This window comes from Rhinoderma darwinii, chromosome 2 (genome assembly GCF_050947455.1).
Source record: "Rhinoderma darwinii isolate aRhiDar2 chromosome 2, aRhiDar2.hap1, whole genome shotgun sequence".
In the NCBI taxonomy this organism is placed as follows: Eukaryota; Metazoa; Chordata; class Amphibia; order Anura; family Rhinodermatidae; genus Rhinoderma; species Rhinoderma darwinii.
Window position 1 is genome coordinate 456,718,287 of NC_134688.1, and position 288,358 is coordinate 457,006,644.

The 288,358-nt window shown below is 42.8% G+C and overlaps 2 protein-coding genes across 3 annotated transcripts; one reads left to right on the forward strand and one right to left on the reverse strand.

The window, feature by feature from the left end:
- Window positions 1-8,501: 8,501 nt before the first annotated feature.
- Window positions 8,502-185,385, forward strand: SCAF4 (SR-related CTD associated factor 4). The gene is made up of 20 exons (XM_075854538.1): window positions 8,502-8,866; window positions 51,901-51,984; window positions 81,193-81,237; window positions 83,139-83,300; window positions 83,668-83,800; window positions 92,075-92,220; window positions 95,895-96,041; window positions 96,122-96,219; window positions 96,602-96,722; window positions 96,819-96,986; window positions 110,309-110,388; window positions 113,182-113,372; window positions 113,878-113,978; window positions 114,542-114,655; window positions 115,975-116,131; window positions 116,217-116,362; window positions 125,813-126,137; window positions 135,622-135,708; window positions 136,626-136,790; window positions 183,651-185,385. The coding sequence occupies exons 1-20, from the start codon at window positions 8,837-8,839 to the stop codon at window positions 184,898-184,900; spliced, it is 3,750 nt and encodes a 1,249-aa protein (XP_075710653.1). The 5' UTR covers window positions 8,502-8,836; the 3' UTR covers window positions 184,901-185,385.
- A 30,556-nt stretch (window positions 185,386-215,941) lies between these two features.
- On the reverse strand, window positions 215,942-230,866 carry SOD1 (superoxide dismutase 1). Of its 2 annotated transcripts, none has more exons than XM_075854540.1 (5): window positions 230,837-230,866; window positions 222,334-222,427; window positions 219,340-219,409; window positions 218,776-218,890; window positions 215,942-216,238 (listed from the first exon to the last, which is right to left on the reverse strand). In XM_075854540.1, the coding sequence occupies exons 1-5, from the start codon at window positions 230,849-230,851 to the stop codon at window positions 216,131-216,133; spliced, it is 402 nt and encodes a 133-aa protein (XP_075710655.1). In that variant the 5' UTR covers window positions 230,852-230,866; the 3' UTR covers window positions 215,942-216,130. The 2 variants fall into 2 exon arrangements, with proteins under 2 accessions (XP_075710655.1, XP_075710654.1); XM_075854539.1 differs by lacking the exon at window positions 230,837-230,866 and adding an exon at window positions 230,300-230,408.
- Window positions 230,867-288,358: the final 57,492 nt, after the last annotated feature.

Consider the following 288,358-nt stretch of genomic DNA (forward strand, 5'->3'; position numbering starts at 1 on the left):
CGTGCCCAAGCAGCAGTTTGCGCCCACACATATGGCGTCGCCATACCCGAGAGAACCCGCTTAACGTTTTATGAGGTATTTGTCTTCTGTGGCACACACTGGGCACAACATATTATGCACTAAAATGGCATATCAGTGGAAAATTGCAATTTTCACTTTGAACCATCTGCTGTGCATTAACCCCTTTGCGCACTATGACTTAATTGCCCGTCATGGTGCGGCGGTTGATGTATGGAGCCGGCTCACATTCTGAGCCCGCTCCATACGCTGCGGGTGTCGGCTGTGTATTACAGCAGGCCCCCTCGGTACTAATGGACAGGAACAGCGATCGCTCTGTTACAGAAGCCTGTAAGAATAACAATATACTGCAATACATTAGTATTGCAGTGTATTGTCCCAGCGATCCAATGATCGCTGGATCAAGTCCCCAAAGGGGATTGATTAATAAAATGTGTAGAAGAATTATAGTTATTAGTAGTGAGAATTTTTTTTTTTAAAGTTAAAAAAACAAAACACCTTTTCGCATTTTTCTTCTAAAGTAATGTAAAAAAATGAACATAATTGGTATCGCTGCGTCCGTAAAAGTCCGAACTATTACAATATACCATTATTTAATTTGAACAGTGCACACCTTAAAAAAATGTAATAATTGAAACCGCCAAAATCGCAGTTTTTTATTTTTGGGCACCTTCGCTCTAAAAAAAAAATGTAATACAACTTTTGAATCACTTTTTATGTACCAAAAAATGGTACCAATAAGAACTGCAGCTCCTCCCGCAAGAAATAAGCCCTCACACCACTCTATTGATGGAAAAATAAAAAAGTTATGGCTCTTGGAATGCGGGGAGGGAAAATCTAAAATAAGAAAGCAAAAACTGGATCAGTCCTGAAAGGGTTAATTCATTTCTAATGAAAAAACGTATGACCACATGTGGGGTATTTCCGTACTCGGGAGAAATTGCTTTATAAAAAATGGTTGTTTTTTTCCTACTTTATCCCATGTGAAAATGAGAAAATGCAACATTTTAGTGGAAAAAATTTTGATATTAATTTTCGCGCCCTAATTCTAATAAACTCTGCAAAAGACCCGTGGGGTGTAAATGCTCACTATACCCCTAGAAAAATTCCTTGAAGGTTTTTCCAAAATGGGGTCACTTTTGGGGGGTTTCCACTGTTTTGGTCCCTCCAGTGCATTGCAAATGCGACATGGCACCGAAAACCATTCCAGCAAAATCATAAATCCAAATGGCGCTCCTTCCCTTCTGAGCCCTGCTGTGGGTCCAAACAGCAGTTTATTACCACATATGGGGTATTGTCGTAATCGGGAGACATTGCTTTACAAATGTTGTGGTGCATTTACTTCGTTATTCCTTGTAAATAATAAAAATTTATATGTTGTTTCAGAAAAAAAGTACATTTTAATTTTTACAGACTAATTCCAATATATTTAGCGAAAAACCTGTGTGGTCAAAATGCTAACTATACCCCTAGATAAATACCTTAAGGGGTCTAGTTTTCGAAATGGGGTCGTTTATGGGGAGTTTCTATCGTTCTGGCAGCTCAAAGCTTCTCCAAATGTACAGTGGGGCCTAAAACATTTTCAAGCAAAATATGAGTCCTGAAAGCCTCCGGGTGCTCCCTTCCTTTGGGGCCCTGCCGTGTCTCCAAACAACGCATTAGGGCCACAATGTGGGTATTTTTGAAAACAGGAGAAAGAGGGTGATAGATTTTGGGGTGTGTTTCTTCATTTTCATGGTCGCTTTACAAAGAAATCGGTCTTCAAACAAATACTTTTATGAAAAAAGTGAAATTATTTTGTTTTTCACCTGATATGCATTAAATTTAGCAAAAAACTGTGGGGGTCAAAATACTTACTATACCCCTAAATAAATACCTTATGGGGTCTAGTTTTCTAAATGGGGTCGTTTATGGGGAGTTTCTATCGTTCTGGCAGCTCAAAGCCTCTCCAAATGTACAGTGGGGCCTAAAACATTTTCAAGCAAAATATGAGTCCTGAAAGCCTCCGGGTGCTCCCTCCCTTTCGGGCCCTGTCTTGTGTCCAAGCAATGCATTAGGGTCACAATGGGGGCATTTTTGAAAACAGGAGAAACAGGGTGATATATTTTGGGGTGTGTTTCTTCATTCTCATGGTCGCTTTACACAGAAATCGGTCTTCAAAGTGATACTTTTATGAAAAAAGTGTTTTTTGTTTTTTTTTCACCTGCTATGCATTAAATTTGGCAAAAAACTGTGGGGTCAAAGTACGCACTACACCCCTAGATAAATACCTTAAGGGGTCTAGTTTTCTAAATGGGGTCATTTATGGGGAGATTCTATCGTTCTGGCAGCTCAAAACCTCTCCAAATGTACAGTGGGGCCTAAAATATTTTCAAGCAAAATATGAGTCCTGAAAGCCTCCGGGTGCTCCCTCCCTTTCGGGCCCTGTCGTGTGTCCAAGCAATGCATTAGGGTCACAATTGGGGCATTTTTGAAAACATGAGAAATAGGGTGATAGATTTTGGGGTGTGTTTCTTCATTCTCATGGTCGCTTTACAAAGAAATCGGTCTTCAAAGTGATACTTTTATGAAAAAAGTGAAATTATATTTTTTTACGCCTGCTTAGCATGAATTCTTACAAAAAAACTGTGGGGTCAAAATACTTAGAACACCCCTTAATAAATACCTTAAGGGGTGTAGTTTTCAAAATGGTGTCACTTGTGGGGGTTTCCACCATTCTGACACCTATGAGCCTCTGAAAACCTCTGAAGCCTCTGAAAACCAAAGGAGCACCTTTTGGCTTTTCAAGACATAATTTTTGCTTGAATGACTTATAGGCCCCACTCCATGCCTGCAAAGGATTTGAGGTGGCAAAACAATGCGACACCCCCAGAAGTGACCCCATTTTGAAAACAACACCTCCTAAGGTATTCATCTAGGGGTATAGTAAGTTGTTTGGGCCCACATGTTGTTGCTGGAATTAACGCAAAGCCGGTGTAAAAAAATTAATTTTCATTTTTTTTCACAAATGCGTCATTTATAGGACATATTTTTCATACATAGTACATGAAACTGGGGAAATGCACCCCAAAATGTATTGCCCGGGGCTGGATGTCAGAATGTATAGTGGTCGGTACAAGGACTTCACGCTTATCCTTGCACTTGACAAGCATCATGTTGTCATTGCACACCACCATACTTTCCCCCGCTCGCATCCTTTGCCCTATGAAACATTTAGGCAAATCTTTTTGGTTTCAAATCACTGTCAGTAATTCTCAGTTTCCGTTAGTTTTCCCCAACATGTATAGTTAAGATTATTTTCACTGAGTCGATTAAGGGATATATAACTTGGCAGTCAATGCTTCACTGCCATTGGCAAAAAAATATTTTTGGTTTCGCCTGATAGTTCCACAGGCAACAGTACCTCTAGAAAACAGGCATTTCAGTAGTGGGACACTTGTATAAAAGTTGTCTAGATACAAATTGTACCCTTGATCTAGCAGGGCTGAAGCAGATTCCATACTATTTTGCCAGTTATTTTAAGGACAGGGGGGCAGTCTGGGGGCTCTATTTTGGAGTCCATCACTTTGTAGACTGAACTTATGTGTGTAGCCAGATGTGCTCTCACATAATTTGTAGCGTTTTACACCATACCTGGCTCGTTTGTTGAGCAGGTATTGGTGAAAATGTTATCTGCCCTTGAAGCGTACTAGGAATTCATCTATGGCTACATGTTTGTGGGGGTGTATATCTGGGACAATGTGGGATTATAGTGGTCTATAATGGGCTGAATTTTAAATAAGCGATCATATGCAGGGTCATTATGAAATAGGCAATGTTCATTGTTGTTATAATGCAGAAATTTTAGTAACACTTCCTAATCGAGCCCTGGGCATGACGTTGCGGTACAGTGGAGTGTGATATAAAAGGTCATTACTCCACTATGACCTTATTGAGGGCGTTTTTATTATTCCCATATTGACTACTAGACACCAACATTTTTTCATCTTCACTGAGTTGGTGGGAGTCCACTGACGGGGCCTTGCATAATAGGAGTTGGGGTTGGCAAATAAAAACTGTTGGGCATAAATATTAGTTTGCTCCACTATCCTCTCTATTAATTCTTCTAAAAAAAAAAGGTGCAAGAAATCCACTTCTTCCACGAATTCCTGCAGTGGCCGTAAAGTCTGGCACTTGGGGTACAAAATTACTAGCGGAGGTCCAGTCAGAATTACTTGGGGGAACGGACTTACCGCTGACCCTAGTGCGTCTATGGGGCACTTCATCACTTGATGAATCAGATGAAGAAGACAGCAGAAAATGCACTTCTTCTCCGCTGTAGAGTCTGACTCTGAATTTAGGATAGCAAATGCCTCCTCGGCGCTGTACACCCGTTCAGACATTTTTAGAATTTAACTATAAGGCTTCTAACTGAAATTATTAATTTTTTTGAACTTTTTTTTATCTAACCTACCCTCTTGTATATACTGAACGTGAACTTGGTGTGTACACGCTATCTGAACTATAACTTGTGCTTGGAAACGTAACCTTGATGTATACACACGCTATTCGTGTAGATGAACTTGATGTATACACACGCTATTCGTGTTGATGAACTTGACGTATACACACGCTAATCGTGCATATTCATTTGCTGAAAGTCATTTATACGCACGCTATTTGTGGATATCCACTTGAGATCAAAATTTATGAATTTGAAAGTCACAACTTGATGTATACACATGCTATTCGTGTATATTCACTTAGATCACACTTGATGAACTTGGATTATATCCACCTAAAATTGACCTTAAAGGGAATGTGTTGCCAGAAAAACATGTTTTTTTTTAAAAAATTAAACATTTAGTGTGTGGGTGATTAAACATTGTTCAAATTTTTTTTATTTTTTTGCACGAGTCCATGTAATATTATAAATTATTTCTAATTTATAATACTACCCATTTTTGGTCACTAGATGGAGCTGTTCCCAAAATTGCAGCATTGCAACATTGGGTTAAAAGCCCTCGCTCTAGTGAGCTCTCAGCATCCCCCCCTCCTTTATCCTGGCTAGTGCCGGGATAAACGAGGGGTTTGAAAGGTTTAACCTCCTACACTGTGTGTCGCCATTTTTTTAGGTAACCCACAGTGTAGTAGGTTTACATACAGTAGTAAACACACACAAACACTAACATACATTGAAATCTCTTACCTGCTCCTGCCGCCGCGGCTCCCTCCGGCCCGTCCGCTCCCTTTGCTGCCGCTGTTCCATGTGCACAAGTCCGGAAGCCGCGACCGGAAGTAGTAATATTACTGTCCGGCCGCGACTTCCGGTCCACAGGAAAATGGCGCCGGACGGCGCCAATTTCGAATAGGACTGTGTGGGAGCGGCGCATGCGCAGTTCCCACACAGACGCCGTACACGGCAGTCAATGGGACGGGAGCCGTTCGCAGTCCCTATGGGACTGTGGCTGCCGTATTCCATGTCTGTGTGTGTCGTTAATCGACACACACAGAAATGGAACAAAAAATGGCAGCCCCCATAGGGAAGAAAAAGTGTAAAAATAAGAAACAGTAAAACACAAACACACAAATGAAAATAAACGTTTTTATTAAAGCACTAACATCTTTATCATATAAAAAAATTATTTGTGATGACACTGTTCCTTTAAACAACTCAGACACAACCAAACGTATGATTTAGGCCCCATTCACATCGCGTTTGTGCTATCCGCTGGGCGTATACGTTTTCTAATAAAAACGTGTAACATTTCCTGTTTACGTCTGTGTTTTTATAGCGTGTACTAAACGTCATACGTTTCTGTCCATTTTTCACCTAAAAAAGTATAATTTGAGGTTCATACCACAGAAATACAACTAAGATATATATATATATACTATGTTGACGCATACTACTAAAAAAGTTTTCTTTGTGTGACAGTCATTTAACAATATGTTGTCTATGATAATTTCCTACTATTCCAGTATTATAATTCTGTGATTTCCAACATTATGAGATAATTACGACACAAGTTTTGTTCTTTACTAGATAGAGTTAAATTCTCAAATCCAGCCCAATTTAATCACGTGATTGAATGTCTTTGACTATATATATGTGAATTTCATTTTTATGTAGCAAGCTATGATTAAGGACCCTAGTGGTCTGAAACGCGTAAGCGTGGTCCCGGGATTTTTGTTTTATCCCTGTTTTTAAAAATGACCTAATAAAAATTGGAAGTTTTAAATATTCGAGTGCTGGATCTGCCTTTTCTACACACCATTTTTGTTCCAATAACCTGCAGTCGACACAGGATCAGTTCAGGAGGATCTACGAGCACCTACAGCTTTGGGATTTTTTCATACATATTTGGCACTAGTCAAGCTTCTCAAAAACGCATTGGAAAAACGCAATCAAGCACAGTGGTTATGAGGTGAGCAAAACTTTTGGTAAAACATTTCTCATTTTCTACGCTTTTCAGTACTTTCAAAAAACAGTATCCCAATGTAAACCATGACAAACATAAACCAAACGGATGCTATTTTGGTCTACATTTCACCCATTATAGTCTATGCATATGCTGAGCTATATGTTTCAATACTTTTTTAGTGATTAAAAACGTATACGCTTGGCGGATAGCACAAACGCAATGTGAATGGTGCCTTAGTTGTTTTTGAACTTGATATAACTGAACTGAAACAAAATTGTCACAAAAGCAGCCTGCATGTAACAACTTAGGGTATGTTCACACGGCTTATTTTCGGCCGTGTTTTGGGGCCATAAACGCTCAAAAAATGGTAGAAAAATTAGAAACAGAACGTCTCCAAACATCTGCCCATTTCAATGGGAAAAACGGCGTTCTGTTCCGACGGGCCGTTTTTTTTTACGCGGCCGTTTTAAAAAAGACATGCAGTGAGTTTCACGCAACGGACACACGCTGCGTGAAAAACACGTGTGAATAGCCCCATTGATTTTCATAGGTCCGTGTGCTGTTCGTTACAAAAACGGACAGCACACGGGCGTGAAATACGCTCGTCTGAATAAGGCCTAAGTCTCAGAAAGCCCTTTTAACCCTTTAATGACCAGGGCAGTTTTTCCTCTTTTCCTTACCAAGAGTCATAACATTTTTATTTTTCCATCGACATCGCCATATAACGGCTTTTTTTTTCACCACGTGTTGTCGTTTTTAATGACACTATTTAATGTACCAAATAACGTACTAGGAAGCTTTGAAAAACTATTTTCCCAATTATTTTTCTTTTTTCCGCCATTCACCCTTTGGTAAAAATGAATTTACTCTACGGGTCAATACGATTACAGCGATACCAAGTTTATAGTTATTTTTATGTTTCATTATTTTTACAAATAAAAACATGTTCCAAAAAAAAATTAGCTTTTCGTCGCCATATTCTGAGACCCAGAACTTTTTTATTTTTCCGTCGATGGAGTGATGTCAGGGCTTCTTTTTTGCGGTGCGAGCTGTAGTTTATATTTGTACCACTTTTTATTCCAAGTTTTGTGGCAGGTGAAGAGGCCAGAAAACAGCGATTTTGGTTTTAATTTTTTTTTTACCGTGTTCGCCATGTGGGTTAAATATTGTTATAATGTAATATTTCAGACTTTTACCTACGAGGCGATAGCAATTTTGAAGTTTTTTTACATGGCTTTTGGGGAAAAATAGGAAATTTTATTTTAACTTTTTTTATATATGAAAAACTTTGGCTATATTCACACATTTGTGCCTCAAAATTACGTTTGGAAGTTTGAGGCAGATTTTCCTCTCCCTGCACGCCGATTTTCGCAGCGTTTTTCGCCCGCGGCCATTGTGAGCCGCGGGCATAAAACGCTGCGAAATACGCTTTTCTGCCTCTCATTGAAGTCAATGGGAGGTCAGAGGCGGAAACGCCCGAAGATGGGACATGTCGCTTCTTTCTCCCGCGAGGCGGTTTTAAATCAACGGGAGGCATTTTTGGGCCGTTTTTGACTCGTTTTTTGGCGCGGTTTCCGCGTCAAAAAACTCAGTGTGAACATAGCCTTTAACTGTATTTGACCTTTAGTTTATTAGTCACCGTTGCAGTGAAGTGTCGGCCTGAGCACGCTCAATACTTTTCCTCCTGCTTCCCGCTGAAAATATACGACGGGCGTGTGGAGGGGTTAAGTGCAGATGTTTCCCGTGTTTATATGCAGTTTTGAGGCAAACTTCGTATCAAATTCCACAGTGTTTCTACAACAGCGGGGAATAGTATAATCTAGTCTCGGAAGCACATTAGAAATTGTCAATAATCGATGATTTCTTCCATTTCACCTCATAGAGCTGGCTTTTATTTATTTTTTCTGTCAGTAACCAATGCCATCAGACTTGTTGTTTGGTGGAATTATTTGCATGACAAATCACCAGCTTGCTACGAGGGACCATCAACACACAAACGCCAATGTCGCCTCAGTCACCTGACACAAAAGGCGGGAACCCTCTCAAAGGTCACATGACCGCTTTAGAGCGGACTCTGGAAGGCGGGAAACCAGTCACGTCATGGAGAGGCGGGAGGGGCGAGCGTGCGGCCTGACTGTGGTTTCCCATCGTGCCTTGCGCAGCTGTAAGTCGGCCATCTTGTTCCGGCGGTGAGGCTGCGAACCCGTCACCTCAATCTCCTTTTTCTTTTCTTCAAACCTTGCCCCCCTTCGTCCATCCCTTCTCTCTATTCACGGGACATGTCGGAGGTGACGCAGCAGCCGTAGCGGTCTCTCTCGGAGCAGGATACTGAGGGGAAGAAGAATCTGCCTCGGAGACGTCGCCTGACCCCTCCTCTCCCGCGGTCTCTGCCCTCACACCGTATCACAGACAGCATGGACGCGGTGAACGCATTCAACCAGGAGGTGAGGTTGCGTGGAAGTGTACTGAAGCGAGGGGTTGGTCTATGAGGCCTGAGGATAAGGCTCAGGCCTTTTGTGTACAGGGAAGATGTAGCGTTCTGGGGGAGGGAGGGGGGATAGTCCAGTGCAAAATAAACAGGTCAATGACCTACTGAGCAGTAAAGACAATAATTTGCAGGTAGAAGTAGAGTCTAGATAACAGCAAGAGGCTACCACATCCTCCACTCTGCTGCCATTTTCTCTGGACATCAGGTGGAGGAGGGGTGTGGTGCCCTCTAAGAGGCTGCACAGTCTGCAAAGGTTTAGTTATAGGCCTTGGCAGAGACACAAATTGACAAGAACACTAGTGATGATTGTCGTCAATTTGGCACGTGGGAGGAGGAGATCATTTGGATTTTTCTAGATGAATTTATCTTTATCACTTTGTTAATTAATATTTCTGTTGAAAAGGTTGGGCTGCTGTAACTGTAAAGAAGCCTTTCTTATGTTGATGGAGCTACTTTTTTCTACATATATAAAATGTCTATGTCCTTTTTGTATAGTATTTGGAATGAAGAATTGATGTGCTTGTTTTTTGTATTGGTCTTGTTTGTTTTTTTTGTATGTAGGTTATGTTTTAAAGATGAGTGAATCTCCCGAAATGTCTGGGTCAATTGGGTCTGAATGAATTCGCCACGAATCGGGATTGCCCTAACTGATGTCTTCTAGGACTCTATCCAAGTTTGATACAGTCCTAGAAGACATCAGTCAAGCAGAGCAATCGGGGCACTCGCCATACCGCCCCTGGACTTCCATAGCAACACGTCCCTGCCGGCCTCCTGAGATGACCTAGTTTTGCCCCTTAGGACCGCTCCGCTTGTAATTGGCTGCAGCGATCACATAGGGCAAAATTTAATCTCACCTGCCAACCTCCTGAGACGTAGTTTTGTCCCATGTGACCAATGCGGCCCGGTATGGACGCGTCGCTATGGGAGACAATGGGTTGCCTTTTCGTGAGCCGCCTACCCGAAAACTTTCAGATTTTGAGAAATTCGTACTGACTTGTGTTGAACCATAAACTAGTACCTGTTTTTAGGCTTGTTTTTGAAGTTATGCCAATGCCGTATTTTCCAACCTTGTATTATAGACTCATGTTCTCAAGTCTAATAGCTTTGTTTACACTGCTCCCTTCCGTTAGATGGGGGTGCTTTAACCCCTTAACGCACCTTGATGTAACTACGTCATGGTTTGCACTGCATTAAGGCACCATGAAGTACAGTTACGTCATGGTGACAGAACAGTGGCATCGGCTGTCTATGATCAAAAGCGATCGCGGCATCTTAGTTGTTTCCAGGAGACCGGCAAAGCTGCGACGTGGTCGCACGGATGCCGATCATTACTATGGGAACCGGAGGCCAACAGTGTCTTCCTGGTCTGCCACGTACGAAAGCCTGAGGCTCCGCCCGGAGGTGGAGCCTAATTGGTTTGCTGTAAGTGAATAGCTGACCGCTCTAAAGCATTGCATTACGTGGGTAGTGCAATGTATTAGAATAAAGATGAGAGGTGCAGGCCCTCAAGTCCCAAAGTGGGACAAAAAAAGGTAAAAAATTGAAACCGCCTTTTTTCCTATAAGTCTTTTTATTATAGGAAAAAAAATGAATACGTTAAAGTACACATTTGGTATCATCGCGTTAGTAACAACCCAAATTATAAAACTGTTATTTTTCCTGCACGGTGAACACCGCAAAAAAATAAATAAAAGAACAATGGCAGAATTTTTTTTTGGTCACCAACCCTTCTAAAGTATAGAATAAAAAGTGATAAAAAAGTCGCACGTGCCCCAAAATAGTACCAATAAAAACTACATCCCGTCCCGCAAAAAAGTCCTTACACAGCCTTGTCAACGCAAAAATAAAAAGTTATGGCTTTCAGAATATGTGGACACAAAAAAATTAATTATTTTTCAAAAAAGGGATTTTTTTTTTTTTGTGCAAACGCTGTAAAACACAAAAAAAAAGATATACATATGGTATCGCTGTAATCGTACTGACACGCAGAATAAAGTAAAATGTAATTTATAGTGCACGGTGAACACTAAAAAAAACCTGTCAGAATTGCTGGTTTTTGGTCACCTTGCTTGCCAAAAAAATGGAATAAAAAGTGATCAAAAAATTGCGTGTACCCCAAAATTGTACCAATGAAAACTACAGATTGTCCAGCAACAAATAAGCCCTCACACCGCTCCAGTGGAGGAAAAATAAAAAAAGTGCTGCCTCTTAGAATATGGCGACAAAAAATATGGTGTTCAAAAGCGGATAAGATTGGGCACCATTTATAAGTGCGACACTGGCCAGACATATGCGGGTTATTTATTTACAGCATTATTATACCCTCTTATTATGCACTGATGTACTCCACACAGATTATAATGTGGTGGTATATGTAAACTGAGAGACCAGTGAAACACAAAACAGAACTACCAAGCAAAAGCTGCGCACCAAAAGCCAAATGTTGCTCCCTCCCTTCTGTACCCTGCAGCGTACCCAAACACCAGTTTACGTCCACATATATGACGTTGCCATACCCGGGCGAGCTGGCTTAACAGTTTGAGATATTTGTATTCAGTGGCACAAACTGGGCACAACATATTGTGCACTAAGTTAGCATATCAGTGGAAAATTGAAATTTTCACTTTGCACCATCCACTTGGCACTAATTTCTAATGTAGAATCACTGTGGGGTCAAAATGCTCACTACACCCCTTTAAAATGCCCTAAGGGGTGTAGTTACCAATATGGGGGTCACTTCTTGGGGGTTTGTTTTACTATTTGACTTCAGAGCCCTGCAATTGTGGGCCAATGCTGTGAAAATCACCAAAATAGAACTCAAATGCGCATGGTACGCATGCTCATTTGTCCAGGCAAATGATAAATGCCTTGAGGGGTGCAGTTTCCAAAATGGGGTCACTTTTTGGGGCTTCCAATGTCTCTGGTACCTCAGGGGTTTTGCATATGCGACATGGTTGCCATAATCAAATACAGCAAAATCTGCATGCCAATAGCACTCCTTCCCTTTAGAGCTTTGCTGGGTGTCCAAATAGCAGTTTATGACTACATGTGGGGTATTGCCGTTATCGGGAGAAATTGCTTTACAAATGTTGGGGTGCTTTTTCTCCAGTATCCCATGAGAAAATGAAGACCTTCTACAATTTAGTGGAACAAAGCGTAGATTTTCACTTTCACGGCCTAATTCCAATAAATTCTGCAAAGGACCTGTGGTGTTTAAATGCTCACTATACCCCTAGATAGATTCCTTGAGGGGGTGTAGTTTCCCAAATGGGGTCACTTTTGGGTGGTTTCCACTGTTTTGGCCTCTCGAGGGCTTGCAAATGATACATGGCTCCTGAAAAACAATCAAGCTAAATTTGAGCTCCAAATGGCGCTCCTTCCCTTCTGAGCCCTGCTGTCGGTCCAGACAGCAGTTTATTACCACTTATGGGGTATTGCTGTACTCAGAAGAGTTTGCTTTACCGTTAGGGTTCCTCTTCTCCAAGAAAGCGAAATCTAAAGGGCCAAAATCTGTAATATCAACTGTTACGCCAGGGTCAACAGTAAATTCAGGAACAAAAGGGGTGCCAGTACTTGGGGGGGGGGGGGGTTTCCAATTTCCAATGTAGAGACAACTCCTCAAGAACTTCAGGTTCTTGGCCATGTAACACTTCCATCTGCCTTTGCACTTCTGCGCTAGTACAAGGCGGACGTTCTACATTTTGGACACTGGCTTTCGCCCTTTTTGCACTGGGGCCAGACATAGCACTGTCATCAGAGCTTTCTGTATCGCTTCTATCAAAGGCAATGTCGCTTTCTGAACTTTGATCAATGTCCATGCATAATATTGAATAAGCCTGTTCCACGAAGTATTTTTGCGTGACATCCTTATTGGTTTTAAAAAAATTTTTGTGCTTTTTAAGTTCACGCTAATTGATTCGAAACACCTTGGGACCTTTATCATGCTTGATAAAGGTCCCAAGGTGGGACGGAAACGTTGCATTTGCCATGTTGGCACAATAAATTTCACTTTTTCATCTGGATCATCGGAGTGCTGCTGAATTTTCTTTTTGGATATATGTATGGTCTTTGGATCGGGACTATCAGCTGGCACCCTTCATTACTTGATCTCGTACTTGGAAACAGAGTGCTGCCGTCTTTCTACAGATCCCCGGATGTCCACTGTATCTGACAGCTGACATCCTGCTGTAACGGCTGAAGTTAGCTTGGATTCCCTGCCATTAACCCCTTAAAGGGAATGTGTTGCTAGCAAAAAATGTTTTTTTTTTTTTAGTTAAACAATTAGTGTGTAGGTGATTAAACATTTGTTCTAATTTTTTTTTATTTTTTTTCACGAGTCAGGAAATATTATAAATTAGATTCTAATTTATAATATTTCCCAGCACTGGTCACTAGATGGAGCAATTCCCAAAATTGCATCATTGCATGTGGTAAAGCAACCACATTGCTTTATGCTGCAAAATTGGGAAAAAATCCCTCGCTCTAGTGAGCTCTCAGAATCCCCCCCTCCTTTATCCTGGCTAGTGCCGGGAGAAACGAGGGGATTGAACGGTCTAACCTCCTACACTGTGTGTCGCCATTTTTGAGCTAACACACAGTGTAGAAGGTTAACATACAGTAGTAAACACACTGAAACACGAACATACATATAAATCACTTGCCTGCTCCTGCCGCCGCCGCTCCCTCCGGTCCGTCCGCTCCGTCTGCTGCCGCTGCTCCAAGTGCACAAGTCCGGAAGCCGCGACCGGAAGTAGTAATCTTGCTGTCCGGCCGCGACTTCCGGTCCACAGGAAAATGGCGCCGGACGGCGCTCAGTTCAACTTGGACTGTGTGGGAGCGGCGCATGCGCCGTTCCCACACAGACGGCGTACACCATAGTGGATGGAACGGGCCCCGTTCGCATTCACTATGGGACTAGCTGCCGTATTCCATGTCTGTATGTGTCGTTAATCGACACATACAGAAATGGGAAAAAAAATGGCAGCCCCCATAGGGAAGAAAAAGTAAAAAAATTAAAAAAAAGTAACACACAAACACACAAATAAATACAAAAGTTTTTTATAAAACACTAACATCAAACTGATATAAAAACATTTTTTTTGGCGACACTATTCCTTTAAATGCAGAAGTCAAAAGCGATGGCTACATTTAAGGTGTTTGCAGCTCATCGATACCCCAGTAATGAAATCGCCGGGGTGTCGGTGGCTGCAATGGCAACCGGAGGCCTAATACTGGCCTCCCGATGTGTCTAGCACGGAAAACTTCCATCTCCCGCCCGGAGGCGGGGCCTGAAAGGCTTCTGTATCCGCCGGCAAGATGGCGCCGGCTCAGGAGATGAGCCGGCATCATCAGCGGTGGATATCATCTGTATGTTACAGCTGACATCCACCTGTAACGACAGGAACCGGAGCTAGTTCCGATCCCTGCCATTAACCCCTCAGATGCAGCGATTGGATGCTATCGCTGCATCTTTGTGGTTTCTAGCAGATCGGCAGCTGTGCCCTGCAATGACACGACTGCCGACTGCTATTATGACACCAGGAGACCTAACAATGGCCTCCTGTTTGCCATTACGGAAGCCAATTAGGCCCCGCTCGGAGGCGAAGATTAATCGGCTTGCTGTCAGTGAATGACACAGATCTAATACATTGCACTACGTAGGTAGTGCAATGTATTAGAAAAAAAATCTGACAGTTGGACCTTCAAGTCCCCTAGTGGGACTAAAGTAAATTGTAAAAAAATTAATAAAGTTGTTAACATTTTAAAGAGGCTCTGTCACCAGATTTTGCAACCCCTATCTGCTATTGCAGCAGATAGGCGCTGCAATGTAGATTACAGTAACGTTTTTATTTTTAAAAAACGAGCATTTTTGCCCAAGTTATGGCCATTTTTGTATTTATGCAAATGAGGCTTGCAAAAGTACAACTGGGCGTGTTTAAAGTAAAAGTACAAGTGGGCGTGTATTATGTGCGTACATCGGGGCGTGTTTACTACTTTTACTAGCTGGGCGTTCTGATGAGAAGTATCATCCACTTCTCTTCAGAACGCCCAGCTTCTGGCAGTGCAGACACAGCGTGTTCTCGAGAGATCACGCTGTGTCGTCACTCACAGGTCCTGCATCGTGTCAGACGAGCCGGCACCAGAGGCTACAGATGATTCTGCAGCAGCATCGGCGTTTGCAGGTAAATCGATGTAGCTACTTACCTGCAAACGCTGATGCTGCTGCAGAATCAACTGTAGCCTCTGGTGCCGATGTGGCCGACATGATGCAGGACCTGTGAGTGACGTCACAGATCTGCACTGCCAGAAGCTGGGCGTTCTGAAGAGAAGTGGATGATACTTCTCATCAGAACGCCCAGCTAGTAAAAGTAGTAAACACGCCCCGATGTACGCACATAATACACGCCCAGTTGTACTTTTACTTTCAACACGCCCAGTTGTACTTTTGCAAGCCTCATTTGCATAAATACAAAAATGGCCATAACTTGGCCAAAAATGCTCGTTTTTTAAAAATAAAAACGTTACTGTAATCTACATTGCAGCGCCTATCTGCTGCAATAGCAGATAGGGGTTGCAAAATCTGGTGACAGAGCCTCTTTAACCCCTTAAGGACGCAGCCTAGTTTGGGCCTTAAGGCTCAGAGCCCATTTTTCAAATCTGACATATTTCACTTTATGTGGTAATAACGTCGGAATGCTTAAACCTATCCAAGCGATTCTGAGATTGTTTTCTCGTGACACTTTGGGCTTCATGTTCGTGGTAAAATTTGGTCGATATATTCAGTCTTTATTTGTGTAAAATTGCAAAATTTAGAGAAAATTTACAAAAAATAGCATTTTTCAGAATTTAAATGCATCTGCTTGAAAAACAGACGGTTATACCACCCAAAATAGTTACTAGTTCACATTTCCCATATGTCTACTTTTGATTGGCATCGTTTTTTGATCATTCTTTTATTTTTCTTGGACGTTACAAGGCTTAGAACATAAACAGCAATTTCTCATATTCTTAAGAAAATTTCAAAAGCCTTTTTTTGAAGGTGCCAGTTCAGTTCTGAAGTGGATTTGAGGGGACTATGTGTTAGAAACCCCCATAAAACACCCCATTTTAAAAACTAGACCCCTCAAAGTATTCAAAACAGCATATAGAAAGTTTTTTAACCCTTCAGGCATTTCACAGGAATTAAAGCAAAGTGGAAATTAAATTTGCAAATTTCATTTTTTCTGCTGAATTTCAATTTTATTCAATTTTTTTTTAGTAACAGAGAAGGTTTTACCAGAGAAACACTACTAAATATGTATTGTCCAGATTCTGCAGTTTTTAGAAATGTCCCACATGTGGCCCTACTGCGCTCGTGGACTAAAACACAAGCCCTAGAAGCAAAGAAGCACCTAGTGCATTTTGAGGCCTCTTTTTTATTAGAATATATTTTAGGCAGCATGCCAGGTTTGAAGAGGCGTTGAGGTATCAAAACAATGGAAACCCACCAGAAGTGACCCCATTTTGGAAATTACACCCCTCAAGGAATTCATTTATGGTTTTTGTTATCATTTTGACCGCACAGTTTTTTCACAGCACCTATTTGAATTGGGCTGTGAAATGAAAAAAATGATATTTTTTCCAATAAAATGTCATTTTTGATCAAATTTTCTTATTTTCACAGGGAACAACATACCCCATTTTGTTGCCCAATTTGTCCTTAGTGCGGCAATACCCCATTTGTGGTGATAAACTGCCGTTTGGGCCCATGGGAGGGCTCAGACGGAAAGGAGCGCTATGTGTTTGTTGGAGTCCAGATTTTGCTGGATTGGTTTTCGGGTGCCATGTTGCATTTGCAGAGCCCCAGAGGTATCAAAGCAATGGAAACCCACCAGAAGTGACCCCATTTTGGAAACTACACCCCTCAAGGAATTCATTTATGGTTTTTGTTATCATTTTGACCGCACAGTTTTTTCACAGCACCTATTTGAATTGGGCTGTGAAATGAAAAAAATGATATTTTTTCCAATAAGATGTCATTTTTGATCAAAATTTCTTATTTTCACAAGGAACAACATACCCCATTTTGTTGCCCAATTTGTCCTTAGTGCGGCAATACCCCATTTGTGGTGATAAACTGCTCTTTGGGCCCATGGGAGGGCTCAGAAGGAAAGGACCACCATTTGGCCTACTGGAGCTTTTCTGGTGCTAAGTCATGTGTGCAGAAGCCCCTGAGGTACCAGTACAGTTGAAACCCCCGAGAAGTGACCCCATTTTAAAAACTACACCCCTTAAGACATTCATCTAGAGGTGTAGTGAGCATTTTGACCCCACAGGTACTGTGTAAAAGATAATGCGCAGCAGATGGTGCAGTGTGAGATTTGCAATTTTATATATGTATATGCCATTTCAGTGTCCAATATAGTGTGCCCAGCATGCGCCACCGGAGATATACACCCCTTAAATTGTAATGTGGGTTCTCCTGGGTACGACAATACCCTACATGTGGCTGTTATCAGCTGCCTGGGCATACGGCAGGGCTCAGAAGGGAAAGATGAGGGGGGTAAGCTGTGCGGAGTGCATCAGGGTAAATTGAAAATCAAGGGATGTATGATACATTTTAAAACAATCTTTTATACAGAGCCCTGGTTTTTCGGGACACGTGTCACATTGGTATATTGTGTTCTTCCTTATCCCCCTCTTATAGCAGACTCTGCACCTCTTTTGACTCTTTCCCTTTCCACCGGTTTGGGGACCTTCTCCTGGAAAGTGTTGCCCTGGTACGATGCGCCCCCCCTTCCTGTTCCCTAAAGATTAGATCTTGAAATTCCAGGAAAGTTCCCCTCTGGCCTGCACATCGACGTAGCACATACGCATTGTACAAAGCCATCTGTATGATGTGCCCGGCCAGCTTCTTATACCTCACCGCATGGCGCTGTAGGGCTTCAGGACTTGATTTGACAAGTCCATCCCTCCCATGTACCTATTGTAGTCCAGGATGCAGTCTGGTTTGGGGGTGGCCTTTCCTTCATATATCCTAAATCTGTAGGTATACCCTGATGCACTCTCGCAGCTTATACATCTTCACGCCATACCTTGCCCTCTTACCTGGCAGGTACTGGCGGAATTGAACCCTCCCTTTAAAATGTACCAGGGACTCATCAATAGAAAAACACTTCTCGGGGGTGTATGCTTGGGAAAACCGGGCACTGGAACGGTCTAATAGGGGTCTCCGTTTATACAAACGGTCAAAACTGGGGTCATCTCGGAGTGGGCACGGCTCATTATCAGTATAATGTAAGAAGCGAAGTATTGCCTCATTAATTTATTTTTTTAGGTTCCAGTTAATTTCTGAAGTTGCTTTGAGGGGCCCATATATTAGAAACCCCTATCAAACACCCCATTTTAGAAACTAGACCCCTCAAAGTATTCACAACAGCATTTAGAAAGTTTATGAACCCTTTAGGTGTTTCACAGAAATTTAGAGCAAAGTAGAGGTGACATTTACTCTTTTTATACCATTTTTTTTATAACACAAAAGGATTTATCAGAGAAACGCAACTCAATACTTATTGCCCAGATTCTGCAGTTTAGAGAAATATCCCACATGTGGCCCTCGGGCGGTAATGGACTGAAGCACCGGCCTCCGAAGCAAAGGAGCACCTAGCGGATTTTGAGCCCTCTTTTTTATTAGGCACCATGTCCGGTTTGAAGAGGTCTTGTGGTGCCAAAACATTGGAAACCCCCCAAAAGTGACCCCAATTTGGAAACTAGACCCCTTGAGGAATCCATTGTAGTTTTCATGGGGTGCATGCGGCTTTTTGATCAGTTTTTATTCCATTTTTAGGTGGCGTGGTGACTAATAAACAGCAATTCTACTATTGTTTTTGTATACTTTTTTTTTTACAGCGTTCACCGTGCGCTATAAATGATATATTAACTTTATTCTGCGGGGCGATACGATCACGGCGATACCAGATGTTTATAGTTTTTTGTTATGTCTTATGGCGTTTGCACAATAAAATACGTTTTGTAAACAATCATTCACTTTTTGTGTTGCCTTATTCTAAGAGCCATAACGTTTTTATTTTTCAATCAATAAAGCCGTGCGAGGACTTATTTTTTGCGTAACGAACTGTATTTTCCATCAGTACCATTTTTAGGTACATGCGACTTTTTGATCTCTTTTTATTCCATTTTTTGGGAGGTGAAGTGACCAAACAATTGTGATTGTGGTACGGTTTATTAATATTTTTTTTTACGGCGTTCACCGTGCGGGATAAATAACAAAATAATTTTGTAGTTCAGGCCGTTACGGACGCGGCGATACCAATTATGTATAGTTTATTTGTTTGTTTATATATTTTTATTAATAATAAAGGCCTGATAAGGGAAAAAGTGGGACTTTTACTTTTATTACTTTTAAAACTTTTATTTTCTTATTTTTACACATCTTTTTTTAACTTTTTTTTTACTTTATTACTTTGTCCCACTAGGGGACATGAGGGCAGGAGGCCCTGATCGCTATTCTAATACACTGCACTACATGCGTAGTGCAGTGTATTAGAACTGTCAGCTACTCACTGACAGCAAGCATAGTGGGTCCTGACGTTGTCAGGACCCACTAGGCTTCCGTCTATGGCATAGCCGGACGCCATTGTTTGGTGTCCGGTTGCCATAGTCACCATCGCCGGCCGCTATCGCGTAGCAGGCCGGCGATGGCAGCTTAACCCCTAAAAAGCCGCGATCTCTATAGAACGCGGCTTTTAAGGGGTTAATCAGCGGGGACACAGCGATCGGTCCCCGCTGTAGGAGCTGTGACAGCTGCTGAACAAGACAGCAGCGTCACAGCTCCTGTATGTGTCGGGAGGACGGCCGAAACGGCCGTTACTCCCGAGACGTACTATTACGGCATGGAGCGCGAACGATACAGCTGCCATGACGTAATAGTACGTCAAGGAGCGGGAAGGGGTTAAGTAACAAAATAAAACACAATCGCCCTTTTTCCCTTATCAAGTCCTTTTATTATTGAAAAAAAGAAATAAACCATACATATTTGGTATCGCTGCGACCGTAACGACCTGAACTATAAAATATTATGTTATTTATCCAGCGCAGAGAACGCCGTTAAAAAAAACAAACTCAAAAACACTGCCATAATTACTGTGTTTTTTTGGTCCCGGTCTTCCAAAAATTGAAATAAAAAGTGATCAAAAAGTCGCATGTATCCAAAAATGGTGCCTATAAAAACGATAGTTCGTCTCACAAAAAACAAGCCCTTATACAGCTCCATTGACGAAAAAAAATTAAAACGTTATTGTTCTCACATCATGGCGACAGAAAAAAATACATTCTTTTTACAAAAGTAATTTTATTGTGCAAAAAGTTTTTTAACATATAGTTCTATAAATTAGGTATCGCCGGAATCGTACTGGCCCGCAGAATGAAGCAAACATGTAATGTATAACTCGTGGTGAACGCTGTATAAAAAAACCCCTAAAAAACCCCTAAAAAACTATGCCAGAATTGCAGATTTTTTTGGTCACCATGCCTCTCAAAAAATAGGATAACAAATGATCAAAAATTTGCATGTAATAATAGTCTTACATACGTCAAAGTAAACCAATCTAAGCGCCATTGTTTATGGCATATTATATTTCTGGAATGTTCTGTATGTACATTTCCTTGATCCAATGTGATGTATTTTACAATCAGAGATGTGTGATTGATTTTATACTTGTTACTGTAACAGTTCTTAATAAAACGAGTTTAAAAAAAAAAAAAAGTCGCATGTACCCCAAAATGGTACCAATAATAAGTACTACTCGTCCCGCAAAAAAAACAGCCCTCATACCACTAACTCTATGAAAAAATAAAATTAGTTAAGGTTTCCATAAGTCAGGAATTAAATAAATATGCAGGGCAGAGGGGAACATTTAGTCTGTTTCAAGAGGCGATTTATCGGGGCCCTAAAATTAGGGAACCAGGAAGGACGGGGGGCCCAAACATATCTGCTAGAAGCGAGGGCGCCTGTATTATACCAGGACAACACTTCCCAGCAAAATTCCCCAAACTGCAAAGGTGCGGAGTGTGGACCAAAAGGGGCATAAGAAAGGACACCATTTATCAGTGTGACACCGGCCTGTGCAGAAATGATTGCTTCACATCGTAATACTCATCGATGGATTATTTTATTGTTTACCCCATTATTATACCCCCTGATTATGCTCCTAATGTACTCTGCCCAGTTTACATGTGCCCCCACATTATAAACTGAAACGCCAGTAAAACTCCAAACAAAACCACCACCAAGCAACATCTGTGCTCCAAATGGCGCTCCCACCCATCTGAGCCCTACAGTGTGCCCAAACCGCAGTTTACTTCCACATATATGGCACCGCCATACCCGGGAGAACCCTTTTAACAATTTTTGGGGTGTGTATCTCCAGTGGCATAAGCTGGGCACGACATACTTGCCACTGAATTGGCAATTCTTGGGAAAAATGTTAATTTTTACTTTGCACCATACGCAGCGCATTTATTTATGGAAAAGACCTGATAGGTGAAAATGCTCACTACACCCCTTGATAAATGCCTTGAGGGGTGTAGTTTCTCAAATGGGGTCACTTCTGGGGGGTTTCTTTTATTTCCCATCTGAGCCTCTGCAATTGTGAACCAATTCTGTGTAAATCGCCAAATTAGGCCTCAATTTCGCATGGTACTCTTTCACTCCTGAGCCCTGTCAAATGTCCAGGCAAAAGATTAGTGCCACATGTAGGGTGATTTCTAAAACCGGGAAACACAGCATAATAATTAGAGAGCTTTCTTGTTATGGTGGCACAAGCTGGGCACCACACATTGGCATATCTATGGAAAAAAAAAATCCAATTTTTACTCTGCAACATCGAGTGCACACTAATTTATGCAAAACACCTGCGGGGTTAACATGCTCACTACACACCTAGGTGAATACCTTGAGGGGTGTAGTTTCCAAAATGGGGGTCACTTTTGGGGGGTTTCCACTGTTTTGGTCCCACAGGGGTTTTGCAAATGCTACATAGCGACCAGAAACCAATCCAGCAAAATCTGTAGTCCGAAAGCCAAATGGCACTCCTTCCCTTCTGAGCCCAAAAATTTGTTTATAACCACATATGGGGTATTGCCATACTCGGGAGAAATTGCTTAACAAATGTTGGGGTTCTTTTTCTGCTTTATTTTTTGAGAAAATAAAAAATGTTGCACTAAATCTACGTCTTATTGGAAAAAAAATTTCATTTTTATTTTCACTGCTCAATTCAAATAAAATCTATGAAACAGCTGTGGGGTCAAAGTGCTCACTACACCCCTAGATTTCCTCAAGGGCTGTAGTATCGCAAATTGAGTCCCTTTTGGGTAGTTTCCACTGTACTGGTACCTTAGGGGCTTTGCAAAAGCAACATGGTGTCAAGAAACCAATCCAGCAAAATCTGTGCTCCAAATGCGGCTTCTTCTCTTCTGAGCCTTGCCGTGTGCCCAAACATCAATTTTTGACCACATATGGGGTATTGCCGTTCTCTGGAGAAGTTGCTTTACAAATGTTCTTTTTTTTTTTTTTTGCTTTTATTTGTTTAGAAAATGAAACATTTTGAGCTAAAGCTACATCTTATTGAAGAAAAAGGATTGTTTTTATTTTCACTGCCCAATTCTAATAAATTCTATGAAACACCTGTGCGGTCAAAATGCTCACTAAAACCCCTAGATAATTTCCTCAAGGGGTGCAGTTTCCAAAATGGGGTCACTTGTGGGGGGTTTCCACTGTTTTGGTCCCTCAGGGGCTTTGCAAATGCGACATGGCCTCCGAAAACCATTCCCGCTAAATAAGAGCTCCAAAAGCCAAATAGTGCTCTTTCCATTCTAAGCCCTGCCATGTGTCCAAACAGCCGTTTATGACCATGTGGGGTATTGTTTTACTCAGGAGAAATTGCTCTACAAATGTTGTGGTGCCTTTTCTCCTTTAGTACTTTTGGAAGTTAAAAAAAATTAGCTTAACCTACATTTTATTTGAAAGAATGTAGATTTTCGTTTTCATGGCCTAATTCCGAAAATTTCTGCAAAAAAACTGTCCAGTCAAAATGCTTACTATACCCCTAAATAAATTCCTTGAGGGGTGTAGTTTCCCAAATGGGGTCACTTTTGAGGGGTTTCCACTGTTTTGGTACCACAAGAGCTCTTCAAAGCTGACATGGTGCCTAAAATATATTCTAATAGAAAGGAGTGTCCAAAATCCACTAGGTGCTCCTTTGCTTCTGAGGCTGGTGCGTCAGTACATCACCACACTAGCCACATGTGGGATATTTCCTAAACCTGCAGAACTTGGGCAATAAATATTAAGTTGCGTTTCTCTGGTAAAACTTTGTGTTGCAAAAAAAAATGGATTAAAAACTGATTTCTGCAACAACAAAAAATGAAATTTGTACATTTCATCTCTAGTTTGGTTTAATTCCTGTGAACCATCTAAAGGGTTAAGAAACGTTCTAAATGCTGTTTTGAATACTTTGAGGGGGTGGAGTTTTTAAAATGACTTTTTGGAGGTTTCTAATATATAAGGCCTTAAAAGCCACTAAAGTTCTAAGCCTCGTAACGTCCTAGAAAAATAAAAGGATGTTCAATAAACTATGCCAATCTAAAGTAGACATGTGGGGGATGTTAATTAGCGACTTATGTGTGGTATAACTGCCTGTCTTACAAGCAGATACATTTTAAATTTAGAAAAATGCCAATTTTTGTAATTTTCCACAAAATTTTGGTGTTCACATTTAAATACTGAATCTATCGAGCAAAATTTTGCCAGTAACCTAGTCCAATGCGTCACGAGAAAACAATCTCAGAATCGCTGGGATAGGTGAAAGCATTCCGAAGTTATTACCACATAAAGTGAAACATGTCAGATTTGAAAAATGAGGCTCTTTCAGGAAGGTCAAAAGTGGCTAAAGAGGGAAGGGGTTAATCATGGTGATCACATGCTTACCAGCCGAACCAATCTGTTCGGCTGTCAGTGAGCAGATTGCTTGGGAGCTGGGGACACTAACACAGTCGGCGTCTGAGCGCTTTTCACAGCGCTATGCCTGCTGGAGCAGTGATCTGTAGATTCACGCCCTGGCTGCACTGGGTATATGTGAATTGGACGTGAATCTACAGATTGTCGGCATGAAAGGGTTAAAGAAACAGCTGATTTGTATTCTGTATACAGAGCTGCTGTATCGTTCGCCAAGACCTGAATCCGTCAGTCCCGTGGACTGACAAGTTCAGTGTCAGATTACAGGTGGAGCCTGTGTGTCAACCTGCTTTCTCTGAAACCGTCAGTAACGCAAACCTGATGGGATTTAGCGCTAGATACATCTGCTCTGTATAGAAAATAAAGAACAGCTGTATCTCAAAAAGTAAAACTATTTTTTTAATAAAAACTAAAAGTTGCAGTAATCAAACTGACCTTTTTAGTAAAAAAAAAAAAAATGCCTTTTCAAAGATCAACATAGCGTTTAAATGACAATCTTCCTCCATATTTTTTTCATCCTTCACTTCCAGCTGCCTCTATTGCTGTCTCATCATCCCTATAGTAGGGATGCACGATGCATCGAGACTTCGATACTGTGCATCCCCAAACGGTTCGATACAGTTATTTCATGTATTTCGATACTGAGCTGTGCGGCTGCACAGCTAAGTATAGTAAAACATGAATGTATGAGAGCGGGGCTGCAGCTGTGTGATAGTCATTGCCCCGCTCCTGACAAGTGCGCGCTGTCCGGATGATGCGATGCGGCCAGCGCTGCACTAATGAGCGGCGGCACTGAAGACAGAACATGGCGGGCGCACTGAAAAACACCCTCATGTTCTGTCCTCCGTGCCGCTGCACATTAGTGCAGCGCCGGCTGCATCACCATGCTGACCACGCGCACACTTATGTCAGGAGCGGGCGATGGCTGTATTACACAGCCGCAGCCCCGCTCTATAACGGCGGAGATCAGAGAAACCTCTCATCTCCGCCGTTATTCCCCTGAATGCTGCGATCACAGCTGACTGCAGCATTCAGAGGAAAATCAGAAGGGGGGGGGGGTGCCCCTTGGATCGCGTCACAGGAATTGAGGGACATACCATATATGGCCAGACGGCCCAGGGTCCATTGAAGAACCCTAGGGCTGTCTTACCCAAGTATGCCCCAACAGGAAATATGGTATGACCTAACAGCCTGTGTACAATCAGTACACAGGCTAATGTACTGGCATGCAGATATATGCCAGTACATTAAAGTTTAAAGAGGCTCTGTCACCAGATTTTGCAGCCCCTATCTGCTATTGCAGCAGATAGGCGCTGCAATGTAGATTACAGTAACGTTTTTATTTTTAAAAAACGAGCATTTTTGGCCAAGTTATGACCATTTTCGTATTTATGCAAATGAGGCTTGCAAAAGTACAACTGGGCGTGTTGAAAAGTAAAAGTACAAGTGGGCGTGTATTATGTGCGTACATCGGGGCGTTTTTACTACTATTACTAGCTGGGCGTTGTGTATAGAAGTATCATCCACTTCTCTTCACAACGCCCAGCTTCTGGCAGTGCAGACACAGCGTGTTCTCCAGAGATCACGCTGTGACGTCACTCACAGGTCCTGCATCGTGTCGGCACCAAAGGCTACACTTGATTCTGCAGCAGCATCAGCATTTGCAGGTAAGTAGCTACATCGACTTACCTGCAAACGCCGATGCTGCTGCAGAATCATCTGTAGCCTCTTGTGCCGACACGATGCAGGACCTGTGAGTGACGTCACAGTGCTGCACTGCCAGAAGCTGGGCGTTGTGAAGAGAAGTGGATGACACTTCTATACACAACGCCCAGCTAGTAAAAGTAGTAAACACGCCCCGATGTACGCACATAATACACGCCCAGTTGTACTTTTACTTTTCAACACGCCCAGTTGTACTTTTGCAAGCCTCATTTGCATAAATACGAAAATGGTCAGAACTTGGCCAAAAATGCTCGTTTTTTAAAAATAAAAACGTTACTGTAATCTACATTGCAGCGCCTATCTGCTGCAATAGCAGATAGGGGCTGCAAAATCTGGTGACAGAGCCTCTTTAAATATAAAGTAATGTTAAATTTAAAAAAATACACATACAACTTTTTTTACAATAAACATTAAAAGAAGTCTCAATACATAAAATATACACACATTCAGTATTGGCGCGGCCGTAAATAACCTGCGCAATTTTTTTTGCATAATTTATGATGCGTACGCTGTAAAAAAATAAAATAAAAACCTGCTTTCTTTCACTTATTGTGGGGCACAAGGTGTGATGAATTTAACCTCCATGTGCCTTAGGCCGGATTTACACGAGCGTGTGCGTTTTGCGCGCGCAAAAAACGCTGCGTTTTGCGTGCGCAAAAGGCAATTGACAGCTCCGTGTGTCATCCGTGTATGATGCGCGGCTGCGTGATTTTCGCGCAGCCGCCATCATAGAGATGAGGCTAGTCGGCGCCCGTCACTGTCCAAGGTGCTGAAAGAGCTAACTGATCGGCAGTAACTCTTTCAGCACCCTCGACAGTGAATGCCGATCACAATATACACCAACCTGTGAATCAAAAAAGACTTTCAAACTTACCATGAACTGCCTGCTTCCTCCAGTCCGGTCTCCCGGCCGTTGCCTTGGTGACGCGTCCCTCTCGTCATCCGGCCCCACCTCCCAGGATGACGCGGCAGTCCATGAGACCGCTGCAGCCTGTGATTGGCTGCAGCCTGTGCTTGGCCTGTGATTGGCTGCAGCTGTCACTTGGACTTAATTGTCATCCCGGGAGGTCGGACTGGAGGAAGAAGCCGGGACTTATCGGTAAGTCCGAACTTCTGTTTTTTTTTTACACGTATATGTATATTGTGATCGAAAGTCACTGTCCATGGTGCTGAAACAGTTTAAGTCTTTCAGCACCGTGGGCAGTGACTGTCTCCTGACGTCGCGTACCCGAACATTTTTTGCCGGGTTCGGTCAAAACGAGTTCGGCCGAACCCGGTGAAGTTCGGTACGCTCATCTCTAATTTGACACTCCGTTTGGATGTTTGTAAACAGAAAAGCACGTGGTGCTTTTCTGTTTACATTCATCCTTTTGACAGCTCTTGCGTGATTTTCGCGCATGCAACGCAGTAGCGTCCGTGTGGCATGCGTTGTTTTCACGCACCCATTGACTTCAATGGGTGCGTGTTGCGTGAAAAACGCACGATTATAGAACATGTCGTGAGTTTTACGCAACGCACTCACGCTGCGCAAAATTCACGCATCGTCTAAACAGCCCCATAGACTATTATAGGTGCGTACGACACGCGTGAAAAGCACGCGCGTCGCACGCGCGTATAATATGCTCGTGTAAATGAGGCCTTACTTTAATAGTAATTAACCCCATCATGTACCTTACACATTAACCCATTATGACTGAGAAACATGATGTGATGAATTTTGAATGTGCCTCACATTAATAGCTATTAACCCCACCTCGCGCCTCACATCAGAAAACGGAAGAACTTTTTTTTACTTTTTATTACTGTTGGCAAAGTATGGTTTTGGTATCGAAATTGCAGTCCTAAACTATCGGTATCGAAGTCCAAATTCTGGTATCGTGACATCCCTACTCTATAGTCACCTTGCTGCCCCTGATGTAGCTCACCCACCCTCCAGGTGCCTTTCCACCCACCAGGTGCCTTGCAGCCCTGGTACTGCCTCCCTACCTGCCAGACATCTCCCTGCCAACATAGTGCCTTAGGGCCCCTGATGGCACATCTCCACGCCCCATGTGCCTCACTGTACCTGATGGTGCGCCTCTAGCCAACAGAATCTTCCCCACTCACTTTTTTTTTTTTTATGTGTATTTAACAAAATCGAGATTCAAATCTAGAATCGGCTATAGGGTTGAAAAATATCTAGATTTAATTTTTGGGCAATATCGCCCAGCCCTACGTAACGCTCCTATCTCTCCCGGCAGTGCATCGTGAAGCATAAAAAATAGTCCCCCTAACAATCTCATTTAGCCCTCATTGTTCTAATAGGGCCTACCTGCTACCTTTGCGTCTTCTCGGAGGAGGACAGTGCTAATGTGCATTCTCTGCTTCTCTGAATTAGATATGAAGTGATTATAGATTTCATTGACCGTATCACCTGAATGTATTAATGTGCAGCACCGAGCCTCAGCAGGGGAGAAACCAGAACGGTGCAAGCGTGTCCACTGCTACCCGCTGCAGCAGGTGGACAAAGCTATCTGGACAAAAAAAAACAGGTTTTTTTTTTGTGCGGAGTAAAATTATCAATGTATCTTTCTAAGCTATATTTTGCGTGGGATAATCTCTTTAAAGGAACAGTGTCACCAAATTTTTTTTTTTAATATCAGTTTTATGTTAGGGTTTTATTAAAAACGTTTATATTTATTTGTGTGTTACTTTTTTCTATTTTTACACTTTTTCTTCCCTATGGGGGCTGCCATTTTTTTTCCCATTTCTGTATGTGTCGATTAACGACACATACAGACATGGAATACGGCAGCTCCAGTCCCATAGGGACTGCGAACGGGGCCCGTTCCATCCACTTTGGTGTACGCCGTGTGTGTGGGAACGGCGCATGCACCGCTCCCACACAGTCCGATTTGAAATGCGCGCTGTCCGGCGCCATTTTCCTGTGGACCGGAAGTCGCGGCCGGGCAGTAAGATTACTACTTCCGGTCGCGGCTTCCGGACTTGTGCACATGGAGCAGCGGAAGCAGACGGACCGGAGGGAGCGGCGGCGACTGGAGCAGGTAAGTGATTTCTATGTATGTGCGTGTTTCAGTGTGTTTTACTAGTGTATGTAAACATTCTACACTGTGTGTTAGCTCAAAAAATGGCGACACACCGTGTAGGAGGTTAGACCGTTCAAACCCCTCGTTTCTCCCGGCACTAGCCAGGATAAAGGAGGGGGGGATTCTGAGAGCTCACTAGAGCGAGGGATTTTTTCCCAATTTTGCAGCATAAAGCAATGTGGTTGCTTTACCACATGCAATGCTGCAATTTTGGGAATTGCTCCATCTAGTGACCAGTGCTGGGAAATATTATAAATTGAATCCAATTTATAATATTTCCTGACTCGTGGGAAAAAAATAAATAAATTAGAACAATGTTTAATCACCTATACACTAACTGTTTAACTAAAAAAAAACAAAACATGTTTTTCTGGCAACGCATTCCCTTTAAACGAACAGTAAATTTTTAAGCAAATTATGCTTCTCTACCAGTACTCCTGATGCATATTTTTTTTTCTCTTTTTATAAATTGTAGTTTTATCCATGCAAATTCTATGTGAAGTTACAGCCACTGTATGTCTCCCTTCCTGTAATCTGCTGTCCACTCCCTGTTAAGTGAAATCTGTCCCTAGGTAAGGGTGGACTGCAGAAGGTGGGGTTGTCTCTTCACTGCCTGGCGATACAAGTCCATGGAGCGGGTAGGGGGAGCCAGGAGGTGGGAGCGCGGAGAAACAAACCCGCTGTCCATACAAGCTTTTGGAGGGGGGGGGGCAGGAGTAGAGAAAGACACAGATGTGCTACGGTCTCCTTGTAAGCGTTACGCTCATACCCCAGTTCTGGATTCTCTGCTACTCTGTTCCTTACACTGCTGTGTAATGTCCTCCTAACTGCTGCTACAGCTTTATGGACAAAAGTATTGGGACACCTATAGGAGCCTTTGATATTCCATTCTAAATCCACAGGCATTAATATGGAGTTGGTCCCCCATTGCAGCTAAAACTACTTATACTTTTCTGCGAAGGCTTTCCACAGGATTTTGGAGTGTCTAGAAATTTTTGGCCATGCATCCAGAAGAGCATTTGTGAGGTCAGACACTGATGTTGGATGAGAGTGTCTGACTTGCAATCCCTGTTCTAGTTATTACCATAGGTATTCTATGGGGTTTGGGTTATTGCTCTGTGCGTGACAGTCAAGTTCTTTCACACCAATCTCGCCCAACCATGCCTTTATGGACCTTGCTTTGGGGACTGGGGCACAGGAAAGGTTCTCCCCCCCCCCCCCCCCCTGACTGTTCCCATAAAGCTGGAAGCTACAATTGTTCAAAATGTCTTGGCTTGCTGAAGCTTTAAGATTTCTCTTCACTGGAACGAAGAGGCCTAGGTAAACCCCTGAAAGAAAACCCCATAGCATTTTCCCTCCTCCACCAATCTTTACAGTAGGCACAATGCAGTCAGGCAGGTAACTTTCGCCAAACCCAGACTAATCCATCAGAGTGCCAGATAAAGAAGCGTGATTTGTCATTCCACAGAACACGTCTCCACTGCTCTAGTCCAGTGGTGGTATGCTTTACACCACTCCGTCCGATGCTGGCATTGTGCTTGGTGATGTAAGGCTGGCATGCGGCTGCTGAGCCGTGGCAACATGACATGAAGCTCCCAGGGCACCATTTTTGTGCGGATATTAAAGGGAATGTGTCGCTAAAAAATAACTTTTTTTTTTTTTTTTTTTTTTTTTTTTTTTTTTTTTTTTAGTTTAACAGTTAGTATATATATGATTAGACATTGTCTTATTTTTTTTAATTTTTTTCACAAGTCAGGTAATATTATGAATTAGATTCTAATTTATAACATTTCCATGTGCTGGTCACTAGAGGGAGCAGTTCCCAAAATTGCAGCATTGCAATGTGGTAAAGCATCCTCATTGCTTTATGCTGCAAATTTGGTGTAGACACACACTCTAGTGAGCTCACAGAATCCCCCCCTCCCTTATCCTGGCTAGTGCCAGGAGAAAGGAGGGGGTTGAATGTTCAAACCACCTACACTGTGTGCCGCCATTTTTTTGAACGAATACACAGTGTAGTAGGCTTACATACAGTGGTAATCACACACTAAAACACGAACATACACAAACGTAACTTACCTGCTCCTGCCGCCGCCGCTCCTAGTACTTTCTTCTAATCACATGTCCGGAAGCCGCGACCGGAAGTAGTCATCTTACTGTCCACACGAAAATGGCGCCGGATGTCGCTCGGCCGAAGACCTTCCGTTTGGACTGTGTGGGAGTGGTGCATGCGCCGTTCCCACACAGACGGCGTACACCATAGTGAATGGAACGGCTCCCGTTCGCATTCTCTATGGGGATGTATGTGCCGTATTCCATCTCTGTATGTGTCGTTAATCGACACATACAGAGATGAAAAAAAAAAATGGCAGCCCCCCCATAGTGAAGTAAAAGTAAGAGAAAATAAAACACACATAAATAAAATTTTAATACACTAAAATCTAATTTGATATAAAAAAAAAAAATTCCCGCGACACCCGTCCTTTAGGCCCCATGCACACGACCGTAAAAACTCCCGTAATTACGGGCCTTCTAGACTTCTAGTGGCCACGGGTACCTCCCCGTGCCGTTGAAAAAGATAGAACATGTCCTATTTCAGGCCTTAATAACGGCACGGACAGCCCATAGAAGTCTATGGAGCTCCCGTCATTACGGCAGCGTTGCTAGGCGACGTCCGTAAATAGTCACTGTCCAGGGTGCTGAAAGAGTTAACTGATCGGCAGTAACTCTTTCAGCACCCTGGACAGTGAATTCCGATCAGAATATAGAGCAACCTGTAAAAAAATAAGACTGTCATACTTACCGACAACTTCCTGCTTCCTCCAGTCCGGTCTCCTGGCCGTTGCCTTGGTGACGCGTCCCTCTCGACATCCGGTCCGACATCCCTGGATGACGTTTCAGCCCATGTGACCGCTGCAGCCAATCACAGGCCAATCACTGGCTGCAGCGGTCACATGGACTGCCGCGTCATCCTGGGAGGTCGGGCTGGATGTGAAGAGAGGGACGCGTCACCAAGACAACGGCCGGGTAAGTATGAATTTCTTTAACTTTTATTACAGAAAGGGCTGTCCCTTCTCTCTATCCTGCACTGATAGAGAGAAGGGCTGCCGATTAGTGCAGTGCTATTTTGCTGCCAAAAACGTGCCCGTAAATACGGGTGGAATACGGGTGACACCGGACCCATATTTACGGGCACGGGTCCGTAAATACTGGTGCAAAACAGATCAAATACGTGTGACACCGGACCCGTATTTACGGGTGGGAAAAAATACGGTCGTGTCCATGAGGCCTTAATCTGTAAAAGTCTGAACTATTACAATATATAATTATTTAACCCACACGATGTACGCCATAATAAAAGGAAAATGTAAACGTCAGAATCGCAATTATTTTTTTTTTTTTTGGCCACCTCATCCCCTACAGAAAATTGAATAAAAAGTGATCAAAACCTTGCATGTACCCCAAAATTGTAGCATTAAAAACTACAGCTTATCCTGCAAAAAATAAGCCCTAATACCACTTAAAGGGAACCTGTCACCAGCATTTCACCTATTGAACTTCTCCCTCACTGGCCGCTGCTATAAAAAGTTAATTGCCGTTATCCCCGCTCCTAAACTCCTCTTCCGACTGTAAATATCGGTCTGCAAACGTTTTGCGCCTTTTATCGTAATTATGCGTTGTCCCTTTGTGCGCACACACCAAAAGAGGACATCAATGCACAAGCGCAGGATTTTGTGTGCTGGGGGAAGGCGAGGAGCTCTCAATCAAAAGTAAGGAGGCGAAGTAAACTTGGAAAGACTTGAGGAATGAAGATATGACTCTTTCCAAACTAAGATTTGACTCTTTTCAAATGAAGATCTGACTCTTTTCTGCTAATTAGCATACGGTGTGGGAACACTAAAAAGCTAAATACTAAAGCTACAGAGCCGACTAAGAAGATAATTATAGGTTATATAGAAATGATTTTTCACCCACTACCACCAGGTATAGTCGGTTTAATAGGTGAAATGCTGGTGACAGGTTCCCTTTAATAGACAGACAAAATAGTTATGGCTCTGAATCTGGCAAAACTAAAAAACTAAATTTATTTTCACTTACAGTATTTTTCAGACTTTAAGACGCACCCAGGTTTTAGACAACAGAAAATAGGGAAAGAAAATGATTTGTTAAAAAATGTATTCCGTTTCACCACATTGAGAGCAAATTTTTTTTTTTATATAGATATTTTTCATCAATTGAGCGGTGTGAGGGCTTTTGTTTTTTGTTGAGCTGTAGTTTTATTGGCAACGTTTTTTTGGTATGTGCGATTTATTTTTATTTTATCACCTTTTTTATCTTTTTTTTTATTTCATATTTTAAGCAATAAGGTGACCAAAAAACTACGATGTTTCAATTTTTAAACTCACCGTGCAAGTTAAATAATGGTATATTGTAATAGATCAGACTTTTACAGACACAGCGATACCAAATTATTTTATTTTTTACATTGTGCTTAGTGAAAAATGGGTAAAGGTTTTGTTTTTTACACATTTTATTAGTTCCCCTAGGGGACTTGAACCAGCGGCCACTTAGTTACATGTGGAGTTACTGAAACAGCGTAACTTGGCTATTTCACGAAGGCCTTATTTGCACAAAAGTGTTATACGTCCGTGCTACGCGCGTGATTTTGACGCGCGTCGCACGGACCTATGTAAGTGAATGGGGCCGTTCAGACTGTCAGTGAATTTCACGCAAGGTGTGTCCGCTGCGTAAAACCCACGACATGTCCTATACTTGGCCGTGTTTTGCGCAGCACGCACCCATTGAAGTCAATGGGTGTGTGCAAAACGCGCACGGCACACGGAAGCGTTTCCAGGTGCCGCGCGCTACAGTAGTAAAAAGAAAAGCACCTCGTGCTTTTCTGTTTGTAAACATAAAAACATGAATAATTGATATAATACTATCTCACTGATAACCAAGGTTTTCGTTCCGTTAAATTGTAAATATGACTGCCTGATTTGAACGATTAAAATAAATTTATTAAGATATTCTTAAAAATGGGCCCTTAGAGCCAAATTAACAGGCTCAATCATTAGGTCAGCTATTATAATATATATGCTGAATCCCAATGATTGACTAGTAATAGCGCCGTACCACGCTACACCTTGCGCTATGTTGCGCTCGTCCGGCTCTTAAAGCCACGTACAATACTCTGGTCAGCAATAGGGTCAAAACCTCCAAGGTTTGGTAGCAAGCCCCCTATTACAAGATCACTGACCAGTATTCTTCTCAAAGTTAAATTGTTAGTTGTGATACTCTATCGTTAATCCTACGCGTTTCAGAACCACCGTTACTGGTGGAACCTCTTCAGGGATTATTAGTGTTAAACGATAATTTTTGATTTAAATGCCGGAGCGCACGGTTGTGTGCATTAATGAACCTCCCGGCCCGTGCACGATCAAGATATAATGGTCGCACACGAGCCGGCGAGGTGCCGGTCTTTTAAGCGGCTAGGGCCCGCCCCCCATACTGACATGCCCCCGGCGTACCACCAATCCACATCCGACACGTCACTCAGGACCTGTCAGGATTGTGGCACGCCTCCAATTTTCGGCAGCCAATAGGGTATATGTAAGACGACTAGCGTCCCTAGTAACGCTGGAGATCCAAAAGCGGATCTAATACTTCAATGGGGAACATTAAACTGTGAGTGGATGCAATGTCCTAAGCAGAGGACAATGCGCCGAACAAACGGCCCAAGACCCCCACTACTACTACCAGATTGCAGAGTGAACACCTCGCCGGCTCGTGTGCGACCATTATATCTTGATCGTGCACGGGCCGGGAGGTTCATTAATGCACACAACCGTGCGCTCCGGCATTTAAATCAAAAATTATCGTTTAACACTAATAATCCCTGAAGAGGTTCCACCAGTAACGGTGGTTCTGAAACGCGTAGGATTAACGATAGAGTATCACAACTAACAATTTAACTTTGAGAAGAATACTGGTCAGTGATCTTGTAATAGGGGGCTTGCTACCAAACCTTGGAGGTTTTGACCCTATTGCTGACCAGAGTATTGTACGTGGCTTTAAGAGCCGGACGAGCGCAACATAGCGCAAGGTGTAGCGTGGTACGGCGCTATTACTAGTCAATCATTGGGATTCAGCATATATATTATAATAGCTGACCTAATGATTGAGCCTGTTAATTTGGCTCTAAGGGCCCATTTTTAAGAATATCTTAATAAATTTATTTTAATCGTTCAAATCAGGCAGTCATATAAACATAAAAACAGTGTCATAATGATGCCGGCTGCGCGAAAATCACGCAGCCACGCACCATATGCTGATGCCACACGGACCTTTTGCAAAACGGACACATTCATGTGAATAAGGCCTCACTCCCATAGTATTGAATGGCAGTTACGGAAGCAGCGTAGCATGCAAGCTACGCTGTTTCCGTAACTACTGTTCTGTTCTATGGGAGTTACGGAAACGGCGTAGCTCAGCGAGTTACGCTGTTTCAGTAACTCCACATGTTATCAAGTGGCCGGGAGAGCACAGAAAGCTGGAACGGGGTTTAGGGGGCCCCGTTCTAGAGATAGATGCAGGTCCCATCTCTGGGACCATCACCTATATGACATATCCTGTGGATATGTCATAAATGTCCTTCTTAGAAAAACCCCTATAAATACCGCGGTCGCTATTGACCACGGCATTTAACTAGTTAAAGGGGTTTGCCATAAAACACATTTATCCCCTATCCACAGGATAGGGACTACATGTGAGATCGCTGGTTGTCTGACCTTAGGAACCCCCAGCGATGAGGAGAACTGGGGACCGAAAGTCACCCAAAGCTCTACATGAGAAGCCTGGACTTCTGGATTCTGTGTCCGGCTTATCTATTCCGCAGCTCCATAGGGATCAATGGAGAGCCACTCGCGCATGCGCAGAAGAATCCCATTGATCTCTATGAAGCTGCCGGACACAGAACGCGGAAGTCGCCGCTTCTTATGCCTCTCTTGGTAACTTTCGGTCCTGTTCTCCTTATCGATCACATGTATCCCCTATCCTGTGGATAGGGGATACATGTGTTTTATGGCACAAGCCCTTTAAACTGCCAGGAACAGCGAAATTGCTGTTCCTGGCCGTTAGAGCAGCGTCTCAGAAGCTGACACCTGCATTGTATGGAGCGGGCTCAGCATGTGAGCCTGCTCCATACATCACCCCCCCTCCAGCTCCATGATGTGGCGGCAAGTCATGGGTCGGGAAGGGGTTAAATAATGAAGCGGTCATGGGGCCCGGCGATGCCGGGTCCCTTGACTGCGGACTATAAGACGCAGGGACATTTTAGCAAGATTTATTCTTGCTAAAAACTGCGTCTTATAGTCCGAAAAATACGGTAGTTCTTTCCTTGTAAAAGTAGTAAAACCTAGAACAAACTATTTGGTATTGCCATAGTCTTATTGACCCGCAGAATAAAGTTGACATGTTTTTAATTCCATTGTGAATTCTGTAAAAACTGAGTGCAAAAATGGAGGAATCACTGTTTTTTTTTGTTTTTTTTTCTACCCCACAAATAATCCCCCCCCCCCTGCTTCCTAGTACATTAAATGGCGCTGCAAAAAACTACAAGTCATCGCCTAAAGATCAAGCCCTCATAGGACTGCATCGATGGAAATATAAAGTTATGGCTTTTGGAAGGTGGGGAGGAAAAATGGACATAAATAGTTTGACAGGAAGGGGTTAAAGAGGCTCTGTCACCAGATTATAAGTGCCCTATCTCCTACATAATCTGATCGGCGCTGTAATGTAGATAACAGTGGTTTTTATTTTGAAAAACGATCATTTTTGAGCAAGTTATGAGCAATTTTAGATTTCGTTTCTTAATGCCCAACTGGGTGTGTTTTTACTTTTGACCAAGTGGGTGTTGTAAAGAAGTGTATGAGGCTGACCAATCAGTGACCAATCAGTGACCAATCAGTGACATACACTTCTCATTGTTCCAGCCCAGCTTCTTTCACTGCACAATCTCACTGTGCTGTGGATCATGCTGGGCTGGAACAATGAGAAGTGTATGAGGCTGATTGGTCAGCCTCATACACTTCTTTACAACACTCACTTGGTCAAAAGTAAAAACACACCCAGTTGGGCATTAAGAAACTAAATCTAAAATTGCTCATAACTTGCTCAAAAATGACCGTTTTTCAAAATAAAAACCACTGTTATCTACATTACAGCGCCGATCAGATTATGTAGGAGATAGTCAAGTTATAATCTGGTGACGGAGCCTTTTTTTATGGGTCCTGTTTTGCAGGCAATATAGCCTGTGAAGTAGATTGAGCTGTTAGGCCCCATGCACACGACCATAAAAACGTAATTACTGGCCCATAGACTTCTATTGGCCACGGGTACCTTCCCGTCTGCGTACGGGAAGGTGCCCAGGTCGTTAAAAGATAGAATGTCCTGTTTGAGGCAGTAATTACGGCACGGGCAGGCCCATAGAAGTCTATAGTGCTCCCGTAATTACGGGTGGCTACGTGTGTGTTCCCATAATTACGGGAGCATTGCTAGGCGACGGCAGGGGATTTAAATTTTTGAATAAAGAGAAGTATAGAAAATGGTGTCCGAGCAATCATGTGACCCTTTTAAGGGGTTTGTACATGATTGCGATATTTCCAGCCCCCCTTTTTTTTCACGTAAATATGGGTGGAATACGGATGACAACGGACCCGTATTTACGGGCACTGGTCTGTAAATACGGGTTAAAAACGTGTGACAAAGAACCCGTATTTACGGGAGGGAAAAATTGGGCCTTACCTGGAATTTACCATAAATGTCATGCCTACAAATTACAAACTTTTGCCATCACATCCATTTTTATTTTTTTCCTCCCGCTTTCCAAAAGCCAGAACATTTTTTTTTCCGCCGATATAGCCATATGAGTTTTTTTATTTATTTGTTTGTTTGTTTTTTTAGCCACTATTTTGTTTTACTATATAATGTACTTGAAAACGGAAAGTGTGGTTACGGTGATACCAAATTTTATACAGTTTTTCTAATGATTTACTACTTTTACAAAATTTAGGGTATGTATGACTTTTTGGATCACTTTTTTTTTTCTTTTTTCTTTTTTGGAGGGAGAGTGTATTCTGGTGTTTGCTATAAAAATTAAAAAAAAATTCACCTCCAGGGTCAATAACATTATATCAAAATAGTTTGGCCTTTTACAGATGCGGCAATACCAATTATCTTTGTTAATTTTTTTACATTAACCCGTTAGTGACCGTCAATACACCTGTTCACAGTGGTCTTTTAATCGTCTCTTTTTCTGATTCGAAAGCCTTTTTACGGCGCTGCATCACAATAAAGCAGCGCTGCTGCTAGCCGTTAAAGCTGCTTTTCTCTCCGCTACCGGACGGACGGGATCAAAATCAACATCGATCCTGCCTATTTAACCTCTCAGGTGCAGCGGTCAATAGTAACTGCCACATCTGAGTGGTTTTAGAGGGAGGAGGCTCCCTCTCTCAACCCATCGGCAAACCCGGGAGGCGATCGCTGGTTGCCGCTCTTCCTGGATCCAACATAGTTCAGAAAGCCGGGCTCCTAGCATCAGTCATCCATGCTGCTGTGAGTCACCGCCTCCCCGTGGGAATACTGTCCTATAGTGTAATCGTGTTTTCAGTACAGGACAATATTCCCGTGGGCAGGCAGTGACTCACAGCAGCATAGATGACTGATGCTAGGAGCCCGACTTTCTGAACTATGTTGGATCCAGGAACAGCGGGCAACACGGGCTTTATCACACGCACCGAACACAGCCATGTGAATTAACCACCTCTCTTCCCTCATGAACTAACTCAGTGGTGCCCATTATATTCATTATAGTAAGTGATCCCATCGAGTACCTCGCTCACAGTTGTAATGGGCAACATTGGGTTAATGTGTGAGGTACATGAGTTAATTATTAATGTGAGTAACATGGATGTTCAAAATTGTTAACACCATGTTCCTCCCATTAGAAAATGGAAGGACTTTATATCGCAATACTACTCTAAGAATCGGTATCTAAATGCAATTTCTGGTATCGTGACAACCCTAGTCTTTGACATGCCGGATCAAGCTATCTATCACATCTCCGTTCATAACTTAGATGTGATCAATAACAACCAGGGCCCAAACAATGGCCTCCTGGTCTGCCATGTACAGAAGCCTATGAGGACCAGCCTTTGAGTGGTCCTCCTAGGCTTCCTGTCAGTGACTGTCACATCACACTGACATTTAGAATACATTACACTGTGTAGGAAGTGTAATTTACTATAACCGATCAGTGCATCAGGTATTCAAGTTCCCTAGTGGTACTAAAAAAAAAAAAAAAGTGTAAAGTTATAAAAAAAAATAATTGCTGTTTTCTTTGAATCCTGCCTTTAAAAAAAAAAAGATAAGTGATCAAAAAGTCGCATTAACGCCAAAATGGTTCCAATAAAAACTACATGTCGTCGCGCAAAAAAAGCCCTCATACGGCGAAAAAATAGTTATGGCTCTTCAAATATGGAGACACGAAAACAAATAATTTTAAAGTGTTTTTACTATGTAAACGTAGTAAAACATAAAAAAATCAATATAAATTTGGTATTGCTGCAATTGCAACCCACTGAATAAAGTTAGTGTTATTTATACCACACGGTAAACTGTGTACATTTAGGATGCAAAAAAGTGTGGTGAAATTGCAGGTTTTTTTTCTCCCCCCCCCCCCCCCCAAAGTTAATCAATAAATTCTATGCACCCCAAAATGCTGCTATTAAAAATTACAACTTGTCCCGTATAAAACAAGACCTTATACAGCTGTGTCGAAGCAGATCTAGCTCTTTGAAAGAGACCATCAGCGTCAAACACTTCTCCCCATTCACTTACACAGCACAAAGCGATATAGCTATGTGCAGCCACATAAACACACTAATGTTACTGCAGTGTCCTGACAATTATTATACATTACCTCCAGCCAGGACGTGATGTATATTCAGAATCCTGACACTTCGCTAACACAATCCCGACAGCACAGCAAGCGTAATCTCGCAAGATTACGCTGTCAACTGTCATTTCAAACGAGATTATGCTTGCTGTGCTGTAGTGTCGGGATTGTGTTAGCGAAGTGTCAGGATTCTGAATACACATCACGTCCTGGCTGGAGGTAATGTATATTCTTTGTCGGGACACTGCAGTAACATTAGTGTTTATGTGGCTGCACACAGCGATATAGCTATATCGCTTTGTGCTGTGTAAATGAATGGGGAGAAGTGTATGACGCTGATTGGTCAGCGTCATACACTTCTCTCCAACACCCACTTGGTCAAAAAGTAAAGCATGGCCAGTTGTCTATTAAGAAACTCATTAGCATAAAGCTGATATATAGGTCGTAACTCCGTCAAAAGTGATGCCTTTACTAATTAAAAAAACACTGCTGTAATCTACATTACAGCGCCGATCACATAATGTACAATATAGGGCACTTATAATGTGGTGACAGAGCCTCTTTAAGAGATACCACACAACCTTTATGAAAGTGGACTAACCGTCCCAGTATAATCTTTATGGCAGAATATAACCGAAAAGATGTTTGGTCTCAATAGCAAGCTGTATTGAAGACAACATCATGGTATACAAATAACCCCTTAATGACCAGCCTATTTTAAACCTTAAAGGGAATGTGTTGCCAGCAAAACATGTGTTGTTTTTTTTTTTTTTTTTTTTTTTTAGTTAAACATTGTTCTAATTTTTTTTTTTTTTTCACGAGTCAGGAAATATTATAAATGGGATTCAATTGGATTCTAATTTATAATATTTCCCATTGCTGGTCACTAGATGGAGCCATTCCCAAAATTGCAGCATTGCATGTGGTAAAGCAACCACATTGCTTTATGCTGCAAAATTGGGTAAAAAGCCCTGGCTCTAGTGAGCTCTCAGCATCCCCCCCCCCCTCCTTTATCCTGGCTAGTGCCGGGAGAAACGAGGGGTTTGAACGGTCTAACCTCCTACACTGTGTCGCCATTTTTTGAGCTAACACACAGTGTAGAAGGTTTACATACAGTAGTAAACACACACTGAAACACAAACATACATAGAAATCCCTTACCTGCTCCAGTCGCCGCCGCTCCCTCCGGTCCATCCGCTCCGTCTGCTGCCGCTGCTCCATGTGCACAAGTCCGGAAGCCGCGACCGGAAGTAGTAATCTTACTGTCCGGCCGCGACTTCCGGTCCACAGGAAAATGGCGCCGGACGGCGCGCATTTCAAATTGAACTGTGTGGGAGCGGCGCATGCGCCGTTCCCACACAGCGGCGTACATGTTAGTGGATGGAACGGGCCCCGTTCGCAGTCCCTATGGGATTGGAGCTGCCGTATTCCATGTCTGTATGTGTCGTTAATCGACACATACAGAAATGGGAAAAAAAATGGCAGCCCCCATAGGGAAGAAAAAGTGTAAAAATAAGAAAAAGTAACACACAAATAAATCCAAACGTTTTTAATAAAGCACTAACATCTTTAACATATTACAAAAAAATTTGTGGTGACACTGTTCCTTTAATGACCAAGCCATTTTTTACTTTTTTCCATCGTCGCATTCCAAGAGCTATAACCTTTTTATTTTTGCGTCGACATAGCTGTATAAGGTCTTGTTTTTTTGCGGGACAAGTTGTATTTTTTAATAGCACCATTTTGGGAGACATTATTTATTGATTAACTTTTATTTGGGGGAAATAGAAAAAAACCTGAAATTTCGCCACTCTTTTTCACGTCTTAAATCTACGCCGTTTACCGTGTGATATAAATAACACTAACTTTATTCAGCGGTTTGTTACGATTGCAACGATACCAAATTTGTATAGTTTTTGTATGTTTTACTTCTTTTACACAGTAAAAACGCATTTTTTTCAAAATTATTTGTTTTTGTGTCTCCATATATGAAGAGCCGTAACGTTTTTATTTTTTCGCTGATGCGGTTGTATGAGGGCTTTTTTTTTGCAGGAGGACTTGTAGTTTTTATTGGTACCATTTTGGAGTAGATGCGACTTTTTGATCACTTTTTATCACATTTTTTTTAAAGTCAGGATTCACAGAAAACAGCAATTTTTCCATAGTTTTGTATTCAATTTTTTACGGCGTTCACCGTGCGGGTTAAATAATGTAATCGATTTATAGACTGGTTCGTTACGGACGCGGCGATACCAAATATGTGTAACTTTTTAACTTTATTTTGTTTTTTTAATAGTAAAGCATTTTGTAAGGGGAAAAGCTGGGTTTTTCATTTTTTTTTTTCAATTTTTTTTTTTTAAAATGTAACTTTATTAAACTTTTTTTTTTACTTTTTTACTAGTCCCACTAGGACTATAATATGCGATTCTGCGATCACATTTATAATACACTGCAATACTTCTGTATTGCAGTGTATTACTGCCTGTCCGTTTAAAACGGACAGCCATCTGCTAGGTCATGCCTCCGGCATGATTTAGCAGGCATTCGCTCCAGGCAGACCTGGGGGCCTTTATTAGGCCCCCGGCTGCCATTGGAGACACAGACACTCGGCGATCGTATCGCCGGGTGTCGGTGGGAGAGAGAGGGAGCTCCCTCCCTCTCTCCAAAACCACTCAGATGCGGTGCTCGCTATTGTGCACCGCATCTGAGGGGTTAAACGGGTGAGATCGATCGATCTCACCCGGCAGAGCAGGGATGCCCCCAGCCCTCAGCTGCCTCTGGCAGCTGAGAGCAGGGAGATTTGACAGCTCCCTTTTCTGTTTACTTATTCCGATGCCGCGACGTAAAAAGTCTATGGCATCGGAATGAGGCCCGTTAGTGACCGACATAAAAAGACTATGGGCCGGTCACTAACGGGTTAAAGACCGACATACAGTTTTTTTTTACAGAAGCCGTTCAGGATAGTTCTTCTGTTGGCAACAGCCTCGGGCTTCAGGTCATCAATCTGAGACCACTAGCAGCTGCCTCTGAACATATTTAATCCCTTAGATGCGGCGGTCAATAGCAACCACTGTATCTGATTTGTTTTAGAGGGAGGGGGCTTCCCCTCACCCCACCGGCACAGGATGCTGATGGGTTTAATGGCAGCCGGGGGCCTAACAAAGGCCCCCAGGTCTGCGTTTAGTGATTGCATGTTAGGCCATGCCAGAGGCCTGATAAATGCCTGCCAGTTTTACATAGACAGCCACAGTACACTGCAATACAGCAGTATTGCAGTGTATTATAAAAGTGATCAAAAGATTGCATAGTCAAGTCCTCTAGTGGGACAAAAAAAAAAAAAGTTGTTACATATTTGGTATCGCTGGGGGTCGTAACGACCCCAACTATAAAACGATTAGATTATTTAACCCGCATGGTGAATGGCGTAAAAATGAAATAAAAAAAACATGCCAGAATTACTGTTCATCCTGCTATCAAAAAAATGTAAGTCACATGTCTACAATATGGTACCGATAACCGGTCGACCCTCATACAGCTGTGTCAGTAGAGAAATAAATGTTCTGGTCCTTAAAATATTGCGACGCAAAAAAAATTTAGAAAATGTTTTTGCTGCGTAAAAGTTGCAATACCTAAAATTAAAAAAAACAACACTTAGGCCTCATGCACACGACCGTAAAAACTCCCGTTATTACGACCCGTAATAACGGGCTCATAGACTTCTATTGGCGACGGGTGCCTTCCCGTTTTCTCACGGGAAGGTGCCCGTGCCGTTGAAAAAGATAGAACATGTCCTATTTCAGGCCGTAATAACGGCACGGACAGTCCATAGAAGTCTATGGAGCTCTCGCAATGACGGGTGGCTACATGTGTGCACCCGTCATTACGGCAGCGTTGCTAAGCGACGTCAGTAAATAGTCACTGTCCAGGGAGCTGAAAGAGTTAACTGATCGGCAGTAACTCTTTCAGCACCCTGGACAGTGACTACCGATCAGAATAAACCTGTAAAAAATAAAAATAAGACGTTCATACTTACCGAGAACTTCCTGCTTCCTCCAGCCCGGTCCGGTCTCCCGCCCGTTGCCTTGGTGACTCGTCCCTCTCGACATCCGGCCCGACGTCCTGGATGACGTTTCAGACCATGTGACCGCTGCAGCCAATCACAGGTCAATCACAGGCTGCAGCGGTCACATGGACTGCCGCGTCATCCAGGGATGTCGGGCTGGATGTGAAGAGAGGGACGCGTCACCAAGACAACGGCCGGGTAAGTATGAATTTCTTTAACTTTTTATTACAGAAAGGGCTGTCCCATTTCTCTATCCTGCACTGATAGAGAGAAGGGGCTGCCGATTAGTGCAGTGCTATTTTGCTGCCAAAAACGTGCCAGTAAATACGGGTGGAATACGGGTGACACCGGACCCATATTTACGGGCACGGGTTCGTAAATACTGGTGCAAAACGGGTCGAATACGTGTGACACCGGACCCGTATTTACGCCAGTATTTACGGGTGGGAAAAAATATGGTCGTGTGCATGAGGCCTTAAAGTGTGTAAATTTAAGACCCCAAAGTGGCAACATTTCAGGGCTTTTTTCTATCCCCCTGTCCCCAAAAAAAGTTAATCAATAAATTGTATGTACCCCCAAAATGGTGCTATAAATGCCTGACCAGGCTATTTTAGGCCTAATGACCAAGCTATTTAAAGGGAATGTGTCGCTAGAAGAAAAAAAATAAAAATATATATATATATATAATTTTTTTTTAGTTGAACTGTTAGTATATAAATGACTAAAATATTTATAAAATTAGAACAATGTTTAGTCAGGAAATATTATAAATTAGATTCTAATTTATAACATTTCCATGTGCTGGTCACTAGAGGGAGCAATTCCCAAAATTGCAGCATTGGCATGTGGTAAAGCAACCTCATTGCTTTATGTTGCAAAATTTGAGAAGACACACTCGCTCTAGCGTCCTCAAACAATCCCCCCTCCTTTATCTTGGCTAGTGCCAGGACAAAGGAGGGGATTGAATGTTCAAACCTCCCACACTGTGTGCGGCCATTTTCTGAGCGAATACACCGTGTAGGAGGATTAGATACAGTGGTAATCACACAGTATAACACGAACATACACAAACATAACTTATCTGCTCCTGCCGCTGCCTCTGCTCCTAGTCCCTGCTTCTGAACATATGGACGGAAGCCGCGACCGGAAGTAGTAATCTTACTGTTCGGCCGCGGCTTCCGGTCCACATGAAAATGGCGCCGGATGTCACTCGGCCAAAGACCTTCCTTTTGGACTGTGTGGGAGCGGCGCATGTGCCGTTCCCACACAGATGGCGTACGCTATAGTGAATGGAACGGCTCCCGTTCGCATTCACTATGGGGATGCATGTGCCGTATTCCATCTCTGTATGTGTCGTTAATCGACAAATACGGAGAAGAAAAAAAAATGGCAGCCCCCACAGTGAAATAAAAGTTAGAAAGAAAGTAAAACACAAACACACAATTTATTTTAATAAAACACTAAAAGCAAACTTTTCTTTCAGTCCCACTTGGGGACTTCATTATGCAGTTTGATCACTTTTATAATACACTACAATACTTCTGTATTGCAGTGTGTTATTTCCTGTCAGTGTAAGGCGGGATATATACTGACTTCGATTCCCGCCCATTCGAGCATGCCTCCGGTAGCTGAGAGCAGGGAGATTTAACTGCTCCCGGCCGCTCAGATTTATTCAGATGCAGTGCCATAAAAAGGCACATGCGTCAGAATAAAACACGTTCGTGGCAAGATTTATTGTTGCTAAAAAATGCGTCTTATAGTCCGAAAAATACTTTATTATGGCCGTGTATTAGCTCTTTGACTGCATGTTTGCTGTTTCTGATGCATAGGCAATATGAATGTATCGCCTATTTCCCTTTACAATGGTTACTCTTTCTGCCCAATGGTTCAAGATTTTCTGTACCAGGTATGGGCTACTCCCATGTATCAGGTAGCCAGGGCACCTAGAATGTTGCTGCTGGCATATTGCTTTTTGTTTGCTTTATATTGAGTTTTATGAAATGTCTTCTAACAAAACTACAGTCTACAGTGATTTATCCATACCTGGTCCCTAATATATTTTCATTCTTTCCCATTTCACACAATTTAGCCACTGCTTTGTAATTGGATTTACTAAATACAACTTCTTTTCCCCTTAAGGCTATGTTCACACGGAGTTTTTTGACACGGAAACCGCGTCGCAAAACTCGGCAAAAACGGCCCGAAAACGCCTCGCGGGAAAAAGAAGCGACATGCCCTATCTTCGGGCGTATACGCCTCTGACCTCCCATTGACTTCAATGGGAGGCAGAGAAAGCGTATTTCACAGTGTTTTATGCCCGCGGCGCTCAATGGCCGTGGGCGAAAATCGGCGTGCAGGGAGAGGAAAATCTGCCTCAAAGTTCCAAACGGAATTTTGAGGCAGATATTCCTCCTGCAAAATACTCTGTGTGAACATAGCCTAAAGGGAACCTGTCAGCAGTTTTGAATACTCAAGTGTGGAAGGTAGTATAGTATAGACAGGATGGCATGACCAAAGTGCCACGGAGGCTGCCTCTTCATGTTTGTTGGTTTGGGCTCTGCTGCCAGCCCATCCCCTCCTAGTGATGGCTCTAGCATCCAATATGGAGACCGGTAGAGTTTTCACTTAGAGCAGGGAGTCGCACTTGTTACCGCAGCCTTGGGGACATTAAAATGGAGACTTCTTTATTAATGCAACTTGCATAACAGACAGCAAGCATCCTGTCGCTGCACTCCCCAACCTGTTTATCGCATGATCAGCGGTTTTGAGTATCCAGGTCCCCTGTTAAGGAAATAATTTCAATGGTTAAAAGTGATGCAAAAACGGGGAATAAACATTAATAAGTGAAAGAGCCGATTTTATAACGGCGTAAACCTCATAAATGACGCTATAAATTTATTACGGTCGTGACTATACCGAATGTGCAGATTTTATGTATTGAGACTTCTTTTAACCCCTTCCCGCACCTTGACGTTAATGCACGTCAATGTGTGCAGTAACTTCGCGCACCTTGACGTTCAGTAACGTCAGTGCTTTGACAGTTAACCGCGGCGCTACACCGCAGCGGCTGTTAACTCTGCAGGGTGTCTGCCCTGCTCTCTCCGTTGCCGATCAGCGGCCTGTCGCCGCTGAAATCGGCAGTTAACCCCTTCGATGCGGTGGTCGATTGCGATCACCACATTGAAGAGGTTTACAGCGGATCGGCAGCCCCCCACATGTATTTGCGGGGGCTGGCGATCCTTCTCACGGCAACCAGAGGCCAGACAATGACCTCCGGGTTGCCATGTACGGAAGCCTCGGAGGATCAGCCTCCGGCCGGTCCTCCGATGCTTCCTTTCAGTGTGACTGTCACGTCACAATGACAGAACACATTACACTACGTGTGTAGTCTAATGTGTTCCAGCAGCGATCAGAGCTGCAAGTCTAAGGCTTTGTTCACACGGGGTATTTTGCCGAGTTTTTTGACGCGGAAACCGCGTCGCAAAACTCGGCAGAAACGGCCCGAGAACGCCTCCCATTGATTTCAATGGGAGGCGTCGGCGTCTTTTTCCCGCGAGCAGTAAAACTGCCTCGCGGGAAAAAGAAGCGGCATGCCCTATCTTCGGGCGCTTCCGCTTCCGACCTCCCATTGACTTCAATGGGAGGCAGGAGAAAGCGTATATCTCGCTGTTTTATGCCCGCGGCGCTCAATGGCCGCGGGCGAAAAACGGCGCGATAATTGCCGCGAAAATCGGCGTGCAGGGAGAGGAATATCTGCCTCAAAGTTCCAAACTGAATTTTGAGGCAGATATTCCTCCCCCAAAATACTCCGTGTGAACATAGCCTAAGTGTCCCCTAGTGGAACAATTAAAAAAAAGATAATTAAAATGTTTTTAAAAAGTGTAAAAATAAAAGATAGAAGTGACATAAACAAAGAATGCTTTTTTTCCTATAATAAGTCTTTTATTATAGGAAAAAAATTAACACGTTAAAAAAAGTACACATATTTGGTATCACCGCATTCGTAACGACCCCAACTATAAAACTAATATTTTTACCGCACGGTGAACACCACATAAAAAATAAACGAAAAACAGTGCCCGAATCACAATTTTTTGGTTACCAACCCTCCCAAAATATACAATAAAAAGTGATCAAAAAGTCGCATGTACGCCAAAATGGTACCATTACAAACTACAACCCGCCCGCAAAAAACAAGCCCTTACACCGCTTTTTTGCCTGAAAAATAAAAGTTATCGCTCTCAGAATATGGTGACACAAAAAAATAATTTATTTTATAAATAAGTGATTTTATTGCACAAACGCTGCAAAACATAAAAAAATTATATACATCTGGTATCGCCATAATCTTACCGACCCGCAGTATAAAATATGGTAATTTATAGCCCAGGGTGAACGCCATAAAAAAAAATAAAAAACATTGTCAGAATTGATGCTTTTTGGTCACCTTGCTTGCCAAAAAATGGAATAAAACGTGATCAAAAAATTTCTGGTACCCCGAAATGGTACCAATGAAAACTACAGATTGTCCCGCAAAGAATAAACCCTCACACAGCTCCGGTGGAGAAAAAATAAAACTGTTCTGGCTCTCAGAATATGGCGATGCAAAATGTGCAGAGTGTTCCAAAAGCGGATAAGATTGGGCGCCGTTTATCAGTGCGACACCGGCCACATATCTGCGGATTATTATTTATTTACTGCATTATTATACGCTCTTATTATACCCTGATGTACTCCGGAAAGATAACATATACCCCCAAATTATAAACTGAAATACCAGCAAAACCCCAAACAGAACAACTACCAAGCTACATCTGCGCCCCAAAAGCCAAATGCTGCTCCCTCCCTTCCTGCAGCGTGCCTAAACACCAGTTTACATCCATAGATATGGCATCGCCATACTCGGGAGAACCCGGTTAATATTTTGAGGTATTTGTCTTCAGTGGCACAAACTGGGCATAACATGTAGTGCACTAAAATGGCATATGCGTGTAAAACTGTAATTTTCACTCCGCACCATCCGCTGCTCATTAACCCCTTCGCGCACCACGACATAGCATGTCGTAGTGTGGGGGGTGATGTATGGAGCGTCTCACGTGAAAAATAAAGCATTTAAAACGGCAAAATCACTGTTTTGGTCACCTTGGCTCTACCTAAAAATGTAAAGTGCTCAAAAAGTTGTATGTACCAATAAAAACGACCGCTCGTCCCTCAATAAATAAGCCCTCACACTGCTCTATTGACTGAAAAATAAAAAAGTTGTGGCTCTTGGAGCGCGGGGAGGAAAAAACTAAAAAGGAAAAGAAAAAAATGGCTCAGTCCAGAAAGGGTTAATTACTTTCTAATGAAAAAACATTTATGACCACACGTGGGGTATTGCCGTACTCTAGAGAAATTGCTTTACAAATGTTTGGCAGCTTTTACCCCCTTTATCCTTTGCGAAATTGAAAAAAAGGCAACATTTTAGTGGTAGAAATGTCGATATTCATTTTCACGGCCTAATTCTAATAAATCCTGCAAAAGACTTGTGGGGTCTAAATGCCCACTATATCCCTAGATAGATTCTTTAAGTGGTGTAATTTCCACTTTTGGGGGGTTTCCACTGTTTTGGCCTCTCAGGGGCTTTGCAAATGCGACATGGCACCCAAAAACCATTTCAGCTAAATTTGAGCTCCAAAAGACAAATAGCGCTCCTTCCCTTCTAAGCCCTGCTGTGGGTCCAAACAGCAGTTTATTACCACATATAGCATATTTCCGTAATCGGGAGAAATTGTTTTACAAATGTTGGGGTGCTTTTTCTCCTGTATTCCTTGTAAAAATTAAAAATGGCTACCTTTTCAGAAAAAAAGTAGATTTTTACCTTTTACAGAATAATTACAATGAATTCAGCAAAACTGTGCGGTCAAAATGCTAACTTTACCCCTAGAAAAATTCCTTGAGGGGTGTAGTTTCCAAAAAGAGGTCACTTTCCGGGGGTTTCCACTATTTTGTTCTCTGCAGTGCATTTCAAACGCGACACGGCACTGAAAACTATTCCAGCAAAATCAGAATTTCAAAATCCAAATGGCGCTCCTTCCCTTCTGAGTCCTGCTGTGGGTCCAAACAGCAGTTTATTACCACATATGGGGTATTGCTACAATCGGGAGAAATTGCTTTACATATGTTGGGGTGTTTTTTCTCTTTTATTCCTTGAAACTAAAAATTTCTAAGTTTTTTCAGAAAAAAAGTAGATTTTCATCTTCACATGCTAATTCAAATAAATTTAGCAAAAAAACTGTGGGTACAAAATGCTAACTATACCCCTAGATAAATTCCTTGAGGGGTGTAGTTTCCAAAATGAGGTCACTTTTGGGGAGGTCTTTATTGTTTTGGCCCCACAAGACCTCTTCAAACCTGACATGGTACCTAAAATATATGCTAAAAAAAGAGGCCCCAAAATCCACTAGGTGCTCCTTTGCTTCTGAGGCCTGTATTTCAGTAAATTAGCGCACTACATGTGGGATATTTCTAAAAACTGCAGAATCTGGGCAATAAATAATAAGTTACATTTCTCGGGTAAAACCTTCTGTGGTATAGAATTTTTTTTTTATTACAAATGAATTTTGTAAAAAAAAAAATGAAATTTGTAAATTTCACCTCTACTTTGCTTTAATTCCTGTGAAACGCCTAAAGGGTTAAAACACTTTCTGAATTCTGTTTTGAATACTTTGAGGGGTGCAGTTTTCAAAATGGGGTGATTTATGGGGACTTTCTAATATATAAGGCCCTCAAAGCCACTTCAGAACTGAACTGGTCCTTGTAAAAATCGCCTTTTGAAATTTTCTTGAAAATATGAGAAATCGCTGCTAAAGTTCTAAGTCTTGTAACGTCCCAGAAAAATAAGTGTTCAAAAAACGATGCCAAACTAAAGTAGACATATGGGAAATGTTAACTAGTAACTATTTTGTGTGGTATTACTATCTGTTTTACAAGCAGATACATTTAAATTTAGAAAAATGCTAATTTTTGCAAATTTTCTCCAAATCTTGGTGGTTTTTACAAATAAATATTGAATTTATCGACCATTTTTTCCCTAACATAAAGTACAATATATCACGAGAAAACAATCTCAGAATCACTTGGATAGGCAAAAGCATTCCGGAGTTATTACCACATAAAGGGACACGTCAGATTTGAAAAATCGGCTTCGTCCTGATGGCCAAAACAGGCTCAGTCCTGAAGGGGTTAATGGTTATTGTATTGTTTTTTTTCTTTTATTTTTATTTAACATTTACTTTTTTTTTTAACTTTAATGTACTGGCATATAGCTATATACCAGTACATTAGCCTGTGCACTGATAGGCAGTTGTTCGGACATACCTGTGTACTAACAGGAAATATGGTCACAGCCTTGGGGTCCTTCAATGGACCCTGGGCTGTCTGCCTATATATGGTATGTCCCTCGATCGTGTCACAGGGATTCCATGTGACGCGATCCGAAGGTGTAGCCCCCCCTCATTTACCCCTTGAATGCAGCGGTCCGCTTTGATCGCAGCATTCAGTGGAATAGCGGCGCAAACTTGTCAGGAGCGGGGCAATGGCTGTGTTACAATGCCGCAGCCCTGCTCTAATAAGAATAGCTTAGTATCGAAATACATGAATTAATGGCATTGAATTGTTTGAGGGTGCATCACGCAGCCACGCATCATATGGTGATATTTGCGCGCGCAAAATGCACATGCTTGTGTGAATCCGGCCTAATAGTGAGGAATTCCCGATCAAGGTGTTTTTTGAATTGTAGCAGTGACCTGTATCATATACATACTTCATTGCCCCGTGATCTACAGTATGTCGGACCCACCATACAGGCCTTTCGATGTCTTTTCTGTTTTTACTGTTATAAGTTGCCTGAGGAAGACTCCAGACCGGCGTTCAAACGCGTACGCACTCATGTTATGTTAGTAAATACAGTTTTCTTTACAAACTACCTGGTTATTGGTATAACCTGACCAGGTGAGAGACTCCACTACCGTCTTCTACTACCAAATTCACCCTGATTAATTTGCACGATGTGGTGCCGTGTCCCCTTTTCTATGTGATAACTTGCCCTACTAAGCATTTTTCACTTTCTGCTAACTGTAATGTGTTTTTGTTTTTTTTTTGTTTCTAGCTCTTTTCCCTCATGGATATGAAGCCTCCAATTTCTCGAGCGAAAATGATTCTGATAACTAAATCTGCAATTAAAGCCATTAAGGTAAGGGTATATTACTTATCTGTCTTCTGGTTTTTTTCTTTAGTATTGTCTGTAGTTAGCTTATTACTAAAGGGGTAATGTAGCATCTTAGGTGGATCACTTTTCAAAGTTTTTTTTTTAATTTTTTTAATGCACTTGGTATCCCTTATCAGATTTCTCTTGTTGCGTGCAGTCTTTACGCGTTCATACTAATTTAAGTGATGTCACATGAGCCTGCCTTGTTTTAGACTTCTTACTATCTGTAAAACATTAAGGCTGGGTTCACACACCCTATTTACGGACGTAATTCGGGCGTTTTAGCCCCGAATTACGTCCGAAAATGCGGCTCAATAGCGTCGGCAAACATCTGCCCATTCATTTGAATGGGTCTTACGATGTTCTGTTCCGACGGTCATTTTTGTTACGCCCCGCTGTCAAAGAAGTACCTGTCACTTCTTCAGACTTAAATGGAGCCGGTTTCAATTGACTCCATGGAAAAACCGCTCCATTTACGTCCGTAATGGACGCAGCGAAAAGCGCCTCAACGTGGCATTACGGCTGAAATTACGGTGCTGTTTTACAGCCCCGTAATTTCAGCCGTAACGCACGCTGACGTGTGAACATACCCTAAAGAGTTTCACCTCATGGTGCAGAAATTCCAAAGATTAAGTAAATCGATACAGGTGTAAGAATTAAACTCACCTGAGATTTGTGCGACATCCAGGCACAACTCTTATTAAGCTCAAATAAGTGATGAGGTGGCTGCTGCTTCCTAGCAGATTGAACAACAAGGCTCCACTGTGTTTTGCATTCAAGAAGGAAAAAGGGGGAAGCTAAATAGCGCTATTTTATCAAAATGAGGCAGTCAAACTCGTTAGTAGTAATCCAGCCTTCAAAGGGTAACTAAACCTTCAAAACTTCTGACATGTAAGAAGTTTGTTGATCAGTGGGGGTCCGAGCACACTGAGCCCCACCGATCGCTAGAACACAGCAGCAGAAGCGCTCGGGTGAGCACTGAGTTGCTCTTTCTGATTGGCTTTTTTCTGAAAGCTGTTGTAGCGGTGTATGCGCTCAGACTTTCTATTAAGAGAAACACTTCCATCCCAAGGCCACTTCATTCTAGCGATCGGTGGGGGTCTTAGTGCTCTGACCCCCACCAATCAAAACTTTTGGCATGTCACTGACGCGTGAAGTTTTGCTACCCTTTAATAATTTGACATGTTTATACACCGGACCAGCCATTTCATTAGATCATATACCTACACTACCGTTCAAAAGTTTAGGGTCACTTAGAAATTTCCTTATTTTTTAAAGAATAGCAGTTGTTTTTTTTCAATGAAGATAACATTAAATTAATCAGAAATACACTCTATACATTGTTAATGTGCTAAATGACTATTCTAGCTGCAAACGTCTGGTTTTTAATGCAATATCTACATTGGTGTATAGAGGCCCATTTCCAGCAACCATCACTCCAGTGTTCTAATGGTACATTGTGTTTGCTAACTGTGTTAGAAGGCTAATGGATGATTAGAAAACACTTGAAAACCCTTGTGCAATTATGTTAGCACCGCTGTAAACAGTTTTGCGGTTTAGAGGAGCTATAAAACTGACCTTCCTTTGAGCTAGTTGAGAATCTGGAGCATTACATTTGTGGCTTCGATTAAACTCTCAAAATGGCTAGAAAAAGTGTTTCATGTGAAACTCGACAGTCTATTCTTGTTCTTAGAAATGAAGGATATTCCATGCGAGAAATTGCCAAGAAACCTGAAGATTTCCTACAACGGTGTGTACTACTCCCTTCAGAGGACAGCACACACAGGCTCTAACCAGAGTAGAAAGAGAAGTGGGAGGCCCCGCTGCACAACTGAGCAACAAGACAAGTACATTAAAGTCCCTAGTTTGAGAAATAGACGCCTCACAGGTCCTCAACTGGCAGCTTCATTAAATAGTACCCGCAAAACGCCAGTGTCAACGTCTACAGTGAAGAGGCGACTCTGGGATGCTGGCCTTCAGGGCAGAGTGGCAAAGAAAAAGCCATATCTGAGACTGGCTAATAAAAGGAAAAGATTAATATGGGCAAAAGCACACAGACATTGGACAGAGGAAGTTTGGAAAAAAGTGTTATGGACAGACGAATCTAAGTTTGAGGTGTTTGGATCACACAGAAGAACATTTGTGAGACGCAGAACAACTGAAAAGATGCTGGAAGAGTGCCTGACGCCATCTGTCAAGCATGGTGGAGGTAATGCGATGGTCTGGGGTAAAGTGGGAGATTTGTACAAGGTAAAAGGGATTTTGAATAAGGAAGGCTATCACTCGATTTTGCAACGCCATGCCATACCCTGTGGAAAGCGCTTGATTGGAGCCAATTTCATCCTACAACAGGACAATGACCCAAAGCACACCTCCAAATTATGCAAGATCTATTTAGGGAAGAAGCAGGCAGCTGGTATTCTATCTGTAATGGAGTGGCCAGCGCAGTCACCAGATCTCAACCCCATAGAGCTGTTGTGGGAGCAGCTTGACCGTATGGTACGCAAGAAGTGCCCATCAAGCCAATCCAACTTGTGGGAGGGGCTTCTGGAAGCATGGGGTGAAATTTCTCCCGATTACCTCAGCAAATTAACAGCTAGAATGCCAAAGGTCTGCAACGCTGGAATTGCGGCAAATGGAGCATTCTTTGACGAAAGCAAAGTTTGAAGGAGAAAATTCAAATAAAAATCATTATTTCTAACCTTGTCAATGTCTTGACTATATTTTCTAGTCATTTTGCAACTCATTTGATAAATAGAAGTGTGAGCTTTCATGGAAAACACAAAATTGTCTGGGTGACCCCAAACTTTTGAACGGTAGTGTATATGGTCTGAATATGCCAGTCCGGCGTCAAACGCGTAACCTTATTAATGGCTGGATTACTATTATTGAGTTTGACTACCTTATTTTGATGAAGTAGCGCTATTTAGCTTCCCCTTTTTTCCTTTATTGTTTAGACTTCATCTTCTATGTACACTGAAGGAGCATGAATGTTTTCTGCTGCCATAGTAAGGCCTCATGCACACGACCGTGTTTTTGCGGCCGCAATTCCCCCGAAAATCCACGGGAGAATTGCGGCCCCATTCTTTTCTATGGGGCCGTGCACACGACCGTAGTTTTTGCGTTCCGTGCATGTCTTATTACGGCCCGGTTCTGCGGTCCGGGCTCATTGAAAACAATGGCCGCGGCCATGTGCATGTGCGGGCGGCCTGCGGCTGACAGTCCGCAGCCGGCCGACCCGAAAATCACGGCCGTGCACACGGCTACGGTCGTGTGCATGAGGCTTTAGATGTTATCGCGTATTAATTGCTAGTGCCATTACTTTCCAATTAAAATTCTAATGAAGAATTTAACTATTTAGACCCTGACCTTTTAGATTATCTCTTTGAAAGGGTTATCCCGTGAAGGACGTCTATCATCTAATAAGTGTCTCATTTAGGGGGCCATATTGCTCCCACCAAACTTTAGAATCGGGGTCCTGAGCCCCCCGTTCCTCTTCACTACATGACTGCAGGTACTAGGTGTCTGGATGGGGCGGTGGTCATGCTTACAGTGCAGCTTTGGTTGTTTCTGTCGGCTTCCTAGACATCAAATTGTAATGCTAGTCTAACCATGAAATTAAAACCATGACCGCTCTGGGGGGGCTGTCGTGGTCTTAATTTCATTGTTAGGCTAGCATTACAATTGAAATGTAATCATCTAGTGGCTAGCTGAGCAGTCTGCAGCTGCTGGCCGATGCACTTTGCATTCGGTCACTAAGTATTCATTCACATATTGTAGCAACGTACTCTGACCCAATACGCCTTGCTAGCCAACATTGGCTAAATTTTACTTTTATGTTGTGTCTCTTTTGGATGTATTCATAAAAGTAATATTTTATTTCTTTTATTTGAGTAGTTGGAAATCAGGGTTTCATTGTAACTTTGGTAATTTTACATGCTACTAATATGCCTCTCTATAAATCCCTTGTAAGGCCACATCTAGAATTTGGAATTCAGTTTTGGGCTGCACATTGTAAAGAGGACATAGAACTGGAGAGGGTTCAAAGGCGGGCAACTAGATTATTAAATGGGATCTGAGGTGTCGCTTACAATGAAAAGCTGACAAAATTGGGCTTGTTCTACTTGGAAAAAAAAACGTCTTAGAGGGGATCTTATTAATACATAGAAGTTTGTGTGGTCAACACAGAGAACTAGCACACAATATTTTCCTTCCAAGGACTCTACAATGGACTAGGGGACACCCATTGTGTGTGAAAGAAAGACGTTTCAGAGATAAATATAGAAAAGGGTTCTTTACCGTTAGTGGTCAAGTTATGGAATGCCCTTCCCCAAGAGGTAGTGAGGGCAGATACTATGTCAGCATTTAAAAAAAAAAAAAAAAAAGGCTAGGTGCCTATTTACAAATGGCATTGAGGGTTCTAATTAATCAAGCAATGAATGACTGTTAACCCCTATCCGCACGAGGACGTAACTGTCCGTCGTTGCGGGAGGTTACTTCCCGCACGAGGACGTACAGTTACTGAGTTTTTCCCGGTGCACACTGTCGGCGACAGTGTGAACCGGGAGGTCAGCTGTCGCCGACAGCTGACACTCCCCTCTTGCCGGCCAGCGGTCCTTTGCCGCTGATTTTGGCGAATTAACCCCTTAAATTCGGCGATCAGTTGCAATCGCCGAATTTTAGGGGTTTCTAGCATATCGGCAGGCCCTGGTCCGAAATCGCGGGGTCTGCCGATAGTATGCAAACGGAAGCCAAACAATGGTCTGCAATGGACGGAAGCCCATCAGGACCAACCTTCGGCTGGTCCTGATAGGCTTCCTGTCAGTGACAGGAATTCACTGTGTCGTTCCCGATGCACACGGTCGGCGACCAGGTGTGCATCGGGAACTTGGAGATCAGCTGACACACCAGTGTTGCCGATCAGCGGCTCATCGCCGCTGATTTCGGCAATTAACCCGTTACATGCGGGGCTCGATTGCGATCTCCGCATGTAGCGGGTTTGTAGCGCATCAGCAGCCCCCATGCAATCGTGGGGGCTTCTGATGCTTGTGATGGCACTCGGGGGCCAGACAACGGCCCCGGGTCTGCCATGTATGTCAGCCTATGAGGATCAGCCTCTGCTGATCCTCGTAGACCAACTTTCAGAGTGACTGTGACGTCACACTGACAGTTGGAATATGTTACACTACCTAGGTAGTGTAATGTATTCTAGCAGCGATCAGAGCTGCAGGTCAAAAATATAAAGTGTAAAAAGTTAATAAAAATGTTTTATAAAAGTGTAAAAAATAAAAGGTTTTGTTTTCCAATAATAAGTCATTTATTATAGGGAAAAAATGAAAACGTTAAAAAAAAAAAGTACATATTTTGGTATCACCGCGTTCGTAACGACCCAAACTATGAAACTACAATGTTCATTTTTCCGCACGGTGAACGCCGCAAACAAAATAAACGGGAAACTGTTAGCATCGCTATTTTTTGTTCACCACCCTCCCAAGATATAGAATAAAAAGTGATCAAAAAGTCGCGTTTACCCCAAAATGGTACCAATAAAAACGACAACCCGTCCCGCAAAAAACAAGACCTCCCACAGCTTTTTTGACGAAAAAAGTTACGGCTCAGTATAGCGTGTCTCAGAAAATAAATTATAGAAACGTAATTTTATTGTGCAAACGCTGCAAAACTTTAAAAAAAACTATACACATATGGTATCAGCGTAATCGTACCGACCGGCAGAATAAATTAAAACGGAATTTATTGCGCACGGTGAACGCTGTAATAATTATATAAAGCATTTAAAGCGCTAAAATCGCTGTTTTTTGGTCACCTTAGCTCTAAAAGAGATCCTGAGTGGCCAAAATGCTCACTATACAACTAGAAAAATTCCTTGAGAGGTGTAGATTCCAAAATAGGGTCACTTTTGGGGGGTTTCCACTGTTTTGGTCCCTCCGGGGCGTTGCAAACCCGACATGGCACTGAAAACCAATTCAGCAAAATCTGCACTCCAAAATCCAAAAGGAGCTCCTTCCCTCCTGAGCCCTGCTGTGGGTCCAAACATCTGTTTACGACCACATATGGGGTATTGCCGTAATCGGGAGAAATTGCTTTACAAATGTTGGGCGGCTTTTTCTCCTTTATTCCTTGTAAAAATCTATGTTTCCACAGAAAAATAGGTTATTTTCATCTTCACAGACTAATTCCACTAAATTCTGCAAAAAAACTGTGGGGTCAAAATGCTAACTATACCCCTAGAAAAATGCCTTGAGGGGTGTAGTTTCCAAAATGGGGTCACTTTTTGGGGGTTTCGACTGTTTAGGTACCACAAGACCTCCTCAAACCTGACATGGTGCCTAAAATATATTCCTAAATAAAGGAGGCCCCAAAATCCACTAGGTGCTCCTTTGCTTCTGCGGCCTGTGCTTCAGTCCATTAGGACACTAGGGCCACATGTTGGATATTTCTAAAATCTGCAGAATCTGGGCAATAAATATTGAGTTGCGTTTCCCTGGTAAAACCTTCTGTGTTACAGATTTTTTTTTTTTTTTTTTATTACAAATTAATTTCGGCAAAAAAAATGAAATTTGTAAATTTCACCACTACGTTGCCTTAATTCCTGTGAAATGCCTAAAGGGTTAAAATACTTTCTGAATGGTTTTGAATACCTTGAGGGGTGCAGTTTTCAAAATGGGGTGATTTATGGGGACTTTCTATTATATAAGGCCCTTCAAGCCGCTTCAGAACTGAACTGGTCCGTGAAAAAATGGCCTATTGAAATTTTATTGAAAATATGAGAAGTTGCTGCTAAAGTTCTAAGTCTTGTAACGTCCTACAAAAATAAAAGTTCGTGAAAAAGTGATGCAAACATAAAGTAGACATATGGGGGATGTTAACTAGTAACTATTTTGTGTGGTATTACTATCTGTTTTACAAGCAAATACATTTAAATTTAGAAAAATGCTAATTTTTGCTAAAATTTGAAGTCTTTCACAAATAAAATATTGAATTTATCGACAAAATTTTTTCACTAACATAAAGTACAATATGTCACGAGAAAACAGTCTCAGAATCGCTTGGATAGGCAAAAGCATTCCGGAGTTATTGCCACATAAAGTGACACATGTCAGATTTGAAAAAATCATCTGTGTCCACAAGGCCAAAATAGGCTGTGTCCTAAAGGGGTTAATTTATTGAGAGGTTGAACCTGATGGACCGAAGTTGTGTTGTTTTTATTTTGGTTTTTTCCCAACCTATAACGAGGAGTTCTCAAAACAGACCCCCAATTGCAGCCTAAGCTTAGTGTAGCTAAACGTTCGACAAACTTCTGACATGTCATAGTGACATGTCAGAAGTTTGGATTGGTGGGCGTCCGAGCACCGAGATCCCCACCAATCGCTAGAACGAAGCAGCTGAAGCACTTGTGTGAGCGCTCAACTGCTTAGTTTCTGTTCGGCTTTTTCCGGAAAGCCGATGTATTGGAGTACGTGTTTATAGACTTTGTATTGAGTCCGTACACAGATACATTTATTTCCTGAAAAGTTCGAACAGACACGAAGCGGCTGAGTTCTCACACGAGCACTTCAGCTGCTTCATTCTAGCGATTGGTGGGGGTCTCCGTGCTCAGACCCCCACCAATCCAAACTTCTGACATGTCAGAAGTTTGTCGAACGTTTAGCTACACTTTAAGGCCTCATGCACACGACCGTATTTTTTCCCACCCGTAAATACTGGCGTAAATACGGGTCCGGTGTCACACGTATTCGACCCGTTTTGCACCAGTATTTACGAACCCGTGCCCGTAAATATGGGTCCGGTGTCACCCGTATTCCACCCGTATTTACGGGCACGTTTTTGGCGGCAAAATAGCACTGCACTAATCGGCAGCCCCTTCTCTCTATCAGTGCAGGATAGAGAGAAGGGACAGCCCTTTCTGTAATAAAAGTTAAAGAAATTCATACTTACCCGGCCGTTGTCTTGGTGACGCGTCCCTCTCTTCACATTCAGCCCGACATCCCTGGATGACGTGGCAGTCCATGTGACCGCTGCAGCCTGTGATTGGCTGCAGCGGTCACATGGCCTGAAACGTCATCCAGGACGTCGGGCCGGATGTCGAGAGGGACGCGTCACCAAGGCAACGGGCGGGAGACCGGACTGGAGGAAGCAGGAAGTTCTCGGTAAGTATGAACGTCTTTTATTGTTATTTTTTACAGGTTTATACTGATCGGTAGTCACTGTCCAGGGTACTGAAAGAGTTACTGCCGATCAGTTAACTCTTTCAGCTCCCTGGACAGTGACTATTTTCTGACTTCGCTTAGCAACGCTGCCGTAATGACGGGTGCACACATGTAGCCACCCGTCATTACAAGAGCTCCATAGACTTCTATGGACTGTCCGTGCCGTTATTACGGCCTGAAATAGGACATGTTCTATTTTTTTCAACGGCACGGGCACCTTCCCGTGAGAAAACGGGAAGGCACCCGTCGCCAATAGAAGTCTATGAGCCCGTTATTACGGGTCGTAATTACGACCTGTAATAACGGGAGTTTTTACGGTCGTGTGCATGAGGCCTAAGTGGCAAAACATGTTTTACATGTTTTACATGTGTCTTTTTTTACGTTTATCCTCCTTTTGCCATTTAACCTCTACTGGCATTTGGCCATGCTATTAGGTCTTAATTCTAAGGCCCCGTTCAGTTTTTTGACGTGGAAACCGCCTCGGAAAACGCGCCGAAAATGCCTCCGATGGATTTCAATGGGAGGCAGAGGCGGTTTGTTCAAAGAAGAGAAATGCCCTATCTTCGGGAGTTTACATCTGACATCCAATTAACATCAATGGGAGGCAGAGAAAGCGTATTTTCCGGCGTTTTTGCCCGTAGCGCTCAATAGCCGCGGGCGAATTTTCTGCCTGCAAGAAACTGTGTACAGGGCCTAACAGACTTGCCACAATCGGAAATAGTACGTCCTAATAATCATGTAGTCTACATGGAGGTTTTTGTTTTTGTTTTTTTACACAATTCCTGACATTTAATCCTAGTATTTATTCCCTCCTTTAGGTCAGTTAGGATCATTACTGTATTTCAAGAATGTTAAATGTCAATACTGGAGACAATTATTTTTTTCTACTTTTTGTTTTTTCATCACATTCCCAGTGGCTCAGAAGTTTACATACGCCATACACTGGTTTTAAATATCTTGGAAATTTCCTGAAAAAAGTTTCATGGCTTTAGAATCGGGGTCAGGAACCTGTGGTATTCCAGCTGTTGTGAAACTACAATTCCCAACATGCCATGGCGGCTAAAGGCGTTGTTCCAGCCTAAGGCTGTTAGGGCATGCTGGGAATTGCAGTTTCACAACACCTGACGGGCTAAATGTTGCTGACCCCTGCTTTTAGAAGCTTCTGATAAATTATCAATAAGCCTAATTGGAACTGTATAGTTCACACTCCTGCACTAAATACTGTGGCAGTATTTTTAACCCCTTCCCGACATTTGACGTATCCACACGCCAAAGTCCGGTAGGGGAAGTATGGAACGGGCTCACGGAGTGAACGCGCTGCATATGATGCGGGTGTCGTATGTTGCAGCCGACACTTCAGAGTAACTCGTTAAATGCCGCAGTCAATATTGACCGAGGAATTTAAATCGTTAGAAAGAGGGGGATGACACCCCTCGAATAGCTCATCGCGCCCCCCACAATGCAATCACGGGGTGGCTATGGCTGCCTGGGGGCCTAATGAAGGCCACCAGTTCCGCCATCTTTGTGCTATTATGCCCTGCCCCCGACAGGGCTTAAAAGAAGCCTGTCAGAATCACGATATATTGCAATACATTAGTATTGCAGTATATAGTGCAAGCGATCTAACGATCACTGGTTGAAGTCCCCTAGGGGGACATAATAATAATAAAAAAAAGTAGTTTTCGGGTTTTTTTTTTGTTAAAAAAAATAAAATAAATTATAAATATTAAAAGTTAAAAAAAACACCTTTTCCCCTTAGAGCATAGTAACATTTTTTTTAAAATAAAATAAACATTGGTATCGCCGCATCCGTAAAAGTCTGAACTATTACAATATATCATTATTTAACCCGCATGGTGTACGCCGTAAAAAAAAAAGTAAACTCCAGAATCGCTCTTTTTTTTTTTTTTGGTCACCTCATCTCCCACAAAAAATTAAATAAGTGATTAAATACGCCCCAAAATGGTATAATTAAAAACTACAGCTTATCCCGCAAAAAATAAGCCCTCATACCACTTAATCGATGGAAAAATAAAGTTATGGCTCTCAGAACTTGGCGACACGAAATAAATTTTTTACACTTTGGTTTTTACTTGTAAAATATATATTTGGTATCACCGTAATCTTATTGACCCACAGAATAAAGTTAACATGTTTTAATTTGCACAGTGAATTCCGTAAAAACAATGGCGGAATTGCTGTGTTTTTATTTTTTTCCATTTTCTATCCCACAATTTTTTTCCCCTTTTCCTATTGCATTATATGGCACAATAAATGGTGCTACAAAAAATACAACTCGTCCCATTGGCAGAATGGGATAAGTGCAAGATCAAAAAATGGAGGCATTTGAAGGTGTTCAGGCCGCAGTAGGTTTCGTATGGGTGCATGCGTAGGGGCCCAACCCGTGTAGTATAAGAAAGGTACAATGCACACCAAAAAGTAGTTATCCAAAGATAGATTTTTAATATTCGTGATTATGCCAGTTTAAAGAGGCTTTGTGACCACATAATAAGTGCCCTATCTCCTACATAAGGAGATCGGCGTTATAATGTAGGTGACAGCAGTGCTTTTTATTTAGAAAAACAATCTATTTTTACCACTTTATGAGCGATTTTTAGCTTTATGCGAATTAGTTTCTTAATGCCCAAGTGGGCGTGTTTTTACTTTAGACCAAGTAGACGTTGTACAGAGGAGTGTATGACGCTGACCAATCAGCGTCATACACTTCTCTCCATTCATTTACACTGCACTAGCGATATAGCTATATCGTTATGTGCAGCTACATACACACACTATAACATTACTTTAGTGTCATGACAATGAATATACATTACCTCCAGCCAGGACGAGATGTTTATTCAGAATCCTGACACTTCTGAATCTTTTCTGTGAGATTTCCAGCAAGGCAAACGTAATCTCGTTTACATCGTAATCTCGCGAGATTACGTTTGAATCTTTTCTGTGAGATTTCCAGCAAGGCAGACGTGTCAGGATTCTGAATACACATCATGTCCTGGCTGGAGGTAATGTATATTCATTGTCAGGAGACTGCAGTAATGTTAGTGTGTGTATGTAGCTGCACAGAACGATATAACTATATAGCTAGTGCAGTGTAAATGTATGTATTTATGTATATATAATTTAGTAGAGGAAGTCAAGCGCTACTTCATCCGGAGGTGGAAAGAAATTGAGTCAAGGCGTATTAGGGTAACACGTTTCAACGCCGGACTTGCGCCTTCATCAGACCTAATACTTTAAAAGCTACAGACCGTGTGGTTTGTATACATAAAAAACGCCAGAATGCCCCCTGAGTGACAGTTGAACTGCCAATCAGAGGAGACTAAGGTATACAAACAATTACCATAAAAAAGGCAATCCCCAAAGAACATATAACAAAGGGTACAATAGAATGGTTATTCATGTCAATGTTGATTAGCTGTATTTATTTACCCCCTTCCCGACATTTGACATATCCATACGCCAAAGTCTGGTTGGGGAAGTATGGAGCGGGCTCACGGAATGAACTCGCTCCATACGTTGCCGTTGTCTATTTGTTACAGCCGACACTTCAGAGTAACGAGCGGCTAGCACTTGTGCACGTTAAATGCTGCGGTCAATAGCGACCGCAGCATTTCAATTGTTAGAAAGAGGGGGGCAACCCCCCTCTAACAGCTCATCGCGCCCCCTGCAATGCAATCACCGGGGGGGGGGGAGGGTGATGGTTGCTATGGCTGCCTGGGGGCCTAATTAAGTTCCCCAGGTCCGCCATCTTAATGCACCTATTAAGCCTTGCCTCCGGCAGGGCTTAATAGGTGCCTGTCAGAATCACGATATACTGCAATACATTAGTATTGCAGTATATTGAGCAAGCGATCTAACAATCGCTGGTTGAAGTCCCCTTAGGGGGACTAATAAAAAAAAATAAAGTAAAAATGAGTTAAAGGAACAGTGTCACCACAATTTTTTTTTTTAATATGTTAAAGATGTTAGTGCTTTATTAAAAACGTTTGGATTAATTTGTGTGTTTGTGTGTTACTTTTTCTTATTTTTACACTTTTTCTTCCCTATGGGGGCTGCCATTTTTTTTCCCATTTCTGTATGTGTCGATTAACGACACATACAGACATGGAATACGGCAGCTCCAGTCCCATAGGGACTGCGAACGGGGCCCGTTCCATCCACTAACATGTACGCCGCTGTGTGGGAACGGCGCATGCGCCGCTCACACACAGTTCAATTTGAAATGCGCGCCGTCCGGCGCCATTTTCCTGTGGACCGGAAGTCGCGGCCGGGCAGTAAGATTACTACTTCCGGTCGCGGCTTCCGGACTTGTGCACATGGAACAGCGGCAGCGGATGGACCGGAGGGAGCGGCGGCGACTGGAGCAGGTAAGGGATTTCTATGTATGTTTGTGTTTCGGTGTGTTTTACTAGTGTATGTAAACATTCTACACTGTGTGTTAGCTCAAAAAATGGCGACACACAGTGTAGGAGGTTAGACCGTTCAAACCCCTCGTTTCTCCCGGCACTAGCCAGGATAAAGGAGGGGGGGATGCTGAGAGCTCACTAGAGCGAGGGCTTTTTACCCAATTTTGCAGCATAAAGCAATGTGGTTGCTTTACCACATGCAATGCTGAAATTTTGGGAATGGCTCCATCTAGTGACCAGCAATGGGAAATATTATAAATTAGAATCCAATTGAATCCAATTTATAATATTTCCTGACTCGTGAAAAAAAAAAATAAATTAGAACAATGTTTAATCACCTATACACTAATTGTTTAACTAAAAAAAACAAAACATGTTTTGCTGGCAACACATTCCCTTTAACCCCTTAATGACCGGGCATGTTTGTACCTTAATGACCAAGCCAGATTTGTCAAATCTGGTATGTCTGACTTTATCAGAGAATAACTCTGTGAAAGTTTTGAATATCCAATAATTCTGACATTGTTTTTTCGTCACATGTTGTACTTTATTTTAGTGGTAAAAGTAGACTGATACGATTTGCGGAAATTAATTAAAAAATAGAAAAATTGAAGAAATTTTGTAAAAATTACCATTTTCCCCTATTTTTAACTGCAATATGTCACATATGTACACACATACTGTACAATTTTTTTAATTAAATATATATTTCTATCTCTTTACTCCATTTTGGCAGCACTTTTGAAAAAATAAAACAAATTTTCAGCAATTTAGAGGACTTCAAAATTTATAAAATTATTATTCAATTTGTAAGTACATTTTGTTTTCCTGCACCAAGCCAGGTTTTCAGAGGCTCATAGGTGTCAGAATGGTGGAAACCCCCACAAATGACCCCATTTAGAAAACTAGACCCCTTAAGGTATTTACTTAAGGGTATAGTAAGTATTTTGACCCCACAGTTTTTTGCTAAATCTAATACATAGCAGGTGAAAAAAAAAAAATTTCACTTTTTTTCATAAAAGTATCAGTTTGAAGACCAATTTCTTTGTAAAGCGACCATGAGAATGAAGAAACACACCACAAAATCTATCACCCTGTTTCTCCTGTTTTCAAAAATACTAACATTGTGGCCCTAATGCGCTGCCTGGACACACGGGAGGACCCAAAAGGAAGGGAGCACCCGGAGGCTTTCAGGACTCATATTTTGCTTGAAAATGTTTTAGGCCCCACTGTATATTTGGAGAGGCTTTGAGCTGCCAGAACGATAGAAACTCCCCATAAACGACCCCATTTAGAAAACTAGACCCCATAAGGTATTTATTTAGGGGTATAGTAATTATTTTGACCCCACAGTTCTTTGCTAAATTTAATGCATATCAGGTGAAAAAAATAATAATTTCACTTTTTTCATAAAAGTATTTGTTTGAAGACCGATTTCTTTGTAAAGCGACCATGAAAATGAAGAAACACACCCCAAAATCTATCACCCTGTTTCTCCTGTTTTCAAAAATACCCACATTGTGGCCCTAATGCGTTGTTTGGACACACGGCAGGGCCCCAAAGGAAGGGAACACCCGGAGGCTTTCAGGACTCATATTTTGCTTGAAAATGTTTTAGGCCCCAATGTACATTTGGAGAAGCTTTGAGCTGCCAGAATGATAGAAACTCCCCATAAACGACCCCATTTCGAAAACTAGACCCCTTAAGGTATTTATCTAGGTGTATAGTTAGCATTTTGACCACACAGGTTTTTCGCTAAATATATTGAAATTAGTCTGTAAGAATTAAAATGTACTTTTTTCTGAAACAACATAGAAATTGTTATTATTTACAAGGAATAACGAAGAAAATGCACCCCAACATTTGTAAAGCAATGTCTCCCGATTACGACAATACCCCATATGTGGTAATAAACTGCTGTTTGGACCCACAGCAGGGCTTAGAAGGGAAGGAGCGCCATTTGGATTCATGATTTTGCTGGAATGGTTTTCGGTGCCATGTCGCATTTGCAATGCACTGGAGGGACCAAAACAGCGGAAACCCACCAAAAGTGACCCCATTTTGGAAAAACCTTCAAGGAATTTTTCTAGGGGTATAGTGAGCATTTAGACCCCACGGGTCTTTGGCAGAGTTTATTAGAATTAGGGCGCGAAAATTAATATCAACATTTTTTCCACTAAAATGTTGCATTTTCTCATTTTCACAAGGGATAAAGGAGGAAAAAAACAACCATTTTTTTATAAAGCAATTTCTCCCGAGTACGGAAATGCCCCATATGTGGTCATACATTTTTTCATTAGAAATGAATTAACCCTTTCAGGACTGATAAATTTTTTGCTTTCATATTTTAGATTTTCACTCCCCGCTTTCCAAGAGCCATAACTTTTTTTTATTTTTCCATCAATTGAGCGGTGTGAAGGCTTATTTGTTGCGGGACAATCTGTAGTTTTCATTGGTACCATTTTGGGGTACATGCGTTTTTTTTGTTTTTTTTTGCAATCCTGAGCAAAAAACAGGAATTCTGACCGTTTTTTAGGTTTTTTTTTTTGCGGCGCTCACCGTACGCTATAAATGACATTTTTACTTTATTCTGCGGGTTGGTACGATTACGGCGATACCATATGTATATAGGTTTGGTCCTTTTTTTTAGCGTTTGAGCAATAAAATGACTTATTTATAAAAAAAAAAAAAAATTCTGTCACCATATTCTGAGAGCCATAATTTTTTAATTTTTTAGTCAAAAAAGCTGTGTAAGGGCTTGTTTTTTGCGGGACGGATAGAAGTTTTTATTGGTACTATTTTCGGGTACATGCGACTTTTTGATCACTTTTTATTCTTTATTTAGGGAGCGGTGGTGACCCAAAAAATTGCGATTCTGTCGTAGTTTTTTATTGATTTTTTTTGGGGTGTTCATCGTGCGGGAAAAATAACATTATAGTTTTATAGTTGGGGTCGTTACGAACGCGGTGATACCAGATATGTGTACTTTTTTAACGTGTTCATTTTTTTTCTATAATAAAAGTCTTATTATAGGAAAAAAAGCATTTAGTGTTTATAGAACTTATAACTTTTATTTTTACACTTTTTTTAAAACATTTTTATTACTTTTTTTAACTTTTTTAACTTGTCCCACTAGGGGACACTTAGTCTTGCAGCTTTGATCGCTGCTAGAGTACAGTACACTACACACGTAGTGTAATGTACTCTAACTGTCATTGTGACGTGACTGTCACACTGACAGGAAGCAGAGGAGGAACGGCCGGAGGCTGTTCCTCCGAGGCTTCCGTGCATGGCAACCCGGAGGTCATTATCTGACCTCCGATTGCCGTGACAAGCATCGGTAGCCCCCACGATCACTTCGTGGGGGCTGCTGATGTGCTTCAAACCACTTAAATGCGGCGACGGCAATCCGTTGCCGCACTTAAGGGGTTAACTGCCGAAATCAGCGGCGATGGTCCGCTGTCCGGCAAGACTGAAGTCTCAGCTGTCTAGGACAACTGTCAGCGCGGGTCTGTCACTCTGTGTTTACACAGAGTGACAGTTTGAAATGCGGACGAAAATGAACGTCATGGTGCGGGAACTAGCAGCCGACCATGACGTTCATTTTCGTCCTTGGTCGTTAAGGGGTTAAATACATTTTTTTTTTTTTTGTTTTTTGTTTTTGTTTTTTTTTGGTGTAAAAAAAAACGACCTTTTCCAATCTTCCCCCTAGAGCATAGTCAAAAAAATTTTAATAAACATAATTGGTATCGCCGCATCCGTAAAAGTCTGAACTATTACAATATATAATTATTTAACCCGCACGGTGAACGGCGTAAACATTTTTTGTAAACGCCAGAATCAATTTTTTGGTCACCTAATCTCCCACAGAAAATTAAATAAAAAGTGATCAAACCGTCGCATTTACACCAAAATTGTATTAAAAACGACAGCTTATCCCGCAAAAAAATAAGCCCTCATACCACTTAATCGACGGAAAAATAAAAGTTATGGCTCTCTGAATTTGGCGACACAAAATAAATTTTCTTTTTTACACTTAGGTTTTTACTTGTAAAATATATAAAAATCTATATATATTTGGTATCGCCGTAATTGTATTGATCCACAGAATAAAGTTAACATGTTTAAATTGCACAGTGAATTCCGTAAAAACGGCGTGCAAAAAACCATGGAGGAATCGTTTGTTTTTCATTTTCTACCCCACAAATAAATTTTCCCCCGTTTCCTAGTACATTATATGGCAAACTAAATGGTGCTACGAAAAACTACAACTCGTCCCGCAAAAATCAAGCCCCCATAGGACTATATTGACGGAAAAATAAAGAAGTTATGGCTTTTGGAAGGTGGGGAGGAAAAAACGAAAATCAAAATCTGAAAAATAGCTGCAACGGGAAGGGGTTATAAAGACTGATAAAGAATGTATGTATAGAGGTGCCCAGAGGATTGGACATATATGGAAGGATCGAAGCCAGGGAGTTAGAGGTTAGGGCTTGATATGTCAGAAGCTGAGGCAAGGGAGTGAGTGGAGTAGAAATTCAGTGCATCCCCAAAAACAAACATAACCCCGAAGTATAATGTTCAGTAGACTGCGCGCAGGGACGAGAGGATTAAAATCGTTGGGGGCCGTGTGACGGGAGGCGGCCAGAGTTCAGTATTCGGCCAACCCCCAGTTGTCATGGAGATCGGATGCTCCCCTGATAGGCTGGGGAAGCATCCAAACAGAAGAAAAATGACAGTGGAACGGAACGGACACCGAGAGAAGGGAGATAGGAACGCGGAAAAAAAAAAGCAGAGCAGAGGGGAGTAATAAGGAATGGATGTGATAAAGAGTAAGGAGATAGAGATACAGGAAATTGAAAGGCTATAATTGTAATAGATAGTGCAGGAACATTGCTAGAAATTTTAGAGGGCTGTATAGGAAGGAACGATTCATTAGGTGAAGGCATATAAGGACATAATTAATAATGGGGGATAACCAAAAACTTACATCTATAAAAGGAGTTTTGGTGAAGCAATACATCCGTAAAAATAAAGAATCATTAAATGAATACATTGTAGGTGACAGGATCTAACTATATACTCCATCATTGGAAATGTATATTATTAAAAGTAGTGGTGCTATTAGATTAATATGTTTTAGGAGAAAATATCAGTCGATATATGATATAGAATTATAACAGTGAAAAAAAGATATAGATATATATCTCTTGATGAAAGTATAAATAAATACAATAATGAATAATGTATAAAAAGCTGTTGGTGGGTAATACATAAAAGGATATATAATACACCTATAAATTACTTCACATAAAAAAATATATATATATATCCACTTGTGCATGCTCACCTGTAGGAATGTAAACCGTGCGCATGCACATTACCCAAGTAAACAAAAAATTGTATAAATACAGGAGTACAATTTACTTATGTACGTACACATAAAGAAACATATACAGAAATACAAGGGTAAAAAAATACATGGTTGAGATTAAATGGTATTAATAGATGTATGGTAGGCGGCCTTAAAATTATGTCTCAATATACTCATTAAAGGGAATGTGTCGCTAGAATTTTTTTTCCCCCCAGTTAAACCGTTTCGTATTTAAGTGATTAAACATTGTTTTAATTTTTTCACAAGTCAGGAAATATTATAAATTAGATTCTAATTTATAACATTTCCATGTGCTGGTCACTAGAGGGAGCAATTCCCAAAATTACAGCATTGCAATTTGGTAAAGCAACCTCATTGCTTTATGCTGCAAATTTGGTGTAGACACACACACACACGCTCTAGTGTGCTCACACAATTCCCCCCTCCCTTATCCTGGCTAGTGCCAGTAGAAGGAGGTTGAATCTTCTAATGCTCCTACACTGTGCACTCAGAAAATGGCGGCACACCGTGTAGGAGGATTAGATACAGTGGTAATCAGACAGTATAACACAAACATAACTTACCTGCTCCTGCCGCCGCTGCCTCCTATCCTATTCCTGGCGTCTTCGCTGCCTGGAACATATGTCTGGAAGTTGCGACCGGAAGTAGTCCTCTTACTGGCCGGCCGCGGCTTCCGGTCCACATGAAAATGCCGCCAGATGTTGCTCTGCCGAAGACCTTCCTTTTGGACTGTGTGGGAGCGGCGCATGCGCCGTTCCCACACAGACGGCATACACTATAGTGAATGGAACAGCTCCCGTTCGCATTCTCTATGGGGATGTATGTGCCGTATTCCATCTCTGTATGTTTTGTTAATCGACACAAAAATGGCAGCCCCCATAGAGAAGTAAAAGTAAGAAAAAAGTACAAGACAAATAAATAAAATGTATTTTAATAACATACTAAAAGCAAATTTATATAAAAAAAAAATACATTTCCGCGACGCCTTCCCTTTAAGACCATGCGGTTGTAGACATGACCGTTTATAAATCCAGTAGTTCTCACATTGCCTGAGTTTAGAAAATCTATTGGGGGTGGAATTAGCAATTTGTTCAATAGGCGTGATAATAATGCATTTAAAATCATTATTATGTGAAGTGGTGCAGTGTCGTGATATAGTTTTTAAAAACCATTAATTAGACCTATGCTTATTTATCCGGTTTCTTAGATGCTGTATAGTACGCCCAATATATTGGAGGTTACAAGGACAATGTAGTAAATACACCACAAAGTCGGACTCGCAATTTAAAAAGGTTTTAATTGTGAAAAGCTCCTATGTCACCACCAATGATTGGAAAGATGTTGCTCTATGGGTGATATTGAGACCACAGAAACAACGGTCTTTAACAGGTTCCCGACCGCTGGCCGTAAATATACGGCCAGCGGCCAGGGTCTCTAAAGTCCGGCGTATAGTATATATACGGCCGCACTTCAGAGACTGTGCACGCGCGATCGCGTGCACACAGCTCTATGCCCTGGCTGTTGCTAACAGCCATGGGCACTGGGCAGAATGTCAGGGGTCAATCTTTTGGCCCCTGAACATGTGATCGCTGTGACAACCAATCACAGCGATCACATGCATTTCTGCATAGAAAACAGTGTGCACGCGATCGCGTGCACACAGCCCTGTGCCCTCGCTGTTACCAACAGCTCTGGGCACTGGGCAGAGTATCAGGGACCAATCTGATGGTCCCTGATCATGTGGTCGCTGTGAAAACCTATCACAGCGACCACATTTGTTTTATTTTGACTTTTCTGGCAGTAAATCTCCTGCCTCTTTTCTTCTCCTCAAACATTGTTTCAGTTTGAGGAGAAGAAGAGACTCGGGAGAATTGCTGCCAGAAGAATACAGTGAAAAAAAATACAGTTACACTAAAACATTCTCTGTATAGATAGATTTCTATCTATCTATACAATCTATCTATCCATCTATCTTTTTTTCTATATATCTACCTTTCTTTCTTTTATTCTATTAGAATAGGCAGGTAGGGAGTATATAATTATATATATATCCACATATATATAATATATATAGCAATAGCGGTTTATTTTTTTGTTAGCGGTAGTGTAGATATATATAGCAGTTAGTTTGTGTGTTTTATAAAAAAAAAAAAAAAAAAAAAAAATTTGTTTAGTTAGTGTTAGTGTTAGTTACGTTATGGCGAGGAAGTTGTTTAGCGCCGAGGAGGCATACGCCATGCTGTGGTCTGAGTCGGAGACCGCATCAGAGATGGCGTCCGAGATGGAACCTGTTTTAGGTAGTGACGATGACGGCGTCACTTCAGGTTCATCTTCAGGGGACGTTGTCCCTGATGCAGTCGAAACTGCAGAACATGAAAGTGCAGGGCCAAGTAGCGCTGTAGCACGGGACAGCCTGGTCCCTCCAGTCCAGGCTCTTGTATGGGCACCTGCCCCATCTTTTGGGCCTAGAATCCACGGATTTACGGCCACTCCTGGCATAACCGTGGACAATACAAATTTTGTCCAAATGGATTACTTCCATTTATTTATAACGGACGACATCCTAAATCAGATTGTCCACGAAACAAATTTATATGCCACGCAATATATAAGGCAGAAACCTTCATCCACCCATGCCAGAGATTGGACGCCCACCAATTTGCAGGAATTAAAAAATTTTTTGGGGCTCACCCTAAATATGGGTATTGTCAAAAAGCCCTCCATTAGGTCTTACTGGTCAACAAGACCCGCCCAAGCCACCCCAGTATATTCTGCAGTAATGCCCAGGTCTCGTTATGAGACAATAATGAGGTTCCTCCACTTCAATGACAACGCACAGGCCCCCCCAAGTACCGATGCAAACCGGGATCGGTTGTTCAAAATAAGACCGCTAATAAATCCCCTGAATAATTTATTTCTGCAACTCTACACCCCTGAGCAGAATGTAAGTGTGGACGAATCCCTCCTCAACTTCCATGGCAGACTTAGCTTTCGCCAATATCTACCTTCAAAAAGGGCAAGATATGGCGTTAAGCTCTACAAATTGTGTGAAAGCGGGTCAGGATATACCACCGCCTTCAGGATTTATGAAGGGCGGGACCGCACAATAAATGTTCCTGGATGCCCCCCTGATCTTTCCACCAGCAGTAAGATCGTGTGGGAGATAATGCAGCCTCTGCTTCACAAGGGGTACCACCTGTACTGTGATAATTTTTATTCCAGTGTGCCCCTGTTTAGGCATTTGCATGCTGCAAGGACTGGGGCATGTGGTACCATGCGCAAAAACAGAATTGGTTTTCCACAGCAATTAGTGGGGAAGCGCATGGTAAAGGGGGACTCCTGTGCTTATGCATCTGAGGAATTGCTGGCGGTCAAGTTCAGGGATCGCAAAGATGTGTATGTGCTAAGCACGATTCATACCGCAGGAACAGTGGCAGTGAGGGAAAGAGGGGCAACATCGGACAAGCACAAACCAGTGAGCGTGTCCGAATATAACAAGTACATGGGGGGGGGTGGATTTAAGCGACCAGGTTTTACAGCCCTATTTAGTAAAACGCAAAACTAAAACCTGGTACAAAAAGGTGGCCATTTATTTGTTACAGGTGGCCATCCACAACTCATTTGTGCTCTATAAAAAAAACAGAGGCAGAGACACATACCTGGATTTCCAGGAGAAAATTATTGAAGGCCTCATTTTTGATGTTCAGGACACCCGAGAATGCCCCCAGTCTGAGGATGTCACGCGACTGACTGAAAGACACTTCGTCAGTCGGATTCCCCCAACAGCAACCAGAAGCAACCCCCAGAAAAAGTGCCGCGTCTGCAGAAAAGACGGGCACCGCAAAGATTCCCGATATTTCTGTCCCTCATGTCCCTCGCAACCAGGCCTGTGCATTGAGCCATGTTTTAAAAAATACCACACTGTTCTGAATTATTAGATTTTAGTTAATTTGTTGAAAATATATTTGCCCTACATTACGTTTTTATTTTTCCCCTGATTTTACTCCAAGGGTGAGGGAGGGAATGGGTGGGGGGTGGATGTCATGTTTGATGTTTTCTAAAGTTCATCTGCTGGAGAGCTCCATTTGCATTAACCTGAAATTTCTTATTTTAGAAAACCCCAAAAAATAAATTCCCATTATACCGCTAGATGAATATTTTGGGATCTCTGCTTCAAGAGCAGATATTTTGGAAGTGTTATAGAAACTCTGTTGAGTTTTGTAAAACCAGCTTTGAAAAAAAGCGATTTGTGAAATAATCTTCTATCGTCCGCCCTCCTACATCTCTATGTGATAAATAAGGCCACATATTTGGTATCCCCATGCACGGGAGAAGTGGCAGAATGTGAACGGAGATTAATTTTGACCGTGGTCTATACCGTGTGTGAAAAATGCTGGTATAAACTGACGCATTTGCTAAAAAATTGCTAATTTTATTTTGATCCATCTTATTCAAGAAACTTTCAGAAGAAAACGGGACTGTCTAAAAATATGATAAACCCCTTGAAGGAAACCTTGTGGGGTCTACTTGTGTGAATGAAGTCATTTATGGGGTGTTTCTAATGTTTCAGCAGCATTAGGCCCCCCAGAAAACAGTATGCTGCTATAAAATCAAGTGCAGAATTCCTGGACCGAAAAGGCCAAAAAGCCTCCTTTTATGCCAAGCCCTGGCACATGCCCGTGAATAAAGCACACATATTTGGTATCCCCATGCACGGGAGAAGTGGAAGAATGTGAAATGCGATGAATTTTGTCCGTGGTCCATTTTGTGTGTGAAAAAGCTAGCATAAACTGGCGCAATTGTTAAAAAAAAAAGGTAATTTTATTTTGTTCCATCTTATTCAAGAAACTTTCAGAAGAAAACTGGACTGTCTAAAAATATGATAAACCCCTTGAAGGAAACCTTGTGGGGTCTACTTGTGTGAATTAAGTCATTTATGGGGTGATTCTAATGTTTCAGCAGCATTACACCCCCCAGAAAACAGTATGCTGCTATAAAATCAAATGCAAAATTCCTGGACCAAAAAGCCTCCTTTTATGCCAAGCCCTGGCACATGCCCGCACAGCGAATAAGGCACACATATTTGGTATCCCCATGCACGGGAGAAGTGGAAGAACGTGAAAGGAGATGAATTTTGGCCGTGGTCTATACCGTGTGTGAAAAATACTAGCCTAAACTGACGCATTTGCTAAAAAAGTGCTGATTTTATTTTGTTCCATCTTATTCAAGAAACTTTCAGAAGAAAACTGGACTTGCTAAAAATATGATAAACCCCTTGAAGGAAACCTTGTGGGGTCTACTTGTGCGAATGAAGTCATTTATGGGGTGATTCTAATGTTTCAGCAGCATTAGGCCCCCCAGAAAACAGTATGCGGCTCTAAAATCAAATGCAAAATTCCTGGACCGAAAAGGCCAAAAAGCCTCCTTTTATGCCAAGCCCTGGCACATGCCCGCACAGTGAATAAGGCACACATATTTGGTATCCCCATGCACGGGAGAAGTGGAAGAACGTGAAAGGAGATGAATTTTGTCCGTGGTCTATACCGTGTGTGAAAAATACTAGCCTAAACTGACGCATTTGCTAAAAAAGTGCTGATTTTATTTTGTTCCATCTTATTCAAGAAACTTTCAGAAGATAACTGGACTTGCTAAAAATATGATAAACCCCTTGAAGGAAACCTTGTGGGGTCTACTTGTGTGAATGAAGTCATTTATGGGGTGTTTCTAATGTTTCAGCAGCATTAGGCCCCCCAGAAAACAGTATGCGGCTATAAAATCAAATGCAAAATTCCTGGACCGAAAAGGCCAAAAAGCCTCCTTTTATGCCAAGCCCTGGCACATGCCCGCACAGTGAATAAGGCTCACATATTTGGTATCCCCATGCACGGGAGAAGTGGAAGAATGTGAAAGGAGATTAATTTTGGCCGTGGTTCATACCGTGTGTGAAAAATGCTAGCATAAACCGACGCAATTGTTAAATGCTTGCATTTTTTTCCAATTTTGCCCACTTTAGTGAAAAAAAAAAAAATGATATATACTGACAAATGCCACTAAAACAAAGCCCTATCTGTCCTTTAAAAAGAGTGTAAAATTCAAAGATGAACTTTATTCACCTGCTGAGTTATAGTCATGTAAAGAAGCGCATAGCAAAATTGTGAAATTTGCTCTGGTCATTTAGCTGTAAAACAGCCTAGTCCTTAACCGGTTAAATGAACCGATGATATTAGGCAATAAACTGACTGGCTTCACTTGTCGAAGTCTACTTGGCACCAGTAGTTTTCTTAAGTAAAATATTCCAGATCTTGTTTAACCCCTTCAGGACTGAGCCTGTTTTGGCCTTCAGGACGAAGCAGATTTTTCAAATCTGACGTGTCCCTTTATGTGGTAATAACGCCGGAATGCTTTTACCTATCCAAGCGATTCTGAGATGGTTTTCTCGTGACATATTGTACTTTATGTTAGTTAAAAAATTTGGTTGATCAATTCAATATTTATTTGTAAAAAAAACACCAAGATTTGGAGAAAATTTGCAAAAATTAGCATTTTTCTAAATTTAAATGTATCTGCTTGTAAAACAGATAGTAATCCCACACAAAATAGTTACTAGTTAACATTTCCCATATGTCTACTTTAGTTTGGCATCCTTTTTTGAACATTCTTTTATTTTTCTAGGACGTTACAAGACTTAGAACTTTAGCAGCGATTTCTCATATTTTCAAGAAAATGTCAAAAGGAGATTTTTACAAGGACCAGTTCAGTTCTGAAGCGGCTTTGAGTGCCTTTATATATTAGAAAGTCCCCATAAATCACCCCATTTTGAAAACTGCACCCCCGAAAGTATTCAGAAAGTGTTTTAACCCTTTAGGCGTTTCACAGGAATTAAAGCAAAGTAGAGGTGAAAGTCACAAATTTCTTTTTTTTTTTTTTTTTTTTTTTTTTTTTTTACAAAATTCATTTGTAATACATTTTTTTTCTATACCACAGAAGGTTTTACCCGAGAAATGTAACTTATTATTTATTGCCCAGATTCTGCAGTTTTTAGAAATATCCCACATGTAGTGCGCTAATTTACTGAAATACAGGCCTCAGAAGCAAAGGAGCACCTAGTGGATTTTGGGGCCTCCTTTTTTTTTTCTTTAGCATATATTTTAGGTACCATGTCAGGTTTGAAGAGGTCTTGTGGGGCCAAAACAAAATAAAGACCCCCAAAAGTGACCATTTTGGAAACTACACCCCTCAGGGAATTTATCTAGGGGTATAGTTAGCATTTTGAACCCACAGTTTTTTTGCTAAATTTATTTAAATTAGTATGTGAAGATGAAAATCTACATTTTTTTTTTTCTGAAAAAAACGTTGACATTTTTTTCACGGGATAAAATAGAAAAAAAACACCCCAACATATGTAAAGCAATTTCTCCCGATTTTATAACAATACCCCATATGTGGTAATAAACTGCTGTTTGGACCCACAGCTGGACTCAGAAGGGAAGGAGCATCATTTGGATTTTGAAATTCTGATTTTGCTGGAATAGTTTTCAGTGCCGTGTCGCGTTTGAAATGCACTGGAGGGAACAAAATAGTGGAAACCCCCAGAAAGTGACCCCATTTTGGAAACTACACTCATCAAGGAATTTTTCTAGGGGTAAAGTTAGCATTTTGACCCCACAGTTGTTTTGCTGAATTCATTGGAATTATTCTGTAAAGGTAAAAATCTACTTTTTTTTCCTGAAAAAGGTAGCCATTTTTAATTTTTACAAGGAATAAAATAGAAAAAGCACCCCAACATTTGTAAAACAATTTCTCCCGATTACGGAAATATGCCATATGTGGTAATAAACTGCTGTTTGGACCCACAGCAAGGCTTAGAAGGGAAGGAGCGCTATTTTGTCTTTTGGAGCTCAAATTTAGCTCAAATTTGCAAAGCCCCTGAGAGGCCAAAACAGTGGAAACCCCCCAAAAGTGGAAATTACACCACTTAAAGAATCTATCTAGGGATATAGTGGGCATATAGGCCCCACAAGTCTTTTGCAGGATTTATTAGAATTAGGCCTGATTTACACGAGTGTGTGCGTTATGCGCACGCAAAAAACGCTGCGCTTTGCGTGCGCAAAATGCACTAAACAGCTGCGTGTGTCATCAGTGCATGATGGCACGGCTGCGTGATTTTCGCGCAGCCGCCATCATTATGACACTCCATTTGGATGTTTGTCTGTTTACATTCAGAGTATGACAGCTGTTGCGCGAATCACGCAGTTCGCACTGAAGTGCTTCCGTGCGACCTGCGTGGTTTTCACGCACCCATTGACTTCAATGGGTGCGTGATGCACGATAAACGATGAAATATAGAACATGTCGTGAGTTTTACGCAGCGGACTCACGCTGCGCAAAACTCACGGACTGTCTGCACTGGCCCATAGACTTGTAGAGGTCCGTGCAACCCGCGTGAAAGGCACGCGCGTCGCACGGACGTATATCACGGTCGTGTAAATGATGCCTTAGGCCCTGAAAATGAATATCAACATTTCTTCCACTAAAATGTTGCATTTTTTCAATTTCACAAAGGATAAAGGGGGAAAAAGCTGCCCAACATGTGTAAAGCGATTTCTCCCGAGTACGACAATACCCCGACAATACCCCACGTGTGGTCATAAATAGTTTTTCATTAGAAAGTAATTAACCCTTTCTGGACTGATCCATTTTTTTGTTTTCCTTTTTTAGTTTTTTCCTCCCTGCGTTCCAAGAGCCACAACTTTTTTTTTTTTTTCAGTCAAAAAAATGGTGTGAGGGCTTATTTATTGAGGGACGAGCGGTCGTTTTTATTGGTACCGTTTTTTGGTACATACAACTTTTTGAGCACTTTATATTACATATTTAGGCTGGATTCACACGAACGTGGCGTTTTTGCGGCCGCAAAAACGCGGCGTTTTGCGCGCGCAAAAATCACTTGCCAGCTCCGTGTGTCCGTGTATGATGCGCGGCTGCGTGATTTTCTCGCAGCCGCCATCATAGAGATGATTCTAGCCGACGTCAGTCACTGTCCAAGGTGCTGAAAGAGTTAACTGATCGGCAGTAACTCTTTCAGCACCCTCGACAGTGAATTCGCAACCTGTTTAAAAAAAAAAAAGAGGTTCGTACTTACCGAACTTCCCGGCCGTTGCCTTGGTGACGCGTCCTTGGTGACGCGCCTCTCTTGACATCTGGCCCCACCTCCCTGGATAACGCGGCAGTCCATGTGATCGCTGCAGCCTGTGATTGGCTGCAGCTGTCACTTGGACTGAATTGTCATCCCGGGAGGTCAGACTGGAGGAAGAAGCCGGGAGTTATTGGTAAGTCGGAACTTTTTTTTTTTTTTTACTCGTTCATGTATATTGGGATCAGAAGTCACTGTCCAGGGTGCTGAAACAGTTTAACTCTTTCTGCACCCTGGACAGTGACTATATCCGGACGTCGCGTACCGGAAATTTTTTTGCCGGCTTCGGCCAAAACGAGTTTGGCCGAACCCGGTGAAGTTCGGTTGTCCGGGTTCGCTCTTCTCAAAGACACTCCGTTTGGATGTTTGTAAATAGAAAAGCACGTGGTGCTTTTCTGTTTACATTCATCCTTTTTACAGCTCTTGCGTGAATCACGCAGTTGGCACGGAAGTGCTTCCGTGCGGCATGCGTGGTTTTCACGCACCCATTGACTTCAATGGGTGCGTGATGCGTGCAAAACGCCCAAAGAACGGACATGTCGTGACTTTTTTCCAGCGGACTCACGCTGAGCAAAAATCACGGACATGTCTGCACGGCCCCATAGACACATATAGGTGCGTGCAAATCACGTGCGTTGCACGGACTTAAGGGTAGAGCCAAGGTGACCAAAAAACAGCGTTTTTGCTGTTTTTTAAATTCTTTATTTTTCACGTGAGACGCTCCATACATCACCCCCCCCCCCCCCACACTAAGACATGCTATGTCGTGGTGCGCGAAGGGGTTAATGTGCAGCGGATGGTGCAGAGTGAAAATTTCAATTTTCCACTCATACCATGTTATGCCCAGTTTGTTCCACTGAAGACAAATACCTCATAAAATATTAACCGGGTTCTCCCGGGTATGGCGATGCCATATCTGTGGACGTAAACTGTTGTTTAGGCACGCTGCAGGGCTCAGAAGGGAGGGAGCGCCATTTGGCTTTTGGGGCGCAGATGTAGCTTGGTAGTTGTTCTGTTTGGGGTTTTACTGGTGTTTCAGTTTATAATGTGGGGGCATATGTTATCTGTGCGGGGTACATTAGGGTATGATAAGAGGGTATAATAATCCACATATATGTGGCCGGTGTCGCACTGATAAATGGCGCCCGATCTTATCTGCTTTTGGAACACTGCACATTTTGCATCGCCATTTTCTGAGAGCCAGAACTTTTTTTTTAATTTTTTCTCCACCGGAGCTGTGTGAGGGTATATTCGTTGTGGGACAATCTGTAGTTTTCATTGGTACCATTTTGGGGTACCAGAAAATTTTTTGATCACGCTTTATTACATTTTTTGGCAAGCAAGGTGACCAAAAACCATCAATTCGGACAATGTTTTTTAAATTTTTTTTTTTTATGGCCTTCACCCTGGGCTATAAATGACCATTTTACGTTATTCTGCGGATCGATAGGATTTTGGCGATACCATATGTATATAATTTTTTTATGTTTTGCAGCGTTTGTGCAATAAAATCACTTATTTGAAAAATAAAAAAAAGTTATCACTCTCAGAAAATGGTGACAAAAAATAATTTATTTTGCAGTCAAAAAAGCGGTGTAAGGGCTTGTTTTTTTGCGGGACGGGTTGTAGTTTGTATTGGTACCATTTTGGAGTACACGTGACGTTGATCACTTTTTATTGTATATTTTGGGAGGGGTGGTGACCAAAAAATTGACTTTAATGGGTTCCATCGGGGTATCTGTGGATTTACCGGAAACAATAGTACAGCATACAACGCTATTGTTGCCGGTATTTTCAGCCAGATCTGCATCAGAGGCCCCCAATGGAGCCTCTTACGCAGATGTGACAGAGGCCTGAACTGTATTTCTTTACTTTGTTTTCTGTTCAGTAGCCGTACAAACTCTAAAATGAAATTCCTTTTAAACATGTTTTTATACATTCACCTTTTCTCAACAGCTTTACAAACATGTGGTCCAGATTGTGGAAAAGTTCATCAAAAAGGTAAACTTTTACATGTTCTTGCCTTTTGCATTGTTTTTCTTTTCTTCTAAATGTGCAATGGGAGGCTTGGAGAGAAAAAAACTTAAGGCTGGGTTCACAGTTTTTTTTTGCAGCCGGAAATTTGCCTCAAAATTCAGTTTTGAAGTTTGAGGCAGATTTTCCTCTGCTTGCACGATTTTTGCTGCGTTTTTCGCCTGCGGCTATTGAGCGCAGTGGGCATAAAACTCTGCGAAATTCACTTTCTCTGCCTACCATTGATGTCACCGGGAGGTCAGAGGCGTAAACGCCCGAAGATAGGGCACCGAAGATAGGGCATGTCCCTTCTTTCTCCCGCGAGACTGGTTTACCGCTCGCGGGAAAGACTCCTCCGCCTCCCATTGAAACCAATGGGAGGCTTTTGCGGCGCGGTTTCCGCGCCAACAAACTCTGTGTGAACAGGCGCCTAGGCTGGGTTCTCAATGAGTATTTTGAAACCGCTCCTCAAAACTCGTTAAAAACCGGCCGAAAATGTCTCCCATTGATTTCAATGGGAGGCGGGGCGATTTTTCTCCCACGAGCGGTAAAACCGCCTCGTGGGAGAAAAAAGGGACATGCCCTATCTTTGCACGTTTACACCTCTGACCTCCCATTGACATCAATGGGAGGCAGAGAGAGCATATTTCGCTGAGTTTTTTGTCCGTAGCACTCAATGGCCGCGGGCAAAAAACGCAGCGAAAATCGTGACAAACGACGTGCAGGAAGGTCAAAATCTGCCTTAAAATTCCAAACGGAATTTTGAGGCAGAATTTTCCTCCTGCTAAAAACTGTGTGAACGATGCCTAAGGGTCATTTTTATTTTGGGCTCTATTTACTCTTGTACAACAAATCCAGCTATGTTTTGGTTTCCATTAAAGAACCCTGGCTGGATCCAAGGCTCAACGGATACCACAGTTGCCCGATAGACTTGTTTGTTGGGTTCCACCCCGGCTGCCTGTTTAGACGAGAAAATTAGATTCATACAGCTGCTTTTTTTTTTTTTTAATGGAAGCAGAGGCCTTTATTGCAGCTGTGAGCATAGCCTAGAATGTATAAATATATGCATAGTCCATACAAATAGTTGGCACATGATTTATTCATTCCACGGACTGTAAAGGCCCAGGGGACATACTTCACGTGTGGAAGAAAGGCTAGTCAGACATCCGCATAGGAAAGGGTTCTTTACAGTTATCACACTCAAAATGCGGAATACTGTAGCCCAAGAGGTGGTAATGGCAGATGCTATAGGGGGAATTTATCAACTTTTCTATGCCAGTTTTCTGGTGTAACAAAGTTGCAGAAGGACTCAATTTGCAGCCTTTTTCAGGTGGGTCTGCGCAAAAAGAGATCTACATCAGGCCATCAAATTTATTATAAGTTACTCCAGGAAGCTGGCGAAAATCCAATCTTCGTCAACTCCTAGCTGGCACTCTGCACTCTGTTGGACGTAGCAAGGTAGAGGCCTGTGCTGTTCCCTGTAGCTGAAATCCCCCTTTTACCCCAACTAGGCTTCACCCCCCCACTCTATGCTATTTGACATTAGATAAGCATCCTGTCCATTCTCGAATAATCTAGGAATGAATGATCGAGGGGGAATTGTCCAATTGTCATGAGGCAAAGTTGCCAACACCTGTTCAGGGGATGTCTTTCCCTACTTCTAGGTCCAAAAGCTAGGTCTTAAAGTTTGAACTTGATGAACATTTTATTTATTTTAAGTAGCTAGCACTATTAGCTGCTTTCTATAACAAATATATAAAAGGAAGATGGGGTAAAACAAAAATGCATTTTATTTGTACATCCGGTCATGATCTATTTCCTGATTAACTAGTTCTTTCTAATTTCTCACTCCACCGATAACAATTTTTTGGGGAATTTCTTTCTTTCAGTGTAGACCTGAATATAAAGTACCAGGGCTGTATGTCATTGACTCAATTGTTCGGCAATCTCGTCATCAATTTGGAATTGACAAAGATGTATTTGGACCAAGATTCATCAAGAACCTGACAGCAACTTTCCAGTGTTTGTATCTCTGTCCAACAGAAGATAAGGTAGCGCAATAACACCTTACCGTCCCTATGAAATAATCAGTTTGATATCGACACTTCTGCAGACTAACGCGTTACTGTGTAATTTGTTGAAGAGCCTCTTAAACATAACCTTGCTTAAAATTTTATATATATATATATTTTTAGTATTATAAATAGGCATTCTGGCGTTTTTTATTTTTACCTGTTCTAATTTTTTCTACTGTTTTTTCTCAGTTCGAATTGACGTGTCTTCAATTGGCTCATACTAATTTTTAACCCTAGTTGATTTTTATTGTCTTAGTTCCAGATTCTCTTGGCATCTATCTCATAATTTATTAAATATTTCTGATATACATGCAGCTAACCTTTTCTTAAACCACTTTTCTAGAGTAAGATCGTCCGGGTATTAAACTTGTGGCAAAAAAATGGAGTGTTTAGAATTGAGATCATTCAACCATTACTGGATATGGCAGCAGGTACTGCACCTGCTGAATTGGCTGATAGCTCTGCGAATGAAGAAGGTAGGACCTTTTCTATAATATGTTAAGAGCATTTAGTAAAACATTGGTTAAAGGAATTTGAAGTGACTTCCATGTCTGCAAGTGGCTTACACATTGCACTTCACATGTTAAAGTATAGAAGTTAGCATTTTTATTCGTATCTCTCGACCTATATATTTGAAACAAACAGAATAAAATTATTTTTAGAATTTTCCTGACTGACTGTAATATGTGAAACTATGTAGTCGAAACTAAAGCATAGGAAAAAAATTACAATCATTTATCCCCTTAGTGACAACAAATACGCCTTTTCAAGGGGCCTTAGGCTAGGCCGTTGCCTTTTCACGGCGGCCCAGTCTAAGTCCTGCACGGGTGTCCCGTGCAGGCTGGAGCCGGGGCTCAGTTGTCTGACTGCCTGCAGGCTGGAGCCAGGGCTTGGTTGTCTGACAGCCAGGCTCCTGCTCCAACGTCCGCGATCAAAGTTTTTACTTAGATAGCGGCCGTTTAACCCGTTAAATCTGCGGTCAATAGCAACCGCGGCATTTAATTTTAGAGAGGGAGGGAGCTCCCTCTCTCACCCATCGCATGCCCGCAAATGCAATCGCGGCCCTCCGATGGGGTGCCATGGCAGCCGGGGGCCTGATAAAAGCCCCCAGGTCTGTAAAAAATGTACGCATTTATGGCATCGCCGCAACCATAATGACTCAAACAATAAAGTTAATATGTAATTTAAACAGCAAGGTAAATGCTGTAAAAAATAAAATGCAGAAATGTGTTTTTTTTTTGTTTTTTTTTGTTTTTGTTTTTTACATTGCCCCCCAAAAAAGTCATAATAAAAGTTAATAAGTCCCATGTACCCCAAAACTACATCTCGTCCAAAAAATTACTACATTGACGGAAAAAAAAATAAAAAATTACAGCTCTTGGAAAGAGACTATGCAAAAACATTTTTAGTTCGTGTTTTTATTGTGCAACAGTCAGAAAACATAAAAAACCTGTACATATGTGGCATCTTCGTAATCGTACCGACCCATAGAATAAAAAGTGAATTCAAGAGGTAATCAAAAAATATGTATCCCAAAATGGTGCCATTAACCCCTAGGCGCACCACGACGCAACTAAGTCTGAGTGGCCAGTGTCTTATCGCACCAGGACGTACAGTTACTGCGCTGTTCCTGTCGCTGACTGTTCATCGGGAAACGGGAGGCCAGCTGACACTCCACTGTTGCCGATCAGCGGCTCATTTTCGCTGATTTCGGCAATTAACTTCTTAAATGCGGCAATCTATTGCAGTCGCCACATTTTAGGGGTTTCTAGCACATCGGCAGACCTCACAATGAAATCGTGAGGTTTGCAGATGGCGACCAGAGGCCAAGTAATGGCCTCCGTGTCTGCCATGTACGGAAGCCTACCAGGAGCAGCCTCCTGATAGACTTCCTGTCAGAGTGACGGTGTCCATGACAGTGTGCATCGGGAACCAGGAGGTCAGCTGCCCCCGACAGCTGACACTCCACTGTTGCCGATCAGCGGCTCATTGCCGCTGATTTAGGCAATTAACCCGTTAAATGTGGGGCACGATTGCGATCGCCGCATTTAGTGGGTTTGTAGCACATCAGCCGCCTCCATGCAATTGTGGGGGCTGCTGATTCTTGTGATGGCACCCGGAGGCCAGGCAACAGCCTCCGGGTCTGCTATGTATGGAAACCTAGGTAGTGTAATGTATTCTAGCAGCGATCAGAGCTTCAAGTAAAAAAAGTTAATAAAAATGTTTTACAAAAGTGTAAAAAAATAAATAAAAAAATTCCTGTAAGTCTCTTATTGGAAAAAAATAAACGTTAAACCGTACATATTTTGTATCACCGCGTTCGTAACGACCCAATCTATAAAACTGTTATTTTTCCCACATGGCGAACGCCACAAAAAAACAAACTAAAAACAATGCCAGAATCACTATTTTTTGGTCACCACCCCTCCCAAAATATAGAATAAAAAGTGATCAAAAAGTCGCATGTACCCCAATATAGTACCAATAAAAACTACACCCCATCCCGCAAAAAACAAGCCCTTACACCTCTTTTTTGACTGAAAAATAAAAGTTACGGCTCTCAGAATATGGTGACACCGCAAATAAATTTTATAAACAAGTGATTTTATTGTGCAAACGCTGCAAAACATAAACTATATACATATGGTATTGCCGTAATCGTATCGACCCGCAGAATAAAGTAAAGCTGTAATTTTTAGCGCATAATGAACGCTGTTCGAAATAAAGAATATAAAACGCCACTGTTTTTTGGTCACCAAAGCTCTAAATAAACTGTAACAAAAAGTGATCAAAACGTATGTACGAAAAAATGGTACCAATAAAAACTACAGCTCGTCCCACCAAAAATAAGCCCTCACACCGCTCAATCGATAAAAAAAAAAGTTATGGCTCTCAGAATGTGTTGACAAAAAACAATTTTTTTTATAACAAATAGTTTTTTCTTTGTAGAAATAGTAAAATTTAAAAAATAAATAAATATATATACATGCACACACACGCACACACGCACACGCACACGCGCACACGCACACGCGCACGCGCACACGCACACACACACACACACACACACACACACACACACACACCTTTTTGGTATCACCGTAATTGTACTGACCTGCAGAATAAAGTTAAGTTGTCGTTTTTACCGCACGGTAAAAATGAAACCCAAAAAGCAATGGAGGAATCACAGTTTTTCCCAATTTCACACCACAAAGCATTTTATATTCGGTTTCCCAGTACATTATATGGTACTTTAAATGGTGTCAATAGAAACTACAACCCTTCCCGCAAGAAATAAGCCCCCTAACCGCTCTATTGATGGAAAAATAAAAAAGTTATGGCGTTTGGAAGCAGGGAGTGAAAAACTAAAATGGAAAAAGTAATAAAGGATCAGTCCTGCAAAGGTTAATTAATTTCTATTAAGAAAATCAATTCCTACCACAGGTGGGGGATGGTCCTACTCGGGACAGATTTTGTTACAAATTTAGGGCGACTTTTTCTCCTTTATCCCTTGTGAAAAGGAAAAACATTCAACATTTTAGTGGACAAAAATGTTAATATTCATTTTCACGGCCTAATTCTACTAAATTCTGCAAAAAAAACCTGTGTGGTATAAATGCTCACTATAGCCCTAGAAAAATTCCTTGAGGGGTGTAGTTTCCCAAATGGGGTCACTGTTTTGGTCCCTCCAGAGCGTTGCAAACACGACATGGCACTGAAAACCAATCCAGCAAAATCTGCGCTCCAAAATCCAAATGGCGCTCCTTCCCTTCGGAGTCCTGCTGTGGGTCCAAACCGCAGTTTACCACATATGGGGTATTTCTGTAATCGGGAGAATATGCTTTACAGATGTTGGGGTGCATTTTCTTCCTTGTAAATTACAGATTTTCATTTTCACAGACAAACTCCCAATAAATATAGCAAAATACCTGTGGGGTCAACAGTCTAACTATACCCCTAGATAAATTCCTTGAGGGGTGTAGTTTCCAAAATTGGGTCACTTTTGGGGTGTTTCCACTGTTTTGGCACCACAAGACCTCTTCAAACCTGACATGGTGCCTAACATATAATCTAAAAAAAAAGCAGACCCCAAAATCCTCTAGGTGCTCCTTTGTTTGTGAGGCCTGTGTTTCAGTCCATTAGCACACTAGGGCGACATGTAGGATATTCCTAAAAACTGCAGAATCTGGGCAATAAATATTGAGTTGCGTTTCTCTGGTAAAACCTTCTGTGTTACAGAATCTTTTTTTTATTACAAATGAATTTCTGCAAAAAAAATGTGTACATGTCCCCTCTATGCTTTATTTCCTGTGAAACGCCTAAAGGGTTAAAATGGGGTGATTTATTGGGGGATTCGTTTGAAATGACAGGTTACATCGTAATCTCACGAGATTATGCTTGCCTTGCTGGAATCTCACAGAAAAGATTCAGAAGTGTCAGGATTCTGAGTACACATGACGTCCAGGCTGGTAATGATGTATATTCGCTATCAGGACACTGTAGTAATGTTAGTTTTTGTGTATGTCGCTGCACATAACGATATAATGATATCGCTAGTGCAGTGTAAATGAATGGAGAGAAGTGCATGACGCTGATTGGTCAGCGTCATACACTCTGCACGCCCACTTGGGCATTAAGAAGCTCATTAGCATAAAGCTAAAAATCGCTCATAAAGTGGTTTAAAATAGATCGGTTTCAAAATAAAAAGCATTACTGTCATCTACATTATAGCGCCAATCACCTTATGTAGGAGACAGGGCACTTATAATGTGGTGACAGAGCCTCTTTAAAGAGGCTCTGTCACCAGATTATCAAATCCCTATCTCCTGTTGAAAATGATCGGCGCTGCAATGTAGATAACAGCAACGTTTTTGTTTTTTTTTGTTTTTTTTTTTAAACGATCATTTTTGCCCAAGTTATGAGCAATTTTATATTTATACTAATGAGCTTTTCAATGGGCAACTGGGCGTGTTTTCTCGTTTTACCAACTGGGCGTGTATTGTTTTTACCAACTGGGCGTTTTGAATAAAAGTATATGACGCTGACAAATCAGCGTCATACACTTCTCATCGTTCCCATCCAGCTTCTTTCACTGCAGACACACAGCGTGACGTCACCCACAGGTCCTTCAACCTTGGCGTCGGACAGAGAAGATACATGGGCTCCAGCCGTCCGAGAGGGTAATATGCTCGTCTCTAGGAAGTTTACTATGCTTACCTGCGCACGGTGATGCTGCTGCAGATTCAACTGTACTCTCTCGGACGCCGATGTGTCTTCTCTCTTCCGACGCCAAGGTTGAAGGACCTGTGGGTGACGTCACGCTGTGTGTCTGCAGTGAAAGAAGCTTGGTGGGAATGATGACGTCACCCACAGGTCCTTCAACATTATTACCCTGAAAAGAAGCTGGGTGGGAACGATGAGAAGTGTATGACGCTGATTCGTCAGCGTCATACACTTCTATTCACAACGCCCAGTTGGTAAAAACACAATACACGCCCAGTTGTCAATTGAAAAGCTCATTTGCATAAATATAAAATTGCTCATAACTTGGGCAAAAATGATAGTTTTTCCAAAAAATATTGCAAAAAGATATTGCAGCGCCCATCACATTCAATAGGAGATAGGGATTTGATAATCTGGTGACAGAGCCTCATTCCCTTTTCAGAAGTGTTCTTTTACAACCTGCTGCTGCAGTTTGAATTCTAAAGGGCATCTGCCACCAGGTTCATAAAGTCGTGACCGTTCCCCTGATTCCAGCACTAGACGCTTCGCTCACTTTACAGTATTTATTTTTTGCCCCAATTGATATATAGTCATGGGTACATGCTACACTAGACTCCTTACCGCAGTTGGAGGAACTACAAGCGGCTATAGGGATACTAGCCAGTGAAAAGGCGCCGGGGCCGGATGGTCTCCCGGTGGAAGTTTTTAAGGAATATGGGGAGGAGCTTGCGCCGCAGTTATTGGCCACTCTTTTAGATAGCTTCGATAGGGGGCGGCTTCCAGAAACAATGTATGAAGCGACTATAGTAGTTCTGCCTAAAGAGGGGAAGGATCCTCAGCTCCCGGGCTCCTATAGACCAGTCTCACTGCTGACGGCGGATATTAAAATCATGGCGAAAGTATTGGCGCTTCGACTAGCTAAAGTAGTAGCTGGGGTGGTACACGGAGATCAGGCCGGCTTTATGCCATCCAAATCGACGGCGGTGAATCTGAGACGGCTGTTCTTGAATTTACAAGTTCTGCCGGATAATTGTGGGGGGAGAGCCATAATGTCCTTAGATGCGGCTAAAGCATTCGATTGCGTGGAATGGAATTATTTGTGGTCAGTTCTGGGAAAAATGGGATTTGGTCCTAATTATATAAAATGGGTAAAGTTGTTGTATGTGGCCCCGACAGCAAGGATAAGGGTGAATGGGGTGCTATCGGATCGGTTTGCGCTGGAGCGGGGAACGCGTCAGGGATGTCCATTATCTCCATTGTTGTTCGCGTTGGCGGTGGAACCCTTGGCGTGTGCAGTGAGACAACATGAACATATTCAGGGGTTGAGGTATGGGGGGGTGGAGGAAAGAATTGCACTATACGCAGACGATATGCTGTTATTCATGGCAGATACCGAGCGCACACTACCGTTAGTGATGGCCCTCATTAAAAGGTTTGGGAAATATTCAGGATTACTCATTAATTGGTCAAAATCGGCCCTAGTGCTCATGGATCCGGGGGTTATCCAGAATGGGGAAGAGGAGGTGGAGATACCTGTGGTTACGGAGTTTAAGTATTTGGGGGTGAGGGTGAGGGTGACGGCGAAAGTGCAGGATTATATGTCCCTTAATGTAATGCCACTGTTAACAACGATAAAAGCCAAAGTAGAGGCGTGGAATAAGTTACTGCTATCGGCTCTGGGTAGGACAAATTTGATTAAAATGATCCTTATGCCCCAGGTGCTGTATGTCCTACATAACTCACCGGTATGGATCCCCAAATATTGGTTCAGGAGATTGCATAACCTTTTTAGGGACCTAGTATGGAAGAAGGGAGTACCTAGGATTAAACTGGAGAAATTACAGCTGCCAAAGGAGGAGGGGGGCCTGGCTGTGCCCAATGCCTGGGTGTATTATTTAGCTGCCCAATGTCAGCATTTCTGGGGGTGGGAGCAGGAAGAGACATGGGGGTCCAGTGCGCGCATCCTATCATATCTGGGGGGGGGGGAGAACCCGTTGGCAGGACTGGAAGCGCACAGCTATAAACGGATGGCGAGTACCAGACCTACTCTGCTTCTCATACACAGGGTGTGGTGGCAGTGCAAGCAATTGCTGGGGATAGGAGAGTGCACTAAATATACACCACTCTGGAGGAATGCTTATTTGGGGGAATTGGGTAAATTGGAAGGGATGCAGGGGTGGGAGCAGCAAGGCATAATACGATTGAGTCAGTTGTACGAGGGAGACATACTCAAATCTTTTCAACAACTGAGGGAGGAGTTTCAACTGGACTCCCGCATGTTCTATCAGTACCTGCAGATTCGGCACGCTGTGCAGACACAAGCGGTCAGTGTGGACCTGACGATGCATGCAGCGGGGGTGTTGGAGCATATTGCAAAAGCAGTAACATCAAAAGGATTAATTTCATTGGTTTATCGCAGGTTATTGGTGGAACATCTGGGAGATCCTATGGCACCAGTGAAAGCTATATGGGAGAGGGATGTGGGTCCTATTACAACAGACCACTGGGAGGCGGTATTGGCAGCAACATGTACTTTGTCCATTAATGTAGCACAACGGAGATCGCAGTTGTTTCTGATTCATAGGGTGTATAGGACCCCGTGGGTGCTGAAACAAATGGGATTAAGAGAAGATGCCAAGTGCCCTAGGTGCCCGGAAGAAAAAGCAGACATTCTTCATATGTTCTGGACATGCGGGAGGCTGGGGAGTCTGTGGACGGAAATATTGGAACTAGTGGGGAGAGTGTTTGAGGTACAGATCCCATGGGATCCTGTGGTAATGCTGCTAGGGTATGTTGGAGATTTGGTGGGAGATAGGATGTCAGGGCTGGCAATTGCTAAAATACTGTATCAAGTTCGGAAAGGAATAGCAAAGCACTGGCTGGATGCGGAGCCACCATCAAAACAAGAAATCATAGGGGCACTTAACTCACAGGTTCTGATGGAATATAGGATATACTCCAAGAGGGGGTCCAGGGGCAAGTTTGACAAACAATGGGCTAGGTGGATTGATCAATCTGGGTATGCTTCTGTGGAGCTAATGACACTAAGGCAACAAGTGCAGGTATAGGGCCACTGACGGGGGGGTGCATAAGGGGAGAGGATCGGAAAAGTTGTATTGAATAGACCGGCTGGGGGGATACAGGGGGGAGTTGGGGGGAAGGGAATGTTTGGTTTAATGCAAAGAATTGGGTCTGTTGAAATTTACTTGTATACTGTTTGAGAACGTACAATGACCTGTAATAATGTGGAGTTTTTTTGAATAAAATTGAACTGATTAAAAAAAAAAAAGACTCCTTACCGCAGTCATGTTTTAGCCATAAAAATGGATAAACCTCATTCAGATCAACCTGTTAAGTGGCTAATAATACACCATTTTTATTGAACCGTTCCAGGCGTTTAAACCGTAAACATGGCTTTTATAAATGGTTGTGCTTGCGAGCAGTGATTGTTGTGCAAGACAACGAACAACTGTATAGCCATTAAAATGTGTGATTTACAGTTAACAAAGATGTAATTTTTTTTGCAGGAGCTTCTCCCCCTCCTCCTACAATGCCTTTAGACCCTCAGGATGAGCCCCCCAGCTCTGTTCCTGCTGTGTCTGTTCCTCAATTACCCAACTCAGATGCTTTTGCTGCTGTAGCTCAGTTGTTTCAGAGCAGCCAAGGGCAGCAGGTAAGTCACTACCCCCGCCAACACCTTTTGTGGTGTATTTATTTATTTATCCCCCTGCCTTTTTGTTTACTTGCAAGTCATTAGTAGTATTTGTCCTAAATTTGCATCTGTTTATCAGAAAATATTACAAGTAGATTTCTTTTCAGTGTCATTGGTGAACACAGATGACATTGGGTATATATGCTGCTGCCACTAGAAGGCAGACACCAAGTAAGAAAAGTATTTGCTCCTCCTACCGGACTATACCACTCCTGCAGACACTGCGATAACCTGCATACTTACCCTCCTGGGGAGGGGAGGTATGCTGAAGGGGTAAACCTGCTGGGTGCCTAGCAGCAAAACATGAGCGATTACACCAAGGAGGTGTACAGTATACACTAGCCCACCACCACTACCCAGAGGTGAAAGTTGTTTTTTCTTGGCATTCCTATCCCTTTTTAAATTTTCTCTGGGGATCTTACAGCATGAGGTGTTCTTTTGTACTCCTCCCCTCTAGCTCCTACAACTCCTCTCGACTCTGAAGCTCCTCACAGGCACAAAGCTCACAGCTTGTTATCGCCTGCTTCTCGGCGGATGAGGCACTTTTTGCACCACTTGTGTAGGCCTGAAATAGAAGTGTATGATGCTGACGAATCCGCATCATCCACTTCTCTTTGTTAACACCCAGCTTCTGGCAGTGCACAGACACACAGCGTGTTCTCCAGAGATCACGCTGTGACGTCACTTCCTGCCCCAGGTCCTGCATCGTGTCGGACGATCGAGGACACATCGGCACCAGGCGACAGAAACTACATAGACTTACCTGCAAACGCCGCTGCTGCTGCAGAATCAACTGTAGCCTCTGTCGCCTGGTGCCGATGTGTCCTCGCTCGTCCGACACGATGCAGGACCTGGGGCAGGAAGTGACGTCACAGCGTGATCTCTCGAACACGCTGTGTGTCTGTGCACTGCTAGAAGATGGGTGTTAACGAAGAGAAGTGGATGATGCTGATTCGTCAGCATCATACACTTCTATTCACAACGCCCAGCTAGTAAAACAAGTAAAAACGCCCAGATGTACACACACAATACACGCCCAGTTGTACATAACTTTAAACACGCCCAGTTGTACTTAAGAGAGGCTCATTTGCATAAATATAAAAATGGTCATAACTTTAAAAAAACCGTTACTGTTATCTACATTGCAGTGCTGATCTGCTGCAATACGAGATAGGGGTTTGAAAATCTGGTGACAGAGCCTCTTTAAGTGTCCTCTCCCAGGAGTGATTTGATCAGGTGCCTCCACAATAACATATTCAGGGGTTTTATTCAAACCTCTTTGTAGTTCTCAAGAAGGATGTAATAGAATGCCCTATTCTGGATTTGATTCGCCGCTACCAGTATGTCAAGGTCTGACTACTTTGATTGGGAACTCTGCGTTGTTCGCGTCCGTGAAGCTAGTAGAATTTCTATTGGTGGAAATGAAGGATGCATACCTGCACAGTTCTCTGTGCATCCTATCAGATTTTCCTTTACTTTGTGATCCAGGCTTGCCATTACCAATTTCTGGCATTCCCATTTTTAGCCAGTCAACGGCCCCACAGGCTCCCGGGCAGTGGTAAACATTCCCTATCTCGATGACATTATAGTCCTGACCCCACGTTGATCAGCCCAGCTAGGGAGTTTTCAAGTAACTCTGGACACCTTGTCTCGCTACTGCTGAATTATCAACCCCCCCTTAATGCTTTTATCTTTCTGGGCATGTGTTTTGACAAAGCTCAGCCGAAGACAGACTCCACCCTACAACAGGGGCTTCGGGCCTATCCATGCTAAATGGCTAGCTTACCCTACCCTGTGGCTCTAGTGCCATACTCTGGGAAAGATGTAGGGGGAACGTGAAAAAGTTCCACTCTTCTGTTCCTTTACCTGATCATAAGGAAGATCAAGGGAGAAGGCATGCTAACGGTTCCTATCACTCCAAATTGGCCTCGATGGGCATGATACACTGATTTGGTCTCTTCTGTCTGACTCCTCTCAGAGAGGATCTTCTTTCCTAGGGTCCTCTCCAAAATTGTAAGGTCTTCACTTAATGTCATGGCTGTCTACTCCAAGCAAGTCATTCAAACCATGCTCAAAGCTGGAAAACAGTCTTCCTCTTGGATCTGCTATATAACATAGAAGAGCCTTTGCTTTAGCTCCATTTAAGTAAAAACAAAAACGACTTCTAAGGGTAAGGTGTCTTCCCTTTCTATTTTTATTCCAATGGCTGCTGGAGGCCAAGTTAACTGTCTAACTTTCTGCAAGGGGTGGCCCAAACAGCCCCACCCCCCCAATTGGAAGTTTCTTCACAAACCATGTTTGCGCATTGAAAACTTCTTTTGTACAGCCTTCTATCCGATGCTTCCTTTTTGTCATTCTGGACAGTCCCAGACATTGTCTGGCATCCTCCAAGTCCACCATAGCCCTCTGTGTTCAGTCCACCATTAGCGAGGCATATCGGACAAAGGTCAGGGAACCTCTTTTGTAGATGTTTACTACTGATTTTCCCCATCATGATTCTTCCGGTTCATTTTTGGTTCACAGTTTTCTTTATTAGTTATGTCAGTTTGTGTTCCTCTGCTTCTTCTACTGCTTATATACAAGCTGGTTAGCTCAGTGTCTGCAGGAGGGGGCATAACCTGGTAGGAGGAGCTAAGTTTGCTTGGTTTCCGCCACCAAGTGGCGGCAGCAGCATATTACCCAAGATCATCTGTGTCACCCAATGAACATGAAATGAAAGGGAATTTGCGATATGTTTAATAATAATGGAATGTGTGTGTTTTGTCTGGCACCTATAGCAAACACTTTTTTTTACAAGTAACTGAAACATGGAACTGAAATTGCTTTGCAGTTATTAGTCAAGTTGTCCAGGTGTCACTACATAAAAATAAAGGCTTCACATCATAAGGGACATCTCCCTATTTTGCGTTCATTGCAATATCCACACCAAAAATGCACTTAATTTCAGCTGTTACATTTTGAAAACCAAAGTGGAAAGATGTTTGTTGTATACATATGCAATTTAATGAAAATAAAGGAGCACAGATAAGATCAACTAAAGGTGTCAGTAGGTTGAAAGCTATGCCTCTCGCATAATAAGCCAAAAAGCATAGATATGATTGCTTTGAGTGAAGCTATTATACATATGCTGTGTAAAATTGTGTTGGCAGTTCATTACTTTAATACATGTTAGTCTACGCTTTAGGCTTCGTTCACATCTGCGTCAGGGCTCCGTTCCGTCTGAGCTTTCCGTCCGAACGGAGCCCTGACTGACACAAACAGAAAACAGAGGTTTCAGTTTCCATCACCATTGATTTCAAATGGGACGGACCCGGTGCCAATGGTTTTTGTCTCAGTTGTGCAGGGATTCCGTTGTTTTGACTGAATCAATAGCGTAGTCGACTACGCTACTGATTCCTTCAAAGTGACAGATCCCCTGCACTACTGAGACATTTGGAAACTATTGGCACCGGATCCGTCACCATTGAAATGGTTTCCGTTTGTGTCAGTCAGGGCTCCGTTCCGATTGAAAGCTCTGTCGGAACAGAGCCCTGACACAGATGTGAACGAAGCCTTAGTATTACATTTAGTTCTGATTAGTTGGTTATACGGTTTTTGTTAACTTTTTTTATACTGATTTGCATCTCATTGTAAAGCTTCAGCAGATTCTGCAGACCTTCCAGCAGCCCCCAAAACCACAATCTCCAGTTGGTGATGAAAATGTTTATGCTCAAGTACAAGCAATTTCTTCTCAAATGAACCCATCGTCACACCAGACTGAGAGGAAAACTGCTTTTGACAAGGTGACTTTTTTGAATTATCTGTACACCAGAGCTTACATTCTCATTTGTAAGCAATGTATGAACCAGTGTTTTTCTCTCAGTTACTTGACAGATTTGATTACGATGATGAACCTGAAGCCGCTGAGGATCAAAAAAAAGAAGCGTCAAGCCCATTGCCTTCACCGCCTCACCCGGCTTTGTAAGTACAGATATTCAGTAATAACCTGAATCTAATGACCTAAACTGTTTCTGCTTAAGTAGGAGCTGTTGTATGTTCGTATGAATGGCTTATAAAATGATGGGGAAAATGTTTTTCCCATGTGTTACGGTTTGTTTGGGCCATAGTGTCTTCAGGGCATTGTTCAGGAGCTTTTGAACTATACGCCGAATGTGACCACATTATCAAGTTGTTTTTTTGTGTTTTTTTTTTTTTTTTGCATTATAAGCACAAGCTCTGAAGGACCTGTGTACCCTGTATTTAAAATAAAAAATGTATATTTATTTGGACACGCAGGAGGTAAAGTTAGAACTTGTAAGCTTTTTAAGATTACTCATATTTTCTTGTGCTCTTTGTATTGCAGTCAGTTTCTTGGAGATGCCATGCAGCCCCCTGTATCGTTTGCACAAATTCCTAACATGGATCAGTTTCATGCAGTACAGTCACGGATGATGGGGATGCCTCAGGAGCATTTACTCAGTCAAGTATGTTCTATAAGCGAATAAACTTCATTTTTAATGTGGGACTAATTTCCTCTCCAGTCAATTTGGCTTATGCTGTTGTTTTTGTTTTTTTTATAGACCCCTGTTCCGCCAACTGGACAAATGCTTGGCTTTGGAATGGTTTCAGCTCAATCTTACTCTAGCATGGTTCCACCTGTAGTTTCCCAGGCATCTCCACAGCCATTTCTGCCAGTTTCTTTTTCAATTCAGCAGAATGATGTACAGATGGTTAAAGAGTCTCAACAGGTAATTGTAATCATAGAAGGTTATGCACTTGGGAAGGGAAAATACATGTCACCATTACATACCAATTGGGAAAACACTGGGTCAAACTGACATGGAAATGGATTTAGGAATATTAGTAGACCGTAAAACTTTCTGTAACAACAATTGGCAGGCTACTTCTTCCAAGGCAAATAAGATCATGGAAATCATCATAAGGGGCATAGATGCAAATGAGAACATAGTTCTACCACTTTATAAATCACTGGTCAGACCGAACATGGAATATTGTGTACCGTTTTGGGCACCTGTGTGCAAGAAATACCTAGAAAAGCTGGCCTTAGGGGTCATTTCTAGACTTTCCCACACCATGGTTGAGTCTTTGGAGCGCTTTCTGTCTCAAATATCTGTTTTTAAAACTTATGCATACATGGTTTCCTTTCTAGAAGGGCTTAGTCTGAAAATTGTCTGTTTCAACCTCTGTGAAATCCCCCTGTGATTCCCGATGCTGTCAAACATCATCACCTCATTCGACTTGCAGATGCGGCATCCCTTAGTGACCCTCTTTGACTAGCTCCGTGCCTGTGGGCAGCGAATATCCTGTAGTATTCAGTCTGTGTTGTAAGAGGCAGACACTTCTACTAATAGCAGCAGAGTCTCTACCAAGAATTTTTTTTCTTTTTTATTTTTTTCTCTTTCATTGTGGAATATTTATAGTCCGTGTCCCTTTGGCGGGTGAACATTGCCGTATGCTCAGGAACTGTTATCCCGCTTGTCCTCTTAGGCAGGTTGGACAAGAGTGCTAGCTCCTCTGTCAACCACCAGCCTAAAACACCTCTCGCACCAGCGTCCCCATAGTAAAGGCGGTAACACTGAGGGGGTGCTCCTGCTGGTCTGAAAGCTGGATGAGTGTTACACCCCCCCCCCCCCCCTCCGCCCCAAAAGAGAAAAACAACCACTGCTTGAGTAATGTATGCTCCAATAGCGCTCTGGCGTACTTTAGTCCTTATCTTCTTGGGGGATCATGCATCTCTCCTGATTAGCTGGTCTCCTCACATGACCACCAGCGGCCAATTGCTGAGCTCCGTGGGCAGGGCTTCAGTGTTCCCTTTTGTTATCCTCCATTTGAACGGATGCTACTGGGGACACGGGGGCACCTCAACAGAGCTGCTGCTTCTGGCCTCGAGGACACTATCACAACTTGAAAGCTGGTAGAATCAGCCCTTGATTCTCTATTCCCCCTACAGTTGCCTTAGGAAAACTGACTTAGCGCCTGTAGGCTAATGGAACACGCTTCTCTAGCAGCACTAGGTGAAGCAGCCATTACTCCCTAATTAGGAGCATTCCTTGCTACGCAGTTCGACCTTTTTTCCTTTTCACTGCTTCAGTATGAAGTAACATTCTCCACTGCCATGTCTGACACTGGCGTGAGGGTTCCCCTTTAGACTACTTTTTCCATTTTTTTTATTTTTTTTAAATACTTTTTATTGAGATTTTCAAATATGATTTTTTTTTGTTGGGAGAGCAGAAGGGAAGGGGAGCCATATAAAACAGAATAATACAGTATATACATTTACAGACGTCCATTTTTTTTATTTTTTTTAAATACTTTTTATTGAGATTTTCAAATATGATTTTTTTTTGTTGGGAGAGCAGAAGGGAAGGGGAGCCATATAAAACAGAATAATACAGTATATACATTTAACAGACGTTTCAAAGTCCAGCGGAAAAGCATGCACTATAAAATGATGAGTACAATCATGCATGGTGATCTTTGCCACTTATCTCTGCTCAAAGTGCAATACTAAATTTCCTTGTGGTCAGTTTATTTCCTCCATGTAATGCATGCTGACCTAGTCAAATGCCTGCAGCCTCTGCACTCCTGCCACCCCCAGTGTCGCTCACCCCCAGATGTGATTCTGGAATGGGCTAACTTCCTTTTCCGGACTGTTGATAACCTGGCAAACATTTAGTCCATCTTCGGTGGCAAGTCGTCTGCTCTTGTTCTGCCCTTCCTCATATGGACTCACCATCTATGTCGACCCCCGCAAGCGAGCTAGAGCTTCTCATTTCACTTCATTTTCGCCGTCCTCTTCTGTTTCACGACCCCCATGTGGGCAGGGTAATTCTGGCCCTGAAATCGGGTCTGCTGCCTTCTCTCCTCCTAGAGAAGTTCTGTCTGGTGAATTATCTGATTTTTCTTCGGATCCAGTTGGTAGGGGTTCTACCCCTCTTCCCACCTCGGTGGAGGTGCTAATTAGAAGGGGTTACAGAGAAATCGTGAGAGGTGGTATCGAGAGAGAACTTCTTGGCATCATTAACTGTAGGCAATGGGTAACATTGATGTATTATGCGTTTTTTTTTTTTGTTTTTTGTTTTTTTATGATTGTACCTCACCTTTTAGAATTACCTGTAATAGAAGAATTCAGCAGTCACAGCATAGATGACACTTCTGTTAACACCTCTAATATCCCCATCCACTTATTGTCAATCTGTTATCAAAAGGTTTGAACTTTTGTATAAAGAATAAGTTTGATTATGCTATGTTTGAATTATATGTGGCGTTACGTAAATTACAGCTGCATAAATATTATACTCAAAATCTATCTGAAAAAAGTCTAAAATGTGAACATCCCTTAAGGTGAATTACCTGCATATTTAGGTCCACTAGGTTTTAGGCCTCATGCACACGACCGTAGTGTTGTGCACGGCCGTGTGCATTCATTTCTATGAACCTGGATTGCAAAATGTGGCCGTAATAAGACATGTCCTATCTTTTTGCGGTCCAGGCTCCCGGGCAATACACGGACCGTGGAATGCACTGTCGTGTGCATGGGCCCATTGAAATGAATGGGGCCACGATTCACACGCAGATTTGCGGGTGAATTGCGGCCGCAAAGAAAGGTTCGTGTGCAATGGAGCCTTGGTAAAATTCTCATGTAGACTACCAAGTCTTGCAGTGTTTCCGAGTCACTGGTAGAGGTAATGGGTGTAGATATATCTGATGAAACTACAGTGCTTTAAGGGTGGGATTACAGGGGTTTTCCCACTAGACATTTGACACATCCACAGGATATGTCATAAATGTCAGAAAGATGCGGGTCCCAGCTCTGAGACCCGCATCTATCTCCAGAACGGGGCCCCCTAAACCCCGTTCAGCTGCTGCGTGTTGCGGCTGAATTAGGTGTTTTCCGACAATGAAAAACGTTACATGGTCGTGAGTTGCGTAACTCAGTTGTGGGGTTTACTTAAGTCTCATAGAACTTAATGGTAGTTACGGAACACACGACCATATAATGTTTTTCATGGTCGGAAAAGACCTCATTCAGCCGCAACACACATCGGCTGAATGGAGTATAGGGGGCCCCGTTCTGGAGATAGGTGCGGCTCCCAGAGGTGGGCCCCGCATCTATCTGACACTTGACAATCTCCTGTGGATGTCATAAATGTCTCTCTTGGGAAAACCCCTTTAAATCTTCTAACCCTATTTTCAAAATTCGTTAATTATGAGGGTTCTCGTATACAACCAAGCTCTGTATAACCGCACAGATTGTGAGTTACGTGTTACAATTGCTAGAAGGTCGGCAGGACTTAATTATATTGCCCCCTTTGTCGGCATGCTTAATAATTAAGTCTAAGGAATACTATTTACGTGAATCGATACAATTGAATGATACCAGCACTCATATCCTGTTACTAAATAACCCTTTATTTGTACATGGCAATAAACTGTTCCCTTATTAGAAATGGAGTAGAGATGGCTATTTCCAGGAGAGGTTATATCCATGCAATGCGCATGGTATTTTGTTCCTAAAATCCACAAGTCGTTAATTGATCCTCCAGGACGCCCCATTGTGGCAGGATGTGGGTTTCTTACCGCCCCTCTATCAGAATATTTACATATTTAGATTGGTATTTGCGCCCACTCCTCAAAAGAGTACCCTCTTATCCTTCAGATACTTCTATCTCATAACGCCTTTGTATTTGATGGCAAATGGTACCAACAATGTATGGGATAGGCAAGGAGTACACCGGTTGCCCCCACATACGCAAAAAAAATTTCTTCAGCAAATTTTGAGGCATTTGTATATTGCACTTCGAATATTTTCCTAGAACACCTACGTCTATGGACTAGATACATAAACGATATGTTAATTTGGTCTGGCACGGAGAAGGAATTCTCTGAATTCATATCTTATTTAAATAATATCAACATGCGATTTACATTCCGATTTGGAAGTCAAAGTATTGACTTGGACTTACACTACCGGTCAAAAGTTTAGGGTCACTTAGAAATTTCCTTATTTTTGAAAGAAAAGCACAGTTTTTTTCAATGAAGAGAACATTAAATTAATCAGAAATACACTCTATACATTGTTAATGTGCTAAATGACTATTCTAGCTGCAAACTATTTTTTTCTGGTTTTTAATGCAATATCTACATAGGTGTATAGAGGCCCATTTTCAGCAACCATCACTCCAGTGTTCTAATGGTACATTGTGTTTGCTAACTGTGTTAGAAGGCTAATGGATGATTTGAAAACCCTTGTGCAATTATGATAGCACCGCTGTAAACAGTTTTGCTGTTTAGAGGAGCTATAAAACTGACCTTCCTTTGAGCTAGTTGAGAATTACATTTGTGGGTTCGATTAAACTCTCAAAATGGCTAGAAAAAGAGTGTTTCATGTGAAACTCGACAGTCTATTCTTGTTCTTAGAAATGAAGGCTATTCCATGCGAGAAATTGCCAAGAAACTGAAGATTTCCTACAACGGTGTGTACTACTCCCTTCAGAGGACAGCACAAACAGGCTCTAACCAGAGTAGAAAGAGAAGTGGGAGGCCCCGCTGCACAACTGAGCAACAAGACAAGTAAATTAGAGTCTCTCTAGTTTGAGAAATAGACGCCTCACAGGTCCTCAACTGGCAGCTTCATTAAATAGTACCCGCAAAACGCCAGTGTCAACGTCTACAGTGAAGAGGCGACTCTGGGATGCTGGCCTTCAGGGCAGAGTGGCAAAGAAAAAGCCATATCTGAGACTGGCTAATAAAAAGAAAAGATTAATATGGGCAAAAGCACACAGACATTGGACAGAGGAAGATTGGAAAAAAGTGTTATGGACAGACGAATCGAAGTTTATGGGGATTGGATCACACAGAAGAACATTTGTGAGACCCGAACAACTGAAAAGATGCTGGAAGAGCGCCTGACGCCATCTGTCAAGCATGGTGGAGGTAATGTGATGGTCTGGGGTTGCTTTGGTGCTGGTAAAGTGGGAGATTTGTACAAGGTAAAAGGGATTTTGAATAAGGAAGGCTAGCACTCCATTTTGCAACGCCATGCCATACCCTGTGGACAGCGCTTGATTGGAGCCAATTTCATCCTACAACAGGACAATGACCCAAAGCACAACTCCAAATTATGCAAGAACTATTTAGGGAAGAAGCAGGCAGCTGGTATTCTATCTGTAATGGAGTGGCCAGCGCAGTCACCAGATCTCAACTTCATAGAGCTGTTGTGGGAGCAGCTTGACCGTATGGTACGCAAGAAGTGCCCATCAAGCCAATCCAACTTGTGGGAGGGCCTTCTGGAAGCATGGGGTGAAATTTCTCCCGATTACCTCAGCAAATGAACAGCTAGAATGCCAAAGGTCTGCAATGCTGTAATTGCTGCAAATGGAGCATTCTTTGAAGAAAGCAAAGTTTGAAGGAGAAAATTATTATTTGAAATAAAAATCATTATTTCTAACCTTGTCAATGTCTTGACTATATTTTCTAGTCATTTTGCAACTCATTTTATAAATATAAGTGTGAGCTTTCATGGAAAACACAAAATTGTCTGGGTGACCCCAAACTTTTGAACGGTAGTGTATGTGCTAGGGATGCACGGTGCATCGAAACTTTGATACTGTTTCGATACTGTGCATCCCTAAACGGTTCGATACCGCTATTTCCTGTATTTCGATACTTAGCTGCGCAGCCGCACAGCTCAGTATAGTAATACATGAATGTATGAGAGCGGGGCTGCGGCTGTGTAATTCAGCCACAGCCCCGCTCCTAAGTTCGCGGGGTCAGGATGATGCGATGCACTGAAGACAGAACATGGCGAGCGCTCTACAAAACACCCCCATGTTCTGTCGTCAGTGCCCGAACTGCCGCTCATTAGTGCAGCGCCGGTCGCATCACCTCATGCTGACCGCGCGCGCACTTCCTGTCAGGAGCGGGGCAATGGCTGTATTACACAGCCGCAGCCCCGCTCTATAACGGTGGAGATCAGAGAAACTTCTCATCTCTGCCGCTATTCCCCTGAATGCTGCGAGCACAGCTGACTGCAGCATTCAGGAGAAAATGAGAAGGGGGGATGCCCCTGGATCGCGTCACAGGGAATTCCTGTGACTCGATCGAGGGCCATACCATATATGGGCAGACAGCCCAGGGTCTATTGACGGACCCCAGGGCTGTCTTACCATATTTCATGTTGTTAGGACATACCCAAGAATGTCCTAACAACTGCCTGTGTGCTATCCGTCCACAGGCTAATGTACTGGCACATATCTGATATATGTCAGTACATTAAAGTTTAAAAATAAAGTAAAAACAAAGTATTGTTAAATTTAAAAAAAAAATACACATTCACCTTTTTTACAATAAACATTAAAATAAGTCTCAATACATAAAATATTAACACATTCAGTAAGGCCACGCACAACAATTTTTTTGCATCATTTATGATGTGTACGCTGTAAAAAAATGAAATAAACACGGCTTTCATTCACTTATTAATGTGAGGCGCGAGGTGCGATGAATTTACACTCCATGTTCCTCACATTAATAGTAATTAACCCCATCACGTACCTCGCACATTAACCCATTATGACTGAGAAACATGATGGGATTAATTACTATTAATGTGAGGTGCATTCAAAATTCATCACACGTCGCGCCTCACATCAGAAAACGCAAGAATTTTTTTTTTTATTACTGTTGGCAAAGTATCGAAATTGGTATCGAAATCGCAATACTAAACGAAGTATCGGTATCGAAGTCCAAATTCTGGTATCGTGACATCCCTAGTATGTGCATGAAGGGATATTGTAAACCTACTTCAACTAATTCAGTACACCGCTTTAAGAGTTACCATAAGTCCCATGTCAAAACAGCAGTTCCGTATGAGCAGTTTTTGCGACTGCCTCAATAGTTCGCCGTAGAGTTCTGTAAACACGCAGCAGACCTTAAGAATAGACTTACATAGGGGTTACCCTTTAGGAGTTAATAAAGCATTATGTAGAGCCAGATCTATAGATCGAAAGGATTTAATCTACGGTAAATTTAGACTGTTTAGGAAATCTGCTGTCATTTAAACACTGTCCGATGTCTGATACGATTAGACGCACTATACACCGCTATTGGCATATTATTGAGTGATATTGATTATATAACGTAGCAAAAAAAATCAACCGATCGTTTCATTTAAAAGGTCCATCAACTTGAGGGATGAATTAGTCAGTAGATTCGTCTCTAGTCTGGATACATGGTTTGACAGATCTCCATTACTTGGTAACTGTAGATGTGTCCGCTGTTCCTTCTGTGGGTTTGTTATCAGGGATAGGTGCATTAGAGAGGGTTCGGCTATCTTTGAAGTTAGTTTTCATTAAAGAGGCTCTGTCACCAGATTATAAGTGCCCTATCTCCTAAATAGTCTGATCGGCGCTGTAATATAGATAACGGCAATGGTTTTTTATTTAGAAAAACCATTTTTGAGCAAGTTATGAGCAATTTTAGATTTATGCTAATTAGTTTCTTAAAGACCAACTGGGCGTGTTTTTACTTTCGACCTTATAATCTGGTGACAGAGCCTCTAAGTGTCCTAGAGATTATGTAGTATACTGCATTAAATGTGCCTGTCACAGTTTTTTTTCCCATATAGGCAAAACCATTAGACCCATGTTTATTAGATTTAGGGAACACTGCAGATCACTAACCACGGAACATGGCTCCCCACTTTTGATCCAGCATATGAGAGAATGTCACGGAGGCGATGCTACTTGTATGACTTTTTCAGGATTAATGCGAGCTAAACCAAGTCATAATAAACATGAGAAATTGTTGAGATTGGAAACTATATATAAATTGCACAGTTTGATGCATTGGGCCCTATGGGGGTTAAATGATCAGAACGATTGGAATACTATGTGGACATAGTGAATATCATTGACGGTCTTGTTTCAATGTAATTGTCTGCTTTTCGAAACCATATTGTTACCTCTGCGTATGTGTTATATGTTATGTTTTAATGTTCACATGTGAAACTTTGCGGTCATGTGATCGCTATAAAAACACAAGTGACACATCATGGGAGGCACCAAGATGAAGCATCATGTGACGTGAAACAGCTGTCGTGACGGTCTTTTTGGAGCACGGTGTTTGCGTCCCTGTATCCTATGTGGGTTTATCATATAGGATTACAAAAATCAAGTGGTGAAAATCTGGATTTGGTGAGTGCTGTCTTCTTCTTTTTTTTTTTTTTTTTTTTTTTTCTTTCTGGTCATTGATTCTGTACCTTCCACTGACTTAATTTCTTTACTTCAGCCCCAACTTTCTCAGGCTGTCTTTCCAGACCACTCGGAGCTAGAGGGTATTGTCTTTAAGGAATGGAAGCACCGGGATAAGAAGTTTTCCCACTCTAAACGTCTTTTCTATCCCTTTCAAGATGGGTGCGTTGGTAGATTCTCCGGTTTCTCGCCTAGGCTACTACCTTGCCAATGGCGGATTCCACTTCATTCAAGGATCGCCATGTGGACTCTTTTGCTAAAACTACCTTTGAGGCCTTGGGCTTTGCCCTTCGTCCGATCTTTTCATCTATCTGGGTCAGCTGAGCAGTCACTGAATGGACTCACAATCTCCGTCATGGCCTGCTCTGTCATCTTCCGGAGGTATTAGTCTATCTATTTCACCTGATCCCTAAAGTATCCAAATATATCTGCGAAACTGCTCTTGACACGGCCTGCCTGGTGGCGGAGGCTTCCTCTGTCGCCAATGCTAGGAGCACCAGGCTCAAGGCGTTGTCTGCTGATTCAGCCTCCAAGCGCTCCCGGACTGCTCTACACTTTTCAGGGTTTCGTATCTCTAGGCCTAGGTTGGACAAGATTATCTCAGAAGCCATGGATGGTAAAAGCACCCATCTTCCTCAGTATAGAACTAAGCGCACTACCCCAGCCAAAAAGGCGGGTCTGTGTTTTCGCTCCTTTTGTGGTTTCTCGAACACTACTTCCTCCAGGCTGCAGACTCACCAGGATCAAAAGACTAAACCTTCCTTCAAGACCAGGCCCTCCTGCTGCCCCTGACCACCACCTGCAAAGTTTGGAAAGGCCACTTCCGTCTGAAGGTGCGCCCCCACTCGACCTGTCGGGTAGACTTCTGCACTTCAAGGACGTCTGTCTCTCACATTTCGGACGCCTGGGTACAGGTGATATCTATGGGATACAAAATTACAATAAATGCAGGGTTGGGGGACAGGGTTGCCTTTGACACTCTGAAAAGGTGCCCATTCTTCCAGAACGACTTTTTATTCAGTACGGGATTGGGGATTCGTTCCCTACACACTGCTGTGCTGACTACACTCCACCACTTCATGCGGGTGCTCGGAACCATGGTGGCCTCTATCAAGACTATTCCATTTGCGCAGTTCCACACATGTCCTTTACAGCAGGCGTTCCTCTCCTGGTGGGAGAGATCATTGCAATCTCTGGATCTGAAATTCCTCCTTCCCCTCTCGGTCAGTCGCTCGCTTCAGTGGTGGACCACTTCTCTAGACACTCCCTGGGGCGCTCCTTCCTCCAGCTGAACTAGCTGATTCTCCACGGATGCCAGCCTCAAGTGAAGATGGGGGGGGCATCTTTCAGGATCCCACGGCTCAGGGGCTGTGGTCTCCACAGGAATCTTCCTTTCCCCTCAACATTTTAAACTTGAGAGCGGTTTGTGTCTCATGCACTGGACTCTGTCTCTGTCCAGACACCTGGTGAGGGTTCAGGTGGACAATGCCATGGCCGTGGCTTATCTAAATCACCAGGGCGGCACTCGCAGTGCTGACTGAGTAATCCAGGATCCTGGTGTGGGCAGAAGCTCGTGTTCCGGCTCTAATCGGTTCACCTTCCAGGGGTCCGCAATTGGGTCGAAGACTTCCTCAGTCGTGAAATGGTGGGACCCGGGGAGTGGTCTCTTCACCAAGATGTCTTTGACCAGATTTGTCTCTGGTGGGGTCGTCTGGAATGTGGACTTGATGGCCTCCAGGTTCCCTGCTTCATGTCCCGAGTTCGGGATCCTGGGAACTGCGCGGTGGACGCTCTCTTGGCGTCCTGGTCGATTTCCGTCTACTGTATGTCTCTATCCTGCTGCAGCTTCTCAGATTTTTGAAGGCGGAGGGGTTTCCTGCCTGGTTGCCCTGGACTGTCGGTACGTGGACCTAGTGTCCCTGTTGACCGACGTCCCGTGTCACTTACCTCTGTCCCGACAGTCTCTTTCAGGGACCTCTCTTCCACCAGGATTTTAAGGTCCACCTCGTACATGGAAGGCAGACCCTGGTTGGTGTGAGGATCGCAAGCTTCCCCCATTGCGTTTTTTTCTCTTGTCCGGGAGTCTCTTTTTTTTTTTTTTTTTTTTTACAGAGAGGTTTGGATCTGTTTTTCCTCTCCGCTCCCTGAAGGGGCAGGTATCTGCCCTTTCCATTTTGTTTGCTCACCCGTTGGTATCTAAGGCTGACATTAAACTTTTATTTTTCAGGGGATGGTTAATGCGGTCCCCCACTTATAATCCTCAGATTTCCCCATGGGATCTGCATTTTGGTCTTGGATGTTTTGCAATAGTCTCCATTTGAACCTTTGGGGCGAGCTGTCAGTTTTTTTTTTTGTTCAATTTTGGAAGGTTTGTTTTTTTGTGGTTGTGGTAACCACCACCTGGAGTGTCTGAGTTGGCGGCTTTTCTGTCGTTCTCTGTTTCTGACTTCACCAAGACAAGGTGGTTCTCCGCACGGTGCCTGCTCAGCAGGCTACGCTGTTTTCGAAACTCCAGACCATAAAGTTAGGAATTGGCCCGGAGTCAGTGATAGCAGACAAAGCTAGAACGGGGTTTAGGGGGACCCGTTCTAGAGATGGGTGTGGGACCCGCATCTACCTGACATCTATCTGACATTTGACATATCCTGTGGATATGTCCTAAATGTCCGTTGTGGGAAAACCCCTTTAAGTCTCCAAAAAAGACAAATAAGTCACACCCGTCCTAGATGTGAAGGTTAACCGATTTTTGTTTTGCGTTCGGAGGTTATTCGTGGATTCACTTTGGTCAGTGGCTGCATTGCTGGAACAGGGAGAAGAGTACCTTTCTTCCTTCAACAATCCTGATGCATAACTCAATATTGCTATCACAAGGGTCCACCTTTTTGTTTCGCTGTCTGTTTTTAGCCTACTCTGTCTGTTTTCCTACGCTTTGGGCTTGATATGTCTCCAAGGGTCTTCATCAAGGTACTGGTGACTTGAATGGCGCTTCTCCACACCAGGGGACTCGGTTATCCCTTACCTGGACAACGTCTTGGTGAAGGCCCCACTCCAAGGAAGACAACCTTTTTCAGTTTCAACATCATCCTCTCGCGCTGGGACAAGACTGTTTTGATTTATACCAACTCTTTGGACTATACATGACCTCTGTGGCAAAACTTAGACAGACTGTATCGCAATAAATTTGTTACCTGTCCCAACACTGTTTTAGATCACCTGCACTGAGGCTCCTTGCTACTGATTTATCATAACTTATTGCTTTTACCAACACATGGATCTTTAAAGCCTTCGAATGCAGCTGGCCCTGAACGGGTTAAGATGGTGGCTGTATTATACGCGACCCCGTTCTTGCAATCAGTGTGGAGTCTGTATAATACTTAGACCTAGTAAGTCTGCTTGTTTAAAAAACGTTTTCCTCCCTTCTGGCACGGGGGTGGGGCTTATAGCGATTTCATGATTCTGGGCAAATCCAGCATCGTGCTGACTTGAGTTGGCGAATTAATCAAATTAATTTGATTAACCGTCCAGCCCGACAGCCAATTAAATCAATGTCAAAGGGATTTTACGACTCGTACAAACCTTTCTTTTGCCACCTTCTGGATCCACATTGCAAGATAATACGCTGAACTGGATGGACTTGTTTTATTTTTTCAGCCTTCAGGCCCTTTTGCACTGGGCAATTATCAGGCAGACAAGCGTTCATAGAACGCTCGTTCCCGATAATTGCCCTGTGTAAACAGTGCAGCGATGCGCAGATGAATGAGCAAACGCTAGTTCATCTGCTGATCGTATCGTTTAAAAAAAAAAAAAAAATCTGAAATATCATTGTCGGCAGTCTCCCTGTTTACACAGGGAGACGCGCTGCTGACATAACGCATGGGGACAAGTGATCGGAGTAACGACCGCTCGTCCCCATACATAGCTCCTTGTGACAGGAGCAATCTAGCGCCGATCAACGAGTTGTCTCATTGTTCGGCGCTTGTTGCATCGGACAAAATTGGCTGGTGTAATAGGGCCTTTACAAACTACTGCATGCAATCACTTACGCAGCATTGTTTCAATGCAATCTACTATATTAAAACGTTGCACGTCTTTTCCTATTGGTCAGTTTTTGTACACCAGCACCCCACTACTTATCGTCTGAGTCACCAGCCTTTGGTCTCTGCATTCAGATGCCCTTGGACACCAATACTACAGTAAGAGTGTTTGAAGTGCAATCTCCTTTAGCTGTGAGAAACTTTATAGAAGTGGCTGATTTTTGGTTCTTTCATCCACACATTTTCGAGTTTAAAAGAACTATGTATTTAGCTTGGTTTGTCATTTGAATGCATATTCTGTGTCCCTCATAAAATCCATACATTCTGTTAACTGAGGCCCTTTACACGAGCTAATCGTGCAAATAAGTGTTTGTACGATTGCTCCTGATCATTGCCCTGTGTAAACAGTGCAGCGATCAGCAGACAAACACTCGTTTATCAGCAGATTGCGTCTTTTAAGCTGCCATAAAAAGGCCGCTTGTCAGCAGCACATCTTCTCGTGTTAATATGGGATGTGTTGCTGACCAGATTCAAAGTTATGGGAACGAACGATCGTATTAACGATTGTTCATCCCCATATATTCCAACCGTTGCTCCATGCAAATTGAGCTAAACAGGCGCCGATCAATGTTCTTAATCATCGATCTGCACTCGTTGCCAGCCAAGGAATCTGGTGAGTTGAAAAACTATGCAACGCTTTTTACTGTTTCATTTCTTACGTTGTGTTTGATTCATAATTATTTTTATTTTTTTCTTGCGAAGGACGTTGCTATGGAAGTAGAAGAACCCAGTGTCCAAGAATCTAAACGTCATATGGCAGATCGTCAGAAGTCTGCGTCCAGGTATGATGCTACGCAGAAGTGAAATATCTTTTTCTTGTCTGGCAGCATATTTTTGTTTAAAAAATGACTGCCCATTTTTTATTCATTGAAGGGAATGTGTCGCTAGAGAAAATAATTATTATTATTTATTTTTTTTAGTTTAGCTGTTCGTATATAAATGATTACACATTGTTCTAGTTTTTTAAATTTTTTCAGGAAGTCAAGAAATATTATACATTAGATTCTAATTTATAACCTTTCCATGTGCTGGTCACTAGAGGGAGCAATTCCCAAAATTGCAGCATTGGCATGTGGTAAAGCAACCTCATTGCTTTATGCTGCAAAATTGGAGAAGACGCTCTAGTGTCCTCAAACAATCCCCCCTCCTTTATCCTGGCTAGTGCCAGGAGAAAGGAGGGGGTTGAATGTTCAAACCTCCTACACTGTGTGCCGCCATTTTTTGAGCGAATGCACAGTGTAGGAGGATTAGATACAGTGGTAATCAGACAGTATAACACAAACATAACTTACCTGCTCCTGCCGCTGTCGCCGCCTCTGCTCCCTCCCCTCCTAGTCTTTGCTTCTGAACATACGGACGGAAGCCGCGATCGGAAGTAGTCATCTTACTGTCTGGCCGCGGCTTCCGGTCCACATGAAAATAGCGCCGGATGACCTTCCTTTTGGACTGTGTGGGAGCGGCCAATCGCCGTTCCCACACAGACGGGCGTACGCTATAGTGAATGGAACGGCTCCTGTTCGCATTCTCTATGGTGATGTATATGCCATATTCCATGTCTGTATGTGTCGTTAATCAACACATACAGAGATGAAAAAAAACATGGCAGCCCCCCCATAGAGAAGTAAAAGAAAAAAGTACAACACAAATAAATAAAATGTATTTTTACTGACCTACTAAAAGCATTAATATATATATATATATATATATATATCAGACAAAAAATGGCGACAGCACCCTGCAACACTAATGCCACCTAAACCACTAAATATAAATAAATATGCACTAAAGCTAAATCTACTTACAAATAGGGAGGTTCTTAGTGCACATTTTGATCAAAAAGTGTTAGCCCACCTGCCATGACAAGGCGACCTCTGTAAGGTGGGAACCTACGCTGCACATACACCCAGAACTGGGACTAAGCCTACATATATACCTGGGGATGGTAGGATCCAGCATTGAACTGATTAAAATCACACAGGGCAGAATGGGAGGAGTGCAAGAACAACAAGTGGAGGCAGTCACTAACCCCACATATATGGATACCATAAACACAACAAAAAGTTGAACAGCACATTCCAACTAAATGATACAAAATGTATGCAGGTGCAAGAACATAAATATATATATATATATATATTTATATTTAAAAAAAATTCTAGTCATTAGTTTTATTTCTGTGTATATGTACACTTTAGGGATATCTATTCAAAGGATGATTTCTAACAAAAACCATGAGTGGCAAATATGCCGCAAGTGTTTAATGTCAAACTAGGAAACAAGGAGAAGAGCCATGTAACTATATTCTCTTTTGCATCTGACCCTAGTTTTAGCAAGTGTGGATATGTGACCCTGGAAGCAATCCAGCACAGACTACTGGGAGTCAAGATCACGTTACTACAATCCAGTGAAGCCTTGTTTGTGTTCATGGAAGAGAGATTTCAAAACTGGTGTACAGAAAAAGTGGAATAGTTGCACATGGCAACCTATTGGAGTCCACCTTCTCCGTTTTTTTTCCTCGAGACCCTTCGGAAATAAAAGTGGCAACCTGGTTGGTTGCCATGGACAACTACTCAGTTTCCTTTGCACTAGTTTTGATACATCTCCCCCACTGATCCTTTGCACAAAAATGCAAGGGTATTTGGCTAAATTCTAAATAGACTCATACGCGTAGATTTAAATTTCTGCCTATCAGTCCAAAATGTGCTGTAATTAAGAGGTGCTACTCCCAATGCCTTCTTTACATAGACTTTTGAAAGATACGCCAGTCTTAGTAAATGTGAGGCTGTGTCTGTAGAAGTGCACAAATCGGGTTAGGTTTTGCAGCCAACAGTATATTGTAGGGTCCCTGCAAATTTGGCGCAGCCGATTTTGGTTATTTAATGGAGTCTTTAATTCTTAGAATTGTAAAGCACATATTCCTCACTCAATACAGTAATGTATCAGACCAGTAAAAGAGAACCTTTCACCTGCCCATACATGTGCAGCACATAATGGGCAGGGCTGCACAAACACTGGGGCACTTTAAAAAAAAAAAAAAATTCCTACCCTCTTCCGTTATTTAGATATCGGTGCCATTATATATTTTTATTTTTTTTTCTACCCTCATCTGTTATTTAAAGTGCTCATGGGTTTGTGCAGCCCTTCCCATTACATGCTGCACTCAACTGCACATGTATGGGCAGGTGAAATGTTTGCATAGTCAATTTAGCCCATAGAGCATTAAAGACTACCAGAGTGGAGAACTGTGGCAAGTTTTTGATGCATAGTCTCACAAAGAAACCTAATTTCTTTGCACAACTGCATAAAAGTGTAGAGCATTAAAGCAAGGGAAAGGGTGGACACTGACTAAAATAGTCTCCTGCTCTTTTTGGATGCTGACCTGAATATTTTTTTTAATTTTTGTCTTTCCTTGTATATTCTTTGCTTAAAAATAATTGTGGCCAGGATATTTGCCCTGTACTATATATATATTTTTTTTTAGCATCTAGATTGCAACATTGTTACATTTGATGTAGTTAAAATGAGTTGAAACAGTATCCAAAGTAATAAGGATATATTTTTATTTTTGTCTGTAGATCACCCAAAAGACGACGATCCCGGTCTGGTTCTCGAACTCGTCGTTCTAGACATAGACGCTCACGTTCTCGGTCACGTGACAGACGGCGTGTCACTCCCAAATCTCGCTCACAAGAAAAGCGTGACCGTGAAAAGGAACGAGAGCGTAGAGTGAAAGGACTCCCCCTTATTAAATCTGATGCTGTCAGTGGTAAGTTTTTAGTGCTCCTTTTGGAAGTTATTGGTTGTGTAGTAAAGCTTAATTTAATGCAGCACCTGGAAATCAAACCATGCTAGAACAGTTTGATTTCCAGTGCACTTGGCTATAAATGGCTAATATTTATTTTATCGTGTCTTCTGCACGCATGGGTCTGCATTATTCTGTGCAAAACGTCTGACCGTAGGTTTCCTCTTGCTCATTTATTATCTCCTACTTCTGCTACTCATGCTTATTATATTTTTTTTCTCTTAGCGCCAATGTATTCCGCAGCGCTGTACAGAGGACCTTACTTGCTGTCCACATTGGGGCTCACAACCTAAATTCCCTATTGGTCAGACAAATCCTAGTTTTTGATTAGAAGGGGCCAGATTAAAGGAACTTTAGTGACCAAATACTGCTGTGACAAATTATCCATTATTTCTGTATGTCCTTTCCTTTAAAGAGAAGTTTGCATTTTAGTTCTTTAACCCCCTTTTTATGTTTTTGTTCTTTTCAGTTTGCAGTACTACACTGTGGGTTGGACAGCTGGACAAAAGAACTTCCCAACAAGATGTTGGCAGTCTCTTGGAAGAGTTTGGACCTATTGAATCAATCAATGTAAGTGCTTATGTTAAACAATGCTGCTATGTTTAATTTTCTATAAATTAAAGTGGTTTTCCACCTTCGGACAACTGATGACCTATCCACCGGATAGGTCATCACTATATCATTGGTGCGCGTCTGACACCAGGTAAGCCACTCTGGTGGACTGCGGGCACCAGATCTTGTGGCACATAATGCTATGTAAGGAGCCCGGGAGAAGTTTGCTCCGTACATAGCATAGCGGCTGTGCTGCAGAACTGCAGGTCCGCTCCTATTCACTTGAATAGGGGCAGAGCTGCGGTACTGCAGCTTGGCTGCTATTCCATGGCCGGAGCCAAGTGCTACCGGCATGTACCTCCCAGTGCATGGATGTCTCGGACCAGCTGATCTGTGTGGGGCCCAGGTGTCGGACGCCCACAGGTCATGTACTGATGACCTATCCAGTGGCTAGGTCATCTGTTGTCAGAAGGTGGAAAAACCCCTTTAAGCTTATTTGCAGTAAGATTCTCTGTCGTAAGCGGAGGCATTGAAGAATATATAATTGCAGCAATAAATAATTTTTAAAACTTTATCTGCAGATGATTCCTCCACGAGGCTGTGCTTACATAGTTATGGTACAGAGATTAGATGCATATCGTGCTTTACAAAAACTGAGCAGAGGAAACTTCAAAGTCAACCAGAAGGCAATAAAGGTATGTGCAGCGCTGCCCACTTTAATTCAAAGTAACCATTTTTATGCTTTATTGAACACTTATTTTTCATAGTGCAACAAACCATGTTACTGAACTATTCTTGTCTATAGTGATCTGCATGTTCAAAGTTAAGGGGGTCTTCCCATGAAGGACATTTATGACCTGTCCATAGGATAGGACATATGTCAGGTAGTTGCAGCTCCGACCACTGAGACCCGCGCTTATCTCTAGAACGGGGCCCCTTAAACCCTGTTCCAGCTTTTTGTGCTCATGCTGCCTCCCGGCTACTTACTAATTACATGGTCGGGAGTTATGGAAACTGCGTAGCTCGCATGCTACGCTGCTTCCATAACTGCCATTCACTACAATGGGAGTTTTGGAAACAGCGTAGCAAAGCAAGTAACTCCCGACCATGTAATCAGGAAGTGGCTGTGAGTTGTCGTGAGCGCAAAAAAGCTAGAACGGGATTTAGGGGGCCCTATTCTAGAGAGTTGCATGGCCCAGGGGTGGGACTTGTGTCTGTGACATTTGACACTTCCTATGGATATGTCATAAATGTCCTTCATGGGTAAGCACCTTTGTCTTTCTTCTCATACTTTTATAATCCACACCTGTTTTTTGGCTAACAAATGCATACTAAAAACCAAGTCTGCAGTTTTTCAAAAAGCCTTGTAGCGTGTCTGTCTGCATTTTGGTTTCCTTTTTAAAGGGTCATAATTTCAAAACTTTTGAGCTGTGTACAGACACTAGTAAATACAGAAGTATACAGCATGTAAACAGGTCTCTGAGGTTGTGGGATACATCGTTCAACAGAGCAATTTTACCCCTCCATTCTAGCAATCAAGGTGGCTCTCAGCACCTGGACCCCCAGAAATCAAAACCTTACATGTCCGTGTCATAGAATTTTATTACGTTAATAATTGTAACTTTATAAATGAGAAAAAGCCTTTAAAAAGCTCTAATATGAAAGAACTCCTGCCATTCATATATAAGGTTGTAAATCTGTTGCAATTAGTGCTGTGCAGTGAAATAACTATACATTTTATTTGCAATGCTGTGCTGGGACGGTGAGCCGCACGCTGCCGAGATCACGCCCCCATGCGGTGGCGAATGGCTTGTACGATTGATGGGAAAATCGTTCGTGGTTTTGGCCACATGCAGTTTTTTGCTAATGTATTCTGACCCTGAATCTAACAATTCGTTAAGATCGAAATATTAACTAGGACGTTTGAAGATATTTATTACTTCCATGCAGGTAATTAATAACTTAAGTGTAGGTGTACATCTCAATTTATTATTTTGCTTGATTTGTATTTTAGATCGCATGGGCATTGAACAAAGGAATTAAAGCAGAGTTTAAGCAGTACTGGGATGTTGAAATAGGGGTTACCTACATACCATGGAATAAAGTCAAGCCTGAGGATCTTGAGGCACTTTGTGAAGGTGGAATGTTGGACAATGATACTCTTTGTGCAGGTAAATTACGTATCCATTAATAAATGCATTTGAATATTTTGTTTTTATTTTGAGTTAATTTCTTGTCTTGTTTTTTTTTCTCAAGAGTGGAAAGCTTTTATTAAAAAGCCAGAGAGTACAGATGCATCTCAAAATGGGGCAACTGATAGTTCACAGTCTGAAAATATTTCATCTGTACCTCAACCTGTACCTCTGCTGTCTCTCCAGATTCGTCAACCAATGCCACCAGTGGTGAGTGTTCATTTCAGAAATCTGTGTGTTTTGGAAAGCATTTGCTAGCAGCAGTGATGCATGTGACTTCAACTCAGGCTGCTTCCACACGGCAGTATATTGGTCTATTTTAATTTGTAATTGTAAGCCAAAACCAGGAGTGGAACCTACACAGAGAAAAGGTATAATGGAAAGATGTGTGCCTCCTTTTGTGTGTTAGACCCGCTCCTGGTTTTGGCTCAGAAATACAGATGCATAAAACTGGCCAATACTGTGGAAGTGTCCAAAGGCCTAGTTAATACAGAGTTTGTCATTCAGACCAAATGTGCCTCAAACTTTCCTTCCAGATTTTTTTAAGCAGATTTTAAATAAACGACCTCTGCTTCCTATTGATATCAATAGGGGAGATTTAGGGTTTGTTCTTTTTTTATGCGCTGACTCTGACACTGTTTCTGCATCAAAATCCGCGCCGAAATACTGTTAAGTGGGCCTTATGAGTAGGGTTAATTACTCTGTAGAATTAAAAAATGTTTTATATTGCAAGGCTTTCCCATTGTCTTCAGTGGTGGATAGCAGAAGTGGACATATAGTGTACCTCCAAAGGAGTATTTCCAATCTTTTGACATATATACATCTATCACAATGGGGGTCCTCTTACCCTGTCCCAGCCCAGTTAAATGGGTTTTCTGACTTATTCAAAAAAGTGGCAGGGGTAGGAGGGATGCATTAAAAAAACAAAAAAAAAAAAACACAGCTGTTACTCAACGTCACAGATCTCTGGTGTTTCAGCGTCACTTGTCCTCTCCCCTGCTGTTTATGACTTGGCTGCAGCAATCATATGCACAGGGTCGCTGAAGCCAGTGATTGGATGCAACGATCACGAGGGTATACGAGCACGTCATCCCTGCACCAATGTCCATAAACGGCGGCAGGGTGGAACGTCAGGGGGATCTGAGATGAGCAATGTTTTTGTTTTTTTTAATGTATCCCTCCTACCTTTTTTGGAAATAAAAGCAAAAGCACGGCGCCACATGGTGCAGATCAATGGGATTAGGCAAGCTGGGGGTGGTAAAATACCATGCTCACCTAATAACAGAAGGTTAGAATGTAAAGATAATTCACAGGTGCTGCTGCCCAGATCCAGACTGGTTGACCAGAAGGTCACCGCTTGACGAAGTGATTGAAACAATGGGAAAGAGAGGATCTTCGCGAGGCGCTGCTGCTGCGTGGTTCAGTCAAATAGGAAGAGTTGTAGATTAAGTAATATAGAAATCTATAAATCTGTTTATTCAAACAATAGTGGCTACGTGTTTCAACACTGTACCATTTCCTGAGGAAGACACTGGTACAGTGTTGAAACGCGTAGCCACTATTTGAATAAACAGATTTATATATTTCTATATTACTTAGTCTACAACTCTTCCTATTTGACTGAACCACGCAGCAGCGCTCTTTCCCATTGTTTCAATCACTCCTACCTTTTTTGGTAATTATTTTATTTATTTTTAACTCCGAAAACCCATTTAAGTGGGCTCGATGGGGAGGTGGCTGGAATTGCGGAAACAGCTGAGCTTGCTATGCAACGCTATAGTCATTACTTCCAAGAAGTGAATGGGGGAAACGCAAACCGCGTAGCGAGTGATCTCTTCTATTCCCGTAAGCCCAGCCACCTCTCTAAGGCCCTCCTGGGATGTGGCAGCCGCCTCATAAGGCTGAGTTGGGGGACCCCTGTTCTCGAGAGGTGTGGGTCCAAAATCCTGTAGATATGACATAAATGTCTGATGGGAATACCACTGTATCGAAAAAGTCATGACATTTGACAAATATAAGGGCTAGATCTTAGATCGTATTAAAGGGAATGTGTTGCCAGCAAAACATGTTATGTTTTTTTTTAGTTAAACAATTAGTGTGTAGGTGATTAAACATTGTTCTAATTTTTTTAATTTTTTTCACGAGTCAGGAAATATAAATTGGATTCAATTTATAATATTTCCCAGCACTGGTCACTAGATAAAGCACTTCCCAAAATTGCAGCATTGCATGTGGTAAAGCAACCACATTGCTTTATGCTGCAAAATTGGGAAAAAATCCCTCGCTCTAGTGAGCTCTCAGAATCCCCCCCCTCCTTTATCCTGGCTAGTGCCGGGAGAAACGAGGGGTTTGAACGGTCTAACCTCCTACACTGTGTGTCGCCATTTTTTGAGCTAACACACAGTGTAGTAGGTTTACATACACTAGTAAAACACACTGAAACACGAACATACATAGAAATCACTTACCTGCTCCAGTCGCCGCCGCTCCGTCTGCTGCCGCTGCTCCATGTGCACAAGTCCGGAAGCCGCGACCGGAAGTAGTAATCTTACTGCCCGGCCGCGACTTCCGGTCCACAGGAAAATGGCGCCGGACAGCGCGCATTTCAAATCTGACTGTGTGGGAGCGGCGCACGCGCCGTTCCCACACACACGGCGTACATCAAAGTGGATGGAACGGGCCCCGTTCGCAGTCCCTATGGGACTGGAGCTGCCGTATTCCATGTCTGTATGTGTCGTTAATCGACACATACAGAAATGGAAAAAAAAATGGCAGCCCCCATAGGGAAGAAAAAGTGTAAAAATAGAAAAAAGTAACACACAAACACACAAATAAATATAAACGTTTTTAATAAAACCCTAACATAAAACTGATATTAAAAAAAATAATTTGGTGACACTGTTCCTTTAAAGTGTGATACCTAGACTTTTGTACATTCTGTCACTTCTTACCAATGAGATATTTAAGGTGTTTTGTGCATCTCCGGCTCTGTTTGGTTAGACTTTTAGTCACAAACATACATTATGCGTTTTTCTTTTTTTGTTTCTATTTTTTTTTATTTATTTTTTTACAAAACATTGCTATGATGCAAAATTCCACGAGGACGCCCATTCCTCGTTGGTCATTGGGAGACACCGCACCATGGGTACATTCTGTGCCACTTTATTCTTATACTAGGTAGGAAAGTGTTTGCTCCGCCCAGACAGGCCGGTTCCTTCCCACAGATACTGGTTAATCAGTTTCAGGTCTGCTGCACTTTATTTTAGTTTTTTTTTTTTTTTTCTCTTCAGGGCAGTAGTCAACCCGGGTTAACTCCCTGAGGGTGCGAAGAAACTGGGCAGTCCTCTGCCTAATTTCTTCTGCCACTGGTGGCATACCGATAACCCATCTATATGTGGGAGGTTATCGAAGTAACCGTGTGCGTACGTGGCCACCACCTGACTGGGCATTGTCATTGACTGGGCTTCTTTCACTGCACAATCACACTGTGCTGTGGATCATGCTGGGCTGGAACAATGAGAAGTGTATGATGCTGATTGGTCACCATCATACACTTCTCTGTACAACGCCCACTTGGTCAAAAGTTGGTCTTTAAGAAACTAATTAGCATAAATCTAAAATTGCTCAGAACTTGCTCAAAAATGATCTTTTTTCAAAATAAAAACCACTGTTCTCTACATCTACAGCGCCAATCAGATTATGTAGGAGATAGGGCACATATAATGTGGTGACAGAGCCTCTTTAAAGGGAATGTGTTGCCAGAAAAACATGTTTTTTTTTAAAAAATTAAACATTTAGTGTGTGGGTGGTTAAACATTGTTCAAATTTTTTTTATTTTTTTGCACGAGTCCAGGAAATATTATAAATTATTTCTAATTTATAATACTACCCATTTTTGGTCACTAGATGGAGCTGTTCCCAAAATTGCAGCATTGCAACATTGGGTTAAAAGCCCTCGCTCTAGTGAGCTCTCAGCATCCCCCCCTCCTTTATCCTGGCTAGTGCCGGGATAAACGAGGGGTTTGAACGGTGTAACCTCCTACACTGTGTCGCCATTTTTTGAGCTAACCCACAGTGTAGTAGGTTTACATACAGTAGTAAACACACACAAACACGAACATACATTGAAATCCCTTACCTTCTCCTGCCGCCGCGGCTCCCTCCGGCCCGTCCGCTCCGTTTGCTGCCGCTGGTGAAAGTGCACAAATCCGGAAGCCGCGACCGGAAGTAGTAATATTACTGTCCGGCCGCGACTTCAGGTCCACAGGAAAATGGTGCCGGACGGCGCCAATTTCGAATAGGACTGTGTGGGAGCGGCGCATGCGCAGTTCCCACACAGTCGCCATACACTGCAGTCAATGGGACGGGAGCCGTTCGCAGTCCCTATGGGACTGTGGCTGCCGTATTCCATGTCTGTATGTGTCGTTAATCGACACAGACAGAAATGGAACAAAAAATGGCAGCCCCCATAGGGAAGAAAAAGTGTAAAAATAAGAAAAAGTAAAACACAAACACACAAATTAATATAAACGTTTTTAATAAAGCACTAACATCTTTAACATATAAAAAAATAATTTGTGATGACACTGTTCCTTTAAGGAAGACCCTCACAGGCCTTGCTTTTGCTGGGAATGGACTCTTTGGCAAGCTTCTAAAGGAAATTAACTCTGAGACGACAGGTGTCAAGTGTTACATACTGCAGCAGAACCATCCTCAATGCCAACAGTCTTCTCAATGTTCTCAGATCTTGTTCCTTTCGTAACTTCTCTCATTGGTCAGAGTAGAGGACTATCCTTTACACGGAATCTTAAAGTCCTTTCTTCAAACCTAGGTCCTCTGGCATGACCACCCTAGGCACCAGAGGCCCTCCACTTCCAAAACCTCTTCCTCCTCAAGGTGTCTCCCCTCTTGAGCCTTCCTCTCAGGCGATATGGCTTGCTCAAATAAACTACGCTTGGGTTCAAGACGTGGTGTTGATAGGATGCCAGATAGTTGTTTTGTTTTTTCCCTGTCCACTCACTTTTCAGGAATTGATCATGGACCGGAAGAAATTTAATTTCTTTCTAAGAGTTCGAAGGTCCCTGTGCTCAGTGGTAGCCTCATTGAAACAGCATGAGTACATTGCCTCCATTATCTTCCACAATGCTTACTTCCACATACCTTTCGCAAGGGCCCACCAGCGTTTCCTTCCATTCGCTGTCAGTTCTCAACACACTCCTACTCGGACTCTCCACTGTTCCCTTGGTCTTCACCAAGGTCCTGACGACTCTTTTGGTGCTGCTCTGCACTAGGGGGGCTGCTATTAACCCTTACCCGTTCAACCTCGTAGTGAAGAATCACTCCAGAGAAGACAATTTTTCAATTCTCAGGATCACTCTGGACACCTTGAAGAGGTTCGGGTGGATAATCATTCCTCTCTGGTGCCAGCCCAGTGCATGGACTTTGTGGGAATTATTTTTGACACTAGGATAGGATGTGTTTCTCCTCCAGGTGGACCAGATAAGTGCCACGTAAGGCAGGGTGGCTCTGCCGGAGCTCTCACTTTGAATTTGCTTCTGCATACAGGTGTTTGGCGAGATGGTGTCAACCTTCAAGGCCATTCCCAATGCCCAATTTCACACGAGTGCCTTTCCAGAGGGGGAACATTGCATGCTGTGACAAGGCTCAGGATTCTCTGGACAAGTCTAACCTTCTGCTCCCACAAGTTAGACAGTAGTTGCTCTGGTGGGAAACCCTGCTTCCCCTGCCAACTTTGAAGGGACAGTATTTCCTGCTCTCGTAACTGATGCCAGCGTCTCCAGTTGGGGGGGGGGGGGTTCGGTTTTCACAGGGTTCAGGGCAAACCTGTTTTTAAAGAGGATAAATCTTCTGGGCTTGAGGGCCATCTACCTTGCCCTCTCCCATTGGACTCCAATTCCCCAGGATTGTGCTGTCGGGGTCCAGATCAACAACTCCATGGTGGTTGCCTTTCAACCATTAAGGCGGCAACATGAGTCTCCCCTCCGATACTCCACTGGGCAGGGAAACCTGTCCCAGCCCGGTTTGCGGTCCACGTCTTGGGAGTGAACTGAGCTACAAAATTCCTCAGTTGGGATAAGCTGGATTTGGCGAAAGGTTCGCTTCATCTGGAGATTTCCCTCCAGATCTGCCGGAAGTAGGGCTCTCCATCTTGTCTCAACAATAAAGTTTCATCCCACCTGGCCAGGGCTTGAATCCCAGGCTGACGCCCTGTTCTCTTCCTAGGAAGGTTTCTCTTCTGTATCTCTTCCCTCTCCTTGTGCTACTTCCCAAAGCTCTCAAGCGGGTCAAGGCGGAGAGCACTTCAGAGGTCTTGACTGCCCGAAACTGGTCTAGTACTCCGACCTTGTGAATCTAGTCGCGGACAACTCATGGTGCCTTCCGCTGCGGCACAACTGTCTATTTCAAGGTCTCCTGTTCCACCCCACTTTACCTCCACTTAATTTCAATAGTGTGGCTGTTGAAGCTGAGGTTTTGAGATCCAGCTTTCTTTTTTTGAACCTGTCATCCTACAGATGTTTAACCCCTTAAAGGGATCCGGTCATCAACAGCTTACCTGTTAAACTCACTTGACCCCTCAATGGCCGCAGCTGTCCAGAGTTCATTCCTGTTCTCTTCTTTCCTGAAGTCCTCCTCTGTCAGTAAATATAGTCGTTTAAACTTTTCCCGCCTTTTATGGTAATTATTTTTCCCTCTGGGATGCAGCTTCTTAAAGAGGCTCTGTCACCAGATTTTGCAACCCTGATCTGCTATTGCAGCAGATAGGCGCTGCAATGTAGATTACAGTAACGTTTTTATTTTTAAAAAACGAGCATTTTTGGCCAAGTTATGACCATTTTTGTATTTATGCAAATGAGGCTTGCAAAAGTCCAAGTGGGCGTGTATTATGTGCGTACATCGGGGCGTTTTTACTACTTTTACTAGCTGGGCGTTCTGACGAGAAGTATCATCCACTTCTCTTCAGAACGCCCAGCTTCTGGCAGATATGATTATTTTCTGCTCATTTGCATACGGCGTGGGACCACTGAAAAACGAAATACTAAAGCTACAGAGCTTACTTAGAACATATTTATAGCTTGGATGACAATGATTTTTCACCCACTTTCACCAGGTATTGCTGGCTTTATAGCTAAAATGCTGGTGACAGGATCCCTTTAATGACCAGCCTATTTTAAACCTTAATGACTAAGGTATTACGTTTTTTCCATAGTCTCATTCAAAGAGCTATAACTTTTTTATTTTTGCGTCGACATAGCTGTATGAGGTTTTGCTTTTTGCGGGACAAGTTGTATTTTTTAATGGCACCATTTTGAGGTACATATTTATGAATTAACTTTTTTTGGGGGGGGATAGATAAAAAACTAATTTCGTCACTCTTTTTCGCATCCTAAATCTACGCTGTTCAGCGTGTTGTATAAATAACACTAACTTTATTCAGCGGGTTGTTAAGATTGCAACGATACCAAATTTGTATAGATTTTGTATGTTTTATTACTTTTACACAGTAAACGGTTTTTTTTTTTGTTTTTTTTTTGTCTCCATGTTTGAAGAGCCATAACTTTTATTTTTTTTTTTTTATTCCGCCGATGCAGTTTTATGGGTTTTTTTTTAATTTATTTTTTATTTTTTTGCTGGAAGACTTATAGTTTTTATTGGTACCATTTTGGAGTAGATGCGACTTTTTGATCACTTTTTAAGTCAGGATTCCCAGAAAACCGTAATCGTTCCATAGTTTTTTATTTGTTTTTTTTTACGGCGTTCACCGCACGGTTTAAATGTAATAGCTTATTAGTCGTGGTCGTTACAGATGCAGCGATACCAAATATGCGTAACTTTTTTACTTTATTTTGGCTTTTTAATAGTAAAGCAGTTTGTAAGGGGAAAAAGTGTTCAATTATTTTTTTTTTTATTAACTTTAGTAAACTTTTTTTTTTTTACTTTTTTACTAGTCCCACTAGGGGACTTTAATATTCGATCATCCGATTGCTATTATAATACACTGCAATACTTTTGTTTTGCAGTGTATTACTGCCTGTCCGTTTTAAAACGGACAGGCATCTGCTAGGACATCCCTCTGGCATGACCTAGCAGGCATTCACTACAGGCAGACCTGGGGACCTTTTATTAGGCCCCCGGCTGCCATCAGAGACACACTCGGTGATCGTATCGCCGGGTGTCAGGATGAGAGGAAGCTCCCTCCCTCTCCAAAACCACTCCGATGCAGTGCACGCTATTGAGCACCGCATCTGAGGGGTTAAACGGGTGAGATCGATACTACACGTTCGAGCAGGGACGCCCCCAGCTCTCAGCTACATCTGGCAGCTGAGAGCAGGGAGATTTGACAGCTGCCTGCTCTGTTTACGTAAAAAGGCTTATGCATCAGAATAAAGCGCATAAGTGGCCGCCGTGAAAAGGCGTATTGGCGGTCACTGACGGGTTAAAGGCTTGGAAGGCATATTTCAGAAGGTGTGAGCAATTCAAAGTGTCTGTGTCCAATAGGATTCTGTCCTTTCTGCAGTCCAATATAAATCGGGGTCTTCTCCAGGCTTACATAAAAAGGCCAGGTCTCCACTGTCTATCCATTTTAAGAGAAGGTTGGCTTTCCGTCCCCAGGTGAAGACATTCTTGCGTGGTATGGCACGTTCTGTCTCTCAACATACCTCTGAACCCAGGATTCTCAATCTTGTTGTTGGTTCTGTTCAGGGCACCAGTTTCAAGCCATTATGGGACATGTTGCTCTGGTTTCTCTCCTGGAAGGTTTCCTTTCTTATTACTATTACTTCTGTTTTAGACCGGTCTGCCCGGTCCTCTAAGTCTTCCTTCTTCGTGACCCACAGGGATATGATACTGTTCCTCACCGTCCCATTCTCCTCCTGAAGGTGGCCTCTGCCTTAAATATCAACGAGGATATCCCTTTTTCTTCTGTCCCTTCCCATACCATCCGAGGGAGCACCCGACTTTACTGTATCAATGTGGTGAAACAGCTACACCTCTATCTTGCTGCAACGGAGTCGTTGAGACGCCTCGACTCGGATTCATATCATTGTTTCCTCTGATGTCAGCATGGGTCGCAAGGTACGCCAAGCTACTGTGTGTTAGGCAGCGCGCATGGCGGATTCTTCATTTTGCCCACCCTCTGACCGCTCTAGGATGTCCTGTGAAAATTGGGGGTTTGTACTCACCGTAAAATTATTTTCTTGAATTCATTGGGGACAAAGATCCCGCTCACTTTTATTTATTTTTTTCTTTTTTTTTCTTTCTTGGGCCCGGGACTTTTGATTTGGTTGGTTTTGTTCTCCCAAGACCATGGAAATCGTGTTCGATTCTACTGCTTCTATACAAACTGATTAGCCCAGTATCTGTGGGCAGGGTATGTCCAGCTTAGGGTCAGGCTCCTGTACTCATGGTGCTGTGTCCCACCATGAGTTCAGGGAGAGATTTTACAGCGAGTTCCAAAATGCAATTTTATGTGCGGTCCAAAATGTCAAAATGTTCCTGGCAGCAATAGGGTTAAACAAAAACAAAAAAACACTCTTATATAATTGCCCTTGTCATTAGGTTTTTATATATGTCAATGTTTGTTTTGCTGTACCTTTTTTATGATTTTTTTGTTTTCCTCTTTTTTCCTTTTCGCCTCATCAGCCCGTTCAAGGTCTTCAAGTGCCATCGGTCCCAACCCTTTCAACAGTACCAGCAGTTCAAACTCTTCAACCTAGTACTGCTTTACCTTCTATTCAAAGTTTACCACCTCCACCACAAGGTTTGCCTCCACTCCAAGGAATTCCTTCCACACAAGGGTTGCCTATTCCACCATCATTGCCACCATTACAAGGAATGCATTTGCCTCAAGGAATGCCTGTCCCGGGATTCCCAGGGCCTATAAACATACCTCCCCCAGGATATGCTCCAGGTCTTCCTCCGCCACCATTTATGAGGCCAGGATTTAATCCAATGCAAATGCCACCAGGTAAGAGCTGGAATGTATTAATCTCTGGCTAACCGTACAATCTTTCTCGCTACTAATGAATGTGACCAATTAATACTTGGCAATTGCTGTACCATGTGGATGTGGCTTATTTAGATTCTAGACGTGGCATTTTTTTTGTGCCTTTTTAAAAAAAAAAAAAGGCAGACATGTTTGTATATTTTTATTTTTGTTCGGTCATTACATGAGAACAATGGTGCTTTTACATTTAGATCTTTTCCTGTGGATATGATGCAGCAGGCACATGCCGTTTGTCTACATGCATCATTTTCGGTCCTGAAGCCACATATGCTACTTTTTCCCATAAAGCGTTTCACTGGCATCTCAGCCACTTCTGTATTTCCCTCCTACATTTTCTTGACATGTCAAACAGCGCATGCTCCATAGAAGTAGGAGCAAATCCAGCCCAGTTTACACGGCGCCAGTAGTAAATTCTGAGAAGTTGTATCCAGCGCTCTAGCGTCTAGTAAAATTTAAATTCATTGGATCATGTTTAAAGAGGCTCTGTCACCACATTATAAGTATCATATCTCCTACATAAGGAGATGGGCGCTGTAATGTAGGTGACAGCAGTGCTTTTTATTTAAAAAAAAAAAACGATCTATTTTTACCACTTTATTAGCGATTTTAGATTTATGCTAATGAGTTGCTTAATTCCCAAGTGGGCATATTTTTACTTTAGACCAAGTGGGCGTTGTACAGGGGAGTGTATGATGCTGACCAATCAGCATCATGCACTCCTCCATTCATTAACTCAGCGCATAGGGATCCTGCTAGATCCTTATGTTCTGTCTTATACTAACACATTAACAATACTGAAGTGTTTAAACGGTGAATAGACATTCCACGGGATGTCTATTCACAATCTCTGCACTTCGTTACTGTTTCTATCGTAGTTACAGCAGAGGAAGCGTAGTCTCGTTGTAACCTGTCATTTACAGCGAGATCACGCTTCCTCTGCTGTAACTACCACAGACAGAGTAACGAAGTGCAGGGATTGTGAATAGACATCCCATGGAATGTCTATTCACTGTCTAAACACTTCAGTATTGTTAATGTGTTAGTATAAGACGGCACATAAGGATCTAGCAGGATTCCTATGCGCTGTGTAAATGAATGGAGAGGAGTGCATGACGCTGATTGGTCAGCGTCATACACTCCCCTGTACAATGCCCACTTTGGCAGTAAGCAACTCATTAGCATAAATCTAAAATAGCTAATAAAGTGGTGAAAACAGATCGTTTTTTTTAAATAAAAAGCACTGCTGTCACCTACATTATAGCGACAATCTCCTTATGTAGGAGACAGGGCACTTATAATGTTGTGACAGAGCCTCTTTAAAACAAACTGAGTTAAAACAATCCCGGGAGGGTGCTTAAGCATTTCTAACGACTGGGGTTCTTAAAGGACATGTGTTGCCAGCAAAACATGTTTGTTTGTTTTTTAGTTAAACAATTAGTGTATAGGTGATTAAACATTGTTCTAATTTTTTTTATTTTTTCCACGAGTCAGGAAATATTATAAATTGGATTCAATTTATAATATTTCCCAGCACTGGTCACTAGATGGAGCCATTCCCAAAATTGCAGCATTGCATGTGGTAAAGCAACCACATTGCTTTATGCTGCAAAATTGGGTAAAAATCCCTCGCTCTAGTGAGCTCTCAGAATCCCCCCCTCCTTTATCCTGGCTAGTGCCGGGAGAAACGAGGGGATTGAACGGTCAAACCTCCTACACTGTGTCGCCATTTTTTGAACTAACACACAGTGTAGTAGGTTAACATACAGTAGTAAACACACAGTAAAACACGAACATACATAGAAATAACTTACCTGCTCCTGCCGCCGCCGCTCCCTCCGGTTCGTCTGCTACCGCCGCTCCAAGTGCACAAGTCCGGAAGCCGCGACCGGAAGTAGTAATCTTACTGTCCGGCCGCGACTTCCGGTCCACAGGAAAATGGCGCCGGACGTCGCACAGTTCAACTTGGACTGTGTGGGAGCGGCGCATGCGCCGTTCCCACACAGACGGCGTACAGCATAGTGGATGGAACGGGCCCCGTTCGCATTCACTATGTGGATGTATGCCGTATTCCATGTCTGTATGTGTCGTTAATCGACACATACAGAGATGGAAAAAAAAATGGCAGCCCCCATAGGGGAGAAAAAGTGAAAAAATAAAACAAAGTAAAACACAAACACACAAATAAATAAAAAAATGTTTCATAAAACACAAATCAAATTGATCTAAAATTTTTTTTTTTCGTGACACTGGTCCTTTAAGGTTCAAACATATAACCATATAATACAGGAGTATGCTAATACATTACAAGTAAAATATAAAGTTATAAATTAAGCTATCCCTTAATGGGATTAAAAAAAGGTATTTTGCATAAAATATATTTTATTGCCCCTACACTAAATAAAAACAAAAAACCTACACATGTTAGGTATCTATACGACCGTAACAACCTGCAGAATTAATCCAATGGGTTATTTAGCGCGAAATGTGAACGGGATAAAAAATGAACCAGAAACACAATGCCAAGAATCACTTTTCCTATATTCACGCTGTAAAAAAAAATGTTTACCCCCTAATTGTGGGGAAATAAAATACTATTGCCTTATACAGCCACGTCAATGAAAAAATAAAGTTATGGCTGCTGAGAGGCAAAAAAACAGAATAATTTAGCTAGTTATTAAGATCTTTTCAGGCCTGGTCATTAAGAGGTTAATAAATGGATGTTTTGGTCTCGAAGGGGGGGGCCCTTTAATACTTTCAGTTTAAATTTGCCTTATCATTGTGTGAAGTGCAGGCTGGCTGAGTATATAATCCTCAATCGCTCAGATTAAGGGTTGATTTGAAAGACATAGCATTGGTTTCACTTTTTTTCTTTGCGATGTATTCATGGTTTTCGCAAAATATATACGAAGGGAAAGTGAGCAGAAAGCCTAGTAAATAAAGCTTGTGGTGCAAAGGCCCTTTTTTCACACTGCACTCTGTATGGTCTGGCAGAGCCATATGCTTTGTGCCAAAACAAGATTGGATCCTATAATGAGAAATCTGAGTATCTGATCCCATTTTCGGTGTTGTCCTTCTTGGTTTGATTTCTTGAGATTTGTTAGAAGATAAGTGATAAATGTACACCATTCTCCTAATCATGTCCTGTTCTGATTTTAGTGTTTGCAAAAGGATGACCGTTTTAATCCATTTAATCCTGTATCCATTATTCTCCAGGATCTGTTTGTGTGAGCGAGTCCTTTAAAGAGGCTCTGTCACCAGATTATAAGTGCCCTATCTCCTACATAATGTGATTGGCGCTGTAATGTAGATCACAGTGGTTTTTATTTTGAAAAACAATCATTTTTGAGCAAGTTATGAGCAGTCTTAGATTTATGCTAATTAGTGTCTTAATCACCAACTGGGCGTGTTTTTACTTTTTACCAAGTGGGCATTGTAAAGAGAAGTGTATGACACTGACCAAAAAGTGACCAATCAGTGTAATACACTTCTCATTGTTACAGTGTGATTGTGCAGTGAAAGAAGCTGGGCAGGAACAATGAGAAGTGTATGACGCTGATTGGTCACTTTTTGGTCAGTGTCATACACTTCTCTGTACAACGCCCACTTGGTAAAAAGTAAAAACACCCAGTTGTCTAGTAAGAAACGGATTAGCGTAAATCTAAAATTGCTCCTAACGTTCTCAAAAATGATCGTTTTTCAAATAAAACCACTATTATCTACATTCCAGCGCCGATCAGATTATCTTATAATCTGGTGACAGAGCCTCTTTTAAGAGCTCAGTCTACAGATTTCATTTTGTGTTCACGCCATGCAACCACTTGTGTTCTAGCCCTTAGGTTGCAATGAGGGCAAAATAAATTGACCCATAACCCTAGAGGGTGTGGCATTAAAACAGATTTTTCACCAGGCAATGGTGCTGTATATAAGGGCAGCATAGTATGGGGGCAGGTCTGTTCGGTTATCGACCAAAACGGCACCAAAAATACTGTGCCATTTGGCGAATAGGAGTGTTCAAAGAATACACCGGATGCCGTTAGTAGTCCGATATATATTCATGATGGGGGCGCTTTCCCCTCCCTCCCGAAGAGATTTCATACCCCGCAGCTCATCAGATACCCAGCAGCGAGCAGTCTATCACCGCCGAGATTGTCGGTGGGAACGTTCCACCCCACCCTCCATGAATTTACCAGACTCCTTAGTCTAGTGTATTCTTTGATCGCTCCTAATAGCCAAACAATATTGGCACAATATTTTTTGGCTAATAGGAGATTGTGCTTGTCCCCATACTATTCTGCTCTTAATAGGACAACCTAGTCTGACCTGCTTTTAAAGTGGTTTTCTGACCATAGGAAAAATTTACCATACTTATCCCGATTACCTTCCTCATCATGTCAAAACAATTTTTTTGTGAAAAATGATGGTCCCTTTTCTGCTTTTAGTGGACAGACCGCAAAATAGCACTTGTGTGGCCTCACTGCTTTTGCTAACGTGCCTGTCATTTGCCAGTACTTTTCCTTGCTTCCAATGCAGGATTTGGCTTCTGTCATACAATCCTCATGCAAGCAAACGGAAGGCAGTAATTCATGAGTAGACTAGTAACATGAGTTCCCTGATCTGGGGATGGCCAAGCTGCAAGAGTACACAATTGTTTAACTCTTCGTAACCTTTTGTGAACATTTATGAACCAGAGCTGAAAGACCATTTTAACTTTACATTTTTATTAGGTTTCAAATTAGTAAATATTAGGGCTAGCTCACACGCAGCAGATTTGTTGTGGATATTTCTGTGACTGTCTCATTCATCTGAATAGACCCTGCAGAAATCCATGTGCTTGCCACCAAAACAACCCCATTAAGATAGATTAACTCCTTAACGCCGAAGGACGGATATATCCGTCCTCAGCAGCTGCTAGTTCGCGCAGGAGGACGGATATATCCGTCCTGTGATCGCGCGGGTACTGACAGCGTACCCATGCGATCAGCGGCAGGAGCACGGCTGTTATACACAGCCTGGCTCCTGCTGCAACTGCCGGAATCGAAGCGCGTGCCGATTCCGGCAGTTTAACCCATTAAATGCCGCTGTCAATAGTGACAGCGGCATTTAATGTGTTTGACAGAGGGAGGGAGCTCCCTCTGTCACCCGATCGGCGCCCCCGCAAACAAATCGCGGGTCGCCGTCGGGTTTCCATGACAGCCGGGGGTCTAACAAAGACCCCCAGGTCTGCCTTCAGCATCTGCCTGTTAGGCGATGCCAGAGGCATGACCTAATAGGTTGCCTGTCAGTTTTACACTGACAGGCAATAATGCTTCGGTATACCAAAGCATTATATATGCGATCGGCACATCGCATAGTAAAGTGTCCTGATGGGACTTAAAAAAAAAAATGACAATCAGTTAAATAAAGTTTGTGGGGAAAAAAAAAAAAAAATTAGTCAAAGTCAAATAAAACTACTTTTTTCGCCCAAAAAGTGGTTTTATTTAGTAAAACTGTCAAAACAAATCACACATACACATATATGGTATCCCCGCGATCGTAACATCTTGACCAATAAAATGAACACATTAATTAAACCGCCGGATGAACGGCGGCCAAAGAAAACGCAAAAAACAACGGCAATATTCTCTCTTTTCTCCCATTCCCCCCATAAAAAATAAAATAAAAGTTAATCTATAAGTCCTATGTACCCCAAAATAGTACTAATGAAAACTACACATTGGCCCGCAAAAATCAAGCCCACATACGGCCACATCGACGGAAAAATAAAAACGTTACGGCTCTTGGAATGCGGCGATGCAAAAACAAGTAATTTTTTTCTAAAAGGGTTTTTATTGTGCAAACGTAGGAAAAACATATAAAACCCTTACATATTTGGTATCCCCGTAATCGTGCCGACCCATAGAATAAAGTTAACATGTTATTTATGCTGCATAGTAAACGGCGTAAATTTATAACGTGAAAATCAATGCTGGAATAGCGGCTTATTTTCAATTCTCTCCTAAAATAAAGTTAATAAAAGTTAATCAATATATTATAAGCATCTAAAAATGGTACAATTACAAAATACAACTCGTCCCGCAAAAAACAAGCCCTTATACGGCTATGTCGACGGAATAAAAAAAAAGTTACGACACTTGGAATGCGACCGTGAAAAAACCAAAAATAATCCTTGGTCATTAACGTGCAAAATGGCCCGGTCATTAAGGGGTTAACTGGTTTTCAGTTGTGTAATTTTCTGCAGCAAATCTTCCGTCTGAATTCACCCTTCGGGTACATACCTAGCAGTGTTGCATGCAAATTTCTGCTGCAGATTTCACCCCTTCTACAGTGAAAAGTGTTAAATTCGTTTTCAACGTTTAAAGAGGCTCTGTCACCACATTATAAGTGCCCTATCTCCTATATAAGGAGATCGGCGCTATAATGTAGGTGACAGTGATGCTTTTTATTTAGAAAAACTATTTTAAACCACTTTATTAGCGATTTTTTTGCTTTATGCTAATGAGTTTCTTAATGCCCAACTGGGCGTGTTTTTACTTTCGACCAAGTGGACGTTGTACAGAGGAGTGTATGACGCTGACCAATCAGCATCATGCACTCCTCTCCATTTACACAGCAGAATCGCGTTCTTACTAGAACACGATGTGCAGCCACATACACACACTAACGTTAATCAAGTGTCCTGAAAATGAATATACATGACCTCCAGCCTGGACGTCATGTGTATTCAGGATCCTAACACTTCAGAATCTTTTCTGTGAGATTTCCAGCAAGGGAAACGAAATCTCGTTTACATCATAATCTCGCGAGATTACGCGTGGCTTGCTGGAATCTCACAGAAAAGAGTCAGAAGTGTCAGGATTCTGAATACACGACGTCCAGGCTGGTAGTGATGTATATTCATTATCAGGATACTTGATTAATGTGTGTGTATGTGGCTGCACATCGTGTTCTAGTAAGAACTCTGATGCTGCTGTGTAAATGGAGAGGAGTGCATGATGCTGATTGGTCAGTCATACACCCCTCTGTACAACGCCCACTTGGTCGAAAGTAAAAACACGCCCACTTGAGCATTAAGAAATTCATTGGCATAAAGCTAAAAATCGCTAATAAAGTGGTTTAAAATAGATCGTTTTTCTAAATAAAAAGCATTACTGTCACCTACATTATAGCGCCGATCTCCCTATATAGGAGATAGCACACTTATAATGTGGTTGCAGAGCCTCTTTAACATAATCAGCATGCTGCGATTTTGAAAATCCATAGCCTGCTCTGGTTTCCATGCAGAAAATGTTCTGTATCATGTTTTTTAGATCTCATTCACCTGATTGGTACTGTAATACGCAGCATTTCCACCCCATGTGCAAGGGGGCCTTCGATTCGTCACGTGCATAAATTGAGATATTGCTATAAAATACACCTATCTTTCACGATCATTTAACCCCTTAATGACCAGCCTTTTTTAAACCTTGATGACCAAGGTATTTTTTACGTTTTTCCATCGTCGCATTCCAAGAGCTATAACTTTTTTTTTATTTTTGCGTCGACATAGCTGTATAAGATCTCATTTTTTGCTGGACAAGTTTTATTTTTTAATAGCACCATTTTGGGGTACATATTTATTGATTTAACTTAACTTTTTTGGGGGTGGGAATGGAAAAAAAACGGAAATTTCGCCACTTTTTTTTTTTGCGTCCTAAATCTACGCCGTTTTCCCTGTGGTATAAATAACACTAACTTTATTCAGCGGGTTGTTACGATTGCAACAATACCAAATTTGTATAGATTTTGTATGTTTTACTACTTTTACATAGTGTAAAAACGCGCTTTTTTTTTCTTCAAAATGATGTGTTTTTGTATCCATGTTTGAAGAGCCAGAACTTTTTTTTTTTTTTTTTTGTTACGCCAATGCAGTTGTATGAGGGCTTTTATTTTTTTTGCAGGACGACTTGTAGTTTTTATTGGTACCATTTTGGAGTAGATGCGACTTTTTATCAAATTTTTTTAAGTCAGGATTCACAGAAAACAGCAATTTTTCCATTATTTTTTATTTTATTTTTCTCCATGGCGTTCACAGTGCGGGTTAAATAATGTAATAGCTTTATAGTAGGGTCGTTACAGACGCGGCGATACCAAATATGTGTAACTTTTTTTTTTCTTTTATTTTGCTTTTTTAATAGTAAAGCAGTTTTGTTTTCGCAGTTTTTTTTTTTGTTTTTTTTTACTAGTTCCACTAGGGGACTTTAATATGCGATCCCCAATCGCTTTTATAATACACTGCAATACTTTTGTATTGCAGTGTATTACTCCCTGTCCGTTTAAAACGGACAGGCATCTGCTAGGACATGCCTCTGGCATGACCTAGCAGGCATTCACTACAGGCAGACCTGGGGGACTTTATTAGGCCCCCGGCTGCCATCGGAGACACACACTCGGCGATCTTATCGCTGGGTGTCTGGTATGAGAGGGAGCTCCCTCCCTCTCTCCCAAACCACTCTGATGCGGTGCTCTCTATTGCGTGCCGTATCTGAAGGGTTAAACGAATGAGATCGATCTCACCTGTTCGAGCAGGGACGCCCCCAGCTACATCTGGTAGCTGAGAGCAGGGAGATTTAACGGATCACTACTCAGTTTATTTATTCTGATGAAGCGCCGTAAAAAGGCTTATGTATCAGAATAAAGCCCATTAGTGGCCGCCGTGAAAAGGCGTATTGGCGGTCACTAAGGCCTAATTCACACGAGCGTGTTCGGTCCGTGATATACGGTCCGTGTGTCGACCGCATTTCCCGGACCGAACACACTGTAGGGAGCCGGGCTCCTAGCATCATAGTTATGTACGACGCTAGGAGTCCCTGCCTCCCTGTTGAACTACTGTCCCGTACTGAAAACATGATTACAGTACTGGGCAGTGACACCTAGCATCGTACATAACTATGATGCTAGGAGCCCGGCTCCCTGCAGTGTATTCGGTCCGGGAAATGCGGCCGACAAACGGACCGTATATTACGGACCAACCACGGTCGTGTGAGTTAGGCCTCACAGGTTAAAATGTTTCTTTCGGCACTTGACGGTTTCTAAATTAGTTTACACTTGCAATAGGTCAATCGTTTAGTTATGACACGCATCACATTACAGTGATTCAGAGGGCTTTGACACACTTGTTGCTCAGGAGTGAGTTTTGAGGTCCTATTTATTCCAACTGGTCTGGTCAGGTTTGAACAGCCATTTAAAATCAATTAAGAAGTATAATATTTTATTTGCCCTAGAATAATCCTACAATGTTATCTAAAATGATGGGTCTAACATTCAATAGCACCAATTTATGATGTGACGCTAGTAAATACGCCCCTCCTTCCAGTAGCACCATATCTGATCATGGACAAAGGTTGTTAATTTGAATAAACATTTCAGTCACTTATGCCATTTTCCTAACACTCTGTCTACCCTTCAGGCTTTCTACCTCCTATGGGGATGCCCCCTCTAATGACTCCTCCAGTATCTCTTCCTCCACCCATGTCTGGATTAGGCATGCCAACCTGTAAGTGACTTCCTTTTTGGAACATAATGGTTTATATTTTTTATTATGTTTATAGAAGTAAAACATAGAAATAATTTTTATTATACTTTGTTGGGTGATGATAAATTTAACGGTGTACAAGGTTTCTAAATAGCAGTTTTTTGCTTTATTTTGTAAATTGTTCTATAGAGAAGACCTGAGCTTCAAAGTATTTTCTACTACCACTGCATATTGTTTGCAAGAGTCTCCAGCACTCACGTGATTAGCTCAAATTCATTGATCACATGCAGCTTTTTAGCCAATCGCAATACAAAGGAACTTTAAGTGGCAAAAGCCCCTAGCCTGCTGAGCATGCATGTTTATTTTGATGGTGAGACAAGCAATTACCCCACACCTCTAGCAGAAGCGTCTCTCCTGGCAAACAAAGATCTGGCATGTTAAAATCCAACATTTCTGCTTTGTTTCGCCCTGATACTTATTGTCAGGAGGACCCAATACGCATTAGATTGTCGAGTGGATCCCGCTATTATCGGCGGGATTTACCAACATTAATCTAATGTGTATAGGCAGCCCAAGTGTAAAGCTATTGTCTTCTGCGGAGCACTGAATTTACATGGAGTATGTGGAGAATGCGCTGAAACCCTGTTCTATAGACACCGCTTGTTGTGCAGCGCTATAAGATAATGTGCTAGCACACTGGACCATGCCCCATTACGACTGGATCCCGTCCTACTGCTAGGCATTCGGTATGTCTGGGCAGTACATATAATGTAGAATTACTTGTAACTATGTGAAATAACTACAAACTTTTTAAGCTAAAACAGAACAAGCAGCTTGGTACCAAGTTATATTGAGTTGATTTGTCTGATTTTATACAATTCTCCCTTTAAGGGGCTGCATTTATCCTGGGAGTTTGTGAATAACATCTGTTTTTTTAGCTACAGCAGGTGTTTCGACAATTGATTCCGATGTATCACAAGGAAATACTTTGTCTCTTGGATCTGGAAGAGATAATATTGAATCTGATGATAATGGAAAAGGATTTGGGCCTGCTCCACAAGGAGGGCCAAATAATGCTCCAGGGCCAATGAACCCACATCACGGTAAGTCTTTTATTAAAATGTTTTTTAGAAGTCTGTTCCTGTGCTGTAATTGGTCATTGTTCTGTAATGTGCTGTACAGGGTCTTGATAATAGAAGACTTCTTGTAGAGACTAAGTACTGCCCTCTCGTAGCAGGATGATAACCACCTCCTTCCCTCCGCTACGTTCTGGAGTTAGATTGTCCGTTCTTGCAGTTAGTACTAAAAAGTGCTCTTCAACTGCTATGATTGTTCCCCTGAACATACTTGATTTGGGAGAGAATATGTGCACTGTAGTGACATAGATTTGAATAATATAGTGGTACGGTACTATAAGAAGCACAGAAAATACTGTGATAGGAATGTGTAATAGATTTTAGGAAGCATCATGGTTTCGTATCTTGTAAGGTTCTTTCTATATGAAGTTGTAGGAATAATATTTGTTCTGCAGAATTGATATGCGTTGTCTAGTGGAAAGATATACTTTTTGGAAGAGTTGGTATTTTTTATTTTAAGCTAAAAAAAATATTTAATTAGGGTCTTTCACAGATTGGCTAAAAAACGCACCACAAGGTTATCCGCTTCTATGGAGAACAAATATCTACTTTTGTTTTAGACATCTGACGTGGCCACTTCTCCAGTGTGGATGTTTTGCTACAGTCTATTGAGCTGCTGAGTCACTTGAAAAGTTTGGTGCTTGGCAGGATAGACATTCGCTTTCCATAGAGGGCAATAACTCTCTGGAGAGCAGCTTACTCCCAAACCCACGGCCCACCCCCCAACCCTACACAAAAAAAGCGCCACACTGTTATCTATAATTATACTGACAACCATATCTTCCCTAGTAATTACGGTTAAAGGATTAGCTCCTTCTGCCATGCCCCCCCCTAACATTCTTATATTTGAAAGTATTATTTGGTACATTGTCCATTAAGAAGAACTCTTCCGGGAAATGTGTAAAGATTAAAGGGGTTCCCTTAGTCCTAAAATATTGATAGGCCATCACTATGATCGGTCTGGGTCCGACTCCTGCCGCTCAGCTGTTTTGAAGGGGCTGCAGCGCTCATACAAGCGCGGCTTCCCCTTAATTTCCTTTACTACTCACACTGTAAATTGCCTACACACTTGTAGCGGCGGTACACACAGTATTACAGCCTTCTCCAATTGAAGTGAATGGGAATGAAATGTCGGCGATTCAGTGTGAGCAGTAAAAGAAATTTAGGGGAAGCAGCGCTCAGATGACTGGCGGGAGTGCCTGGAGTCGGACCCTGATCGATCACATATTGATGGGATAGGCCATCAATATCTTAGGACTGGAAAACCCCTTAAAGGATTTTATTTTGTGAAACATACATTCTTTGATAAAAGGTTTTTGATCATGTAGGACAAGCCACTTTTTCTTTACATTTTAGTTTTGTATGTTTAGTGCAAGATTTTAAGCAGCAGTGTGATAGACGTCATGTTTAACATTAACCTAGAAGGGCAATTTCCATTCTACTTCAGCAACTTGTGTGGATATCTTCAGGCTTCAAATTAAGTTGCTCGTGTTGTAGTGATATTTCATTGAGATTTGCAGTTAATAGATAATGGGGGTGTATTTCACCTTCACATTTTTTATATATATTTACACACTTACATTGAGATTGATTTGTAATATCAAGAAACCTTTGTGTAAACATTAGCCTGGCACATGTAGCTTTTTATTTCTTTTTTTTAACCAGATTTTTGAATCTATATATGTTCGATATACTGAAGTCGCTGCTTCATTTTCATTTATTTTCTATACGTCTTCAATATCTTGAAAATTTATAGTAAAGGCTGTTGTATGGTAATTGACAACTTGAAATGGGTCAGGCAGCTGTTTTATGCAGTAAAATTACCTTAAGTCAGTTGTTCACAAGTGTGAAATCCTTGACATATCCAGGCACAATGGCAGGTCTAATGATGCAACCTATCAACATCATAGTGACCTAGGATGCTGATAGTTGGGTGATCAAACCCACGGTTGTAATCCAGAGGCACAGAAATGCGCCGTATTACGCTTGTGTGAAATTGGCCTTAAAAAGTTCAAATTACCTACTCTCTAAGCCAATTAACAGGTATTGACAACATTTTAAAGTGTAGGTTTGCCTTAGCTAAACAGACGTTTTACCAAATTTCATATTCAACTATTCCTTAATATATTGTTTATGTTCAGAATCACTCCCTTTATGACCTTTGTGAGGAAATGAGATTCCCTGCATCCCATCAGCCGCTCCAGGGTTTGTCTTGTGGCAGGCTGTCTGCTGCACTATGATCCATATACAGGGTTATATAAATGATTGCCTGCATTCAGCTACTTGGAAGGCTCATAAAGGGAATGGTTCGGAGAAGATAGTCTAAACGTTTACCGAATGAAGGAAAATCTAGGCGGTTCTATATGACTTGCCGCTTCCATCATTAGTTGCTTCTTCCTTCTCCAGAGGTAGAAGCCAGAACCTTGACATTAACCACTTCCGCATAGCTTGCATCTCCCTCCCTCACTCATCAGATGTGGGCAGCCTTTTCCTCTAGTTTTAGGGATTCTGTACTTTATTTTTTATTTTTTCTACTTAAAAAAAAAAAAAAAAAAAAAGCTGCCAGAGAACACTCTAGTAAAGTACGTCATCAAGGACCATGGACTGACTTTCACCCTTATGGCAGGAAGTAGGAGCAAGACAAAATGGTCATTTCAATTTTATTCTTTTACGTTTTTACAGAATAGGTTTTATTCAGAATAATTATCAGTAGCGGTGGTTTAGGGAGTATGTAAGCTATCATAACTGTGTTCTGTTTCTAGCCGTAAGTGTAGATCTTTAAGTCAAAGTTTATAAGACTTTAGAGGTGAGGCTTATCCGTCCAGTGACTATAATTAAGATTTTGCAACCATTCCTCACATTTCATTTTTGGTATTAAAAAAATAAAAAAAAGGCAAGTTTTTCTTGCCTGTTAATGGAACAAATTGTTCATTACATATAATTCCATCATAGGCACCACACAAACACATTCCTTAATTGTTTAATATATCCAAATGAGCATGCAGTGAACCACATTCTTCTGAGATAACCAATGCTAAGCAATGTCTAATTCCATCAAAGCTTGTGGGGTAATGTCAAGGAAACAATATACCGCTTTCATATGTGTGAAGGAAGAGGATGCATGGAGCTCTATTGCAGTGGGCCGGCATAATCTACAATATGTGAACTTTTGAGACCTTGGTCTCCTCAGGTGTCTTCTTTGCAAACAGTATTTTATATACTCATGAACTCATGAGAACATAGGCCGTTTACTTCTGAAAGGAAAGGTAAGATTCTCTCCCTACAGAATTTTTCATCTTTCAGATGTCAGTCCATTATTTGAAGATACTAGCAGGGCTTGTGAATGGGTACACTTAACACCTATGGCTAGTTAAATATGTAAGCTGTTGACCTTTTATAACAAGGGACCAGCCTTTACAAGTAGGGGCATACATTGCATATTACGTTGGAAATGTCCCTTTTTGAGGGAAGAGCCATGTTAAGGCGTATCTTGTAGACATGCATAGATGTACTAGGAAAGCCTTCAACAATGATTTGGATATTCTTTAGTTACATTCTATTTTCCCATTGTTATTACTTGACACTGATCTTTGCAACTAAGCACAGCCAGCAACGAGTATCTATACCAATCCTGCTACAGTGTGCTCATACGTTGCAGCAAGGCCACAGCACCATTTTATTTTGGATGCTTTACAATGAGTTGCATTCTCTATTTATTTTTTATTTTTTTCTCTAGTGCATTACATTGGTAAATTCAGGGATAAGGGTCTTTTCTAGACTATTGACCATATTTATTTTTAATTTTCATACATAAACCGTAAATGAAAATAACTATTTAATGAATGCCATAGCTTGGGCCAATTGAATTATTTTTATTTTTTTTACTCCTAAGGATGTGATTTTGCACTATGTAATGTCTTGTGGTTTTTTTTAAATAAAAGATGGTTCTAAATCTGTGCGTTGTGTAATGATTATTAGTCGTGACCTGTCTGGAACAAAATCTTATTCCTTACATAATTATAGGTGACTAGCTTAAAATAAGTTTGAATAAGGTTGCATTCAGACAGCTAGTTTTAGCCATTTTAGTGTCTATATTAAAGCTGCAATAGCCAGACCACCTGATGGTTCTTTGAAAAGGACTTAGATCACCGTAGAATCCTGTGTCAAGTCCGGTTCAAGGGAACAAGGTATTGCAACTGTAATAGGTGTGCTAAGATGTCTAAAAGGGGCCTCTTATAAACCAATCACAATCATCAGGTGAAGCTAAAATGCTGGCTATAGCCTCCCCAGTCATGTTTTTAGCACAGATAGATTATGCTACTGACTATATTGTCTGTTGGTAGAACACTCCTAGGTGGGTAAGTACAATGTTACTACATTGTTAATTGTAAACTTTTGTTAAACTTATATTTTCTGGGATGTGTGCAAATTCATAAAGAAAAGCTTACAATGACCACCTGCAATGCAGACTTATATCCCATTCAGGGCTTGCGGTAAGCTGAATGACCATCCTTACTGGCAGCAATACAGCTACGCACCTCTTAAAAAGTACAACATATTTAAATAGAATAGGATAATAAACTTTGACATAAGAGAATCTGCTTATATGTCAAGGGTATGCTAATAGCTCATCTACATACGTGTATGGGAGTTGTGTTCTCGCCAAGAACTGAAACCAGCTGGAGGAAGAAGGAAACCCTTTTCTCAAAGGAATGCATGTTTGATTTATTTATTTTTCCTCCATGCTTATTCAATCCTGTTGGGGGAAAAAAGAAAATATGAAAGCATACACAAGCCTTAAATGGACACCAGCATAAGTTGGTTGAAACGTCAATCTAATAGTATACCCGATATGTATCAACTTTTTGTAAATGTAGTTTTATCCATGCAAATTGTGTGTGAAGTTAATGCCGCTAGGTATCTGCTGTCCACCCCCTGTAGTCAAGCAAAATCCGTCCTTAGTTACAGGACAGAGGAGACTGACTGCAGAAAGTGGGGTTGTCGTTTCACTGCCTTCCTATACAAGTCTATAAAGAGAGGGAAGGGGGGCAGAGTTAAAAAGATACACAGACGTGCTGCAGGTACCTGGTAAGTGTTCTATCTCGCCCTAGTTCTGGTTTCTCAGCTACACTACTCATTACTCCTGTATAATGTCTTCTATGCTGCTGCAGCAGCTTCTATATATGTGATAGGGGAGCAGGAGTATTCCATGTGTGCTGTGTATAAAAAAAAAACCATGATAGCTGTTAGACTCTAAAATTCTCAGTTTTCTCTGAGATAGTTGCAGAGTATGCAGAGGGGAAAACAGCTAAATGATGACCTGTACTAGTCCTATAATGGTCAGAAATAGTGTTATTCCTCATGTACACACACACATTACAGCTTATTCTAAAAAGTCACCAGGAAAGTCAGGGGTGCTTTACATTTTCCCTTGAAACTAAAATGTTAACTCTACTTTAAAAATATCTATGGTGGCTTATAAGAAATTTTCTGGGCAAAACTAATAGGTATACCTAATTCAGGGGGTGGTGCATGAATCATGGATTCTCTCTGCTGGTGGTCTCTGAATCCCTGTGTCATGTACCGCCCCTTCAGGCTCTGCACTAGAAGTAATTGATCCGTTTTTGCCTGCAGTGTTCATTGCAATTAACACTAACTTAACGGTATTTATGGATTCTGTCTACAAAACAAGGTTTTGTGGACCACTGCTGTATGGGCTGTACATTTGTTTTTTTGCCTCAAGTGGTGTCATTCAAGCTCTTTTTTTTTTTAATGCTGAATTTTCAAATAAATTGAAATGCCTTATTTGGTTTTAACTGCAACGAGCACCAGAGGTGAAACACTTAACTTAAAGGGTTAAACTTGGTGACATGTCAGAAGTTTTGATCAGTGGGGGGGTCTGAGCGCTGAGACTCCCATTGATCACTAAAATGAAGCAGCGGAAGCGATCAGGCGAGTGCTGAGCTGCTCGGTTTCTGATCGGCTTTTCTCAGAAAAACTAGCAATTGGTCTATGGGCTCAATAGAACGTCTGAGCCCGGACACCAACTGCTTGGCTTTACAAGAAAAGCCGATCAAACAAAGCAACTCAGCACTCACCTGATTGCTAAAATTAAGCAGCAGAAGCAAACTGTGGTGGTCTCAGTGCTCAGACCCCACCTATCAAAACTTGTCATGTCAGTTTTTTTTGAACGTTACACTTTTTAAAGGGGAAATCTATCCGAAATCAATGTTTTGCTATTTCATCTGAATTTGAGTCAGACCTCAATTTCCAAAACTTGACCACTTAAAAACTTCAGCAATGCTTAGAACAGGGGTCAGCAATCTTTGGCACTCCAGCTGTTGTGAAACTACAATACCCAGCATGCCTTGACAGCTTTTTGCTGGAATAGTCTGACTGTCAGGGCATGCTGGGAGTTCCAGTTGTAGTTTTACAACAGCTGGAGTGCTGAAGGCTGCTGACCCCTGGCTTAGACATTCATGGCTGGATATCGGACTCCTTTCAAAAAGGCTATTGAAATCTTTGGTTCTTAGAATATTCTGTTAGACAGGTCTGTTACTAGAAATCTTACAGCTGCCAAGATTTTCTATGTTTAATGTAGTTCTACAGCATCTTGCTGACTGGATTTCCCCTTTAATTTTAGAATTTTCTCTCTAATGACCCTGTTAGACATAAGTTTTATTACATATTTTCTTTTAGCGATTTTTACAATTTACTGGTGTGAAGATTTGATATTGCCAGTATATGCCTGCTCGGAGAATAACTTGCATACAACATTGGAAGTCTTTATGTAAGAGTAATTTCAGATGTAGAAATATTTTTATAGTATTGGTTAAATCCACTACATTCAGGCTTCTAGTGTATTATGAGCGGACTATGTACACCGTGCAGATGCTTCAATTTCATACTTTTCAACTATCTGTACAATCATGACATTGTATTGAGCCCTCAGCCTAAGGGAGGTTTCTTAGGGATTAATATTTTCCATTTAATGAGATACTACCAATTGGTTTCCCATATCTGGTACTTTTCTAGAGCTCATGTGCTAATAAAACTGTTTGTTGTATTGATAGAAGGCCGATCCTCAAAAAGGTTTTCCTGGAAATTGACTCGCCTCTCGCTTGTTAAGTTGATGGCCTAACAATTCATGTTTTATATTTTGTACATTTAAAGGGATGCTCCGGCCAAAACTCTACTTTCCCATGTGTATCATTCTGGTATTCCATGTGTCTCTCTCCTGTTCTTGCTGCTTCTATCTCTATATCAGACTGGGACGGTTGCTTAGCAGCAGTGTGAATCCAGCTCGGTGACACGCTTTCTCTACTTGATTCTATGGAGATCTATGTGTCACCCATCACAGGCTTCAGCAGTTCCTGTACCGCACTAGTATTACACAGGGGGGGGGGGGGGGCAAACTCCTATCAGCCACCACTGATCAGGTTCCTATCACACAGGTTTAATGTAGAAGAATATACGTAGTGCAGCCTCTGTCTATTATGGTTTCTCATCTTATTTAGGAGAATATAGAGAGAATTATAACTCTTAAATCTGAACTCTTGAAACATGATCAGTGGATTATTACACTAAATGCAGTTAAGCAAGACCTTTGTGTAGTGAGAAGCTTGGGTTATAATGGGCCCAAAAAGCAAAAAAAACATGCACATTCAAATGGTAATAAAGTGAACAAAATTCTGCAATACGTACTTATGTAAGAGGCATACATGGATTACGGTTTAATTTCCTGCACACGATGCAAAGAACAGTTTTTTTTTTTTCTTGAATGTCCATACCTCGAGAGGGCCACAGAGCATGGCAAAAAGCTTCAGATGATGAAGTGACCAGCGGTTATAATGTAGAATTTAGCTGTGGTAACTAGTAGACAAATACTAATTGATCAGTGGATTGAAACTTTTTTTAATACACATTTACGTGGACAAATGGAGCAAGTGCTTATTTGAAATTCACTGTTGGATTCACACAAGGAGATTATGGTGTAAAGTGATTCAGCTGCTTACTGCAGTTGGGGAACTTCACCCCTGGTAAGTAGCAATAATAATGCACTGCACAGACTACAGAGGAAGGAATGGAATCCATTTATAATTGCTGGAGAGAATACTTAGTTATCTTCTCATTACATCACTTAAAAGGACACTAAACTTGTGCAGCTGATATACATAGGCTTTGCAATGAAAGTTATTTCTAATATGGTCTACAGTATTTTTTATAAACCGGATATAATTTTGCCAGTCGAAGGAGGAATTTTGTTTTTTCAGGGAAAAAAAACAAACACTAGTCCAGTAGGCAGGGTTGCATAAGGACATCTTTGTAAAGATGACTACACATAGTAACAATATTTACTTTTAAGCAGGTCCTAGTTGTTAGAAATCGGTCTGCCACTCGCCCGCCTGCAATATTCCTTGCGGCACCATAAACATGCTCATGCAGGTCAGCTGTACTGGCATTTGTTTTCTATAATTGGAGCACGGATTAGGGGCTGCCATACACTTTTGCTTATTGTGGGGGAAGCCACAGAATTGGACGGGATGGAAAATCCTTGTTTCCACTGGCAGACAATAGGATGTTTGTTAGCGAATCAAGACCATAAACCCCATAGTCCTATTGCCACCTTAATAGCCGGTTTAGGTTGTGGAAAAGCCTTCGCATTCAATGGAAGTCCTGACAAAAACACTGATCACTATTGCGTCTCGTACAGTATGCCAGATCAGAGAACCTCTAGAAAGATTTGCATGCGTTAACATTAGCCTTAAACTTTATACTGAATTTACTTTTAAAATATTTTCCAATTGTACATTTACTCTTTTGTAACCTTATTATTGTAAACTTTACTGCATACATAACCTGAGTACTGGTCATATCGCCTTTTTTTTCTAAGCAGAAGTATTCTTTTTTGAAGACTGTTTTAGTGTGGGGGAAAAAAAATGTATGTGTTAATGCAACTCTATAATTGGTTTTTATTTTTAGAAAGTTTAGCTTTTTGCAATAAAGTGTTTATGTATCCCATGTAAAGCGTTTATGTATCCTGGATACATAGAAGCTGTATCTTCAGCTGAAACTTGAATCTGTCAGGTCAGTGGGATCGACTGCTTCGGTGACAGATCCACCTGTTATTGATCTTATCAAAGTTATGAATATAGATGTGATCAAAAACATTGGATCCTGCGTGTCACATGCAGGACCCGTTGTCAAAGATGTCTGTCTCTCTCTGACCTGACTGTGATTTCAGCGCAAGATACAGCTATCTCAAAGTAATAAAAACCAATTCCGAAGTTGCAATAGAGACTTAATACATTGTTTTAGTAATAAAGTCTCTAAAAAGTTTACATAGCCTTTAAAGGGGTTGTCCTGTACCAGACAACTTATGACCTATCCACCAGATAGGTCATAAGTATATCAATGGTGTGGGTCCGACACCCTTGCCCCACACCGATCAGCTGCTCCTGTTGTTGCACATTATGCGATGTATGGTGCCGTAAGCGGTTTTCTCTGTACGTTGCATATCGTTTGTACTGCAGCATGCCCGCTATTCAGTGGCCGGTGCCAACTGCTTCCGGCGTGTACGTCCGGAGGCAGCCGGAGCTGCTCAACGGTCCGGGTTTAGGGTCCGCACCGATATACTGATGACTTATCCAGTAAATAGGTCATCCGTTGTCTAGTAGTGGATGACCCCTTTAAGGCTCGACTCAACCTCTAATGCAAAGAGTGAAATTTGCTGCAAAAATCTTCAACACAAAAGGTATACTCCTGAGAGATTCTGATCTCACATCCGCTTCTTATTTGCCGAGTGCATTGTTGTCATAGGATGCAGAATTGTATTTGGATCCACAGCGTTATTCTGGATTTGTGTTGTACATATGTGTAGTACTTAAAGAGGCTCTATCACCACTTTATAAGTGGCCTATATTGTACATGAAGTGATCGGCGCTGTAATGTAGATTACAGCAGTGTTTTTTATTTAGAAAAACGATCATTTTTGACTTGAGTTATGACTTATTTTAGTATTATGCTAATGAGTTTCTCAATGGACAACTGGGCGTGTTTTACTTTTTGGCCAAGTGGGCATTGTACAGAGGAGTGTATTACGCTGTATTACTCCATTCATTTACACAGCACATAGCGAGATAGCCATATCGCTATGTGCAGCCACATAAAAACACTAATGTTACTGCAGTGTCCTGACTATGAATATACATTACCTCCAGCCAGGACGTGATGTCTATTCAGAATCCTGTCACTCCTGTGGCGTGTGTGTGAGACCACAGCACAGCGAGATCGCGCTGTAAATGACAGGTTACAGCGTAATCTCGCGAGACTACGCCTGCTATGGTGTAAATCACAGACGTGCAGAGAAGTGGTCAGGATTCTGAATACACATCAGGTCCTGGCTGGTAGTGATGTATATTCATTGTCAGGACACTGCAGTAATGTTAGTGCGTTTATGTAGCTGCACATAGCGATATAGATATATCGCTATCCGCAGTGTAAATGAATGGAGAGAAGTGTATGACGCTGATTGGTCAGCGTCATACACTTCTCTTTAGAACGCCACTTGGCCAAAAAGTAAAACGCGCCCAGTTGTCCATTGAGAAACCCCATTAGCATAAAGCTAAAAATAGGTCATAACTCCGTCAAAAATGATCATTTTTCTAAGTAAAAAAACACTGCTGTAATCTACATTACAGCGCCGATCACATCATGTACAAGATAGGCCACTTCTAATGTGGTGACAGAGCCTCCTTAACTCTATAGCGGTCTGTGAGGCGATACAATACCTTTTGAGTGCCTCCTATTTTATACAGAAGCACATGGTTTTCTTGAATTCCATATGATTTGAAGGGGAAACAAATTGTCCCATGCTTCAGTACATGCTGTAGTAGGTAAGCATTGATTTTAGAGGCATTGTATTGTGGCTCATAGTGTCTGTAGGGACTCTGCCACCATGGTGCTCATATCTATGTGGCAATGAAATGAAAATGAACCCTTAGTGGCTTGAATAGTAGCAGTGATCACTTGTTACACAATTAGGTCACCATTCAACAGTACAGCCAACACCCCACACAGCCAAACTCACTAATGGCTCTGACCAACAATGGGCAGTCTTACTTGCTTAGTACATGCATATAAGCAACGTCGCCGTTTGGTTCAGTCTGACGAGTAGAACTGGAGAAGAGAAAAATCAAAACATGCAGAAGATCAAGTGGAGGAGCGAAGTGGTCAATAGGAATGGGTAACCTTTTTGTTTTTTTCATAACCAAATTGTCACATACACTGGTCATCTACACAGCTATGTTACAGTTTAACTTATAAAATTCTCTTCTATAATATCACATTATAAGGCGTGACACTATAAATGCAACCTTATAGGATATTTGCTGCTGCCTAGTTTGTAAAGGTCATTATTTATTTTTTCTCCAAAGAGGTAGAAGCAAATCTTCAGAATGAGAAGCATTTTAAAGCCAGGGGAAAAAGTATGTTGAATAAAATGTATGCAAATGAGAGCACATGCCATTGGTTCACATTAATTCACCCCAGGTATGTTTTGAGGGTGTCACCTGGAGCTCAGTTAGCGGGAATCTATACAGTTCGTTGTAAGCAATCCATTCAATGAGTTCACATGTCGACGTTTTCATACACAATTGCACGTTTTCAATGAAATTACAATTGTTTATATGTAGTGTTTGGAAAATTGTTTCATGATGCTGTATGTTTGCCCATGTTTAGACGTGGCTGAATTGCTACAGATTTTTTGTGTGCTTTTCACACAATCTTCAGTAATGTACTGTACAACACATGTCAATGGGCTCTTCAAAACTCCATCCACACATAGTGGTAAAGATCTGCATAGAAATCAGAACCTGCTGCAGATTTTCAAATTCGCAGCATGCTTGTGTTTTTTTTTGTGTAAATGCAGGGAATTTTACCCTCTACAATGCATAGAATGAATTATGCAGAAAATACACAGTGGGAAAAAGTCCACTCCTTTTACTCTGCAATGGTTACCTTGGACTGATTGATAGATAGATAGATATGTATCTATATCTTTTTTATTATTTATTCATTTACATCCTGAAGGCAAAATTAAGCAACTTTCTAAAATTTCTTCATTCAAAATTTCCTACCATTTTGCTGCTGTAAAGTATAATTCCTATATATAGCTGACCTGCTGATTCGGACATAACTCAGCACCAACGGGAGCGATGCTTTGTCGGATTTATTTGCTCTCCCTACCCTATCCGTCTTCAAGCAGGGCAGATCACACAGGCAGAAATTTATCTGAGTGAAGATTTGAAGGAAAGCACGGGTGAAGGGAGGGTTAATCACACCTGTTGAATATGGTGCAGAGGTTATCAGTATAGAGAGAGCTGTACAGTGATGAGGCTCTGCTGCTAAGTTAGCCAGTGACTGAATCCAGGATGTATTACTGGTAGGGACATGGCCACATGAGAAGAGTCTAACTAGGATCAGGTTGTAAACTGCATATCTGGTTCTGCAAATGAATCAAAGAATGAATATTGAGGCATAAAAAAAGTTGAATTAAGTTTCAACTCCAGGTAACAAATAGCATATATAAAAATAATTTTTCCCATACCTCTGTTTTTTTTTGTTTGTGTTTGTTCAGGGTTTCGTTCTGACGGAAAGCTCCGATGGAATGTCAGAACGGGACACCAACCCAGATGTGAACAGAACCTAATGTATTGCCTTTACAGCATATGTTTTAATAAGAAAATTGCATTATTTTAGTCATCAGTTTCATTATAAACAATTTTATTTTTTCCCATTTTAAAAAAAGAAATAATATTTTTAAAACTACGTTTAAAGAAAAAAACAAGCCTTTTATTACAGATCTAATTCGAATTAAGGATATTAAAATTAAATGCATGAGACATTCCCTTTAAGTTTACCATAGGTAGTGGGAGTTCAATTCAACAGGATTTTCCTGTAATTTGAGGTCTATAGAGCCTGTCAGATAGTCCTTCAACATCAGACATCATGGGAAATGGAAAGCGGACATATTTTTACCTGTAACGTTCTTTGTTCCCCAGGAGATGAGTGGCAATAGTGCGGATTTCATGCATTGCACTAGGTGAAATCAGCCGCAAAAATCCACAACTAGAGCATGCTGTAAATTTGGAAATCGGTATGCTTATAATCTGCAGATATTTTAATGAGGCATGTGAATGGGGGTTGTACTGTTCTTTTTGGTGGAATTCTGCAATAAATGTGTGAACCCAGCATTTTTGCATATTAAATTTTTTATTTTAAGGTTTCTATAATCATATGGGAAGAGTGGGCTTAATACATGCTCCTTTCCAGTTATGTGCTCATAACAATGTTACGTTCATTTACTGACCCTTTCCAACATCTACTTGATCATGGCATAACGTTTTGCAAAACAAATGTTAAATCTATATTTCGTCGAAGGGAGTTATTAGAAAAACTAAGGGTGGTACAAGGAAGAGAATTCCAGATGGTAACTTGTAAGAAATTCTCTATACTAGAGTATATGTGTAAATTACACGTGCATTAATATCTAGAGCGCGGTCGGTTATGGTTAGGTTTCTAACTTGCAATTTCTCTGTAATAGTCAACTTGGGTAGACTGACACAGGGCATCCATAATTTGATGAGGGAAGAGTTGAGCTACAGTGTTCAGGTTATATTGGACAAATGTCAGTTTGGTCAGATGTCAGGTTTTGTTTTGTTTTTTTAACTTATGCAATGAGTGACATTGGTTTTAGGCCTCATTCACACGACTCTACGCAATTGCAGATAGTATATGACTGCAAACGCATAGTATAGAACACATACTATCCTATGGGCCAATGCACACGACCATGGCTTCCGCTCGTGTGCATTTGCCCGTACCGCAAAAATTAAATAAATCTGACTTCCTTATACAGTCCGCAATTGCTAATTGAAATCGATGCACATTTTGTGTGCACGATCTGTGATTGCGGTCAGCCCGCGGATGACTCCGTGGCTAGTCCGTAATCTAGGGCCGTGCATACCTCTATGGCAGGGGTCTCAAGCACGTGGCCCCTGGGGCTGTCCTCTGCGGCCCGCGGGACACAGCCGCTAGTACAGACTCTGCTCCGGGACTCTGTGGAATCTTCTGACATCACTGTCGATTTATGGACAGCAATGTCAGGGGCTTCCCCAGAGCAGGAGTCACAGTGATGTCAGGAGCACAGCTGGAGTGCCAGGAAGAGCCTACTAGCGTTCTGCCTGGGACTCCAGCTCTAGGGTTGCACCTGACATCCATGTCCATATATGGACAATGATGTCAGGAGCAGAGCTGGAATCCCAGGCAGAGTGCTAGAAGCGGCTCTGCTTCGGGACTCCAGCTCTGGGCAAGCCCCTGACATCACTGTCCAGATATGGAAACTGATGTTTAATGGCTTCCCCAGAGTTCCGGCGCAGAGCCTATACGAGTGCTCTGCTCCGGGACTCAGGCTCTGGGGTTGCCCCTGATATCACATTCCGGTCCAGGAGGATCCCCTGATGTCACTGTGTATGGGCAGTGACGTCAGGGGCTCCAACAGTAGAGTAATCCCCAGCCAAAGCGTCGGCAACGCTCTGGCTGGGGATTCCACTCCTAGAGGGAGCCCCAATGGAGCTATCTACTTGGGGGGTGTGTGGCATTATCTGCAGAGGGCACTGTGGCGGCATCTACGGAGGGCAGTGTGGCAGCATCTACGGAGGGCACTGTGGCAGTATGTACAGAGGACACTGGCATTATCTAGGGGTGTGTTGCATTATCTACAGAGGGCACAGGCACTATCTAAAAAGGGGCTGCCCAATCTTGACGTGTGTCTGCCAACTGAGCCGCCGGACTGCATTTAGCGACACTTAAACTGGAAAACTGGATTGTTGAAATAAGCACGTGGAGAAATATCTAAAATTTTAAAACTGCGGTATTATTATAGTAATATAGTGTTTCTAGTAGATCAAATAACTAATTGATTAACAATAATTTTGATATAATACAAATTTGAAAGTAATGTGGCCCGTCAACATCCCATTTTTTTTTCTCTATGTGGCCCACTTACCTGGCCGAGTTTGCGATCCTTGCTCTATAGTCGTGTTCATGAGGCTTTACGTTTAAAGATGACAGGGAGTGGTAAAAAACTGGATGTGTAAGTGTAACTTTAAAGATAGCGAGCTTGCCTTGATAGGATTAGTATTGTTTAAATTGCTTGCAAAAGATAGAGGAATTGATTTGATTTTGAAGGAAATGCTAACCTGGACCATACAGGAGTTGAAAATTTAGGTAGCGAGAGGACCCGCACGAGGAGTTGGCTGGACCAAGAGATGTTTGTCAATGTAAAAACCATACTCCGTCTTTTGGTGATGAATAAATCACCACTTTATTTGGACTGGTGTCATCTAAGGTCAGTCTCGTGAAAGGAGAGAAAATATTGTGCGTTGACAGTCGGTAAGCAAGATTTCGTTCATATGCCTGACTTTCAGTGCCTATAAATAAAAGCACCAAGATAAAAGTTTGACACGTCTATCAAACATGCGGTTTCCATAAAGAGGCTCTGTCACCACATTATAAGTGCCCTATCGCCTACATAATATGATTGGCGCTGTAATGTAGATAACCGTGGTTTTTTTTATTTTGAAAAACTCATTTTTGAGTAAGTTATGAGCAATTTTAGATTTATGCTAATTAGTTTCTTAATGCCCAACTGGGCGTTTTTTACCTTTTGACCAAGTGGGCGTTGTAAAGAGAAGTGTATGACACTGACAAATCAGCGTCATACACTTCTCCATTCATGTCCATTTGTACTCTGTACAGCGAGATCTCGCTGCGCTGTCACATATACCCACGTTAACGTTACTGAAGTGTCTTGAGAGTGAATAGACATCACCTCCAGTCAGAACGCGATGTCTATTCACATTCCCGACACTTTGGTAAAGTTTTTGTGGGACTTACTCACACATCACAGCGTGCTGTCATTCACAGCGTGATCTCTGCTGTTATGAAGTCCCACACAAACTTTACCAAAGTGTCGGGAGTGTGAATAGATATCGCGTCCTGGCTGGAGGTGATGTCTATTCACTCTCAAGACACTTCAGTAATGTTAACGTGGGTATATGTGACCGCACAGTGTGATCTCGTGAGATCACTCTGTGCGGAGTACAAATGGACATGAATGGAGAGAAGTGTATGACGCTGATTGGTCAGCGTCATACACTTCTCTTTACAACGCCCACTTGGTCAAAAGGTAAACGCCCATTTGGGCATTAAAAAACTAATTAGCATAAATCTAAAATTGATCATAACTTGCTAAAAAAAATTATAGTTTTTCAAAATAAAATACTTTTATCTACATTACAGCGCCGATCAGATTATGTAGGAGATAGGGCACTTATAATGTGGTGACAGAGCCTCTTTAACCCCTTAATGACCGGGCCATTTTGCATGTTAATGACCAAGGATTATTTCTTGTTTTTTCACGGTCGCATTCCAAGAGTCGTAACTCTTTTTGTATTCCGTCGACATAGCCGTATAAGGGCTTGTTTTTTCCGGGACGAGTTGTATTTTGTAATTGTACCATTTTTAGATGCTTATAATATATTGATTAACTTTTATTAACTTTATGTTAGGAGAGAATTGAAAATAAGCAGCTATTCCAGCATTAATTTTCACGTTATAAATTTACACCGTTTACTATGCAGCGTAAATAACATGTTAACTTTATTCTATGGGTCGGCACGATTACGGGGATACCAAATATGTAAAGGTTTTATATGTTTTCCTACGTTTGCACAATAAAAAGCCTTTTAGAAAAAAATTACTTGTTTTTGCATCGCCGCGTTCCAAGAGCCGTCATTTTTTCATTTTTACGTCGATGTGGCCGTACGTGGGCTTGATTTTTGCGGGACAATGTGTAGTTTTCATTAGTACTATTTTGGGGTACATAGGACTTATAGATTAACTTTTATTTTATTTTTTATGGGGGGAATGGGAGAAAAGAGCATTTTGCCGTTGTTTTTTGCGTTTTCTTTGGCCGCCGTTCATCCGGCGGTTTAATTAATGTGTTCATTTTATTGGTCAAGTTGTTACGATCGCGGGGATACCATATATGTGTATGTGTGATTTGTTTTGACCGTTTTATTAAATAAAACCACTTTTTGGGGCAAAAAAGTAGTTTTATTTGATTTTGACTGTCATTTTATTTTTTTATTTTTTTCACAAACTTTATTTAACTGTTTTACATTTTTTTTTTTTTAGTCCCACCAGGGGACTTCACTATGCGATGTGCCGATCGCAAATATAATGCTTTGGTATACTTCGTATACCAAAGCATTATTGCCTGTCAGTGTAAAACTGACAGGCAACCTGTTAGGTCATGCCTCTGGCATCGCCTAACAGGCAGATGCTGAAGACAGACCTGGGGGTCTTTGTTAGACCCCCGGCTGTCATGGAAACCCGACGGCGACCCGCGATTTGTTTGCGGGGGCGCCGATCGGGAGACAGAGGGAGTTCCCCCTTCTGTCAAACACATTAGATGCCGCTGTCACTATTGACAGCGGCATTTAATGGGTTAAACTGCCGGAATCGGCGCGCGCTTCGATTCCGGCAGTTGCAGCAGGAGCCAGGCTGTGTATAACAGCCGTGCTCCTGCCGCTGATCGCGTGGGTAAACTGTCAGTACCCGCGCGATCACAGGACGGATATATCCGTCCTCCTGTGCGAACTAGCAGCTGCTGAGGACGGATATATCCGTCCTTCGGCGTTAAGGGGTTAACTTTTATCTGAGTAAAGTTGTTCATGCGCTGGACCTGTGATTTGTCTGTTTTTGTAAACACACTAGCTTTACTATAGTTCTTCCAGGAGCTTTCACTAAGTGATGTCACGGTGTAGCCTTTCAATTACTTTGGGATGTGACATCCAGCAGACTCTTGCAATATTGAGGTGGAGGGTCTTAAGACAGCAAGTACTAGTCCCAAAAACTGAAGGATTGAGCAGCTCCTATTTCAAAGGATCTGTATTGTCAGAAAATGAAAATCATCAAGGGTATGTTACCCCTCGAAAAATGCCTGAAAAAACAGAAGCAGAATGCCTCCAAACATCTGCTCATCGAGTTCAATGGGAAATACGGCGTTTTGTTCCGACAGGGCGGTTTTTTACACCTCATTTTCCAAAAACTGCATGTAAAAAAGACGCCTGCGAAAAAGTGCATGTCACTTCTTGGGATGTTTTTGGAGCAGTTTTTCATTGACTATAGAAAAAACGCTTAAAAAAAACGCAGTGGAAATCGCGAGTGGCGTAAAAAGCGTATGAAAAGCAAGAGCTGTTTTCCCTTGAAAACCACTTCATGTCTTCAGATGTTTTTTTGCTAAGCTGTGTGAACATACCCGAACTGCACATTTTTGGTAGTGTGTTGGGTGGGGGGGGTTTGGTCACTATCCATAGTTTTTACACTGGCCAATAGAGCAGTCATAGATTTCCTATTCTTTGTAGATCACTTGTCATCTTTTCTGTATATACAGGCACACCTTAAGGAAAATAATCGTGTTAGAGGGTGGGCAAGTTGATGCCAGCTCTATTGTATAACTGAAAGCCTAGATTATCTAGGATAGTAAAGGTCTTCGCAGCCTGATATCGGCCGTGAAAATGAGTGCCAATCAACGAGAGACAGCTTGTTGATCGGTGCTTGTTTTCTCCTTTCAAAAGGAGCAATGATCAGTTATGTGTGGGACGAGTGATCGTTACTATGATCGCCTGACCCCACACATTTCCATAATGTCGGCAGGGAGATTGGCTGCCAACATCTATAATATTGCTGCATAAAGGATATGATCAGCTGATGAACGAGTGTTTGCTCATTCATCAGCTGATCATTGCCCTGTTTACACAGGGCAATGATCGATAGTGTTCATCTGAACACTCGTTTGCCCAATTGTCAGCTCCTGTAACATTATATAGCGATAAGGCGCTGTATGCATCTCTCCAGGTCCCCGTGGGAGTGGCGGTATTTCATCACTCCCTGGACACTAAATTTCTGAGATTTCTCTCTCAATTGATTCCCATTAATTTCAGCTGCCATAAAGCATACATACCCTGCAATACACAGGAAGAACGTGTCTCCAGTATGGCCACCCCCAATGAAGGTTTTACAGTTATAAAAAAACAAAAACAAACACTGCCTTATCTTTAATTGTATTTAATGTTCGTTTCAGGAGTTAAATTTGAGACCCATTCCCTTTTATAAGATCTTTAATGGCAAACACTTCCTACTTATGAATGAAGCCCATTTACACGAGCAGATTGTTCAGATTCGAAGACAAGCGATCGTGCACAATAATTGCCAAATGTGAATAGATGTCGGAAGAAGTAGCGATTTAAAACGGTTGATCCTGTAAATAGATTGTGATTAGAAAAATAATAGTTGGTCGTTCTGACGTTCTGGTATGCAAACATGAATTGTTTGATTTATAGCAGATATGTGAAATTGTAAAACAGGCGAACTGATTTATTTTTTTATGATTTGAGACTATAACGCGTGTATTGAAGGTCACGAATACCAATATCTGCTCGTGTACATGGACCTTTTAGATAGCTGAATGATTCTGTGTAGCAGCAACTTCACACGGTTGCTGCACATTAGGATTCAAGAGCAATTTCAAGTTTTCTTTGGGGTATTTTTGGCTAGGAATATAGCTTTGAGTCCGGGCTATTTAAAGGTGAATGTTAGGTTAGTACGTGTAGAGTAGGTGATCAAAAATAGAATTTTAGTGAATGTTCAAGCGGTTTAAGAAAGAATTGGTCTAGGGCTGAATGGCGACTTTGGCAGTGACATGTCGCACGGCCAACGATCGCTTTGTTATCGGTGTTGCGCTGGTTGCATTGCAGTAATGAAAGGCACGTTACCGTGACACACAGTCGCAAGAAATCCATCACGTTTGGATTTGACTATCGTGCCACTGTAATTTGCGAGTTGCAACGTGGCCACATTCACTTTCATTACTGCGAAGCAGTCAGCATATTACTGATAACTGATCTTTGGCCATGCAACCTGTGTAGCCCTAGCCTTACGTCTATCTTGTTTGACGAAGGAAAAAATCTTCAGTTTGTTAAATGGCTTTTCTTAATCTCATGTTTTGGATAATAAAGCATATTAATTGGGTTTTACTAGAAAAACTACTGATCGGATATCCGTTGGATCAATGTGTGGTCATTAGAGGTCTGACATCCAAAAGAGCAAATGTTTCCAAGCATTAGCAGCCCATATGTACACTACCGTTCAAAAGTTTGGGGTCACCCAGACAATTTTGTGTTTTCCATGAAAACTCACACATATATTTATCAAATGAGTTGCAAAATGACTAGAAAATATAGTCAAGACATTGACAAGGTTAGAAATAATGATTTTTATTTGAAATAGTAATTTTCTCCTTCAAACTTTGCTTTCGTCAAAGAATGCTCCATTTGCAGCAATTACAGCATTGCAGACCTTTGGCATTCTAGCTGTTAATTTGCTGAGGTAATTGGAAGAAATTTCACCCCATGCTTCCAGAAGGTCCTCCCACAAGTTGGATTGGCTTGATGGGCACTTCTTGCGTACCATACGGTCAAGCTGCTCCCACAACAGCTCTATGGGGTTGAGATCTGGTGACTGCGCTGGCCACTCCATTACAGATAGAATACCAGCTGCCTGCTTCTTCCCTAAATAGATCTTGCATAATTTGGAGGTGTGCTTTGGGTCATTGTCCTGTTGTAGGATGAAATTGGCTCCAATCAAGCGCTGTCCACAGGGTATGGCATGGCGTTGCAAAATGGAGTGATAGCCTTCCTTATTCAAAATCCCTTTTACCTTGTACAAATCTCCCACTTTACCAGCACCAGAGCAACCCCAGACCATCACATTACCTCCACCATGCTTGACAGATGGCGTCAGGCACTCTTCCAGCATCGTTTCAGTTGTTCTGCGTCTCACAAATCCAAACACCTCAAACTTAGATTCGTCTGTCCATAACACTTTTTTTTCCAATCTTCCTCTGTCCAATGTCTGTGTGCTTTTGCCCATATTAATCTTTTCCTTTTATTAGCCAGTCTCAGATATGGCTTTTTCTTTGCCACTCTGCCCTGAAGGCCAGCATCCCGGAGTCGCCTTTTCACTGTAGACGTTGACACTGGCGTTTTGCGGGTACTATTTAATGAAGCTGCCAGTTGAGGACCTGTGAGGCGTCTATTTCTCAAACTAGAGAGACTCTAATTTACTTGTCTTGTTGCTCAGTTGTGCAGCGGGGCCTCCCACTTCTCTTTCTACTCTGGTTAGAGCCTGTTTGTGCTGTCCTCTGAAGATTTCCTACAACGGTGTGTACTACTCCCTTCAGTTTCTTGGCAATTTCTCGCATGGAATAGCCTTCATTTCTAAGAACAAGAATAGACTGTCGAGTTTCACATGAAAGCTCTCTTTTTCTAGCCATTTTGAGAGTTTAATCGAACCCACAAATGTAATGCTCCAGATTCTCAACTAGCTCAAAGGAAGGTCAGTTTTATAGCTCCTCTAAACCGCAAAACTGTTTACAGCGGTGCTAACATAATTGCACAAGGGTTTTCAAGTGTTTTCTAATCATCCATTAGCCTTCTAACACAGTTAGCAAACACAATGTACCATTAGAACACTGGAGTGATGGTTGCTGGAAATGGGCCTCTATACACCAATGTAGATATTGCATTAAAAACCAGACGTTTGCAGCTAGAATAGTCATTTAGCACATTAACAATGTATAGAGTGTATTTCTGATTAATTTAATGTTATCTTCATTGAAAAAAAACTGCTTTTCTTACAAAAATAAGGTCATTTCTAAGTGACCCTAAACTTTTGAACGGTAGTGTATATATGACTGTACCTAGTATTGCAGCTCGGACTTTATTCAAGTGAAGCCCTCTTTGTTCTGCGGTGATCTTTAGTGGTCCCAGGGGTAGGACTCTCGCTGATCGCATGTTGATGGCCTCTTTCATGATAAGATATTAGATGTTCCCTTTTTAAATTGGTTAGTTTCAAGTGAGTAATGTTTTAAACCGCTTTATTTACAGGGAGGGGTTGTCCGCTTTGGACAATTAATACATTTTTGTTAGGGTCCCTAGCAATAAGATCGGTGTACCGCTGTTAAAGGGGTTTGCTCATCAGGTCCGGGTGTCCTGCGTGTCTCTGAAACGCATGATCGAGCTGTTACCGATCACATCTAAGTTCATCTTAGATGTGATCGATTACAGGTGCCTGAAACAGTCAGTGTCGCAGATCGGGTGAATTCAGATCTCCACGCTAGATACAGCTGCTCTGTATGCAGGATACAAAGCAGCTGTGCCTCAAAGTAAACATTTTTTTAATAGAACTATTTATAAAGTTGAACAGACATTTTTATTTTTAAAAAAATATTGCTTTCGAAGGTTTACATAGCCTTTAGACGGATCTGGTTTAGAAACCCATTTTCAAAAACCATGTTGGAGAAATGGCATAAAACTTTAGATATTCATTTTAGAAAAATGTCACTACAATAATCTTCGTGAGGCTGTTTAGTGAATAATGGAATGGAAGCATGTGTAATATCCAGTCTAAGCACAGAACAAATGCTAATTTTAGCTGTAGCTAGATGTGTGAACTGTCAGCCATTGATACGGGAACCAAAATCATTTAGATAATGTTCTATCTCCTCACTGGTAGTTTAGTCGCTTATAGTTTTAAAATCATTCTAGACTTGCCAGACTTTAAATCAGATCTCCATGCAGTGACATCCTGGTAAGCGTGTGGAAGATTTTAGAACGTGGAGGACCAGTGGGCTTTTGCTAACACTGCAGCCAAGCTGAGGTTCTGTGGCACAAAGACAAATTCCTGACATGGGAAATTATGCAGGTACTATGTTGGTGACTCCAGTACATAGTAGTATGGTTGAACAAAGACATATGTCCACAAGTTCACCCAAAGGATGGGAGAAATGATAGAACTTTACCCCTATTGATCCAGAGGAAGATTAAAATAAACTAAAAATAAATAAATATAAAAATTACCCAAAGGCATTAACCAATCTTACCTAAAAAGGAAGAATTCCCTCCTGATCCCAAGTGGCAATTCGACTGGATCAACTTTCAAACAAAAATTCTACACATTGACATAGGAGCTGATAGGCTTTTTTTTTTTTTCTGTCTATGAAGTTATCTATTTTAAAGCCATCTACTGTTCCTGCTGTGACCCGCTCCTGCAGTAGGCTCTTCCACAGATTCACAGTTCTCACAATAAAGAACATTTTGCATCTGGAGATTGAACCTCCTTTTTTTTTTTTGTTTTTTTTTCTCCAGACGGGAGTGCTCCCGTTTTTTGTTTTTTGAGTGGATTTCACATGGAACAGGTTTTCACTATAGTTCTTAAAAGGGCCAATCATCATATATTTATACAAGTTAATAATGTCCCCCTTAATCGTCTCTCCAAAGCCAAATAGGACCAATACACTTCTCTTCATTCATGATTAGCTGTACTCACAGCACAGCGTGATCTCGCGAGATCACGCTGTGCTGTCACTTACTCACACATTAACTTTACCGAAGTATCTTGAGAGTGAATAGACCTTGCCTCCAGCCAGGATGCGATGTCTATTCACACTACTGACACTTCGGTAAAGTTTCTGTGGGACTTACACAGCACAGCGTGATCTCACTGTGAATGACAGCACATCGTGATCTCGTGAGATCACGCTGTGTGTGCAGTGAAAGAAGCTGGGCTGGAACGATGAGAAGTGTATGACACTGATTGGTCAGCGTCATACACGTCTCTTTACAATGCCCAGTTGTCTATTAAGAAACTAGCATAAATCTAAAATGGTTCCTAACTTGCTCAAAAATGATAGTTTTTCCAAATAAAAAACACTTCTCTACGTTACAGCGCCGATCAGATTATGTAGGTGATAGGCCACTTTTATAATCTGGTGACAGAGCCTCTTTACTTATTTTAATGTTTCCTCATAACTTAGATTCTCCATATCCCTTATTAGCTTTGTTGCTCTTCTTTATATTTTTTTACCAACTCCAGGGAATCCTTTTTATTTACTGGAGCCCAGAACTGAACTGCATATTCTAGATGAGGCCTCACTAATGCTTTGTAAAGTGGTAATATTACATCCCTGTCCTGTGAGTCTGTGCCTTTTTTTTTTTTTTTAATACAAGACTATCTTGCTGGCCTTAGAAGCAGCTGATTTGACAATTCATGCTGTTATCTAGTCTATGATCTAAAAGTACACCCAAATCCTTCTCAACAAGTGTATCTCCCTCTAAGACCTATGATGCATGAAGATTATTAGTACCCAGATGCATAACTTTTACCTTTTATCCACGTTAAACCTCATTTGCCCAGTGGACGCCCAAACACTATCAAAATCGGCTTGTAATTTTTTTTGAACCTCTCTAGACTGAACTATACTACATCGCTTGGAATCGTCTGCAAAAATAGAAACTACTAATTCTCACATCCCCTATATCAGGGGTCTCCATCTCGGCCGGGTAAATGGGCTGCACATAGAAAAATGTTGACAGGCCGCATTACTTTCAAAATTGATACAATACAAAATTGTTAATGAGTTATTTTTAACAATGCTGAATTACGATACCGCTAGGATTAAACTTACAGAAAAATTTTACTCCACATAATTATTTTAACAATCTAGTTTAAACTGTTTAGCTAAAGGCAGTCTGGCTGCTCAGTTGACAGCGTTTGGCAGCCCCTCTTTAGATAATGCCACAGTGCTCTCTGTAGATAGTTCCACACACATACATCCCCCCCTGTAAATAATGCCACTTTGCCCCCTGTAGATGCCATGCCCCCCTAGATAATGCCACAGTGCCCTCTGTAGTTGCTGCCACATATCCCCGTAAATAACGCCACTGCCCTCTGTAGATGGTGCCACTGTGCCCTCTAGATGATGGCATAGTGCCCTCTTCAAATGGTGCCACAACCCCCCTTTTATAAGGCCACAGTGCCCTCTAGATGGTGCCACACCCCTCTAGTTAATGCCACAGTGCCCTCTGTAGATGGCTCCATTGGGGCTCCCTCTAGGAGTGGAATCCCCAGCTAGAGCGTGGTCGACACTCTGGATGGGCATTACTCCTGGTGGAGCCCCTGGCATCACTGTCAATATATGGACTGTGACGTCGGGGGCCACCTCTAGGAGCAGAATTCCTGGCCAGAGTGTCAGCAATGCTCTGGCCGGGGGTTCCGGTCCAGGAGGAGCCCCTGATGGGATGGTGACATCAGGGGCTCCTCCAGGAGAGGAAACCCCGGGCAGAGTGTAGGCAGTGCTCTGGCTGGGGATTCCACTCCTAGGAGCCCCAAGGAAGCTATCTACAGGGAGGGGGGATCTGTGGGGTGCAATCTACAAGGAGGTGGCACTTTCTACAGTGTGTGTGGCGCTTCTTCGTCGACCTGCAGTCCCAAGGATGTCTCGGGAGCTTCGGTGCCCCGCAGTCTGCAGCTGACAGCCTCAGAGGCCTCATGTTTGAGACCCCTTCTCGATCATTCTTAGATAAGTTGAATAATAGTGGTCCCAGCGCTAGACCGAACACAAACTGAGCTGGAGTCACTTATTGTAGCTCTGCCCTAACGGAGCAAATCTAAAATGCATGCCAAGAAGGAAGCTTGAAGAATGTAAAGAGAAGGTAAGCTACTACATTTGGAACTTGTATGAACGTTTTAAGACCACAGCTCTACCTACTTTTTGAAGGTGTGTATTCAAAACTTTCATCTTAAAAAATATTTTCTGTTAATGCAATTTTTTAAAATACTATTCGGAACTTCCAATGTAGGATTTCACATTAACACAAGTTCTGCTGCAACGCCTTCCCACATTATGCCTCATGTAAATTTGTGTAAAACAACTACCTTTACCTATTCAAAACAATGCACCATCATTATCATCAGACTGTTGAAGATTATATGGAGAACTACGGCAACTACCAGAAATCTATTTCCTGTCCCATAAACCGCTTACAATGCAAAGACTGCAGACAATTACTACCCCAAAAGATTGAACATTAGTATAGGTTTCTTTTTTGGCAATAGATATCGAAAGCAACTACTGGGGTCTGGAAGCAAGGATCATATCTCCATTCTAAAAGCTTACAACAACATACCACAACTCGTGAGCATAGACACTTGAAGTGAATTGTAGGCTGCATTTTAAAGGTTCTTGCATGTTTTGTGTTTTGATAAATTGGCTTCTTTTAGATTTAGCAGCTGTTTGAAGGACTTTATAGCTTGTTTCATTTTAAGCTTTTCTTGTCCCCTTTCTGTTAATTTATTGTGCCTAGACACCATTTCTGTTAAAAAGGCTCTGTCACGAGTTTAGTAACGCCCAATCTCCTTGCTAATCCAATAGGGGCTGTCACACTGATAATGCTAGTGAAAATTGTGTCCCAAAAAGTTCATCATTTTCAAAGTTATGAGCTTTTTCGAGATCTGAAAATGAGACTATACTAGACAAGTGGGCGTCGGCACCAGCAATTCCCCGGAGGTGGAGCTACCTTACAGCCTCGGAGGCTGTCCTATCCGCATGAAGATGCTTCACACACAGTGAGAGAGACTGAGGCTGGAGGTAAGGGGGGATCACTTAAAATAGCTGGTGGCATATAAAAGATGAGATCCTAATCTTTCATATGCCACCAGTTCTAGCTGTAATACAACCAGATGTATCACCAGTTAAAGAGTCAGGAATGGGAACCATATATGCATATAGTATACTTCCATTCCCGTCTGTCTTTAACTGGTGATACCTCCAGTTGTTTCACAGCTAGAACTGCGGTCCTATGGGGTATATGAAAGATTAGAATCTCATCTCCACCAGAACCACTGTGGTCCACAGCCAAAGATATGGCTACTTTTAAGTGATCCCCCTCCTTCCAGCCTCAGTCTCTCACACCGTGTGAAGCAGCTGATAGGACAGCACCAGAGGCTGTGAGGTAGCTCCACCTCAGGAGAGTCGCGGGTGTTGACACCCACTTGTCTAGTATAGCCTGATTTGTAAATCTCAAAAAAAAAAGCAACTTTTAAAATAAACTTTTTAGGACAGCATTTTCACTAGCGTTATCAGTGGGGCAGCACCTATAAGATTAGCTAGGAGATAGGGCATTACTAAACTAGTGACCATTCCACTTTAAGGTTTACATTCTTCACTAGTAGCCAAAATTTAAAAAACATACAATTTTTCCCAAATTTACAGTGTATGCGCTTTTCACACACTTTATTGTTACTAGAGCATAACTAAATGAACTCTACAAAATTTGAATGCTGCAAACATTATATAAAAGCTTCTATACAAGGGCCTCAACTAGCGGGAATCCTGAAATCCGTATTCTAGACTTAAAGGGGTTTTCGAGATACGAAAATATGTTCTGAAAACAGAATCTCCTCTGTTCACACGTTGTGTATTGTAATGCAGATCAGCACCATTAAAGCAAATGGGAATGAGCTGTATTATCACACACAACCTGTGGACAGGTGTGGTGCTGTTTTTGAAAGAAAGCAGCCATGTTTTTCTCATCCTGGGAAACACATTCAACACCAGAAACCCATGTGGTTATTATGAATTTAGATGACCATAGAACCCTATGCCTACCTAAGTTTCATCCAGTAGAACAGTTCTGGGTTTGGCTTTTGCGGGCATAATATGTCTAAGATGTTTTCATATGTTTTTAGTTTAGCTGTATCATTATAGTTGGTGTATATTTGGGGATTTATTATTCTAATTATGCCCAGCAGGAGAGAATTGTAAACTAGTTTTATAAGTTGTCATGAGTTGTAATAGTCTCTCTCCAAACATTGATGACGTGGTTTGTCTTCACTATCAACATTTTGGTGTAGTCATCACATCTCTTCTCCAGTCTTGTTTAGGGTAGTGTCACACGCTGCAGATTTTGTTGTAGAAATTTTCTGCAAATGAAAATCCGTTCCATTCATTTGAATTTATCTTGCAGAAGTTCATGTGCTTGCTGTAGAAACAATCCAGATGAATGTAACTGATTTTCATAGTAAAGACCTATTCGGCACACAAGGTGATGATTTTAGCAAATCTTTCGGTTTTATTTTATCAAAAGTTGATGACCGGTTTAGTGCGACATTTCGGTTGTATATTAAACCTTCATCAGGCACTTGTACCACCTGGTATCTGGTTTATCCAGTCGTTGGCGCTGTGTATTTTAGTAGCGGTTTACCGCTTTGTTTTAGCGCCAAATCGTTGCACTAAATCTCTGGCATCAACTTTTGATAAAATAAAACCGAAAGATTAGCTAAAGTCATCATCTTGTGTGCCGAATATTTCTTTACTACGTAATTTGGTTGGGACCCTATTCGCGCACCTACCCGGATCTTGTGCGCTCTGAACCACTACATACGGAACTGATTTTCAGTCGTAGAAATTTCCACAACAAAACCTGACCTCTTGCTTAAATATTATTATACTGGTGAAATGGTGGACAGACAATAGGTTTAGTAGCTGTAAGACCTGGTTCACATCTGCGTCAGAGGCTCTGTTAGGAGCTTCTGTGGTATATTCCATCATTTTTCCTGGAGAAACTAGCGCAGCATGTAATGCTATTTTGTCAAGCAAAATGACGGAAACCTGATGGAACCCATTAAAGTCAATGGGTTCTGTTGGGCGTAGTTGGTTAGTCTTGCGACGATTCCGGCGCTTCTGGTGTTCTTCTGCTATGACCGAGCAGAACAATGGAACCCAGATGTGAACAGAACCTAATGCACTCCATGGTCGTAGGAAGAGTGCATTTTAGAACTTGGCACATCACGTACTATGTTTATCATATTATAAGATATCACGGGATTCTTTACCACTTACCAACTGCAGTACCCGGATTCTCCTCACCTAAGTATTGTCTGAAATTGTGAATATGTACCCAGCTATAGCCTAGAGTATATCGCGCCTACTTGCTGTACCAGAACTTGGTAAAGTAGAAGTTAAACTTGAAGTTTGAAATGTCTGCTAAACCTAAATTTAAGTTTAATTCAGATAAATAATTCATGCTTTTATTTAAAAAAAAAATTCAGTGCAGCAGGTTGAAAGAGTTAAAGGGAACCTCTCGTCGTTTATGTTCCCCTTGCTGAAGGTCGCATGAAGTAGTGACACGCTGATTTCAGCCGTCCGTTTGTAGAGTAGTTTATGTACACGCACAGTGAAAGTTGGAGTGCTGTGGGCAAGGAGTCCGGGATATATGCGAAAGCTCTGTATGCCCGACTCCTTGCCCACAGCGCTTGGCATCGCGATGCAATGTTCTCTGTGTGAGTACACAAAAAGTACTCCACAGACAGTCTGCTGAAATCGTCTCACTACAATATTCTGCCTTCCTCGAGGGTAGCATAAACCACCTGACAGGTTCCCTTTAAAGGCTATGTACACATTTTTTGAGTGTTTTTTTTTTTTTTAATAAATAGATTAGTCAGTGTAACTTTTGTAAATTGTTTTTATTAAAAAATTGTTTGATTTGGAGAATACAGAACCGCTGTATCTCCAAAAGTAAAATAAATTTGTAAAAAAAAAAAATTATTTACAAAGTTAAATTCACCGCCTGAAAGAACGATTAAAAGAAAATTTTATTAGTAATTCATATAAAATATGGCTCAAACGGCCACTATGTCCAGAAACAGGCAAAAGCAAGTGGTAAGCGAGAGGAAAAGCGTCCAGGGGTGATGGTACGTATATATTTCCCCCAAAGACCACTTTCCCTAATTGTATAATAAATGTTCACTGCACCCTTGCCAACGATTTCAATTGATCCTACGCGTTTCACTATCACCACCAGCGTGATACATCATCAGGGATTCATAGAAACATTGATTTAAAATGCCGGATAGCACTATTTATGTGCTGATTTAGCCTCCTGGCGCGTGTACGACTCGGATGTAATGGCCGTGAACATTTATTATACAATTAGGGAAAGTGGTCTTTGGGGGAAATATACGTACCACCACCCCTGGACGCTTTTCCTCTCGCTGACCACTTTCTTTTGCCTGTTTCTGGACATAGTTGCCGTTTGATCCATATTTTATATGAATTACCAATACATTTTTATTTTAATCGTTCTTTCAGGCGGTGAATTTATATTTAAAAATACATTGAACGACCTTTTCTATCAATTATACAGTGAATTACCTATTTACAAAGTTACACTAATCACACTGTCTAATCTATCTATTATTTAAAAAGCAAAAACAAAAACCCTCAAAGGTGTACATAGCCTTTAAGGGTTTTAAAGTTTAGTAAGCTGAATTTGTAATCCAGTGGCACTCAGCTGCTGCTAAAGCAAGTACAATTATAGTTTGCAAGATGAAAAACAGAATATAAAATGTTGAGGAGAGGGGAGACCCCTTTAAAAAGTTAGATTAGCATAAACTGTCTGAAAAGTTAGCGCTCATTTAATAGTATACCTGACACAAATCAACTTTTTTTAATTTACTTACTGTTAAATTCTAGTTTTATCCATGCACATTTTGTGTGAAGTTACTGCCACTAGGTGTCTCCCTTCCTGTAATCTGCTGTCAAGCAAAGTTTGTCCCTAGTTTCGGGTGGACTGGAGAAGGTGGAGGTGTCTCTCTTCACTGCATGCCAATACAAGTCTATGGAGAAAGGGGGGAGCAGAGAGGAGACACAAACTCTGCCCCTGCAAGTCTATGCAGAGAGATGAGAGGAGGATAGTGCGAAAAACACACACCTGCTGTAACTTACTGGCAAGTGTTTCGGTCTCATCCTAGTGCTGGAATTCTCAGCTACACTGCTCTTTACTGCTGTAGCTTCTAATATATGTGATAGAAGAGGAGAATCCTGATCGCTATGTGTGCAGTGTATAGAAAACATGATCGCATTTAGGCTCCACCTACTAGCTCGCAGACCACTAAGAATTAGAGAATCTGCAGAGGGTAAAGTGCTAAAAATGCAGAATACAAGTCATATAATGGCCAGAAATTGTGTTATTCCTCATGTACACACATGACTGGTTTTATTCTGAATAGTTAGGTACACTTTAATGACAAAAACGTTCACATTACCGTTTAGGGAATCCTTGCCATGGACATAAGGCATTTGTAGGCAAGTTTACCTCACAAATTAATTGTCTGTGGTACATAGAAACTCCCCTAAGAACTAGTGAGCCACCGATCTCTCCTGCCACCTGCTGGTACTAGGGGTAATATGCCTATTCACCTTATATGCTTAAATAGAAGGAATCGGTCATTGTAATTACTGGACAAATCTTTTTTTTTTATTAAACAAATATCAAGAACTATTGACTGTCCAAAGCCAACTTTCCAGATCATATAATTTTTATTTTTTCTAGAAGAAAAATGTTTTAGGCAAACTGCTAATACTTGCGTGTCTTGTTCACCAGTGCGATGTCTGACTTATATATTTTATATAGGTTATCTGCTGTCATTCTTCAGGGAAGGAAACCTGTTTGAAACCAAAATATGTATTGTTTGATCATTTTACTTCTGATGTTGGATGAAGTACACATACAAATTGGGGTAGATGTTTGAGCCAGTAGTATGACCGGAAGCAACCCTGGAAAAAAAAATTCCTTTTAACTATTTCCCTATGGTGTATAACATTTATTAAATTTGTCTTTCCATATGAGGGGGAGGGATGGATTCCGCTTGTGGATTCAGTCTATCTACAGAGAGGTACACGGTCCTGAAAAAGACGTATAGACTGCACTAGTAAGGACTTGCATGACACATTGCAAAGGCTTACATAAAATTTAGACTGGATTAGTGAATTTTTCCTTTCTAGATGCTTCTGAAAATTCTATATTGCTGCAATTAGCTTGGGATTATAGGAAGCCACTGGGGGTGCGACACGCTATTAGTAAAGCGTTCTGTACTCCGTTTTAATGGTCTGTTCTAAATGACACTACATATGACTATTTAAAGTGTAGCTAAACGTTTGACAAACTTCTGACATGTCATAAGTTTGGATTGGTGGTGGTCCGAGCACTGAGACCGCCACCAATCGCCAGAACGAAGCAGCTGAAGTACTCGTGTGAGCACTCAGCCGCTTCGTGTCTGTTCGGCTTTTTCCGGAAATAAATGTATCGTGTACGGACTTTCCGGAAAAAGCCAATCAGAAACGAAGCAGCTGTGTGCTCACAGAGCACTTCAGCTGCTTCGTTCTAGCGATTGGTGGGGGTCTCCGTGCTCGGACCCCCACCAATCCAAACTTCTGACATGTCTCTATCACATGTCAGAAGTTTGTCAAACGTTTAGCTACACTTTAAGGTTCTTGTTCTTTACTATGTCAGCACACACTGTAATTTGCTGTGAGTAAAAGGCAGTTAAATCAGTATTAAAAATTGTTGCATAGTCTCATCTAATGTAATACACGGATATGGCCTGGTTAAGATTTCCCCAGTCATTATGGCATTGCTGATCTCTATGTTGAAGGACCAACCTTTTTCCCATTGAAATCTTCAAAAGTCTTGTGAATTTGGATCTACATATAAGGAGTATACACATGCTGTCCCATTAACTTAACACAGAGAATTAACATCTGGACCAGCTTTCTCTTTCTCTTGGATCCTCTTTGGGAGAAGCATGTCACATGCAAGCAATACTTTCGGACATGGCAGTGGTAAGAAGTGGCAGCAGCCTATTGTGGTTGTTGGTAAGGTGTGGATTATTTTTTACGGGGAGAGGCGTTGAATATGTTTGTATAAAGAAAATACGTAGAAGTGAAAAATTTAGACTGCACAACACTTTTTAACATTTTATATGTCCACTGTTAAACTAACCTAATGCAATGCGTCGGAGACTTACAAATTGAGGATAACAAAGATAATAATGAAATTGGAATGTCTGAGTTCGAAGATCTGGAAATTTGTAACTTTTTATTTTTTGTGTGTTTTCTCATTTTGCACCCGCACAAGTCTATACTCCCTTGTATACACTCCCTTAAAGAGGCTCTGTCACCAGATTTTGCAGCCCCTATCTGCTATTGCAGCAGATAGGCGCTGCAATGTAGATTACAGTAACGTTTTTATTTTTTAAAAACGAGCATTTTTGGCCAAGTTATGACCATTTTCGTATTTATGCAAATGAGGCTTGCAAAAGTACAACTGGGCGTGTTGAAAAGTAAAAGTACAACTGGGCGTGTATTATGTGCGTACATCGGGGCGTGTTTACTACTATTACTAGCTGGGCGTTGTGTATAGAAGTGTCATCCACTTCTCTTCACAACGCCCAGCTTCTGGCAGTGCAGCACTGTGACGTCACTCACAGGTCCTGCATCGTGTCGGCACCAGAGGCTACACTTGATTCTGCAGCAGCATCAGCATTTGCAGGTAAGTAGCTACATCGACTTACCTGCAAACGCCGATGCTGCTGCAGAATCATCTGTAGCCTCTGGTGCCGACACGATGCAGGACCTGTGAGTGACGTCACAGTGCTGCACTGCCAGAAGCTGGGCGTTGTGAAGAGAAGTGGATGACACTTCTATACACAACGCCCAGCTAGTAATAGTAGTAAACACGCCCCGATGTACGCACATAATACACGCCCAGTTGTACTTTTACTTTTCAACACGCCCAGTTGTACTTTTGCAAGCCTCATTTGCATAAATACGAAAATGGTCATAACTTGGCCAAAAATGCTCGTTTTTTAAAAATAAAAACGTTACTGTAATCTACATTGCAGCGCCTATCTGCTGCAATAGCAGATAGGGGTTGCAAAATCTGGTGACAGAGCCTCTTTAAGGCATTCTTTGTGAGTTGATCGCTTGGCTATTCCCTTTTATATTATTAGATGTGCTATTGTGAACATACTGTGGGGCAGCCACTCGGTGTTCAAATTTCCTGCAATTGTCGTTCGATTCCATCCTACAAGGGGTTGCCAGTTAGAAATATTGTAGAACTGCCCATAGCGTACTCACAAGCTATTAGAAAACCATGGAGATTTTAATTCGGTGTCTGCCCTGATCCATTTTTACCCCAGCTGAATATTGGACTGATTCGGAGAAAGTAAAAATAAGTAATCCTACGTTAGCGTCATACCTCTAAGTTGCTACCAAAATGTAAGTTATTCTGTATAAATGAGCGAATGAATGCCACTTATTGGTCAATTTTGTTCATGTTTTTCTGTATCGGGTAGATAGAATTGGTTTCTAGAAAATAGGGATGTGGCCCCGCATAATGTTCTGATAATTAAGTAAATGTGTTCCCATTTAGATATTCCTTAAGAAGTCATTACAGAATATGGTTATTTTTGCTGAAAAGTAATAGGCTTTAAATAGTATGGGTGGATGTTGGTAGTTTGCCACCATCCATGTCCACAATTCAAGATTGGGAAAACTTGCAGAGAAGAGAAATACATTCTAACTCACAAATTGACGTACCGTAGCTTACAAAAAAATCTAATGGAGGTTCTTATGGGACTTAACGTATTATATTCAAGTTCTACTTTTTGTGCAGAAATTATTTCATTCTAAATGTTGTTGAGGGCATCACATACAGTATGTTTAAGTGTATAATTGATCAGGCTTACAATAACCCATTCTTAAAATCGGTACTGAACTAATTCAAGGACCTAGAAGACGTTATAGTTTTGTCATGGGAAATGTTTGCCAGGTATTTTATTAAAAAAAATTCCCTGGAGCAGTCTATAGCTGGCCATACACTAGAGATTTTAGATGGCCAAAAAATGCAGATTTGGACCATTTTCTGCTGACTGCAATTTTTTGTGATGCAAAGGAGCATAACAGATGTGAAGCGGAGGCAGAAATCTGCCATGTTTTTTGTTTTGTTTTTTCAATCGTTGCCAGGTGCATCCCTTGGAAAGTCGTTCATGCCAATCGATAGATCTACATTCCATCCATGGAAACCAGACCAGTCCATAGATCAAGGCAGAAGTCAATCGTCTATTTGTCATGGTTTTTCTTTTTCCTCTTGTAGTCCAGAATGACAACCTTCTTAGACCAACCGTGAATGAGAAGTTATTCAGAGAATTGATGGCTGAAATCGCTAATGTGTGGGCATCTTAACTGCATATTGACACAAGCTAGTTGTACCATTTCATGAGACCTCCTGACCGAGAACCACATGTGGTTTGTCGGCATCATACACTTCTATTCACAACTCCCAGCTAGTAAAACAAGTAAACACGCCCAGATGTTACAAACACAATACACGCCCACTTGGAAATAAGAGAAAACGCCCAGTTGTCCATTAGAAAGGCTCATTTGCATAAATATAAAATTGCTCATAACTTGGCCAAAAATGATCGTTTTTCAAAAAACAAAACGTTACTGTTATCTACATTGCAGCGCCGATCACATGCAATAGGAGATAGGGATTTGAGAATCTGGTGACAGAGCCTCCTTAATGTCCCAAGTTGCAGGTTTTTTTTTAGACTTCTAAAAAAAAAAAAATTTTTTTGCCGAGGATTTGCTATGTTTTGCCACATTTGTTGTGCCTTCACAAGTTTTGCAGGGCCTGCTGTAGCTCACAGCATGGTGCTTCCACCTCCCTGTTTAACAGTGGAGCTAGATTGTGGGTGGTACTTGGGAAACACTCAGGCAACGGTTGTATGTACCATCACATCCACAGAAACTTGTAAACCAATCGATTGCAGCAGGATCAGTGTATTTAGTAGAGAGATTGGGCTTGTTGAATTTCAACACTTTGTATTCCTGGGAGATGAGTGTGCACGTTTGTGGTGGTGTCAGCAGAGTTAGGAGTCAACTGTACACTTAAGGCGCACATACACATTAGTATGTCGGACGATTTCGGCAGCACTGGCCGACCAGATGTCGGGAGAAAAGGGTTGGGCATGTTTAATTTCAACATGTCCGATTCTATTGTTTGTTACCAGTTAAGCTGCTGCCAGAGGAGTCTGGCAGCGGCTTTTTTCACTGAGAACACATGCTCGTTTGGCTGAGTGTGTTTGGGGGAGTCAGACGGAATAGCTGTCTGCCGACCGAGTGTTTGACCGACCGGTATCTACAGTGTATGGCCAGTCTTAGCTGTCTTGTGTGTGGCCTCCCTGACCACTGCATGTCCACTTTCACTATGCAGATTATAAGGCTATGTTCGCACAGAGGTTTTTTTACGCGGAAACCGCGTCAAAAACGGCCCGAAAAATGCCTCCCATTGATTTCAATGGGAGGCGGAGGCGGCGTCTTTTTCCGCGAGCGGTAAAACCACCTCGCGGGAAAAAGCGACCTGGCGTATCTTCGGGCGTTTACGCCTCTGACCTCCCATTGACTTCAATGTGAGGCAGAGAAAGCGTATTTCGCTGCGTTTTATGCCCGCGGCGCTCCATAGCCGCGGGCGAAAAACGCCACGAAAATCTGCGTACAGGTAGAGGAAAATCTGCCTCAAACTTCCAAACGGTATTTTGAGGCAGAAATTCCGCCTGCAAAAAACTCTGTGTGAACATAGCCTTAGGGTATGTTCACACGTAGTCAACAAAAACGTCTGAAAATCCAGAGCTGTTTTCAAGGGAAAACAGACCCTGCTTTTCAGACGTTTTTTTACCAACTCGCATTTTTCGTGGCGTTTTCACGCCGTTTCCGCGGCGTTTTTTACGTCCGTTTTTTGAGCTGTTTTCATTGGAGTCTATGAGAAAACAGCTCCAAAAACGTCCAAAGAAGTGTCCTGCACTTTTGACGAGGCTGTATTTTTACGCGTCGTCTTTTGACAGCTGTCAAACGACGACGCGTAAATAACAGGTCGTCTGCACAGTACGTCGGCAAACCCATTCAAATGAATGGGCAGATGTTTGCCGACGTATTTCCAGACGTAAAACGAGGCAAAATACGCCTCGTATACGTCTGAAATTTGGCCGTGTGAACATACCCTAACTGTACTTTACTTCGTTATATTTTATTATTCAGTCTACTAGATTTCTTCCCCCCATTTATTTGTCCATACACTTCAATAAAGAGCTGGCCAACAAGCAGAGCTGTCACTTCTCCATTTGAAGTGTATGGAGCATGCTGTGGCTCGGAATCGGCCAACTGGAATCGGTGGACCCACATCTTGGACCCTCTCATCAGGCATATGCTGTGGATCTGTCATAAATGCCTAAAATAGGAATATCTATTTAAAACACCCTGCCTGCAAATAGGTGATGTCCATTTAACTAAAATCAATTATTTGATGTCATTTTAATGAATGTAGATGACTTTGTATAGATTTAGCATTTTGACATTGTTTTTACCTTGGCCAATGTCAAAAAATTAAATAGAAGGAACACATTAAAAACTGATCATACAGTGTTATACCTAGTTCAGCAGCTGAGGAGCAAGACACAAGGATTCAACACCAAAGAGAGAATCCCTGTGTCGTGCTCTGACCTCTCAAGCCTTGCACCAGGCATAACACAGAAAGTTTTGCCCAGTGTTTCTGGGGTTTTGTTCAATACATTGAAGGATGAGCTTTATCAAGAGAAAGAACAGCTTCTATGTCTGTTACTATGAACTCATTTAGATCTTTCAAACAAGAAATATTTCTTCATTTACTTATTAAAACAATGTGATAATATTGGCGAGAATGACAAGAGTATTTGCTTAATATTGACATTTATATTCCTAACCTGTGAGTAACATAAGGCAGCCATAGATAGTTACATAGTGCGATTGAAAAAAGACATGTCCATCAAGTTGAACCAAGTGATGGGGGGGGGGGGAATATGGGTAAAATACAGAAATCGTTTTACCCCTATTGATCTGGAGGAATTTAAAAAAAAAATCTATTTAGATCAATCTGCTAAAAAGGTAAAACGTCCTGCCTCATCCTAAATTGTGGCCAGACTGAATCCACATTTAAACAAGAATTCTACACTTTGACATGGGCGCTGATTTATTTATTTATTTTTCTAAGATTATCTATGCCTTTTTTTTTAAAGCCATCTACTGTTCGTTCCTGCGGTGGTTGGCTCCTGAGGTAGATTATTCCATGGATTCACAGTAAAGAAGTCTTGTCGCCTCTGGAGATTTTAAACTTTATTTTTCTCTCCAGCTGTAGGGATTGCCCCTTGACTTTTGAGGGGATTTTGCATGGTACAGGATTTCACCATATTTTTTGTAAGAGCCATTGATCTACTTATACAAGTTAATCACGTCCCCCCTTAGTAGCTTCTTTTTAAGGCTAAAAAAGTAACTGGACACTGACTTTTTCTAACAACTTAAGCTCATCTAATAGCATACCTGATTTAAAAAAACAAACTAATTTGTAACTTACTGTTAAAATGGAGTTGTTTTATATCTATGCAAATTCTGTGTGAAGTTACTGCCACTTCCTGTAACCTGCTGTCCACCCCTGTTGTCAAGCAAAGTCCATCCCTGGTTAGAGCTAGAATTGACGACTGCAGAAGGTGGGAGTCTGTCTCTTCACTGCCTGCCGTTACAAGTCTGTGGAGAATGGAGGCGGAAGTAGGAGGAAGCAGAGTGAGACAGACATGTCCAGAGCTGGCCATACAAGTCTATGGAGACTGGGAGGAGCAAGCTGGAGCAGAGTGAGAGACTCAGGCTGTTAAAATTTATGCCACCTTAGTACTGGATTCTTAGCTACACTTCTCATTACTGCTGTATAATCTCCATGTTGCTTCTGCTTCTATATACAGTCGTGGACAAAATTGTTAGTACCATTCCGTGAAAAAAAAGGAAAACCCACAATAGTCACTGAAATAACTTGAAAATGAAGTAAAAAGTAATACCATTTTAATTTACTGAAAATCAACTAATGTAAGGCAGACACTGCTTTTGAATTGTGGTTCAACAAACATTTAAAAAAAACAAAAGAATGAAACTGGCCTGGACAAAATTGATGGTACCCTTAACTTTAATATTTTGTTGCACAACCTTTTGAGGTCATCGCTGCAAAGAAACTATTTCTGTAACTTTCAATGAGACTTCTGCATCTGTCCACAGGTATTTTGGCCGCTCCTCGTGAGGACACTTCTCCAGCGGTCTCGGGTGTGAAGGTTCCTTCTCCAGACAGCAGGTTTCAGTTCCTTCCACAGATGTTCAATAGGATTTCGATCAGGGCTCATAGAAGCCACTTCAGAATAGTCCAATGCTTTGCTCTTAGCCATTCTTGGATGTTTGTAGCTGTATTTTGGGCCGTAATCCTGTTTGAGGATCTATGATTGGGACCAACCTTTCTGACGCTGGGCAGCACATTTCGCTCCACCAGAATGCCAAAACATAACCGACGGATAATACGAATGGTAACCGTAGAGCCCAGAACAGCTTCAAAGAGATTAGAGGTGAACTCCAAGGTCAAGGTACATCCGTGTCCGATCGCACCATCCGTCGCTGTCTTTGCCAAAGTGGACTTAATGGAAGACGACCGAGGATGAAACCAGTGTTTCAAAGCAAATCATAAAGTGACACTGGAATTTGCCAAAATGCATATTGACAAGCCACAAAGCTTCTGAGAGAATGTCCTTTGGACAGATGCGACAAAACTGGAGCTCTTTGGCAAGTCACGTCCGCTCTATGTTCACAGACACAAAAATGAAGCATACAAAGAAAAGAAGATTGTACCTCCTGTGAAACATGGAGGAGGCTCGCTTATGTTTTGGGGCTGCTTTGCTGCATCTGGCACAGGGTGTCTGGAGTCTGTGTGGGGTAAAATGAAATCTCAAGACTATCAATACATTCTTGAGCGAAATGTGCTGCCCAGTGTCAGAAAGGTTGGTCCCAGTTGTAGGTCATGGGTCGTCCAACAGGATAATGACCCAAAACACACAGCTAAAAACATCCAAGAATGACTAGGAGCAAAGCATTGGACTATTCTGAAGTGGCTTCTATGAGCCCTGATCGAAATCCTATTGAACGTCTGTGGAAGGAGCTGAAACCTGCAGTCTGGAGAAGGCACCTTCACACCTGAGACCGCTGGAGCAGTGTCCTCACGAGGAGTGGCCAAAATACCTGTGGACAGGTGCAGAAGTCTCATTGAGAGTAACAAATCGTTTGTTTGCAGTGATTGCCTCAAAAGGTTGTGCAACAAAATATTAAGTTAAGGGGACCATGATTTTTGTCCAGGCCAGTTTCATTCGTGTTTGGTTTTCTTCTGTTGAATCACAATTCAAAAGCAGTGTCTGATTTACATTAATTGATTTTGAATCAATTAAAATTTTATTATTACTTTTGTCCGTTTTCAAGTTATTTCAGAGACCATTGTTTTCATTAACGGAAGGGTACCAACAATTTTGTCCACGGCTGTGTATATGTGGTAGAAGAAGAGCATTCTGCTCTCCTATCTGTGTGCGGCGTACGGGAGACCTGATAGCCGTTAGACTCCGCCCACTAGTTTTGAGACCACTGAGAATTCGGGAGTCTGCAGAGGAGAAAACTGCTACAAATTGCAGAATACAAGTCATATAATGGCCAGAAATGGTGTTATTCCTCATGTACGTCCATATGGCCGCTTATTCTGAAAAGATAGGTACGCTGTAATACTTTTAACCTTTCCTCAGTTTGCAGTTTATGTAGATGTAGTATAGAATTCATATGGATGTTTGAAGTCAAAAATTGTCTAGTCACACTGATTCGCATGGATCAGGCTGCCCTAGTCTTATAAATATATACATCCCACTATGAGCGCTTTCTCATGTCGTAGTTTACGTTCATCCAGAGAAGGCAGTTTTATTTATTAACAAATTTACATTAGTTATGTCTGGGGAAAATTGGGTCTTACTAAAGTGGATGGTACCTACATATTCCACCCATATTATTTGCAGAAATCACACGTATCAATCGTTGCTACATGTAATGGGCATACTAACCAGGACAGTAACATAAAGAAGATTAACATTACTTTCAGTACATAGAAGATGTAAATGTTTTAGAAAAGCTAATTCACTGAGACGTAGAACCATCATAGTATTGGCCAAGTTAAAGTTTTACCCTTTCACTCCCAGGGAGATCATGACTTTAAAGTGTTTCTAAATGTTTGACAAAGTTTGGATTGGTGGGGGTCCGAGCACTGAGACCCCCTCCAATCTCTATAACAAAGCAGCTGAAGTGCCCGTGTGAGCGCTCACCCGCTTTGTGTCTGTTCAGCTTTTTCCACTCTGCAGAGCTTGAACTTTTAATTTTATGTGGTATTATGTGTCTCCGGTTCTCCTTCGGCCAGACTTTTAGCCGCAAATTTTGTTCTTTCTAAAATGTTGCGCTTTGATGCAAAATTGCATGAAGGCACACTCTCGACTGTAATATGCCCCTTTGTATATAACAATGTGCCAGAAAATGTATGGGTATGTTTTATTTATTTTATACTTTGTGTATACTGAAACACCTGACCGAGAGAGGGTTTAAGCATGATTATGTAATAAGCTTACAGACCTTTTGCTACAAAAGTTTTTAAGGTTTACAAATCAACACTAAGTCACCAGTAAGCTAAGTCAAGATTTTTTGGGTCTTTCGTAATGGACCAAAACAGTGTTTTAGGTTCGGACTAACCACAACAAGCAGAGAAGAGATTGTAGTGGTCGACTTGTTTCTTTGCCGCCCTAGTTTAGGTTTTGCTGCCTAACATGGTAGCACATTATTATTTTTTTGCATTACCCTCCTGAGATGTGGTGATGGGCATCTATCCATACAGGTAATTTTCTGACCACCTGCCTCTCGGAGGTCTTTCTCAAACTGCCTATTTTTTGGGGTTCTCTCTTTTGCAACTTGTAGAACAAATTCTGATTTTAAATAGTGGGGTTTTTTTTTTTTTTTTTTTTTTTTTTTAAAGGCTACTTGCATTTTTGTTATTGGCTGTCTATTGTATCTCTAGGTTCATATGTAGTTCTGGCACATAGTTTCTTTTTAATTGGGTGGAGTCGATTAGAGCCTAAAATTGTTAGATTCAGTGAGTAAATTGCAGAGGTACACGTGACTAGAACTCTAGAAGTTCTATCCCTTCTTTGACAACCCATGAAGAGAAGTCTGCCATCCTTCCTTCTAAAACACTACTTCACACAATCTACTGAAAAGTTTAGTCGTTCCAACTGATCACCCCAGGAGTCTGTCGGATTTTAACATGCCTGGTATGTAACGAAGAGTCTTACGGCCGCTTAATTGGCTGAAGAGTGCTCGTTTGAACACTCGTTCTTGATTGTCACATGTAAATATGGCAGCAATCAGTCAACAAATGATTTTGTCGGCTGCTTGGATCTTTTTTGCGGCCAAAAAAGATAATTTGTTGGCAACACATTCCGATGTGCTGCTGACTAAACTGTGTGGGGGACGAACGATCGTTCATCTAAATTGCCAGACATAATTATTTAAAGGGGTTACCAGCCTAATGTGACGATCTGGCTACATGCGTTGCGTTACGGAGATAACTAACAATTCGGCTTAGTTTGGTTAAAGTCGTCAGACATGTAAGCAACTATCAGATGAAGTAGATACCTTTTATATTAGTTACACTTCAGTTGTGATGTCTTCTGCGTCTAGTATCCAAATATCAACTTAAATGAAGGATCAGGTCCAGCATGTTGTACATGTACACCATAGTTTTTTTTTTGGGGTTTTTTTTTTGGCGGGGGGGGGGGCAAAATAATATTGTGTATGTACATACATCATTTTATATAATGAAATCCTTCCGGTCACATAATAAAAAATCCGAATTTTTACCTGAAAATACTTGTGCTTTACAGTATTGGTCAGTTCACACAGCATTTTTTGATGCGGAAACTGCTGGGATCAGTGCCATGAAATGCCCCAATTGGCCTCCATTGATTTCAATGGGAGGCAAAAGCTGTTTTTATTTTTTTTTCTTCCAGGCAGCTTTTGCCTGTTTACAGAAAAAGTCTCTTGGAGCGGTTTCCTCCTCTGACCTTCTATTGAAAATGAGTGGGAGGCTGAAAAAAATGGCAGCACTCCTTTTGGAGTGTTTTTTGGCCTTGTTTTTGCATTCGATTCATACTGAAAAAAAGCTTAATAAAAATGCTAACATTTCAAAATCTGCCGTAAAATTCCGGAAGGAACTAAGAGAGATTTTTATTTATGCCTGATAAAAAACACTGTAAACCCCTCCCTATGGCAGCGATTCTTATGAATTTTATGTTGCACGAGTTGTACATGCTTTTTGGACTTGAAGATTTCCGTTGAAAAAATTAGATATACGTTTGATCTCTTTAGAAGTACAGTAAAAAATAGTGTAGTACATTGTTAGGCCCCATTCACACGAACGTGCTTTTGTGGCCGCAATTCCCTCCGAAAATCCACGGGAGAATTGCGGCCCCATTCATTTCTAGACCGCAGAAAGAGAACGGACATGTCTTATTACGGCCGTGTTCTGCGGTCCAGGCTCATAGAAAATAATGCACGCGGCCATGTGCACTGCCTTTGATATGCGGGCGGCTCGCGGGTGTCACTCTGTGGCCGGCCGACCCGAAAATCACGGCCGTGCACGAGGCCTTAGCCAGAAACAATATGCAATGTTGTATACTTTTTGTCTTTTTTGACACAAAAGTATAGTAGGTATGATACCTTTATTGGCTAACCATAAAAATTATATATGAAGCTTTCAGAGCACAGAGGCTCCTTCTTCAGGGAGTTTACATATGAATGACTTCAAAAAAAGCCCAACATTTAAGATGTTACACAAAGACAATTAGTTCATGAGGTGATACATTGTTAAGATAAGCCGTGGCAATAAAACTGAGGTTATAGGGTTGATGATTTAGGAGTTAAAGGGAATGTGTCGCTATACATTTTTTATTTATTTTTTTGTTAGTTAAACAATTATTATTTAAGTGATTACACACTGTTTTCATTTTTTCACTAGTCAGGAAATATAAATTAGTTTCTAATTTATAACATTTCCATGTGCTGGCCACTAGAGGGAGCAGTTCCCAAAAATTGCAGCATGGTCAATGTGGTAAAGCAACCTCATTGCTTTATGCTGCCAATTTGGGGTGGACACACTCTCTTCTAGTGTCCTCACACAATCCCCCCTCCCTTATTCTGGCTAGTGCAGGGAGAAGGTAGGGTTTGAATCTTCAAACCTCCTACACTGTGTGCTGCCATTTTCTGAGAGACTGCACAGTGTAGGAGGATTAGATACAGGGCTCAGCAGACAGTATCACACGAACATAATAAGTAAAAGTAGGGAAGATTTCTCCAGCTCACCTTGTAGAAGTTGTGTATATTATGGATAGTAATCCTGGCGCTCGGATCCTCGTGGTGGCACACGGAAAAACTTGTTGTTTTGTAGGAAAGGATGGTTGGATCCAGCGCTGACAGAGGTTAAAAGGAAACTTTTTCCAAGTTTTAACTGAGTTGCTTCATTCTAAGCCATGAATAAGGACGGAGACACCATCCGAAACGCGTAGGCTACCTACCTCTAAACCTATCATTGCAAGATATATTACATACGCTAATGAAAATCTTCTTTAAACGAAGAACTATTAAAACTTGGAAAAAGTTTCCTTTTAACCTCTGTCAGCGCTGGATCCAACCATCCTTTCCTACACGAACATAATACACACATCACATACACGAACATAAATTACCTACTCCTGCCTCCGCTCCTATTCCTTGCGCTTTTGCTTCCTTGAACATATGGCCGGAAGTCGTCATCTTACTGTACGGCAGCGGCTTCTGGTCCACATGAAAATGCCGCAGAATTTCGCTCTGCGAACGAGCTTCGTTTTGGTCATTGTGTGGGAGCGGCGCATGCGCCGTTCCCACACACACGGCGTACACTGCAGAGAATTGAACGCCTCCCGTTCGCATTCTCTATGGGGTTGTATGTGCCGTATTCCACCTCTGTATGTGTCGTTAATCGACACATACAGAGATTTTAAAAAAAATGGCAGCCCCCATTGAGAAGTAAAAATACGAACAAAGTCAAAAGTAGAACACGAGAACACAAAATTTGTTATCATATTAAAAGCAATATCATTAAAAAAAAATTCATGACACCTTCCCTTTAAGGCATCTGGAGTCAGTCTGATGGGGGACGTGACGTGCGTCCATGTAGTGGCTCATAAATCCTGGTGTTAGATTGAGGCCTCGTGTCAATGACCTGGAATTTTATCATCATCTTGAATTCCCAAATTTTTCTTTCGCTGTTGTTCTTAAAATGACCCTTCAGTATTAGGACCTTTTAAATCTGCCAAACTGTGATCAGGTCCAGAGAAGTGTTTTCCCATGGGTGTATCCACCTCCTGTTTTATTGTATGTCTGTGAAGATTCATCTTGGTTTGTAGTTTTTGTTTCTCCAATGTAGATTCCTTTATTGATGCCCCTTGTACACAGGATCATGTACACTACATTGGGGGATGTACAGGAGAACATCTTAAATGTTGTGCTTTTTTCTAAGTCGTTCATTTGTAAACTTGCCTGAAGAAGGGGCCTGTGTGCTCTGAAAGCTTCGTATATAATTTTTATTCTTAGCTGATAAAGGTATCATACCTACTATACTTTTGTCTTTTTTGACACACAAGTATTTAATATTTCATATCTCTTTAGAAGAAAACCCCACTGCTGAAAATGGTAAAGCATTGTAATATAAGCAGTGACTTTTATTATGCGAATAATAATATACATAAGTAATCAGTGTTTGTATGGGAGCGAATTTCCTAAAATCTAGTGTCATGACCGGTTTGGGTACAGCTGTCCCGTCCCCCCACCCACTGTTGATACTGCCTGGAAGTTTACATTAAACAAACATTTGCAGCGCCTGTCCATTCAGCCGGTAATCCTTCATATGCCTTGTCATACCCATGTGCAAGCGTTCACTAGTGCACATAAAGCACCCATTAGTCTAAAGGTCCTTACAATTCAGAGTTGAATTATGTGAGGTGTCAGGTTCGGGTAACTTTTAGGCCTTGTTCACATCTGCCATAGAGTCTCCGATAGGGGCCTCCGTTGCAGATTCAGCTGAGATTAAGAGAAACAATAGCGCAGCATGCTACACTATTGTTTCCGGTAAAACCACGGACACTCCGACAGAATCCATTAGGGTATGTTCACACGCACTGTTTTCAGACGTAATTCGGGCGTTTTATGCCTCGAATTACGCCTGAAAAAAACATCTCCATTACGCCTACAAACATCTGCCCATTGCTTTCAATGGGTTTTACGATGTTCTGTTCCCACGAGGGGTAATTTTACGTGTCGCTGTCAAGACAGCGCGTGAAAAGACGCCCGCGTCAAAGAAGTGCATATCACTTCTTGGGACGTTTTTTGGAGACGTTTTTCATTGACTTCATTGAAAAACAGCTCCAATAACGTCCGTGAAAAACGAGAGTTGTTAAAAAAAAACGTCTGAAAATCAGGAGCTGTTTTCAGGCGAAAACAGCTCCGTAATTTCAGACGTATTTTGCTACTGCGTGTGAACATACCCTTAAAGTCAATGGGTTCCGTCGGCTGCCGGTGGAGTCTGTGGTGCAATGGAGCAATCATCTTGTTTTCCCTTGTTTTGCTCCTCTGACGGAGCAGAATAACGGAAAGACAGGACGCAGGTTTGAACTCAGCCTTAGATAATATTTTTAATCCAATGAGTCCAACAGCCGAAATAATATCTGGAAAAGAAAATCCGCCTGGTTGGATCTGCCTTATTTTCCCTTTGTATGTGCTTAGCAGCTCTGAAATTTTAATATCCCTTCCTGTTATAAGTTTGTCTCATATTGTTTGTAATACATTTTCTGGCTGTACTTTATAATAGGAGTAACAAATGTATAAAATTGCCCAAAAAATTTATTTTATACGTAGTGCCTTTTTTGTGTGTATTTTATTTTTTCGTTGTTAATAAGTAACATTTATTAAAAGAATCTTACAATAATGTGCACTCTTTCTTTTTATTACAGGTGCTTCGCAGGGTGGAGCTCCCCAGGGACCCCAGACAGGTGCTACACCAGGCTCAACCCAGGGTCCACCTGGCCCACACCAAGGGCATCCAAACTCATCCCAGGGCCCTCCACAAATTATTTCAGGTTCATCCCAAGGTCCTCCAATTCAGTCCCATTCTCCTCTGTCTGGGCCACCCCAGGGTCCTCCCACAGGAGCGCCACCAGGGCCTTTAATTGGATTGCAGAGTCCATCAACAGGTCTTCTGGGAGCAAGACCAGGTCTTATACCATTGCAAAGACCACCAGGAGTGCCCACACCTCACATGCAAAGGTTTCCTGGAATGCCACATAGACCAATGCTGCCTCACATGGGACACAGAGGTCCTCCTCCTGGGCCAGGTGGTTATGGAATGCCACCACCACATGGGATGAGAGGTCCTTATCCACCTCAGGGCCATTTTGTAAGGCAGCCAGGACATGGGGGTCCAGAAGATAGAGAAGGCAGACCATTTAGGAATGAAAGGCGTGGATTTATTCCTGACAGACTTGCGTTTAATCCTGACAGAGGTGTTAGGCATGGATTTAATCCTGATAGAAATGAAAGAATTATGTTTAATCCTGAAACAGATGATGGATTTAATCCTGAGATGGATGAGGAGCAGGAGTTAAATCCAGAGCTGGATGAGGGTCAAGTATTTAATTCTGAAATGGAAGAGGAGCAAGGTTTCAATCCAGACAGACCAGAATTTAATACTGATAGGCAGGGTTTCCGCCCCGACAGGCCAGGTTTTCATCCTGAACGACAGGGCTTTAATCCAGAAAGACAAGGATTCCATCCAGATAGAAATGACCGTCCAGGATTTCTTCCTGATAGAGAAAGGGAGCGGTTTGGTAGAAGGCCATTTGGGAACCGTATTGAGGATGAGCGAGAACATTTTGGTAGCCGATTTGAAGAACGGGATCACGAGCGACCAGGGCGTGGTAGAAGAAACTGGGGCAGAGGAAGTCCTGATCGTGATAGACATAGGGACATGGAGGAGAGAAATAGGTGGTCAGTGGGGCGAGAAAGGGAGCCCAGAAGGGTACTACTTGATTTTCCCGACATTCGAAAGCCAAGTACAAATGAGAACCACGAGCCTGTAAGTGGTAAACCTGAAAATCCAGAAATTGAGAAAGCTGAACCTAAAGAGCAAAAACCTGCTGAAGAGAAAACCTCTAAAATGTCGCCATCTTCTGACCCAGCAAAAAAAGAATCCGGATCTACATAAGAAGCTGCACGATAAGGGTCGGGTGAGGGATAATCTTGTTGTGTAGAGCTTCAGAGTTGTAAAATATGCTGTAAAATATTTGCTTTTGCTGTATGCCATCCTGTTATAGTTTCTCAAGAATTGTAAACTAATTGGCTTTCCTTCTACTTAAATGGTTACGAAAAGCTCCAACATATGTTATTAAAAAAAATCAAGCCTCCTATGTTTTGCTGTAGCTTTTTAAATATCTTCTTTAAAAAGTTTACAGATCATTTTTTCGTTTTAAATAGGGGAAGCACCTTTTATCCCTTGGAAACATTAGGGGTGTTTTTAATAAACTCTATTTTCGTAACAAATTTTGTGTGATTCTTAGTTTCGGGGAAGAGAGGTAAATGGATATGGCCTTTCACCTATTATTCAAAAACATTGTGCCTTATTTATCAAAACTGTCAAATGTGAAAACTGGTCCTGTTGCCAATACCAACCAATCAGAGCCCAGCTTTCATTTCCTATCACCTCTCCTCACATGTCTGTTTTAGTAAATAATTGTGTTCCCCATAAAATACAAATTGTGGAGCATTTTTTCTTTCAGTTCTGTTTATTCATAAATATCTAGCGAGAAATAACATCAGGGTAAGGCCACACGGAGCGGCCCTGACGTGGTCGCAACGCAGCCAACAACCGCGCTGGCACTATGTAGGAGCGGCTGTCAAATACCTCGTTAAGGGGTATTCCGGTTACATGCGCACTGCCGCACCATTCATTCTCTATGGGAGCGCCGGATACAGCCGAGTGCAATGTTCGCCTTTTTCCGGCGTTGCCATAGAGGATATGAATAGGAGGTAAGTTGTTGTAACTTGCATAATCGTGCGGCCATAAAGAGTGTATTCATGGCCGCATGATTTTGCAGATTGGATTAACCTTTACTACACACCATTACTGCCTTGATTACCTGCGGTCGACACAGGATCAGTTTGGGAGCATCTACGAGCACCTACAGCATGCGGATTAATCAGATATCAACTTGCATCAACTAAACGCAACCAAAGCGTGGTAGTTATGAGGTGAGCGAAACTTTTGGTAATATTTTTTCTATTTTTGTTAGTAAATAAGGCCCATTGAGTTCAGTCATAGGAGCTTGTTTTAAGCCGATTGTCAGTGTTTAGGTTCCACAAATACATTTGAGCATATTTTCACACTACTCTGACCCCCAAAATCTGCTCTGGCATCTTTTCCAGCCCAAACGACGCTATAAAGGTGCACTTCTGCATAAAAAAACACTATTGTAGGGTGAATCCCTACATTACCAGAGATTTTATGTGAATTTCCATTGTATATAGACTTTACAAATTCATTATGGACGTATTATCACAGCATACGAATTTACAAAGCAATCACAGGCAGTTGTGTTTCCATACGATGACCGATAGCAAGCAATCCAAAGATTCAAGAATTCAAGCCCTATATTGGTGTAACACACTCACTTCAACATATCAACCTGTACACTGAAGTTCATCACAGACCATTTATCATGTCTTGGATGCAATAAAGCAAATTATGCAGTGAAAGGACTCCCGGTTTTACCCCTTATGTTCGTTTTGTGTGGTGTGTATTGGCTCCTCCAGTTGCCAGGAGCTGTAAGGGTATGTTCACACAAAAACTCAAGAGAAAACAGCTCCTGATTTTCAAATGTTTTTTCTGCCACTCGCGATTTTCGCAGCGTTTTTTTTACGGCCGTTTTTGGAGCTTTTTAAAATAGTCTATGGAAAACGGCTCCAAAAACGTCCCAAGAAGTGTCCTGCACCTCTTTTTCGCGGCTGTATTTTTACGCATTAAAAAAACGCTCCATCGGAACAGAACACCGTTTTCCCATTGAAATCAATGGGCAGATGTTTAGAGGCGTTCTGCTTCCGATTTTTCGGGCGTTTACAGGCCGAAAATAGGCCGTGTGAACATACCCGAACAGTGTCCTCTTGTGCCCGGTAAACCCTGTGCTTACGTATTCTACGTGTGCTTTTTTTTTCCAAAATATTTTTGGGGGGTTTTTCGGAAAAATATAACCAGTACAAAGAACAATCGTTGCAGTGTGATTATAATCATACAAAGTAACATACATGCAAGGTACATCTTGACAAAAGAGAACCATAAAATGTACAAAAGAGAACAGGGTACAGACTGTAATCCATAAAGAGTCGTATCTAGGCCAGTATCCGTAAAGAAACCAGAAAAGGAAAAGCATATTTATATAGACTACGCAATAGCTGAGCGGGAAATGTGAAACTTGAGTGTCATATGCAAATTCATTATCCATCAAGGTACAGATATTCCAGTACATGTTGTAGGTATAAAGAGCCAGGAGAGTTGGGCTAGGTTAGATTAGGGTTGGAATGCCGATACACGAACATACAGAAAAAAAAATGGCCTTCAAGTGTAGCTAAAAGTTTGACAAATTTCTGACATGTCATAAGTTTGGATTGGTGGGGGTCCGAGCACTGAGACCCCCGCCAATCTCTGGAACTAAGCAGTTGAAGTGCTCGTGTGATCGCTCAGCCGCTTCGTGTCTGTTCGGCTTTTCCCGGAAATAAATGTATCGTGTACGGACTCAATAGAAAGTCTATGAGCTCGTACTCCGATACATCGGCTTTCCGGAAAAAGCCGAACAGACACGAAGCGGCTGAGCGCTCCCACGAGCACTTCACCTGCTTCGTTCCAGCGATTGGTGGGGGTCTCTGTGCTCGGACCCCCACCAATCCAAACTTCTGACATGTCAAACGTTTAGCTACACTTTAAAGTAGCTAGCCACAGTTTGTTACCATTACAAACGCTAGTATAAAGCAACCCAAATCTTTGTGGAAATAGATTTGGCAAGGTAAGTACATACAATGCAGTCATATTTACAACACTTCACTATCCGCTTCTGTGCAAGCAGGGACCTCGGGCCTCCAGGATGACAATGACTTCACGTTCTCAGCTGATAATATAACATGGAAACAAAAAAAAAAAGCTACATTTGAAAGAGGACAAGAATTCAGAAAGGTGCAGTGGAATTTTTCCAAGATTTAGCAGTGGTACTTTGCACAGCTAAGATAATGAGGCCCTAATGTTCCAGCATGAACTGGATTATTGCAAAATCTGGGAACGAGGGTTGAGAACTTTAAAAACATTAGACCAGAAGAGAACTAAAATGGGACACCTCCACCAGGCATGCAAATAAGTACCTCGTGACCATGGCCTCTCCAACAGTTTGTCTGGGTAGCTAGGATTCACTTTAAAAAGGAATAGGCAGCACTCCACAAAATGTCAAAAAGTGAAAATAGATTTTATTCACCCATACGAGAATGTGATGTTTCAGCCCCCATCATGGGCCTTTTTTCAAATGCACACACACACTCTCTCTCTCACTCTCTCTCTCTCTCGAACTCACACTCTCTCTCTCTCTCGAACTCTCAAACTTTTTTTCATATTTCTTTGTGCTGCTCTTCTTTTTGTTTTAGGATTTACTTTAGAGATCTAAGATGGTGTTAAGTGCCATCTGAGTAATATCTTGTGGGACATTTCCCAGTGGGGGACACCTCTGGATATGTATTTGGTCCAATTTAGTGCTGTCTTCTGTGTTCTAAACCCTCCCCAGGTTCATTTCCGATTTGTCCAATATATTTAACAATACAGGGTGGGCCATTTATATGGATACACCTAAATAAAATGGGAATGGTTGGTGATATTAACTTCCTGTTTGTGGCACATTAGTATATGGGAGTGGGAAACTTTTCAAGCTGGGTGTTGACCATGGTGGCCATTTTGAAGTCGGCCATTTTGTATCCAACTTTAGTTTTTTCAATGGGAAGAGGGTCATGTGACACATCAAACTTATCGATAATTTCACAAGAAAAACAATGGTGTGCTTGGTTTTAACGTTACTTTATTCTTTCATGAGTTATTTACAAGTTTCTGACCACTTATAAAATGTGTTCAAAGTGCTGCCCATTGTGTTGGATTGTCAATGCAACCCTCTTCTCCCACTCTTCACACACTGATAGCAACACCGCAGAAGAATACGAGATGTGCAGCAACTGAAACTACGGATACTGGAAGCCTGTGCTAGCATTTCTTCTGCGGTGTTGCTATCAGTGTGTGAAGAGAAATGAGGGAATAGAGATAAGTTAAGGGCAAAATTTTAATAGCTACCGACTTGGGATTAGCACAGATATACTTGCCCCAAGCTGTTTTAGTGGCCTTAAAATTTATGGTAAGAATAGGCTTGGTATGTCTATCAGTATTGCCTATTTTCAATAGAGAATTGCTACGGCTTACTGCGAAATTCTCCCCAATGTGGACCCAAGTCTTCTCGGGTGTATTAGACCACCAAAATATTGCCTGATCTAAAAGAGTGGCCTGATAATTTCTTAAATCAGGGACTCCCATTCCACCCAATTTCCATCCCAGTGCCATGACCTGAAAATTGGGTTCTAAGACAGTGTCCCGACCATGTTAAAGAGGAAATCCATGTAAAAGCAGGAGCAGCAAGTACTTGGAGTACAGCGGGGTCGGTCACGTGAAGAAGAGTCGTATCATAGTCATCAAAGAAGGTTGTGCAACTAGACTTTAGGTCCCCTGGCAGCGCTATGAAAATCTTAGAATCCGCACGATGGGAATGTATATTAGCGAGCGTACTCGGATACTGCAGCGAGTACACTTCTAATCATTTTTGATCCCCACAAAACCCCTTTAATTTCACAAATGACTATAAAGAACCTTCCCTGTTAATCGTGGAGGGTACGCAGAGACGTGGACATTACAGAGTCCTGGATAGATATCATGACTTCCCTTTTTTGCTAGGAAAGGATGCCAAGAAAATATGGGAAAATTTGGAGTCCGTGTACTTGGGTGTATTTTTACTATGAAAATGTGTCTCGATTTTTAAGTAAAAAAATAATTGTTTTGCCCATTTTCCCCCTAAAATAATTTTTAAAATAAACATAATTGGTCCTTAAAAGTCAACATTTTTAATCCCGCACGGTGAACGCCATGAAAAAAATAAATAAACGTTAGAATTTCTTGGTCACTTTACTTTCCAAAAAAATGGAAAGTGATCAAAAAAATCGAATATCCATCAACAAAAGAATAAAGAAATGATCTCAGAATATTCTTTAACAGATTGTTTATATTTTGTAAAAAGTAGTCAAAAATAAAAATAACTATATACACTTTTTATTGCTGAAATTGTATTGACCCGCAGACTAGAGTTAACATGTTGTTTTTACTGCTCAGTGAACGCCGTAAGTACTAAACCCCCCCAAAAATAGCAGAATTGTTTATTTTCAAATTACATTTTTTACATTTCCCAGTGCATTATACAAAACATTAAATAGTGCCATTAACCCCTTAACGCTATGTGATGTAATAGTCTGAGGGTATGTTAACACATTTTATTTTCAGACGTTTTTCGGGCCGTAAACACCAAGAAAAATTGATTAAAATATTGGGGGCTGAACGCCTCCAAACATCTGCCCATTGATTTCAATGGGAAAAATTGGTGTTTCGTTCCCATGAGGCGTTTTTTTTTAAGCGACGTTTGTAAAAACGGAGCATAAAAAAACGTCCCGTAAAAACGAAATGCATGTCACTTCTTGAGCCGTTTTTGGAGCCGTTTTTCATTGTCTCAATAGAAAAACAGCTCCAAAAACGGCCATATCAAAAAATGCCTAATGCATAAAAATTTGCTGTAAATGAGGCGCGGTTTTCCCTTAAACAAGAGCTCTGTATTTTACATTCGGTTTTTGTTAAGCGTGTGAACATACCCTCAGCGTTAACATGGTACTGGGTCTGCAGACACAGTTTTAAAGCAGCGATAGCTTAACGCTATCACTGCTTCAAGGCCAGAACAGGAGCTAGCCTCCGATCCGGCCGATTAACCCCTTAGATGCAGCGCTTAAAAGCGAGCGCTGCATCTATGGTGTTTACAAGCGGATCGGAACCCCACAATGAAATCGCGGGGTTACGATGACTGCTCAGGCAGACCGGAGGCCTAACAATGGCCTCCGTTCTGCCAAGTATGGAAGCCTGCTAGGTCCCGCCCAGAGGCAGGGCCTAAAAGGTGTCCGCCTGCAGTAACAAGATGGTGCACGCTCAGAAGCTGTAACGGCAGGCAACAGCTAGCTCTGATCCATGACAACCCCTTAGATGCCGCGATCAAGGCTTCTGAGTGGTTTGTAGTGATCGCCATCGACACAATGTGATCGGGAGGATGCTGATCTTTGCTATGGCATCTGGAGACCTAACAATGGCCTCCTGGTCTGCCACGTACGATAGCCTATTAGGCTCCGCCCAGAGACGGGACCTAATATTCTTGCTGTCAGTAAATTACTGACAGCTCTAATGCATTGCACTACGTGGGTAGTGCGATGCATTTGAGTAAAGATCAGAGGTTCAGGCCCTCAAGTCCCCTAGTGGGACAAAAAAAAAAAGTTGAATAAAAGTGTAAAGAAAAGTTTCAAGTTAATAAAAACAAACACTGCCTTTTTTCCTATAATAAGTCTTTTATTATAGGAAAAATATGAAACCGTAAAAGTACACATATTTGGTATCGCATGTCCGTAACGACCCCAACTATAAAACTATAATGTTATTTTTCCTACACGGTGAACACCGCAAAATACATAAATCAAAAACAATGCCATAATCGCTATTTTATTATCACCACCCCTCTCAAAACATGGAATAAAAAGTAATGTCCCATGTACCCCAAAATAGTACCAATAAAAACTACAACCCGTCCCGCAATAAACAAGCCCTTACACCGTTCTGGCTAATATAGCCACACAAAATGTGCAGAGTGTCCAAAAGCACATCAGATCGGGCACCATTTATCAGTGCGACATCGGCCGCTTATCTCTGAAATATTATTTATTTACTCCATTATTATACCCTGATGTACTCCGCACAGATTACATATACCTTGATGTACTCGCACAGCTTACATATGCCCCCACATTATAAACTGAAATACCAGTAATACTCAAACAGTACTACTGCCAAGCAAAATCTGCGCTTGAAAAGCCAAAAGCCGCTCCCTCCCTTCTGAACCCTACAGTGTGCCCAAATAGCCGTTTACGTCCACATATATGGCATCACCATACCCGGGAGCACCCGAGTAACATTTTACGAGGTGTGTGTCTTTGGTGGCACAAACTGGGCACAACATATTGTCCACTAAAATGGCATATCAGTGGAAAATTGTAATTTTCACTTTGCACCATCCGCTGCGCATTAATTACTAATGAAAAAAACACCTGTGGGTGCAAAATGCTCACTGCACCCCTTAAAATGCCTTAAGGGATGTAGTTTCCAAAATAAGGGTCACTACTTGGGGGTTTGTTTCACTATTTGACCTCGGAGCCCTGCAATTGTGGGCCAATGCTGTGAAAATTACCAAAATAGACCTCAAATGCGCATGTTTCTCTTCACTTCTGAGCCCTGTCATATGTCCAGGCAAATGATAAATGCCTTGAGAGGTGTAGTTTCCAAAATGGGGTTACTTCTTGTGGGCTTCCACTGTACTCTGGTACCTTGGGGTTTTGCAAAAGCGACATGGCGCCCAAAACCAATACAGCAAAATCTGCATGCCAAATAGCGCTCCTGCCTTTCTGAGCCCAGCCGTGTGTCCAAACAGCAGTTTCTGATCACATGTGGGGTATTGCCGTGCTCTGGAGAAATTGCTTTACAAATGTTGGGGCGCTTTTTCTCCTTTATCCCTTGTGAAAATCAAAAAATTCAACTTTTTACTGGAAAAAATGTTGATGTTCATTTCTATGGCCTAATTCCAATAAATTCTGCAAAAGAACAGTGGAGTCTAAATGCTCACTATACTCCTAGATAGATTCCTTAAGGGGTGTAGTTTCCCAAATGGGGTCACTTTTGGGGGGTCCCCACTGTTTTGGCCCTGCAGGCACTTTGCAAATGTGACATGGCACTCGAAAACCATTCCAGCTAAATTTGAGCTCCAAAGTGCACTCCTTCCCTTTTGAGCCCTGCCGTGTGTCCAAACAGCAGTTTATGACTGACCACTTATGGGGTATTGCCGTAATCGGGAGAAATTGCTTTTCAAATGTTGGGGTGCTTTTTCTCCTTTATTCCTTGTAAAACTTGAAAATGTCCATGTTTTATCAGAAAAAAATTTAGCTTTTCAATTTCACAGCCTAATTCCACTAAATTCAGCAAATAATCTGTGGGGTCAAAATGCTCACTATACCCCTCGATAAATTCCTTGAGGGGTGTAATTTGCCAAATGGGGTCACTTTTGGGGGGCTTCCACTGATTTGGTCCCTCAGGGGCTTTGCAAATGTGACATGGCACCCGAAAACGATTGCAGCAAAACTTGAGCTCAAAAAGCCAAATGGTTCTCCTTTTCTTCTGAGCCCTGCCGTGTGTCCAAGCAGTAGCTTATTACCAAATATGGGGTATTGCCGTAATCGGGAGAAATTGCTGTTCAAATGTTGGGGTGTTTTTTTTATCCTTTATGCCTTTTAAAAATTGAATTCATTTTCACGGCTTCATTCCACTACATTCAGCAAAAAAAACTGGGGTCAAAATGCTCACTATACCCTTTCATAAATTTCTTGAGAGGTGTAGTCTGCCGAAAGGTGTCTTTTTGGGGATGTTTCCACTGTTTTGGCATCACAAGACCTCTTCAAACCTGACATGGTGCCTAAAATATATTCTAATAAAAGGAAGGCCCCAAAATCATCTAGGTGCTCCTCTGCTTCTGAGGCCTGCATTTCAGTCCATTAGCACACTAAAGCCACATGTGGGATATTTCTAAAAACTGTAGAATCTGGGCAATAAATATTGAGTATACGTTTCTCTGGTAAAACCTTCTGTGTTACAGAAAAAAAAGGATTAAATATGAATTTCTGCAAAAAAAATAAAATGTTTACATTTCACCTCTAATTTGCTGTAATTCTTGTGAAACGCCTAAAGGGTTCCGGATAGACCGACTCATTTTAGGAACTGGAAGTTGAATGACAACCTTCTGAATGACACTGTTTGTATGACGGCATTGAGAGTCTCTATTCAGTCCTTCCTTCACAATCACATGGCTGATACAACGGCCTTACCATTTCAATGGGAGACTTTGAAGTGTGTGTTGAGAGGGGTTCTCATTCAACAAGGGTCCCGCTTAAAGAAAGAAAAATGTATAAATATGACGAAACTGTTGGATAGGATTACAATTCTTGAATGTCAACATAAACATTCTCAAACCTCTACACTCTCAGAACTTGAGAATACGAGAACTCAACTCAGGGTACTTCTTGATCAATCCTACACTAGATATAGAGACAGGAATCGTAAATTCTTTTATGAATTTGCTGACAAGTGTGGACGACCTCTTGCAAGGGCGCTGCATCCCAGGTCACAGTCTGCTTATATCCCAAAATTAAACACTGCTTCAGGACAAGTGGTTTCTGATGCTAAGGACATTGCAACATGCTTTCAACAATACTGTTCGTCTCTGTATAACAATGTCAGGGTAAAACTTCCTTCTCCCTGTTATTTCACACCCCTGTGAATTGAAAAGTGAATGCATGCATGGAAAAAAGTACACCACACAGACAAGTTGGTAGACATCTTTCCCTCAGTCAAGTAGGAAGTGAACTAACTTTATTTGAACAAAGAAACACAAAAGTTCCCTCCCTAGAGATATGGGACGTGCTTAAGCCCCATTGGCTCCTCAACTGTAAGTTCTTCTGTAGACTCCTCTTGCATTCCAGGGGCGGTGTCTTCCATAGGCGTGTTTCTCATACAGACTCCATCTTGTTTCATTTACAAATCTTTGTGTAATATACTGATATTTTGTTTATATAAAGTAATAATGTTTTTGCAAACAATATACATGGTAATGATCCCTGACAGTCCCCCCTAAAAATATTATTACTCTATCCCTGAGTCTTGCCTAGCAACCTACCACTGACCACTCGAACCAGGCGGGTAGGGGTTTTGATTTCTTCACGAGCTTGAGACGAGCTACTCCTGATGAGTAACCCCCCTTTGTACCTGGACTTCCAAGGTTTCAGAGTGCTCCTAACTTTCCCTATTCTCCTCAGGATACAGGATGGTTGTCTTGGTATAATCTACAAACCGCTGCTGGTTGTAATATATATATAATTAATCCAGTCTACATTTTATTAATGGTAATAATTGTCGCACTGTCACTTACTGTCCTAATGGGACTTTTACCCCTGCAGACACAACAGGTCATGGGCAGCATCTTCCCCAAACCTAAAGACCCCCGGGTAACATAACCTCCGGGCTCTCATTGCTGCCATGTACTTCTTACATATGAGTGACAACAACCAGTGACCTCCACATAAACCTCCTCAGATTGTACTTTTCAGCACCGTGGCGTATTTACACACATTATAATTATAAACCTCAGACAATATAAACAATAGGGCCTCAACTAATAATATAATGCTATCACCAATCTCATGCTATCACCCTCAGGTTTTGGGTCCCATCAGTTCATTGCCAGTCCTGTACATCATCGTCCTCTTCTTCTTCTGTGGAGTCAGACTGCACAGTGGTGTCCAGTGGGGGATTTATTACTATCCTCCACCTGGTCACTTACTTATTAGAACACTTGATACTGCTGATGGATTCGCTCAGGTCTTTGGGCTTTACTTTGATCTTTGCTTATATCATCGGGACTTGGTTTGGTCCTTCTCATCTGTCAGACACCGTCTCTTTTAGTATACGTCACCGGGCTGTACATAGCACCTCATGATGTGAGCCTGGGGTGAGTTCCCACGTAGACGGATTAGTGGAGTTTTATTGTGACTACCACAAACCCTCCGTATGTATCCTCTTCCTCTGGCAAGTTACTTGTCTGGGCGGCTGCTTAGAATTGTGACACTGCCGTCAGTTCATGATAAACGCGTTGTAGTGGCTCAGGCTGCGCCTGCCGCATCTCGGTGATGGAGTTCATCGTATTAAAAGTCTTTTAGTTCATATTTACTGGCACTTGCCGGGGACCCCCAACCCTTGTCAATTGTTAAAATAAATACTAATCTGGTGATAACCTCATCCGCATACACTATAAACGTTGTTCTAAGTACATACAGTAATAATGACAGGCCCTTAATCTACATCAAACAAGCACCTTTATATAAGAAAAACTTCTCTGTTCCACTGGACAGGGCACCTAGAAGATGTGTGATTACTGGGTACATTATATTTGAACTTGGTGTTTAAACTTTCCAGCAGGATTTATACCTTATTCTCAGCTGATTTACCTGGAACATCTCCTATTCACAGAAATATACACAGATTCCACATGTTTATCTGACAAGTGTCTCAAACCAATTTTTCCTGGGAAGGCCTCTCAAGGTCTCTTCTCTTCGTTGGAGGCGGGTATGATAAGGTTGCCAGGACTGTTCTGTAGGCAAATCAAACAGCTCTAACAGAATTTACCAGCATCAGCTGTAAAGCTTGGGACATACCAATTAGATCTTACCAAATCGATCCTTGCAGTCTTGGGGCATATGTGAGGTCATACACCATCAATACAAGTGCTATCAAGAGTGCCTTGGGTGGTACCGGTTTACCTTCCTTTATCCGTCCACATTCTGTTATAATCTGGTTCTCACGCCTTCCGCTCCCAATTGGACACTTCCTGTGGAGAACAAGCTTTTCAGTGTATAATCAGTAATTGATCTTAATCAAATAAATAATTTGAAGAAAAACATCAACAAATAACATCTTTACATCAAACGTTCACATTGAGCAGTAACTAGAAGTGAGACATGCAAACTCTTTTTTTCTTTATATATATATATATATATATATATATATATATATACACACATACACTGCACAAAATTCTCTGCTCTAAAATTTTCCTTTCACAACAAGAATATTTTCAAATGGGAATCTACTTGCACCGTGAAGTTCTCATTTACACAAACATAATACTGACGCCTCCAATAGTCCAATGCTAAGGCTGGTCCAGAACTTTACATAAAACTTAACCTCTGTATTTAATATTCCCACTAAACTTTTTGAATAACATTAAACAAACTTTGGGACAACATCTGGAGAACTGCTGACATCTTATCATTGTACAAACACCAGGTCAATACTTGGGATAACACTGTTCCCCTGTCACTTACACACAACGTCTGCAGTGGGGAAGATACCGGCCGGGCTTCAGGCCCCCCTGAGAACAGGTCTACACATACGAGCACATTGTCCTACACTTCTACCTTGTGTAGTTGTATGTTCTGCAGTGGGGAAGATACCGGCTGGGCTTCAGGCCACCCTGAGAACAGGTCTACACACACGAGCACATTGTCATACACTTCTACCTCGGGTAGTTGTATGTTCTGCAGTCGCTGGGATGGGTAATCTGGCCGGGCTACACTTTTCACAGGTACCTTTGCTGTTTTACCTATGTCATGCCGTGCGCACATCATGCCTGCTGCTACAAACCTAGTGGTGGCATTATTGTATCCAGGGACAAGCCAATTTACTGACACCTGGCTGCACATACCCTTGTTGTTAGGTCTGTCTTCTCTCGCTCTCTCAATTGGCTTACCCGATGATCCAATAAAGTTCCTACTACCAATGGGCCCATAATTGTGGGCGATGCCAAAAGCGTACCTAGAGTCAGTGTAAATGTCGGCCGTCTTACCTTCTGCCAGGTTACAGCCTCAGCGAGCACCTCCAGCTCCGCTCCTTGAGACGTACAAGAAGGTGAGAGGGGTTTCTGGATGATTTACCTTGTGCCTCGTATCCTGTCTTGTACATACTGTATATGATCAAGTATTTCTACATTACAAATTTACATTAAAACCCATGTCACATATAGATAGAACATTTCAAAGGGGGGGCGTCTTCATTCTCTAAAATAAAAACAAATGTTATACACTTCTCCACACTCATCCGATAATCCAGAACACTTTGAGAATCTCACTTTTATCAGGTTCTGTAAATACTTGATTAATACAAAAACAAATACAAATTACTAAAATCTTTACATAGAATTAACAATCTTCAGATAATTTTCACCTCCTTCCCTCCTAAATCTGTAAAGACTCATCGGTGAGTGACCTTGACCTCTTGTGTAAATTTGCTGGTGGGAGATGGTCTCTTACACATTTTGTAGATCTCCTGAAACCAAATTCATTAATTCAAAACAAAACAAAATATTACCTGATCAGTCCCTTCACCATTCCCCCCTTTGTGGACTCTGCGAAAGTAATGTAGCAGGGTTCAAAATGACATCTCAAGATAATAAGGTCGGGCACTCTATCTGGGGGGCACTAGTTTAACCCCCTGTAATACACAACAGCCTGGAACAAAAATGACTTTCTCCTGACAAAAATACATTTTATCTTTAAAATGACTTGCAACCATTTACCTGTAAAACATTTCACATTTTCCAAAATAACATTTAGGCAGCACTATAGCACGTACCTCATGTGTGAAAACAAAAACAAAACAATTGTAATTAGTTATTCAATAAAACGGAAAATATTATATCTGGTAATATTAATTACTGCAAACCAATAAACTGTATATAAAAATAGGGAACAGTGGGGGCACATACATTTTCAAGACCCCGTGTCTCACAATATCTGTCATTTAATACATTTGAATTAACATCAAAACACATGAAATCTTATTACATCAACAGCACAAATATGCAGCGTAACTATTATCAACAACAGCGCATGCGCAAAGATAAGAAACTTTCCTGTACATAGAAAAAAAGAAACTGATTTTAACCCCATACACAAAATTCTAAGAATTTTAGTTTTTAGACATTACTGCTGTTAACAATAAGAGCATAGAATATAGATCCAAAATCAGTGCAATATTGTAATCCCCTTGTCTGATCTCATTCACGCCCTGTATAGCAGTCAGTCTGCTTTTCACACTGCAGACAGCACACAGCCCACAGCCCCCTCCTCCTCCCAACCGAATTCTACAGGAGGGGGTCACACACTCACTCCTCACAGCTTCTATTCTCACAATCTTAACAATTTCAATGCCGGCAAAACAACGTACGTATCTGCAATCATTCATCACACTATTGTATAGGAATTTTCTACGTTCAAAACATTAAACACATAATCTGTAACAGAGTCCAATCTGTCGGCCACCATCTCTATATTATGATGACATGTCTTTACACCAGTGCACAGCCGGGAAGGAATCTAGAATAGAAAAAAAAACACTGCAGCATGTGTTACTTAGGGAAATGACAAAATTAACAAGGCTATCATTTCATACTGATTTGATTGGGCCAGGCGTGACCTCATCAGGGGGTGGGGGCAGCCGTTCCCACAGGAAGCACAGTGCTCAGCTGTGAGGGGGTTTTGCTGCCCACAATGAGGACAGACTCAACATGAGGTACGGCGGCCATTACAGGGCGGCGGCTGGTCCTGTGGTTTCTAATACATACAATACCTTTCTTATTCCTAACCTCCATTCGCTTCACCAAATCATATGAATAGGATCGTCCGGGTACGGGTTATCCTGATGATTTGAATATGGACCGTAAACCATCCATTCTAACAGTCTATATTATACACGTAATTTATATAACAATTTTCGGTCTACAACTCTCTTCGTCTGGTTGGAAATATTACAATTTCGCAGTCTGCAACTCTCTCTAAGTCTCGCCGAAATATTACAATCTCCAGTCTGCAATGTATTATTAAATCTCGCTGGAATATAACAATTTTCCAGTCTACAATTTTTTTATTAAATCTTGCTTGGATATTACAATCCCCCAGTCTGCAACTCACAGGTCTTGCTGGAAAATTACTCACGACTTATCGTGCCCCTGTATAAAACAGGTTATATTTTCTATCTAGTCCCTAATTACCCGGAGGATGGTTAGTCGGGCGCGACTAATTTCTTACGGGTTCGTGACCACACAGCGAGGATGTCTCTCCTGTCGCCTGAGATAATCGAGCCAGTCGACCAGGGTTCTACAGATTCCCACAAGAACATCCACTAACACAGATAAGTCGAAGATTTATAAAATCAGCTGACTAACCATGTTTATTATGGAGGTGATCAGGCTCCCTCAGTGGGCAGTCCTGGGTCGTCTGTTTCACCCTGTGATTGTCGGTTGTCCGGATTCCGACATCTCCTCAAGTGTGTCCTCACGTTTGGGCGCCAAATGTCAGGGTAAAACTTCCTTCTCCCTGTTATTTCACACCGAATAACCACCTCTGTAAATTGAAAAGTGAATGCATGCATGGAAAAAAGTACACCACACAGACAAGTTGGTAGACATCTTTCCCTCAGTCAAGTAGGAAGTGAACTAACTTTATTTGAGCAAAGAAACACAAAAGTTCCCTCCCTAGAGATATGGGACGTGCTTAAGCCCCATTGGCTCCTCAGCTGTAAGTTCTTCTGTGCACTCCTCTTGCATTCCAGGGGTGGTGTCTTCCATAGGCGTGTTTCTCATACAGACTTCATATTGTTTCATTTACAAATCTTTGTGTAATATACTGATTTTTAGTTTATATAAAGTAATAATGTTTTTGCAAACAATATACATGGTAATGATCCCTGACAACATCAAAGGCAGTTTACATGATATACCAGTCGAATCCTTGCAGTCCAAAATAGACATATATTTAAATGAGACTCCGCTTCCTACTCTTTCTCATTCAGACTCTGCCACCTTAGAAACTGACTTCACTGACGCTGAAGTTATACAAGCTCTGAAAGATTTTCCGCTGGGAAAGAGCTCTGGGCCTGATGGCTTTAATAATAAATTTTACAAGACGTTTCAGGACCTTTTAATTCCATTCTTGACTCGGGTCTTCAATTCCATCACCTCGGTGTGTGGTTTTGCTCAACAGTCGCTTGAGGCGCATATAACGCTATTGCTGAAACCTGGGAAAGACCCTACGTCTTGTCCAAACTTCCACCCAATCTCGTTGATCAATGTAGATGTGAAACTATTTGCAAAGACCATTGCATCTCACATCTTTCCTATATTACCCTCTCTCATTCATGATGATCTTGTAGGATTTGTCAAGGGGCGAGTGACAAGGGATAATACAAACAAAACTATTCTACTCATGTTCCTTGCACACAAAAAAACGTATCCCAACCTGTCTGCTTTCCGTAGATGCTGAAAAGGCTTTTGACAGGGTCAGCTGGCAATTTCTCCAGAGGACCTTGTCACAAATTGGTATAGGTCAAAATATGATAGCGAGGATTATGTCCCTATACGCATAGCCTACAGCTCGGGTTCGCGTAGATGGTTTGCTATCGGATTCGTTATATATATCGAATGGTACTAGACAGGGTTGTCCGCTCTCCCCTATTCTATATGTCCTTACTATGGAACATTTGGCTAATGCCATACGTTATAACCCATCTATAAAAGGAATAGTGGTGAGCTCCCTTCATACTAAACATGCTTTATACGCTGATGACCGCTTGCTATATGTCACAGAACCTATCGTGACTTTACCATCTATACTCAAAGAATTTGAACGTTTCAGTCCGCTCAGCAATTTTAAAGTTAACTACTCTAAAATTGAAGTATTGAATGTATCTCTCAGCCTTGACCTGGTCGAACAATTAAAACTGAACTTTCCATTTAAATGGCAAGAGGAGTCTCTCAGGTATTTGGGGATCCATATACCGCAGGATTTGGCAGCATTGTTCCGTTTGAACTACTTCCTTTACTGCATCGTACTGAGAGATTTAGAGCGGTACTCCACTGCTCATCTGTCTTGGTTCGGACGGATCAATGCTGTCAAAATGGACATATTACCCAGATTTCTATATATATTTCGAACTGTACCAATCCTGGCTACTCAATCATATTTGCACTCATTGCATAGAGCCATAAATAAATTTATTTGGGGCTCTACGAGATCCCGGATAAGCATGACAGTGCTTTGTAGGGCTAAATTGGAAGGAGGAGCGGGCTTGCGTGATTTAAAAAAATATAATTCTGCAGCTCTTTTAATGAGAGTCGCTGATTGGTTTCGATCTTTCCCCCCAAAAAATGGGTACGACTGGAATTTGCAATCTCACCTTTGCGTTTAACATCTACACCGTGGGTTGACAAAAAAACACAGACACACTCATGTTGCCATTGTTGACTCAACAATTTTTAGTGGCCTGGGATAGGGATGCTGTGTCCTCCAAACTATCACATTGTCCTGGACCTTTATCTAATTTAATTGACAACCCTGACTTCCCACCAGCGGTTGGAGTGGATGAGTTTCTATCCTGGAATAAACAGGATAATGTTAGACTCCCCTCCACATTTGCCACTACAAATGAACTTCCTCCTCTTTCGTCTCTTCGCACTAACTTAGAGCATACATATTATCTTTCTCAGACGGTGCTGCTCTTACCTTGGACAAAACTGCACTGGAAACTTTTCTATTGCTACCTTCTATGCCCTCTAAACTTTTATCAACTCTACATAACTTAATTCGTTCTTCCTCTGATCTTTCGCAGCTTCGATATCTGCAGGCATAAGAACGTGAATTGGGGTTTCATATCCAGGACGAAGATTGGCACAAAATATTTTTGCTTACTCATAGACTGCCCACAGCTTGTTATGCTCAGGAAAAGAACTATAAGATACTTACCCGATGGTAGCCTTATCCGGTCTTGCTACACAGGGCTTTTCCCTCCGTGTCGGACCGTTGTTGGTGATGCATTTCTGCCTCTGGAACCATGCTACACATCTGGTGGGAGTGTCCCATTCTGTTTCCTTTCTCGAGTACCATATTCTCGTAATACAATGTACTTTTTGGCTCTCAATTATCTATTGAACCATCCATAGGTTTATTATCCCTCTTACCAGGTCATGAAACCGCTCTGAAAAAAGACATCTTCAGACATTTTCTTGCAGCAGCCAGATGTGTGATTCCTAGATACTGGAAATCCACAAGATGCCCTTCTTTACTTGAATGGGTAACTGAATTGAATCATATTATGAGAATGGAGAGTCTTTTGGCGAGGGATAATGGAAAACAAGACAGATTCCTAAATACCTGGAAGGGTTGAATTCTGTTTACAGATAGTGATGCACTTTCTCACTGGCTGGAAGATGACACTTGACTCTTTCTGGCCATTAACACATCTTTGGTCGATGCCCTCCTTCTTCACCTCCCTTGTCCTCCTCCCTTTTCCAACCCCCCCCCTAACAATCTAACTGTAATGCCGGGGTAGGGAGACAGACAGGTGAGCCCTAATTTACCTGCCACTCAGTCCCTGCCTACTTGCAATGGCCCGTCCTAGGCGACGGCGTACAACTGGGCGACGGTCCCTACTCTCACTATGTGCACGACAGACAGACAAGGGTACAAAGAAGCTAAGGGAAAAGGAGCAGATGCCCACGGCAACACCATGAGCTACAAGAGTAGTGAACGAGCCGAGTCAAACCAGGAGTGTACGAGGTACCAAACGCAGAGCAAGAGAGTAGTCAGTAAAGCCAGGGTCAATATTAAGCAGAGGACAAATAGTACAAGCAGCAGCAGAGCCAGGAAACAAGCAGAAGTACAAGCAGCAGCAGAGCCATGAAACAAGCAGAATCACAGGCAAAGGAGAAGCAGGAAATGAAGGTATAAATAGACAGAGGGTGGGAGCTAGCTCCGTCTGGCCAGACTGTGATAGGCTCTCCCACTCCTCAGCCTCCCAGCCTGAGTGGTAGAAGAAGGAGTCACTCTATCAGACTTAGGAGCAGGTGCAGACTGATTAATCACGGGCGTCGACACAGAAGCTGTGTCTGGCAGATCCTTTACACTAACTGTATTTTATTTTGAAAAACGATCAATTTTGAGCAAGTTATGCACAATTTTAGATGTATGCTAATTAGTTTCTTAATAGGCAAATGGGCGTGTTTTTACTTTTTTACCAACTGGCTGGAGGTGATGTCTATTCACTCTCAAGACATTTTGGTAAAGTTAATATGGGAGTATGTGACTGCACAGCGTGATCGCGAGAGATCACATTGTGTTGCGAGTACTGCTAAAAATGAATGGAGAGAAGTGTATGACGCTGATTGGTCACTGATTGGTCACTGATTGGTCAGCGTCATACACTTTTCTTCACAACACCCAGTTGGTAAAAAGTAAAAACACGCCCAGTTGTCTATTAAGAAACTAATTAGCATAATCTAAAATTGCTCATAACTTGCTAAAAAATTATCGTTTTTCAAAATAAAAACCACTGTTGTTATCTACATTACAGCGCCGATCAGATTATGTAGGAGAGAGGGCACTTATAATCTGGTGACAGAGCCTCTTTAAGGGGTTAAAAAATACAACTCGTCTCACAAAAAAAGCCATCATATGGCTGTGTCGACTGAAAACTAAAAAGGGTTATGGCTTTCGGAATGGGGGGAGAAAAACAAAAGTGAAAAAAACAAAAAAATGGCTGTGTTGGGAAGGGATTAAAGGAATTTTATTGTACTTGGAAACAACTGAGACACAAATTGTATTCAGAATGTTTCTTGAATTTCCAAATAACTTGAGAACATAAATGTTTATTTTATGGTTTATAATCTGATAATTCCCACTGGCTGTAGTTCAGTAATTTAATCTGAGAAATAATATTTTTTCCCAAGCTGCTGAATCATGAGAAACAGGTGGAGCAGATACCAGGTGTCGGTCATTTTTTGTAGATCAAGGAATCATTCACATGAGCAGATTTCAGGTCCACAATATCTCTAAGGCTGGGTTCACACGACCTATTTTCAGACGTATACGAGGCGTTTTTTGCCTCGTTTTACGTCTGAAAATACGTCTCAAATACGTTGTCAAACATCTGCCCATTACTTTCTATGGGTATAACGCTGTATTGTTCCCACGACGCGTAATTTTACGCGTCGTACGGCAATTACGACGCGTAAAATTACGCCTCGTAAAAAGAAGTGCAGGACACTTCTTTGGACGTTTTTGGAGCTGTTTTCTCATAGACTCCAATGAAAACAGCTCCAAAAACGGACGTAAAAAACGCCGCGAAAAATGCAGCGAAAAACGCGAGTTGCTCAAAAAACGTCTGAAAAGCAGTTTTTGGAGCTGTTTTCATTGGAGTCTATGAGAAAACAGCTCCAAAAACGTCCAAAGAAGTGTCCTGTAATGGGCAGATGTTTGACAAGGTATTTGAGATGTATTTTCAGACGTAAAACGAGGCAAAAAACGCCTCGTATACGTCTGAAAATAGGTCGTGTGAACCCAGCCTCAGGGAATAGTAGAGTAACTTACAATTTACTCAAAGGAGTCTGGGTGAGGAGACAGGAGGCATCGGGCACATGTGCGTGTGTGTTGCGCAAATGAAGCCAAGGACAGTACACCTTTCTTCTCTGCGCATGCACAGTGTACAGTCCTCGGCTTCATGTGCCCAATGCCACTCCCATTCTTATCTAGGTAAGTTGTAATTCACTTTACTATTTCTTAAACGTCCATTTTTGAGGTAGGCAGGTTTGTAACAGTCAGGCCGGGTTTACACGAGCGTGTGCGTTTTGCGTGCGCAAAAGGCACTTAACAGCTCCGTGTGTCAGCCCCGTGTGATGCGCGGCTGCGTGATTTTCGCGCAGCCGCCATCATTATGACACTCCGTTTGGATGTTTGTAAACAGAAAAGCACGTGGTGCTTTTCTGTTTTCATTCATACTTTTCACTGCTGTTGCGCGATTCACGCTTGTCCCACGGAAGTTCTTCCGTGGGACATGCGTGGTTTTCACACACCCACTGACTTCAATGGGTGCGTGATGCACGAACAGCGCACAAATATAGAACAGGTCTTGAGTTTTTCACAGCGGACTCACGCTGCGTAAAAATCACGCACATGTCTGCACGGCCCCATAAACTATTATAGGTCTGTGCGACGCACGTGAAAATCACGCGCACTGCTCGTGTAAATGAGCCCTAAGGCTGGGTTCACACGACCATGTTACGTCCGTAATGGACGACACGTATTTCGGCCGGAAGTCCCGGACCGAACACTGTGCAGGGAGCCGGGCTCCTAGCATCATTATGTACGATGCTGGGAGTCCCTGCCACTCCGTGGAACTACTGTCCCGTACTGAAAACATGATTAAAGTTGTCCTGCAGCGAGGCAGGGACTCCTAGCATCGTACATAACTATGATGCTAGGAGCCCGTCTCCCTGCACTGTGTTCGGTCCGGGACTTCCGGCCGAAATATGCTCTATCCATTCCAGACGTAACATGGTCGTGTGAACCCAGCCTTAGGGTATGTTCACACTGCCTATTTTCGTCCGTTTTTCGGGCCGTAAACGCCCGAAAAACGGACGCAAAATCGGAAGCAGAACGCCTCCAAACATCTGCCCATTGATTTCAATGGGAAAACGGCGTTCTGTTCCGACGGAGCATTTTTCGCTGCGTTTTTAAAAAAACGGCCGCAAAAAAGAAGTGCAGGACACTTCTTGGGACGTTTTTGGAACCGTTTTCCATAGACTCTATTGAAAAAAGCTCCAAAATGGCCATAAAAAACGCTGCAAAAAATGCTGTGAAAATCGCGAGTGGCACAAAAAACATCTGAGAATCAGGAGCTGTTTTCTCTTGAAAACAGCTCCGTATTTTGAAACGTTTTTAGATTCTGCGTGTGAACATACCCTTAGGGCCTGTTCACCCGGAGTATTTTGACGAGCTTTTTGGAGCGGAAACCGCTCCGCAAACCTCGTCAAAAACCGGCCGAAAATGCCTCCCACTGATTGCAATGGGAGGTGGGGGCGGTTTTCTCCTGCAAGCGGTAAAACCGCCTCGTGGGAGAAAGAAGGGACATACTCTATCTTCGCGCATTTACGCCTCTGACCTCCCATTGACATCAATGGAAGGCAGAGAGAGTGTATTTCGCAGAGATTTTTGCCCGTAGCACTCAATGGCCGCTGACAAAAAATGCAGCGAAAGACGCGGCGAAAATCACGGCAAACGACGTGCAGGAAGGACAAAATCTGCCTCAAAATCCCAAACGGAATTTTGAGGCAGAATTTGCCTCCTGCAAAAAACTCGGAAACCGCGCCAAAAAACTAGTCAAAAACCGCCTCGCGGGGAAAAGAAGCGACATGCCCTATCTTCGGGCGTTTACGACTCTGACCTCCCATTGACTTCAATGGGAGGCAGAGAAAGCTTATTTCGCGGAGTTTTATGCCCGCGGCACTCAATGGAATTTTGAGGCAGAAATTCCGCCTGCAAAAAACTCAGTGTGAACATAGCCTTAGGGTATGTTCACACGCTTAACAAAAAACGTCTGAAAATACGGAGCTTCTTTTCAGGCGTTTTTTGAGGCGTTTTTCATAGTGTTCAATGGAAAATCAGCTCCAAAAAACGCCTCAAGAAGTGACATGCTACTTCTTTTTACGGAGCGTCTTTTTACGCTCCGTTTTTTTAAACAGAGGCGTAATAAGATGCCCGTATGAACTACATGCTGTTTTTCCCATTGATTTCAATGGGTAGATGTTTGTAGGCGTTTAGCTTCCGTTTTTTCATGCATTTTCATTCACTTGATAAGGGAAAAAGGGCGATTGTGTTTTATTTTATTACTTGAAACTTTTATTGTTTTCAAACTTTTATTTTTTTCACTTTTTTTTACACTTTTCTTATACTTTTTTTTTACACTTTTTTTCAAGTCCCACTAGGGGACTTGAAGTTCCAACTGTCTGATGTTTTTTTTCTAATACATTGCACTACCTACATATTGCAATGTATTAGATCTGTCAGTCATTCAGTGACAGCAAGCCGATTAGGCTTCGCCTCCCGGCGGGGCCTAATCGGCTTCCGTAATGGCAGAGCAGGAGGCCATTGTGTCTCCTGTTGCTATAGCAGCAGTCGCCAGTCCTGATTGCCTGTCAGGGCTGGCGATCTGCTAGCAACCGCTAAGATGCAGCAATCACTTTTGATTGCTGCATCGAAGGGGTTAATGGCAGGGATCGGAGCTAGCTCCGGTTCCTGCCATTACAGGTGGATGTCAGCTGTAACATACAGCTGACTTCCACCGCTGATGACGCCGGATCAGCTCCTGAGCCGGCGCCATCTTGCTGGCGGCTACCGAAGCCGATCAGGCTCCGCCGCCAGCCAGATCTTGACCGGCTTCCGTGCTAGGCAGACCAGGAGGCCAGTATTAGGCCTACGGTTGCCATTGCAGCCACCGGAACCCCGGCAATTTAATTGCTGGGGTTCCGATAAGCTGCAAACACCTTACGTGCAGCACTCGCGTTTGAGCGTTGCACTTAAGGGGTTAATGCCGGGGATTGAAGCTAATTTCGGTCCCCGCCATTAGTGCCGGAAGTCAGCTGTAAGATACAGCTGAGATCCGGCGATGATGGCACCGGCTCAGATTCTGAGCCGGTGCCAAATATTTGACGTATGGATACGGCAATTTGCAGGAAGTCATAGCTTTCCATGGCGTACCCATATGGCAAATGTCGGGAAGGGATTAGGTTTATGTTGAAATGTCGTCCTGCCATATACTGCCTGCAAGAAACCCATCTTACTGTGGACAAAATAGATTTACTGAGACGGCCGTGGATAACCTCAGCGTATCATGCTGTTTATTCTCATAACTCTAGAGGAGTCAGCATCTTGGTGCATAGAGACATACTATTCCAGGGCATGGCGCAGAGTATTGATGTGGAGCGCCGCTATATGTGTTGGCTTTGCAGAATTGGCCAACAGCTTCTTGTCCTTGTCTCAGTATATATTCCTCCTCCTGGGCCTGGGATAGCTGTAGAGTTGCAGGCCAGTCTGTAGGATCGGAGCGAACTCCTTTTGGGGTCCTTATCACTGAACTAGTCCTTATAGATGTATGGAGGGTTAAACATCCCCAGGATAGGCAGTTTTCCCGTTGCTCTTCCACATATGCTTCGCTATCGAGAATTGATTTGGCCCTTTGCAGTCCGACGCTGCTCCCTAGGTTAGGGGAAGTATATGCCTAGATTTTTTTCGGACCTCTCTCCCTTGAGGGTGGTTCTGGAACCCGTGGTTGGATATAATGGCTCTCGGGCAGTGGCGTAGCTATAGGTGTCGCAGCGGTAACAGTTGCGACCAGGCCCCTAAGCCTGGGTGGCCCACGGGCCCCCGTTGCCATACAGCATGCTTGTTAAATACATTTTCTGTGCAATGAAGCCGGCACTTCCTGGTTACGGTCACATGGTACACTTAGTGTACCATGTGACCGTGTTGTCACGTGACACGTCTTCCAGCCAGTGGAAGAATCGGTGCGGAGGACTCCAGGTGAGCTGCAGAGTCTGTATTGTAATGTATTGTGTTTTGTTGTATTGTGTTGTCTTGTAAAGTAATGTATTGTAATGTAATGTATTGTGTTGCCTTGTAATGTGTTATGTTGTTTTCTAATGTGCTGTATTGTGCTGTTTGCGGTGGAGGGGGGGCCCGTTAAATTGCAGCCCCCTCCCCTCTCTCCACCGCAAACTGCACAATACAACACAATACATTACAAACTGTGGGTCGCGTCCCCCTGGGGGGGTCGTGTGAAGACCTCCGGGGGGTCACGAGTCACTCACCGAGGTCCCGATTCCATTCAATGCTGGAGCAAGGAGCTGTTGCCTCCTTGCTCCAGCATTCACTGTGCCCTGAGCGGCTCGACGCAGGCAGGCGGGATGTAGCGACATCATCGCGCCTGTCTGCGCCGAGTCACCCATAGCACACACCGGAGGCGAAGGAACGGGGATAGGTAAGTAATTATGCTATTTTTCTATGCCCTGAGCGGCTCGACGCAGGCGCGATGTACCGACATCATCGTGCCTGTCTGTGCCGAGTTGCTCATAGCACACACCGGAGGAGGCAAAGGATCCTCCACCCGGCGTGGGAATGGAGATAGGTAAGTAATTATGTTATTTTTCTATTATGCACATATGGGGGCATTATACCGCATGGGGGGCTGATATGGGTGGGGGTATTATACTGCATGGGAGCTGATATGGGTGGGGGTATTATACTGCATGGGGGCTGGTAAGATGGGGGGCATTATACTGCATTGGGGCTGATATGGGGGAATTATACTGTATGGGGGGCATTATACTGTATGGGGAGCTCATATGGGGTGCATTATACTGTATGGGGAGCTCATATGGGGGCATTATACTGTATAGGGAGCTGATATGGGGGCATTATACTGTATGGGGGCTGATATTGGGGGCACTATACTGTATGGGGAGCTGATATGGGGGCATTATACTGTATGGGGGCTGATATGGGGGGCACTATACTGTATGGGGGCTGATATGGGGGGCACTATACTGTATGGGGAGCTGATATGGGGGGGAATTATACTGTATGGGGCTGATATCGGGGGCACTATACTGTATGGGGAGCTGATATGGGGGGCATTATATTGTATGGGGAGCTGATATGGAGAGGCATTATACTGTATGGGGAGCTCATATGGGGGCATTATACTGTATGGGGAGCTCCTATGGGGGGACATTATATTGTATGGGAAGCTCATATGGGGGGGGCATTATACTGCATGGGGGGCATTTTACTGTATGGGGCAGCTATGTGGGGCATTATACTGTGGAGGCTGATATGGGGAGCATTATACGGTATGGGGCTGTTATAGGGGGCATTATACTGTATGGGGCATTATACTGTGTGGGGAGATGATATGGGGGCATTATACTGTATGGGAAGCTGATATGGGGGGCATTATACTGTATGGGGGCTGATATGGAGGGCACTATACTGTATGGGGAGCTGATATGGGGGCACTGATATGGGGGGCATTATACTGTATGGGGAGTGATATGGAGGGGCATTATACTGTATGGGGAGCTCATATGGGGGCATTATACTGTATGGGGAGCTCATATGGGGGGCATTATATTGTATGGGAAGCTCATATGGGGGCATTATACTGTATGGGGGCAGCTATGTGGGGCATTATACTGTGGGGGCTGATATGGGGAGCATTATACGGTATGGGGCTGTTATGGGGGGAATTATACTGTATGGGGCATTATACTGTGTGGGGGCAGCTATGGGAGCATTATACTGTGTTGGGGCATTATACTATGGGGGCTGCTGGGCAAGGCGTCTGGGCATAGGCGCGCGCAGGGGTCTGATGATGGTGGTGTTGGGGAGGGGTATTGTGAATTCTTGCACCCGAGCCCATGAGCCTTTAGCTAGGCCTCTGCTCTCGAGGGTGGAAGCTTAACCCGTTTTGGTTAAATATTATGCACGATAGGGAACAGGTTCCAAGGTTGCTACGGGAATATTTTAAATTTAATGCCGGGTCGGCATCGGTGCATTCAGTATGGGAGGCTATGAAAGCCTACTTGAGAGGTATAATGATTAAGTCCATCAATATTACAAAGTCTAGGTCAAAGGCTCTAGAAGATAAATTGCATGCGGATGTGACGGCTGCCGAGGTAGATTTTATAACTAATCCAGTGTCGGATACCAGTGAGCGCTTGAAACAGGCTCAGATGTGCCTGAGAACCCACCTTCTGGAGGTGGCAGATAGGAAGAGACAGTTTGCTAAGCAGAGGTTTTATGCGGAGGGGGGAAAGGTTGGTCACATGTTGTCTGTGATTTCTAAAGCTCAGCAAGAGTCCTCCTACATTGCCGCTTTGAAGGACGGTACGGGTGCCTTAATTTCTGATACCCCAGGGGTCCTGGGACTATTACAGTCCTTTTATGCTTCCTTGTACTCCTCAAAGGTGTCCCCTACTACTGCAGATATTAGGGGTTTCTTGGGGAATGCTAATATCCCCAGTCTGAATAGTGAGGATAGGGCCCTGTTAGATGGTCCCAGTGGCGGATTATCATTAGGGCGGTTCGGGCGGCCGCCGGGGGGCCCATGGCCGACCGAACCACACATGATCGCACGGCCCCCCCTCATGCCCAGTGTGGCGTCGCTAGCACCGTAGGGGGCCCCAGTGCTAGCAGCAGCCACATTCACACATCAATGAAAAGTTACTATAGTAACTGGGGCCTATGTAATAAACTACACGGGCCCCTGTTACTATATTAACTGACAGTACTTACCCCTCCTCTTCCTGGAGCGCATCGGAGGTTTTGACATCTCAGCGCTGTGCGCATCGCATAACTTCACGATGCTATGCGCTGCACACAGCATCCCGACACTTGATGGAGTGAGGACCTGCGGCCGAAGAGGAGGTAAGTTTAATTTTATTGTCTTGCTGATGGGTTGGGGTCAGACACCCGGCATCCCCACAAATCAGCTGTTTTGAAGGGGTTGCAGCCGCTCGTACGAGCGCTACTTCCCCATCATTCCGGTCACTTTCTCACACTGAATCACCGACACGGACGTGTCAGCGATTCACAGTGTGAGCAAGTGAGGGAAATGAAGGGGGATCGGCACTCGCACGAGCGGCTGTAACCCGTTCAAAACAGCTGATTGGCGGGGGTTCCGGGTGTCTGACCCCAACCCATCAGCTATTGATGGCCTATACTGAGGATAGGCCATCAATGTTTAGGGACTGGACAACCTTTAAAGCCTACCATGTGTTAGGCTTAGATACAGGGCCCCAGCTTATACTGCATAAGAATACTGTCTGCTGGACCCTGTATCTAAGCCTACATTAGGCTTAGATACAGGGTCCAACAAACAGTATCACACATGCACATTTCCATTTGGGGGATATTCATTTGTATCTATAGGGGGCTGTGTGTAACGCTCTGTATGGGGGGGGTGTAATATCCACAGGGGCTGTGTGTGGCGCTATCTATGGGGGGTGTAATATCTACGGGGGCACTATGTACAGGGCAGTATGCTCTCTACGGGGGGGGGGGGCTTGAGATGTGTGATATCTACAGGGGGCTGTGTGCTGCGATGTATAGGGGGGTGTAATATCCACAGGGGGTGTAATATCCACAGGGGCTGTGTGTGGCACTATCTATGGGGGGGGTGTAATATCTACAGGGGCACTATGTACAGGGGACTGTGTGTATGTGGTTTTACAGTGTGTGGTATTATATTCAGGCACGCAGTGTTTGGTGCTATTATATTTAGGGGTACAGTATGTGGCACCATGATAACTTTATTTTCATTTATAGGTGTGGAAATGTTGGAAAAGTGAGGAGTCAAAGACATCGGAGTGGCAAATTCTGCAGAAATCAGTAATGGCCGGGAGAAGTCGTCATGTGCTCTGGATCAGATGGAGAAGAGGGAAAAAAAACAAAACACATGTGAGTCACTAGATTTATAGTGAATCTGTCACCTCTCCTGACATTTTTAATATAGGAAATCCTTGTATTTCACAAAAAGTCTTTCTGCAGTCCAGGACTGATAGACAATTCCCCTTGTCAGGAGGATGTGTCCCTACAGTGTGATACTGTCAGTATGACAGCCCTGTGACAAGGGGAATCCATAACACCCATTTGTTAATGCTTGCCCAAAAAAGTAGTGTTAAAAATAGTTGCAGGGCGCAAGGGGGGCCCAAGTTTGGGTAACAGCCCAGGGCCCATCATCTACTTAATCCGCCACTGGATGGTCCTTAGCCTGGAGGAACTGCAGGAGGCTGTGCGAGGTATGGCCAATGAGAAAGCCCCAGGCGTGGACAGCTTGCCCACAGAAGTGTACAAAAACTATGGGGATGTGTTGTTGCCTAGGCTGCTAGAGGTGTTTCAGGAGTCTCTGGAGGTGGGCTATTTGCCAGAATCCATGCGTGAGGCCACTATTGTAGTGATTCCCAAAGAGGGTAGAGAATCACTGCTTCCCAAGTCCTACCGCCCTATCTCGCTGTTGTCTACAGACGTCAAAATTCTCGCAAAAGCACTGTCCAACCGGTTGAATAAGGTAATTTCCTCCGTTATTCATAATGATCAAACGGGCTTTATGCCTTGTAAGGCGATATCTGTTAACATTCGGCATGTTTCTTAGTTTACAGGGGGGGGGGGGGGGGGTTTGAAATTGGATGCAAACTATTCCTACAGGTGTCTCGACTGAGATTACATTCAACCCCTTCGATTCTATATAACCAGTGTGAGACCAGACTGTATTACAACAGCCTGTAGGGCAGGATTTGGACAGTTTTACACTTCAGAGCACATTGCCATCATGGCAAGGAGGGAAAAAAAAAAACCAAAACAGACAATTAACCCTTAGGGTATGTGCACACACAAAAAATCAAAACCGTCTGAAAATAGAGCGGTTTTTTAACGGCCGTTTTTGGAGCTGTTTTTCTATAGTATATTAAGAACTGCTCCAAAAACAGCTGAAGTGACATGCACTTATTTTTCATGGCGGTTTTAAAAATTAAAAAAAAAGCCACGTAAAACCCGCCCCGTCAGAACAAAATGCAGTTTTCCCCCATTGACATCAATGGGCAGATGTTTGGAGGCGTTCTGCTTCTGATTCAGTCCGTTTAGTCATTGGAAACAAAAAACAAACCGCTCCTACTAAAACTTGCCTGGGCCAAGCAGCACCTCCACTGGACTACTGAAGAGTGGAAAGCCTTATGGACTGAGGAATTCAAATCTAACATCTTTAGTACACAATGAAGGGTTTTCCATTGACCATGTGACAGGACGCGTCCTCAGTGACACCAACCACCCAGCATGGCGGAAGCGTGATGATCTGGGGCTCTTTTGCTGGCTCACAGGGTTAATGGCACACTGGACAGAAAGGGCTACCACAGCATTTCGATGCACCCTGCAATACCCTCTGTTGTACACCTACTTGGTCAGAGGCTCGTATTACAGCAAGACAATGATCCAGAACATACTTCTAGGTTATATCAGAACTACCTAAGACGACAAGAAGCCAGAGGCTTCAAAGAATGAAACAACCTGCAGTCTCCAGACTTAAACCCCATTGAGCTTGTTTGGGATGAATTGTACAGAAGGGTGAAAGCAAAGCAACCTACACGTGCAGCACCGTTGTGGGAACTTCTGCAACAACGTCAGGAAGAAATTTCTGAATAGCTAAATGCAATTGTAGAAAAACACATTGATTGTGTAAAGCCATTATATCAGGTACGTGGCAACTTTGAAGAGTTTAAAAAAAATCTAGATTTTATTGAAACAGTTATTATTTTTATTCATCCTAAATTGTTTATTTCAAAGTGCATTTGAGACATTAAACTGTAATGTTAAACTGGAAAAAGTGAGGCGTTCTAAAACTTTTGCCTGGTGCTATACATGAGAAGCAGCAGGACAGCCAGCTAAGTGGCTACACTACTGCAGTAATAGAAGGAATTGTTTTATGAATAGAGTTGCTAAATTTTGCATTGAGAATGTTAACTCAATTATTCTCAATGCATCTAAATGTGTGAAAGACTCTAAAATACTCCGTTTGTATAGACTGGCCTATTAGACGTGTTTTGCTGGCTGAATAGTAATATCCTAAGATGTTGTTTAGTTAGACTGATAGGATTTTTATGTTAATCTAACATCTGCATTAATCCATCAGCTTTGTTTCTAGAGCAGTTTAAGAAATAGAAGTGAATGTCCGATTGGCTGATATCAGTAACCTGGACAGTTTGCATTCTTATCTTACCATAGAAGAAAAAAAAAAAAAAAAGCCAGGCCATTTAATATGACCAATATGCTAGAGAACCAATAACGTCCTACCTGAGAGGACCGATCACTTCATACCAGTTAAATACTTCATAGTGGCCAGTGTGTGAACATTGATGGGTTGTGGTCAGAGAAACCACGTTTTCTCAAAAAGAAAAAACCAGGGTCAAGTGTATGTCAAGACATTACCATAAGGCCTAATGTGTGCAGAGTATTTGGGATCCCACTAAAACTAAACATGCTCCTAGAAGCATATGATGTGATGAAGACTCGATCTGTGGAAGCCAGAGGTAAAATGGGCCTCTATAGGGCTGTTTTGTGCTTCGTATTATAACAGCCCAAAGTAAATACTCACGTACAAGACTGTATTTGAAAAACCCAACAGTACTTACATGAATTTATAATGCAATTCTTACACATGTACAGAGGCTGCGCTCACGCTGAGTCTACTGGTAAGTATGGGAATACTCTAGCTGATTTACTTCCGAATACGTTACTGACTAATCTACTGCTGCTACTTCCACATTGATTGCAATGAACAAACAAGTACAACAGTCTGAATAATGTTTTATTAAAAAAAACAAAAACAATGGTGTCGTAGTGGTCAGCACTGGAGAACTCAAAACTAAACTGAAATATGAGAAGTGCTGCAGATGAACCCAACAGGCGGCTTGTTTCCCGGATATTCTGCAGTGGTGTTCACCACCACCAAGTGGCAAATCTTTGATCCTGGGTGTAATTACTGACGAATTCCGATAACTCCACAAGCCAGACGACCACCAGCGTTGCCAGTCACCAGACTCTCGTCATTCCCACCTTTTCCCAAGTCATCCTCTTTCTCATGGACCTGAAGAAACAAATGGTGTTAGATCCAGCATACAGACAGTTAAAACACCAGCACCATACACCCATCTGAGTGAGGGCAGAAGTGCAGGAGGACCTCCACCTCTTGTAGAGTCTCTAGGAAGAGGCTACAGCTATTCAGCCAGTTATAGGAGCCAACGGCTGTTCGGGTAATCTGGCCCCAGGTCCTCTGCATGAGACTGGAATTGTACGCATTACTTCACTGCTCTGTTATCAGGGTTCCACGGACCAGAAAAACCTTTCTGCAAAGTTAAGGACCTTTTACATGGTAATGATCACTCATGCCCAATCATTGCCCTGTATAAACAATGCTGGCTGATCGGCTGGTTTATGGAACCAATAAAATGGTCGCTAGTCAACAGCACATCTCCCTATGTAAATAAGGAAAAGTGCTGCCGACATTGCAATGTATGGGGAGAAACTATTAGTAACAGTCGCTCATCCCCATAAGTTACTGGTCATTGCACCTTGTGAAAGTAGCAAACGAGCACCAATCAATGAGCTGTCTAGTCAGTTCTCACAGCCAATATCAGGACATGAAAAAGGATCCTTAAAGGAACAGTGTCATGAAAAAAAAATAATTTTACATCAGTTTGATTAGTGTTTTATGAAAAACTTATTTGTGTTTTACATTTTTTTTATTTTTGAACTTTTTCTTCTCTATGGGGGCTGCCATTTTTTTTTTCCATTTCTGTATGTGTCGATTAACGACACATACAGACATGGAATACGGCACATACAGTCACATAGTGAATGTGAACAGGGCCCGTTCCATCCACTATGCTGTACGCCGTCTGTGTGGGAGCAGCGCATGCACCGCTCCCACACAGTCCAAGTTGAACTGTGCGACGTCCGGCGCCATTTTCCTGTGGACCGGAAGTCGCGGCCGGACAGTAAGATTACTACTTCCGGTCGCGGCTTCCGGACTTGTGCACTTGGAGCGGAGGTAGCAGACGGAGCGGATGGACCGGCGGCGGCTGGAGCAGGTAAGATATTTGTGTGTTTACTACTGTATGTAAACCTACTACACTGTGTGTTAGCTCAAAAAATGGTGTTCAATCCCCTCGTTTCTCCCTGCACTAGCCAGGATAAAAGGAGGGGGGGGGGGATTCTGAGAGCTCACTAGAGCAAGTGAGTTCTCAAATTTTGCAGCATAAAGCAATGTGGTTGCTTTACCACATGCAATGCTGCAATTTTGGGAATTGCTCCATCTAGTGACCAGCACTGTGAAATATTATAAATTAGAATCTAATTTATAATATTTCCTGACTCGTGAAAAAAATTAGAACATGTTTAATCACCTATACACTAATTGTTTAACTAAAAAATAAAAATAAAAAAATCAAATTTTTTTTCTAGCGTCACATTCCCTTTAAGGGGGTTTTACACTGAGCGATTATCAGGCAGATAAGCGCTCAGAACTTTTTTTGCCAAATAATCGCCCTGTGTAAACGGGGGAACGATCAACAGATGAAAGAGCAAACGCTCGATATGCTGGTTGTATAGTTTTAAAAATTTTTTACAACACATTTCCCTGTGTAAACAGGGAGACGCGCTGCTGACAATGTATGGGAACTAGCGATCGGAGAAACGAGTACCTGTCCCCATACATAGGTCCTTGTGACAGGAGCAAACGAACGCCGATCAACCGTCTCATTGATCAGCACTCGCTGCAGCGGCAGATTATGGGCCGGTGTAATAGGGCCTTTAGCCTCTACAGTCCTGACCTGTAGGCGTATGCATGTTCATTCAAAATCATACAATTGTTTAGAAGCTGCAGCAGATCTATCAGATTTGATGAGCACCTGATGTGAATACACCCTTAGGGTATGTGCACACGATAACTGCAATTAAGTCTGAAATTACGGAGCCGTTTTCAGGAGAAAACAGCTCCTGAATTTCAGACGGAATTGCTCGTACTCGCGGATGTAATTTGGGGCTGTTCTTCATTGAAGTCAATGAAAAACAGCTCCAATTACGTCCCAAGAAGTGTCCTGCACTTCTTTTGACGAGGCTGTAATTTTACGCGCCGTCTTTTGACAGCGACGCGTAAAATGACAGGTCGTCGGCACAGAACATCGTAAAGCCCATTGAAAGTAATGGGCAGATGTTTGCCGACGTATTGGAGCCGTTTTTTCAGACGTAATTCGAGGCGTAAAACGCCTCCATTACGTCTGAAAATAGGTCGTGTAAACCCAGCCTCAGGGTACGTTCAGTCAAAAAACAGTCAGTCTGACAGAGAAAACAGCCTCAAATGTTTTCAGCTTCAAACACTGCAGAAAATCAGAGGTGTTTTGAGCCATTTTTTTCTATTGACAATGAAAAACCGCTCCAGAAGAACAAAAAAAAAAAAAACACCCTGTCTGAACGAAGCGCTGTTTTTCCCATTGAAATCAATAGGCAGATGTTTGTAGGTGTTCAGCTTCAGTTCTTTCAGGCATTTACACCCTGAAAAACACTGCGTGTGAACATACCTTTAGGAGACCTTTATGCACTTTGGAAATAAATCCTGTCACTTACCACGGCTGTGCGACCAATGATATTATGTTGTCCTTCCAGGGAAATGAGCTTATCTTTGAACTCAAATTCTGCCACGCCATCTTTGGATGTTACGTTTCCAAGATCCCCAACATGTCTGAAGGGAAACAACTGAACATTAAAGTGCCTTGCAGAAGTTCAGCTAAACCTGAGTAGCTTTACAGAATTTCCTACCAGTCTTCCTTCCAGAAACCAGACCACACCGGTCCATGGGTTGTGTCTGGTATTGCAGCTTCGCTACATTGAAGTGAATGGGGCTGAGCTGTAATACCACATGTAACCTGTAGAGACTCGTTTCTGGAATAAAGCAGCCATGTTTCTCTAATCCTGGACAACCACTTTAATAATCTGGAACCGTGCTCCTATTGAATTGGAGTTTATGAAAACCAGCTTTGCCTTCAGAAGCTTTGTAAACTAGCAAAGTAATCTGATTTTATTAGATCCAATTTTGAATATTGCCTAAACTAAAGTTATTTCTAATGCTGCAATGAAAGGGTCAGCGAGTGGCAGCTCCATAGTCACAGTACGTTTTCCTACATGCGTTACCTCTCCTCATCAACTGGGCTGCCATGCTTCTTGCCATGTGGGTTGAAGTGTGGACCTGCACTTACACAGCCTGTAGAAACACCAGAGATTTCATTTTAGAACATCACATGTGCTCCAAGTGCAGCGATCAATACTAAACAGTAGAACTCACATTCAACATAGTTTAACCCCTTAGTGACCAGCCCATTTTAGGCCCTAATGACCAAGCTATTTTATTCGTTTTTCTATAGTCGCATTCAAAGAGCTCTAACTTTTTTTTTTTTCCGTCTACATAGCTGTATGAGGACTTGTTTTTTGCAGGATTAGTAGCACCATTTTTGGGTACATATAATTTTTTTATTAACTTTTATTAACCTTTTTGGGGGGGATTATAAAAAAAAAAAACTGAAATTCCACCATTGTTCGATGCGTTTTTAAATTGACGCCGTTCACTATGCGACGTAAATAACATGTTACCTTTATTCTATGGGCCGGTACGATCACGGCGATACCACATATGTAGAGGTTTTTTTATGTTTTACGACTTTTGCACAATAAAAACTCTTTTGAACTAAAATTATTTGTTTTTGCATCGTCGCTTTCCAAGAGCCGTAACGTTTTTATTTTTCCATCAATGTAGTGATTTTTTGGGCTTGTTTTCTGCGGGGCAAGACGTAGTTTTGAATGGTACTGTTTTGGGGTGCATGGGACTTATTGATTCATTTTTATTATGACTTTTGGGGGGGCAATGGAAAAAAATTGCAATTTCGCCATGGTTTTTTGCGTTTTTTTTTTACGGTGTTCACTTTGCGGTTTAAATTACATATTAACTTTATTAATGGAGTGATTACGGTCGTGGCGATACCACATATGTGTACTTTTTTTTTTTTACACTTTTACTAAATAAAACCACTTTTTATGGAAAAAAATGGATTTATTTTGTTACTGTACTTTTTATTAATAATCTTTATTTCACTTTGATGACTTATTTTATTAGTCCCACTAGGGGACTTTACTGTGCGATGTTCCGATCGCTGCTATAATGCTCTGGTATACTTCGTATACCAGAGCATTATTGCCTGTCAGTGTAAATCTGACAGGCAATCTGTTAGGACGTGCCTCCGGCGCGTCCTAACAGGCATATGTCCAGGGCAGACCTGGGGGCTTTTATCAAGCCCCCGGCTGCCATGACACCCCATCGGAAACCCGCGATTTAATTCGCTGGCCGCCGATGGGTGACAGAGGGAGCGCACTCCCTCTGTAAACAAAGTTAAATGCCGCGGTCGCTATTGACGGCGGCATTTAACGCGTTAAACGGCCGCGATCGAAGTAAACTTCGATCGCGGGCGTTGGAGCAGGAGCTCAGCTGGCATCAGACAGCAGAGCCTCCGCTCCTGCCTGCACGGGAGACCCGTGCAGGACTTAGCCTAGCCTAAAGCCCATTAGTGACCGACGTAAAAAGGCGTATTAGTGGTCACTAAGGGGTTAATATTGTAGATACAAATGCTCTATGAACCGAACATGAATACCTTGAAAACAGCAATGAAACTCACAGGATTTATACAAGTAATTGGTGCCCATATAATAACCGTATAAGCGACACTAAGGCTGGGTTCACACAACCTATTTTCAGACGTAAACGAGGCGTATTATGCCTCGTTTTACGTCTGAAAATAGGGCTACAATACGTCGGCAAACATCTGCCCATTCATTTGAATGGGTTTGCCGACGTACTGTGCAGACGACCTGTAATTTACGCGCCGTCGTTTGACAGCTGTCAAACGACGACGCGTAAAAATACAGCCTCGTCAAAAGTGCGGGACACTTGTATACATTATATGCAGGACACTTCTTTCAGACGTAATTTGAGCCGTTCATTGAACTCAATGAAGCACAGCTCAAAATTTACGGCTGTCAGAGAAGCCTCGCAAAATGCGAGGCGGAGCAATTACGTCTGAAATGAGGCAGCTGTTTTCTCCTGAAAACAGTGTCTTTTCAGACGTAAATGCCTGCTATCGTGTGCACATACACTTAACATTTAGGCCTTGGCACATGGGTGTGAAATATTTGTGTGATTGTCTGTTGAAATAACTGATAGCACACCAAGCAATGGGAGTAACTCACATCAGCTTATTTTTCCACAGAGTGTGTTCATTGCATGAAACTTACAGCATGTCCTATACTGGTCCATCCACCCATTTAAGTTGGTGTAGGTTTAAAAAAAAAAATATATATATATATATATTAGGGACCACCCTTGCTGCAAACAAATTTGACAAACTAGTGAGATTTTTTTTTGGAGAATGACACCGCATTCTGCTCCCCCCCCCCCCCCTGAATTCTTATCCCACTACATGGCTGGAAGTCAAACAGTACTCTTAGGGCTTTCGGCAGCAATTCCATTGGAAAAAAAAAAAAACAGACTTTACGCTGTGGCAAAAGCACAACATTTCCTGCGGTTTTTACAGCAGAAAATTGTGTATTTTGCCGAGTTTATAGCAATGTGGTGACATCTCTGAAAAATGAAGTCATTCTGGACAACACCTTCTGCAGAAGGAATTTACATGCTGCGGTCCGAATAATACGCAGCGCATGACAATTGCGACTCAGAATTTTTACGCAGGATGTGGGTGAGATTTGTTAACTCATCCACTATGCTGCTACTGTATTCTGCTGCATGTGGTCGAGCCCTTACACTAGAGGAGCACAAATCTAACTAATCTATATTGCAAAGTTGTGCCTGTAAACAGATCTGTAGCCATTGCTATAAGCAGCCTTCCAAGAGGACGGTACTCCCCAGCTTGTGTTGCTATGGTAACCTGATATCCTACAGATGCTAGGGCCCTTTTGAGAGATTCTCATGATTGGTTCTCTTTTTTTTTCATAGAGGACGGGACCTTCCCCATCATTGCAAGTAATCTTGACCACATTCATTTGAAATGCTTCAAGTGAATGTTTTTGTATTAACCAAGAAGACAGAAGTGGATGGCAACCTCAGTGGTTTATTTTACTTACCATTAGTGTTATCTCCAAAAGCATGGATATGGAAGCCGTGGAGCCCATCACTTAGCCCTTTAATGGTGCCCTTTACAGTCACTTCTCCACCATCCTGTAAACAAGGAAAACAAACCTTATCACCAACTTTACCACAAGTCCCTTATAGCAGAAACCATGAGCCTCACCTGTGCTACAATGGTCACTTAGAGGTTTTCCCATCAGGGACATTTAAGACATATCCACAGGATAGGTCATAAATGTCAGATAGACGCAGGACCCACTTCTGGCCCCGCCGTAAACCCCATCCTACCTTTTTCTGCTGCAACTGCCTCCTAGCCACACTATATGGTCAGGAGTACAAAAACAGTGTAACTCGCTGAGCTACGCAGTTTCCGTAAGTCCCATAGTACTGAATGGTAGTTCTGGAAACAGCGTAGCTCGCATGCTACTTCTGTAACTGCCAGTCACTACTATGGGAGTTATGGAAACAGCGTAGGTCAGAGAGATATGCCGTTTCCATACTCTTGAATATATAGTCAGGAAGTGGCCGGGAGGCAGCTGCAGCAGAAGGTAAAACAGGGTTTAGGGGGCCCCGTTCTAGAGATAGATGCAGGTCCCAGAGGTGGGACCTGCATCGGACATATCCTGTCTATATTAATAACCTAAAAAGGAGTCAATATACCACTAGTTACTATAAAACGTATACATTTTATTCTGTACAAAAACAAAAGCCATTACATTAAAAAAAGTTAGAGACTATAGCGACCAGTGCGTGAAGATGGAAACCAGACAGCATTATTCTGAAATGATAATATGCATGTAATACATATATGGCAAGAAACAAGGATACGGCTGTATATATGCAAAAAGTATATCAGAGCTTTACTTGAAATACTGATAGGAGAGTCACTTATGTGAGGGCTCAGGTAACAGTGACTGTCCCCCGATGTCGTAGTTACAGGTGCACACACACGTAAGCCACCCATAATTACGAGAGCCCCATAGAATTATATGGGCCTGCCCGTGCCGTTATTACATGTTCCATATTTTTCAACGGGACGGGCACCTTCCCGTAAGCATATGGGAAGGTACCCGTGGCCAATAGAAGTCTATGGGCCCGTAATTATGGGCGTTTTTAGGTATGTGCGCATGACACCTTACCCATAGTACAGTGTCCGGCTGTCTGGAATCACACCCTGATGGGAAAACCCCTTTAAGGTGGCTAATCACATTACTCGGTCAGCCGAACATATAAATTTCAGTGGGAACAGCTGACCTAATGGGTATTAGAGGTTAATCTAAAGTTCATTCTGCAGATAACGGGAAACAAAGGTTAGGACATATTACATTTCAACATGCCCCATCAGAGATAAAGCTGCCACCAGAGGTGTCTGGCAGCAGCTTATTCCCATCTCCCCATTAACACCTAACTGAGCACACGTGTATAGGGAGGTCACTATTGAAGGTGCATAACCACCTTTAGTCTTAATCCATTGTTGGGAGGGCGCTTTAACCTACAAATGAAAGACAACCCCAGTGCAAATGCAAGTCCACCAGCACTATGCGGACCACATGGCTAGGGCTGAGCTGCTAGCTAAGGGTATGTTCACACGCTGAGAGGCATCTATGTGTGAAAAGACAGACTGTTAACAGCTGCCTCGTTTCACACGTAAATGCTCCTCCTCGCATTTTGCGAGCCATCTGAGACGCTCGTAAATCTTGAGCTGTGCTTCATTGAGTTCAATGAAGAACAGCTCAAATTACGTGGCAAAGAAGTGCCCTGCACTTCTTTGCCGAGGCAGTCAATTTACGCATAGTCGTTTGACAGCTGTCAAACGACGACGCGTAAATGACAGGTCGTCTGCACAGTACGTCGGCAAACCCATTCAAATTAATGGGCAGATGTTTACCGACGTATTGTAGCCCTATTTTCAGGCATAAAACGAGGCATAATACGCCTCGTTTACGCCTGAAAATAGGTCGTGTGAACCCAGCCTTACATTGCAAAATACCAAGTTGTGGTAAACGACTTGTTTAGCCCAGTGGTCAAATACATGATTAACCCCTTCCCCCTGCTTGAATTCTGGGCCCTAATGACCAAGCCATTTTCTACATTTTGCCATTGTCACATTCGATGAGCTATAACTTTTTTATTTTTGCATCGACATAGCTGTATAAGGTCTTGTTTTTTGCGGGATGACCTGTAGTTTTTATTGGTACCATTTGAGTAGATGCGACTTTTTGATCACTTACCAATTTTTTTTAAAGTCAGGATTAACAGAGAACAGCAATTCTTCCATAGTTTATTTTATTTTTTACAGCGTTCACAGTGCGGGTTAAATAATGTTATCGATTTATAGTCGGGGTCGTTACAAACGTGGCGATACCAAATATGTGCAACATTTTTGCTTTATTGTGTTTTTTTTTTTTTTTAATAGTAAAGCAGTTCATAAGGGGAAAGTGTGGGTTTTTCCTTTTTTCACATTTTTTTTAATTAACTTTATTCAACTTTTTTTTCACTTTTATACTAGTCCCACTTCATTATGCGATCATCCGATCGCTATTATAATACGCTGCAATACTTTTGTATTGCAGTGTATTACTGCCTGTCCGTTTAAAACGGACAGGCATCTGCAAGGTCATGCCTCTGGCATGACCTAGCAGGCATTCATGACAGGCAGACCTGGGGCCCTTTAATAGGCCCCCGGTTGCCATCGGAGACAGACACTTGGCGATTTTAACGCCGGGTGTCAGTGGGATGAGACGGAGCTCCCTCCCTCTCTCCAAAACCCCTCAGATGCGGTGCACGCTATTGTGCACCGCATCGGAGGGGTTAAACGGGTGAGATCGATACTTATATCGATCTCACCCGGCAGAGCAGGGACGCCCCCAGCTGAGAGCAGGGAGATTTGACAGCTCCCTGCTCTGTTTACTTTATTCTAATGCAGCGCCATGGAATGGCGGTGCTGTAGAATAAAGCCCATTAATGACCGCCGTGAAAAGGCTTATCGGCGGTCATTAAGGGGTTAAAGCTCCATGGCTCTGGGGAAGTTTGTGAAGAAACCTTCAGTTTTAAATAAAGATGTAATAGACACGATCTATTGCAAAAACTGCAGAGTCATTCCAGAGCAACCGTGCCAACCCCAATCCTGCATTATTCTGCTTCAACTCCCCTGTAAATAGGATTTCTTGCCAGGTCAGTTTGCATTTTGTGCCAGTAAATCTATTACTACACTGGATTATGAAGTCTATGCGATACCACAATATTAGGGAGTTGCCCTTTAAGGTGGTCTAACATTTTTTTATAGATTAACTTCCAGCACAGCACTTCTGAATTTGCAGGATCCACATTTTATGAGTATATGGATCCTGTCATGTGAGTGCTTAGGAAAACCAGATGCAGTTTTAATGCACAGCGGACACAAGCAGCGCTCGATGGGCCCCAATGACTTAAAGGGGTTTTCCCACCAGACGTTTAGGACATATCCACAGGATGTGCCACAAGTCAGATGTGGGTCCCACCTCTGGGACCTGCACCTGTCTCTAGAATGGGGCCCCCTAAACCCCGTCCAGCTGCTCTGTGTTGCAGCTGAATGAGGTGAAATCTGATCAGGAAAAAGGATATGGTTTTGAGTTCGGTAACGTTTTTCCCAGTCAGATTTCACCTCATTCAGCCGCAACACAGAGCAGCTGGACGGGGTTTAGGGGGTCCCATTCTAGAGATAGGTGTGGGACCCGCATCTGACATTTATGGCATATCCTGTGGATATGTCAAATGTCTCATGGGAAAACCCCTTTAATAAACTGAAGGTTCGCTACAGCGTGTCTTGTCTAGGAAATCCTACAAGCCAAGAAGACTGGACTGGATCCTGCCTGCACTGAAACACCATAGCAAACTATCAAGTATGTGGTTGAATGAGTCATAGGTCCCCTAATTTAGTCATCACGTACTTAAGGCTCTGTCACCACATTATAAGTGTGCTGTCTCTTATATAAGGAGATCGGCACTATAATGTAGGTGACAGTAATGGTTTTTTATTTAGAAAAACGATCTATTTTAAACCACTGAGCGAGTATTAGCTTTATACTAATGAGTTTCTTAATGCCCAAGTGGGCGTGTTTTACTTTAGACCAAGTGGGCGTTGTACAGATGTGTATGACGCTGACCAATCAGCGTCATGCACTTCTCTCCATTCATTTACACCGCACATAGCGATATAGTTATGTGCAGCCACATACACTAACATTACTGCAGTGTCCTGATAATGAATATACATCACTACCAGCCAGGACGTGATGTTTATTCTCATGAGATTACGATGTAACCTGTCATTTCAAACGAGATCACGTTTGCCTTGCTGGAATCTCACAGAAAAGATTCAGAAGTGTCAGGATTCTTTATAAACATCACGTCCTGGCTGGTAGTGATGTATATTCATTATCAGGACACTGCAGTAATGTTAGTGTATGTGGCTGCACATAACGATATAACTATATCACTAGTGCAGTGTAAGGGTATGTGCACACACACTAATTACGTCCGTAATTGACGGACGTATTTCGGCCGCAAGTACCGGACCGAACACAGTGCAGGGAGCCGGGCTCGTAGCATCATGTACTTATGTACGATGCTAGGAGTCCCTGCCTCGCTGCAGGACAACTGTCCCGTACTGTAATCATGTTTTCAGTACGGGACAGTAGTTCCACGGGGAGACAGGGACTCCTAGAGTCGTACATAAGTATGATGCTAGGAGCCCGGCTCCCTGCACTGTGTTCGGTCCGGGACTTGCGGCCGAAATACGTCCGTCAAATACGGACGTAATTAGTGTGTGTGCACATACCCTAAATGAATGGAGAGGTGTGTGACGATGATTGGTCAGCGTCATATACTCCTCTGTAGAACGGCCACGTGGTCTAAAGTAAAACACGCCTACTTGGGCATTAATAAACTAATTAGCATACAGCTAAAAATCGCTCAAAGTGGTTTAAAATAGATCGTTTTTCTAAATAAAAAGCATTACTGTCACCTACATTATAGCGCCCATCTTTTTTATGTAGGAAATAGGGCACTAATGTGGTGACAGAGCCTCTTTAACCCCTTCGTATTCACCAATACACCTTTTCACTGCGGTCACCAAGGGGCCTCTTCACGGCTACTCAGTCTGTCCTGCACGGGTGTCCCGTACAGGCTGGATCAGGTGCTTGGCTGTCTGATGACAGCCGGGCTCCTGCTCCAACAGTAGCGATCAAAGTTTAGACTACAGCAGTTTTACCCATTAAATGCTGCAGCCAATAGCAACTTTTTAATTTTTCATTGACACGGCTGTACAAGGGAGAAGTAGTATTTTATTTCTTCGCAGTTTGGGGGGGGGGGGGGGTGAGGAAGAAAAAAAAATTATATATTTTTACGGCGTGAGTATAGGAAAAGGTTCCTCGGCATAGTTTTTTGTTTTTTTTTATCCTGTTCAAGTTTCCCACTAAACATGTCAAATTAATTCTTCAGGTTATTATGTTTGTGTAGATACTAGATAATGTCATTTTTTTATGTAATGTTGGGGCAATAAAACATTTTATGCAAAATAAGGACACTTTTTGGGCCTTTTTTTAGAATCCCATTAAGGGACAACTTTACTTCCAACTTTATTTTTTACTTATAAATTACTAGAATACTCCTGTATGCCAATACATTATACGGTGACTATCAGTGTGCCCTAACTGCAGGCAAACTGAACAGACAGCCCTGGGGTCCTTTCTAGGTCCCCAGGGCAGACTGCAGAGGGATTGCCAGGTCTTTGATCACATCACTGGGTATTCGATGACTAGATCGAACAGGGTCACGGACCGACCGCGGCGCTCAGAGTTAAACAGCTGGGGTTGGAAGGTTTTCTGACCCCAGCTGTGTTCAGGAGGCTGCAAGTTACTCACAGGAGCGCTCATCAGCCTCTTATACAGCGACGCCAAAAGACGTCACTGTAGACCAAGCCCCTGCACCGCCTGCCAAGACGGAGGACGGTTGTATAGGTGTTAAAGCTACATGCAGAAGGTGCAAAAAATTTGCAGCTAAACGTAGGTCATACCACACTTACTACTGCGTTTTTAGATGCACATTTTACATTTTGATGCCAAAACAAATGCCGATAAACTGAGGTGGATTTCTTTTTTTATGTAGATTTCACACACATTAAATGGTCACGCTGTGGATTTTAAAGTCTGCAACGCCGGTCAATTTACGTCCAAAAAAAATAAAGTAATAGTCGTCACTTTAAGCCACAGCCCAACAGTCTTGCGGCTCTGATTGGTCAGTGACCTTTGGTGGAATGTCGCCTTAACTGTGGGAAGGCTCAGAAAATTAGGTAAGTGGCATGCCCAACCTGAAAGGGTTAAACAAGGGCATGATAAGAAACCAGCAGAACCAGTCACTGACCGGAGGAGATTATATTAAACCTGCAGCCGGGGGCATTCACAATTGTCATCGCTGCGTGTTCTTTGCAATTGAACTCATTTTGTCAGACTAAAGGTCCAAAGGTCGGCATGTGAGAGGTGACCGGAGCGCTTAGAGGCCTGTCCAGGGTGCGATCCTCACAGTAATGAGATGACGGGATTCAGAGGCCACAACCGGTGTCTGACACAACGTAGACCCTACAGACGATAGAGGCGCTTTATACAGCCACAGAAGTCAATTGAGACGCATACATACAGCCTGTGCGCTGCCGGTACGGTAGTTCATAGGTTCAGCACTGATATATGTATCAACAGGTCAAGCCTTGATCATGCTGCGTTTGTAGCGTCCGTCAGAGGTATATATCCGGAGGACTAAACTACATATACCTGATGGATGCCACTGTATAGGCAGTTACCCGTAGGCTTCCATATTAAAAACACACCGCGTGCTATACTTTTTTTCCCTCCCCGATTTGCCGCTGTATGGACTAGCGTAGTCGCCATTTCATACAGAAGAAAAAAAAAAAGATATAGCGACACTTTGTCCCCCCTTTGGGTGAAGGGCCTATGGATACAAGACGCATGTACGGGACGCTTTCCTAGCACATACAGCAAGCAGAGTATCTACAGGACTTGGGTAGGTTCCTCTGCATTTTGGCCACAGGTGTACGCTACTGCAGCATCGATTTATAATGATCCTGTGCACACAAGGCAGCAGTTTCAGACCATGTTCCATTATACTTGCTGTATCAAGTCTTGACAGTTTAAGATCTCTGCTTGCTGTCATTCAATAGAAATAATTGACTATAAATCTGCCCTCATGTGATGACACGGGCGCACGGCTCATTCCAGTAGTTCTAGTAACGAGCCCTGCAGCTGTGTGTCCATCACGAGTTTCTATCTAGTGAACGTCTGTTCACATTCAGTGACATCTTAAAAACAATCAGGAATTTTTGACTGAAATCATATAGGAAGTTATTCTACCTCATGATAAAGAGTACCGCTGATCAACAGGAAGAAATGGATCTATATTAATCCTCAAAAGATGCCCTCTTGGGGAATACAGAACAGACTGGCACCTTATAGAGATGCATGCCAGTCTCATTAAATGCGCCCTCTTGGGTACCAGTACTTACTAATGCCACATGTCCATAGACAGCGCATTATACAACAAGCAGGAGAGAGATTATGTAATTACCACAAGCAGTTTATCATGTGGAGAAATACATGCGCAGTCTGTGATGAAACTACAACTCCCAGCATTGTGCCAGGATATGTAGTTTCACATCTGCAGAAGCCACATGCTGCAAACTAATAGGTACAGAACTCGGATGTTTCCTGGGAGTTATAGTTCAACATTTGCATAACTAATACATTATAATTCCACAATTGCATAAACATAGAAAAGGACTACTGGGCCTGCGCAGCCTTCTCCAGCCTGACAGCTCCGTGCCCATGAATCAGCAAAACTACTCCGGCCTGAGCCTCATACCGGTCACCACGTCAATAGCGGCTGCAAGGAAAAAGAATTAGCGTTGCTTGCCTGATCGAAGTACACGACGCCGTTCACCTCCCCGGTGCATTTCAGAACGCAGATTGCCTTCACCATGACTGCAGACTGTGCGCACTACACAAATACTGCCGGCGCACGGATTTATATAGATTCGGTGAAGCAGGAAAAATGTCCCTTGACCAATGGAATAATCGTACTCGTTCGCGCCTCATAATGGCTGACCAATTGGATGCTGCGTACGGCACACGTGACAGGTGATGGTTGTTTCTGTCAGAGCGCGGGATAGGTGTGTGGACGGGAGACTTTACCAGAGAGATTTTCCTCTCCTCACGTATATTTCTTTGGCTCACTCCACGCCTATATATCGCCGATATATTGCGATGTGATCTTATGCGACATCATAGCACAAACTCGTATAAGACGTGCTTACTGCGATATTTGTTAGTTGGGGGAGGATTTTAAGCGATTTGCACGGACGCATTACGTCACATATGTATGGGCGATGTCATTTAACCAATTAGGAATACATTACATGTGTTTATCGTGCGATATCGCAATTATTTTTACCTGGATATGAGCCATTATCGGTGTGGAGCTCCGGCTTTATACAGACTTTATATAGAACAGTCGCTTTACACCAACCACCATGTTCAGAAATAATGGGGATCATAAACGAATGCTTCCGTTAGGAGTCTCCATCGCAGATTCCATCAAAAATGTCGCAGTATTCAGCGTTACTATTTAAATTAAATTAACTGATATTATGTCGGAAACCTGACGGAGCTCATTAACTGGTTCCCAACCGCTGGCTGTGTTTTTATGGCCAGCGGTCGTGGTCTCTGAAGTCCGCCGTATAGACTAATTACAGCGGCACTTCAGAGAGTGTGCGCGCGCGATTGCGTGCACACAGCCGTGTCATCCGGCTATTGCCAACAGCACTGGGCACAAGATCAGGGACCAATCTGTGTGGTCCCTGATCATGTGATCACTGGGAACCAATCACATGCATTACCATTGAAAATATAGTGTGCACGCGATCGAGTGCACACAGCCCTGTGCCCCCGCTGTTGCCAACAGCACTGGGCAGAGTAACGGACCAATCTATTGGTCCCTGATCATGTGATCGCTGTGAGAACCTATTACAGCGATCACATTTGTGTTTTTTTAAAACTTATGGAAGCAAATCTCGACTCAATTCTTATCCTCGCACATTGCTTCAGTTAAAATTAAAATTTTCCCCAAATGGACTACTTTAGTTTATTTATTATTGACGAACTGCTAAATATAATTTATGTGCCACGCAGTATATAAGTCAGAAACCTTCATCCACCCATGCCGGTGATGGGACACCCACCAATTTGCCTGAATTAAATAAAATTTAGGGCTCACCCTAAATATGGGTATTGTAAAAATAAGCCATCCATAAGATCTTACTGGGACTCACCCCAGTGTGTTCTGCAGTAATATCCGGGTCTCGTTATGAAACGTTAATGAGGTTCCTTGCTCAAAATAAGACCACTGATAAATTACCTCAATAATTTATTTCTTCAATTTTACACCCCAGAACGGTATGTAAGCGTGGACGAATCCCACCTCAACTTCCATGAAAGACTTGGCCTTCGCCGATATCTACCTTCCAAAAGGGCAAGATATGGCATTAAGCTTTACAAATTATGCGAAAGCGGGTCAGGTTATGCTGCCGCCTTCACAATTTATGAAGGGTGGGACCAATCAATACATTTTCTAGGATACCCCTGATCTTTCTACCAGCAGTAAGATAGTGTGGGACATAATGCAGCCTCTGCTTCACAAGGGGTACCACCTGTACTGAATTCACTGTATTGAATGATGTATATAATTGTGCTCCCACTATATAGAAAAATTGGTAAATTCACTGAAGTGACAATTGAGTAAAATATACCTTTTATTATAGTAACTCGCTAAAAACAGGGGTAACTCACCACTGTGAAAAAAGCCCCACCGTGTGTATTAAAAAACGTATTAAACAATAAACACTGAGTAATTTCGATAGGTATATCTCAGTGTTTGTATAGATATTCATCCAGAATCAGCATTTAAACTGGGCATAACAATAGTACGAACCCCAAAACACACCAGAGTCCGTGATCAAACACACCGGAATCTCCTAATGCTGGGTACACTACAATGCTACTGTCCCCTATGCAAAAATCCCACATACAAAACGACCCTACGCGTTTCAAATACTCATCCTCAGGGGTCTGTATCTTGGTCACTCTGGCCAAGTTGCCAGCGATATATATTCAGCAGCAAGTATTCTGCTGTACATCACGGAAGGATGCTCGCATCGATGTCAGCGGCATACTTCATTTTGGGACTCTGAGTTGCTATAAGCACCAAACTCCACCCCCCGTTCTCGGCGGCGCTATCCGAACTAGCCAATCACAGGCACCCCCTGAATTCGTGACGCCTGTCCATGTGACTCCCGGCCGTCAGCTGACAGCCCGGAACCATCATCGACCGCATCAAAACGAACACGCAGGCGCAGTGGAAGCCACGGACGTATCGCCCATGCTGCAAAGAACCAGCAAACCAAGGAAGGAGCAAAACGATATAGAATATAGGATATATATTGCGGATCAGTTCCACACCGCAACTGGACTACCTTTAAACAGCCCTTTAACTGTAAGTACATATTGAATAGATAAATGCGGTGTCCATCACATTGTGAAGTATTGATTAAAAACCTGTTGCACACGATCTAGCCAATTGGCCATATCAATCAGAGTGCAATATGCCAAAAAACGCCACCTAACAGTGCAACCATATTGGCCTGGCTGCCTAAAGATGGACGATATAATTGCATGTTCATATAAAGCACGTATAATTAGTCTGCTCGTTTAAACCCGCTGGTTGTATACATGCCAGTCTGTAAATCCACTGGGCTTCTTTGCGCAGAATAAGGTTGTCCCAGTCGCCTCCCCTTTTCGGAGGTCTTATAAGTTCAATTGCTTGAAACTTTAAACATTCTGCACGACCCTGGTGTTTAGCATGTACATGTTTAGATATCGGGGTATCCCTAGCATGGACAATATCTCCAACATGCTCCCTTATCCGGCGCCGAAATTGTCGCACCGTTTTACCCACATAGTTTAGGGGGCATGGACATGTGATCAGGTAAACCACCCCCGCTGTTTTGCAGTTAACAAAATCACGAATGTCGTACTCCTCTTTTGTTGCGACACTCATAAACTTGTTTCCCTTTAGGATGAAATCACAGGCCTTATAGCTACCACATCTATGTGTACCTGGTATTTGTCTATCCAACCATGTGCCCTTCGGTGTAATGGGGTCAAAACAACTGTGCATGACTCTATCCCTAATATTTTTCCCTCTACGGAACGTAACTGAGGGCCATTGTGTGATCTGGTCTGCCAAATCCGCATCAGCACTAAGAATACGCCAGTACCTTTTAAGGATTTGCATAATTTCATTTTGTTTCGAATCGTAAGTGCCTATGAGTCTCGTGATTCTTTCTTCTTTTCGTTTTTTAGGAACAAGAAGACTCTGCCTGTCTGCATCCCTCGCTCCCTCATAGGCCTTTCTGATTACACCCATGGGAAAACCTCTATCCTTCAATCTAATTTTGAGCTCCTGTGCCTGTCTCTCAAAATCGTCCATGGAGCTGCAATTCCGGCGTACTCTCATAAATTGGCCTTTGGGAATGCCACGCTTAAGGGGATAGGGATGGCAACTGTTCCATTGTAAGAAACTATTGGTTGCTGTTTCCTTCCGGTGTACTTTGGTGCGAATTGTGCCTTCCATTGTTTTTATAATTTTGAGATCTAGAAAGGACAGTTCTTGATCACTAATTTCGCACATGAACCTTAGCCCTAGATCATTTGTATTGAGGGCTGCTACAAAACTATTGAACTCCTCAACTGTTGAGTTCCAAAACAACAGCACGTCATCAATATATCTAATCCATATCCCTATTGACGAAGTCCATTTGGCAAATTTATCCCCAAAGACAATTGTCTCTTCCCACCAGCCAAGAAATACATTTGCATAGGTGGGAGCAGTAGGACTCCCCATTGCTGTACCACATTGCTGGTGAAAAATCTTGTCTTCAAAGATAAATACATTTTTTTCCAGAACAAAGTGTAATAACTGCAAAACAAACTGGTTATGGGCCACAAACTGAGTACCCCTAGATCTAAGGAAGTACTCCACCGCCTCACACCCAAGTCTGTGTGGAATGGACGAATACAACGCCTCTACATCCAGGCTAGCCAATAGTGTATTGTGTTCCAAAGTAATACCTTCAATTTGTTTCAGAACATTCATGGTGTCACGTACATATGATGTGAGACCCAGTACAAACGGACGCAACACCTGATCTATATATGTACTCACGTTCTGGGTTAAATTGTTAATGCCTGAAACAATAGGTCTGCCACGTAAGGGGGGATACCCTTTGTGGATTTTGGGCAGGCTATAAAAACATGCCATGATGGGAAACTGTGGAAACAAAAAACCAAACTCACTAGCACTGATCAAGGATCTGCTTTTCGCATCACATAAAATGCCTAAAAGCTCCTTTTTGAACAGTGCTGTGGGATTGTCTTTTAAAATGGTGTAACAGTCAGGATTGAGTAAAATGTCCTCACACATATTCTTGTAGTCTTCCCTGCTCATAACCACAATGTTCCCACCCTTATCGGATGCTTTTAGAACAATGTTTTGTTTTTTCTCCAAAGTGGTCAGAGCTAATCGTTCGGACCAAGACAAATTGTTGTCTATGCCCCTCATATCCTGACTTAAACTTTTAATCTCGTCTCCCACCATGTCTACAAATAAATCCACATTGGTGAAGTCTCCTATTGGTGGCAGCTTCCTACTCTTCATCTTAAGATTGGTGAATGGGCCTAATCCTGGGGTTCTACCAGATTCCTCAAGTAACCCCTCTAAAGCCTCTAGGCCTTCCAGATCCGATTCTTCCAACCCCATTTCCATGCATTTTTTTCTATTATGATGTTTAAAGAATTTAATCCATTTAAGCTTACGAGCAAACAAATTCAAGTCTTTAATCCAGGTAAATGAATCAAACTTCACTGTGGGGACAAATGAAAGCCCCTTCTCTAGTAACATAGTCTCAGATGCGCTCAGATTGTGTTCAGATAGGTTTATAATTTGTAACCTATCCGTGCTTTTTCCCTTCACTAATCCTTTTGTCCCCTTTTTTTTTTGGGCATATTGCACTCTGATTGATATGGCCAATTGGCTAGGTCGTGTGCAACAGGTTTTTAATCAATACTTCACAATGTGATGGACACCGCATTTATCTATTCAATATGTACTTACAGTTAAAGGGCTGTTTAAAGGTAGTCCAGTTGCGGTGTGGAACTGATCAGCAATATATATCCTATATTCTATATCGTTTTGCTCCTTCCTTGGTTTGCTGGTTCTTGGCAGCATGGGCGATACATCCGTGGCTTCCACTGCGCCTGCGTGTTCGTTTTGATGCGGTCGATGATGGTTCCGGGCTGTCAGCTGACGGCCGGGAGTCACATGGACAGGCGTCACGAATTCAGGGGGTGCCTGTGATTGGCTAGTTCGGATAGCGCAGCCGAGAACGGGGGGTGGAGTTTGGTGCTTATGGATTAGATATATTGATGACGTGCTGTTGTTTTGGAACTCAACAGTTGAGGAGTTCAATAGTTTTGTAGCAGCCCTCAATACAAATGATCTAGGGCTAAGGTTCATGTGCGAAATTAGTGATCAAGAACTGTCCTTTCTAGATCTCAAAATTATAAAAACAATGGAAGGCACAATTCGCACCAAAGTACACCGGAAGGAAACAGCAACCAATAGTTTCTTACAATGGAACAGTTGCCATCCCTATCCCCTTAAGCGTGGCATTCCCAAAGGCCAATTTATGAGAGTACGCCGGAATTGCAGCTCCATGGACGATTTTGAGAGACAGGCACAGGAGCTCAAAATTAGATTGAAGGATAGAGGTTTTCCCATGGGTGTAATCAGAAAGGCCTATGAGGGAGCGAGGGATGCAGACAGGCAGAGTCTTCTTGTTCCTAAAAAACGAAAAGAAGAAAGAATCACGAGACTCATAGGCACTTACGATTCGAAACAAAATGAAATTATGCAAATCCTTAAAAGGTACTGGCGTATTCTTAGTGCTGATGCGGATTTGGCAGACCAGATCACACAATGGCCCTCAGTTACGTTCCGTAGAGGGAAAAATATTAGGGATAGAGTCATGCACAGTTGTTTTGACCCCATTACACCGAAGGGCACATGGTTGGATAGACAAATACCAGGTACACATAGATGTGGTAGCTATAAGGCCTGTGATTTCATCCTAAAGGGAAACAAGTTTATGAGTGTCGCAACAAAAGAGGAGTACGACATTCGTGATTTTGTTAACTGCAAAACAGCGGGGGTGGTTTACCTGATCACATGTCCATGCCCCCTAAACTATGTGGGTAAAACGGTGCGACAATTTCGGCGCCGGATAAGGGAGCATGTTGGAGATATTGTCCATGCTAGGGATACCCCGATATCTAAACATGTACATGCTAAACACCAGGGTCGTGCAGAATGTTTAAAGTTTCAAGCAATTGAACTTATAAGACCTCCGAAAAGGGGAGGCGACTGGGACAACCTTATTCTGCGCAAAGAAGCCCAGTGGATTTACAGACTGGCATGTATACAACCAGCGGGTTTAAACGAGCAGACTAATTATACGTGCTTTATATGAACATGCAATTATATCGTCCATCTTTAGGCAGCCAGGCCAATATGGTTGCACTGTTAGGTGGCGTTTTTTGGCATATTGCACTCTGATTGATATGGCCAATTGGCTAGATCGTGTGCAACAGGTTTTTAATCAATACTTCACAATGTGATGGACACCGCATTTATCTATTCAATATGTACTTACAGTTAAAGGGCTGTTTAAAGGTAGTCCAGTTGCGGTGTGGAACTGATCCGCAATATATATCCTATATTCTATATCGTTTTGCTCCTTCCTTGGTTTGCTGGTTCTTTGCAGCATGGGCGATACGTCCGTGGCTTCCACTGCGCCTGCGTGTTCGTTTTGATGCGGTCGATGATGGTTCCGGGCTGTCAGCTGACGGCCGGGAGTCACATGGACAGGCGTCACGAATTCAGGGGGTGCCTGTGATTGGCTAGTTCGGATAGCGCCGCCGAGAACGGGGGGTGGAGTTTGGTGCTTATAGCAACTCAGAGTCCCAAAATGAAGTATGCCGCTGACATCGATGCGAGCATCCTTCCGTGATGTACAGCAGAATACTTGCTGCTGAATATATATCGCTGGCAACTTGGCCAGAGTGACCAAGATACAGACCCCTGAGGATGAGTATTTGAAACGCGTAGGGTCGTTTTGTATGTGGGATTTTTGCATAGGGGACAGTAGCATTGTAGTGTACCCAGCATTAGGAGATTCCGGTGTGTTTGATCACGGACTCTGGTGTGTTTTGGGGTTCGTACTATTGTTATGCCCAGTTTAAATGCTGATTCTGGATGAATATCTATACAAACACTGAGATATACCTATCGAAATTACTCAGTGTTTATTGTTTAATACGTTTTTTAATACACACGGTGGGGCTTTTTTCACAGTGGTGAGTTACCCCTGTTTTTAGCGAGTTACTATAATAAAAGGTATATTTTACTCAATTGTCACTTCAGTGAATGTACCACCTGTACTGCGATCATTTTTATTCAATTGTGCCCCATGTTTAGGCCTTTGCATGCTGCCAACACGGGCGTGTGGAACCATGGGCAAAACCACAATTGTTCGCATGGTAAAGGGGGATTCCTGTGCTTATGCATGTGAGGAATTGCTGGCGGTCAAGTACAGGGATCGCACAGGTGTTTATGGGGTAAGCACGATTCATACCACAGGAACAGTGGCAGTGAGAGAAAGGGAACATCGGACAAGCACAAACCAGTGAGCGTGCCCGAATATAACATGGGGGGTGGTATTAAGTGACCAGGTTTTACAGCCCTATTTCGTAAAACGCAAAACAAAAACCTGGTACAAAAAAAGTGGCCATTTATCTGTTACAGGTGGCAATCCACAATTCATTTGTGCTCTATAAAAAAAACAGAGGCAGAAACACATACCTGGATTTCCATAAACAATTTTCTCCTAGAGTAGGTAACACTTTGGCTAGGTGATTCAAAAAAGATATCTCTCACCTACAAAATATATTGAATCGTAAAACAACAATAGAAACTCCACATAATCAATTGTAAACACATGAGAGAAACGGAGTCATGCACTATTGGATGTAGTTATGAAAAATATAAAATCTTTATTAATACAAAACATACTATATAAAATCACATACTGAAGAGGATCCCATAAATACAGAGCTATACAAAATCTGGGCAATCAGTGTCAAAATTGTATACAATAAGTAGTGCAGTGTATTGTATCGGGGATCAGAAGACCAGATCATCAAGTCCTCAGGTCAGTGTAAAAAAAAAATGTTAAAGAAAAATAAATAAAAGTTAACTAATAAAAACAACAATCGACCTGTTTCCCTGATCAACTCCTTTATTATTAGAAAAAAATGAAAATATGAAAAAACCTATACATAATAGGTATCGCCACGTTCAGAACTGCCTGATCTATAAAAATATCACATTATTTTTACCGCACGGTCAACACCGTAAAAGAAATGTCATAAAAAACAATGACAGCATTTTATTTTTTGGTCATCTTGTCTCAAAAAAAATGTAATAAAAAGTGATCAAAAAGTTGCAAGTAACGAAAAATGGTACCAATAGAAACTACAGTTCGTCACGCATAAAACAAGTCCTCCCGCAGCGATATCAACTAAAAAATAAAAAAGTTATGGCCGTCAGAAAATGGCGACACTAAAACATGATTTTTTTAGAAGAGAGTATTTTTATTGTGGGAACGTAGTGAAACGTAAAAAAAACAATATAAATTTGGTGTCGCTATAATCGTATTGACCCACAGAATAAAGTTAACATGTTGTTTATACTGCACGGTGAACACTGTAAAAAATAAAAATAAAAAAACGTGCTAGCATTGCTGCTTTTTGTTTTCCTCATCTCCCAAAAAATTGAATAAATAGTGATAAAAAAATCGCATGTACCCCTAATGGTCACAGTCGCCCTATGCACCCTGAACCCACAGTCATGCACATTGGACCATGAATAGGCATAACAGAGAAATATAGTAAAGCAAAAAGAAAAGAAGGCAAGACAGAGAAAGGAAAGGAAGGGAAGAAGACACACAATGCCCCCTATGCCTCCGAAATATATTCAAGAAGCCATAATGTTCCTAAACTCAACAGAGGATTGGAATCTGTCCCAATGATACCAAGTTTTGAGAAATTTAGCATGGGTCCCTCTCATGGATGCCGTGAGATCCTCCATTCTCATAATCTCCTGGATCTTACCGAACCACATACCAATCAACGGAGGGCTAGTTTGTCTCCACAGCGCTGGGATACACGCTCTAGCTGCATTCACCAGATGGCGAACCACAGAGCGACGATACATAGATAATGGCGCCTCGCACAGATGGAGCAGGAAGAAGGCTGGCGTACGCGGAAGCTGGAAATCCGTGAATTTGGAGGAGATACGCCACACCTCTGACCAAAAATCTGTCAGCAGCGGGCATTCCCAGAAGATATGTAAGATCGTGCCCACCTGGTCTCCACATCTCCAACACAACGGCGAAACCGCAGGAATCATTGCATGCAACCTGGAAGGCACTCTATACCAATGCGATGAGATCTTAAAACCCGCCTCCTGAAACCTGCTAGCCATGGAGGATTTATGTGTCATTGTGAACAGACGGTCTTTATGTTCCGTGGAAAATGTTAGGCCCAAGTCCCTCTCCCAGCTGCGCAGGTAGGAAGGTGTGGAAAGATTAGATGGAGAAATCAGTAGGTTATAAAGCCTGGACAGAGAGTGACGTAACGTGCCCGTACCTGTACAGAGGAGCTCAAAAGGAGAACTATCCCGCGCATGTTCCGAAGGGTTAGGCAAGGACACCAGAAAATGTCTCAGTTGAGTGATCCTCCAAACGGTAAAAGGAAGAGGGTCAGACAGAGCCGATAACTGTGGACCAGTCATCCAAGCCTCCCCTTTGTAAGAAATGCGCAGCATGCCCCTTACCTGCCCGCAACCAACACCGGAATGGACCCCGTTCTCGCCCCGGAGGGAATGCAGGATTGCCCAGGACTGGGAAGACATGAGAGGGAAACTGAGAATTCTCTTTCCGAGGAAAGACCCGGGACGCAACCGCCTATGTGGTACCAATCGTCGGGTGCGTCCGCGCTGATAGGGGAGTATCCCTGCCCAACCAAGGCAGAGACTGCAGAGGAACTGCCAGCATGGACTGCTCCATCGAGACCCACTGTTTAACCTCCGTGTGCCTGAACCAATTACAAAATCCGTGACAGATGTGAGGCCTGGTGATAAGAGACAAAGTCCGGAAGACTCACCCCACCCTCACACCTGGAACGGAAAAGCATGGAGCAAGCTATACGGGCTGGCTTCCCCACCCAAATGAATCTATGGAGTAAGGACAATAGGGCTTGAAAAAAGGTGCAGGGGATATGAATCGGCAGAGCCTGAAAGAGGTACAAGATCCGCGGCAGGATATTCATCTTAAAAATTGCACACCTGCCAAACCAAGTAAAGGTGCCCGTCGTCCAGGAATCCAGGTCGCCTCTCACACGGAGGAGGGGAGGGTAGTTAACCGCGTAGAGGCGAGATAGATCCCTGGAGAGCTGGACCCCCAAATACTTGAGCGAGTCTCTCGCCCATTTAAAAGAGAAGGACCCCGACAGATCTTCCACCATAGACTGCAGCAACGAGACATTTAGAGCCTCCGATTTCTGATAATTAATTTTGAAGTTGGACAATTTATAGTAGCTACTCATCTCGGCCAGGAGATTGGGCAAGGAGATCCTGGGCGCGGTGAGAAAGAAAAGCAGGTCATCCGCATACGCAGCGACCTTATGGGACCGTCCTCCCAGTGATACACCCACTATGTCTGAGTTGGAGTGAACCTGACACAGGAAGGGCTCCAGGCACAAAATGAAAATTAAGGGAGACAAGGGACATCCTTGCCTCGTGCCGTTAGAGATAGCGAGCGGGGATGAAAAAGTACCGTTAACCTTAACCCGGGCCGAGGGAGAGGAGTAGAGACTCAAAATCCATTGCATTGCATCATGTGAGTGCCCAACCCAATATGCCGCAAGGTGGCCAGCATAAAATCCCAGTCGACCCTGTCGAAGGCCTTCTCCGCATCCGTGGACAGCAAGAGCGTGGGCAGGGCTGAGGCAGCCGCGTGGTGTATCAAGTTAATGGCCCTTGTGGTATTATCTCGAGCTTCCCTAAGAGGCATGAAGCCTACCTGATCGTAATGGATCACATTATGAAGGAGGGGGGTAATCCTATTGGCTAGGATCTTAGCAAACAGCTTCAGATCCACATTTAGCAAAGAGATGGGACGATAGTTTTGACATATGGCTGGATCCTTTCCCTCCTTGGGTATCACCGTGATGTAGGCCCACAACGTGTGCGGAGGAAGGGAGCGCCCTTTCGTAAGTGAGTTGAAGGCATGCAGGAAATGGGGAGAGAGCAGGTCCGAGCAGGCCTTATGGGCAAGCTATCCGGACCCGGCGCTTTCCCTGTCTGCGAGTCCTTCAAAGCCCAAGACCACTCTTCTGGAGAAATAGACTCCTCCAGGACCACGATGGCATCCTGGGGGATACATTTCATCCCCGAGGACCTGAGGTATGCCTGCTCCAAACGGCTCCCCCCATCCGTAGATGGAGAGGCCCGAGGAAGATTATAAAGGGAGTGGTAATAGGCCCGGAAGGCCTCAGAAATGTCATGGGGTAGGTGCATACGCCCAGTGCTGGAAGCCTGGATATGGGGAATATAGGTACGTGATCGAGTTTTCCTAAGTGCCCGCGCCAGGGTCTTACTAGGTTTGTTACTGAATTCATAGAAATGACGTCTACATTTAACCAGGGAGGCCCTAGCTTTAGCAAGACAGAGGGAACGAACCTGAACACGCAGCTGCCCCAGCTCCGCCCCCACAACCCGATCCAAGGAGGTCTTATGGGACTGTTCCAGGAGATGTATGCGGGACAAAAGATCCAACAAGTGTGCCGACCTCTCGTTTTTAAGTTTAGAACCTATACGGATGAAGGAACCGCGGATCACACACTTATGAGTCTCCCAAATACAAAGCGGGTCAACCTCCGGGGAAACATTTGTGTCAAAATACTCCCGGAGATCCCTACGAATGTCTGACACCACCGTCGGGTCCTGTAGGAGCGAATCATTCAAGCGCCACTGCCAGAAGCGAGGGAGGGCCGCTGGTAGGGAGAGGGAAATAGTGATGTGTTAAGGATCTGCCAGGCACAGCTTCTGTATCTACGCCCATAGGTAATCAGTCTGCACCTGCTTCTATGTCTGTGAGACTGACTCCATCTTCCACCACTCAGGATGGCGGGCTTAGGAGTGGGAGAGCCTATCGCAGCCTGCCCAGACGGAGCTAGAATTTGTAAAGCAATTTCTCCCGAGTAAAACAATACCCACATGTGGTTATAAACGGATGTTTGGACACACGGCGGAGCTTAGAAGGGAAAGAGCGCTATTTGGCTTTTGGAGCTCAAATTTAGCAGGAATGGTTTGCGCAGGCCATGTCACATTTGCAAAGCCCCTGAGGTACCAAAACATTGAAAACGCCATAAAAGTGACTCCATTGAGAAAACTAAACCCCTTGAGGAATCCATCTAGGGGTGTAGTGAGCATTTTGCCCCCACAGGTGTTTCATAGATTTTATTAGAATTGGGCAGTGAAAATAAAAAAAATCTTTTTTCTTCAATAAGACGTAGCTTTAGCTCCAAATTTTTAATTTTCTCAACAAATAAAGGAAAAAAAAAGAACCGCAACGTTTGTAAAGCAACTTCTCTGGAGTACGGCAATACCCCACACGTGGTCATAAAATGCTGTTTGGGCACACGGCAGGGCTCAGAAGGGAAGGAGTGCCATTTGCTTTTGGTGTACAGATTTTGCTGCATTTGGTTTCTGGGCGCTATGTTGCATTTGCAAAGTCCCTGTGGGACCAAAACAGTGGATCCCCCCCAGAAGTGACCCCATTTTGGAAACAACACCCTCAAGGTATTCACCTAGGGGTGTAGTGAGCATGTTAACCCCACAGGTGTTTTGCAGAAATTCGTGTGCACACGATGTGGGAGAATGAAAATGGGAATTTTTCCTTAGATACGCCAATATGTGGTGCCCGGCTTGTGCCACCATAAGGCTGGATTCACACGAACGTGCCATTTTTGCGGACGCAAAAACGCGGCGTTTTGCGCGCGCAAAAATCACTTGCCAGCTCCGTGTGTCATCCGTGTATGATGTGCGGCTGCGTGATTTTCGCGCAGCCGCCATCATAGAGATGAGGCTAGCCGACGTCAGTCACTGTCCAAGGTGCTGAAAGAGTTAAGTAACTCTTTCAGCACCCTCGACAGTGAATTCCGATCACCATATCTAGCAACCTGTTAAAAAAAAAAAGAGGTTCGTACTTACCGAGAACTTCCCGGCCGTTGCCTTGGTGACGCGCCTCTCTTGACATCTGGCCCCACCTCCCTGGATGACGCGGCAGTCCATGTGACCGCTGCAGCCTGTGCTTGGCCTGTGATTGGCTGCAGCTGTCACTTGGACAGAATTGTCATCCCGGGAGGTCAGACTGGAGGAAGAAGCCGGGAGTTAGCGGTAAGTCAGAACTTTTTTTTTTTTTACTCGTTCATGTATATTGGGATCGGAAGTCACTGTCCAGGGTGCTGAAACAGTTTAACTCTTTCTGCACCCTGGACAGTGACTATATCCGGACTTCGCGTACCGGAAATTTTTTTGCCGGGTTCGGTTCAGTTGTCCGGGTTCGCTCTTCTCAAAAACACTCCGTTTGGATGTTTGTAAATAGAAAAGCACGTGGTGCTTTTCTGTTTACATTCATCCTTTTGACAGCTCTTGCGCGATTCACGCAGTTCGCACGGAAGTGCTTCCGTGCGGCATGCGTGGTTTTCACGCACCCATTGACTTCAATGGGTGCGTGATGCGTGCAAAACGACCAAAGAACGGACATGTCGTGACTTTTTTTCAGCGGACTCACGCTGAGCAAAAATCACGGACATGTCTGCACGGCCCCATAGACACATATAGGTCCGTGCAACGCGCGTGCAAATCACGCGCGTTGCACGGACGTTTTTCACGTTCGTCCGAATAAAGCCTAACAAGACAGCTCTCAATTATTATGCGGTGTTTCCCTGTTTTAGAATCACCCTACATGTGGCCCTAATCTTTTGCCTGGACATTCGACAGGGCTCAGGAGTGAAAGAGTACCATGTAAAATTGAGGCCTAATTTGGCGACATATAAAGTATTGGTTCACAATTGCCGAGGCTTTGATGTGAAATAATAAAAGAAACCCCTGAGAAGTGACCCCATTTTGGAAACTGCACCCCTCCAGGCATTTATTATGAGGTGTAGTGAGCATTTTCACCCCACGTGTCTTTTCCATAAATGATTGCGCTGTGGAAGGTACAAATTAACATTTTTCCCTAGATATGCCAATTCAGTGTCAAATATGTCGTGCCCAGCTTGTGCCACTTTTTTTTTTTATATAGAGCGTTCACCGTACGTTATAAACTACATGTCACCTTTATTCTGCGGGTCAGTACGATTCCGGCGATACCAATTTTATAGAACTTTTTTATAACTTATAAAATTACTTTTGGAAAGAGAATGTATTTTTTCTGTCGCCAAGTTGTGAGAGCCATAACTTTTACATTTTTTCGTCGATGGAGCTGTGTGAGGGCTTGTTTTTTGCGAGACGAGGTATAGATTTTTTAGGTACCATTTTTGGATACATGCGACTTTTTGATCACTTTTTATTTCAATTTTTGGAAGACAGTGACCAAAAAAACAGTAATTATGGCAGTGTTTTTGAGGTTTTTTTTTACGGCGTTCACTGCGCTGGACAAATAACATAATATTTTTATAGTTCAGGTCGTTACGGTCGCTGCGATACCAAATATGTATGGCTTTATTATTTTTTTCTATAATAAATGACTTGATAAGTGAAAAAGGGCGATTGTGTTTTGTGTTATTATTTGAAACTTTTATTGTATGTTTTACAACTTTTATTTTTACTTTTTTTACACTTTTTTTTTACACTTTTCTTTAGTCCCACTAGGGGACTTGAATGTCCAACTGTTTGTTTGATGTTCTAATACATTGCACTACCTCCAATGTGCAATGTATTGGAACTGTCAGTTGTTCACTGACAGCAAGCCGATCAGGCTCCGCCTCTGGGCGGGGCCTAATCAGCTTAAAGGTAATGTGTTGCCAGAAAAACATGTTTTTTTTTTTTAAATTAAACATTTAGTGTGTGGGTGATTAAACATTGTTCAAATTTTTTTTATTTTTTTCACGAGTCAGGAAATATTATAAATTAATTCTAATTTATAATATTTCCCATTTCTGGTCACTAGATGGAGCTATTCACAAAATTGCAGCATTGCAAAATTGGGTAAAAAGCCCTCGCTCTAGTGAGCTCTCAGCATCCCCCCCTCCTTTATCCTGGCTAGTGCCGGGATAAACGAGGGGTTTGAACGGTGTAACCTCCTACACTGTGTGTCGCCATTTTTTGAGCTAACACACAGTGTAGTAGGTTTACATACAGTAGTAAACACACACAAACACGAACATACATTGAAATCTCTTACCTGCTCCTGCCGCCGCGGCTCCCTCCGGCCCGTCCGCTCCGTCTGCTGCCGCTGGTCCAAGTGCACAAATCCGGAAGCCGCGACCGGAAGTAGTAATATTACTGTCCGGCCGCGACTTCCGGTCCACAGGAAAATGGCGCCGGACGGCGCCAATTTCGAATTGGACTGTGTGGGAGCGGTGCATGCGCAGTTCCCACACAGGCGCCGTACACAGAAGTCAATGGGACGGGAGCCGTTCGCAGTCCCTATGGGACTGTGGCTGCCGTATTCCATGTCTGTATGTGTCGTTAATCGACACATACAGAAATGGAACAAAAAATGGCAGCCCCCATAGGGAAGAAAAAGTGTAAAAATAAGAAAAAGTAAAACACAAACACACAAATAAATATAAACGTTTTTAATAAAGCACTAACATCTTTAACATATAAAAAAATAATTTGTGATGACACTGTTCCTTTAAGTAATGGCAGACAGGAGTCCATTGTTAGGGCTCCTGTTGCCATTGTAACAGTCGCCAGCCTTGCCATCGCATGGCAAGGCTGCCGATTTTCTACAAACCTCTAGGATGCAGCGATCACAATGGATCGCTGCATCGAAGGGGTTAATGCCAGGAATCGGAGCTAGTTCCGGTTCCTGGCGATAGATCGGGGTGTCCGCTGTAACATGCAGCGGACACCCACTGCTGATGACGCCGGCTCAGCTTCTGAGGCGGCGCCATCTTGCCGATGGTACCGGAAGCCTCCTGGGCCCCGCCGACGACGGCGCATAGGAGGATTCCGTTACCGGCTGATCGGGAGGTAAGCATTAGCCCTCCGATCGCCTTTGCAGCCACCGGCAACCCAGCGATCACGTTGCTGGGGTGCCGGTGGCTATAAACTCCTCACATGCTGCGATCTCTATTGAACGCAGCATGTGAGGGGTTAATCGGCCGGATCGGAGGCTAGCTCCGGTCCTGGCCGATACCTCAGGGTGCCAGCTGTAACATACAGCTGTCACCCGTCGGTGATGTCGCTGGCTCAGCTCCTGAGCCAGCTTCATCTCCATGACGTACAGTAACGTCAAAATGCGGTAAGACACCAGTTTTATTGACGTTAATGTACGTGATCCGGCGGGAAGGGGTTAAGGTGCCAGTTTAGGTTGGGTCTGTCGAACGCCCTGAAAGACCTGCTAGTCAGCTATCCCTCTTCTGACTCCCTAGACCAGGTTATGGCTTTAGCGGTACGACTTGACCGACGTCTCAGGGAACGACAACGTGAACGTTTTTGTGTTTTCCCCTCTGACTCCCCCATGATGCATCCCGAGGTTCCGTTGCTTCGTTCTTCCACGGAAGACTCGGAGGTACCTATGCAACTCGGGGCCTCCGTGTCCCCCCAACAACGTAGAGAGTTCCGCAGGAAGAATGGTCTCTGCTTCTATTGTGAGGATGACAAGCATCAAGTGAACACCTGTCCTAGGCGTAAGAATAAGCAGCCGGAAAACTTCCGCGCCTAAGTGATCATCGGGGAGGTCACTTGGGCGCACAGGTATTTCCCGTAAATATGAAACGTAATAAAATCTTGCTTCCCTTTCAGGTCTCTTTTGGTGGTAGGTCTGCTACCGGCAGTGCCTTCGTGGATTCAGGGTCGTCTGCTAATATCATGTCTGTGGAATTTGCTATGTCTCTAGCTATGCCTTTGATTGATTTGCCTAAACCTGTCCCGGTAGTGGGTACCGACTCCACTCCTCTTGCTAATGGTTATTTTACACAGCATACCCCTGTTTTTGAACTCCTTGTTGGCTCCATGCATTTGGAGCAGTGCTCTGTACTGTTGATGCAGGGATTATCGTCCGATTTGGTTTTAGGCCTTCCCTGGTTGCAGTTGCATAATCCCACGTTTGACTGGAATACTGGGGATCTTACCAAATGGGGTAATGAATGCTTGACGTCATGTTTTTCTGTTAATTCTATTTCTCCCCCTGAGGAGGTGAACACGCTACCTGAGTTTGTTCAGGACTTCGCTGATGTTTTCTCTAAGGAGGCCTCCGAAGTGTTACCTCCTCATAGAGAATACGATTGCGCTATCGATTTGGTACCAGGAGCTAAGCTCCCTAAGGGTAGGATATTTAATCTCTCTTGTCCCGAACGTGAAGCCATGAGAGAGTATATCCAGGAATGCCTGGCCAAGGGTTACATTCGCCCCTCTACTTCTCTGGTAGGTGCTGGCTTCTTCTTCGTAGGGAAGAAGGATGGTGGTCTTAGGCCATGCATTGACTACCGTAACTTGAATAAGGTCACTGTAAGGAACCAGTATCCCCTTCCTTTGATTCCTGATCTCTTTAATCAGGTTCAGGGGGCCCAATGGTTCTCTAAGTTTGATCTACGGGGGGCGTATAACCTTATCCGCATCAAAGAGGGGGATGAGTGGAAGACTGCGTTTAACATTTCGAATACCTCGTCATGCCCTTTGGGTTGTGTAATGCTCCCGCGGTCTTCCAGAATTTCATAAATGAGATTTTAAGAGATTACCTGGGGGTATTTCTTGTAGTGTACCTTGATTACATACTTGTGTTTTCCAAGGACTGGTCCTCCCACATTGAGCTTGTCAGGAAGGTGCTCCAGGTCCTTCGGGAAAACAAACTGTTTGCGAAGACCGAAAAATGTGTGTTTGGGGTACAGGAGATACCATTTTTGGGTCAAATCCTGACTCCTCTTGAATTCCGCATGGACCCCGCCAAGGTCCAGGCTGTGGCGAAATGTGTCCAACCTGCCTCCCTGAAGGCGTTACAGTGTTTCTTGGGGTTCGCTAATTATTACAGGAGATTTATTGCTAACTTCTCGGTCATCGCTAAGCTTCTTATGGACCTCACTCGCAAAGGTGCTGATCTCCTCCACTGGCCCCCTGAGGCTGTCCAGGCTTTTGAGGTCCTTAAGAAGTGCTTTATCTCGGCCCCGGTGCTGGTTCAGCCCAACCAAATGGAGCCATTTATCGTGGAAGTTGACGCATCCGAGGTGGGAGTGGGGGCTGTCTTGTCCCAGGGTACCAGGTCCCTCACCCATCTCCGTCCCTGTGCCTACTTCTCAAGTAAGTTTTCGCCCACTGAGAGTAACTATGATATTGGCAACCGCGAACTTTTAGCCATTAAATGGGCATTTGAAGAGTGGCGCCACTTCCTGGAGGGGGCTAGGCACCAGGTAACGGTCCTTACCGACCACAAGAATCTGGTTTTCCTAGAACTTGCCCGGAGGCTAAACCCGAGACAAGCTCGATGGGCGCTATTTTTTACTAGATTCAACTTTTTTGTTACCTATAGGGCTGGGTCTTCGGAGGAAGATCCTGCTTGTATTTTGCCTCCTGGTATAATCATTTCTTCTATTGATTCGGATTTAGTCTCTGAAATTGCGGGTGATCAAGGTTCAGCTCCCGGGAACCTTCCTGAGGACAAGCTGTTTGTTCCCCTGCAATACCGGCTAAGGGTACTTAGGGAAAATCATGACTCCGCACTATCTGGTCATCCAGGCATCCTGGGTACCAAACACCTCATTGCCAGAAACTATTGGTGGCCTGGGTTGCCTAAAGACGTTAAGGCCTACGTCGCCGCTTGTGAGGTTTGTGCTAGGTCCAAGACTCCCAGGTCCCGACCAGCGGGCTTACTACGTTCTTTGCCCATTCCCCAGAGACCTTGGACCCATATCTCCATGGATTTTATCACAGATTTGCCTCCATCTCAAGTCAAGTCGGTGGTGTGGGTGGTAGTAGACCGCTTCAGTAAGATGTGCCACTTTGTGCCCCTCAAGAAACTACCTAATGCCAAGACGTTAGCTACCTTGCTTGTCAAACACATCCTGCGTCTCCATGGGGTCCCTGTCAATATTGTTTCGGACAGAGGGGTACAATTTGTTTTGGAGAGCCTTCTGTAAAAAGTTGGAGATTGATCTGTCCTTCTCCTCTGCCTTCCATCCTGAAACTAATGGTCAATCTGAGAGGACTAATCAATCTCTAGAACAATATTTAAGGTGTTTTATCTCTGACTGTCAATATGATTGGGTCTCATTCATTCCCCTCGCCGAATTTTCCCTTAATAACCGGGTCAGTAACTCGTCAGGGGTCTCCCTCTTTTTCTGTAATTTTGGGTTTAATCCACGGTTCTCCTCCGTTTCACCTGGTAGTTCCAACAATCCCGAGGTAGAGGTCGTTCATCGGGAACTGTGCACAGTCTGGGCCCAAGTTCAGAAGAACCTAGAGGCGTCCCAGAGCTACAAAAAACTCAGGCTGATAGAAGACGTTCTGCTAACCCCTTGTTTATGGTCGGGGATCTGGTGTGGTTATCGTCTAGGAACTTGCGCCTTAAGGTCCCGTCCAAGAAGTTTGCTCCCCGGTTTATTGGGCCGTATAAGGTCATTGAAGTCCTCAATCCTGTCTCCTTCCGACTGGAGTTGCCCCCATCTTTTCGAATACACGACGTGTTTCATGCCTCCCTCCTTAAACGCTGCTCCCCGTCCTTGGCTCCCTCGAGGAAACCTCCTATTCCCGTTCTCACCCCTGAGGGGGTGGAATTCGAGGTGGCCAAGATTGTGGACAGCAAGATGGTCCAAGGCTCCCTCCAGTACCTGGTCCATTGGAGAGGATACGGGCCTGAGGAGAGGACTTGGGTACCCGCCGAGGATGTTCACGCTGGGGTATTGGTCAGGAGGTTCCACCTTCGTTTCCCCAATAAACCAGGTCCACTTAGAAAGGGTCCAGTGGCCCCTCATAAAAGGGGGGGGTACTGTAAAGGATCTGCCAGGCACAACTTCTGTGTATACGCCCATAGGTAATCAGTCTGCACCTGAGTCTATGTCTCTGAGACTGACTCCAGCTTCCACCACTCAGGATGGCAGGCTTAGGAGTGGGAGAGCCTATCGCAGCCTGGCCAGACGGAGCTAGCTCCCGCCCTCTGTCTATTTATACCTGCCTTTCCTGTTCCTCCTTTGCTTGTGATTCTTCTCGTGTGGTTTCCTGGCCCAGCTACAGCTTCTAACTATTTGATCCTGCTCCATACTGACCCTGGCTTTCTGACTACTCTCCTGCTCTGCGTTTGGTACCTCGTGCACTCCTGGTTTGACTCGGCTCGTTCACCACTCTTGTTGCTCAGAGTGTTGCCGTGGGCAACTGCCCCATTTCCCTTTGCTTTGTGTTCCCTTGTCTGTTTGTCATGCACTTACTGAGCGTAGGGACCGCCGCCCAGTTGTACCCCGTCGCCTAGGGCGGGTCGTTACAAGTAGGCAGGGACAGAGTGGCGGGTAGATTAGGGCTCACTTGTCCGTTTCCCTACCCCCGTCATTACAGAATCACTATAAATGTTATACACTCAAAATGGGCTAAAATCAGCAGTGGGGCACCACAAGGATCTGTGTTAGGCCCAATTTTTCTTAATCACTTTTTTAATGACTTTGTGGATGGGATTGAAAGTAAAGTGTCAGTTTTTTCTGATGATAGAAAACTTTGTAGGATACTAAAAGATTACAGAAAGACCTAGATAAAGCTTGCAGTCCGGGCAAAATGGCAGCAGATGAAATTTAATGTTGATAAATATAAAGTAATGCACATAGTCCGCAGTAATTAAATAGAATAAAACTGACAATAACAGAACTAAAGAAGGACTTGGGTATTCTGGTTACAAGTAAGCTAAGCAGCACCTATCACTAGTTTATTAATTCCCTATCTCCTAACTAATGTAATAGGCGCTATGATGCTGATAACTACAGTCTAATTTTTTTTTCAAACACATTTATTATTTGCAGAGTTATGTTCTTTTTTCTAAATATGCTAATTTGGCTATACTTGCCAAATGGGAGGTTACTCGTTCTTTTCACTCTGGGCGGTGTAATGTTTTCTGTATGACGCTGCCCAATCAGCATCATACAGTTCTCCTCTTCCCAGCCCAGCTACACAGCGTAATCGTATAATATACAGATTCCATTCCCGACTTTGTGTTCAACTGGTGATACCTCTGGTTGTTTAACAGCTAGAACTGCGATCCTGGTATCATATGAACGATTAAAATCTCATCTTTCATATGGCACCAGAACCAGCGGTGGTCTAGGTGGTCCACAGCCCGAGATATGGCTGTTTTGAAGTGATCCCCCTTCCCCCCAGCCTCAGACTTTCAAACTGTGTGAAGCAGCTTCATGCTGATAGAACAGCGTCAGAGGGTATGACGTAGCTACACCTCAGGGGAACCGCTGGTATTGACACCCATTTGTCTAGTATAGTCTCATTTGCATATTTTCATTTAAAAAAAGGTCATAACTTTTAAATGAATCTTTTTGGGACACAATTTTCATTAGCATTATCACTGTGACAGCGTCTATTAGATTAGCTAGGAGATTGGGCATGACTAAACTAGTGACGGATCCTCTTTAATGTCAAGCAGCAGCTGCAAAAGCTAATTAGATTTTAGGGTGTATAAAAAGAGAGATAAAAACCCCTTATCCCAATGTAATAAATAACTTGTAAGACCACATCTGGTAAATGGTATTCCGTTTTGGGCTCTACATTGTAAAAAAGGATATATGACAGCTGAAAAGGGTTCAAGGGAACTAGATTTTTGAATGAGAAGGTAGGTCTCTCTTACAATGAAAGGCTAGAAAAATTTGGCTTGTTCAGCTTGGTAAAAAGACACTTTAAAGAGGCTCTGTCACCACATTATAAGTGCCCTAAGTCCTATATAAGGAGATCGGCGCTATAATGTAGGTGACAGTAATGCTTTTTATTTCGAAAAACGATCTATTTTAAACCACTTTATGAGCGATTTTTAGCTTTATGCTAATGAGTTTCTTAATGCCCAAGTGGGCGTGTTTTACTTTAGACCAAGTGGGCGTTGTACAGAGGGGTGTATGACGCTGACCAATCAGCGTCATGCACTTCTCTCCATTCATTTACACTGCACTAGCGATATAGTTATATCGCTAGTGCAGTCACATAGACAAACACTAACATTACTGCAGTGTCCTGATAATGAATATACATCACTACCAGCCTGGACGTGATGTTTATTCAGAATCCTGACACTTCTGAATCTTTTCTGTGAGATTCCAGCAAGGCAAGCGTAATCTCGCGAGATTACGATGTAACCTGTCATTTCAAACGAGATTACGCTTGCATTGCTGGAATCTCACAGAAAAGATTCAGAAGTGTCAGGATTCTGAATAAACATCACGTCCAGGCTGGTAGTGATGTATATTCGTTATCAGGACACTGCAGTAATGTTAGTGTTTGTGTACGTAGCTGCACATAACGATATAACTCTATCGCTAGTGCAGTGTAAATGAATGGAGAGAAGTGCATGACGCTGATTGGTCAGCGTCATACACTTCTCTGTACAATGCCCCCTTGGTCTAAAGTAAAACACGCCCATTTGGGCATTAAGAAATTCATTAGCATAAAGCTAAAAATCGCTCATAAAGTGGTTTAAATATATCGTTTTTCAAAATAAAAAGCATTACTGTCACCTACATTATAGCGCCGATCTCCTTATGTAGGAGATAGGGCACTTATAATGTGGTGACAGAGCCTCTTTAACATGTATAAATAAAGAAGCTTGAATGCAACTTTGAGTACAGCGCTTGGCTGTTTCTGTCGGCACCATAGACATTGAATGAAGCAGTAGGGCCCATGTGTGACCACTACTCCATTCAAGCTCCTTCTCACTGCGGTCGTGCAGTGAAGAGGAAGGGAAGGGAAGCTCGAAACCCCCGTTCTGATGATCAGTAAATAGACATTTATCACCTATACTGTGGATAGGTGATAAAAGTCCTACGTGGAACAACCCCTTTAAGGCCAAAAAGTAATACTCATGCGGTACCTGTTCCGAAGGTTCTCTGGGATTTGCATTTTTTCAGTCTCTATTGAGTTCTATGGAGCAAATCGGCATGTTATGGCATCTGAGGGATCATGCCACAATTTATTTTCATACTGCACTACATCAAGTATATATAAAAAGAAAACCACGGAGCAAAAATATGGCTTCACATGGACATATGGGATAGTATTAGCTCCATCTTACAGATTCATAATACTGTCATGTGCATCAGGCTTTAGTGATTTACTCTGTGGCGTTATAGTACAAACTCCCCTTACTCCCCCTCTTCTTTGGTGAATGAGTGCTGGAGTGTTCTTCACAAGTTGTCTGCTCTGGACCAAAAGATTTTCAGTCTACTAAGTAAAATAATTTACCTCTGATTGTCTCTGCATCAAGTATCTCTGCTACCTAAAAGGTTTATTTTTTTATTTTTTTTTAGTTAAACAGTTAGTGTATACATGATTAGACATTGTTCTAATTTTTTTAAATTTTTCACAAGTCAGGAAATATTATAAATTAGATTCTAATTTATAACATTTCCCTGTGCTGGTCACTAGAGGGAGCAATTCCCAATATTGCAGCATTGGCATGTGGTAAAGCAACCACATTGCTTTATGCTGCAAAATTTGAGAAGACACACTCGCTCTATCGTCCTCAAACAATCCCCCCTCCTTTATCCTGGCTAGTGCCAGGAGAAAGGAGGGGATTGAATGTTCAAACCTCCTACACTGTGTGCCGCCATTTTTTGAGCAAATACACAGTGTAGTAGGCTAACATACAGTGGTTATAACACAAAACATACACAAACATGACTTACCTGCTCCTGCCGCCGCTTCTCCCTCCGGTCCGTCTGCTCTCTCCGCTTGCTTCTGAAAATATGCCCGGAAGCCGCGACAGGAAGTAGTCATCTTACTGTCTGGCCCTGGCTTCCGGTCCACAAGACAATGGCGCGGGATGTCGCTCAGCCGAAGACCCCGCTCCCACACAGACCCCGTACGCTATAGTGAATGGAACGGCTCCCGTTCGCATTCTCTATGGGGATGTGTGTGCCGTATTCCATCACTGTATGTGTCGAAAATCGACACACACATACCGTAGATGGAAAAAAAAATGGAAGCCCCCATAGAGAAGGAAAAGAATGAAAAACGTAAAAAGTAAAACACAACAACACACATAAATAAAATGTATTTAAATATCAAACTAAAACCAATATTATATAAAAAAAAATTATTTAGTGACACATTGCCTTTAAGAGGCTTCGTGACAAGGTCTGGAAGCAGATTTAGAGTCCAGAGGCAGAAGCAATCTGAAAGGTTAGGGTACGTTCACATGCTGTGGTTTCAGACGTAATTTGGGCGTTTTTACGCCTCGAATTACGCCTGAAAAAACACCCCTAATACGCCTACAAACATCTGGCCATTGCTTTCAATTGGAATTACGATGTTCTGTTCCCACGAGCCTTTATTTTACGCATCACTGTCAAAATACGGCGCGTAAAATGACGGTTCGTCAAAAGTAGTGCAGGACACTTCTTGGGACGTTTTTGGAGGCGTTTTTCATTGACTCCATTGAAAAACAGCTCCAAAAACGGCTGTAAAAAACGCAGCGAAAAACGCGAGTTGTTAAAAAAACCTCTGAAAATCAGGAACTGTTTTCGCCTGAAAACAACTTCGTACTTTCAGACGTTTTTGCTCACTGCGTGTGAACATGCCCTTAATGATAACATGTAAAAGTAGTGAAGTAAGGGTATGTTCACTCGCTTAACAAAAAACGTCTGAAAATACGGAGTTATTTTCAAGGGAAAACAGCTCCTGATTTTCAGACGTTTTTTAAGCAACTCACGTTTTTCGCGTTGTTTTTCGCGGCGTTTTCGCAGAGTTTTTAAAGGCCGTTTTTGGAACTGTTATCAATAGAGTCTGAGAAAACGGCTCCAAAAACGTCCCAAGAAGTGTCCTGCACTTCTTTTGACGAGCCGTCTTTTTTACGCGCCGTCTTTTGACAGCGACGCGTAAAATGACAGTTCGTCGGCACAGTACATCGTAAAACCCATTGAATGTAATGGGCTGATGTTTGTCGGCGTAATGGAGACGTTTTTTCAGACGTAATTAGGGGCGTAAAAAGCCTGAATTACGTCTGAAACTTGGTCGTGTGAACATACCCTAACATTTCATGTTAGGTACACATATAAGGCTTCGTTCACATCTGTGCTAGGGCTCCGTTCCGACATTTCGTCTGAGCTTGCCGTCGGAACGGAGCCATGACAGACACAAACGGAAACCATAGGTTTCCATCACCATTCATAGTCGACTACACTATTTATTCTATTAAAACGACGGAACCCTTGCACAACGGAGACAAACGAAAACCATTGGCACCGGATCTGTAACCATTGAATTCAATGGTGATGGAAACGAAAACCTTTGGTCAGGTTCCCGTTCCGACGGAAAGCTCAGACGGAACATCGGAACGGGACCCTGGCGCAGATGTGGACGAAGCCTAAGTGGCAAATTTTTATTCGGTTTTATAGAAAAAAAATCATTTACTTTTTGAAATACAGCTTCTAAATATCCTGGATGCTTAGAATCCAGGATACTTAGGTTAGGTACACATATAACCAGCAACAGTTTGTAGCTTAAAGGCTATGTAAACAATTTGAACATTTTTTCTTTTAATAAAACAATGTATCATGATGTTTTAAGCACCTTTGTATTTGTTGTTTTTTTTTCACAGTTTGAGCAGTAAAGAAAATGAAGGGGAAGCAGCGCACTTACGAGAGCTGCGACCCCTTCAAATCAGTTAATAAGCGGGGGTTCCAGGAGTCGGACCCCTACAGATCAGATATTGATGGCCTACCCCGAGGACAGACCATAAATTTTTTTTTGACTGGATAAAGTGACTCTCTTATGGAAAGTAGACACCCCCCCCCCCGCCCGAGGTATTACATTAAGGACATATCAAAGATTTGAAAATCTGCAGTGTAAAATGTCTGCAGCATGTGGATGGGATTTGTAAGTTCTCATCTACTTGCTTTGTACTATAATCCACTGCAGACTTTACCTGCACAAATCCGCAGGTAAAACCTGCATCGAATCCACCATATGTAAAATCACGCTAAGCTAATACTGCAGATTTTCCGCAACTTATTTTATTGCGGAAAATCTGCAGCGTAATACAGTAGCAGCAGAGTGGATAAGATTTAAACAAATCTCACCCACATGCTGCGTAAAAAATCTGCCCAAAAAAACATTCAGAAATTGACCTGCGGTTAGTTTTTTTTATCCGTAGCATGTCAATTTATGCTTTGGAATCGCTGGTTTTCTGTTGCGGGTTTCCAAATTGTATTCAATGTGGAGGTAAAACCCACAACAAACTGCAGATATTGCAATTTTTGCAGTGGAAAAGCTGCGATTCCGCCACAAAAATCGCAACTCAGAAAAAAATGGGTTATACCCACCTGTAGTCATGGCGAGGCGTTCCTCTGACGTCCTGTAGCCCAGCCTCCTGAGATGAAGTTTCATCCCATGTGACTGCTGCAGCGGTCACATGGAATTAAACATCATTCCAGGAGGCTGGGCTGCAAGATGTCAGAGGGACGCCTTGCCATGACTACGGGTAAGTATAACTTTTTTTTTTTAACCTGCTATTTTCCTCAGCGGACATCCCGCCCGAAAAGCTGCACCATGTTTTGGTGCGTTTTTTTTGTTTTTGTAAATTCTTTTATTTGCCGTTTTCCAATAAACAAGACACGATAATGCAAACATCTGCAGCACAAGCATTGGCTCACAGGCCAGTATAATTCCCACATTTAGTGAAAACAGAACAATAGCGTACATCTGATACCGTACTTGAAACAGACGCCTTATGCACCCTGAACCCGCAGCAATGCACAAAGGTCCGTGGATAGGCATAACAGAGGAGAGGAGAAGACAGAGAGAGGAAAAGGAGGGAAGAAAACTCACAATGCCCCCTATGCCTCAGGATTATATAATGAAACCATAATATTCCTGAACTCGACAGAAGATTGGAATCTGACCCAGTGATACCAAGTTTTGAGAAATTTAGCATGGGTCCCTCTCATGGATACCGTGAGAACCTCCATTCTCATAATCTCCTGGATCTTACTGAACCACATACCAATCGACGGAGGGCTAGTTTGTCTCCACAGCGCTGGGATACACGCTCTAGCTGCATTCACCAGATGGCGAACCACAGAGCGATGGTACATAGATAAGGGGGCCTCGCACAGATGGAGCAGGAAGAAGGCCGGCGTACGCGGAAGGTGGAAATCCGTGAATTTGGAGGAGATACGCCACACCTCTGACCAAAAATCTGTCAGCTGCGGGCACTCCCAGAAGATATGTATGGTGCGGTTTTTTGTCTGGAATTCCCTGCGGACTCCAGGGCGGATACACTGTGTACTTTTACACAGCGTATCCACCCTGTGAAAACATACGCTGGGGCTACATGGTGAATTTGGTCGCGACAAATGTCGCAAAGCCAAAGACCGCTATGTCCTATAGCCTACACCGCAATTAATGAAAATTAATATGGTTGCGTTGCGACCTGCAAGTAACTGCAACACAACATCTTGGATTTCTTGCAACTGTCACGTCGCAGCAACTAGCGCGTTGCGACACAACCACATTAACTTTTATTACTTGCAAGGTAGGCTACGGGACATAGCGATCTTTGGCCGAGCGACCTGTGATAGAAAGATATCTTTATTGAAGAAAAAAAAGAAAGTGTGTGTGTAAAGGATTTGCCTGACACAGCTTCTGTGTCGACGCCCGTGGTTAATCAGCATGCATCTGTGCCTAGCTCTGCTAGAATGACTCGTTCTGCTACCACTCAGGCTGGGAGGCTGAGGAGTGGGAGAACCTATCACAGCCTGGCCAGACGGTTCTAGTTCCCGCCCTTGGTCTATGTATACCTGCATTTGCTGCTTGTCCTGTGCCTGTGATTCTCTCTGGTTCCTGGCTCTGCTGTTCCTGATACTTACAATTGACCTGCTTCATATCGACCCTGGCCTGATTGACTGACTATTCTTCTGCTCTGCTTTTGTTACCACGTACTCTCCTGGTTTGACTCGGCTCGTTCACTACTCCTGTTTCTCACGGTGTTGCCGTGGGCAACTGTCCCACTTCTCTCTCTTCTGTGTACCCTGTCTTGTGTTGTCTGTCGTGCATATATTGAGTCTAGGGACCATCGCCCAGTTGTACGCCGTCGCCTAGGACGAGCCGTGCAAGTAGGCAGGGACTGGGTTGCGGGTAGATTAGGGCTCACTTGTCCGTCTCCCTATCCCATCATTACAATGTGTTTGTGTTTTACATTACATTATTCTTCTCTCTCACTCTCTGGCAGCCTGCCAGAGAGGGAGAGGATACAACTAATGGAAAAGTTTGTTATTTACTAACAAACTTTTCTGTGATCGCTGTGACAGACTGTCACAGCAATCACATGACCGGAGACCACACTGTATGGTCTCCGGGTGAAAGCTCCATAATACAGCTGTCTCTAGACAGCTGTATCATGGAACTCCTTACAGTCGGCGCAAGCGCCGATGGGAGGAGTAATGTGATTATTGTGACAGGTTGTCACAATGATCACATGAACAGAGACCATGCTGCTTGGTCTCCGGTTGAAGTTCCGTGATACAGCTGTATCACTGAGCTTTTCACAGTCGGCGCAATGGAGGGAGGAATGTGATCAGTGTGACAGGTTGTCACAACGATCACATGCCCAGAGACCACACTGGTTGGTCTCCGGGTGAAGCTCTGTGAAACAGCTGTCTAGGGAGAGCTGTATCACAGATCTAAATGCCGCCGGGGAGCGGCAAACAGGCCTTCTCTGCAGGACGTTCTGGGACGTTCTTGCAGAGATAGGTGTGGACCGCCCTGACGTTTATAGTCTATGGGAGGTCCAGAACTGCTTAATAACACCATGATACATGTTTTTATTTAAAAAAACAAAAAAACAAGTGTTCAATGTTTTACATAGCCTTTAAGGCAGAGAAGTGGTCAGGAGACAATCTAAGTTTGGTATACAGATAAGCGGCAACAGTTTGTAGTGTAAGGCAAAGACATGGTCAAGAAACAATCCAAGTTCGGTACACAAATAAGCAGAAATAATATGTAGAGTAAGGCAGTAATGAACTAGACTAGAGGCAGGAAGCTCAATAATTTGGCAAAGAGGAAGTGTAAGGTCAATGCTTATATAATAAGCAAAAAGAGTGATATTACTAAGATAATCAAGATAAGGAATCTCAAGAAGCAAGAATCATGAGAATCTTGTCAATAGATTCTGCATTGGAGCTGTCCAGTAGCTCAATGTGAGCAGCTACTGCCTAGGACTTTTCTTCCAGGATGTCTTCTAGACGTCCTAGGGGCTGGCTTTTTAGGATATCCCTGATTAAATTATTTTGTAAGCCTAGGAGCATGAACATTTGCTTCTGATTCCCTAGAATTTTTCTCAGAGCAATATCCCTTTCACGGGATTAAAGGGGTTTTCCACGTTCTGACAACTGATGACCTATCCACCTGATAGGTCATCAGTATATGATCGGTGTGTGTCAACCACCCGGACGCTGCACCAATCCGTCACACCGGCTGACTCCGTACGATATTGCCAGAAGCAGATGGCTCCGGTCAAAGAATAGTGGCCGAGCTGCAGTAATGCAGCTCTGCTCTAATTCAAGTGAATAGGAGCAGAGCTGCAGGTTCTGCCGAACGGCAGCTATGCAGTGGTCGGAGCCATCTGCTTCCGGCTCCAACTGCTGCATGTAAAGTCCACAGCCGAAGACCGCCATTCTTACCTCCTCCCGTCGGCCGCGGCCATGGACGAGTGAGTGCCGGGCGGCATCTCCCTCCTGAGAGTCGCCGGCACTCACTTCCGCATCACTGCACATCGCTGCACTGGTTCCCGTAGGGTGCTCATGCGCTCTCGCATCTGGCCTTAAAGGGACAGTGCACACTCATGAGTAAGATCGGTAATTAGCCCATGATCACCCTGGACTATAAAAATATCTCTGCCCTTTCACTCATTGCCTGAGCATTGTTGTGTTTACCCATGTTAGTCTTAGAAAATGGTCCCTTAGTGTTATCCTGTTCCCGTTGTTCCCGTGCCCTGCTACCTGTATCCTGTGCTATATCTGTTCCTGTGCCTTAACCTGTTGGAGTCGTGTTGTGCCACCAGTCACGTTTGGTGTCTACAAGTTCATCTGTGCTGAGCCTCCATTACTGTCTGTACTACTAAAGGTACTATTGTACTAGGACTGTTGTTTGGCCAGCTGCTACTCCGCTATGGCGGTGCGGCATAGTGGGTACATATACCCACGGATCGTGACACTGCATACCGTTCAAAACATCCAATGCCCAGAGGCAGCTGGAGTGGCGGATCGGTGCGGGTCCGGGTGTTGGAAACGGACCAATCATATACTAATGACCTATCCGGTGCATGGGTCATCAGTTTTCAGAATGTGAAAAACACCTTTAAGTACTGCAGCTTATTCTGATTCTAGAGTCAAAGCTCTTTTCAACAATATATTCATCTTCACATTCACTGGTGGTGGAGGAGACAAATTGCGACCCGAAAAGTATTTTCATGAAATGGCTTTTAGAGAGAGTGTCAAGGTCTGTAGCAGATTCGGAGAACAGTGGCTGAAACGATCTGGCAGGAGGGTGATAATATCAAGAGTAGTCAAGTAACAGTCCAGGTTTGGTACAGGGATAAGAAGAAACTGGTTATAGTGTGAGGCAGAGACATGGTCAGGAAACAATCCAATTTCAGTACACAGATATGCAGCTACCGATTGTAATGTGAGGCACAGATGTGGTCAGGAAACAATCCAAGTTCGGTACGCAGATAAGCAGCAACAGGTGAAGCGTGAGGCAGAGACACGGTCAGGAACTTATCCATGTTCAGTACAGCAACAGTTGGTAGAGTAAGGCAGAAAGGAACTAAACTACAGACAGGAAGCTCAATAATCTTGCAATCAGGAAGTGCAAGGGCCAGACGTTTATATTAAGCCAAAAGAGTGAGGGCAATCAAGGCAAAGCAACAAGAGAGGCAAAAGTCAACAGAATTTAGACAACAATAAACAGTGGAGCTGTCAAGCAGCATCAGTTAGCTCAGCGAGAAGAGCTGCTGCCTGTCACACAGGAGCTTCTGGATTCAAATCCTTACAGTACTCCCCTTCCTCCAAGATGTCCTCTGAACGCCCTAGGGGCTGCCCTCTTAGGATACCTCTGCATAAATTATCTGGAACAAGGGTGCCAGTCTGTGGAAACGTCTCTCCCGCCAAACCTGAGCACGTTCCTGGATGCTCATGTCGACCCAGGTAGCCAACAGGATAAGAGCATCCAGGGTAGAAGGAAGATCGCGGGCTGCTAGCTCGTCTTTGATGTGCGAGGACAGTCCCTGACAAAAGTTTACACCAATGCCTCATTGTGCCAACTCTGCTGCCAGGTTATGGAAGGAGATAGCAAACTCTCCTACTGTGGGCCCTCCTTGCTTGAGGGTTAGCAGAGTGGCTGCTGCAGAGGATGTTCGACCCGGCTCCTCGAACACAGTATGAAAAGTCTGTAAGAATAAAGCTAGGTCCGAGAATTCAGGTCCCTCTTATTCCAAGATGGGGTTCGCCCATGCCAGGACCTTGCCAGCGGGAAAGAAAATTATGAATGCTAACTTGGCCTCATCAGAGGGGAAGAGATGTGCTTGTAGTCTAAAGTGAATGATACATTGGTTGATGAAACCTCTACAGGCTCTAGGGTCACCATCATAGCAGGAAGGAAGAGGCAGCGAAACTGTGGATCCGGATCAGACAGGACTAACGGTCAGTGGAACATCAGTAGCATTCGCACGAGGAGCAGGAGGTTGATCCAGTCGGGCGATGATGGAGTTTACAGCCACGAGGAGTTGATCCTGATGTGCACGTAGGTCACGCATATCCGTTTCTATCACCTGAACTGCGGTCTTAGATTGGCCTGAGCGCACTGTCACGATCTAGGAGTATGTGGACCCCCTAGGCCGTTCTGCCATAGAGGAGAGGCAGCTGGCCAAGTCACTGTCTATGCAAAGTCTATACAAAGTTCGTAGCACAAGAGTACCTGAGATAGTCTAGACAGTAGCCGAGGCTTTGGCATGGATGGGACTAGACGTGGCAGGTAGTGCCATACGTGGCAGATGATACCACGAGTGGCAGGTGACACCAGACGTTATGTATAACAGCAGATGTGGAAGGTGACACCAGACATGGTTTATAACAGCAGGCACGGCAGACGACACACCAGGACTCCAACACTAGAAAGGCTCAGGAAAAACACAGCACGGGATACAGGTAGCAGGGCACGGGAACAGTGGGAGCAGGATACATGTAAGGGACCATTTGCAATACGAACATGGGTAGACAACAACAACGCAAGGAGTGGAAGGGTGGAGCCCTTTTTATAGTCCAGGATGATCAGGGATAAATTAGGGAACTTTTATGCAGGTGCACGCGCTGGCCCTTTAGGGTCGGGACCGAGCGCATGCACCCTAACATTGAGAGCAGGGCTGGACGGCCGCGTGTGCCAGCCTCTCCTAGGGGGGAGCGGTCTGTGGTCGCATTCGTCGCAAGGTAAGGAATGACGGCGGTCCGCAACCACGGCTGTGGCAGATACTCAATAATAACCAACCACGTTTTATTAAAGGAGTCAAAACAATCTCTAGCAATTATGGTGAACTCTTCCATATGCATAATATGGTTCAAACATTCTACAAATTCCATTTTGTAAGGAATCGAGAACGACTTCAAATATCTTTGATTGTGCTCTAGCAGCTCCAAAAAAGTGATGGAGCAAGCCTTTCTTCGCTTTAAAAATAGCCCCAGTTTAACCCCTTCCCGCTCTTGGACGTACTATTAGGTCATGGTAGCTGTATCGTTCACGCTCCATGACCTAATAGTACGTCACAGGAGTAACGGCCGTTTGGCCGTCCTCCCGACACATACAGGAGCTGTGACAGCTGCTGTCTTGTACAGCAGCTGTCACAGCTCCTACAGCGGGGACCGATCGCTGTGTCCCCGCTGATTAACAGCTTAAAAACCGCATTCAATAGCGATCGCGGCTTTTTAGGGGTTAAGCTACAATCGCCGGCCTGCTGCACGATAGCGGCTGGCGATTGTAACTATGGCAACCGGACACCAAACAATGGCGTCCGGCTATGCCATTGACGGAAGCCTAGTGGGTCCTGACAAAGTCAGGACCCACTATGTTTGCTGTCAGTGAGTAGCTCACAGCTCTAATACACTGCACTACGCATGTAGTGCAGTGTATTAGAACAGCGATCAGGGCCTCCTGCCCTCAAGTCCCCTAGTGGGACAAAGTAATAAAGTAAAAAGAAAGTTAAAAAAAGATGTGCAAAAATAAGAAAATAAAAGTTTTAAAAGTAATAAAAGTAAAAGTCCCACTTTTTCCCTTATCAGTCTTTTATTATTAATAAAAATAGATAAATAAACAAATAAACTATACATAATTGGTATCGCCGCGTCCGTAACGGCCTGAACTACAAAATTATTTCATTACTTATCCCGCACGGTGAACGCCGTAAAAGAAAATAATAATAAACCGTACCAAAATCACAATTGTTTGGTCACTTCACATCCCAAAAAAATGGAATAAAAAGGGATCAAAAAGTCGCATGTACCTAAAAATGGTAATGATTGAAACTACAGTTCGTTACGCAAAAAATAAGTCCTCGCACGGTTTTATTGATGGAAAAATAAAAAAGTTCTGGCTCTTAGAATGAGGTAACACAAAAAGTGAATGATTTTTTACAAAACGTATTTTATTGTGCAAATGCCATAAGACATAAAAAAAACTATAAACATCTGGTATCGCCATAATCGTATCGCCCCGCAGAATAAAGTGAATATGTCATTTATAGCGCACGGTGAACGCTGTAAAAAAAATAGAATAAAAAAGTAGTAGTAGAATTGCTGTTTTTTAGTCACCACGCCACCTAAAAATAGAATAAAAACTGATAAAAAAGTCGCATGAACCCCATGAAAACTGCAATGAATTCCTCAAGGGGTCTAGTTTCCAAAATGGGGTCACTTTTGGGGGGTTTCCACTGTTTTGGCACCACAAGACCTCTTCAAACCGGACATGGTGCCTAATAAAAAAGAGGGCTCAAAATCCACTAGGTGCTCCTTTGCTTCGGAGGCCGGTGCTTCGGTCCATTACCGCCCGAGGGTAACCTTTTGTGTTATAGAAAAAAATGGTATAAAAAGGATTTTCTGACAAAAATAAATATGTAAATTTCACCTCTACTTTGCTCTAAATTCCTGTGAAACACCTAAAGGGTTCATAAACTTTCTAAATGCTGTTGTGAATACTTTGAGGGGTCTAGTTTCTAAACTGGGGTGTTTCATAGGGGTGTCTAATATATGGGCCCCTCAAAGCAACTTCAGAACTGAACTGGAACCTAAAAAAAAATGAGGCAATACTTCGCAATCTCCTAATGAGCATTGCCTACTCCAAGATGACCAGTTTTGACCGATTTTATAAACGGAGACCCCTATTAGACAGTTTCAGTGCCCGGTTTTCCCAAGCATACACCACCGAGACGTGTATTTCTATTAATGAGTTCTTGGTACATTTTAAAGGGAGGCTTCAATTCCGCGAGTACCTGCCGGGTAAGAGGGCAAGGTATGGCGTGAAGATGTATAAGCTGTGCGGGAGTGCATCAGGGTATACCTACAAATTTAGGATATATGAAGGGAAGGACACCAGTATTCAGCCCCCAGAATGCCCCCCCCCCCTTACTGGGAGTTAATGCACAAATTGTGTGGGATTTGGTGCACCCACTGCTTGACCAGGGTTACCACCTCTACCTGGATAATTGTTATACCAGCGTCCCACTCTTCAACTGCCACACTTCCAGAAGTCCTGCGGCATGCGGCACTGCTAGTAGAAATCTGAGAGGCCTCCCTAAGACTCTGCTTGGGCAAACACTCAGAAGGGGTGAGCGCAGGGCACAATCTAGCAGCAACATTCTGTGTGTCAAGTACAAGCACAAGAGACATGTCACACCAGTACCCATGTACCTGTACGAGGTAACAGTACAGAGACCCCCAAACCAGACTGCATCCTGGACTACAATCGGTAGTTTACATGGGAGGGGTGGACTTGTCAGATCAAGCCCTGAAGCCCTACAGCGCCATGCGGTGTGGTATAAGAAGCTGGCCGTGCACATCATACCGATGGCATTGTACAATATGTACATGCTACGTCGATGTACAGGCCAGAGGGGAACTTTCCTGAAATTTCAAGAGGTGGTGATCAAGAAACTAATTTTTAGGGACCAAGAAGGGGGGGGGGCACCCAGTACTTATGAAAGCAGGGCCACACGCATCGTACCAGGGCAACACTTTCCAGGAGAAGTTCCCCAAACTGGCAAGAAAGGAAAAAGTCAAAAGAGGTACAAAGTCTGCTATAAGAGGGGGATAAGGAAGGACACAATATATCAATGTGACACGTGTCCGGAAAAACTAAGGCTCCGTATGAAAGAGTGCTTCAAAATGTATCATACATCCCTTGATTTTTAATCTACCCCAGTTTTACTTACCCTGATGCACTCCGCACAGCTTATCCCCCCTCGTCTTTCCCCTCTGAGCCCTGCTGCGTGCCCAGGCAGCTGATAACAGCCACATGTATGGTATTGCCATACCCGTGGGAACACACATTACAGTTTATAGGGTGTATGTCTCCGGTCAAAATGCTCACTACACCTCTAAATGAATGCCTTAATGGGTGTAGTTTTAAAACGGGGTCACTTCTTGGGGGTTTCAACTGTACTGGTACCTCAGGGGCTTCTGCATACATGACTTCGCACCAGAAAATCCCCAGTAGGCCAAATGGTGGTCCTTTCCTTCTGAGCCCTCCCATGGGCCCAAACATCAGTTTATCACCACAAATTGGGCATTGCCGCACTCAGGACAAATTGGGCAACAAAATCGGGTATTTTATTTCTTGTAAAAATAAGAAATTTTCAGCCAAAACTACATATTATTGGAAAAAAATAATTTTGTTTGAATTCCCAGCCCAATTCAAATAAGTTATGTGGAAAAACTATGGGGTCAAAATGGTCACAACACCAATAAATGTATTCCTTGAGGGGTTTAGTTTCCAAAATGGGGTCACTTCTGGTGGGTTTCCATTGCTTTGATACCTCTGGGGCTCTGCAAATGCGACATGGCACCCGAAAACCAATCCAGCAAAATCTGCACTCCAAAGAACACACAGCGCTCCTTCCCTTCTGAGGCCACCCGTGGGCCCAAACGGCAGTTTATCACCACAAATGGGGTATTGCTGCACTCAGGACAAATTGGGCAACAAAATGGGGTATTTTGTTCCCTATGAAAATAAGAAATTTTTATCAAAAATTACATCTTATTGGAAAAAATGTCATTTTTTTAATTTCACAGCCCAATTCAAATACGTGCTGTGTAAAAACTGTGGGGTCAAAATGGTAACAACAACCATAAATGAATTCCTTGAGGGGTGTAGTTTCCGAAATGGGGTCACTTTTGGGGGATTCCTACTGTTTTGACACCTCAACACCTCTTCAAACCTGGCATGCTGCCTAAAATATATTCTAATAAAACAGAGCCTCATAATGCACTAGGTGCTTCTTTGCTTCTGAGGCTTGTGTTTCAGTCCACGAGCGCAATAGAGACACATGTGGGACATTTCTAAAAACGGCAGAATCTGGACAATACATATTTAGTAGTGTTTCTCTGGTAAAACCTTCTGTGTTACAGAAAAAAATTTAATACAATTGAAATTCAGCAAGAAAAGTTAAATTTGCAAATTTCACCTCTACTTTTCTTTAATTTCTGTGAAATGCCTGAAGGGTTAAATAAACTTTCTAAATGCTGTTTTGAATACTTTGAGGGGTCTAATTTTCAAAATGGGGTATTTTATGGGGGTTTCTAATACATAGGCCCCTCAAAGCCACTTCGGAACTGAACAGGTACCTTAAAAAAAAGGCTTTTGAAATTTTCTTAAAAATATGAGAAATTGCTGTTTATGTTCTAAGCCTTGTAACGTCCAAGAAAAATAAAAGAATGTTCAAGAAATGATGCCAATCTAAAGTAGACATATGGGAAATGTGAGCTAGTGACTATTTTGGGTGGTATAACCGTCTGTTTCACAAGCAGATGCATTTAAATTCTAAAAAAACTATTTTTTATAAATTCTCTCTAAATTTTGCAATTTTTCACCAATAAACACTGAATATATCGTCCAAATTTTACCATTAATATAAAGCCCAATTTGTCACGAGAAAACAATCTCAGAATCGCTTGGATAGGTTTAAGCATTCCGACGTTATTACCACATAAAGTGAAATATGTCAGATTTCAAAAATGGGCTCTGAGCCTTAACAAGGCTGCATCCTTAAGGGGTTAAAGCAACAATAAGGCCATTTCAGGATTGGGTACAAGCGTTCCGCTGTAAACCGTATTATAAATAGAAAAAAAATCACCTTCCAGAAGGGTTGGACAATTGGGCAGTCCTGTTGTCACGATGCGGGGTGTGGACCCACTGGGCCGTACCGCGTAGCGGGGATGGCAGCTGGCCAAACCGGAAGGTACACATTTCAATGGTTCAGCGAGAGTACATGAGGCAATCGTAGGCAGTGACGGGGCGGACACGTCCAGAACCAGGCGGTGGGAAGTCGTTCGGTGAGGCGTAGCAGGGTAGCGTAGACTGTAGCACAGCACGGTAGGTAGCACAGCACGTGCACACCCGCCGGAGACACTCGGAACCCGGAAGAGAGTGCCGGCGCCTGACTGGGGGACGACGCTGCAGGCAGGTAAGCTGTCCATGGCCACGGCCGTCGGGGTTAACGACCGATCGACGGGCCGTGGCCATAGACGTTACAGTATCCCCCCCTCTTACGCCCCCTCTTCTTGGGACCAGAGCGAGAGAGAAACTTCCTCACAAGGACAGGGGCATCGATGTTCTCCTCTGGCTCCCAAGACCTCTCTTCTGGGCCGAACCCCCTCCAGTCCAGCAAATAAAATGTCCTTCCTCCCACCTTCTTGGTAGCCAGAATCTCCTTTACCTCGAATGTCCTAGAAGACAGCCAGACTTTAGTCCCTGGGAGGAACTGCGGAGGAACCCGTCTTCTTGTATCTGCCTTTCTCTTCATGCGGTCCACCGCCAAGAGGATAGAAGATCGGGTCTGTTGCCATATCTGTAGAAAGTCCCTGAAGGTGGAGTCGGCTGCAGGCACCTGGGACATTGTAGAAACAGGAAGAGGTATACGAGGATGTTGGCCGTAGACGATGAAAAATGGACTGGATGTGGTCGACTCACTGGTGTGGTTGTTATAGGAGAACTCTGCCCACGTGAGCAACTGCACCCAATCATCATGGCGCCTGGACACAAAGTGACGTAGGTAGTTCTCCATAATCTGGTTAACTCTCTCGACTTGCCCGTTGGACTGGGGATGATAGGCCGAAGAGAAGTCCAATTTCACACCAAGGAGCCCGCAGAGTGCTCTCCAAAACTTCGAGGTGAACTGGACACCTCTGTCCGAGACAATATGCAGGGGCAATCCGTGCAGACGGAAGATGTGCTATATGAAGAGGTCAGCCAACTGCGTAGCAGACGGCAGAGCGGTCAACGGGATGAAGTGAGCCATCTTGGAAAATCGATCCACCACCACCCAGATCACACTGCAACTCGCAGAAGGAGGAAGATCCGTGACGAAGTCCATAGCGACATGTTGCCACGGGGCAACGGGCACAGGCAGTGGTTGGAGCAGGCCCGCAGGTCTGGAGTGAGCAACTTTATTTGCTGCACAGACTGTGCAAGAGGAGACAAAGTCCATGACATCTTTGGGCAGCGTGGGCCACCAGAACTGACGAGTGATTAAATCTTGGGTCTTACGAGCACCCGCGTGACCTGCCAGCTTAGAGTTGTGACCCCAGCGAAGAATTCTTCCTCGGTCAACCAGACGCACAAAAGTCCTACCCGGAGGAATGTCTCTGACTTGCAGGGGATTCACAGAGAAGATACAGGATGGGTCAATGATATTCTGTGGAGATTCCATGGCGTCCTCGGTTTCGAAAGATCTAGACAAGGCATCGGCCCTCACATTCTTGTCGACGGGACTGTAGTGGAGTTCGAACCGGAACCGAGCAAAGAACAACGACCACCTGGCTTGACGAGGATTCAACCGCTGGGCCGTCTGTATGTAGGTCAAATTCTTGTGATCCGTGAAGATCAGGATAGGGTGAACCGCGCCTTCCAGTAGGTGTCTCCACTCCTGCAGAGCCAGTTTGATGGCCAGTAACTCCCGGTCCCCAATCGAGTAGTTACGCTCTGCGGGAGAAAACAGCTTGGAATAGTAACCGCATACCACAGCCTTGCCTTTCGGTCTTTTCTGGAACAACAGTGCACCAGCACCCACCGAGGAGGCGTCCACCTCTAACGAAAACTGTAAGGACACGTCCGGATGGTGCAGAATGGAGTCAGATGTGAAGGCTTTCTTTAAGGATTCAAATGCGGCTTCAGCCTCCGGGGTCCACAACTTGGCATTCATACCTTTCTTAGTGAGGGTGGAGATAGGTGCTGTCAAAGATGAGAAGTTGGGGATGAAGAGTCGGTAGAAGTTGGCGAATCCTAGAAAGCGTTGGATGGCCCTTAAGCCTTGGGGGCGTGGCCACTCCAGGACGGCCTTTACCTTCTGGGGATCCATCTTGAGACCCTGATCTGAGATAATATAGCCCAGGAAGGATAGAGACTTCTTCTCGAACACACATTTCTCCAATTTGGCGTAAAGTCGATTCTCTCTTAGACGGAGCAACACCTGGCGGACATGACTTTGATGAGTTACTGGGTCTGGGGAAAAAATCAGAATGTCATCGAGATACACCACAACACAAACATACAGGAGATCACGAAAAATGTCATTGACAAATTCTTGGAATACTGCGGGAGCGTTACACAGGCCGAAGGGCATGACTAAGTATTCGTAATGCCCATCACGAGTATTAAAGGCAGTCTTCCACTCGTCACCTCGACGAATCCGGATCAGATTATAGGCCCCCCGCAGGTCCAGTTTAGAAAAAAATTTTGCCCCCCGTATGCGATCAAACAGTTCAGAAATGAAAGGCAGAGGGTACCTGTTCTTCACCGTGATCTGGTTTAGACCTCGTTAGTCGATGCAAGGTCGTAATGATCCATCTTTCTTTTTAACAAAGAAGAACCCTGCTCCGGCCGGGGATGAAGATTTACGAATGAAACCCCTCTCCAGGTTCTCCTTGATGTAAGCCGACATGGACTGGGTCTCTGGCAAGGAGAGAGGATACACTCTACCACGAGGAGGAGACTATTCGGGAACCAGGTCGATTGGGCAGTCATATGCCCGGTGTGGCGGCAAGGTCTCGGCCTCCTTTTTATTGAAGACATCGCCGAACATAGAGAAACAGAGGGGCAAACCTGGCAACGACTGAAGAGGAGCGGGCTGTGGCGACTGGATGTGACTCAGACAGCGGTCAAGACACTTCGGGCCCCACTGGAGAACCTCTCCAGAGTTCCAATCCAGGACGGGGGCGTGCAGACGAAGCCAAGGCAACCCCAGCAGCACGGGGTTGACGGCCTTGGACAGGACGAACAGAGAGATGATCTCAGCATGAAGGGCTTCCACTTGGAGTTTCAACGGCTTGGTTACGGACACAACTGGGTCTGGTAATGGCAGTCTATCCACCGAGGCAACGATCAACGGCCTTTCAAGCGGGATAGTGGGCAACTGTAGGAGATCCACAAGATCCTGGCAGATGAAGTTGGCTGCAGAGCCGGAGTCCAGATATGTGGAGACCTGATGAGACCTCTCGCCAGCAATAATGGTTACAGGGATAAATAGTTTGGAGGAGAGTTCTTGCTTCAATGTGTTGACGCCCAGGGTTGTCTCTCCAACCAAGCCTAGGCGCTGGGGTTTTTTGGCTTGTGAGGACACAGACGCACGACGTGGCCAGCGAGGCCGCAATATAAGCACAGTCCAGAGGTGCGCCTGCCCTGTTTCTGCTGGACCGATAATTTTAGTCGGTCAACTTGCATCGGAACCTCAGGCAAAGCGATAGAAGCAGGCAAGAGGGGTTGCTGAAAGTTGGGCGCCAGTCTAGGACGCCGGCGCTCCTGACGAACCTCATGGGATCTCTCCCTCAGCCTTATGTCAACCCGAGTGGCAAGCAGAATCAAGTCGTCCAACGCGGGAGGCAGGTCTCGAGCAGCCAGTTCGTCTTTGATCTCGGGCGACAGGCCATGCCAATAGGATGCCACAAATGCCTCATTGTTCCAGGATAGCTCTCCTGCCAGAGTCCGGAACTGAATAGTATACTCGCCCACGGAGTTGTCCTCTTGGCGAAGGTTGAAGATGGCGGTGGCGGCTGATGAGACTCGTCCTGGTTCCTCAAAAACGGTTCGGAATATTTGTGCGAACTCCTGGAAGTCTCGGGTCTCGGGTCCCTGACGTTCCCAGATAGGGTTAGCCCATGCCAGGGCCTTGCCGGTCAGGAGCGAGATGATAAATGCGATCTTGGCTCCATCTGACGGAAATGCCCGAGAGTGCAGGGTAAAATGAATGTGGCATTGGTTCAGGAACCCCCGACAAGCACTGGCGTCTCCATCGAACCGAGAGGGCAATGGCAGCGAGTACCGAGGGTCCGTACAGGAACTGCCAGGAGGAGCAACAGGAGGGTCGGCTTGAGGAACTTGCACAGAAGCAGGAATGGAGGCAACTAGCGTCCCTAGCTGCTGCGCCATAGAGTCCACGCCACGAGGAGCTGGTCCTGCCAGCTCGGAGATCCAGCAGATCCGCCTGCATGGCTTGGGAGGGTGACAAGCCCTTGAATTGGCCAGCGGGGTCCATGGCCAGAGCGTACTGTCACGATGTGGGGTGTGGACCCACTGGGCCGTACCGCGTAGCGGGGATGGCAGCTGGCCAAACCGGAAGGTACACAGTTCAATGGTTCAGCGAGAGTACATGAGGCAATCGTAGGCAGTGGCGGGGCGGACACGTCCAGAACCAGGCGGTGGGAAGTCGTTCGGTGAGGCGTAGCAGGGTAGCGTAGACTGTAGCACAGCACGGTAGGTAGCACAGCACGGCAATAGCACTAGGTAGCACGGAAACAGGATACGGCATACGGAATACAGGAGCAAGGTACACTGGGAGGCTGGAAGACACTGGGAGACCATAAGCAAGACGAACAACGGGAAAACTAACAACGCTCTGGCAAAGGGCAAGAGGGCAGAGCCCTTTTTATAGCCCAGGGCATCCTGGGCCAGATTGCAGTTTTTTGCAAAACGCTCGCACTGGCCCTTTAAGGCTGTGCACGCGCGGGCGCGCGCACCCGCCGGAGACGCTTGGAACCCGGAAGAGAGTGCCGGCGCCTGACTGGGGGACGACGCTGCAGGCAGGTAAGCTGTCCATGGCCACGGCCGTCGGGGTTAATGACCGATCGACGGGCCGTGGCCATAGACGTTACACCTGTCATATGTGTCTTGAGTTCCTTTGTCGATGAGGCAATGCCAGTAGGTATTGGATGACGTAGGAAACATCTTATGAAGAGTCACAGGACACCTATACTAGCAAGATAGAATTTTGTAATTTCACTGCTGACACCTCCCAGACATGGTAGATTTATGAGTAATTCAGATTTTTTTTTCTTCAAGGGAAAAACACCAATTGAGCTCAGATTCCCATTTAGAAATAAAGGAAATATCCGGCAACAGGCCATTTCGTCCCCGCTGTCTCCCATACGTGCATAAACCAAGGATTTTATTGCTTTTAGTATGTCATTAAAATACATTTTATTTATTTGTGTTTTTGTGTTGTACTTTTTTCTTTTTTCTTTCTTTTACTTCTCTATGGGGGCTGCCATTTTTTTTTCATCTCTGTATGTGTCGATTAACGAAACATACAGAGATGGAATACGGCACATACATCACCATAGAGAATGCGAATGGGAGCCGTTCCATTCACTATAGCGTACGCCGTCTGTGTGGGAACGGCGCATGTGCCGCTCCCACATAGACCAAAAGGAAGGTCTTCGACAGAGCGACATCCGGCGCCATTTTCATGTGGACCGGAAGCCGCGGCTGGACAATAAGACGACTACTTCCGGTCGCGGCTTCCGGCCATATGTTCAGACGCAAGGACTAGGAGCGGAGGCGGAGGCAGCGGCGGCGACAGCGGCGGCAGGAGCAGGTAAGTTATGTTTGTGTATGTGATGTGTGTGTATGTTTGTGTTATACTGTGTGATTACCACTGTATCTAATCCTCCTACACTGCATTCGCTCAAATAATGGCGGCACACAGTGTAGGAGGTTTGAACATTCAACCCAGGATAAAGGAGGGGGGATTGTGTGAGGACACTAGAGCGAGTGTGTCTATGAGGTTGCTTTACCGCATGCCAATGCTGCAATTTTGGGAATTGCTCCCTCTAGTGACCAGCACATGGAAATGTTATAAATTAGAATCTAATTTATAATATTTCCTGACTTGTGAAAAAATTAAAAAAATTAGAACAATGTTTAATCATTTATATACTAACTGTTTAACAAAAAAAAAAAAACTTTTTCTAGCGACACATTCCCTTTAAAGGGACACACACATTTGTGTTTAAATTTCAAACACATATATATTATACCTAAACCAAATATTATACATATTCCATACTTCATGTCTCCTTTTAAAAAGAAAAGAAGCTTACAATCGCTATACACATAACCAAATCATACAAAAGAAAAATACATATACTTTGTGTGGCTGCAGCTCTGCCTCACCTGGCATTAATCAAGTGCCTCCTATATAAACCCACCACACCCTCTGTTCAGGTTTGATCACATGCAGGTAAGATGGAGGTAATGCTGGATGTTATTGGGGAATGCTGAATCAGTTTGTCTGTAGAAACAATAATGGGCAGAGACAAAGGTTTACTGGCCAGCAGGTGAAAGAGAGAGATACACATACACAGACAAGCTAATTCACTATTCACTCCTCAACAGGCGTCAAATTAATTTCAAGGTATTTGATGGTAGTATATTGACATTTAAACCATAAACTTAAGCTAATTGCAGGCCTCGTGTTGTGTGAAATGGTTGTATTGAGGAGATCAGATATGTAGTGTAGCTAAACGTTTGACAAACTTCTGACATGTGATAGTGACATGTCAGAAGTTTGGATTGGTGGGGGTCCGAGCACTGAGACCCCCACCAATCGCTAGAACGAAGCACGTGAAGTGCTCGTGTGAGCGCTCAGCCGCTTCGTGTCTGTTCAGCTATTTCCAGAAATAAATGTATCGGTGTACGGACGCAATAGAAAGTCTATGAGCCCATACACCGATACATCGGCTTTCCGGAAATAGCCGAACAGACACGAAGCAGCTGAGCTTTCACACGAGCACTTCAGCTGCTTCGTTCTAGAGATTGGTGGGGGTCTTCAGTGCTCGGACCCCCACCAATCCAAACTTCTGACATGTCTCTATAACATGTCAGAAGTTTGTCCAACGTGTAGCTAGACTTTAAGGTTACTTAGAACTCCAAATTTCGCAAATTCAGGTAGAATGACATAAAAATATATTAGAGGAAAGGTGGCATATAAGAGCAGGTCAACTGTCTATAACGATAGCTTGCACCTGTAAGGCCCAACACATATTCCTGTGATGGGTGGATTGTTTCGAAGTGCAACCATCAGGTGCTTATGGACAAAACATAGATTTGGGACCAGGGAGAACCTTGCCCCGTTCCATTAAATATAATAAAGGAAAGTTAAATTACTCGCACCTGAGTATTAGGGCAACCCTATAAGACCATCATTCCATCAAGCATCGCAGGACCCACACTTATACCTTCCCAAGTGGCTCCAGCCCGTGGAAACCCTGGACAGTAATTAACTGCAGACCAAAAGTGTGCTTTTTTGAAGCTAGCGTTAACAACGGATGGCGTGAGACTTCTTATCTAACCTGGAGGTTTTCTTCTTTCTCTCTTTTTTTTTTTTTTTTTTTGTTGCTCACTGTGGATGGGTTGGGTTTGAGTGGGTTGATTGGGTTTCAATATATTTGTAATAGCTCCTTTGATCGTGTCATCTGCTAGCTTAATATTCAACATTAAAAAGAGCATCTTAACAACCAACAGCATGAATAGGATCAATTTCTTATACTCAGAGGTATTCCACTGATGTTTCTGTTCAACGACGGTACGGATGATGTTACCTGGACTATAGATGTATTTATCTTCATTATGACCTTGGATCAATATATAGTCTTGAATTTACCTCAAGTAAGAAGGTGCATAATAGGTAGGTTTTCTTGGTTTAAGCCGAGACCATGATGGGGATTTGGAGGGGTTATTATATAGAATATAATGAATTGGTATTATGACCACCTTTTACTCCCTTGTTTTGGTTTAATATGTTGTCTGTGATGACGTTGTATTAGAACATCTGTAGATGTCTATATGCATTTATTTTCTGGGTTGACTGAGAATTAATTTTACCTCGGCTGAGAATGTGGGGTTGTCAAAGTTGTGTGCAGAAACTTCATGTAACTGAAGCCCTTTGCATATCATTTCGTTGCCCATTTTTGCCTTTTGTGTTACCTTGCACACATGTTGTTGTGTCCACCAAATGGAGGTCTTCCATACATGGTCGCCGGGTGTGATGAGAACACCGTGTCGTTTATATAACGGCGGGTGAGATCTCATTTACACCTGCAGGACACTTTGGGTCAACGGTTATCGCATAATAACCCTCTGAGTATACAAACCAATGGCATATTTTTTTCAGTTTCTTTTGGGTAACTACTATATTATGTTCATTCACTGGCCAGCGATCGCAGTTATGAACCAATACATGGCAGTCTGGTATAGTTGGATATTTGATTCAATTATTTCGTTTCGGTACCCGTTCAATGACCTAACCGGTCCTGGTCTATATAGGATAGCCAAGCCTATATATATATATATATATATATATAACTGGCATCTGCACTTTTTTTTTAGAATGTCAACAGCGCCTCTATAGAATATTTATCCTCTTCGTTGTAGGGGTTCACAAAGTACAGGGTGGGCCATTTATATGGATACACCTAAATAAAATAGGAATGGTTGGTGATATTAACTTCCTGTTTGTGGCACATTAGTATATGGGAGGGGGGAAACTTTTCAAGCTGGGTGTTGACCATGGTGGCCATTTTGAAGTTGGCCATTTTGTATCCAACTTTAGTTTTTTCAATGGGAAGAGGGTCATGTGACACATCAAACTTATCGAGAATTTCACAAGAAAAACAATGGTGTGCTTGGTTTTAACGTTACTTTATTCTTTCATGAGTTATTTACAAGCTTCTCTTTGTTTACAGCCATTGACATGTCGCAGAGGTTAACACGTGAGGAGCGGATAGAAATTGTGTTGATGTCTGGTGAACGCAGTACCCGGGTCATTGCAGCAGATTTCAATGCAAGACACCCTAGGAGACCACCCATATCCCATGCTACAGTTTTCAAACTGCTTGCCGACTTCAAAATGGCCGCCATGGTCAACACCCAGCTTGAAAAGTTTCCCCCCTCCCATATACTAATGTGCCACAAACAGGAAGTTAATATCACCAACCATTCCCATTTTATTTAGGTGTATCCATATAAATGGCCCACCCTGTAGATTATTACCATAGAGATGCATATGACCATGCCCCTGTTACCAGGGTATGATCTTGTTTTCGCATTTCTATTTGCAGCTTCTCTGAAAGTTGGGCACGCACAACTCATTTGGGTAAGACCTTATTCACACGAACGTGTCCGTTTTGCACGCGCAAAAAATGCTGCATTTTGCGCGCACAAAAGCTCAGTGTGGCATCTGTATATCGTGCGTGTGTGCGTGATTTTCGCGCAGCCGGCATCATTATGACACTGTTTTTATGTTTACAAACATAAAAGCAGAAGGTGCTTTTCTGTTTTCATTCATTCTTTTTACTACTGTTGCGCAAATCACACGGGGCGCCCAGAAGTGCTTCCGTGTGCCGTGCGCGATTTGCACGCACCTATTGACTTCCATGTGTGAATGCTGCGTGAAACACGGGCAAGTATAAGACATGTTGTGAGTTTTACGCAGCGCACATACGCTGCGTGAAAATCACCGACAGTCTGAACGGCCCTATTCAATAACATAGGCCCGTGCGACGCGCGTGAAAATCACGCGCGTATCACGGACGTATAACACGTTCGTGTGAATAAGGCCTTAATATGTGCAGTAACATAATAGTTGTGTAACGTGCTGCTAAACTTTGTGTTGGCGGGTAATTAACGCGTGCACAGTCAGATTGGAGGTATGTAGTCTCATTCCGGCTTTGTTCCGATTCATCATATGCTGGTTCTTTTCACTTTATATAAAACTTTTAGCAATTATATATGTCTGCATTGTAATAAGGCTATATTTCACACTTTCATAAGCTATGTATGCTTATTTATTGGTTGAAATAAAAAAATAAAAATAAAAAAACATTTCATGGTGCTCAGCATGTATACCAATTATTTTTTAGGGCTAGTCTGTATAGAAATGTATTTGTCGTCCACCATTCTATATTACGTTGGTATATGTGCTGAGCTCAATGTAATATAATTTGTTGGACAACAAGTGAATTTCTGCATAGATTAATCTGTATAAAAAAAGGTATATTATTTACCAGTTTCTTTAGGGCAACTCATGCAGAAATGGGATTTGTACATTTATTGCTTTTTGTGAGGCCCTATGCACACGACCATAGGTTTTATCCATAATTACGGACCCATTCATTTCTATGGCCGACGGACACCTTCCCGTATACTTACGGGAAGGGGTCCGGGCTGTAAAAAGCTTCCGTAAAAAAATAGGACATGTCCTATTTTTGGATTTTACGGACCGTGATCCCATACTTTATAATGGGAGCAGGGCCCCCAAATGAGGGTGCCTGTCCGCGGCCATCTGTGCCCATAATCACGGACTGTGATTACGGGCATGGTCGTGCGCATGGGGCTTAAGCTACTGTAAGCGTTAATAACAATTAGAACCTTAATCTGGCCATGACAGCGAGCATAACAGGACTTTTGTGACTTGTCGTTTTAGAGCAGTCAATCATACTGCAGTCCCATCCATGCTGAGCAGCTTAGCAGTTTAAACATTGGGGACAACACATCAGTATAAACAAAAACTGTTGGTAAAAAAAGCAAATCCAGAACTTCATACGGAGCATAACCTAATGAATGGTGCTAAGCTGCAATACCATTAACAACCCATTGAAAAGGATGGCGCTCTCAACCCCTTTAAGTTTCGCTTAAGTGTTTCATCTTCCAGTGCCTAAATCGCATTATGAAAATGGAAACATTTTTTATCTGCTTTTTTTTTTTTTTACTCAAAATACCCTGAAAGAAAAAAATATTTTTTTATTCTGGATTAGAAAAAGAAATGAATTAACTGCATTCATTTTCCAATTCATATTTTAATCAATTGCAGATTTTTTTTTTATATGAAATGGATTTCATTATATTGTAGCTTGCTCATAACGCAGTTTGCGTATTGTACCACTTGGGGTCAGCATGCACAAAGACAAATATAAATATTATAAAATGTGAAGAAAAGTAAAGCTTTTTGATGACAATGTGAAATGTTTACTAAGTTTAATGTATTAAAATAATAAATAATTCTATCTATGAATCGATCCGTAAGTTTAAAGTCCATTAGAATATTGCTTTGTACATAAGTCCAAGTCCATATTCCAAATACACTTTGGGTTACAGGTCCTGACTTTTAGTTGATTGCACTCATATAGAATGTTATGGCGTTTCACTAAGATTTGCCATAACATACTGACCGGTGGGATCTAACTTCTAGAACCTAATGCAAAGAGGGACTACAGGATCCCCTCTCATTTTAAATGCTTGGCTGCTATCTGATTCTCGGAAATTTCTTACTGATGGTTAAATCACTTGTAATTTATACTTCCTGCAATGGAAACCAGCTCCCCATGCACTGACCCTCTGGTGAGCTTGTGCTTATACAATGGAGCCAGTCTGAACAGACAGAGCTGCAATGGAAGAGCGGCAGCCTGAGTGTCTGATGAGGCAAGAGGTGGAGTTCAGGCCAAATCAGACTCTTAGGTTAAGGCAACACAGAGCGGCCCTGACATGGTCGCAACGCGGCTAACAACCGCGCCGGCACCATGTTCGGTGTGGCTATCAAACAGCCTGTTAGTGGCAGCACGTTAACGCGGGTAAACCGTCCCTTTATCTACAAAATCATGCGGCCATGAATTAATACACCCTTTATGGCTGCACGATTTTGCAAATTACAACAACTTACCCCCTATTCATATTCTCTATGGCAGCGCCGGAAAAAGCCGAACACTGCACTCGGCTATCTCCGGCGCTCACATAGAGAATGAATGGAGCGACACTGCGCATGCGCATGTAACTGGAATACTCCTTAACAAGGTATATGACAGCTGCACCTACAAAGTGCCAGCACGTTGTGACCGTGTCAGGGCCGCTCCGTGTGGCCTTACCCTTAGGTGAGTGCAGAGACCTAAGCTCAGCGGGCAAGGTGCTTTTGCTAACTAAACTGCCTGGGGCGCAAAACTACTTTCTCCATCTTAAAGATAGACAACCCTATTTTTGAAGAGCTTGTATAAGTTTAGACAAAAAAATAGGGGTCTTGTTTTTTTTTTCCTTAGAAACGGCACTACTCTTGTTCACAGGCTCTTTCTATTATTGTAGTATTCACTTGAGTAGAGCTCAGCTGCTATATCAGACACAGCCCTTGGACAAGAGTGGCACTGTTCCTGAAATAAAAAGGAGATCCAGACTACTCCTTTAACCCCTTAAAGACACTTAAAGACCAATTTTGGCCTTGAGAACAGAACAATTTTTTTTATATTTCCCTCTTTGCATCCCGACGCTCATAACTTTTTATTTTTTGTACGATGTCGTTTTTTGCGGGACGAGTTGTACTTTATGTAGGTACCATTTTTTGGTACAAATACACTATCCTTTAATTTCTATAAATTTTTATTTTGGCGGAAATGCAGAAAAAAAGCAGTTCCGCTGCAGTTTTAATTTATTTTTTCTACATCATACACCGATCATCATAAATAATGTTATACATTTGTTGTTTAGGTAGTTGCAGTCGTGGCGATACCAAATATGTCTTTATTATTGTATTTCTGTGTATTCTTTTACTTTTTTATTTTTATTTAACATTAATTATTTTTTTTACATTAATTTAACTTTTTTTTTAATCCCATAAAGGGATTTTTCATTTTGATTTTTTAACTGTAATGTACTGGCATATGTCCATATGCCAGTACATTAGCCTGTGTACTGATTGTACACAGGCAGTTGTTAGGGCATACCTCAGTATTCCCTAACAACTTGAAATATGTTCAGACAGCCCTGGGGTCCTTCAATGGACCCTGGGCTGTCTGGCATACAAGTTATGGGCTTTGATCGCGTCACAGGGATTTTCTGTAACGTGATCAAAGGGCAGTCCCCCTCCTTGAACGCCGCGATCAGCTTTTCGCGGCATTCAAGGGGTTGACGGCGGGAAGAAAAGATGTTTCTCTTCTGCTCCCGATCGCGCCCGGAGGCGGCTGTCACTCAGGACGAGAATGCTCATCCTAATGCGCGAAGTACCCGCCACTCAGGACGACCATTCACAGGAAGACCTCTCTCCGCAGGGTCTGCACTAATATCAAACTTATGATATGTCACAGAGATATGTCAATGGTGGGGGTCTCAGCACCTGGACCCCTACCGATCCAAACTTTTGATATCTCTCTATGACCTATCAAAAGTTGGATGAAAGTGCAGTCACTCTTTAAGTTTATTAAGTTGAATTTAGTTAAATGTATTAAAGAGGCTCTGTCACCATATTATAAGTGGCCTATCTTCTACATAATGTGATCGGCGCTGTAATTAGATTACAGCAGTGTTTTTTATTTAGAAAAAACAATCAATTTTGACGGAGTTATGATCTATTTTAGATTTATGCTAATGACATTCCTAATAGACAACTGGGCGTGTTTTTACATTTTGACCAAGTGGGCGTTGTAAAGAGAAGCGTTCCAGCCAGGACGCGATGCCTATTCACTCTCAAGACACTTCAGTAACGTTAATGTGTGAGGATGTGCTGATTACATGAATGGAGAGAAGTGTATGACGCTGATCGGTCACTGATTGGTCAGCGTCATACAATTCTCTTTACAACGCCCACTTAGTAAAAAAGTAAAAACACGCCCAGTTGTCTATTAAGAAAGTCATTAGCATAAATAGGTCATAACTCCGTCAAAGTTGATTGTTTTTCTAAATAAAAAACACTGCTGTAATCTACATTACAGCACCGATCACATTATGTAGAAGATAGGCCACGTATAATGTGGTGACAGAGCCTCTTTAAGTTAAATTAAGTTAAAGAGTTTGTCCAGATTAGGCTTTGTTCACATCTGTGTCAGGGTTCCTTTCTGACATTCCGTCGGAGCTACCCGTCACAGATGTGAACGAAGCCTTAGAAAAAGTTTCTCACAGGAGAAAGCACACTTGTCCATGGACTGTGTCTGGTATTGTAGCCCAACCTCATTCATTTAAATTTGGGTGAGCTGCAATACCAGACACAGCCCATGGACAAGTGTGGTGCTGTTCCTGGAAAAATAGCAAACCCTTACCCAATGTCACCTTCCCAACGGCAATAAAAAAATAAGTTTACTGACCTCATCGCTCCTCTTCTCCTCTCCGGCTCCCTCAGCATGTTGCGGCACATACAACATCCTGACCCTGACTAGCATTAGCACGTTGCATGAGCCACAGGATGCTTTTTTAATTGTCTGATGGGTGGGGGGAGTCGGAAAAGGGGAGTAGTTCCACAGGCCTCTACCTTGCTACACCCCACAGAGTGTAATCTAAGCCAGCTAGGAGCTAGAGTAGATTTCCACTATAATTTGCGCTAATTTTCTGGCGGAAGTTACAATAAAAATTTTCGGGCCGTTGTGGCTCCAATCATTATAGGTAGTCATGCCCGCTTCTTACAAAAGTGTCGAGGCTGGTGTAAAAAGGCCAAAAGTTGCAAATCACATTTTTGGCCCATTTTGCCAGAAAACTTGTGTAGAAGGGTTGATAAATTCCCTCCTATATTTCTGTCATGAAACGTTGTAGATGAATGAAGAAGTAAATGAAGACTAAGGCCTCATTCACACGGCAGGGTTTCCCGGCCGGGTGCCGGCCGTTCATAAATCGGCCGGCACCCGGCTGCATTAGGAATAATAGACCCCTAATGGGGCTATTCACACGACCGATTTTTTGACGGCCGGGAAAACCGCCCGTCAAAAAATAGGACATGCTCTATTTTCGCCCGGGTACCCGGCCGCCCGGCTCCCATAGAAGTCTATGGGGCCGGGTAATACCCGGCCATCACCGGGATGTGTCCCGAGTGACGGCCGGGTTTTCCGGCTCTTGCGCTCTATCTCCTCCTCCTCACAGCGCAGAGTGCATGTGAGGAGGAGGAGTTGATGCCATTCTGACGAATGGCATCGCTGTACACGGTGTGGCAGGGCCGGGGTGTACAGCAGGTGGAAGGGAGCGCTGCGCTGGCTCCCTTCTCCTGCTTGTTTTAAAAGCGCCCTGGCCCGGCGACGCCTTTGATGGCGCCGCTAGTAGCAGCAGCAGCTGCGGCTGCTACTACTGTAGCGACGCCACTATAGCAGAGCGGGGAGGTATCTCCCCGCTCTGCTATGTGCTAGCCGCACTTTAGCTCCTTGAAGGAGCGGAATCCCCGTGTGTTCGGGGATTCCGCTCCTGGACAGAGCGCTTGATGTCTCTGTCCATATCTGGGCAGTGACATCAGGGGAAACTCCTGAAGCGGAATCCCCGAACACATGGGGATTCCCCTTCAGGAGTTGCTGCTGATGTCACTGTCCGGATCTGCCCGGCCCGGCACGGATGCATAACTTTATGCAAACTGGCCGGGCAGAATGGCCGATTTTACCGGCCGGCACTCGGGCTCGGACCCGACCCGGTCGTGTGAATCCCGCCTATGATTGTAATGTAATCTGATTATTTCTTGTACATGGCACAATGCCATAAATCAGTAAGAGAAATGCAGGAAGAGACAGGAGCTGCACTTAATAAATGATCTACTGAAGAGAAATTCCACTGATGCCACCTAATCCTGTACAACTGCAGGTCATTTGTTGTTATACTATATCTTCTAGTGCAGGTGTATGAGGTCCTATTACACGCAAGCACAAACTGCTCCAAGGTTATCTGAGGTCAAGTTGTAGATTACATTCACATGCAATATGAAGAGATGGTTAGAAGAATGCAGTAATGACATTGATCAGACATTTCATATAGGGGTCCGCCCTCCATCTATACAGAACATGTGCACAGCTATTTTTCATTGCATTGTAAACTTTGTTGCTATTATTGCACACACAGGATATATCATTAATAAGATCCAACAGGTTATTTGTCAATCATCCCATAAGAAATAGACCCTAGTGACAAGTGATTTCTCCAAAGTCACCTCCAAATGGGGTTGTCTTCTGCCGGACCTTGGGAGTCCACAGGGCCGCACCGTCCATGAGGCGAGATGAGCATCTCGCCTCAGGCAGCGCCTCTGAAACCAGCCGCCGCCACCCCCTCCTGCACTAAAATTGTACCTGCGTCTATAGGACGCAGATACAATTACATGCATAAGCGCTGAATGGTGGGGCAGGGAACGTGCCCCGCTATTTAGCACGTTTTAACGATGCAAGAGATGATGTCATCCTGCTGCTTGCGTCATTGAATGACAGGGCAAGGCAGCCTGCCAATCAGCGCCTTTCAACGACACAATGTTGAATGGCACTCATTGCCCAGGCAGAATAACTTGCCCTGCCACTCAGCGCCTTTGTTCAGCCCCAGCAGGCCTGCATTTCAAGAGTACAGCAGGGGAACGGGTTTAAGTAGGTATGTGTATGTAAAGTTTTGTTTTTTTCTATTAAAAGTGTGAGGGACTATATGTGGAGCACTACCTACAAGGGGGCTATTTTTGGAGCATTATCTACAGGGGAGCTGTATGTGGGGGCTATATGTGGAGCACTATCTACAGGGGTGGCCATATGTGTGGCACTATCTACAGGGGGCTATATGTGGGGCACTATCTACAGGGGGCTGTATGTGGAGCAATACCTACAGAGGAGCTGTATGTGGGGGCTATATGTGGAGCACTCTCTACCGGGGTGCAGCCTATATGTGGAGCACTATCTGCAGGGGGAGATATGTGGAGCACTATCTACAGGGGTCCATGTATGGGGCACTACAGGGGGCCATATGTGGGGCACTATCTAGAGGGGGCTGTATGTGGAGTACTATCTACAGGGGCTACTATCTACAGGGGGATCTATGTATGGCACTATCTACGGGCGCACTATCTACAGGGGCTCTATGGGAGACAGTATCTAGAGGAGGCTCTATAGGGGACACTATGTATGTTGGGTACTGTCGACAGGGGGCTCTATGTGGAGCACTGTATACAGGGGGCTCTATGTGGGGCATTGCCTTCAGGGGGCTCTATGTGGAGCACTGTCTACACGGGGCTCTATGTGGTGCTCTGTCTACAGGGGGCTCTATGGGGGCCACTGTCTTCAGAGGGCACTATATACAGGGGGCATTATCTACGGGCGGTACAGTGTGTGTGTGTGTGTGTGTGTGTGTGTGTGACAGTGTGTGACAAAGTGTATGGCACTATTATGTTTAGGGGTGTTGTGCGTGGCACAATGACAATTTTATCTTCGTTTATAGGTGCAGAAATGTTTGGAAAGTGAGAAGCTGAAGACATCCGAGCGGAAAACTGCAGGAATGGACCATGGCCGGGAGAAATCATAGAGGTCTGGACTGGATGGAGACGTCACCTGTGAGTCACTTAATGTAAATGTTTATTCTGCCTTTAATCAGTAATGTAGTCACTGTATGATCTGCAGCAAGATAATGGGTGGTATGATTTATTTTTTTGTGAGGCTGCTAGTGATGTAGAACAGTCATGGGGATGTCAATCAAGATCTGGGGGGGGTGCCATTTAAATTTTCACCTCAGGCAGCAGAAAAGCTAGAATCGGCCCTGGGAGTTCATTATTGTGTCAAAACCTGGACCCACCGGAGAATCCTCTGGTACTTTGGTGGGTCAATCTGACCCCGGTTGCATTCAATATAGAGCTATTGTTTAACGTCAGTGAAGAAAAAAATAATTGACCAGTTTTATTGTATAAAAGTAGATTTGAAAAAAGGAGGATAAGTCTATTAAATCATGCTGGAGTTTATATGATGTGAAAGTAAAAGTTCTGTGTACTGAGTGGTTTCTATCAGTGGATGTGTGGTGAGAGCGAGTCCAGGCATTCTGCCAGAGAAACAATGGGATTGTAACGAAAACATCCGATTCTCCACCAGCCAAACAGCTGTATTCCCCTAACTATGACATAATAACGCACAAGCATGTGTCATTCCGGGCGGTAACAGCAAACATTCATTTTCCATATTCCTTTAAATACATTTTAGTAAAGGTTTCAGTGAGAATGACACTAAGGATGCATTTTGATTAAAAAAATTATTATTTTTATTATTATTTTATTGCATTTTTTTCTCTTTTTTTTTTTTTTTTTTTTTTTTTTTTTTACAAAAATGCACACTTGTTTGGTGTTTTACATAGAAAATAGTGCACCAGCCAGATGTTACATGACACTTAAAGGGGTTGTCTCATCACAAGAATTGATAGCATATCACTAGGAAATACAACTAGTGTCCTATCGGCTTCTTCCGTGTGGTTGCATTGTAGTCATTGACCGACCATGCAATGAAAACAAAGTCTGCTGCCACTTCATTCTGGCGATTGGCAGGGGTCACAACTTTTGGATGCAGCTGATCAATCATTGGTGGAATATACTAGAAATTTGCCTTGCCGTCAATGTTTGTCCTGATACACCCGATTAAATATGGAATTTTACATTCTAATGTATGTTTATAAGCACCTGTTGCATTCTTGTAAAATTTCTACATGCCCTATTCTTTGTTGCACCTTAAAGGAGATGTTCACTTTGGACAACCCCTTTCCTATCATAGAGCAGATAGTGGTAATGGAGTTAGGTCTCCTGACAAAGAGACCACTTCAAGTAGCAAGAGCTGAGAGCTGGTGCAAAAAGTCTCTTGCTTGGCAGGACTGCTTTGCCACTTTGCATTACACAGATGCACCATGATTTCAATTGGGGTGAATTAATGCTGCACTTTGCATGGGAAAGCGTACACATGTCAAGCAGTTCTCCTGGTGATACCAGCTGATCTCCGCACCACAGCAGCCGATCCCTCTGCGATCAGCTAAACAGGGATTGTCAAATGTGTACAATCCTTTTAAGGCCTCATGAATATGGCAGAGCAGAAGGCTTCACAGAGGCACATGGAGTCCCTGCAGCTCTGTACTATGGAGCAATAAGCATTATGTCTGCCGACAAGTGGTGCTCAGTTCGTCACTGTATTATGGGGTAATTCTCCCCTGAGAATAGCTTCATAATATAGCATCTGATGGAGCAGATTTGTACAGAAAACAGAGGCATATTTGGAGGTACAGTATTGTCCCTGTCAGGAAAATGCATGTTCCCTTAAGGTTACCATGACTATGGTTATGGCTTCTGGGCGTGTCTGTTTTACCTTGAGCCTATCTCTTTTGTCTGGTCTTCTGCCTGTCAGGTGTAGAATTAGTATTTATACCCAGCCTCCTCCACCTGTCAGTGCTTGTGAATCTTCTTGTCTTCTGGTGTCTGATCAAGCTTCCTACATTCCCTGCACTCCTGACTTCTAGACCTTTTGGAAACTGACCTCGGCTTGTCTCTCGTTAATCCCTTGTTTGCTGATTTTGGATTATCTGCTCCCAGCTGGTTTTGACCTTTGCTATTGTCAAACCTAATACCTTTTTAGATTTACATATTGTATTATCAAAATGACTGCATTATATTGTTTGAGATATGTATTAGATATGTTTTTAATCGTCTCTTAAATGAATGTATTCCCTATCATCTAAGATAGGGTAAAGATGACATCATCTGGCATTCCAAACTGATGAGTACCAGGATTCATATATATTAGGAAGAAAGTCATTACCTTATATGGAAGTATTTTTGGGTGTATGCCTATATGTACTTGGCATCATCTGATTGGTTAATGTGTGTTAAGTGAAAGCATGAACCTATAAATAAAGGCTCCGTCCACAGCCATTTTAGATTTCTGTACATCAAACTATTGTATGTGCAATCTCTCCCGATCGGTTATTGTTTGTGAATATGAATGAATCCTGGACAAATTCTGTTATGGAGAAAAGGAACTCAAGAGTGATGGAGTTTAATTTCACAGTTGGAGGCCCCAG

Bases quoted from the DNA above. Each gene is read 5' to 3' on its own strand.
- SCAF4 (XM_075854538.1), top strand. From the start codon at position 8,837: ATGGACGCGGTGAACGCATTCAACCAGGAG. The intron at 96,042-96,121 runs GTGACTTTTTTG...TTTTTCTCTCAG, and splicing joins GGAAAACTGCTTTTGACAAG to TTACTTGACAGATTTGATTA. The intron at 114,656-115,974 runs GTATGTGCAGCG...TTTGTATTTTAG, and splicing joins TCAACCAGAAGGCAATAAAG to ATCGCATGGGCATTGAACAA.
- SOD1 (XM_075854539.1), bottom strand. From the start codon at position 230,365: ATGGTGAAGGCAATCTGCGTTCTGAAATGCACCGGGGAGGTGAACGGC. The intron at 222,428-230,299 runs GCAAGCAACGCT...CCTTGTTTACAG, and splicing joins GCGTCGTGTACTTCGATCAG to GATGGTGGAGAAGTGACTGT. The intron at 219,410-222,333 runs GTAAGTAAAATA...GTGTTTCTACAG, and splicing joins TTTTGGAGATAACACTAATG to GCTGTGTAAGTGCAGGTCCA.